The sequence below is a fragment of the Aulonocara sp. 'chitande type north' Nkhata Bay genome, linkage group LG15, assembly GCF_057382095.1.
Source record: "Aulonocara sp. 'chitande type north' Nkhata Bay isolate Kocher_YH1m ecotype deep benthic linkage group LG15, A_spYH_male_GT1.1, whole genome shotgun sequence".
Classification (NCBI taxonomy): Eukaryota; Metazoa; Chordata; class Actinopteri; order Cichliformes; family Cichlidae; genus Aulonocara; species Aulonocara sp. 'chitande type north' Nkhata Bay.
In genome coordinates this window covers 7,907,890-8,151,682 of record NC_141358.1, presented here as the reverse complement: position 1 = coordinate 8,151,682, position 243,793 = coordinate 7,907,890, and the positions used below count along the sequence as shown (strand labels likewise).

The 243,793-nt window shown below is 41.3% G+C and overlaps 15 protein-coding genes across 33 annotated transcripts; 7 read left to right on the top strand and 8 right to left on the bottom strand.

Annotated features, from left to right (window-relative positions):
• The first annotated feature begins 268 nt into the window (after positions 1–268).
• On the top strand, positions 269–46,396 carry itsn2a (intersectin 2a). 4 transcript variants are annotated; one of them, XM_086263778.1, is made up of 40 exons: positions 337–483; positions 8,740–8,811; positions 17,464–17,556; positions 17,657–17,720; positions 18,118–18,293; positions 18,384–18,599; positions 21,893–21,986; positions 24,015–24,157; positions 24,417–24,480; positions 25,845–25,982; positions 26,067–26,173; positions 26,263–26,525; positions 26,604–26,753; positions 26,851–26,991; positions 27,078–27,165; positions 27,251–27,390; positions 28,264–28,344; positions 28,876–29,024; positions 29,102–29,504; positions 30,461–30,630; positions 30,846–30,906; positions 33,096–33,331; positions 33,412–33,452; positions 33,537–33,706; positions 33,795–33,828; positions 33,943–34,064; positions 35,311–35,407; positions 36,771–36,962; positions 37,112–37,156; positions 42,469–42,590; positions 42,687–42,793; positions 43,056–43,239; positions 43,337–43,435; positions 43,547–43,714; positions 43,928–44,140; positions 44,260–44,381; positions 44,469–44,551; positions 45,136–45,219; positions 45,295–45,468; positions 45,709–46,396. In XM_086263778.1, exons 2-40 carry the CDS (start codon positions 8,805–8,807, stop codon positions 45,858–45,860), a joined length of 5,193 nt encoding a protein of 1,730 aa, XP_086119904.1. In that variant the 5' UTR covers positions 337–483; positions 8,740–8,804; the 3' UTR covers positions 45,861–46,396. The 4 variants fall into 4 exon arrangements, with proteins under 4 accessions (XP_086119906.1, XP_086119905.1, XP_086119907.1 ...); XM_086263780.1 differs by lacking the exon at positions 28,264–28,344 and having other exon boundaries at positions 269–381; XM_086263779.1 differs by lacking the exon at positions 37,112–37,156 and having other exon boundaries at positions 269–381.
• On the bottom strand, positions 44,282–54,364 carry fam228a (family with sequence similarity 228 member A). Of its 5 annotated transcripts, none has more exons than XM_086263786.1 (9): positions 53,921–54,364; positions 53,527–53,650; positions 50,090–50,278; positions 49,934–50,011; positions 49,619–49,807; positions 49,375–49,446; positions 49,198–49,264; positions 46,694–46,865; positions 44,282–46,602 (listed from the first exon to the last, which is right to left on the bottom strand). In XM_086263786.1, exons 1-9 carry the CDS (start codon positions 54,103–54,105, stop codon positions 46,491–46,493), a joined length of 1,188 nt encoding a protein of 395 aa, XP_086119912.1. In that variant the 5' UTR covers positions 54,106–54,364; the 3' UTR covers positions 44,282–46,490. The 5 variants fall into 5 exon arrangements, with proteins under 5 accessions (XP_086119912.1, XP_086119910.1, XP_086119915.1 ...); XM_086263784.1 differs by having other exon boundaries at positions 44,341–46,602; positions 49,363–49,446; positions 53,921–54,357; XM_086263789.1 differs by having other exon boundaries at positions 44,347–46,602; positions 49,363–49,446; positions 53,527–53,609; positions 53,789–53,943.
• Positions 54,365–54,466: 102 nt separating this feature from the next.
• LOC147312441 (uncharacterized) lies at positions 54,467–56,159 on the top strand. Its single transcript, XM_086263790.1, has 2 exons — positions 54,467–54,723; positions 55,349–56,159. Exons 1-2 carry the CDS (start codon positions 54,660–54,662, stop codon positions 55,864–55,866), a joined length of 582 nt encoding a protein of 193 aa, XP_086119916.1. The 5' UTR covers positions 54,467–54,659; the 3' UTR covers positions 55,867–56,159.
• gnpat2 (glyceronephosphate O-acyltransferase 2) lies at positions 56,143–64,457 on the bottom strand. Of its 2 annotated transcripts, none has more exons than XM_086263782.1 (16): positions 64,335–64,457; positions 62,410–62,610; positions 62,143–62,319; positions 61,844–61,973; positions 61,568–61,695; positions 61,382–61,457; positions 60,370–60,521; positions 60,137–60,267; positions 59,506–59,747; positions 58,745–59,002; positions 58,542–58,669; positions 58,215–58,355; positions 57,302–57,401; positions 57,109–57,202; positions 56,929–56,990; positions 56,143–56,724 (listed from the first exon to the last, which is right to left on the bottom strand). In XM_086263782.1, the coding sequence occupies exons 1-16, from the start codon at positions 64,344–64,346 to the stop codon at positions 56,672–56,674; spliced, it is 2,085 nt and encodes a 694-aa protein (XP_086119908.1). In that variant the 5' UTR covers positions 64,347–64,457; the 3' UTR covers positions 56,143–56,671. The 2 variants fall into 2 exon arrangements, with proteins under 2 accessions (XP_086119908.1, XP_086119909.1); XM_086263783.1 differs by having other exon boundaries at positions 58,215–58,357; positions 58,592–58,669.
• A 1,156-nt stretch (positions 64,458–65,613) lies between these two features.
• lpin1b (lipin 1b) lies at positions 65,614–90,793 on the bottom strand. Of its 3 annotated transcripts, none has more exons than XM_086263770.1 (20): positions 90,374–90,793; positions 74,735–74,938; positions 74,537–74,632; positions 72,312–72,583; positions 72,058–72,171; positions 71,840–71,963; positions 71,417–71,753; positions 70,970–71,063; positions 70,664–70,848; positions 70,459–70,552; positions 70,225–70,294; positions 69,472–69,564; positions 69,325–69,386; positions 69,092–69,230; positions 68,732–68,880; positions 68,187–68,273; positions 67,854–68,006; positions 67,644–67,758; positions 67,348–67,451; positions 65,614–67,260 (listed from the first exon to the last, which is right to left on the bottom strand). In XM_086263770.1, exons 2-20 carry the CDS (start codon positions 74,924–74,926, stop codon positions 67,086–67,088), a joined length of 2,655 nt encoding a protein of 884 aa, XP_086119896.1. In that variant the 5' UTR covers positions 74,927–74,938; positions 90,374–90,793; the 3' UTR covers positions 65,614–67,085. The 3 variants fall into 3 exon arrangements, with proteins under 3 accessions (XP_086119896.1, XP_086119894.1, XP_086119895.1); XM_086263768.1 differs by lacking the exon at positions 90,374–90,793 and adding an exon at positions 80,189–80,394; XM_086263769.1 differs by lacking the exon at positions 90,374–90,793 and adding an exon at positions 76,974–78,289.
• LOC147312439 (uncharacterized) lies at positions 87,359–89,994 on the bottom strand. Its single transcript, XM_086263771.1, has one exon. The coding sequence runs from the start codon at positions 89,464–89,466 to the stop codon at positions 87,751–87,753; it is 1,716 nt and encodes a 571-aa protein (XP_086119897.1). The 5' UTR covers positions 89,467–89,994; the 3' UTR covers positions 87,359–87,750.
• On the top strand, positions 89,780–102,844 carry gpatch2 (G patch domain containing 2). Of its 4 annotated transcripts, none has more exons than XM_086263775.1 (10): positions 89,780–90,101; positions 91,383–91,626; positions 92,000–92,550; positions 93,371–93,435; positions 94,379–94,576; positions 96,573–96,693; positions 97,006–97,045; positions 97,307–97,371; positions 97,504–97,592; positions 100,255–102,844. In XM_086263775.1, the coding sequence occupies exons 2-10, from the start codon at positions 91,399–91,401 to the stop codon at positions 100,422–100,424; spliced, it is 1,527 nt and encodes a 508-aa protein (XP_086119901.1). In that variant the 5' UTR covers positions 89,780–90,101; positions 91,383–91,398; the 3' UTR covers positions 100,425–102,844. The 4 variants fall into 4 exon arrangements, with proteins under 4 accessions (XP_086119901.1, XP_086119899.1, XP_086119900.1 ...); XM_086263773.1 differs by lacking the exon at positions 89,780–90,101 and adding an exon at positions 90,355–90,565; XM_086263774.1 differs by lacking the exon at positions 89,780–90,101 and adding an exon at positions 90,357–90,565 and having other exon boundaries at positions 92,000–92,547.
• A 764-nt stretch (positions 102,845–103,608) lies between these two features.
• LOC147312436 (estrogen-related receptor gamma-like) lies at positions 103,609–137,997 on the top strand. 4 transcript variants are annotated; one of them, XM_086263879.1, is made up of 8 exons: positions 103,609–103,751; positions 119,594–119,851; positions 119,966–120,123; positions 121,351–121,467; positions 129,882–129,992; positions 130,589–130,771; positions 135,688–135,957; positions 136,072–137,997. In XM_086263879.1, the coding sequence occupies exons 2-8, from the start codon at positions 119,607–119,609 to the stop codon at positions 136,314–136,316; spliced, it is 1,329 nt and encodes a 442-aa protein (XP_086120005.1). In that variant the 5' UTR covers positions 103,609–103,751; positions 119,594–119,606; the 3' UTR covers positions 136,317–137,997. The 4 variants fall into 4 exon arrangements, with proteins under 4 accessions (XP_086120005.1, XP_086120003.1, XP_086120004.1 ...); XM_086263877.1 differs by lacking the exon at positions 103,609–103,751 and adding an exon at positions 115,239–115,615 and having other exon boundaries at positions 119,594–119,845; XM_086263878.1 differs by lacking the exon at positions 103,609–103,751 and adding an exon at positions 115,239–115,615 and having other exon boundaries at positions 130,598–130,771.
• A 4,882-nt stretch (positions 137,998–142,879) lies between these two features.
• Positions 142,880–146,214, top strand: LOC147312435 (usherin). Its single transcript, XM_086264685.1, has 6 exons — positions 142,880–143,174; positions 143,819–143,982; positions 144,163–144,267; positions 145,424–145,495; positions 145,581–145,754; positions 146,014–146,214. Exons 2-6 carry the CDS (start codon positions 143,926–143,928, stop codon positions 146,101–146,103), a joined length of 498 nt encoding a protein of 165 aa, XP_086120811.1. The 5' UTR covers positions 142,880–143,174; positions 143,819–143,925; the 3' UTR covers positions 146,104–146,214.
• Positions 146,215–148,507: 2,293 nt separating this feature from the next.
• On the bottom strand, positions 148,508–161,021 carry fez2b (fasciculation and elongation protein zeta 2b). 3 transcript variants are annotated; one of them, XM_086263837.1, is made up of 11 exons: positions 160,611–161,021; positions 156,974–157,082; positions 156,655–156,771; positions 155,538–155,679; positions 153,600–153,727; positions 153,025–153,174; positions 152,727–152,807; positions 152,174–152,249; positions 151,815–151,880; positions 151,476–151,512; positions 148,508–151,153 (listed from the first exon to the last, which is right to left on the bottom strand). In XM_086263837.1, the coding sequence occupies exons 1-10, from the start codon at positions 160,913–160,915 to the stop codon at positions 151,502–151,504; spliced, it is 1,185 nt and encodes a 394-aa protein (XP_086119963.1). In that variant the 5' UTR covers positions 160,916–161,021; the 3' UTR covers positions 148,508–151,153; positions 151,476–151,501. The 3 variants fall into 3 exon arrangements, with proteins under 3 accessions (XP_086119963.1, XP_086119962.1, XP_086119964.1); XM_086263836.1 differs by lacking the exon at positions 151,476–151,512 and having other exon boundaries at positions 160,611–161,020; XM_086263838.1 differs by lacking the exons at positions 151,476–151,512; positions 152,727–152,807 and having other exon boundaries at positions 160,611–161,018.
• A 3,070-nt stretch (positions 161,022–164,091) lies between these two features.
• On the bottom strand, positions 164,092–178,855 carry LOC147312433 (WD repeat-containing protein 26). The gene is made up of 14 exons (XM_086263758.1): positions 178,120–178,855; positions 175,978–176,077; positions 175,159–175,215; positions 172,386–172,522; positions 171,624–171,721; positions 171,338–171,494; positions 169,731–169,869; positions 169,431–169,571; positions 168,965–169,084; positions 167,989–168,134; positions 167,581–167,659; positions 167,323–167,452; positions 166,714–166,908; positions 164,092–166,591 (listed from the first exon to the last, which is right to left on the bottom strand). The coding sequence occupies exons 1-14, from the start codon at positions 178,422–178,424 to the stop codon at positions 166,566–166,568; spliced, it is 1,830 nt and encodes a 609-aa protein (XP_086119884.1). The 5' UTR covers positions 178,425–178,855; the 3' UTR covers positions 164,092–166,565.
• A 1,186-nt stretch (positions 178,856–180,041) lies between these two features.
• Positions 180,042–194,097, bottom strand: adcy3b (adenylate cyclase 3b). Its single transcript, XM_086263754.1, has 20 exons — positions 193,031–194,097; positions 191,916–192,065; positions 190,769–190,908; positions 190,546–190,657; positions 188,658–188,785; positions 188,248–188,406; positions 187,990–188,149; positions 187,772–187,879; positions 187,492–187,568; positions 187,097–187,258; positions 186,645–186,732; positions 185,217–185,333; positions 184,363–184,634; positions 183,352–183,433; positions 183,072–183,230; positions 182,640–182,786; positions 182,413–182,529; positions 182,181–182,307; positions 181,972–182,096; positions 180,042–181,869 (listed from the first exon to the last, which is right to left on the bottom strand). Exons 1-20 carry the CDS (start codon positions 193,709–193,711, stop codon positions 181,687–181,689), a joined length of 3,294 nt encoding a protein of 1,097 aa, XP_086119880.1. The 5' UTR covers positions 193,712–194,097; the 3' UTR covers positions 180,042–181,686.
• A 293-nt stretch (positions 194,098–194,390) lies between these two features.
• Positions 194,391–199,450, bottom strand: LOC147312431 (uncharacterized). Its single transcript, XM_086263755.1, has 3 exons — positions 199,342–199,450; positions 198,732–198,866; positions 194,391–195,895 (listed from the first exon to the last, which is right to left on the bottom strand). Exons 2-3 carry the CDS (start codon positions 198,748–198,750, stop codon positions 194,511–194,513), a joined length of 1,404 nt encoding a protein of 467 aa, XP_086119881.1. The 5' UTR covers positions 198,751–198,866; positions 199,342–199,450; the 3' UTR covers positions 194,391–194,510.
• A 57-nt stretch (positions 199,451–199,507) lies between these two features.
• LOC147312430 (alpha-N-acetylgalactosaminidase-like) lies at positions 199,508–212,117 on the top strand. The gene is made up of 9 exons (XM_086263757.1): positions 199,508–199,712; positions 200,206–200,362; positions 200,889–201,029; positions 201,318–201,529; positions 201,622–201,716; positions 201,818–201,979; positions 205,211–205,408; positions 205,513–205,653; positions 211,070–212,117. The coding sequence occupies exons 2-9, from the start codon at positions 200,208–200,210 to the stop codon at positions 211,271–211,273; spliced, it is 1,308 nt and encodes a 435-aa protein (XP_086119883.1). The 5' UTR covers positions 199,508–199,712; positions 200,206–200,207; the 3' UTR covers positions 211,274–212,117.
• Positions 212,118–213,886: 1,769 nt separating this feature from the next.
• On the top strand, positions 213,887–220,373 carry LOC147312429 (alpha-N-acetylgalactosaminidase-like). Its single transcript, XM_086263756.1, has 9 exons — positions 213,887–214,083; positions 214,577–214,733; positions 215,009–215,149; positions 215,438–215,649; positions 215,742–215,836; positions 215,938–216,099; positions 216,478–216,675; positions 216,781–216,921; positions 219,633–220,373. Exons 2-9 carry the CDS (start codon positions 214,579–214,581, stop codon positions 219,834–219,836), a joined length of 1,308 nt encoding a protein of 435 aa, XP_086119882.1. The 5' UTR covers positions 213,887–214,083; positions 214,577–214,578; the 3' UTR covers positions 219,837–220,373.
• The last annotated feature ends 23,420 nt before the right edge of the window (positions 220,374–243,793 follow it).

Genomic DNA, 243,793 nt, shown 5'->3' with positions numbered 1-243,793 from the left:
TAATTATTATTAAAGAAATGACAAGAAAGCGTCAATAGAAGGTGGTCATTAAGGTGGTTTTTGCCTCTCTTTTTCTATGTGTCTATGTACGTTTTCATAAATCTCTCTACTTCTTTCACATTCTCCCAGAAAAATATACTTAAAACTTTTTCAGAGCACTGTACATCTGAAGGAGTTGAACAGTAGTTCGTTCCCTTTTGAGTTTTATTTTTGAAAGACAAAGCCGGAAGTCTTCCGCGCACTTCCGCGTAGCTTGACTCTTGGAACTGAAGACGCCCATTTCCAGTCCACACCCGCCCGGCTGCTGGATCGATCCTCCCCTCTTCAGTAGCTGGATCGTCACCCTGGATGCCGATCAGCACCGCTATTCTACCGCAACAGGTAAAAGAATAGAAATCATTCCCACGCTTATACCGAACAAAATGCATGACTTGCTGGATACTGTCGCTGAAGATTTTCTTCCCCTCTACCTGTTCTTTCAAGGTAAGTGGGATGTCCTGCTTTATTAAACCCAGCATTTAAAAAGGCGAGGCAGTGCAGCGTATTAACAACGAGGTTTGTCTACCTGCAGTACAGCCCATTGTTAATGTTTCATCCTGAAAATATGTGGAGCTCTCAAACCTGTCTCTGAGCCACTAGTGCCAGTCTTTTGTCTGCGTTATGGATGAAGAGCACCCCATATGGCTGAAAACTGGTTCTTCAGATCTTTTCACTGTTTACTCATTAATTTTGCTTGTTTGAATAAGGCGGAGAAGAGGAAAAGGAAAACTAACCTGGATTTAAAGAGAAATTCATTTTTTAAAGCAGTCAAAATAGAGTTAGGCTCTAAATTACTAGTCTTTTTTTCAAGATAATATAATTATCTATGTATATTATTAGATATATACTGTCTGATAATATATATACTATGTGCAACAACAACAATCAGGGAATGGCATATTGTTTTTATGATAAAAGGTGTAACTCCAAAGGTTATTCCTGTGTTCCCTCAGGTACTACTTAAAGGAAATGACATGCTTCCCTGTGACTATTAAACATGCTGAAAATCACTGCTGTGTTTAACCTGAGGGAGAAAATCTATGTGATATTTCTCAAAGTCACTTTAACGGTCTGCTGGGTGTCTGTGCTCACCTTCTTAGGACCAGCAATTTCCCTAAAAGGTGACTTACATTTGGCGCTTCCTCCGTTAAAAGATGGAAAATATAACACGAGGAGGGCCTCCGGTTCGAAGCCCGTCAAATGCGTCTGTTATCTTTATTTTTCCTGATATAAAAAAGTGTCATCAGCTGTTTAATAGTTGAGCAAAGGTGTGAATTTCCATTCTTATATATGAGATGACTGGGGCAGCTTTGGATGTTTATGCACGTACGTGTTGAATCACTGCAGCAAAGACTAATTATAGAGATTGCTTTGTGTGTGCGTGTGTTTATGTGTGTGTTCTGCTGCCCTCGGTGAAAACAGAACGAGGAGACTTTCTTTGCTGAAGTGGCAAAGTCCATGTGACTGCAATTTCTGTGACATCTGTGCTTTATCCCAGAAGGGACTGTTGCATATCCACCTGCCGAGACTCAAAGCGTTGCGTAATATCCACACGTTCACATAAGTGTACAATACACCAGCGTGTTCGCTGGTGTGGTGAAAGAGGAACCTGATGTGCTTCAGAGTCCATTCTCATATAGCAGTTACAGTGGCATGGATGCTGTATTGAGGTTAATTTGGCATTATTATTATTGTGTCTTAAGTATGTGGGGAAGAAGGTGAGGTTGGAGGTACTGCTGAGTGTGTGTTTTTCACTTCGGGGGTGGGGGGAGTGTACAGGAAGTTAACAAAAAAAAGGTGAATCATTTCATTGAGCTGACCCATAAACGTACCAAAAGGATTAGAATGATTCTTCTGTCGGAAGCGTCCCCAATTTTCACCTGCAGCCCACTGGGGGGAAGGTGTGTGGCATGTGTGCGCTTGTGTGTGTCTGCTCTCTTGTGAATAGGAGGAAAATCCCAGCACATGCACACAGGACACACGCATGCACACAGGCTTCTTTCTTCCTCAGGCTTCGCAAAGCTTCCTGGGCTGTGTCCGCTAGAACAGGGTCCCCCTCTGTGTGAGGAGGGTGTGTTGGACACACTCCGCGCACACAGGCCGAAACATTGATATTCACGTCAGACCGTTCCAGTGTGGTGCACACAGGTGTCAATCAGCATGCTGGGCTGAGTCAAAGGTTCTTTGATTCATTTTGTTCCTCAGCACTGCTGGCCCTTAAAGGATTTATGTCTTATTCCTCATATTAGAAACTTTCAAAATGCTTAATGCAATGTTATTTTTAAACATCAGTGTAACATCAAGGCTAGCTTTGCAACTGCTGGCTTTGCAACATCAACCTGTGTAAGTATGAAAATAGCATGTGCCATTTGTTCTTCATTTGCTTCTTAAAGACGCCAAAACTAGAACTAAACTTGCGCTGCAAAGTAATTTGTTCTATGCTCAAATTTTTAATGGTTTATTTTCCGTTATGATTATTTTTGTAGTATTTCGTGTCCAAAAGTTCATTCGGGGATCTGGCATGATTTGAAGTAGCATTGTGAGATGACTGTGTTTCTCTCCACTACATCTGCCATACCAGCAGGGGCCGAGCTGCAAGGTAAATCAAATCAAAGACGCATAATGACATTTTAAAGTTATTTTCAGACATCCAAGGGACTTCAATCAGTGTACCATTTTGTTGTGAACCTGTGCAGGTACAGTCACTGTTGATGTAGAGGGTGTCCTCTTTCCTCTTTTGTTGATTCAGTGCCGTTGTCATCCAGGATATAGCATGTCCTGTTTAAACAGTGGAGTCTCTTCTCTAACCTAGCCAACGGGAGATATTGTTATATTTGACACCAGGTACACCTCAGGGTACAGGGTTGTGTATAAGGGTGGATGAAACTCTGCTAAAGGCCTATACATGTTTGCACATGGAAGTGTTAGGTACACGCAAATAGCATAGAGCCATGTGAAAAAGAAAGTTTGCACAGGACTCTGTGCAGTCCTGGGAAAATCTAAGTACATCCTTTAAGAGCATTTAAGCGGGTAAGAAGCAGCTAGGTGGTGCTAATCCAATGCACTTGATTAACTGATGATCATCAAGTGTGAGCACCTCTGAGGCAGACGTTTTGGCAGTTCAGTTGTTTGTTAACACAGTGACACATCATCTCAGACCATACAGGCCGCAGTTAGCATGTTAGGTGTTAACGTTTGTGAGAGTACACTTAGAAAAAGACTGTAGAAGTATGGATTTTTTTGGAGGCGTTGCCTGGAGAAAGTCTCTAAAAGGAATATGGCAGTATTGCTTAGACTAGACAAGACTTCTGGAACAATGTTCCTTGGACAGACAAGACCAAAGTGGAGATGTTTGGCCATAATGCACAGCACCATGTTTGGAGAAAACCAAACGCAGCATATCAGCACAAACCTCTCATACCAATGGTCGAGGATGGTGGTGCAGGGGTGATGATTTGGGCTTATTTTATAGCCACAGGTCCCGGGTACCTTGCAGTCACTGAGTTAACCATGAACTCCTCTGTATACCAAAGTATTCTAGAGTCAAATGGGAGTCCATCTGTCTGACAGCTGAATTTTGACTAATGTAGCAGGACAGTGATCCCAAGCACAGCAGCAAATCCACAGCAGAGCAGCTGAAAAGAAAAGATTCAAGGTGTTGCGATGGCCCAGTCGTGGCCCAGTCCAGAACTCAACCTGGTTCAAATGCTGTAGTGGGACATTGAAGGTGCTGTGAATAAACAAATGAGTTAGGGGAGTCTATGTTAGCTGTCATAGGTAGAGAGAGGCAGGGGACACCCTGGATAGGTCACCATTCTGTCACAGGGCTTAAATATGGAGAAAGACAACCATTCACACCTGTGGCCAATTTAGATTCACTAATTACTCTAACCCTGTGTATGGGACTGGGGAGGATACCAGAGTACCTGGATAGAATAAACTCCACACAGAAAGGCAGCAACCAGACTGCATATGAAAATAACAGTGCTAAGCACCAGATCACTATGGCATCCCTAATCATGAGGGATACTTAGTTTTTCTTAGAAGATTGCATAGAATACTTTGAAGACATTACTTTTTCCACTAGTGCACATGTACTCACACACAGAGACACATACACATAGATGAGCAAACTGCCAACTTTCTGTGTATATATGTGTTAAGAAAATATTTCATTACTTATAGGACCTCATCTCGGGTGAGACACTGATGAGGTTTTAGTACATGGTGATGAGTTAGCCACACAGTTTCAACAGATGGCAACAACAAGGAAAAGTGAGATCACTTCAAGTGAAGTGGGAGACTGAGCACTGTAAATCTTTACTGGGTGTAAAGAGAGGTCCATGTATTTGCTTTCTGTTCTTTTCTTTCTTTCTTTCTTTCCAAAGAACATAATTTGCATCATCATTTTGATGCTTGAATCCACACACCAGCAAAGATGAGTCATAGATAGGGAACAGAGGCTCCAGAAAGTCACTGAACTGAAAAGAGGCATGCAAGTACAGCACAATGTGTTTCTATAAGCTTAATCGCAATGTGTTGCGGTAAAGGCGAGCTGCATTTTCTATGTACAGGCAGTTTGTGCCAGAATATAATATCTAGACTATATCTCGTTTTTTGGGGGGGTTTTGTTAAATAAAACTTCCCACACAATCCGTGGGTTGTCATGTTCAGGCTTGTGGAACAAGCTGCAGTCAGGTCCATATGTTTTTGGACAATGACACATATTCTTTGTTGTAATTTTGCATCTGTATACCACTACACTGGATTTTAAGTCAAATAATCAACATTTGATTAAAGTGCAGACTTTTATCTTTAATGGATTTAGCAAAAGCACGGTCCCCCATTTTTAGAGACTCAAAAGAAATTGGTCCAACTAAAATAATTTTAAATATGGGGATTGCTGGAGAATATTTAGCAGTTAATAACTGTCTGAAGTCTAAAACCCACGGGCATCACCAAATGCTGTGTGTGGTCCTTTAAGATACTTTATCAGGCCTTTACTGGAGCCACCTTCAGTTGCTGCTTGTTTGTCGGCCTCTGTATTCAGCTTCAACTTCAGTAACTAAAGAGTATGCTGTGTTGTGTTGACTGAGTGACCATTGAACAATATCCTTTTTTTTTGGTGTGAGAAACACTTGGTTGTTTATGGAGTTTGTGCCTCCCTGAGAGTGTTCTTGCATTGGTACTGTAAGTTGTTGTGAAGTTGTTGAGAACCATGGAAATAATTCTGTGGTATTTCAGGCATTTCGGTGTTGCTGAGCTAACCAGTGCATTCATTCTATTTAAGAATGTACCAGATTGTTGATTCTTGCTATCTGTCTCTGGTTTTCCAGCCTAATGATAGCCTCCCTCACTTGCACTGATGTCTCTCTGGACCTCATATTCATACTTTTACTGAATGGTTACCAAATACAAGTTCAGCAAGTGGAATCAACTCCAGATCTACCTATCGATTTATCCAATTACTGTTAAGGCTCAGAGAAATGTGTATAAAAATGGCTGTAATTCTTAAATAGCTAATGCGGTACGCTTGCAATGCGCTTTAATTAAAGCTGAAATTACATATTGTTTGTTTGATGTAAAATACACATTCAGTCTCATATTGATATGGTCCCTTATTTTGCACACTGTACATAGATGGCAGTAATGTGCAAAATACATGTATACTCGCATATTTTTATACAAAGAACTACAGTAATGTGTATAGCTTTAATAATATTTCGACACAATCTTGCATGCTTCATATTTATCTGTTTCTCATACTTCCATAGCTCTCTTGTACACTATGGGATTTCGATTCTGTGTTAGTCCTGTACATATTGCAAAACTGACGATGACATTGACTCTGACTTTTAGTTATAGATCTAACTGTAAGACATTTCTTGCATTGCATCCAGATATTTAATTAAATGCCCTTGTAGAAAACTTACAAGCATACAAATAAATGACAAAAAATAACTTCTGCATTGATACATGAATATGAATTCTTTTGTTAATTCGATATTTCTGCTTTTGATAGAACTGACAAATATTGGTGTGTATATGTTATCTGAAATGCACTGATGCGAAGACCATTCTATTGCAGAGTGTGATGCAGAAAAAGATGATCGTACTCTGACTGTACTGTTTAACATGCCGTAAGGAGCTAGTTTGTGAAATCCATTGCTGAAGATTAGCCCCATTATTTTACTCCCTAAAATCTATATCATCACTCATCCCCAGAAGACAGTTTGTGTCAGCCTCCATTCACTATAAAACAATTGTTTTCCTGTAACTGCTTCCTGTGTTTCTATTTTAGTTGGTATTTTTTTCATAAAATTGGGAATTTAGTTCATAAATGTCAGTATTGTTTGCTAGTGCGCGTGAATTATTTGTTGCCTATGTTGTATATGCGCGGGTTTGCACGGAGCCGCTGGCGCAGACACTCGAAATATACCGAAGCATAAGCCTCAGTGGGCTGTTCATTGCTCTTAAGTAATTGGCAGTGCCGGCATGTACAGACAGTGATTTATACTACAAGATAGCCACAGTCTCCCCTCCAGGAATTCACACAAAAACAGGGAAGCAAATGATGGAGCAATAGTGTAATAAGAACGGAAGGGGAGTAGGAGTGGAAAGAAACTATGTGGGAATCATAAGAGATACGTTTCAATGAACGATGAATAAGAAATAGAGGAGTTGAAATAAAAAAAGACAGAGGGAGGGGTGAAGTGAGGAAAAAGTTGTGATGGAAGGACTTAGTGAAAGCAAAAAAGGAGATTGCTTAGACCTGACAAGAATCAAAAGTGATGAGGAGAAACACTGCCTGTTAGCTATAGGCACGCAAAGAGAAATGAGAGGAAATGGATGGAGTGAAGTGGAGCGGCTAACAGAATCTTAACAACAAGATTGAAAGAGTTGCTACCTATAGGTGTGGTTTATATGCAAAATAAGCTTGAATGTCGTGGTAATTTGGGGCTTTTAATTATTGTTTTCTAACACAGACCTGGCTTTGAAGTATAGTATAAAAACCTTCAATATGGTGGGGTCGGTGAAGCTGTTGATTTCAGGTGAAGTTGAAGAATCTGGACGTAGTCCTCCTTCTTCATTATTTCATCAAATTTGTGCATTGTACCAGTAGCAGTGGCAGCAAAATAGCCCAGAGCGTGATGCTAACACCACCATGCTTAGCAGCTGGTTTCATAGGCTTGAAAGTAGGCTGTGCGATATGACCAAAATCTCATATCCCGATATAACACATTTATCGTCCCGACAACGATATATATCACAAAAATTCTACATTGTCTGTAAATTCTGTGAATCTCGGGCAACTTGACTTGTGTCAAGTGTTTTCAGCTGGGCGTCCTGTACCCGGAGTCGAGTGATTGACCGATGCAGGCCAAACTGCATACATTTACTATACATTTTTAGACATACGGTAAGTTGAAACGGCCGCAATTTTTTTTGGCCTGTTCTAAGGTTTATTTGTTAGCACCTGACGGCTCTTTTTAGCTTCTCATCTGTAAACACTGTGCATACTATTTCACGTGATTCAGTTTATTTTGAAAAATCTCAACAGGATCTTCAGCTTTATTGTGAAAGGTTTATGTGGAAAATAAACAAGCGGACGGCGGAGCCATGCGATGGTTTTACCGTCGCATAAAAACAGTCGCTTGTTCGTTCATAGTGTGGTTATATTAAATATAAGAGAAAGAGAGAACTTTAAGAAATAAATTCTGCAGTGACCATCAAAACAATGAAAAAATATTGCCGATAGACGTTTTCATATCAGCATCCGATATATATCGTTATATCGAACAGCCCTACTTGAAAGCCTAACTTTTAGTCCTCCAAACATGCCTTACACAAACAGTGTTTATGAGTGGATCAAACCACTTACACATAAAGCTAGTTTTCCATGTTACCTGCATGGGCTTATCTGCTCCTGGGACTATGCCAAAGATCCCAACAATTAATCTCATCAGATGGGCCAGGCTCCCTGTTGGCATACCACTTTAGATGCTGACTGCACCCAAACAGTGATAAATTCTTATTGTTTTCAAACTGTACTTGCTTTATTAGAGTCATATATCTATATTTATCTCAGTAAAACACAAATATTTGTCTAAGAGCATCCATACGCCTTATTAAGGTCCAGAAATTTGTATTATTACATAGTATACAAACGAGATACATAGAAAGCAAAATGTCACAGACAAAATAAACAAGCTGATACATCAAGATTTCCAAACTACAGTCACCATCTGTAATCTCAGAGCAGGCAGTAATAAAAGCAGCCTTTCTCCCAGACCACTATCATTTCTTCCCCCAGTTCTATTCTTCAGCTGTCTGTCCTCTTCTTGTGTACTGCTCCGTGCTGGCATTGTCTGTAGGCCTTCTCTGTTATTTGGTCCCCATCCTTTTCGTTTTCTCCTCTGCCTCTTCCCCTCCTCTGTCATCCCTCACCATGTTGGCCACTCACTCTGCTTTCCTTGCTTTGTTAACAAGGAGCTGATTTTTTTCCCTTTTTTTTTTTTTTGCTCCTGCATGGATGTGTATCATTTCTGCCGTCTTCCCCATTCACACTTGCATTGCTTGCATTCCTCACTTATACCCCCCTTGCTTCGTGACACACACACACACACACACACACACGCTCAAATGCACACATAACACACTCACATCTCTCTCTCTCTCTCTCTCGCTCTTTCTCTGCAGATGTCTGAGGGCTTGCCAGCTGAGTAGAGGACTTCCCTCTCTGCCCGTGCTTTCCACCTGCAACCATGAATGGTAAGAACACTTTGGTTTTTTTGTCTTTATTGGACATGTGTTTGAGCTCATAACATCTCTGTCTATGCTAGGCAGATCTGTGGTTCTGCTGAGACAATAATGAGGGCTGGAATTTACTTTAAAGGGCAGAAAAAGGTCTGAGACCAATAAGCGGCTGTTTGTGTTATGCCTCATTTCTAAACTTTAATCTCTCCCTCTGGCCGTCCTCCTGCCAAGACCGAACATTCGAGCGCATCTGCTTTGTGCTTTGGTCAGCTTGAACTCCTTTTTTTTGCTACGAGTGACTGCTTGTTTTGACTGTAACGTGTGAGGTGTGAAATCATGTTAATGGGATATTGATCTGCAAACAGAGACAAGGCTCAGGCTTTAAGTAAAACCATCTTTAATCCTACTTTTTTGGGGGGGAAGTTATTGAGCTGTAGCTTGTACAAACCCCTGCTGGAAAGAGGGTCAGTCTAAAGTAATATGGCAGGATTGTCTTCATTAATTTTAAAGGTGTTTATATGCACTGTAGTTGCACGTCAAACCAAAACAGGCATTTCAGCAGCAGCCTGTTTAGCGCTCCAGACTAACTCTGCTGTCTTGCTTTGGTTCTGACTTTGACTTTTGTATCTTTATAAACCCCATCAGTTTCAAAGAAGTGATTTCTGTGGACTTAGATGCATGCACAGTTGGAGTAGCGATCCAGAAACTTGACCAGATACAAAGGGACTGGGACTTCATTCTCTGTGGAGGACACTGGGTTCACTATACAGTACTATGCAAAAGCCTAGAGCTGCCAGTCCTTTCTTTATATTTTGCTAGGAAAGTGGAAAATAGTTGCAGTGATTTATTGAAACGTGCAAACCTACATGGAAATTCAGTGTTTAAGGTAAAAACAAAAGTTAATAAGCTTGAAATGATAGCTTTTAAAAAAAAAAAAAGATAATGTAATTGTAAAATGGTTCTTTCAAAATAAGTGTGACTGAATTAAAAGATAGTAAAATAGTTTCATAATCTCTGTTTGATTTCTCATCCCAAGATATCAGCAGCAGCAGATCCTGTATATCCTGTATATTCATTAACATGGTGAATGGTACTCATGGCCATTCATCAATGATCAGTGGTTGTGACAATTTGCATATTAATGATTAAGAAACTGACATCACAGCAAATGTACTCTTTGTAAGGTTGGGAAAACCTGCAGTCAGCTGAGACTGAAGAAGTCACTTGGATGAGTGACAAACTGTTTCTCCCTTTGAAAACACTACTTCACATGAACAAAATAAACTTTCTGATGATTGAGCATCAGAACTGCCACAAATACTGTGGTGCGCTCCACATGATACGACGTCAAATTCAGCACAGGACACTTGCTGCAGATAAAGCCCCAAACCATGATGGAGCCTCCACCATGTTTTACAGATGGCTGTAAACTAGGACTGCAGCTATCATTTATTTTAGTAATAAATTAATCTAATGATTATTCCATCGATTAGTCGAGTAATCGGATAAGAAATACTTTTGTCTTATTATTGAGCAATAGTAAATATTCAAAACAGAAAAAATACTTTTAAAATATCCTGATTATTGTTTTCATTTTAGAAATTTGAGTGTTTTTTGTTTCATCTGTCAACCCCCCCCCTTGTGCCATATGAAAATTTCTTTTTTAAGAAAACATTTTCTTAAATGCAAAAATGTATAAATACTCTAAAGTAAAGTCAAATAAAATACATGTGCAATCAAAACTAAGTCATAAAAAGTTCATCTTCACTTTGACTTCTTGGAAAGCTTTTGAGTTTTTGTACGTGTGTTTCTGCATGTTTAAGTGTTTGCAAGCCTTTAAAGGAGAATGTGGTGGCTATAGTGAGGAGAAGCGAACATATCAGTGTTCTGAAATTGGCCCTGTGCTTTGATGCAACGTTTTTGTGCTGCTGAAAACACGAAACACGACAGTATGATGGTGTAGACCTTAATTAATATTAACAATAATTCAGTGTCCACCCTAAAATCCCTCAGGCTCAGAGTTTTACTGGCCCATGGACATTTTTATTGGCCTGCGAAAAAACTTTAATTTTTATATCTTTAAATATTAACACAATTTAATTGAGAGAGTATTTTATAGAAATTCACTTTCAGTCTAAAAATGTTATAACCCCTTGAAATAAATATGGTCTAGTGCATACCATGCCCCCCTTTAGACTCACCCCTGTTCGAGTCCATGTAAAAAAGGATGGCTGCCGTCAGCTTTCAGCAAACTTTATAATTTAATTTGGTGTCAGACCAAGTTAAAAGTTCATCTGCATATTTTAATACAGCTTCTGGAGGATTACTGCAGATTTTTCACTGTGGATGACAGCGTGACAGCGGATGGAGCAGCTACTGAGTTGGCTATTTTGGGGGTTTTTTTCTCTAGTCAGAGTTTGTTGATGGGTGCTCACTTTTTCCCAGTAAAGTTTTTAAAGGTCATCTTCCACCGTTCATTAAACAAAATGTTGAAGCAGAGAATTTGTGTCGAAAATTTTTTGTAATCGAATTATTCGAAATACTCAATGAATCATTGCAGCCCTAATGTAAACAATCCATGTTCTGCCTTTCTTGATTCCCTCAGAACCATCACTCCAGAGTCCAGTTCATGTATATTTTGGCACACCTCAGCCTCATACCCATTCCTCTCTGTTAGCCTTCCTTAAGAATGACATCTTGACAGCCACCCTTCTTCAGTGAACTGTAGATGGATCAGCTGAAGGGGTTGATGTATCTGTCAGGTCTTTGCCTGGTGTGTTTCCTATTTCTTAAGGACATGAGTTTTAGATGCTGTTCATCTAGATAGTTTTAGGTTGGCTATTATGTGTAGACACAACACTAGTTCATCTCTTGAGTTAGGGGCCATTTTTTGTGATTCAGTGATTCATACATCAGTGTTAGGTGGCAAACAACAAATAAAAAACAAACAAAAAACAAGTAAAAACAAAACATTCCTGTGAAAGTGGTCCGGTACAAGGACTAGATTGAAGAAGAGAAAAAGCAGTGGAATGAAAGAAAAGTTTAAAAGACCTTCTGCTCTAGAAAAGGCTCAAGAGCACATTAAAAATGACAGGAAAGTCTATCTAGCTGCTTTCTGTGTGTCTGTCTTTGTTATTGTTCCGAGTTGAAGGTGATTCAGCGTTTTTGCCCTTTCTGTGAACCACAGTTCTCAGTAGTGTTTGTGTGTGTTTGTGTGTTTTGTCTTCATCCTTTGATCGCAGAACATAGTTACCGTTCCTCAAAGCCCTCTGTGGAAAACCCCTAAGAGGGAATGTGTGTGTCTGCGTGTGCGTCTTATCTACACACCTAATTTTTCAGTCTAACAGAGCACCAAAACGCACAACTACCCTCTCTCTGCGCTTTAATCCCATCCAGCTGAATGGCACGGAGGGGAGAATCAAGAAACATGTAATCGGTATATGATGAGCTCCTCCGAGGGAACATATTATATGGGAGGCAGAGCTATTTGCGCTATTACACTCTCATTAACACAGTGAGCCTGCAATGAGGCATTTGCACAGTCATTAGTCAGTGAATTTTAAAAACAGGTGAATTTTATGCAACAGTCGTAGAGGAGAAGTGCGTGTTTGTGCGTACACCGAAGCTTTGCAGAGACTGTTGATCCAATGCAGTTATCTGAACCATCAACTTGTCCTCCCCGGGTGAGGTGTTTGATATGTAAATAGTTATAAAAGCAGTGATGTGGTTTCCCTCGGAGTACGAGAGCTGGGTGTTTGGGGTATTGACTCGAGCGTCTCCTTAGGATTTAGCAGCCACCTAGACAACGGCACACAGGCTGACAAAGGGAAGTGAAAGCACACAAGGTAAAGGCGGCTGAGTAGGTGAGCCGTGGTACTGTTGGTTTAATAAAGTCTGTAGATGATGTTGCTGTGGATCCTGTTCCGTAAGAGTTAGGGACGTGATTTTTTTTTTTTTTCTGTTTGGTCTCAATAATGTCTGAAGGTAGATTTTCAAAAACTTCTTGTTGTCATTAAATTAAGAAAATACCTGCTATTACCTGCTACTGGCAGGTATAGAAGACAACACAGTACACTGACTCACACTGATACCGGCTGACTCAGTCATGGCAGTACATAACACTGAGCAACCCCTCTTTTCTATATATTTTGCTTCCAAGGAGCCAGACTTTATTGTAATTTTTTAAAGTGCTCTTGAGGCTTTCTGAAGGTCTTTTTAAATGTTTTATTTTTACATTGACTGCTTTTTGTCTCTTTTTCAGTCCAGTTCTTCTACTTGACTACTTGCTTAAAACTGACCTATGAATCATTCAATCACAAAAAGGCCCCTAATTCAAGTTATGAACAAGTGTTGTGTCTACACATTACAGACTTGAGTTGAATCTGTGAAAAATGTCAGAGATGACACAGTGACAGGCATAAAATAGTTTTTCTGCACCAACAAGGTGATTCCCAAATAGGTGTTAGCTGAAAACCTGGCATATGTCAGCATGGTGTGCATTTGTAGGCCTATAAAACTACAGCAGACGAACGGCATCTAAAAGTTAATTTCTTGATAAATGTCCTTGATAAATTGGGGAAAATTGTCTGACTCTTCTGTTGATCCATGTACTCTTCACTCAAGCCTCACTGGTCTCAGTGGAAGGGTGGCTGTCAAGAAAACTTTGTTAAGGAAGCGAAACGGAGAGAAAAGGCTCAAGTATGCCAAATTACACAAGAACCAGACTGCATTGGAAAATCAGTGTCAGCAGGTCTGATGGAGTGATGAATCCAAATGAGGATTTTTGCTTCGAATTTTTGTCAGTATGTGCAGAGGAGGTCAGATGAGAGCGGTAAAACTGAGTGTCTACAGTCTTCTGTAAAAGCTGGTGAAGGCTCAGTCATAGTTTGAGCCTGGACTTCAACATGATGCAGTGTGGACTAATCGTGACAGAGAAATGAACAAAAGGCAGCCAACACCAACAAAAGTGCTTTTTAAAGTCCCAGACAACTCCTCTTGATAATTACTTAAAAATGTTGCACGAAAGCTTGCCTATGTCATGATCTGTGTGCAGCAGGCAGGAGTGGAGGACCAACGTGCACGACTCAAGACAGCAAAATTAAACTGAGAGTGCAGCTTTTATTGCTGGACAGCAAAAGAACAGAAAACTAAATACGCTAGGAATCACAACAAGGTTTAACAGGCAGACACAACACACAGCCAGGTATGAGGGTGTGAACGTACATTAACGAGGTGACACAGGGCTTAAATACACACTGGAGTAATCAGGAAATGGGAGACAGGAGGGAAACGCAGCTGGGAGAAATCAGACTTAACAAGACAAGGGAAGCAAAACTAGACACACTGACATGAGACACGGACTTTCAAAGTAACACAGGAAACACAGCAGGCGCAGACTAGACACCGAACTACACTAACACAAGGATAATAATAATAATAGTCAGAACAGCACAACTAAGGAATCAGAACCTAAACCATAATACAGAATAATACAAAAACACAAGAAAAAGAAGATGCTGGGTCAGAATGACCCAGAACCTTGACAGCCTAAGCGTGCCATGTTAGAATTGTCTGTTTATGCCTTACGTAATGAAACTACTGCACACATTTCTCATTTCCCCAATAAAATATAAAGAAACGAGGGTGACTCAGTACTGTACGGCCTTATTAAAAGCATAAATCATATTCAATCAAATTAGTGTAAAATCCTTACATACCCAATCCACATTTCATAACAAGTGCCTGAAATTTGCAAATACTGTGAATATGTATCAAGAGTGTGGAACCCTGTGGTGTTCAGTGTCAGGTTATGTATACTAGTAAATCGTAACTGTACCATCTTTTTATCAGGAGTCATACCGAGTGGCCACATGTTTCCAGTATAAGTATCAAGCCACAGAAGACCCCTATGGATTCGGTCATGGCTGTGTAAGAAGCTTTGCAGTGCCCCACTTACTCACATAGCATTCAGCCCTCACTGACACACAGACTGAATCGACTGACAGGCCTGTGGATGTGGCCATGCGAGCTACATGTCCCAGTGGCACTGTGCTAAATCTCGCCTTCCTTTTCTTACCTACAATAGCTTCAAATGGGGGCTTTCACAGCCAATGAGACAATGTGAAGAATACTCACATCTCTGTGAGAGATTAATTACTTTCTCCTTTTCATGGCAGCATTTTGCTGACGGTGGCTAAAAGTGGGTCGGCCGCTGTGTGCTGCTAACATTGGCTTTATCGGGGGGAAAGCGTCCACCTTAACAGGTGTTGCTGGTGGTGGTTTCGGGCGGTTTGTGTAGACACTGAAACCATATCAGAGGTTTGGCTAGAATATTTCCTAACAAACAAACAAACCATTATCAGTGTTTGATTGTATCTGCTCCCACTTTTAGAAAAAGACATTGGATCTTCTTGCTCTTAACTCTAAAGTTGCTCTACTTTCATTTTCTGGCTACGTAGCGTGCTGTTACTGAAGCTCTACACTCCATTGTGTCAGTCTTCTGTATATGAAGTATGTTAAGCAAAGGTCAGTGGATTGTTTGGGTTAGAGCTAGAGTGGAAGCTCCATCATGGGCAGGGTGGTATTTCCTGAAGCACTTGAATAAATTAGAGCCTGGAAGCCATGTCTCTGAAGACAGGATCCCGTAATCGCTCAAAAGACCTTTTTTTTATTTATTTTTTTTATACTAATATTCTGAAAAGACAGTTTTTGTCTGTTTGAATATTTTATAATCGACTAGAGTGATTAGATTTTGAGGTGTCTTTCAATATTTCTCTCCTTTTACTATAATAATATAATATTATTATATTTAATATAACAATAAGAAGTTGATTGTTATCTTTGAGACTCTAGCATTTTCTGGTTTGAGCTATTTTTATTATAAAAGTGAGAAAACGGGTTTGATCGTGATCCTTACTGCAAGTTAATGTTGCCTTCGTTCCCAAACTAGATCCCACTTTATTTATTTATTTATTTATTTATTTGTGAAATCTTGGTGCACATTTTGCTTTATGTCTGTACCACCGTGATCAATATGGTAACAGCTGTCAGCACGAAGAAAGCGCATCTGTCGAGCAGAGAGTGATGAGCTTAAAAAAGAACACGAAAAAGTTTGTTTGTCCCAGTTGAGTCGTGTTTGTGTCGGTTTCCCATTCCAACCTGTTTCTAGATTCGCTGCATTAGCCTAGCGTCACTTCTTTTATACACCCCTCTCCTTCTGTACGCGCTTGCGAGGCTCATTATCTGTCATTGTCTCCTTATCTTCATCTGTTGTTCAGTTGCTGCGATGAGGGGAGAGCCGTCGGTGCATACCGTCAGTTCTTTGCCACAAAATGTCTTCAAAGCTTCCAAGTTCCGTGAAAGAAGTTTGAGAGAAGGCGTAAAATATGTCCCGATTGTGTTATGGTTGGATGGATTCAAGCTCTTCCTTTATGATGAATTGATTATTGTCCTTGAACATAATCGTTCACTCCCCCGCCGTTAAAAGTCGTTCCGTGAAATTGAGGAAGACTTGAGTTTCGAATCGGTCACACAGCACATCAGACTTCATCTTTAATTCATGGCCAACCCTCAACTTACCTTGAGATATGCAAGAGTGCAGCTGGGGTGAAAAAAAGCTGACTGGACATTTTTATACATTAATCATCATCGTGAGCTGCTTAAGAGAGTTTTCATCTCAGCTGAAAATCTCATTTGGATTGGAAATTATGCACACATTTTGTATGGTTTGGTAGAGGAATAAAAGACTAAGCTGAATTTTGTATTAGCGCATCTGCCCGGGGATCCATCGCTGACTTTAAATGTGTTTGAATTTGTTTGTGGAGACGGGTGGATCACTCCCCTCCCATAATAGCTTAAATTTGTAGAGCTTTCTTCTTTTATGTTCATTTTTCTTCCTTACAGATTATTTCCAAGTTCTGGGGGCTATACCAAGCATACCGCATCAATGCATCACTTGATATTGTGCATTTGTAGGACCACAGGTTTATCTAACTACTCGTCCAGATTTAATAGTGTTTAATGAAGCAGTGATGTATAGGCAAAATAAGAATTAATCGATTTTATGTGAGAAGCTGGGTGACTTTCTTTCATACTGAGATATAGTGCCTTTCTGGTATGCTTGTACTTTTATATAGAAAGTGTATTTGTTGTCTATATTAGATGCCATAAATTAGATTACAAGATTTTCAAGCAGCTCCACGCAAACAACATTTGTAACTGATCATTTAGATGGTGCCTAACAAATTTTTCGCCCTATGACAGCTGGGATAGGCTCCAGCGCCCCCTGCGACCCTGAAAAGGATAAGCGGAAGCGAATGGATGGATGGATGGACTAACAAATTTTATTTTTCTATTTTCCTTTCAAATAATTTAACTTCTTCAGATCTTTAAAAAACACTATAATGTACAGCACCCAGGAATTTAGATGACTCTTTAGGTTTGCCATTCAAACCTGGCATGCTGTTATGCATCCTGTGCAGAGGGGTTACAAGCAGACTCAGATTATTACTAAAGAGCCAAGGCCCAAAAATAGGTTGTGAACTCAAACTTGACTTCCTGCTATTACCAGCACTTATATTTTGTGTCAGCTGGACTCACATCAACAACATTAATGTCACTTTTTGTTTAGAATTTAAAATACCAAAACTGTGTCTTGATTTTGTCCAGGTGGAGCCAGTGTGTGGGCCATTACTCCCGAGGAGAGGGCGAAACATGACAAACAGTTTGAGACCCTCTCCCCCGTCCTCGGTTACATCTCAGGTAGGCTGTTCTCATAAGAAACAGACTGTTTAACGGGAGGTTGTGTCATTAGCAGTAAGTGAGCTGCATATGTTTTTTTTTTTTTTTTGTTTACCTGCAGGAGAACAAGCAAGAAAATTCTTCCTGCAGTCCGGCCTGCCTGCTTCTGTCCTGGCTGAGATTTGGTAAGCACTGACTGACAACTTGACAAAGTTCTTGTCACAACTCAATGCTGAGCAGGAGCAAGTGGGTCAGTAGGTCCAAGATTTTGTTACACTGGCTTGCATTCAGCTTCCTGTTGAGCATTTATTTCCTTCACAGCCTGCCACACCTAGTAAACTATGTGAGTGAAGAGAGGGCGGGGGCGTCCTGTAATTAGAACTCGCTTTCTGTGTGTGTGTGTGTGTGTGCGTGTGTGTGTGTGTGTGTGTGAAATGAGACTGGAATTCAATCCCACCACAACCTTGTCCCCAGTGATTTTTTTTCTATTGTTTCAATAAAGAGGGAAAGAAAAATAGGAATGTACACTTTGCTACACACAGATCATTACATACTCCAGATTTTCTTCTTCCCCTCCTTTAGGAACTTAGCCGACATGGACAGTGATGGGAAAATGGACAAAGTGGAGTTTTCCATTGCTATGAAGCTCATCAAACTTAAACTTCAAGGACGCAACTTGCCCTCCGCCTTGCCAGTCGTCATGAAGCAGCCTCCTGCTTCCAATTGCGGTTCAACCGTCGCTTCCTCAGCACGATTTGGTACAAGCATGTTTTTCTCCAAAATTAGATAATTATGCATTTGAAAAAATTACAAAATGATTGATTTTTTTGTGTGTTTCCTCCATATAGGAATGGGTTCTATGCCAAACCTGTCAATTGGTCTGTCATCCATGTCAGCTATGTCAGCCATGCCCATCCTCACACCCATCCCAGTTAACCCCCCCATGCCCTCAATGCAACCCCTGTTGCCAACGCCTGTGACTCTGCCACTTATCGCCCCGCTTGGAAACTGTGGGCTCCACAACGGCACCCTCCTCACCCCACCACTCGTTCCTAACAACGCAGGTTGGTTCTGCAGTGGGAACCATTCTGGGCAAAACAAAATAGATAACGATCAATGGATTAGCTCCAGCAATGAGCCTAAAAGTGAACATAGGCTGAAGATATTGAGTCATGCTCCAGAGCCATTTCATTTCATTTTACTTAATGACGATATTTCAGTGACACACATCAATGTTATCTTGTTCACAAGCAAATAAAGCCACTGCAGTTGTAATCTGCTCATAACTTTGCACATTGCATAACAAGGTCCCATGACCTGATTGCACTTATTGCTTGCATAAACCGATATTATAAATTCCTTTAAAAATGACACTCAGCAAAAAGCTGATTAACAAACCAGTATAGTAGGAAGATTTTACATTTCACAAAAATAAAACAAAGTACCAAAAAAATTAGAGCCTGACTAATTTATTAGAACTTATGAGAAAAAAACAATTTTAAATAGTCTCTTTATGCACTTTGTTACTAGCAGCCTGTCATAAATAGATTATGAATGGAACAAAAGATAGCTGTCGTCCAAAGAAGAGCTTTGAATGTAATTTCAAAAGCCTGAAGGCTACTTAAAGAAATTACCAGAAAGTTGACTTAAGATAATTTAGACTGTGTTGAAGACTAACAGTAATTTTGCCAAAAAGTGACTTAAAAACTTGTTTTAAAAAAAAACAATTATATCGAATTATCGGCTTTTTAAATGACCAGTTATCGTCTTAAAAATCATATATCAGTATGGCTCTAATAAGGAGCATCCATTTAAATGATCAGATTGTTTCAGCTATGTTAGCCTAATCATATTTCCAAATATGTTCCAACTTTGAAACGCATACTTGCAAAACTTTTAAGTATCGCCACCATCTTCACCACCGAAAATGTTTCTGATGATTCACCAAAACCAGCTCTCTGCAAAGTAAAAATAAATAAATAAACCAAAAATCACCTGTCAGCTAATCAACTAACCCCAGTTTACCCAACATAAATGTTTGGTGTAATTCAGTAACATGACTTGGTTGCGTGTGAAATGAAATACGCAGATTTGTATTTTGATAAAGCTGAAATCTGCAACTTCTTTGCTCCTGCTTTTTTAGCAGCTTTGCAGGGAGATTAGATTTTTGTTGAACAGTATGGAGCATGGTGCATACAGGATTTTATTTATTTAATTTGTTAATATTTTATGTGTAAGGGTCAGTTATTCATGTCCTGAGCTTCAGTGGTGCAGTAAAGCAGTGAGGATTACGCTTGGAACATGAAAGAGCTGCACCTTATCTTTCTACTCCCTCAAGTCTTATATTGGTCTTGTGATGCGTGCATGCTTTGCATTTAGTATAGGCATATCTGTCTATATATAAAAAAAAACACCCAGCACTCCCCTGTGGGCGGTTTATCCTTCAAGCTCGGGTCCTCTACCAGAGGCCTGGGAGCTTGAGGGTCCTGCGCAGTATCTTAGCTGTTCCCAGGACTGCGCTCTTCTGGACAGAGATCTCCGATGTTATTCCCGGGATCTGCTGGAGCCACTCGCCTAGCTTGGGAGTCACCGCACCTAGTGCTCCGATTACCACGGGGACCACCGTTACCTTCACCCTCCACATCCTCTCGAGCTCTTCTCTGAGCCCTTGGTATTTCTCCAGCTTCTCGTGTTCCTTCTTCCTGATATTGCTGTCATTCGGAACCGCTACATCGATCACTACGGCCGTCTTCTTCTGTTTGTCTACCACCACTATGTCCGGTTGGTTAGCCACCACCATTTTGTCCGTCTGTATCTGGAAGTCCCACAGGATCTTAGCTCGGTCATTCTCCACCACCCTTGGGGGCATCTCCCATTTTGACCTCGGGACTTCCAGGTTATACTCGGCACAGATGTTCCTGGTAGGATTTCTGGATATCAGCCACCTCCTCTATCTGCCGGTGGTACATACCGTGCAGGGGCCTGTCCTTCCATGATGGTTCCTCGTCTCCCTCCTCTTTCTTGGGTTTCTGCTGCCTGAGGTATTCACTGAGCACTCGGTCAGTTGGGGCCATCTTCCCAATGTATTCTTGGATGTTCGTTGTCTCATCCTGGACTGTGGTGCTGACACTCACCAGTCCCCGGCCCCCTTCCTTCCCTTCCTTCCGCTTAGCGTACAGCCTCCGGGTGCTGGACTTGGGGTGAAACCCTCCATGCATGGTAAGGAGCTTTCTTGTCTTTATGTCAGTGGCTTCTATCTCCTCCTTTGGCCAGCCTATTACCCCAGCAGGGTACCTGATCACGGGCAGGGCGTACGTGTTGATGGCCCGGATCTTGCAGCTGGATAGCGTAGTGGTTAGACTACACGCCTTTGGAACAGAGGATCGCAAGTTCGATTCCTGCCTGGGGCGTCTGTATCCAGTAAGGGTCCTAAGGCTAGACCCCCTATGCTAAGCAAGCCTACCGCAGACATGAGCGAGACAGATAAATATGAAGGCATGCCGGCTCGGACGTCGCCCGGATCAACAAGGTCCGCGTCAGGTGTTGAGGAACCAGGGCACCCTGGCGAAAAGTGGGCTACTGGAACAAGAAGGCATCGGTGGGCAAGAGACGAAAACAGGGCGTTGTTGGAATGCTACTACGCAAGTAACCCCGGCGGAAGGGGCTACATGAATAGGATGACGGACCTATGGATTCTTCGAGATAGATATATATATATATATATATATATATATATATATATATATATGTGTGTGTGAGATGCAGCTTTTCACACACTCAGTGTTTGCTGCAGTTCAGATAGGAAAGTTAATTTATATCAACTGTGGGAACATATATGTTATATATACATTAGCAGTTCTTCTGTTTGGATTTGTCTTACATCTCAGTCTGTTCTCTTCATTTCTCACCTCCTCCATCTGTTCCGTGGCCATTCTCTTTAATCTTACTCAGTCTGTTCCAGTACGATTTCTGGCTGTGAAATGAGCAATCTAATAAGAGTTAGTGTGAGATTAGCCTTTTATTTGGTGTTCCTCCTCCATTTTTCTCTCTCTCCCTCTCTGATGAAAATATATCAGTGCCACAGCTCTTGAGACTCTCTTTAGCAAGTGGTTGCAGCCAACCACAATCTCTTACCCAGATGTTAATAACCTTGCTGGTTGAGGTCTGTGTGCAGCGACTGTAAAGTATGAGCAGATAAGATTAGACGTACGTACCACCAAGGGCAGCAGCAGTCTGCATGTTCGCAGAATGTCATAAATTGATCTGGATATAGTACCATGTGTAAACTGAAACATTCTTTTGAATTTCCCAAATGGAGATTTTACCATTAACAGAGTGTCTCCAACTGCATTTACAGGACTTCCTCTCTCTGGCTTCTCCTCTCCTATGGCCTTCTCCCCGTCCACTGGCATGTCAAAGGCCAACTCTCTACTCGACCTGGGATCGAGCAGGTGAGATTATTACTGAGCAAATTACTAAACTGTTATTAGCATGTAATAAAGATGTGCTTGGGCTCTAGGAAAATGCTTTCAAACTAAGCAAGATCTCAATCCAGTAGAGCTCCTTTGAGATGTGGCGCAACGGGAGATTCGGATCAATGCTGCATGTGTGTACTACATAAGTGAAGTCATGCTGAAAGACGAATTTAGAAATATTTATGTCAGTTAAATTTAGGGTTTACTGGTTTTAAAACATCCCGTTTGTTATCTACACACGCTTGTTTGAGCACTCAGACAGATGCAGTCATGCCGTGATTTCAGCAGGAAAGGGTTGAGAATTAGAGCACAAACAGAGATGAAACTCCCAGATAACACTGAGTACAGGAAAAACATTTTGAAATTAGAGGGTTATGGCAATAGCAGGAAGTTGTCTTGTTTAGAGTCGAAAACGTCAGAGAACAGGAATCCAAAAGCATTCTCAATGGGCGAGGTCATTATAGATCTTAAATGCTTAGAATGCTATGAAGGTTTATTAGTCATGACTATTTTTCTGAGCAACTACAATGTTTTTTTTGTAAATGTTATATAGTCATCTGTCTATAGTCACCTAGACATAAGGTAGGTAGATCATTGGTCCCTGTGGTCTCCATAAGCCACTGTGTCCCCATTTCAGTCATTCCTATTCAGGGTAAGATATTAGGTAACATAAAACAGGCAAACAAAATGTTAAATAAGTTACTTGAATCTTCGTCACCAGAAATAAGCCCAAATTGCTGCTGCAGCTTAAAACATGTGGGGGTTGTTTTTTTTTTTTAGCTGGTGACTTTAGGGGAATTAGGCCATCACATCAATGATCTCATAGTGTGTCATTTCATACTGTTTTGTGCCCACTGAATAGATGTTTTTTCTTTGTTTTTGGCCTGCTCACTTCTAAAATGAAATCAAAATTGAATTTTAGCTCATGTCTAAAATGAAATATAAGACTGCGACTAGAGGGGTTTGTAGTTTTACTTATGTGCCAGTGAAGCTTTCATCTCCGTTTTGGCATGATGTACTTTAATATCAGCCGAGGTTTGGAAGGTCCTCTTGCAGTTTCTCTGACAGCCAAGTCCTCTTGAATATCTAATATCCTTTGTCCACCTCATGGTGTTTTGAGTGGGTTTGGAAAACAACGCAAATAGTATCTGATTTCATTGTTTTGAATAGCTTAGTGCTTCACACAATAAGCCCTGACCTCAGGTGTAGGTGGTAAGGAAAGCATTATTAAGGGCACCAGCATACCAAGAAGTAAAATAGATGCAGTTTAATCCCACAGCTGCTTTTACCTTCCAGTTCTAGCTGTTAGACTTTCTAATATTAGGACAGATGCTTGATAGTTCTTTGAGGTTTTTCCGGTCTGTGCTTCTGCAATCTTATTACTGTGCGTATATACACCCAGAAAAACAATGCTTTGGCATCTCCTGTTGTCTTTCTGAAACCTTAATGAGTGTTGCAAGTTCCCACTCTGCTACAATTTTCAACCATGACTATCATGTGGTCTGGCATACTCATTATGGACTGGTATTTATATAGCACTTTACTTGTCTCACTGACTACTAGCCAAATGTAACCATACATTTATAACATGATTTATTCTATAAACTTTAAGCACTTTATCTGCTTCATATCCAGGAGTCAACAGTTAACTAACATGCATGTATTTGGACTGTAAGAATAAGGACCTAGAGTAAACCCAGTAAGCCACTTGATAGCGCTAACAATTCAACCACCGCACCCCACTGAATGGCTGATTATGATAACCCGAAAGTATGATGTTGTCTTGTTTCATTGTCCAAAAGTCATTGTCTGCTTAGCTGTTTGCGCCAGCTTCCTCTGCAGTTAATTAAGAGCTGAGAAATAACACCGGGGAGTCTCCAAGCAATTAGTGGTCTAAGGAGAAAGAAAAAGGCTGATCATATATAATATAATAATAATATTTTTTCAGTTCCCTTTAGGTGATTTGTTGACATATAGACACACCTTTCTTGTCTCTTACCATAGTTCCAATTCCTCCTCCACCACATCTTTGGCCAGTAACTCCCCAAAGATGGGCGCTAGTGATTGGGCCGTTTCTCAGGCCTCAAGACTCAAGTACCGTCAGCAGTTCAACACACTAGACAAGCTCATGACCGGCTACTTATCAGGTAAGTCCTGTGCACACACAAACATACGCGCATGAATTTAAACAAACATGAAATTCTCAGGACCACTAGGCTCCACATGAGTGCTCCTGTCAGAGTTTAAAAGCGAACAATTTAGGGTCAGTTTCACTTTGCACACATGCACTCCCGTTCTCCTGTAATTGCTCTTAACTGCACTTAACAGAACTTGGAAAGCACACAAACGTATTCACTGTAAGAGTTCACGTTGCTGTTCTGATCTGATCTACGTGTTACTTTGCAGGACCTCAGGTTAGAAATGCACTGATGGCATCAAATCTGACGCAGACTCAGTTAGCTACCATCTGGTGAGTGTAATGTGTGTATGTTTGTGTATGTTCTTGCCTATCTATCGTAGTGAGGACCAGTGACAGTTTATGACCATTGAAGTAAGGACATTTTGGTAAAGTGAGGACCCTTTTGCCGCTTTCCCCTATTTTTTTCAAGACCTCAAAGTCTGTGAAGTCTGTTTTAGGTTAAAGGTTAGAATTTGCTAATTTTACCCGTAAACTAGAGTTAAGAGGAGAGTTTACTTAAGTAAAAGCATGGAACTATATTAAGTGAAATACTGTGTACCACTCTTTAATGGTCAGATAATTGATTATGTGCTTCAATAATAAAATTGAGCTCTGCAGACAACGTAAATATCAACGCTGACTGTGTTAAAAGAGTTTAACCACTTATAAAGTTGGCTTTGAAGCATTTCTAATTTGACTATACAGTACTGTGCAAAAATCTCAAGCCATCCCTCATTTCATTATACTGTTAGGAAATGGGAAATAGGTGCAAACATAAATTCTGTATATGAGGCAAAAGCAGAGTTTGTACAGTTTGAGCAAGTTTAAAAGTCAATATTTGATATGTGTTTATTCTACAACACGTTCCTTAGGCAAGCAATCTTCCAGACTTCTTGAAGGACATTCAAGGAATCAGGATGCTGGCTGCCTGTTCGCTGTCAGTTTGACACAGGTTGCTGGTAACAAAGTGCCTAAACAGACAATTTGCTAAGTTTTATGTTATGCGTACACCCAACACTAGTTTATCCCTTGAGCGAGTACACCTCTTTCATGCTTGAATAATTCATAGGTCAGAGTTAAGTGGCTTAAAAAACAACAGCAACAACAAAAAAATTCGTCTGAAAATGGCTAATACATGGATTAGACTGAAAATGAGGTCAAAAGTAGCCAACTTCTAAAGAAACAGACTTTCAGAAAGCCTGGAGAACTAGTGCTCAAAACCACTTTAAAATATAGAGGAAAGTCTGGCTCCTTGGCAGCAAAATATAAAGAAATGAAGGGTGACTCACGACTTTTGCATCGTACTGTATTTTATTGGAACTGTGAGCCACAAAAGGAGCAAATAACACATTTGAAGTAATAAGACTCAGTAGTATTTTATAAACGTTATAGCTGTAATATCTGACAGTACTAAGAACATTACTTATTATCTGAAACCTTTTGTTTGCAGTGATGATCCCCTCATTCTCCTCCACTTTATCAGCTGATGAATGTCTGTGAGCCCAGTACTCTTGATTTATATCCCAAGTTTCCTTCCACTACTGTCCCAATGCCAGAAACAGCAGAAGGATGCTTGCAGTGAAAAATCTCTAACTTCATTATCTTCTCACCATGATGTTCTTATTGACACACAGCACTGTGTGATTTGTCTGTAGGACCTTGGCAGATGTGGATAAGGATGGCCAGCTGCAGGCTGATGAGTTCATTCTGGCCATGCACCTGGTGGACATGGCTAAGACGGGCCGCCCTCTACCACTCACTCTGCCACAAGACCTAGTACCACCCTCTCTGAGGTAACACAGAGATTCATTTACAATTTTTTTTAAAAATTAACCAAATAGATAAATGAACAAATGTTCTTTTTGCTTTTGTTACAGAGGAGGAATTAAATCCAATGAGCTTGTTAATGGAACAGGGCCCTACATAACTCCCTGTTTAATAGACACAGCAGAGATAGAACCTGCTCAAAAGAACAAGAGCAGCGGTATGGCTTTGTGAATTCTGCATGTTTTGTTCCATTGGACGTCCTCTGTCTTACTTTGTAATACACCTATTTCTTTCCCCTCCTCTTAGTGTCCTTTGAGGACAAGCTGAAGGAGAACTTTGCAAAGGGAAGCGCAGAGCTGGAGAAACGACGTCTAGCTCTTGAGGAGCAGCAGAAGAAGGAGAAGGAGAAGAGAGAGAGGGAGGAGAGAGAGGCTCAAGAATGGAGGGAGAGGGAGGCCAGGGAGCTGGAGAACCGGAGGAGGCTGGAGGAGGAGAGGCGGCTGGAGAGGCAGAGAGAAATGGAGCGACAAAGGGAAGAGGAGAGGCTGAGAGAGCTGGAGAGGAAGGAGGTGAGTGCCGGAGCAGTCGGGTGATGCTGTCTGGGATCGATGGTCTTCTCTGATAACCTTCTGTCTTCATACTTCCAGGCAGCGAAGCAGGAGATGGAGCGCCAGCGGAGGGACGAGTGGGAGCGTGCGAAAAGAGAGGAGCTGGGCAGGAAGAAAGAGGGGGAGCAAGAGGAGATCTCTCGACTAAGGGCGAAAAAGAAGAGTCTGGAGTTGGAGCTAGAGGCTGTGGTGAGGCTACATTAACACTTATAAATATTCACACCTACAATTCACAGTGCTAATCAAAGCATGGGTGCACCATGATATCATTTACCTGGTCTCACAGGGGAACATGCACAAGCAGATCTCAGACCGTCTCCGCGACGCTCAGAGCAAGAGGCGGATTCAGAAGGCTGAGCTGGACCTCGTCAATCAGAAGAGGGACACCCGCGTTGCAGAGATTAACGCGCTTCAGCTCGAGTTTGAGGTTAACAGAAATGTTTCTCTCGGTTTTCTGCCCTGTCAGTTTTCTGCATGTGTGTTTTTACGCGCTCTCCTCTCGGTTGGTCGCAGGAGTGGCAGAGGAAGCTCTCACAGCTGGTTCCAGAACAACAGAGACTGTGTGAGAAGCTGCAAAACATCAGCCTCAACAAACTCCCGTGTGGGTGACAAATGCCTCCTCTCACGTCACACAGATTAGTCACTGGCCGCTGGTCTGACATGTCTCTGACCTTTGATCTTTGTAGCTGTGACTTTGACCTCCCTGACCGGGACTGTGACGGAGAAGACTGTAAACTGCCGGAGGCTGAAGGACCAGCTTGACATCCTGGAAAGGGAAACGACAGACAAACTGACGCAGATGGAGCAGTACAATAAGGAGCTTAAGGTCAGTGTTTGGTTCAGGCCACTACAGACTCATTCAGACCAAAGTTGTAGGGGAAAAAAAAGAACATAGCCTCTGATATCACCCATAAATTGTAGGAGGCACTTTATATTCTGTATTTGTACCGAGACGTGTATGTAGCACACTAAGCTGCCTCCCTTGGCAGTTCTTTAAAATCATTCATCACAATCTGAAACTATTTCTTCATGAAACTAACTTTAAGGCTAAAGTTGGGTTTTTCATACCCCGACTTTATTTAGCGTCAACATATTTTGCAAGAGAAGTTTCATAGTAGTGAATATAATCGTGCAGCAAAATTGCTTTAAGATGGATTGCACTGATGTTAAATGAAGCAAAAGCATACTGTTGTTTTTGTCCCACAGCTCTGGCTTGATATTAAATAGCACAAAAACAGGGCGTTTTCAACTTGCTGTGAAATCTTGTTCAACTGGTCACAATAGCGCTAGAGTTTCACCCCTTGGGCAATGGAAACTTAAACTATTTTTGCACACATACAGTCTCTGAAGTCTACGTTTGTCATCAAACAGCCTGATCATTTGATAGCTGTGAATGACGTCCTCTCAGAGTCTTATCATCAGTCTGATGTTAATAACTGGAGCACTAAAACACCTGCTCTCCCTTTCTCTTGGTCTCTGTCTCTTGGTTTGTTTATTTCTTAAGCAGCTTTTAAAGCTTTTAACCCCTGGCCTCTTCTCTTTCTCTTGTCTTCTTCTTCTCCCTGCTACCTGGATGTGTCTTACTTTTTATTTTTGTTGTCTCTGCCTGTTCCTTTGTGACACACTTTTCTTCTTTGCTCTCCTCACCCATCGTCTAAACATTTTGTCTCCCTCCATCGTCACACTGTTATTTCCATAGCTCGGGGATATGGACGACTGTGTCCTCCGAGGCCTTCTGTCTCTGCTGGCCTGCCTCAGCCAGCTCTTCCTTCTCATCAAGGTTAACCCTCTTTCTCTGTCGCTTTATTTCCCACTCTGTACATTCCCCCCCCCCCCTTCAAGCAACAATCTTAAATCTCCTTTCCTTTGCATCCCGCAATGATTTGATCTGCTCGTTCATCTTTTCCTGCTCTTTTGAATTATTTTTAAATGGAGGTTTTTGTTGGTACCATGCCTTCTTCCTTCGCTGTTGTTTCTCTCTGTGGGATTTGTTCTAGTCTGTGTTTTCTGTGTAAACAGGATGCACCCCGAGGGTAAAACGCACGCACACAGAATGTCTAACCTGCACAACTTCTGTGTTAGAAAGAAAAAAAATATACACATACAGCATGCCTGCGTGTTTCTGTGAATGTTGCTGCTGTTTATGAGAAATCATAAATGGCAAAACAATGTTCATCTTGTCATGCTAAGTGCATCGTGTGGAGAAGCTGTTGTGTTGTGGTTCTTTCAGACTTTTAAGGCTGATAAGAACAAAGGTCTTAGACAGATATTTACATGTCTCCTTGCGTTGCACATTCTGTGACGGCATCAGGAGCTGAGGGAGAAGCAGGTGAGGCAGCAGGCTGTTCTGGACGACCTGCACAGAGTCAAAGAGGAGAAATTGAGGGAGCTCCAGAGACGCCGCGAGGAGGAGGAGAGAGAAAGGAGGAGGAGAGAGGAGGAAGAAGAAGAGGCGGCCAGGTGAATCTCAGGGTTTGTCTGTATTACTCTTGCTTAGACATAATGTGGCTTTATTAAGCTGCATTTACTTCCCACAGACAGGCAAAGCTGGAGCAAGAAAAGAGAGAGCAGGAGCGGAGGGAACAAGAGAAGAGGGAGAGAGAGGAAGAGGAGGCACGGCAGAGGAGGCTTCTGGAGGAGCAGAGGGCCAGACAGAGGGAAGAGGAAGAGAGAGAGGCCCAGGCTCGCCACCGGGCAGCCCAGGAGAAAGCACAAGAAGAGGAGAGAAGAAGGAGAGAGGAGGAGGCAGAGGCGGAGAAGAAGAGGAGGGAGGCCGAGGAGGAGAAGAGACTGAAAGAGGTTGAGGAGGAGAAGAGGAGGAAAGAAGAGCAGGAAATGGGGCAGCAGTTGGCACCCAAGCTAACCACCTACAGAGCCCTGTACTCCTTTGTTGCTCGCAACGCAGATGAGCTGAGTGTAGACGCAGACTGTCTCATAGAGGTACGAAGCACACACCCGCGCTGCAAACACACAGGATATTCGTCTTTTTAAAATGTATTTAATATGTATTACTCAAAATATTGTTGCTTTTGATTATCAATTAGTTTTTGTGGGACCTGATCTGTTGGCTTTTTAGGCTCAGTGTCAGACTCGTTAGATAATTCCATTACAGACCATTTAAAAAAATGCACCAAATGGCAGCAACACCACAAGCACGGTCCAGTTCAGTGGCTCGATTTATCAAAGGTGACACAGCGGTCAAGTACAGCTGCCAGCGTTGGCACATTTGCCACGATTCCAAATTGTCAGCGTGTCAATTCCTGTTCTAGAATACGAGGTTAACTCAGCTTCAAGCTGTGATTTCTTTTGCTATTTTTTGGGCTTTTTGTTGGCCTACTTTTTGGAATAAGAAATACAGAAAGAGTTTCACCCTTGGCTTGGTTAATAATCCATCCATTGGCTTATCCAGCCAGACCCTGTCCCAGCTGTTAGAGGGCAAGAGGCAGGGTACGCCCTAGAAACGTCACCAATCTGTCACAGGACTAACACAGAAACACAGAGAGGCTAACAAGCATTCACACTTACAGTCAGTTGAGATTCACCAGTTAACCTAATCCCACTCATGTCTTTGGACTGTGGGAGGAAGGCAGACTAACCACAGTCACCATGCAGACACCACACAGAAAGGTCCCAGGCTGTATTCAAACACAGGACCTTCTCACAGTGAGGCAGCAGCACTAACCACTGCACCCCTGGTTAAAAATCTATAATTATATTTTGATTTTAAGTAATCACTGATGGAGTTAAAGTTCAATCAATTATCCCCGTTATCCCCGTTTCCTCAAGGAGCATCAATTCTGAAAGTGTTAGAATTAAGGACTGATCACAAAACGTTTATCTTGATCCCCTCGCTGCGAATGACTGACTGCAAGTGAACTGTGTTTTCCGTGATGCAGGTGGATGAGCACACGGTCGGTGAGCCTGGCTGGTTGTGCGGAAGTTACCGCGGAAACAGGGGCTGGTTCCCCCAGAGTTACGCTGAGAAATGTCTGACCCCTGCCTCGACTCAAAGTGGTCCCACTTCACCTGGAAAAATGTCCTGTCTGCCACCACCACTAAACACAAGGTAACATGAAACAGGAGGAGCAGATTGAGATTGTTTCTAGGCTTTTAGCTCCTCTGCACTAAAGATAGACCTGTCTGGGTCTTTTTTTTTTTCTGCTGACTGAAAGTCTGTAACAGCCACCTAGGTCGTTGTAATTTATGCCATAGCACTGTCAGGTTGTTTTTATTCTTTTCTTGGATCCTCCCCTAATGGTTTGTCCCTCTTGTTTTACCCAGACACCCCGATGTGGTGGAAAAAGGTGACAGCCCTCTTCCTGTCCAATCTGATGCTTCACAGGTAGAGCCTGACTGTTGTTTACTTTTATTTCCTGGCTAGATGACTCCTTATTCTTTATAATGAGCAGGTAAACTTTACTGTGACCTACTTCAGCAGCAAAAATGAAGCCCTGTTTCATTTTTGCCTTTGTTTAAAAAGGTCTTTAGTTTTCCAGTTTAGCATGTTAGCAAGATACAGTTAGATCCATAATTTGTGAGACAGTTTTTATAGTTTTTGCTCTGTATGTGAAATGCAGACTTTCAGCTTGAATTCAAAAGCTTCAAAAAGAAAATAATTTGCATGAGCTGTTTGGGGAATTGCAGACTTTTTGTATACCGACCCATTTTCTCAATAAGCGGACAGTTGACTGGCAAGCAGTTTCATGGCCAGGTGAGGTCTTTTCTCTTGCTATTTCAAGACAAATGAAGCAGAGAATAACAGATAAAGTTGATTCAGTTCAGATTTTATCAGTTTGCATTGCAATTACATATACAAGTTAAATATAAGGTCCAAAAAGCAAGTCAGAGCAGGTTGGGGAAGCCATCATTTGGCTGAAAAAGTCAGCTCATGATCCTCTGCATACCACATTGTCTGTCAAACATAGGGGAAGCAATGTTATAGCATGGGTGTGTTTGCCAGTGAAACTGGGTCACTAGTGTTTATTGATGGTGTGACTGCTGATAAATGTAGCAGGATGAATTCTGAAGTGTACAGGGCTGTACTGTCTGCTCAGATTCAGTCATATGTTGTAAAACCAATCAGGTGGCAGTTTACGGGGCAAATGGATAATGACCCAAAGCATACTGCAAAAACAACCCAGAGCATGCTTTTCAGTTACTGAAGACAAAACTGAAGGCAAATAAGCAGTAGCTGATGGTGGCTGCAGCAAAGGCCCAGCAGACTATATAGAGGGAGGAAACATGATGTTTTTACAAGTATTAAAACGATCTTTAAATTTAAAATGGTGTTAGTTTGTAGGGGAGTGGGTATTAAAAATGGCTGTAGTTTGTCAACAGTTTGGGCAAAATATTCGTAAAACCCCTCGAATTAAAGCCGAAAGCCTGCACTTCAGTCATGTATTAATTGTTTCATTTAAAATCCCTGTTCTGGTGTGCAAAGGTAAAACTATAAAAATGTGTCTTTATCCAACAAATTATGGACTTACCTGTAACACCGGCCAATTACCAGTAAGCTCAAAGTGCAATTTAAGCTTATGGGGCACGGTAATATTTCTTAATAAGTATCTGGTACTAAATTACAGTATTGGATAAATCAAAAGGTTGATGCAATGGTTGTTATAGTTTTAAAAAACTGTCACAGTCCTGGGTCTGCAGCCCAGTGTTTTGTGTGTTCGGTTTAAGTTTTATTCTGGGAATTGTGGTTTTCTGTTTTGCATTTCCTGTTTTACTTTGGAGAGTCCCCCGTCTGGTGTTCAGTGTTTTGGGTTATGCTTTCCCGTTGTCTTGTCTAATTAGGTTCAGCTGTGTCTCCCTCCTGTGTGCCATTTCCTTGTTACCTTGTGTGTATATTTAGTGTGTGGTTCTTCGTCGGAGGGTCTGCGTATCATTCTGTAGCTGTCCCCAGTTTAGGTTTTGGTAGTGGTTTTGTAGTAATTCTTACAGCCACAATAAAGGCTCATTTTAAGTTTGAACACTCTCTCCTGCATCGTTGTCTGCGCCTGGATCCACACCTCTCAATCTCCACACAAAAACAGGAGTCACCATGGTGGTTGTAGATTGACCTCACAAGGGCACGTCCGCCCTGTAGTTGCTGGTTGATTCAACCAAAAGAGCACATTCACTTCATGGCTAAAAGTTATCACTCTGTTACTGAAAAAGGTTCATGAGATCATTTAATCTTCATGTTTCCCTTCTTAGTTCATCTGTGTTATTATAGTAGTGTATATCTAGACTGTGGCATGATCAGAAATAGGTCTGCTGACATCAACACACATCTTCAGAAACAGCACAGCTGTATATTTATAGCTTTTCTCCAATGGGAGTTCTTCTCTCTGACTCTCTGTGGGTCACACACATTTACAGATGTCTGATGACATCAGTGTTGGCAGCTCTAGCGTTTGTAGGTCATGTCCCATGGTCCAAAGGTGAAATTAGCTGTGTTGCAAGTCCAGGGGAGGGGAGCGTCTAGTGATTGATTTCTTAGATGTACCCATGGTGACAGATCGCTGTTTCTTTGATCACACTCCTCAGTCCTCCGTTCCTCTGCTCGCTCGGGCCCTCTCGCCATGGTCAGCCACTTCAGAAACCCACCTCAGCCTTTCAGGCGGTTCGGCGACAGACGTCATCACCACACTGCTCAGCTTCTCGCAGGGAGACATCATCAGCGTGCTGCAGCAGAGGGAAGATTGGTGGCTGGGGCAGATCAACGGGATGCAGGGATGGTTCCCCAAAAGTTACGTCGCTTTGGAGACGGCTGGCAATACAGAGTAAGAAGACGCACATCCCTTTTGTGTAAAACCTTTAACAACTGAAAGACTTGCTTCACCATGTGTTTTTCCCATCATAGTGTGGATGCGTTGGACACATCTGATTCAGTTCAACTAGAAGGTAAGAGCAGTTTATCTGTGGAAAATAAGGTCTAGTTAAAGTCAGCGAAGGTTTCCTAACTGGTACTATTGTTGTCCTTACCAGAATACGTGGCCTTGTATACATATGAGAGCCCAGAGGTGGGGGACTTGACGTTTGACGAGGGGGATGTTGTTTTGGTGTTGGAGAAAGAAGGAGAGTGGTGGCGAGGATGCGTTGGGGACCAGACAGGGCTCTTTCCCTCCAACTATGTCCGACCTGTAGAACTGCCAGAGGTGAGTCAAGCTGAGTTAATGTGGAAAAAAAATTGCCAAATTAAATTATTACTTTATTTCTGCTTTACATTTCATTTGTTAACTTTAGGCATCAAGACCTGGAGGTCCAACCAAGAAACCTGGTGAGAATGAACGCACAGGCGGACACTCAGTCGGTGTTTGATGACTCATTCTGTTATTCTCTTGACATTTAAATGATCGAAATTCACTGTTGGCTTTTTCTGGTTGGTCAACAGAGGTTGCGCAGGCAGTCACCACCACTGGGGCCTCAACGATGCATCAGCTTCGCCTGTCTCCGGGGCAACTGATCGTGGTGCTGGCCAAGAACTCCACCGGCTGGTGGCTCGGGGAACTGCAAGTAAGCTATACTAAAAGCTATACTTTTTTCATTTTTCTTTTTTAAAGAGCCATGGATAAATTGAAACTGTTAACATCAGAAAAATTACGATTTCAGCTAGAAATTTTTACTTTGGCTGCAAGTGCAGAAGGTCAATCGCACCGCCGAGCGCCGTGTAAGCACAATTAATGAGTCATTATTCTCCTAAATCCACCTCCCGGTTGCAAATGACACATTTCTGCCTCTCTGTGAAAGGAATTTAGAACATTATAATGTGACACCTACTGGATTATATGGCGACGAGAATGAAAAGCTTTATTAACAAAAGGTCATTGAAAACTTGTTGCCATTAGACGCGAAGCAGAATGATTGTGGAGGAAATTACAGTGCAGATATGTGGATATTTCCTTAAATATTAAGGTGGTCCTGTAAGGAAAAAACGCCTGAAATTTGTTTAGTCTTTTTAGTGAGAGTAAATTGAACTTTTGGTTTTGGATAGACAGACAAAATGAGCAAACAAAATGAAGACATTATCACTATGGATGTTTTAATAAACTAGTTAATCAGTCAAATGGCAAAAAGCAATCAACAAATTAAGGTATAGTAGTAGTATTTATTTATTGTCATTGTCACAATGAAATTGCGTTTGGGGCTTCCATACAACCCAAAAAAAGAAGAAAATAATAAATACCCCTTAAAACCCAAGTGTACATATTTAACCCAGTGTGACTCCAATGCAATAAGACAATCCTTAGCAGTAATGTTCGTAGAAATTCAGACAAAGACCTGAGAAACATGACAAAATACAACAATGCAACCCATTCAATATAACAGTGCTGTCGTCTACAAAGGTCATCAAAGTGAAGGGTCATCTCTCTCTGCATGTTTTCGTGCTGAGGCTGCAGCTGTAGTTTGAGTTGAAGCTCAGAGTGCGACAGCAGAAGTCATATTTGCTGTTAGTACGTTCAGACAATAAGTCAATATGAGTAAGAGTGTCCGAGAACAGAGGGTTTCCACAGCTTTGTCAATCTGTGCATTACCCTCAGCAGCTTGCAGCTTGCATTACTGCGGCTGTTTCAGAGACTTCAGCTGAGCTTTAGTTTAATTTATAGAGTGAATGTACATTCCCATCATGAGAGAGCGTTCTCAAGGTTCAAAACTCTGCCTGTCAAAAAAATCAATTCATCAATTAATGTTTCGATTTAGGATTCAGAAACGATCCAGCAGAAGATTGGTTCACTCTCACTGGCTCTTCTCTCCCCTCCAGGCTCGGGGGAAAAAGCGGCAGCGAGGCTGGTTTCATTCCTCTCACGTTAAGCTCCTGGGTCCCTCCAGTAGCAAGTCTTCCCCCTCTCCTCTGCCAGGTGAATGCTGACACACGGCAAACACAGCATTTGATTTACTATAACTGATCTTGTTTAAGTCAGGTTTGTAATTACATTTTTAAATCTGTATATTTAGCTGAGAGATGCAGGTCGAAATTACTTGAACAACCACGACAGTAACTGCTGGAAAGCTTTTATGTCTATGACTTTGAAACTAATTTGGTAAAAATGCTCATTAATCATAAATTCCTGTCTCAAATTTCAGCTGACAGAACATAATCTTTCAGTGTCATTTCTGTTATTTAGTCATTTACAATGGAGCACCCTCTGCTTATTCTGTCATGCTGATATTTAGCAGACACAGACTTTACCATGGTTCCTCTCTCAGCCTGCAAACATTCAGCATTTAGCACTGATCATAGAAGCAGCAGAAGCAGATGGCGATGTTTTTAGTTTTAGGAGTCCACACAATGAATCCCCAACAGCAACTCAAAAATGAATGCAGTGACGTGGAATTACACACAAGTGCAAATATGTTTACATGAGATGTGCCCAGGTAGTGCAAATAGACTAGGCAGTATTTGCCATTAATTATATCAATAGCATTTAGGAGAAATGAGTCACAGACAATTTTAGTCCTCCAGACAGATGCCTGCCAATGACAGCTTGCAAGCTTTAGCTCAAACAGGCTACGCAGCTAGTGTTCCTGGCAGTGCCATATAGCATTCTAGGGCTCTGCCTTAAAAATGACCAAAATCCAGCACGAACTCCTCTTGAGGTGACTGTTGGGACTGGCCTGTGGCTAAATATGCTAAATAAATAGTAATTGAGAGGAAAGTGTTTGTGCTTGTGTTTGCCATGCAGATGCTGGTGCATGTCCGTGCATGAATGTCTGTGGCTAAATAAATAAATATGCAGAAATAAAATGGTAGAATGAGCCAAAATAAAGGTTGTTGAACCTCTCAGCCGTAAAAGGCTGATGGGGTGTTGTTGTCGCCCGGCCGGGTGGGCAGCGTGAATACTCAAGTTTGTGAATGCAAGAACTCGAGAACAAGGTAACGTAGGATTTTAAAATTCAGATCATAGATGCATCTACTAGAAATCTCAGTGACCTCAAGGTCAAGATAAGAGGTCAAATTTTCTAAAAGACCACAGAGGATTTTCAAATTGATACCACAGAGGTGCATCTACTATGAGGCTGAGGCTTAAGACTGGAGGCTGCCAGTATTTTTAAATGTTTGGTGCCCAAGGGAAACCATTTCACTATTTTCACCTACTTTTAATGTCATCTTGGTCTCTTTAAGGCTTTCTTAGTTCTGTTTTTATACATTGGCCCTCATTGGGTCATTCTACAAATCTACAGCAACAGATTAAGCTTCATATGTCAACTCTGTTCCCTCAGTATGCCAAGTTATTGCAATGTATGACTACACGGCTGCCAATCAGGACGAGCTGAGTTTCTCCAAGGGTCAGCTGATCAACATCCTCGACAAGACCAACCCCGACTGGTGGAAAGGAGAAGCCAACGGGGTAACAGGGTTGCTGCCCACCAATTATGTCAAGATGACAACAGAATCAGACCCCAGCCAGCAATGTAAGTAAAACTTTAATCCTCTTACTGATGGACTGTTTTTTTTTTCTAAATAAAAAATAATAAGACAGTTAGCACACATGGAAACTGATAAGTTGTGTTTATCAGCTGTAGAAACAAACAAAAATGTTGGTTGGCTTGGCTCACTCCAGGTACAGTAGATTCCTTATCCATGTCAGACCATGGAACCACTGATGGTAAGCCTCGAGTAGTTGGTTCAATCAATCATTGAGGAAATTGGTGAACATATAACCATTACACTTAAAAGGCTCATTCCCATAAAAAGCTTCTGAAATTGATTAATAGAAAATGTTAAATTTCTTCTCCACAAGGCAAAATGATTGGGCCTTTTAAGTATCCCGGACAACATCAACAATTTCAAATCATCAAAAGGAAAGTTTGACATTTTGGGCATGAAGCGTGATGGATACCTCTCATCGTATTGTTAGTTAATTTAATCCAGCCACGCTCTGGCTGCAGTTTTTATATTAAGCAGACTAATATGAGAGTGGTATTGATCTTCTAATTTAACTTGCAACCACAAAGTGAACAAAGCGTATATCCCACGAATGTCAAACTGTTCTTTTAAAACAGATGCCGCTTGACAAATCACCCCGGGCAACAAAATAATAAAGAGCGAAAGCTGATCTGATTTCAAACTGACACATTTTTCATCATTTTGGTCACATTTCTGGAAACGGCAGCTTCGCTTTCCCTCTCTGAATGCAACACACGGGAAGGCGGTCATTTTCCTCACGCGTATCCCGCTCGCTGCTCATTCATACGTAGCTGCTGAGAAATTTTAAAAAGGCCGATTTCTTAATGAGAGGTGTGCGCCTGAATTAGTATGCACAGCTTGCGTGTTCTCCTCACAGCAGCAGCTGTTAACAAGCGTGAACACACGAGCTCTTTAATTAGGATGAACTTGTCGAAGCCACAGACACAAAACGCTCTGATATTCTAATTCCAGCGAAGGCGTTGTCACTCGCACGCCCGCCACACGTAAGGCCGGCGAAACAAGCTGCCGAAACAAGAGCGCGAGAAATCGCCGTCTGCAGCTGATACGATGAATAATAACATTTACATTTCCAGAAATGCATTATTAATGCGCCTGCATGTGAGTGTCCAGCATTAATATTAAAGCTATATTAACGTCTGCTGTCTCTCCATCTCTTCATCATCTCACTTCCCTCCCTTCCATTCCTCCACTTCATCTGTTTTTTCCCCTCCTTTTCTTCTGTAGGACAGTAACGCTGGCTTTCCTGTCTCTTCTTCCTCCTTTTCCTCCTCTTCCTCTTTCTCACCCCTTCTGTCTGAGCGATCCCGAATTGCCCTGTCGCAACAGGAAGCCCAGCCGCCAGCAAGAACGGCCCACCTCCGCACTTTCCACCTCACCCGTTTAGGACTCTGGTGTTCTGTGCTTCTCTGTTACAAACCCTGTTTTTTTTCTTTGGTTTTTGTTTTTGGCGTCCTACCTTCTCAGCTTTAAATGTAAATTTATTTCACCGTACACCCCTTCCTCCTCTCCCCCCCTCGCTCTCTTCTCTCCCTTGTTTTCATTTCTGTTTCTTTAACTAATTAACCAAGGGAGCGAGGCAGAGGCAGCTAGACATGAGCTTTCAAAGCTTTTGTCCCCCGTGATACAAAAGTGTGGAAAGCGTAGTTTTGCTACAGATAAAAGGAAAATAAGAGTTTGATTACAAAAGTATGGAAAATAATATGTAAGAAGCATCGGTTTAGTTTTCTAAATTAAAGCTATAAGTTAGTATGATGCAGAGTATTCTAACAGGGTCACTCATTCTTGCACTAACAACATTGAAACCTTGCTAAAAATGGATCAATGTGAAGACTCGCTGTTGCTTAAATCACCGGTAACCTTGATTGCTGCTTGCTAACGCATCGCTTGAACTGCAACTGAGATGAAATTGATTGTGATTTTATTATTCGATGCTTATGCACTCTGCCATTTATTGACGCTTCCAAGTACTTAAAATGACACCCACCCTGTACTGAACTGTGATATCACCAGCAAATACATATTTAAAAAAAGAAAATAAAAAAACATGCAAACATTAGCATATCAAGAATAGTCTGAGAGAAACATCTACCACACTGCTGATATATAGGGTTATCATCAAAAGTTTAAATGCACTCATCATGGGCTAGAATGGTGCCGTAATTTTGAGGTTGCACAGCATACATCTTTAATGTCTTAAAAAGAAATGGTTTGAAATTATTTTAGATTTTCTCTAATCCACGTCGCTTTGCAAGTTGGACTTTGACCACACTGGTTGCCATCACCAAGCTTCTGGTGAAATTCTGGCTGGATATTTGAGCACTCTTCTTGGCAGGATTGGTAGTTCGTTTGAACTGGTTGGTTTCCTGGCACAGACCCGGCTTTCAAGCGTAGTCCACAAATTTTCAATTGGGTTGACATCAGGGCTTTGGGAAGGCCATTATTCATTCCAAAATCAGATTTGATGTGTGTTTGAGATCATTGTCCTGTAGACTAAAGTGTCCAACCATCTAGCTGCTGATTTGAGTTGAAGCTGAAGAATTTGGAGATTAGTCCTTCTTCACCATTGCATTCACTTTGTCCAGTGTACCAGTACAAGCGAAACAGCCCCAGAGCGTGATGCTACCACCGCCATGCTGAACAATTGGTACAGTGTTTTTAGGTTTGAAAGCCTCATCTTTATTCCTCCAAACATACCTTTTGCCATTGTAGTCAAATAGCTCAATCTTTGTCTTGCCTGACTTTTCTCCAGATGAAATTTGGCTTGTCCATGTGGGCAGCTGCAAATTTCAGTCAAGCTTAAAGATGTTGGTTTTGGACAAGGGGCTTCTTTCTGAGTAGGCACCCTGTCTCTGTCCATGGTGATATAAAACACACTATGGACACTGTGTTCCAATATTTTCTAGTTCATGTCAGGTTTGAGCCTTGGTGGTTTTTGGCTTGTTTTTGAAGATTCTAATTAATTTTCCTTTCATCTGAGGCCATGTCCACACTAATACATTTTTGTTTGAAAACGTATCTTTTTCTCTCTGTTTTGGCCTTCCGTCCACACTGAGACGGCATTTTCGGTCAAGGAAAACGCAGAGTTTTAAGAGCGCTCTCCAAAGCGGATACATTTGAAGTAGGGCTGCCACGATTAGTCGAATAGTCACGATTACGTCGACTATCAAAATCGTCGACGACTGATTTAATAGTCGACGCGTCGTTTGAAGCTTTGTAAGATCCAAAAGACGCAGAAATAAGTAGCAGGATTTAAGAGTGTAATAACGGACTGAAACAGAAGATGGCAGCACTGCATGTACAAGGATGCCAGCTGCCGTTAAACCCCGAAGAAGAAGAAGCTGTGTCCCAGAATTCATAGCGCGGCCCAGCTCAGTTTCCAACAATGGCGGCAGCTAGTTAGTTTTAATATTACTCTTATTATTCTTTCTGGGTCACAAAATAAACGTTTAACATATTTTCAGGCGAGAATGTAGCTGTGTAAATCTCAAATATCTGCTCAGTTTATCAAGACACCACATATTTTCAAAAGCGCTCCGACGTTTTCAGAGACGTCTGTTACCCACTAGCTCGATAGCTAGCCGGGGGCTAGGCTAACTAGAGCCGTGAGAGCACCTGACTCCCGGCAAATCGTTTTCAAACCCACCGCCGTCTTTCGCTCCTCAGGTTAAACGTGATATATAAGTCACTTAGATAACTTAAAAATGTTATTGTTTTGCCTTTTTTTTTTCTTTAGTAATTTATTTGTTCCTGAGTAAATCAGTTTGGCTGAGATTAAAGTTATAGTTTTTACACAGCTGAATAAACGTCAAGCAGACAGCTGATTATCAGAAGTGTGAGATGCTGTTATAGTTTAGATAGCAAGGAGTTTATTAAACTTCACCGAAACAATCTGCAAATTTCATTAAAATTTAATAAACTATCATCCTGTCTTTATTTTTAGTTAGCACAGACCTTAAACACTTAAAGCTGTAAGCTAATGATAGTTATATAAGAGCAGATCGTTTGTGGCAGCCCTAATTTGAAGACACAGTTTTCGCATTGCAGTGTGGATAACAAACCCAGAGCCTTTTCGAAAACGATGACACATTTTAGTCATGTGATGCAGTCATGTGAGTGTGTGAGCGGAGGGCATCACACAGCAGTTGTTTTGTGTGCTCTCAATTCTGACAGCCCTATTAAAGATTAATTCAGTTTGTACATGCTTCAGGTAGCTTTTCTTCAAATTCTTTGACTCTCAATCGCTTTTGCAACTTTGTACTTTTGTGTTACTCGCAGCAACAACTCCACCTCATTGTTAGTCCGCTTAAAAAAAACTCGGTGCTTTTCCTCGACATTTTGCCGTGACGTTTCAAAGAGCCGGAAAGTAAATAAACGACAGACAGAAATAAGGCAGGTCGAATCGTCTTGCGTTTCACGCATGCGCAGTACTGGGACGTAAGCGTTTTCGGCCGTTTCGATGTGGCTGAACAACTCTGTGAAAACGCATGAAAACGATAGTGTGGACGTGGAGCATTTTCAGACGTATACGCCGTTCTCAAATTTATCCGAGCTAGTGTAGACGCAGCCTGAGGGTGACATCGTGGGTTTTGCCAAAGTAGTGGCAGTTGTTTAGTAATGACTCCAAGAAATCTTCCCAACTCGTGTAATTCTATAATTCTGCTTCTTATATCTTCTCTGAGTTCCTTGGACTTTCCCATTGTTCTGAGTATCCGTCAATCGAATGAGAGTTGTCAAACCTTTTTATGTTGGCAAAGAGAAACTACCAGTTGTAGTAGAAACTATCATGAGAGGTTAATAGGCCTCAGTCTTGTCGAGTTAAAAGCTATTGTAGAACCTTGTTTGAGTCTGTGCATATATTTTTGACATTGTGTGGATTATAGAAGCTCCAAAATCAAGTCAAGCATTTAGAATCAGTTCTTGTTTTTTAAAGTTATTAAACATGTATGTTGTATAATTCTTCCACTGTGGAATTAATTATTAAAAGCCCCAAATTACCATGACATTCATGCTCGTGATGCGTGTATGTAAACTCCTGACCACAACTGTACATCCACCTTTTGCCAAGATTGAACCTCAAAGACTTGAACTACCAGCTGAGTCTTCCACTGCTCTGTCACTCAAGCATTAGCTACTTTATCCATTTACACCTATGCAATCACTAGGAGTGAGCACTCCACCATGAAAGGTGCTTTATTTTTCTTTACCTTAGTGTTCTTGGTAGCAGTGTTGTTAGCGTTGGCATCGCTTATGTTCATGTACTGCGACTACAATGTGCCTCACTCTGTGCATTAAATGTAAATTAGACGTCATCGAAGTGATAATAAAGGGAGATTTTAACATGTTTTTGAACGCTCGCTGTATTTTCTCACACACCACATCAGTGATTGAGAGGAAAGTGTTTGTGCTTGTGTTTGCCATGCACATGCCGGTGCATGTCCGTGCATGCATGTCTGCACGTGTGTTTGCATGCGCATGGATGTGCTCCTGTAGGGTGTGCTGACCTGATGACGCTCGACACAATGACCCCTCAGGAGAGGAAAAGGCAGGGTTACATTCACGAGCTCATCCAGACCGAGGAGACCTATGTCGAGGATCTTGAGCTAGTGCTAGAGGTACCGACGGAAACATCGGCATATTTGAACATTATTACCACTTTTCTGTCATTTTTTTCCCGTCCTCACCTGTTTGCATTTGTTTCTGCCTCTTAGGTCTTCTACAAGCCCATGTCCGAGTCAGGCCGTCTGACTGAAGCTGAGATGGCAGTTATCTTTGTTAACTGGAGGGAACTGATTATGTGCAACTCCAAATTGCTCAAGTAGGTCCCACGTGTGACATTGTTATGAACCATACTGACATCTAAACTATTAAACCCTACTGCTCTGCTAGAATAAACATTTATGAACTCTTTCTGTGAAAACGATCAAAAGCAAATGCACAGAAAAACTGACACTTATTTCATTTCTGCAAGTCCATAGACTCTGAAGGCTTGCAGAACTCATCAGATACTCCATCTATTTATGTTTTGTGAGGTTATGAAATGGTGTTTCACATCCTGATCATCTGTGACCTCCCTCCAGAGCCCTGCGTGTCCGTAAAAAGACAGGAGGAGAGAACATGCCCGTTCAGCTAATAGGAGACCTGCTGGCGTCGGAGCTCGCGCACATGCAGCCGTACATTCGCTTCTGCTCCTGCCAGCTCAACGCCGCAGCGCTGCTGCAGAGCAAGACCCACAACCAGCCTGACTTTAAAGACTTCCTCAAAGTACGAGCCTTGGATAATGGATATTGTGAAAGGAAAAATAAATAAAACGTTTGCTTTTGTCAGATGCAATAAAATATCTCTGCCTCCTCTTGAGCAGAAGATTGCAACTAACTACCGCTGTAAAGGAATGCCGCTGTCCAGCTTCCTCCTCAAGCCCATGCAGAGGATTACACGTTACCCTCTACTCATCAAAAATGTATGCAGAGAAATGCTGTTTATATGTAACTCCATGAATCCCGCCTACCACTTGTTTAATATTCATCTCCATGTCTCTTAATTTGTTGCCTGTGCTGTGCTTCTTGGTAAGATCTTGGAGCACACCCCAGATGGCCACGCAGACCGAGGCCCTCTCCGAGAAGCTCTGGAGCGAGCCGAGGAGCTGTGCTCTCAGGTCAATGAGGGGGTTCGGGAGAAGGAGAACTCAGACAGGCTCGAATGGATACAGAGCCACATGCAGTGTGAGGGGCCCATAGAGGTAAGGACACTCAGAAACGAGTATCTCGACTCTCGAGTCCCTGCTGCTATATTAAATATGGCCTCTGCAAAGCATTTCATGTCTGACAAGTCTTGAGCTGTTATGCAGGGACAGCAACAATTCCATTCTTAACTACAACGCTTGACAGTTTGCTTATTTTCGAACAACTTTCCTCAGCCATGCCTTGTTTTCTCTGCACTTTTTCCCCCCCAGCACTTGGTCTTCAACTCGCTGACTAATTGCCTCGGGCCTCGCAAGTTGCTCCACAGCGGTCGGCTGTACAAGACCAAAAGCAGCAGAGAGCTGTGGGCTTTCCTCTTCAGTGATTTCCTCCTCCTCACACACAGTGCCAAACCCTTCTCCTCCTCAGGATCTGACAAGTTATTCAGCCCCAAAACAAGCATACAGCTCAAGATGTACAAAACAGTAAGCTAATCTAAGGTATAATATATATAAAAATATATATATAAATGCACAGATGAACTATTCTTTCTCATCGTTTACGTTCTCTCGGCATTTGCCGATATGCATTTCATCTCCGCCAGCCTCTCTTCCTGAACGAGGTATTGGTGAAAATGCCACCCGACCCGTCCAGCGACGAGCCGCTGTTCCACGTCTCGCACATCGATCGCGTCTACACTCTCAAAACCGAGACCCTGAACGAGAGGCACGTGTGCAAAAATCTCGCGTTCTGTGTAACCACACGTCCGTGTTTCTGCGTGAAGCACTCACACATTTTTACTGCTTCCATTAGGGCAGCGTGGGTCCAGAAAATCAAAGCGGCATCTGAACATTTCATAGAGACAGAGAAGAAAAAGAGAGAGAAGGCTTACCAAGGTAAACACAGCTACACGCTCATAAATATGTCAGCTAATATTGAGTGTATTGACTTTATCCCTTTGCAGAGCAAGCTGGTATTCCTATCATCTCCTCCGCTGCTCCCTTGTTAACTTTCCTTGTAGTGCCGGCTTGAGCTGAATGATATAATGACAAGCAGTTTCTTAGTGTCATCTGACCTGGAATCTGCTTGATCTGAAAATGATTGTTTGGTGGTCTCTGTGCGGCACCTTCACAAGTTTTCAGGAAATCAGACTCTACAACTCGTCCCTATGACCACTAGACTGTTTTCACCTACAGTGTCATATTTATACCGTGCATCGTATCGTTTAATTTTGGAGTAGTCATTTGCATGCACTGGAGCTTGAATGGAGTGCTTTATTTTTACTTCCTTTTATTCCAGAGTTGACATTTTTCAGTCTGCATATTAAAAATCTACAATAAGTCAAGCCCCCTGCCAGGGTTAACAAAGTGTTCTTATTTGAACCTTGAAGTATGCATGTGTGTATTGTTCAAACATTATCCTAATTATGAATGGATGCTGCGTTTTTGTCATATATCTTACTGTCTTCTGCTTATTTTAGCACGCTCTCTAAAGTCCAGCGGAATCGGCCGGCTGCTGGTGACAGTCATTGAAGCCCAGGAGCTCAAGGCCTGTAAGCCCAACGGTGAGGCCCCGTGGCAACATGACAGTGCTAATGCATGCTTTGTAATTAAGTCCCGTTAACTCCTTTTCTCTTTAGGTAAGAGTAATCCTTACTGTGAGCTGACAATGGGAGCTCAGTGCTACACATCTCGACCAATCAGCGACACTCTGAGCCCAAAGTGGAATTTTAACTGCCAGTTTTTCATCAAAGACCTCTACCAGGATGTCCTCTGCGTCACCGTGTCCGAGAAAGATCAGTTCTCACCAGATGGTCAGTGGATAAAGGACACGCACATGCACTCATGCATAAAACAGTTGATTATTAGGCTTTTTGTCTAATTTTTCCTGCCTATACAGAATTAAAGGAACACTTAAAGTCTTGGTTTTCCTCTATTAAAGTAAATCAGCGGTCTTAACTTCTTTTTTTTTTTTCTTTTTTGTCCGATGAGATGCGTTTCTTTTTCTCATTTTAATCATCTTACTAAATAAAAGTCTCCTCCTTCCTCTTTAGATTTTCTCGGCCGCGTTGAGGTTCCCGTGGCAACGATAAAGAAAGAGATGGAGAGCAAAGGAGCAGCAACCCGTCGCCTTCTGCTGCACGAAGTCCCTACTGGAGAAGTTCACGTCAAACTAGACCTACAGCTTTACGAGCCAACCAAATGAGGAAAATACATCTGAATACTCCATTAGACACACACACCACTTAATAATAGTAATGAAGGACCATTAAAGTGCCTTTTTTATGCTCTTGCACATTACGCAATAATGGGGATTTTACTGTCCCTGCTTGTTCCACTGACCCTGAGCTTTTCAGCGACCTCAAACGATCCAAAACACGGAGATGATTGCCAATATTTTCATAATCGCCAGCCAGAAATGGAAAGTAACAAACGAGACTCAACGTTTCACCGGATTTTTACATTTCACTTTCGATTTGTAAATTCTTTTTTTTTCTTTCCGGCGCACTGCTAATTAAAGAATATAACAACATATCAGCCAGTTACACACACGTGTGGACAGTCGCACACTGTCTCACGTATCTTTATATTACAACTGCTGCACACTGCTGTATAATGTAATGTCAATGGTTAGCCTTATGGTGTAAGCTTGAGGTTTCATGGCAAGTACGCCATTAAATCCCGAAAACGGCACCGGCATGAATAAAATGTATGTACAGTAAAACATTTTTCTGCGTTTGTCTTTCGAGTACGATGTCCAGGAAAATTGTGAAGTAGGTTTTTTATGTATGTTTGTTTCTTTTTATTTGGATGCACACAGTGGCCAAAGTCACTGTTAACTTGATGTTTCCTGCAGACATCCACATCTGGAGAACCAGCAGCTGGTCTGGTGGCACCTTCCATCTGATGTGGCTGTTGCACTGATGTGCAGTGGTATAGTGTTAGGCCTGGATGAAAAACATTTCAAACTTAAACTGTTAGTGGGATTTGTCAGTGAGCAGTATGGTGCTATAGTGTACAAATACAGTATATAAGTACCTGCTACACTTGCTTCTATCAGTCTCGACGACCACTGGCCTTTTAATGGACCCACAGGCTGGATATTTAGATGAGGCATGTAGACGTTTGTTGGCCTGAGACTTCACAGACTCACTCAGAGGTCGATGACTTTTAGTTCGCCGTTCAGCTTTTGTCCAGTGGAGTTTTTGCCCTAAGATAGGAAAAGGAAAAAAAAAAAATCTCTCATTTGAAGAAGTTTTGACCTGAAAGTATTTTACACTGAAAAAGCAAAAGATTGAGATAAACTCCTAGACCACTGAGCAGTTAATGAAAATGCTCAATGCTAATAAGTACTTTTCAGAAGTACCTATTATAAATTAATCCAGCAAAAAATTAAGGGTACCTGTTGTGCTCATTTTCAGTTCCATATTTCCATTTTATACTCTTGGATTCTAGAGTTGCTTTACACAATTCACAGTTCAAAAAAATATATATTTACTAAGTAAAACAACTCTGTCATTATTGTGCTGATTTATAAACTCACCCTAGGCTTCATTAGGTACACCTCTTCAGCTGCTTACTAAAGCTAATATCTAGCCAATCACATGCTAACAAGCCAATGCATTTAGATATGTAGACATGGTGAAGATGGTGCTGAAGTTTAAACTGAACGTCAGAATGGAAAAGTGAGGTGATTTAAGTGACTGTGATGTAAAGGACCCACAGCGCGTAGCTTTGCAAGCAGTTGAATGTTTATTTGCAAAGTTTCCAGTGACTCCGTTTTTGGAGCTTTACAGCTGCTTGTCTCCAGTGCAAGTACACCCAGCTCCCTGGTCAGGTCCCGGCATCCTACTCAAATAGGGAAGGCATGATTATACAACGGAAATCAGCTGTGCTGGTCAGCCTTCCCCTGACACCATGTCCTGAACCCACTGCTCCACCGCTCCCCTGTAGCTGAGCCACAAACCACACCACGCCACAGTGACTTTGCACAGTTGTTTGCTGCCAGATGGGCATTGTGAATATTTCAGAAACTGCTGATCTACTGGGATTTCTGCACAAATCCATCTCTAGTTTACAGAGAATGGTCCGAAAAAAAGAAAGTATCCAGTGAGCAGCTGTTCTCAGGGTAAAATTGCCTCGTTGATGTCAGAGGTCAGAGGAGAATGGCCAGACTGATTTGAGCTGATAGGATAGGAAGGCAACTGTAACTCAAACACTTGAGAGCATCTCTGAACAGATATCACCTTAAACCTTGAAGCAGATGGGTCTACAGCAGCAAACCACACTGGGTGCCATGTCAGCAAAGAACAGGTAACCGAGGCTACAATTACACCAGCTGATCAGAATTGGACAACAGACGATTGAAGAAACGCTGCCTGATCTGATTAGTCTCGATTTCTGCTGTGACATTTGGATAGGATCAGACTTTTGCGTAAATAACATGAATGCATTGATTCATCTATCCTTATATGAGCCGTGCTTATGGTGTAATGCAGAGGTTCCCAAAGTGGGGGGCCAGGGCCATTGCAGAGGGGACCCCACATGAACGCAAAGCAGAAGATGAAGCCTCGCCAAATATGTTTCCAAACCAACTTCCTACCAAGCCAAATACTAGATATGTGATGAAGCATATCTTGCCTTCTTGACTTCACCTGCACAAGTGCCAAGATAGGTCTCCACGACAGAATTTGTTTAACCTGCGTCGGGAGCACACGCTGGGCTGTCCAAATCACAGACAAACAGTATTCCATATTCTTGATTTTTTTTAGTTCACAAACACTTCTTGTAATGACTAACTATTCCTGACATTTTGGAGATGTTAGCTCTTTATACGCGAAGATTTTCTTGTAAAAGAAAGGGGGGCTTAGCGAAAAAACTTTGGGAACCACTGGTGTAACGCTATGATGTAATGTCATACTTCGGCCTCTGAAACTGAAAACTGTTTCAACACCACAGCCTCTCTGAGTATTGTTGTTAACCATGTCTACTCCTTTATGACCACAGTGCACCTTGTGCATCCTCTGATGGCAGCCTCCAGCAGGATAACGTTCCATATCACAAACCTCAAATCATCTCAAACAGACTTCTTGAACACGACAATGAGTTCACTGTACTCAAACGGCCTCCACAGTTACCAGATCTCAGTCCAATACAGAACCATTGAGATCTAGTGGATGCGTAGCTGAGAAATCTGCAGCAACTGTGTCATGCCATCATGTCAGTATGAAACAAAATCTCAGAGAAATGTTGAATCTGTGCCACGAAGAATTAAGGCAGCTCTGAAGGAAAAAGCAGGTCCAACCTAGAATTAGCACGGTGTACCTAATTAAGTGTCAGGTAAAAACTTTGGCCATGTTTATTGTGAGCATCCATCATGGTAACAGTATAAGACAGACAACAAAAGCATAATAATTACCTTATATATATATATATATATATAAACTAAGCCAATACTGAAGACTAAGCATTTGTATAATAGTTTGTCTTAAATTTCCGATTGGCTAGAAAAAAACACAAAAAAGGGGAAAATATATAGATACCTGGTCCCAAAGATGAGTAGAATCTCTTTCCTGTTGGTCTTTCATTTAAACGAAGGCCCAATGACCCCTTTAAGGAATCAATGCATTAGCAGTAACACACACGTGAGACACTCTAATGTTGTTATGAAACATACTGAAGGGAAATATTCAAGTCACAGAAGTCACCTGGTTGTTCACCTGTTGCATTTTGATATTGAGAAGTAAAGGATCGTACTCCTGTGGATCGTAGGTCTCTAGAAAGACATTCCCCTGTGGATCAGAGATAACGTGGCAGTGAAATAAGTTAAACATTCATCTCATCTGTTTTTGCAGTAATAGGCACAAAACCTAAACATCGCCGTCCACAACAACACAAAAACTCTAGCACCAACATGAGGAGTCATTGACCTAACTTCAAAACTAATTTAAGCTTCAGCACCACCTTGGAGTCACAGACATGGAGGTAGTGATTGTAGAGGTTGTGGCGCCTCTTGGCCTCTGGGCAGCTGGACACGTGCGCTTTCACTCTCTGCTGGATGGGAAACCAGACATGTTCAGTCCAGTGTTTGTGGAGCAGCTCTCTCCTCCTGAGCTCTGTAACATCACGCTGACTGAGGTAAAACTCCAACTCCTGAATGAAAACGCATTTCAATCAATATTGGAGGTATTTTTAATAATGAAGAATAAAATGTGAGGGGAAAAAAAGCTGTGTCATTGTATTAGATGGACTACAGTACAATAAAAACTAGTACCCTACCTTGATAAACCCATTTTCTGTCTCCTGTAATGGCTGGAGTATTTCCTTCACTTGCTGCTTCTCAGCCTTCATCTTTGCCTAAATGACAAGAAAGAGATTCAGGAATTCATCCTTTCCATCTTTTCTGTGAAGATGTGAGTCGACTGAGTGCAGTACCTGCAGTTGTCTGAGGGAGGTGTAAGAGAGCCAGTCCCGTTTGGTGGCCCACTCTGGCACATAAGACACCTCATTCCTTTTCTCTGGCGTTACAGACCTGCAGGTGCTCCTCGTCCTTTCACGCTGCTGTGAGCTGCTCCTTCTGCTCTTCTTGCTCTCCGTGGTGTGCTTCACATCTGTAACGCACTCCTGAAACACCAGATGTATATTGTACGCTGTAGTTACTGTGTGCAGTGCATAAAGTTTGCTTGAAATTACAGTATGAATAATAAATGAATGGTTCCAACTACAGTGATGTGCAAAGCTCTTGAGCCACAACTCATTTTTTTATCCTTGTATCTTACCATTTTCAGAGTGATGGGTTGTTGTTGTTTTTTTTAAGGTACTTACACTGACCTATTACATTTTGACATAAAAAAGCCACCTAATGCAAGGGCTGAAACTATGTTGTATATACACATACTGGACATCATGGCTAAGAACAAATTTTAAACTGTATCTTTAGGCACTTTGTTACTAGCAGCGTGTTACAAAAACACATAATTTCTTTCACATTTCTTTAGTTGAATCTATGGAAAATTCAAAAGACAACACAGTTCGACAGACATAAAATAGATCGAATAGTATAATTGCACCAGGTAATTGATTCTCAAAGAGCTATTTTGTGAAGACATCCTGGCATAGTGCGCCGTGTGTCCTTAATATTTTTGAGGATAGTGGACAAGGGGAAGACAAAAGAAAAAGTGGCAGGCCTAGAAAAACACGAAAGTACATGAAAGTCACGTTCTTAAGGAACAGGACTTTAAAAAAAGCAACGAAGGAAAAGAAAAGGCAAAGACCTGAGAGATGCATCTGGCCTTTCAGTCGACCAGTCTACTGTTAATTGAAGCCTCATCAGAAATGGTCTCACTGGAAGGTATGCTAAATTACACAAGAACTGGTCTGAAAATCAGTCGCAACACGTCAGATGGAGCTTGGAGCTTTGGTTAAAATTGTCATCAATATTTACAGAAGCGGTCAGGAAGCTACAACAGTGAGTCTCTACAGTTGGAGATCTTGTGAAATTTGATGAATTTATAAAACACAGCACCATCAGATATTGATCCACCATTTGATATCATCCAGAATGCGTCTGAATGGTGTCAGCTTCATTTTTTCAGTATGACAATGATCCCAAACACACTGCCATTGCAGTAAAAGCCCAGAGTTCAGACTGCAACATTACTGAAGCATTCTGGGATCATCTTGGCAAAGAACAGAATATAAAACAGCAAACATCCAAAGATTTCCATTTCCTAAGCAAATAATTTAAAAAAGAGGGGTATTTCAAGAATTTTACACAGTAATGTACATCTCTTGTTTTCACAGCATTCAGTACTTTGAATATATTTACAGACTGCAGAGTCCTGTGTAGACCGAACTCTTGAAATCCAGCCAAAGTTCACATAGAGAGAAGATCATGTCCGTGTACACGAATGTAGAGTCCACCACACCCATCACTACACGGAAACACAAATTCAAATTCAAATTCAAATTCAAATTTTATTTGTCACGTACACAGTCATACACAGTACGATATGTAGTGAAATGCTTGGACAACTGCTCGTGACCTAAAGAAAACAAAAAAGGAAAGGCTATGAATAAGATAGGAAATAAATATGAAAAATTAAAAAGGGTAAATTTAACTAGGAAGGAATAAAATATAAATTAAGGTTAAAAATGAAATAACTGTACAACACAAATTAGAATGAAGGGTAAATTTAACTGGGAAGAATAAGATAAAATATATAAATTAAAGTTGAAAATAAAATAACTGTACAACAAAATACACAATACACAATATAGAACTATATAAGAATGTATGAAGAAATCTAAATATAAATAAATATATACACAATAACAGCAGCTGTACAAGTATTAACTGGAAATGAAGAATATAGTGACCAGTGTTGTGCAAAAACAATGTCCAGAAAGTCCAGTGTGTGTGTAAGAACCATATGTGTGGGTCAGTACTGTGTGGTGGTGTGATTGAGAGACCGTATCGCCTGCGGGAAGAAGCTCCTCCTCAGTCTCTCTGTGTTGGTCTTCAGGGAGCGGAATCGCTTTCCTGACCTCAACAGAGAGAACAGTCTGTTGTTGGGATGGCTGAGGTCCTTCACGATCTTCCTGGCCTTGGTCCAGCACCGTCTGCTGTAGATTGAGTGCAGGTCAGGGAGCTCGGAGCGGATGGTGCGCTCAGCTGACCGCACAACCCTCTGTAGAGCTCGTCTGTCCTGCATGGTGCTGTTCCCGAACACGAGCAGCTTCTCGCAGTTACATTAACACGTAACACGTTATATGTGCATTTTTACACTCTGGTGTAAAAGATAATGACACTGGTCATTTTATGACAGCGGTTTTGGCATCAGTGCACAGGTACGTGTGCTTATTGTTAGGTTTTATTGTTGCAGTAGATAGGGTAGACTCTTTGTTTTGCATTTAACCTGATCCGGCGCGCCTCCTTTAGTCCTTATTTAAGTGCGGGTAACAGTGGCTACCGTATCTGTCAGTAAACTAAAACCTTTTCATTCATTTTAAAAATAGACTCTGAGATTGTATGTTCAGATATGATACGCAAAAGGAAAAAGAAGAGGTGCAGTTAGGAAAGCCAGGCATGTCAAACTCATTTTACATTGTGAGCCACATACAGGGCACTTTAATCTTAAGTGGGCCGGGCCAGTGAAACATCAACCACACATTTAACCCCCGAGATATTTTAATATAATAAAAAGAAGAAAAAAAAACTATCATCTTTGAATTAACTGATTTGGTTAATTAAACATGAATTACACATTCATTAAATTTTTCATTAATTAAAATTGGAAATAACTCATTTATTAAATGTTTTAAACAAAATGAATTGACATTTAAGTCATGCATATATTTAACTAATTATTTCCCATTTTAATTAATTAATTACGTGTAATTAAAAATTCAATATTTATATATATTTATTTAATTATTTATTTAATTCACTTTGGCACTTGAGGCCCTCCGTAGCACTGCGTGCACATACCGTATACTGAGAGCAGGAGAACAAATACAGAAGAAGAAGAAAGACTGGAGATAAATTATTAGGTGGTGAAAGGTCACAGTCTCACTCTGCTGTGAAGTGCAAACTGCACAGAGTGTCCATGTTCACAAGAAAAAAGTGTGCTCATCAAAAGCCAAATTTTAAACAGAACATAACACCACTGCAGTGCTGCCGAGCAAAACCACTTACACTGCCGATGCTCTTTAATTAAAAGTTTCATTAACAGCAGTATATTTAACATAATGGGAAGCGGGGTGGTATTGAGCCACCCAGTAGCTCCTTTTGTGTAATATACAATCCACTTCCGAGCTTTCTTTTTACTACACTCCCACTTTTATGAGGATGCTCTCTTATTTATTATTACCTCTGATTTTAACAGGCTGACAGGAAAAGGTGAGTGCACGGTGATCAGACCACTGGGACCCTTCTTCTTCATGTGGCTCATCTCTACATCACGACAAAACAAGCAGCCTGGAGTCAGCGACATGCTGGTAGTGATAAACGATAGACAGTGTCAAAGAACAACACTGACTGAATTTACTCATCACTTACTCCATACCTGCTAATTAAGTTGCTTTAATTTCATTAAAAGCCCACGTCTCCATTACAATGTGGTTGCTTCTTACCTGTGCTGATTTGAGGACTGAAGTTCGCGTGGCCAATTTACCAAAACTCTCCGTGCTTTTAGGTCACGTGCAACACACATCATTTTGGAAAAGTGTGCAGACTGCTAACTTTTACCCTGGGCTCAGACTTACTTTTCTAACGGAGCCAGTAAGGAGATACCTCCTCCAGGTGAACCACCGTCTGAAGAGGGTTTCCGTTGCCATGACGCCGACACGCAAGCGAGCCTGGGGCGAGCACGCGCAGAGACGTCGTACGTAAATGGCGAAGGTTCTGCGTTCTGCATTAACTGTATTTGTGGAAAGTGATTTCCCCACATCTGTGCTCAGATTATGCAAGTCTAGACGAGTCATGCACCCTCTGACTGTTGGATCCTCTTTAATGTGCGCAGAGATCAGCTGAATAACTAATGTTAGGAGGTCATCATATTTAGCAGATGTTTGGGCAAAGGTGGGGAAAACTACAAAAAAATTCAGCATAGATGCACTTCAAGAAGAAAAATATTCTTATAAGATTTTTACTTATAACACTTTATATTTAAAAAAATAAGAGGGTAAACTCGTTTAAAGTCCCAAAGGTTGAAAAGTCTCTTTAGGCGACACCTTTCACGCCCGAGGAGGGTCTTCCAGCCAATAAAAACTTCCGCTACACGGTGCAGTAGGTTCAAGAGTTGTAGCCTTGCTTCTAGGACTTAATGCGCCGGTTGACACCTGAGGTGCGCTTTGACGGTTCTCCTGCGGAGAAAGCGACGACTTAATGTTTGGGTATTAGCTGCGTAAAAGAGGCAGGGCAGGGCTTGGCCAGATCATAACTTCGTCTTTTTCATTTCTTTCTCGCTTTTCGTTGCTGGGGTCAGCACAGGGGGGAGGCTACATGGATTGGTGGACTTTGTTGGCAGCGAGTATTGCCCTACTCTGGATTTTCTGCTTTATAGACGGTAAGGGAAAACGGCTTTTTAATGGTTTTATGGCACCTGTCCACTAACCTATAAACGTACGGCACAAGAGACCAGGAATCACTCTACATAACATGTTAAAGTGGTTGTGGATTCTATTGTAGCTCATATTTCGAGTGTATTCCCTCGAAAGGTGGATGCACTGAGCAGATGAGACTCTACAGATTAGGGAATAGTTTGTGTCCCAAAATGACACAAATAGCTAAAATGGGCGCAGGTGGTGCAGATCGCGTCACTAACCAAAACCTCCCGTTTCTGTACGTTTTAAATGAAAAAATAAGATATATTACATAATTAATAATGTTTTATTAAACTCTTTTGATGAGGCAACCACACTTGATTGCTTCGAGATGACGGGGCGGGGAGAGGGGGCAATACAAACAATTTTGAGTATTTATTTAGAGAGTGAATGGTTTGTGCTTTAGGTCAGGTGGTTGTCAGGGTACTTTTACTTGCCGAAAGCTCGCTTTGCGTGCTCAGTATACCCGCCGCCCAGCCGGCTGGTGAGCAGACTTTAATCCAGTGGCAGACGCTGTTTGTGGTTCTCGACATTAGCCACGGTGTTAATTTAGACTCCAGCTTGACCCTGTTACCTTCTTATCTCCAGGCAACGCCGTGCTTGAGCTGCGGCTGCTCTTCCACGCTCTGACCAAAGCCGCTTGTCACCTGTACCTGGCCCTGCTCCCGCTGCGCCGAGCCGCCACGCACTTCTACGACAGCGCGCGGTACTGGGTCAACCATGCCCAGCAGGGCCCCTCTCCTCCAGGCTACCTCCATCAGAGCGAACCCCTGGCCAGGAAAGGCACGCTACACTTTCTGGAGGGCATGTGCGTGGTGTGCGAGACGGTGCCCAACATGATGGGCGCAGCGCTGAGCGTCGGGGCCGCTTTCTGTCATATGCTGCAGGGAGGTTTCTACATCCTGGCGGCCACGCTGCGCACCATCCAGATCAACCTGTTCTCACAGATGAACGGCGAGAAGGAGAGGTGGGACAAAGAGCGGCTAAGGGCGAAAGAGGGCGAGAAGAGGCTCAATTCCAAAGTGCTGGAATACATCTCGGTGTTTTGTCAAGACCCCGTGAGCGCTTTACGCATCAAGGTTGACGTGCCACCCGTGTACAGATAATCTTTTTCCCGTGGCTAATTGGCACATAAGGGGCCTTCTTCTAACTGCTGAGGGGTTAGAAGTACAGCAGAGTGTTGATTGGTTTGCAGGGAGGGCAGGAGGTTGAACTCTGACTTCTGGTTTTCACTCACTGTTGAGGGGAATTAGTTACCAACGGAATCAAATAAATTATATTTAAGCACCTGTGGGAAAAGACGAATAAAACTATGGTGCATTTTGTTACAACTGTTTCACATTTATGGAAATGTAAAGAAAATAAATGTCTCAATCAAACAAAACCTGACATCTTTGCTTGTTTTGGCCTTTAGAGCTTTATTGCTACATTCTTTTATACCAAATCTTACTGGCAACCAAGTTTATTTTAAAGTGCTCTCTTATTCATTATCTCAGTCATTAATAATACATCTATGGCAATATATTTACCAAAAAAATAAGGATCAGCAATAGAAAGTATGTTATTATTCACCTACTGATTCTGGTTACAGTCAAACTAAATCAGCAATAGGCCACCAACATTTATCCTGCAGGGCTTTTTAGCTTCATCTCAGCCTTCTCAGGTCTCAAACGCATGTCAGCAAGGACACAGAGGTAGCCAACATTCAGTAGATTAAGTCTGGCTGGCATCCGGGATCAAGTATTTTGCCTGTGAGCTCAGATTGCATTTGCATCTTTACACAGTCAAACTGCTAAAGAGACCACAGGGATGAAAATGAGGAAGAAGAAGTAATGAAGAGACAGGCAAGTTTGGGGATGGGGGGAGCAGGACTGTGAGCTGATACTGAAGATGAATTTACTCTACTTGACACTAAAGTCTTGCGTCAGGTATAGCGTGGAGGCTCTCAGGGGGGATTTTCCCAGCTACAGTGAAAGAAGAGGAACAAAAACAAAAATAAGAAAGATCCCTCTGGCGGGTGTAGTAAACAACTGTAAGCTAATCGGTAATTGTATATGTAAAATAATCTGATCATTTTAAAGACAGCAAGGTAAAAAATAGAACAAAATTCTCAAGACGGACACAAAACAGCAGCTTTATCTTTACTGGAATATCACAAATAATCTTACAGAGTATGTCACCAGTTCTTCTGACAGCTGCTTTGTTCACTTTGTATTCGTTCTGCTGGGACCTGAGATGAGAAGAGTGCATGTGTAACTTTGGCATCAGCATTATGGACAGCTTCTCAAACCACCAAAGAAAATGAGCTTAAAACCAAACAGGGCTGTAGGTTTAATCTCATTACTCACGCCCTCAACTTTGTCACTGCCTCCAGTCTCCGCAGTGCAGAAAGAACATTTTTCTGTGTGTCAGAAGAGAGGACTTCAAAGGTGTGAAGATCACCTGCAAAACAAAAAACCCAAAAAACTGTGAGTTATCTGCAAGTTACCAGGTAGCAGACAACTCTAGAGTTCAGAGGTCATTCCACACACTCAGTTTTACCTGAGAGGATGAGTTTTGTAGCCAGGTTTTGCACAGCAGGTAGGAACTGCTTCTCCGTAAACACGTGAGCTCCGTTTTCACACAAGTACCTGAAGATCAGCTGGACATGAGGGGAAAAAACCCCCCAAAACATCATTAAAACGTTGGTATATTAATGTGGAAATAAAGTCAAATTATGGTCAAAAAGTAATAAATGCTTTGCCTAAAATTTAGTCAATAGTAAGTTAACAATGTTACAAATAATTTTCATGTTAGCAGATGTTAATGTTTTCCAAATGGTTAATAGTTTAGTTGTAAACCATCTTGACCACCATTTGATGGTTACTGTGAAGTTGCAAGAGATTCTTTGAAGTCATTAAATATTGTACTGTGCATCTATAAATCTATAAGTCTATAAACATTAGACACAAGATGGAAATAAACTGATGTTTGGAATATCCATTTTAAATCACATAAGCAGGACTCGTGTCTTTAGTTTCAGACTCAGTGATATGAACTGCATCTCCTCTCTAAAGATAATCTTAATATATGTAAACCAGGAAGTACACAAAACTGTATTTGTCTTACTAAAAGACAAAAAGTTTTCGATATACTTTTGCTAATGCAGATAAGCTCCCACAAAATTGAACTCTTTATGGTCATAAAATGTCTTAATGACAATATTTATAATTTTTCAAGTTTCAAAGATGCAACTACAGCATGTCTCTTTATGTCATTAGAAACTATGCCATGATTGTTAGTCATAATCTGTTATCTGATAACAGTGGTTAATGTTTAATGACATTTCTTAGAATACAATAGAAGGTCCATAATAAGAAAAAAAACTTTACAACATCTAACCAAGAATCTTCACAACAGTCACTCTCCACGAAATACACTTAATCACAGAGAGAGATACTCAAGTTAGAAGGACCTGATATGAGTCTAAGAAGGGTTGCAGCAGCTTCTGCAGAAAGGATAACACTTCCAGCCCCGTTTCCAACACGGTCACTTCCTGTTCACTCATGTGGACTGCTCCACATTTCTGCAGGAGTGAACATGCCTCGTCAAAGTCCTAAATGATGGAGGGGCAGACATATGCAATATGAGTAACAATAATCTGTCTCATTGTTAATCACACACAAGTGTGTATGAATATGATAGTAGCAAAACACTGAAGCACTATAAGCACAAAATTTCTTTCATTAGCTCTTCCTGGGAATTGGATAAACGAGAGGCTACAGTGACCTTGGCCTTTTACCCAGTTCATGCACAGAATAATCGTGATCCCGACAAACATGGCTGTTATCTGCGATGCCCTGCCAGGGATGAAGATGAATTCATTGGCGAAGACGTCCCGCAGGAAGCAGAAGAAGCTGAACAGCTCATCTGTGAACAGAAAAAAGTTAAACAAGATGTGTCCATTCATGAGACTCAGAATCTGCAACTGCACCTAACATTTACCCTTCTGTGTGCTTTTTGTGATGTGGATGGCAGTAGCAAGTATTCCTGGACGCACAAAGACATGCAACGCCTGATTCCTGTAGGAAACCAGCATCAGCACCGCCGCCGCCGTCCTCATCACACCCTCCTCTGGGCTGAGTGGATCTTGGCTCGCAGGGTCTCCATCCTGAACCAGGCAGACACGGCCCGCTTTATGATGGACGATGGAGTGATGAAGAGCCACGGTGGATGACATCACGTCTGAGTCTGTGGTGTGTGCTGCAAAACGGGTGTAAAGTTTGAGGGTCACATGACCTTCAGAAAGTCATGCGTGCATGTGTGTGTGTTGAAGTGTGCACACGTGCCTGCATGTGTGAATGTCCACACACAGGACACCTGTGAAGTGAGACAGTTCAGTGGAGTCCTCTTAGGATAAGTTACTTAAAGTGCATTAATCCACTGAACATCTCCTAAGTGATTCTGGACACTTGTGCCAACTTGCATTCACCTAATCTTTGTGATCCACACAGGACCGGGTCAAAAGGAGCCTATGCAACAGCAAGGAAACTACTCAGTTACTCCTCTGCATTAACAGCGTCTGGTTGTCTAGCAATGCAATATGCTAAGGACACCTGCTGGTCACTGAAGGGAAAGCAAGCTTCATTAAATGCCCACTATAAGCAAAGCCTATATTGTTCTTAACCCTAAGCTTGATGCTGCTGCTTTCTACACAGTATAATTAAAATAAATTGATATCTTTGAAATCCATCTGGTCCACTCACCAGGCCAGTTCAGACGGCCCCTGAAGTCCAGCACCAGCTTCCTGAGCCAGAGTGTTTTTTCCGTGAGCCCATGCCACTGCAAACCCTCTTCTGTTAAAGTTGTGATTGGAGCCTGGAGCAACAGGCAAGCCATCAGAGACCAAGGACTGATCAATGAGCCCTCCTCCTGGGTTCGCACAATCAAATGAGCCACCCAGTTCACACAGTCCTGGATCTCCGTACTTGGTCTCTGTGGAAGATCTCTAAACAGAAAACAAGGTAGATTCTAAAGTTACATACAGGCTTTGAAGGTTTACAACGACAAAAATATTCATTTAAGTTGTATCACTGTTACACTTGTTATGCTTTTGTTGATTTGGTTCATTTTACACTCACTATGAGTAAGAAAAAATAAATAAAAACACATTTCAAAAATGTAAAAGGTGTTTTATGCACTTCATTTGAACTGCTTATATATCACTAATGGAGATTACATTAACAGAATACATAAATGGTAAATCATAAAATCATTTAATACTCACTTTGGTTGGTGTATACTCAGTACTCACAATTTTTAGCTACAGCCAATTGTGACTTTGGCACACATGGCTACCATGTCTTGCATAAACAGAAAAAAAAAGCAAATCTGTACCTTGGTATGAGATTGTACTCGCTCCGATTTATCTTTCCCTCACACAGCTGTCGAACAGACAGGGGGCGGCCAAAGTTCACATGCATGCAGCCATAATCTTCCTGCAGAACTCTGCTAGCTTTAAACAGTCCCTGCAGTGAAAGAGCGAGGGCAAGAGGCCTGTAGTTTCATATCTTTCAGGACCAAAGATTACATGGGAAATGTTATCAAGTCAGCAATGAGACGAAACTTACGGTGGTGCTTTCTTTGGGTTTGGGGACACCCAACAACTCAAGTGCAAGCAATGACTCCTCCACTACTCTGTCATAGCTGATACTAATGGGCACCAGCGTAATGTCAAACACCTCACCTTTAAAATATGGCTCCAGCACCATGTCCATCATACCTGCAGACAAATGCAGATGTGGCACCAAGATGCTCAAAACATGTATAAGTAAATATGTAAAAATACATATGGAAATAAAAATAAGTTGAAAAGAATATTCAAATTACACAAAATGATCTAAAAATACTGTAAACTTGTTTGACTTTTCACAATTAAAATATCCTAAACTGTGAGTGCATGATCCCTTGGTGTGCAAAAGTAAAGTACTGTACAATGAAAAGGGTACAATGGCCCTTTAAGGTCAAACCTGTAATAAAACACAACAGAAATAGAAAAAACACAGCTAAATCTCACAAAACAGACCCTAAAAAACAAAAAAGACCTCACATAACACAATGGAAGTGTTTTTGGGGAGACAATAATGTGACGGACCAGCTGTGGAAGTGACAAGCTAACAGTAAACAGCTAATAGCAAACACCTACATTATTAAATGAATCTTTTAAGTGAGTCTAAGTGTAATTGTTTTCATGTTTTGGTCCATCACCTTATTGTCTCTCCAGAAACTCTTCTGTTGCATTTAGTGAAATTTCTTTTTTCTTTCCCTACTTCAATTGTTTTATTCAAATTCTGTTGTGGGTTGTTTTTTCTTTGTTTGTTTTTTCACCATTTCTGCTTTGTTTTATTCAGTTGTATTTTGTCTGCTTGTGCTGGATTTTTCTTTTTTCTGGTGTTTTCTTATCTTGCAGTGCATTTGACCTCCCCGGGCCACCATAGAAAAAGGTCATCATGCTTAACTGCTATAAAATTAAAGCAACAAAACCTAAAAAAAAAACAAAAGTCCAAAATAATGAGATGCACACACTTTGATATCCTGGGGAACAGCAACAAAAACAACAAAGGTGTACATTTAGACACTTACCAAGCTTTGGCACCACAGACTTCAGTGTGCGACTCCTGAAACCCTCTACATAAAACTCCAAAGGAGCACATCCTGTCTACAAAAAACACATTAAGCTGTTGGAAGCCTTCTTCTTTTAATTGTTAAATACAGAAGCTGACTGCCAAAGATGCACTTAGGAATACTTTTAAAAAGTCCTTGTCTTACCCTGACAATTGTTCGGACATATTCTGACAGCACCGCCCAGTACAGCTTGTCAGAGCCGATTGCTCTTCGGATAAAGAAAGCTCCGGAGCGACGCAGAATCTCTCCAACAACCTTCATGCTTGCAAGAGCTTTAAAGAGAAGGAGTCGGAACAAAAAAATAAACAATAATAATAATAATATTTGGATGCTACGATGCAATCAAAATGGATATAATGTTGTGTATAATTAGTATGATTTAAATAACACTTTGTTGTCTTAATTCAAATAGATACTTGCGAATTCCTGCAGCTATGACAGGTATTGGGATGTCGTAGGTGAACAGGATGAAGGAGACAATCAAGAAGTCCACATAACTCCGGTGATTGGGCATCAGGATCACAGGACTCTCCTGGATGGCTTGCTGCAGCTGCAGTGACAGAAAATTTTAACTTCCAAGGTTCTCTGTATAGTAAATAGTAGTAAATACTATAGTAAAGCAAATCTATCAGAATGGTTGTGTGACCTCTAAAGAGCTACTGTTGAAACAAACTGGCCAATAACTGATTAAAGTGTATTGATTTCTGATGAGTCCTGACCATGTTGAGTCCTTCCATGTTGACATAGATGCTTCTGAAGAGTCTCTTGAACACCTTATTGACAGTGTAGGCCATCAGCCTGATAAACCCCAGCTGCAGATTGTGAGACATTTCCTCCAAAATCCCACGAGCCTCTTGTCTCACCTTCTCCACGGATGACCCCGTCTCCAAGGCAATCTGAGAGGGAAAATGTAGGGGAGGAAAAACTGACTATTTTGACAACAAAACAGTAAAAACTATATTTTTTTAATAAATAAAATGACTGACCTCTTTGGCAATATAGCGCAGATACTGGGACTCCAGTACAGCTTTCTTGAGGTCAGAAGTGGAGCTGGATGGGGCTCCTTTGTACGGTTGAGGGTTAAAGGTTCTCAGGGCATAGCCAAGATCAGTTGTGCATCTCCTCTCCTCCAATATATCCGTAAACTCCTCCTCATCCTTCAGGCTTGCAGTGCCTGAATCTTTATACTGAAGGAAGGAGTAAGGTTTATGTTAAAAGTCTCAAAGTTAAGATGTTGGAACATCTGTAACAGGATAGAAAACAACAACAACACTACTAATCTACCAACTCAGTAACGTGGGTACAGAGCAAGATTGTTTTGAATACGGATTTATTAGCACCACATTTTTTATACTGTACACATTCTGCTTTAATTCAAGGGGTCTAACAAATTTACTGCATTACCCATTTAGGAATTATATCCATTTGTATGCACAGCGTCCCATTTTCAGAGGTTATAAATTAATTGGACAGTTGACTGATAAGCAATTTCATGACAAGGTTAGGTTGTTCCCTTGTTATTTCGTAACACATAAAGCTAATAAAATATGTGGCATTGATTCCAACTGGTGAATTTGCATTTTGTAGCTTTTCACTTGAATTTTTATTACAGAAGTTAAATGTAAACTGAAATAAATCTATCAGACACATAGTAAAAAACTCTACAATCTGGTTCATTCTGCAAAAATAATAAACTGCCAATCACAACAACTTCCGAAAGTTCGCGTGTATTTATATTAAACAAAGATTTCCTTGTACCAGAATGACAGTAAGACCAAAGCATGACTAAGAACATGAACCGTGGCGTACCACATCATCTGCCAAACATGGTGGCAGTAACATTATGGCATGGTATGGTATGGTATGGTATGGTTGCTAGTGAAGCTGGATCACTGGTGTTTTTTGATGATGTAAGTACTGATTGAAGAAGCCGGATGATCTGTTAAGTGTACAGGGCTACACTCTCGCCTTGGACTCAGTCAAGTGCTGCAAAATTGATCGGACACTGCAAATGGATGATGACCTAAAGCATACGGTAAAAGCATCTCAAGCAAAAATAAATGGGATGTCCTTTAATAGTCAAACCAGCAGAGCAGCTTTTTAGCTATTAAATTCAAACCTAAAGGCACTTAATGCAAAACTTTCTTAAAACCCTTGAATTAAAGCTGCAAGCTCACACAAAAAACAGACAAAAACTACAGAAATAAATACATTTTTAAAAATGCTATAATTCTTATAGAGCAGACTGTAGTTTTGTAAGACTCTTTATTTCTTTGGTAAATAAAATAAAATAAAAAAGAGGGGGCGGGGGTAAAAGATAATATATGTGGACAACAACTATTCACCACACTGTTATTTTGAACTGTTATTTTACAACGGGCGCATCCCTATAGTTATCCCGTTAATGTGTTAATTGTTTATTAACCTTTTATACAAGCACTAGTTTTGTTTATTTTAACAGTAAGGAAAAACTGACGTATTGTTACTTTGGAAAAGTGGTCTGAGACAAATTAAATTATTAAATCACAAAGTTTATCGAGTTAAAACCATAAAAGTCGTTATCTCCTCGCTGCTCTGTTCTGCAGGCTGCTGTGACCTGCCAACACTGGCTGGTGAAAAACTATTAAGCAACAGCGGCTTACATACAGTCGCTGTTTTTCTTAGTAGGCCAAAGTTTGAGCAGCTTAAGGCGGCCAGGCTCCACAGGACACCCCTGCCTGCATAATTAACAGCAAAAACAAGCCCTGCTTGAAGGCAGACAAAAGCGAACATCGCTACAGGTTTCCTTCAGGCGGTCTCCTTCTGGGTATTATATATTTTATAGTCGCCGCTAACTTTGAAAGGTTTAAAGAAAAGCGTCGACGGGCCCGAGAGAAGATAAAAACAGACGCGTTTAAAACTTGCTTCTTACCGTACTCGTCATTCTTTGCGGACACTAACACTGAAGCTGACTGGTGACTGGCCTCAATGACTGTCTTTCTTGTGCTTGGACGCTATCTTCGCTCCACACTGCGTGAAATATGCAGCACTTCGGGGCCCGGGGCCAATGGTGTGCCTGGGTTTTGGAAACTCCTCCCGCATATTGTAATACTCAACCCCCTGCTCCCAAGTAACCCCCCTCACCCCACGCGCGCTGTTGAGTGCGATAGCTAATGTTTTAAGTGATCTCGAGTTTGTCTGATGTGGAAAAAAATGTCTGAATATTTTTGGAGGAAACATAACCAAGAATTAAACATCAACTGAGCGTGCACTCCACAGGGACTGATTAAATTATCGTTGTTTTTTTTGTCAGTTTTGCTGGTTTGGAGCATTCAGATGTGCTTAAGATTATTCACATGTGACATTCACGGCAGCTGTCAATCTTCCCAGAAGTGCACTTCCCATCAAATTCACCCTAAAAGGCAACACTCAGAGAAACTGCAAACCCCCCAAGAGTTCCAGGTGTACCGGCTTCAGTTACAATGTTAAATGTACTAGGCTTCTGGAACAATGTCCTTTTGGACAGATGAGAGCAAAGTGGAGATGGTAATGCACAGCCCCACATTTGTTGTGCGATATCTGTGCAAACTGGCAAGCACAGTGGTGGACGGGTCATGATTTGGGCAGCTTGCAGTCTTTGAGTCAATCATGAACTCCTCTGTGTACCAAAGTCTTCTGAAGGCAAATGTTAGACCTTCTGTCCAACAGCTAAAGCTTGGTCAAAACTGAGAAATTCATTAGGACCATGATCCCAAGCCTTTCAGCAAATCTATCAGCATCCCCGTCAAAGTCAAGATAGTAAAATTGATATACTTTGGCAGGACCTTAAGAGAGATGTGCATAAGTAAATGCCCACAAACCTCAATGAAATGAAGCAACATTGTACAGTGGTGGCGTACAGAGTGGGGCAAAATTCTTCCACAGGGTTGTAAGAGACTGATAAAGTCATGCAGAAAACAATGACGTAAAGTTATTGCTGCTAAAGGTGACCATACAAGCTAATAAATCACGTAGAACTACTAGTACTACTACTGAAGTCCTTTTGGTTGACCTTCGCCCTGGCCTCCACCCCTCTGTCCACTCAGTCTCGAGCTACAGACTCAAACATGCTTCACCAGTCAAGAGCAATTGGTATCAGTTTCTTCAGTGGTGAGCAGTCTCAAAATGAAGAGCAACCACAAAAATGAAGGTGAACATTTTTGTAAATCTTCATTTTATTTATGTATTTTTTTGTTGCCGAACAATGATCATCTCATGAGTTAGGCAAGCAGAGGAGTCTTTATTGTTTCTATTCACACATAAAGTGTTTACCCCAATGTCATTTATGAGTCCGACTGCACCAGTTTAACAAGCAACTGTTCAAAAGAGAGCAAAATGCAGATCACGTTCACAGCTAAGGCAAAAATAAAAACAATTTCACGCTACTTTAGCTCTTTCATTGAAAGAATAATAGCATTGTTAAAGCATTATGTACACACACACACACACACACACACACACACACACACACACACACACACACACACACACACACACACACACACACACCATCTCTTAGAAACTATACTACAGGCTGATAATACTCTGCCAATTTTATTTGTTAAGTGACTCAGTCCCTGTTTACATATTCATATGACCGCATTATATGATATAAAGACCCTTTTTTTCTTAAAATACTATGACCTCTCTTAGCTGCTAGCAGTAGCAGAAGTGTACGCTACATCTTACACAGTCTGCATCTTATACAGTAACGTAGACTACATGAACTATAACAGAAAGGCGAAAAACTGCACCTCACAAACTGAAATCACATTCTCACCACAGCACATGCAGACTCTGAATAGAAAAACAAATATTTCACCAATCCCTCTCGCAAATAAGGAAGACGATGCTTTAAAGTGTTGTGCTTTTCTGTCCTGACACTCACTGGCTCGGTCGCCTCACATATGTGTTGCTACATAGTACAAATGCATGTGGAGAGCTGCACTTCCATGCTGATTGAAGGCTGTGTGTAAACTAAAGAGGACAAAAAATGGCATCGGTTAAATAAATATATAAATAAACGCAGAAATGAAGCCAAATGTAGAATTCAACTGAAGATGCTGGTTTAACTATACTGTTTTAATTTAAGCCATGTATGTATGTGGAAATGTTTACACCACTTCTGGCCCTGCAGAGCAGATGATCACAGTAAGAAAATAAATTCCACGTTGACTATTTGGCACAAATTTAAGTAACCTGCTCTCTCGTTATGATAAACAGAGGCCATAATTCAGCTATAGTGTGTGTTAAAGAACTGTCTAGGTCATACATTGTAGTCTAGCTACTGATATATTGCCAACACTCCCTATAAAATAGTATCCATACTAAGCTGCCTGAATAAAATACTAATATTTTATTCCTCACTACACATACATACTTTTAGTCAGATGACCCCAAAGTCCATCTTTTAATAAAAGTGTGCTTATATCCATCTTGTGAATTAAGACTATTCACAGCAGATTGCTTTACTCGTTTACTAGTTTTACTCTCCGCTGTCCATTTATAAAGTGCTCCATCTTCTGTTGAAAAAACAAAACGAAAACTCAACAATTATACACTCGCACACATCATTCTCCAACCCTCTGCTACATCTCAAGCACACCATCATTTAGTCCTTGCTCCAAAGGCCAGAGGTAGTCGGTCAGCTGCTGGAGCTGGCGGTCTGTTGAGGTGTAGTTTCCTGACTCTCCACCAGGGGGAACTGCTCCCTCCAGTAGGTGAAGTGGCTGTAGGTGTCCGAGCAGGGGAAGTCAGAGGAGGACGCTCGGGCCTTCAGCGGAAACACGTGGTCAACGACCTCGCACAAACGTACGTAGCTGAAGAGAAGAGAGGAGAGCGAGATGATGCAGTGATGCTGTAAGGGCCATGAGAGCAATCCAGTGGGACCTGGGTGAAGGACTTACGATGAGATGTTGGTCTTGGCGTGCTCCTGCACCAGCTCCCCTTTGGGGTTCACTGTAAAAATCCTGTTTAGTGACACCCCAACTTCTTTGTATGAGTATACATCCTACAAAGACAAGAACAGGGGCATTTTTAATGTTAGATATACTGGATATTAGACTTAAACAGTGCAAAAAATACCTAAAAAGCTTCAATTTACCCTCAGTGAACATCCAAACTCACTTTTATGGTGAGAAATAGACTAAACTATAAGCAAATATAACTGTTTGTAAGCTCTGCAGAGCCGCATGTGAGTTACCGTCGGTCTGTTGCCGAATGCTGCGTAGAACGGCTGCTTGTTGGGGTAGAAGAGGTTCTTGATATCAGTGAGACACTCTACCTTGAACTTCTCCGGCTTCTTCTCTATCACCTCCCTGTGAAACACAATCAGCACTGCACGATGAGTTCCTCCTGCATCCTCTCATGTACTAATATAGAAAAACAGATGCACGTTTGTGATCTGAAATACCTGTGCAGAGCTGAAAAGAGGCTGCTCGGGCTCAAGAGGACGGGGCCCATAGGAAGCATAGTGCCTCTCTCGTTGACCCAGTTGAGGTAACCTCTAGTCATGTCAGCCATGCCGATCGCTCGGGCTGAGCAGTACAGGAACTTGTAGCCATTTCTGATGTGGAGAGGAAGAGATTAATATTAACCAACTTGTGTCAATAGAGAGTTGAAATTACTAAATAATTTCTTTAACTTTGTAAAAGCATTTCTTTAAGAGCTTTATTTTATTTCTATAAAATCTCCTTTATGCTTTACTTTAAAACTGAGAGTAGACTGTTAACAAAGTAGTTCTTACTGGCTGACTTTGTGGTACAGCTGAGCAATCCCCTGGTGTGTCCAGTCTTTCCCGAGTGTGGGCAGGATATGACCTAATGTGTCTGACCTGGAGACAAATACAAGCAAGCGTTATTAAAAATGCATTTTTTTGCACTTGTGTAAAAATCTAATGATGTTTTATGTCATAGTCATCCAGATTTAAAACCCTTTGGAATACTTCTCATTGTTGGAATATATAAAAGCATCCTCTGTTTAGTCTGAGAGAGGATTTAAATGTCACAATAACTGGAAAAGTACCTGCTAGCTCTCTATTAAATGCTACCTTTGCAAGAAGCTGCATATTTAATCTTCTGATCAGAATGACAAATTGCCTCATAATCAGCAGTGAATAAATGTTACAGATGGAATAGCCGTGAAGAGTTTATTCATCACACTGAACCCTGCTGTGCACAGAGTTGTACAGCATGCAGATGAACCTAATACTGGAGCCACTTCCAGTAGATTTGCCGTCCAAACTAAACTCCATTATGCATTAAAAAAAAACAAAAAACAAGACACACGCACCTGGTAATGGTTCCATCTATGTCGGAGATAATTATCTTGTCATCCCAGTTCCAGAGGTAGATGGTGCCTTGACAGCGACAGGTTCCCTGGTACTGAGTGGTGACGCTGAACACGACATCGTTAGGCCCGTCTTGCAACTGAAGAGACAGCTGGGAAATTTGGTGAAGGGGGTGAAAATCCATGAAAAACCACTCAGAAAGGAAGAGAATTGTGTTATAGCTGCACCATTTGGGCTTGTCAGGTGGATCTTTACTGCTGCCATCTTGCTCAAGCTGGTAACTCATTCTTTTATGCTTCTTTTTTAATGTTTGAGCTATCTCTCTATCATATCCAAACTTGTGCTTTAACTTGTGTGCTCACCAGCTGCTCTGATGTGAGTCGGAGAGTTTTCTTATAAGACACGCCTCCCGTTGTGAGTACCGGCTCTGTCTGTATGAGGGAAGAGTTCTGCTTGGCTTCCCGGTGGTCCTCATCACTAGAGGATGACTCTTCTTTCAGTCTGTCATCAGAGAGGTGAACAGGGCATTTATATGCTTCAATATAAACCTCAGTAAGTGAGCAAGGACAATTTTGAGCCAGGAATGCTCTCTTACCTGCTTGTCATATTCCCAACCTGCTCAGCAGTGCAACAGGCCCCACGCTCAGAGGCTGAATCCTATAGGTAATAAAAACAGTGCCAGGTTGGTGTTTATCTGGCGCGTAACTTGTTCACAATTAACATAGCTGCTGCTTTAAATTACCGATTTGGCACTGCTGTTCTTGCTTCTCCAGGAGAACCACCACCTTCCTGCTTTCTTGGGCATCTTCTCCTTCATGATGTTCTCCACTGCAGCCTGAAGCAGACCACACACACACACACACACACACACACACACACACACACACACACACACACACACACACACACACACACACACACACACCAAGCAACCACAACACAAAGCCATAAAGACACACTTAAAAAATAAAGCAAACTATACCGTAAATCAACAAACACTGAGGCAAAACCAAGAATGTGCCTGAGGCCGAAGCGGGGGAAAATACACCAACAGAATAAAAGTGAAAGCTTGTGTAGAGATATTAAAGGGGGGAGGGGTGTTTAAAACAAAAAATAAACATACAGAGCTGTAGCCCAGAACACTGGTCAGACAGCAGAGGAGGAACTGTAAGGTTGAGTGAATGTAATTAGGGCAGGAGGACTAACAGATGGATGGAGGGAGTAATAAAATAAGACGGGGAGAGAACAAAGGAGAAAACAACATTTAGCTTGAGAGCAAAAGTTTGGAAGACATTTGTTACACAATGTAAATTTTGTCTGCAGTAGCAAAAACTGAACACAGTGAGGTTTGAGGTCCACAGACTCCACATTAGGCCTTATGTTATGTAAAGTGGTGCAGTACCGGGATCAGTCAGAAGGGGGAATACTTCTCATGTAATCCAACCCAACTTACTGACTCCTAAATATCTGTGCAGCGTCTGCAATCAACTCTTACCTTTGGCAGAGGCTTCTGAAAGGCTTGCATAGCCAGCACAAGCGGAGCTGCAGTGTTCCAATTATAGTACCTGTGGGAGATAACAAAATGTATTTTTAGCCCTTCCATAAATGCAGCAAAACACATGTTTTTCAGCCAATTTTAGCTCATTAGGCCAAAGAGTTGTGCTAACGCTGCTGTTTTTGCCCGCAGTGTGTGACACATGAATCCATTCAGTACACTCGAATGTCTTACTTTGAGCCAATTTTCACCACTAAGTTGGGGTCGTCGATGATAGAGGGGTTCTCTGTGAACTGCTGATAGGACACGGTCTTCTTATAAAATTGCTCTGTAAAAGGAAGGGAGAAGAAAAAAAACCCACACGTTACTTATTCCCCATGCTTACAACACAGTGTCTAAAGTGCATCTTGGAGTCGTGTCATGTCACGTGATCGTTTACCTTTCGTGATCTCCCTGTTGTCATTGAGCCCCCCACACAAAGAGATGGCAATTGATGGCAGGTCAGACATGGGATCGCAGTAACTGTCTACTCCACTGTCTCCTCCAGAGCTTACAGACTGAGGAGACTGACTGGTGCTGTGGAGGCCCGGATCCGAGATGCTCCTCACTGTTGCACCAGTGTCACTGCAAAAAAGAAAAAGAGGAGATACTTTTGATAAGAATCTCGCTGATCATTCTGCACAGTTCAGAAATACAACTGTATGAAACTTTTCTTAACATGAAAGCGTGCGTGATGTCCAAATACCTCTTAGGAAAATAAAGGGCTGCCACTTCCGGTTCAAGCTCAGTGATGTCGTCCAGATAAATTCCATCAGAACCAAGATGGCGACTCCTTTTATCTGCAAAAGAGCAAATTCATTTTCAGCCTCTTAGATTTTTCCCCCCCGACTGATTTATCCAGAAGCAAATCATTTGCCAGCTTGATCTCTGTGAGAGGGTCTATAGATGGATTATTATGAGGCTGTAAGCTTCCTTGTAGTACCAGATCCGTTCACCTGGCCCCTGTTTATCTTTGCAATCATATGCAGCGATTCAGACACATTTTTGGCTGTAAATCCATCTTATATTGCATCTTATCTTATACTACGGAGAGCAACTGATTGAGTTTGAGCAATTTGCAGTGTGAAGCTGCAGCTTCTCGACGTAACACAGTGCATTAAATGATACGTGGGGAAACCTTTTTAAGGTTTACCTTTTTTCTTTGACGGAGAGTCTGCTTTGCCTTGTGGACGGGGTGAAGTGTCCTCCATGTCGGCCACCATACGAGCTGCCACGCCTCCCACTGTTGTAACTTGCATCGCCGAAGTTATCGTTTGAGACTCCATCCCAATGGATTCTGCATCGACCATTTCCTCTGTGTGCATCGTCTCTGTCGGCATCAGCAGTCGCAGTGCTGGTATTTCCGAGCAGGGTCCGCACTGTTCCGAAGACACCTCAGGCGTAATCACACGGAAGTGCGTGCTTTCAGACACTGGGATAGATACGGGGCAAACTGGTGGAGGGCTGGACTTCAGTGGAAGGACAGATGGCTACAAGAGTGGAGAAGAGGATGATGATATGAGCTGAAGAAATAACAACACTGCAGATTAGGGTATCAGGATTAAGGCTTTCCTACCATGGCGGCCTGAGGCAGCTCTCCCCACGCCCAGTGCATTTCTGGATTCTGATTGTCTGTGTTTGACGGTTTGCCAATTAGCTCAGAATCACTCTTGGGAGATGTGGGGCGAGAGTTTCCAGGACTAAAAGAAAAAGAGATTATAGCATTTCCACATTTATTTCATGGATTTATAGCATTTACTGTAGGTGTGAAAGTATTTTGTGTGAGTCGAGCACCTCTGAATGGGACTCCACTCCCCATCTGAACGAGTGTACATGCCAGCCTGTTTGAAAGAACTGTTGGTCGAACCAACTGTGTTCTCCTCTCTAGAGACATCCCGAGATGAAGACCTGGAGTATAATCACAAAGACGAGTTAGTCAGGGTTTTCTTTACTCTCTCTTACACTGTCAGGTGATCATCCTCATCCTCTGCATGGGTATTTGATTAGTCCTTCACCATTTCCCTTCACTCCTCACGGCCAGCTCTTACCTGTTGCTCTCCATTTCTGCCACTTCATCCGAGCTGATGTCTATGGGGAACATGTCTTCGTCCGCGGAGTAGTCTCCACTTTCCTCTCTCCTCAGGCTGTCCGCCCGAGCCTTCCTCCTCCTCTTCCTCCTTTTCTTCATCATCACGTTACTGTTCTCGCCATTGCTTGCCACGGAGCACAGATTCTGTATGGGTGTCCCGGAGATCTTCCCCATCAAAACAGGTCCATCTGATAGGATAGGAGAGGTGGCCAGGTAGGAGGGAACCACTTCCTGTTAAGACAGGAAACAGGAGTGAAACAATGCCGAGCAGACAAAGAGCCTGAACGTTACACCAAAAACTACCCACATGAGGAAATCTGTTTGGATTTACTGTCAAAGCTTTAGGTCTGCACTGAAATTGGGTGCTGTAGGAGTGTTGCTGACTCCCCTACTGTTCACACTTTGGTTTTTGTAACGCAGAACAACATGTGATAGTGCAACCTGCACAGCTATTATCTCCTGCTTTGACATGAAGCTATGTCAACCACTGAGAAACAAAAGATAACAACACTCTGCATAAAAGTAGATTATAATCATTGCAATAAATCCCCCACTCCATAGTTAGTGTATCGCATGACTTTGGTCTGAGACATAGGTTTGCAATTAACTGCCAAACTGCAAAAACCTCCACAGAGGAAAGGGTTTGCCAAAGCAGAAGCAGACTCTGTTTCTCAGTTCTGGTCACTTTTATGATCCCTCCTTCTAGGAAAAGAAAAGAGTTTTCCAGGAGGTCTCCTGCTGTCCATCCAGGGGAACATAAATATGTGTGTGCAGACTTAGGGGAAAAACAGAAAGCGAAGACAAACTGACGTATAACACCATGATTTGTGGTCTGACAACAATGCCTCACGTTTTGCTTCCCTGAGCCAAGAAAATGGGTTCAGAGAAACAACGCTCCTCCCCTAGTTGCTCGTTCAAGCCTGAGAATTTGACACCACCCAGGGGAAAATAAATCAGACACTTCCCTCGTTACAGCCAGCCCCAAGCTTCAGTACTTTAGAGCTTGTTTTTATCTTTTTCTGCATGCATCCTCACGTGCATACAAAGCCAAAAAGAGAGAGAAAGAGAAAGAAGATGAGAGTACATGCAACCAGGCTCTTTAAAGCAGCAACTGAACCTCGCAAAACCAAAATAAAATTAAACACTGACTTTCCAAAAAACTGAGGAAAAACGGCTTTCCGTGAAGTTTTGTAAACATAAAAAGTAGAAATGTAGGTCAGACTGGAGGAATTCTGACATATCTTTAACTCGCCAAGCTCTGAGCATTTCTCTAATACTTAAGCCAGTTTCACAAATACTGCAATACCGCAAACATTTAAATTTCCAGAAGCATATTTATCCAGTTTCCGATTTATCCTCATGCTCCCAGTGTTTGACATACTTCCAGGTCATAAAGCCTTGGTGAGTAAATTCTGCGTTCTCAGCTCTTGCTCGCTGATAAACAAAGGCAGTCGGTTTTTAAAAAAAGGAAAGGGGAGAAATTCCTGGGTGCTGTGCCAACTCTGCACACAGTGCGACTTTGTTCAAACTACTATCATTCCGAGTAGGAAAAAGAAAGTTTGGATAACACTTTTCAGTTGCAAATGGGGAGTGTGTGAGCGCAGGGTGTAAATAAAGTGTTATCATTTGAATCTTGGTTTTATTTGAATCAAAAAGGCCACATAAAGGCGGAAATGGTAAATGGCCTGTATTTGTATAGCGCTTTTACTAGTTCCTAAGGACCCCAAAGCGCTTTACACATCCAGTCATCCACCCATTCACACACTGGTGATGGCAAGCTACATTGTAGCCACAGCCACCCTGGGGCGCACTGACAGAGGCAAGGCTGCCGGACACTGGCGCCACCGGCCCTCTGACCACCACCAGTAGGCAACAGGTGAAGCGTCTTGCCCAAGGACACAACGACCGAGACTGTCCAAGCCGGGGCTCGAACCGGCAACCTTCCGATTACAAGGCGAACTCCCAACTCTTGAGCCACGATCGAAATGTACTGCCTTTTATATGGCTACAAATATAACAGTCTTTTAGGGTTTTTTATATAAAGTTCTTCACTGCTGTGTCATTTTCTCACCTGTTCATTTAAGCAGTTCCACATGAGATCAGATGATTTGGCCAAATTAGTTAATCAAAATATAATTACATGCAGACAGCATTATGCTTCGCGGAAACGCTCCCAATCGTTACCTGATCATTTTCTGTTTCTTGCACAAAAAACGCCTCGCCGTTCTCCCCAAGCTTCATGTGGAGATCTACTGGTTCTCCGTTGATTTCCATGTCCACCTAAAAGCAAAAGGGTGAGAGCTGAACAAACTAGAACATTAAACTTTTCCTCTAAAGATGCCCTTGTTGTTGTTGTCGTTGTTTTTTTTTTTATCTTCTCACCACTTTCTCTCGGGACCGTAGGACCCCCAGCTTGCCAAAGCGCACGTGGAATGGCGAGCACTGCAGGGAGCCATCGGGCTGTCTCACAACAATGACGTCGATGCAGCCAGAGAGGGTGGCGGGATTGAGGCCTCGGTACAGCTCTTTGACCTGGACAAACACCTGGCCCGCCAACTGGCCCACGAAATTCATGGTTTGACGGGTCTGGGGGAAGTGAACGGATTAAAATTATTTGCGTAAGTCACCTCTTCCTGAACTCGGCCAACTTTCAAAAGTGGACGCGCTTATGAGTGGGCATCTGCCGTAGCAATCTTCAGCCCGTGAATCAAAGCACTGGTGACATAACTCTCACCCCGCTGGAAATAGGGCGAGCTATTCCAACACTCTGAGGTAAAATAAGCTTTCTGTATGGATAAGAGATGAAGAAGGAGTTGAAGCTGTTTCCTGATCTGTAATTACAAACTGTACAAAGAACCTGTTACCACTTTTGACCTTACTGTCTCTCTTACATCTTACATCCCCTCGGGCCTCATACTGTGAGTCTGTAAAGCCTTACAACTGTTTTCCATTCACACATCAAAGGTCAAAGGACAGACTAAGTTAGACCAGACTGTCAAGTCATGTGTATATAATGTAATACAGTAAATATAGCATGAACTCAATGCATAAAACCCCCATCCACCCCCTTATGTATTTTTTTTAAGCCCATTTGAGTCAAACAACCTTTCAACACCAACAGGATTTAGAGTTCCCCTTAAAAAACAAATGTAAATAGAAACATTTTATAAATAGTTCAGCTTCCATTTCTAGCCCCGCGCTGGTGAAAATTGGAACATATTTAGCGTCTTATATTTGGCCGTAAGCAGGCTACAGAGGGTAAAGACTGACTACTATTACGATTTGTATAGCTTCTTGTAACAGACAGGATGAGAGTGCTGGAGGTGGTGATCCAGGGAAAGATGGCCTTAAATATGTTGGAAAAATGCCAACATATCCTACCCCTTGAGGACATGTGAACAAGAGACGAGGCCCTGTCTGAAGAACAGAGACACCGACTGTTAAATCTTATAAAAGATCTCTTCTAAATTACCTTTGCTGTATTAAATTATTAACTGAATTTTCCACCGGGGCGTTGTGTTACGACACTGTTGACTTTCAAGCAGAGGACTTTTAGTGCAAAATACTGTTACACAGTACAGTGCAGCCTAATCTAAAAATAGATGTCTTGTGTTTGTTCCTCTTTTTGTTTCATCTCAGTGTCTCTGAACACTAGCAAAATACTCGGGCTGGGTTTCAGAAAAAGAGCTCCTCCATCTAAAGAAGACCTTTTATGCACTTTTTCAGCGCCACATTTGTATCCTTTAGAATAGCTTAGTATTATTCACAGTTGAAAAGAATCCTTATTTATCTTAAACTGAGCCTTTATAAAGCCTGAGCATCCACCACTGGAACAGTGTATATATGACAGGAAACATGGAAGAAAGTAATAGATCCACTCTTTGTATTAATTAATTAATTAATTAATTTTTAGAATTATAGTGTGGATGCTATTCATTAATGTAATTAGCACTACTCTCTGGTACGATTACTGTTTACTATTCAACTTAATCTCATTTTTATTATATTTGTTTGGGGGTTTTTTTTAATCACCGTTGTGTGCAAATTTTTTCATTGTATAAGGCTCACAGTATATGCCTGTGGCACATCCTGCCCTGTGACCAAATAATTTCCCCAGTGGGATCAATAAAGGATCCATCCATCCATCCACTTGTGTTTAGCTGTGGTATGTTCATTTGGAAGAGTCTGGCTGAACAGCTTAGCAGATAATGTGTTCAGTCCCACATCAATACACAGAAACACACAGTACAAGATGCAATCTATTCCTGATTATGTAAGAAAATAAAACCTTCTACATGTAAGGAAATTCCTTTATTTAAATGTTTAAATAAAAAACATGTGATGTGACAAATCAGCTTCCATAACGCATGTTTAAACACCTAAAAGTGTAATAAGGTCTAATCGATATGGTAAACAGCTGACTCATATACCTCCTGACAGGGCAAACGGGAATTTTTTGTGATGAATGAAAAAAGCTTAATGAGCGTAAAGACAGATAAAAGACACACAAGTGGCCAGCGTGGTTATAACAGACATCTACAGAGTAAATAAAGACAGTTTATCATCGGTTTCATCTCAGAGTCAGGTGCAGTCAAATATACATAAACAATCCAAAACATACCTGTTTGAGCTGAGGGGCTGCCTTTTAACCAACACACGGGAGACGAGCGTTTCATCAACCGGGAATAATAAAACAACGAAACATTTTAAAAGACCTCCTGTTCCTCGATACAGGTGATGTCTGATGCCCGGATGCAGCTCCTGGGAGCATGGAGAAAAAACGCTACCGTTTAAGTTAAAGCGTTGACTCTTCCTCTCTAAGCGAGTCTGTTCCTCTCACTCAGGAGTCCTGTCACTGGGTGACGTCACTTGCAAAAAAAACCCCGACCCGTTAGTTGGCCAATCAGCGTCGAGCTGTTGAGTTGCCAAGAAGAAAGAAAAAATCGATTCAATTGCCACAGTGGCAACAAAATTACCCTCTTTCTTACTTTGTCGGAGCTCTTCTGTGCCTACAGAGTGACTTTATGCTCTTTCGTGACCGTTTACATCCAGTCGCATTAAACTTGTAACCCTGATAACAAAAAAAATAAATCTACAGCAAGACATCTCACTTTACTTAAGTCTTTGACAGCGGGAAGCAGTGGAAGCTTCGTAAGCGTTTAAAGTCACCAGTCTGTCAGTCAGGTCTGATGCTGTGAGGTGATCTTTCTAGCCAATCACAGCTCTGCCTCGTAACACATGCCATGTTTGCTTACAGCGCGAGACCCTCCAGTGAGACTGTGCGAAGAGGATGTGGTCGGCTCGTGGTTAGTGAGATTAGGACACTAAACATAAGCAAAAATAGGTATTTAATGTAGAAAGATGCAAACGCTGAGTTTGCAAAGACTAACATACTCGAGAAGGAAACAAAGTCAGGATGTAAATGCACCAATTTCATTTCTAATTTAAAAAAAGCGGCTCTACTGTCATTAATGGTACAATTACATTACTGCCAAAACCACTCTGTCTGTATCTCTGTGCCTCAGAGCCCAAAATCCTGACAGCAGACTGCTTCTCCCCTCATGCTCCAGGACAAATACTGGACGGGGTTACACGCTACAAAAGCCTCACGTGCAGCTCTTCTGCAACCAAACCAAGCTCAGCCTGTGTGTCTGGGAAAATGTGTCTCTGAGTGAACACGATCTAATTGTTTTTCCAGACTGTGAGGCAGAAAGGGGAAGAGTGTGTGTCTTCATAGTAGTTTTCCATCACAACTTAAAATGAGCGTTTATTGTTTTAGGTTTGCACTTTCGCAACCATCCTTTTTCAAATTCTGACGGTTGGTGTCAGGAAATATGAGGCGCTCTTAGTCATTTTTTTCCTCAATGCAAATTTCAAATGGAAGTAATGCAAATATTTTTGGCCAGGATGCTTTTAATCTAGCTTTTGCAGAAGTTTACTTTATTACACCCTATGGTCATCTTTACTCACTGGCCACTTTATTTATTGTTAGCACCTTGTTTTGCCTTCAGGGGCGCCTTAATTCTTCATGGTACAGATTCCATTCTCCTCAGACCTGAGGCATCAATAGGAGACTTCCACCCAGAGAACTGGCCTCAATTAATGTTTGTTCACTTCCAGACCATTCTCTGTAAACCCTACTAATGGTTATATGGAAAAATCCCACTTGATCATCAGTTTCTGAAATGCTCAGACCAGCGTGTCTGGCACTTAAATCAGATGCTCAGTTTGAACTTTGGTGGGTGATCCTCACCATGTTTACATACCTAAATGGATTGTGTTGCTGCCACGTGATCACATATAAGCAACAAGCCTTTTAAGCAGGTGTACCTAAAAAGGGGTCAAAACAACTCATCAGTGTAAAACATGTTATGCTTACACTGTTACACTGAACGCCAAAACACTTTCGCTTTGTTTTTTTACATAAACTATTTTAAATATCTGCAGTAAACACCCTGTCCTTTAAACACTCGATGTTACACATACCGATGTATATCTGTACCATCGGTAAGCCTATCCCAGAGTGCCTACGTAAACAGGCGGGACACACATTATGTCGGTGACAAACGCTGGCGTCACTGGACCCTCCGAGGATACATGAGCCACATAGCTGCCGACATGTTTCCAAGAACACGTTTTTTTGCCAGGCAAACTCAGCCAGCGTTGTACACTTTTAAAAAAGCACATGATATCAGTTTAATTTTCAACATGAATGGTCAGAGACGTGACCTGTGTCAGGCTACAAGAAACCTGCTGACATGTGACAGTCTCACTTGCCTACTCGGCTGAAGAAAAACATCAGCTTCAAATTTCTACTTGGTGCATTTACACTGTTGTAATAGACCTCAACTGGTGAACATGTAAGCTGTTCTTGTTCTTTTAGGACAGCCCCGCTAAGGGGAAATCATTTTTGCTTTTGTGTTCTCACACCCTGTGAGGCCAAGAGGAAGTGATGACTTGTGAGATGTCAGTTCACTGCCTTCCTAAGCAGTGGTCACATACTGTACTTACAATGTAAGGGTGTAATAGCACACTGTCCATTCTGCAGACAACGTGCTACATTTAACATTTAAATGAATTACTGATTTACAGGTAAAATGTTTGCTTGTCCTGTCATAGATCTGGTCATGCACTTTAATACATACAAAAAATGCAGCGAAAGGTGCTTGACAGTCATTTTTTACAAATGACTCCACCATAAACCGGACTTACTCAACACAGTTTACCTCAGGTATTACTAATTCTTGTTAAACGACATTTTAATTGAGTCAGTTGTTAAAATAATATAGGTTTCTGATTGGCTGAGGCGATTCTGGCCTGAGGATCATGAGACAGAGGCTGAAAAGACTAAACTCTGACTCAGAGACTAAAAGGAAAAATAATGAGCTTTTCCAGGGCTTATGGTTGCAGATTGTTTTTAAAAAGTCATTTAAGTTAACTGTAAGATGTCAAACAAATACGGAAAAACAAAAAGGAAAACATCTGCTGTCTTTCGGTGTTGTGGATGCATTTGTGAATATAGTTGATAACAACTGCTGTAGGGTATCTCGTAACTTTTACTTGACCTAATGAGTCTGAGCCCGTCATCTTCAGTTTCAGTGGTAACGTCTAGTCTTACACTGGTGGATTATGGAAAAATACAACCCCGCTCTCCCTGCTTCTACTCAGAGAACCTACTGCATGACTTTGAAAGGTTGTCGTGACTATTTTATTCATGTTCACATTGCACAAATGCTGAAACACACAAACGGGTATAACTTGCTTTAAGCGTTATTCATGCTTTTGTGTTTTTTTCCACACATGCAGATGATTTTCTTTTTTCTTAAATCGCTTTACCCAGCTCCAGGTGGTGTCAGTGGCATAGTTCTGAGCAGCCTCATCTAACTCGTCTCCATCTTCTGCTGATATCATGATTCCATAGTGTGTTTAATCCCAGCGGCAGATGTTTGGTCTTTGCCACCTCTCGATAGATATGAGTCTGGTCTGCTCAAGAACTTGTATCCTTACTCTCTCCGCGCATGTCAAGTGTCTGACTGTTGAGTGCAAGTGAACAGTGTCTTACTAAATTTACCCAGACCCCCTGGTTGGAAACCTGAGCTGGGTCTGGAGTGGTCATCATGCACCAGACCCTTTGATTTCTTAGGCATTTGATGAGGGGGACACCTGCTAAAATTGCATTTTAGTGGAACTGGGCATCTTCCCTTTAGACATGATCACACAAGAATGACACAATAAGCTGCACTGGCACAGAGATCTACCTAATAAGACATGCCTGACAGTGCCTTTTAATATGTAAATGTCTCATTAGTTCAGACTGTGCCACCTGTTGTGGGTGTTGATCCTTTGTTGACAGTATAGTGTTGTTGCATCACGTTGAGACAAGACCACCTGTTGCATTGGGTGAAATCCAAGACTCCCAAGTACCCAGTGACTCTTCCAGTGATTACTGTAATTAATATTAGACTATTATACACAGTGTGTTTGAACTGATGACCTTTGTTAGTCTAAGGGGTGGGGATGGGGGGGCTCCTTAGTCTAAAACACTGTTTGGTGGGTGTTATGTGTCAAAGTGACATTCACACGAGTGCCAAGGATTCCCAGCAGCACATTTAATTTTAAAGAGATTAAATGTATTCATAAAGTATTTGCTATATTAGAAGAGTAGAGTTTGCTACTCCCTTCACAGAAATGTGCAAACCAGACTCATCATGACAAAAGTTGGAGAACTGAGTGCAGAACTGAGGAAGGGTACAAAGGTCATTCAGTGTCAGCTCATCAAATGTCTCCCACCTGACCATGTGAGATTTTCTTGAAAAGTGACACTACAGCTAGATAAAAAGAGTTGTTCCTTTCATATTAAAGCTTTAATGTCTATTAAACATGTAAGGACGTTCCCCTTCACTCTGGACCTAACAGCCTCCACGCTAATGTTAGCATCTCTGTGCTTGTGCTGCTAGATTTTCAGTCCTTTCCGGGAGCTTCACTACCACCCGGGCATCACTTTCCAGCCTCGCCAGAGATACATCCATCGCGGGTCCCGCAGGATTTTCCATAACTCCAATGGAACTAAATCGTTCTGGTCTGCTACTCGCCGCCCTCGCAGGAACCCTGATCGGGCTGTCAACCATCGATCTCTAGCCCACCTGCCCAGGGCGCCCACTGCGATTAGCAAAAAAGAAGATACTCCACTCAACTTCGGTCTTCTAAACATTCGTTCATTGACAAGTAAGGGACCTCTCATCCAAGACCTCCTATCTGACCGTAAGTTTGACTTTTTCTGCTTAACTGAAACCTGGCAACAACCTGATGACTTTTCTCAGCTAAACGAATCTGCTCCTCTGGGGTTTGTTTAATTTTCTAAACCCCGCTGCTCAGGTCGTGGGGGTGGTCTCGCGATCCTTTTTCGCCAGCACTTGAAAGTCCTGCCGGTTAATGTTGATACCTTTAGTTCTCTAGAGGTCCTTGCATGTGAGCTGACTGGACCCATTCCCACTATCATAGCTACTGTATACCGCCCCCCCAAACCTAACCCTGTCTTTCTCAGTGACTTTGCTAATCTACTAACCCATCTTTCATCTCTCTCCCCAAATGTGATCTTGGTGGGAGATTTCAACATTCACATGGACAATAATGACCTTCTGCTCACCAGAGACTTTTCCTCCTGTCTCGAAGGCTCTGAATTTAAACAATTTATCGATTTCCCCACTCACTCTAAAGGACACACCCTGGACTTGGTCTGCTGTTCTGGTCTTACTCCCTCGAATCTTTCTGCTACTAAAATCCCCATAACTGACCACTTCCTCCTTTCATTTAACCTTACTCTCTGCTGCTCTTCTACCAAGCCAACCCGTCTCATTTCGTTCCGCAACATCAAGAACATTGATATGGACATTCTCACTACCAGTTTGGACAATCTTCAGATTCCGGACTTCTATTCTACTCCTGATGATTTGTTGTTATATTATAATAATTGTCTACGCACTGTCCTTGATTCTCTGGCTCCTGTAAAAACCCACTCTGTTTCCTTCACTTGCTCTGCTCCCTGGTTTACCTCTGACCTCCGAGCTCTGAAGGCCAAAGCTCGGCAGCTAGAGCGTAAATATAAGAAATCTGGTTTAACTGTTGATTCAGAAATCTATAAATACCATGTACTTCAGTATAAAGACTCCATTAACAAGGCCAAACAAAGCTTCTACTCTGGTATTATCAGTTCTTATGAGGGTAATGCTAGGACTCTGTTTTCAGTTTTCAACAAACTAATTCAACCCCCCAACGCTTTACCACCGCACTTCTATTCCTCTGAAACATGCAACTCCTTGATGCTGTTCTGGACTACGAAAATCGATAACATCCACCAGCAACTCAGATCAAATGTTGTGTCTACGCCCTCTCCAGAACCTTTTCTCCTTTTTGAGCCGTTTTCCACTTTTCATCTTCCTGATTTATCTGATATTTCCGAGTTAATATGTAAATCAAAACCTGCCACATGTCATCTTGACCCCATGCCCACGGGGCTTGTGAAATTCTGCCTCTCTTCTTTACTCCCACTCATCTGTGCTATCATTCACTCTTCTCTCACCACCGGTATCGTTCCCTCCTTATTGAAGACTGCTCTAGTCACTCCTATACTGAAAAAACCTTCTTTAGATCCTAACAACTTTAACAACCTCCGTCCGATTTCCAATCTACCCTTCATTTCTAAGATACTCGAAAAAGTGGTTGCAGCTCAACTTCATTTACACCTGGTTAATAATAACATCTATGAGAGATTTCAATCTGGTTTTCGCTCATGTCACAGTACCGAAACTGCTCTACTTAAAGTCACTAACGATCTCTTAATCGGAGCTGACTCTGGTCTTCTCACCATTCTCGTCCTTTTAGATCTGAGCTCAGCCTTTGACACCATTTCTCACTCTGTCCTTCTAAGCAGACTTTCCTCTCTCGGCATCTCTGACACACCCCTCGCCTGGTTTCAATCATATCTCCTCGACCGTTCCCAGTTTATTCAACTAAGATCATTCCGCTCTCGTCTATTCCCCGTCACCTCTGGTGTACCCCAAGGCTCAGTTTTAGGCCCTCTTCTCTTTATAATATACATCCTCCCTCTAGGTACCATCTTCCGCAAATTTGATCTTCAGTTTCACTGTTTTGCTGATGACACCCAGTTATATCTCTCTTGCAAACCTGATTCCTCCCTCCCACCTTCTTCCCTTACAGAATGTCTATCCGAGTTAAAATCCTGGTTTACCTCTAATTTTCTAAAGCTCAATGAGGATAAAACTGAGATCCTCCTTATTGGCACCAAATCCAACCTTTTGAAGGCAAACCATTTCTCACTCACCATCAATAACTCCACAGTTCTCCCTTCTCCTCAGGTTAAGAGCCTTGGTGTCATCCTAGACAGTTCACTTTCTTATAAATCACACATCAATAACCTCACCCGTTCTGCCTACTTCCATCTACGTAACATTAACAGATTGCTTCCTTCTCTTTCCACCCAGTCTACGTCCATTCTTGTACATAGTCTTGTTACCTCCCGTATTGACTACTGCAATTCTCTTCTGCATGGTCTCCTCCAAAAATCCCTCCATAAGCTTCAACTGGTTCAGAACTCTGCTGCTCGCATTATCACCAGAACCCCCTCCTACCAGCACATCACCCCTGTTCTTCAGGAACTTCACTGGCTCCCTGTGAAATTCCGGATAATTTTCAAACTTCTTCTGCTCACCTTCAAGGCCCTTCATAACCTCGCTCCTTCTTACCTTTCTGACCTGTTAACCACCACTTGTTCTGCCCGTTCACTTCGTTCTTCTTCTTCTGTCCAGCTTACTGTACCTTCCTTCCGCCTCACCACCATGGGAAGCAGAGCTTTCAGCTGCTCTGCTCCCAGGTTGTGGAACTCTCTGCCCCCTGAAATAAGAAATATTGGTTCTCTCCCCCAGTTTAAATCCCAACTCAAAACTCGTCTGTTCAAATCTGCATATTCACTGTGAATCCACTGTTTGTTCATTTTATCTTGTGCTTTATTTTATTGTTCTTATTCTGCCATTGTTTTACTAAGTGTTTTATCCTATTGTAAAGTGTCCTTGGGTGACTTGAAAGGCGCTCATAAATAAAATTTATTATTATTATTATTATTATTTTTAAAAAGTAACTAAGTAACTAAGTAATTAATTACCTTTGAAAATAAGTAATCAGTAAAGTAACAGGATTACTTTTTTGGGGAAGTAATCAGTAATTAGTTACTTTTTTATGTAACTTGACCAACACTGATTGCGATGCACAGTTACTCACAATTACGTCACAAAAAAAGTAACTGTGCGATGCAAAAACAGTACAATGAGAATTTAGAATGTTTCCTTTCTTACTTGTTTGAGTTATTTATTTAATCTAAGTTCATATTCTCTCTCTCTCACTCTCTCGTGTTTTCTTTAATGAACTACTGTGATAAATTTTTAAGAAGAATGAATGGCACGTGGTTCATTAGAATTAAGTCAGATGTCCTGCTCTAGAAGTGACATCTCCAGTTTCATTATTCACTGATGACTCCTCTACTTCTGGATCACCTATCAGTGCATTGAAAATATTTTGAAACCACCATTACTAAAATTTAACCTTGACTTCATTAATGTCAATCTAGTTAACACAAAAGTTAAACAGTAACAGTTAACTCACATTGTTTTGCTGGTGTAACCGTATTTATATGATTCCAGTTTTGTTATCTATGCATTTTTCTACACGTTACTGACTCCATGGCGCCCTCTTAGAGGTAATGTCAGACACAATACTGTGTACAATTACTGTGCATTAACATCCATGTATCTACTATACTGGAATATTTAAAAACACTATAAATTATTGACATATTCATTAAATTGCAATTCCATTTTATTTATATAGTGAAAAGTTTTAACCTTTGGGTCTTGGAGGGTTGAGCTTGGCCTGCTATGATTGATGTAGGAAGCTCTTTGCCCAACTAATTAACATTCCCAAGACCACCATGTTAATTAATAAGGGGATGCAGATAAGCAAATCATCAGGGATCTTTATTCTCAGCAGGATTATTGAGGTCAAGGATGGCCTTGTCACCTCGTAAAAATCCAACGGGCAAGGGACAGGCCGAAGGGGAGGATAGCAAACTGATGCACACTTCCCAAAAGGTGAAATGCAGAAACCTTCTGTGTTCAAAATGAACTGGCACATGGAAGTAAGCATCATTGAGGACTAAGGTGAACCACTCTCCTGGAGTGATGGTCTTCAGGACATATAGTATCTGGAATCAAGAAGTAAGTGGAATAAAATCCCTTGCTCATTAATCCCGTGTTCTGATTGCACTATTGTGATAGCCCTTTTGTAGCATATTTCCTATGACAAGCCCAGTGTCTTCACAGAGTGTGACAGAAGTCACTTTCTCTGAAAAGGGTGAGATCGATGACGAAACTGCAGCTTGTACCCCCGGGACATTGTTATCAAAACCCACTTATAAGGCCTCTCATCTCTCACTGAGAATGGCAAAACACTGCAATTAATTAGACAAAGTGTGTCTCAGGTGCCCCACTAACTTGATATCTTGTTGCCAACCAAGCAAGTGTTTGCTTAGGCAATCCAGACAAGAATTCCAGCAAGCTGCAGGAGGTCACCTGAAACTTCCACTAACTTACTTATGTCAGTATACTTAAATGTGTTAAATTCTAATACCTGAGAATACCTTAAACCTAGCTGTTCACAGCGTTCTCAGGGAGAGCAATATTGAAAGATATTGAGAGACCTGTAGCTTGCTACTGTCAACAACCTTCTACTGCTTAGAAGTATTTCTTATTTGGCTTTCTCCCACTAGGTTTATATCTGGGACTCTCCACCATTTGACCTTAGAACTGAAGAAGCTCCTTGGATGAGAGGTGAAACGTTTTCAAGTAACTTAAAGAAGTCCAGACGCCTTTCTTTGCAAGCTCCCTTGACTACGATGACCTGGATGACTGAGAACCCTCACAGACATATTTGGCTTTCTGTTTTTCTTCTTTTTTTTCACATATAGTGTACATACAGTGTAATGACTGTGAATGCTTCTATGCTGGTAATGTCAGGGCTTTGTGTGCGGGCAGGCAGAAATGAGGATCCAAATGCAGGACTCGAACACAGAATTGTAACTCAAAACCTCAACTTTATTGCTGGAGAAATTAAAACATGAACTGAACAAGGGTAGTGAACACGAAAATACTGACCACAGTATAAAACACACAGGCATAATCCGATGGTACAACAATGTGGCACTGAGGAAGGGCAAACACAGGGTTAATATGAACAGGGAAGTGATCAGGGAATGGAAAACAGGAGGGAGACACAGCTGGGAGAGATTGGGGCTAACGAGTCAGGGGATCGAAGCTGGACACACTGACATAAGACACAATCCTTCAAAATAAAACAGGAAACAATACACACTAAACTAAGACACGGACTGGACAGAGAGAGACAGACTAGACACTGAACTAAACCAGCAATAAACATGAGAACACAAAACCTATCCCTAAACAAGAATAACTAAAACATAGATTAATAATCACCATCATCATCATCATCATCATCATCATCATCATCATCATCATCATCATCATCATCATAACCAACAAAAGCACCACAAGAGAATAAGAAAACAATCCATAATGCAAAAAACACACCAAAACACAACAACTCAAAATACTGGGTCAAACTGACCCAGAACCGTGACAGGTAAGGAGATGTCATTTCAGGACTTAAACCAGACTCTAAGAAATTGCTGTGTCTAATTTTGCGATGCTGCGAGTAACAAACTGGGTTCAGTTTGGAGGTTGAAGAAGAACTTTCCCTCGCCAGGCCGACAGCCGTCTGTGCCACAGTTTATCTCATCTCAGTTTATCTCATGCAGCGCAGGGCTAAATTTAAAATGATTAAATACTTAAGACAATGTATATTCTTCTATGACAAAAAATATGTGTTCATTTAAGCAAATAAACAGAGCCGTAAGAGATGTTTTTCAAAAATAGTTTTCTTTATTTTTATTTGCTGCTAACAAATCTTTTTAAAAGATTTGTAGCTTTTGTAGTGCTCCCTACTATGTGAACCCCTCACCAGAATGTTGAAGTTTTTTAGTTCAAGCAAATTAAACCCCAACAATCAAATGATCCCCTGTGAGCAAGCACTAGGCACAGTGGAAAGGAAAAACTCCCTTTAAACAGGAAGAAACCTTTGACAGAACCAGGCTCAGGAAGGGGCAGCCATCTGTCGCGACTGGTTGGGGGGTGAGAGGCAAAAAAAAAGAAAAATGAGAGCACAAGTTAGCTAAATGTTGCTCATGTTGTCTAACATGAACAACGTATGATTTTCTGGACTGTGGATGAAAAGCAGTCCATCATTACTAGTCTTTAAAAAGGGACTAATCGATCATCAAGGTAGGAATATGGCTCAAGGAGGCCACAGACAGAGTTAAATAGGCTATCACTGTTAAGCTTTGAAAAGCCCCAGTAAGCTGCAGGTATAATAAGGCCTACTGTGGCAACGCCTAAACCTATTTTAAGTAGGCGTTTGGCACCATGACGCCATGAACCACTAGTCGGAACCACGTCAGGAGATGCTTCTGAGACAGGAGAATCAAGCTCTTCGGGTTGAGGACCAAGATTGTCCTGTGTCGGGACCACATCAGGAGATGGTTCTGAGGCAGGAGAAACAAGCTCCTCAGGTTCAGGAGCAAGATTGTCCTGTGTCGGGACCACATCAGGAGATGGTTCTGAGGCAGGAGAAACAAGCTCCTCAGGTTCAGGAGCAAGATTGTCCTGTGTCTGGACCATATCAGGAGATGGTTCTGAGGCAGGAGAAACAAGCTCCTCGGGTTCAGGAGCAAGATTCTCCTGTGTCGGGACCACATCAGGAGATGGTTCTGAGACAGGAGAAACAAGCTCCTCGGGTTCAGGGGCAAGATTCTCCTGTGTCGGGACCATATCAGGAGATGGTTCTGAGGCAGGAGAAACAAGCTCCTCGGGTTCAGGAGCAAGATTCTCCTGTGTCGGGACCACATCAGGAGATGGTTCTGAGACAGGAGAAACAAGCTCCTCGGGTTCAGGAGCAAAATTCTCCAGCTGCAGAGGTTCACCAGTGATGTTGTGAACAGCAGCTAATATTTCTTCTTCCTCCTCCCGTCTCAGCTCATCCTTAAGATTATTAATTATTTCTCTTTTCATTTTAAGATGTTCATAAAGTTCATCTATGAGAGCTTTGTTATGAACAATCTTGAAATTTTGCTTTTTGACTTTTTCTTCCAGCCAAAATATTTGCAGTGTCAGACTTTCTGTTGTCTTTTCTTGATACTCAAGATTTTGCAAACGTTTCTTGAGATTTGTGTTTGCTGTTTTTAATTTGTCTATCTCAGCAGTAATGCTGCTGTTCTCCTCAAGGAAATATTCTTTTTTTTCATGAAAGTCACGGTGCATCCTCTGAATTGTGCTAACCTGCTCCTGCATTTTAGCCTCCAGAGATTTGACCTGCAACTGCTTTTCATCAAGTGTCTGTCTCACCTGACGCTGAAGAGTACAAATTTCTCTTTTCAGCTCAACTGTGAGTTCTGTCTTCTGAAATACTTTCCTATATTGTTTTTCTATTATCTCTTCTTTTTTTATTATTTCATGGTGAGCTTCTCCCACTTGCTGCTCAAGTCTCTCTAAAGAGTCCTTGAGATCTGTGTTCTGTCTCTTTAGCTCGTTTTTATCACTTTGAATCTGAGACAACTGAGCAGCAATGCTGCTGTTCTGCTCAATGAGAGATTCCGCCTTTTCCAAAAAGTCATGGTGCATTGTCTGAACGTACTTTTCCTGTTCCTGAAGTTTAGCCTCCAGAGATTCCACCTGTGTCTGATTTTCTTTAGCCTGAGCCTTCACGTGTTTAAGCTCATCTCTTGACTGATGGAAATGATCTTTATAATAATTCTTTTTGAGCTTTAGGGTGCTCAACTCCAACTGGAGTTGTTGAATTTTCATTTGAAGCTCCATAGGGTCAGGTATTTCTCTCTCCATCAACCCATACAGTCTTTGTGATTCCTCTCGAATCTCTCCGTCAGACTGTGAATTATTAAATGTTTCGTGTGACATTTCTTTAAACGTTTTAATGCAAAGTGTCACAATAAAAAATGTTTGCTTAATTGTTTAAGTTTAAAAATAGTCCCTTTCTGAAAAGTTTCTGGTTTGCTAAACACAACTCGCCGTTTCTGAAAATGTTCCAAGAAAACTGTGTTTGCAAAGGTGAAGAGGGGGTATTTATAGACTTTTGTGGCTGCGAATATGACGTCAGCGCTCTTTGAGCCTTTGATCCTTTGTTCGCTCACTGGATCACATGACAACTGTGCGTAATTCTGCGCATGCTCAGAGAATACCATTGAGATGCACGGTTTTGTTTTGTTTTGAATTTTTTTTAAATACCCTGAAAACAGTGTTGCCAACTTAGCGATTTTGTCACTATATTTAGGGAGTTTTCAAACCCCCTTAGCGTCGTTTTTTCCCTAAAAAGCGACTAGCTTCTGGTGTTATTGGAGGCTTAATTTATGACGACTTTTGACGTGAAAGCGCTTGTTGCTCTTACTCTCAACAAGCAGCGGGTGCTGCCGTGGGCACCTCGCTCGTGCCAAAGTGCCCACAGGCGGAGGATAGTCCTCCTCCAGCCGCTATCAGGGCAGAGTTCAACCATGGATCCAGTTTTATACTACACCGTCCTCTAGTGTTCAATACAGGTAAATACACGTGGAAGTCAAGCGCTTGATGTTGCATTCATGTACATTATTGCAACAGCAGCTTTTCAGTTATTGTGTACATACATGACAGTTAATGGTACGCAAATATTTATAGATACGACATCAACCACATACATACATATATTTTATCCAGTTTTGGCGTATTTAAATATAATAATTATAATGCTCCTTAATATTATTATGTTCTGACGATCTCTTTCTCCCATCGCAATGCTGTAGATTTTCTTCAGCACTCAAAGGCAACACAGTACCTTGCTGCTGCTTTCACGGTGTCCTCCTCTTGTCGCATATCCAGTTAGCTGATCGTTAGCTTTTGTGCCAGAATGGTTTCAGTGGCGTGTCAGTGTTTGTCCGTTGTTTCTGGCTAAGGATAGCGGGGACTTGGTGGCTTTCATGTTCCGTGCAGCTAATCTAAAAACCATCGGCAAAGCGGGAACTGGCTGGTAGGTGGTGTTTGAAACCGCGGAGACGTAACATATTGTTCACGTCCACTCCACTCTCGTGAATCAGCCGGCTAGAGGCAGAGAAAAGGCTAGCTGCGCTAACAGGCTAGCAGCTAAGCTCTTCTGAATATTTTAGGGTGTGTTTGTTGTTTACTTTTTGGCGGCGCTTGTTTAAACTAAGTATAAGTTAATGCCGTGAGTGTTATTACATGTTAACGCTGTTACGTACCAGCAGTTGGTCAGCTTTTAAATTCTGTAGTTCAGGGTTTGTTTTGGAAGGGCTTGGCTAAGTAGCAAGAAAACGTTAGCCCTCGAAGCTAACAACTTAAAGTGCAAACTAAAGCAAGCGTCGATTTAGAGAACCTTGCAACCCACAATCGCGGGCTGTTAAATGGTATCGCCTGAGATTTGTTAATACTGTTTTTCAGCAGTGCACCCATCGTGTGTTAGCCCTAGCTTTGCTTGCTGGGAAGACATGGACGTTATGTAATGTGAATAATCACCAGGCTATAGTCTCAGATATTTTACAGCTAGCTTACTCCCATGTCCAAAGTTGTCACCGTCAATTGGGCTTATCGACAGCTAGCTGACGTGATAGCATTTCAATTTGCATCTGTTTAGTCAGGAGTCGTCTCTTAAGTTTCCTTGCGGTTTGCCCATCAATAGGAATCTACACATAATGGCTACATTCTTATACTCTATACCAATACACGTGCACACGCGAAATCGTTAGTGCTTGTAAGTGCTTTAGGTATCTGATTGTCCACTCCTGGTGTGAGATAAAATTGTATTTACCCTCCTTTTTGCTTAATCTCAGGCACTTTCGCCGAACGATGGACGAGCTGGTCCATGACCTGGTGTCAGCGCTGGAGGAGAGCTCAGAGCAAGCTGCCCGTGGTGGTTTTGGTGATGGAGGTGACCATGCACTGGCAGTGGGCTGTCTGCTAAAGAGACAGGCTCGGAAGCGGAGGGGTAGGAAACGACGCTCAGACAACCCACATCCACCGTGGGAGACGGGCCACCTCAGTGAGGGTTCAGAGTCCAGTGTGGAGGAACATAAGGTGAGATAGGGTGAATTGAATAGGGACTGTGGACAAGACACATCTGTTTGAAACCCTGTGTCAACAGTGTTACCTAAGACCAGCTGAGCCAGTTTTACTACATTTGAGGATGTAGTTATCTGGCTTGCTGTAGTTGTTTTGAGAAGAGGAGAAAAATGTAACTGGGGGGGGGGGGATCCAAAATATATTAAAATAGTGTGGCGTTTTGGACAATAGCAAACATTTTTATTTGGGTAAAAATGTGTCTGTGTTTCATAAATCTGGCCCCACTGCTGTTGCTTCTGTCTTAGCTGACATACTCGTGTTGATGCAAGTGTCTTAATTTAGCATCAGCATCACAGCCTGGTATTCACCACAGTGTCATTTGTTGCAGGACTACCGTGCCAGTACAGGAGCTGTCTCTGCTGCCAATAGCCATGCCCGTGACAACAGTGACTCAGATGAACAACTTGGCCCCAAACGGCGAATCCCCTACACAGCCGACATGGGGCGAAGTAAACGGCCGCTCTGGCCGGATGACCTGGGTGTCCTGGGCTCAGCAGAGGGGACTCGAAGCCTTAGGCGACGACGTAAGGTCAAACGCATGGCTGTGGACCCACCCATAGATCCAGAACCTCCCACCTCCACTATGCTTGGGCCACCGCCTGTACCCAAAGCCCGTGTTGGTGGCAAGCCACATAGACTGGGTGCAAGTGAGGGAAGAGGTGCCATGGAGTTCTGCGGAGGTGGACTGGTAGAGCCAAGTGGAAACAAAAGCAGAGTAAAAAAGAGGAAACTGGCGACACACCGGCTGGGAGTGGAAGCTGCTGATGAAGGGGTTGTGGTGGAGAGTGAAGACCCCGTCTGTTCTCCAACAGACGGGTCCAAAGACAAGATGGAGCTGGAGGAGCAAAAGGGCTCGGATGAGGAGATGAGTGACAGGTGGTTAGTGTTTTGCCTTTCTTTTTATGCCTCGTAATTCCCGATGTTGTAGCTCCCTCTGTATGTACTACTGTGTGCGATTTTTATGGAGTCTTAGTGTCAGTTTGTGGTACTGCAGGCAAGGGAGTGTTTGGGGCTGGTTGTCTAAAATTAATATCTTTTTTTAAATGTTTTTGAAATGTCTGAAATGTGTTTGGTGCATAGATCACCAAAAAGAAGCGACTATTTAAAGCTAAAATATTGCCAGTTCCAGACTAGTTAGTTCTCATGCATGTTCTTTGATGGCTGCTTTCATTTAGAATGTATTGGGAACTTATTTTATTGAATGAAAAATAGTTGAAAAAAAGAAGAAAAAAATCTAAATGGAAACTTGCTAACTACCATCTAGCGTTTCCCTACTCGTTGTAGGGCTAGTAAGGTTATTGTTGTGGCTTTGATGGTAATGAACTGTCTGGAGTCTCTCATCCTGGGGCTAGACAGGCTTTTTCCATCATGAACTGCAGCTGGCAGAGGTAGTCCTTATTCTACTCTTGAGATCATTTGTGAGCTGAAGGGGGACTTGAACAAAAATTGCCACCAGGTGGATAGCTGTGCTGAGCTCATCAAGGCTGCAGAGCAGAGGAAAGATTAAGGTTGCCAGCAGTAGTTCAACATGGGGGAGTTTACGTTACTGTTGTGTTTTATATTATCACAAAGTGTCTAAGGTATTATTTATTAGCATTAATGTTATTTGCAAATGCATGGGATATATGTGGATTTGTGATATAGTTATGCAGTGGAGAAACACTTGGTTGAATTTCCTTTTCTACCATTTTTTCCTCAGTGAGACCAGCAGTGTGAGTAACAGCAGTGATGGAGGCCTCTATACAAATGATGAGGGGAGGCAAGGTATGTACTGAGATGTGTACTGAGGTATGTGTCAAAAACTGTCTGGCATGTTGCATAGAAGTGCACACAGAAGTGAGGATTTTGTGAAAGGGTAAGGGTCCGCATCTGCACACAGTGGTTGTGTTGGGTTGTGTTTTGTAGGAAGTGCATGCAATCTAATTTTAGGGTATTTTCACACCTATAGCTCGCATACCCTGGTCCAAGTCAGTTGATGAGTTTGTACTTGTAACTTGTAGCTTTTTCCTGTGGTTTGGTTTCTATTGACGCAGAAAAAAAAGTCAAAGTGAACCAAAATGGGTCAGTACAAACCACATAAGAACATTTAGTCCACTTATTTTGTCTGGAGCTCGAGCAAAAAAACTAAGTACAGGAAGATGAAGGTGCTGTGTTCTGGCTGAGTGTCCAACATGGGGAATTTACATAAATTTTACAGCTAGTTGCTAACACGCACTGACTATTTGTACTGTTTGTGAATAACTATGGTACTCTGCCGCACCCCAGAATGCAAAGCACTCCTGGCTATGTGAAGATGTTTAGTTCAGACTTGCAGCATGCACCTGGTAGTTGACTCAGATTGCATTCACACACCATTTGGAATCGGACTTAGACCACCTCCTCTAAAAGCGTTTGGTGTGGTTGTTTGCTCTGTACCTGAGTGCGATTACCCTGTTAACACCTGCACAAGTGAACTGGACTGAGGGGGGAAATGAACCAGAGTACAGTTTAAACAGCAAAAAACAGCGCAGGTGTAAAAACAACATAAAAGCACTTCTCTCAAACATCTTGCTAGCTTTTAGAAACTGTGTTCTCCTCTTTTGTCGTTATTGATTATTGATCCTTCCCAGTTATTTCTAAATATGGTGAAATTGCTTTTTATTTCATTTTGTATATGAGTTTAAGCAGCTTTTCTGTGAGGTCCCATTTTTCATACTCCTTCTTTTAGGTGACGATGAGCAGAGTGACTGGTTCTACGAGGGTGAGCCGGGCTCCGGTCCGGGGCCCGGGGGTGCTTGTGGGATAGCAGGAGTTGTTCCCTGGTGGGAGAGGGAGACTGGGTCAGAGGAGCTGGATCTAGCCGACCCTGTCTTTAACAGCATTCTCACTGGATCCTTCCCACTCATGAGCCCTGGGGCACAGAGAGGTAGGCTTCTGGTGCTTGCTTTCACAGTCACATTTGAATCACTTAGAAACTTGGACACAATGGCAATTATTTTTCTCCCCCTCCCTTTTTTGGTCAACCATCCAAAGCAATGGTGGCTCTAAAGAGGGGTGAAGAACAGACTGTAGGTTTGTATGTAAAAGAATGTAAGGAGTCATTAGCTCGTTTAAAGATGCCCAGATTTGCACTGGGAGAAAGAAGCATGTACTGAATTTCTCTGAGCTGGATTAGAACTGGGATATGCTGCTCCATTGAGAAAAGGATGTGAAGATGATGCTCCTAGGCAAGAGGATGGGCAAAGAGGAGTTTTATGAATGTGGTTGGTTTGACAGAGAGAGGACGGGGACTAGGTCGAAACCAACGATCTCCTGTGGTGCCCCCTAGCTGGAGCAGATGGAAGGAGTAGCTTTCTAACATATAATGTAATATAATATCTAGTATGAGGGGCAAAGTGAAGATACTGTAGTGAAAAGTTGTTGCAGTCTCACTAAAGACCACTAGGAGGCAAACGGTTCACACTGACATATCAGCATTACAGCAATAAACTGATGTGTGGAATAAGAGAGTATCTCTGAAGAAAGGCTTTGTTTGCAGTGTTCAGCACCAAAAAGAACATTTTTCAGACTTGTGCTGCATGAAGCTTTCTTTCGAGTGTCCTCCAGTTTTGGTAATGACAGTACCTTTAATCTAGCTTCCCCCCCCTTCACACCTTGTTAGTCGTGACATATCATCTCCTACCTATTTTCCAACCAACGTGGTGCTGGCCTCACTCTGGGTGTTCAGCTGAAACCTTCACATCAGTGCCCAAAAGCTGGAGCCCACATCACACAGCATAGTTGCTGGACGTAAAGCTGGAGCAACTTTGCAGATTTGTTAGACCACAGGTTTATGCCACAGCCACCCTACATTAAAGGTACTGTCATTACCAAAACCATTTTTTATGTTTCTGCAATGGATTATCCACCAGTATGTGCAAGCTGTTTAATCAAAATGATTGTTAAAATATAATTGTTGTTCTTAGCCATGATTTTTCAAATGTATTGTTTTACAAAAAACATAGAAAAAATATTAAAGTTGCTTATTTTTGATTAAGATGCCAAATTAATTCACTTGAATTCCTAAACAGAAAAATGAGTGAATTCAGTTTGAAATCCATCGATCCTTTTCAAAATGGTAAATCGTTGAGAACTCAATGAAAAGAAAAGAGTCTGCATTAAAGCACTTCTTGATGCTGGGTATGCTTTGAGACAACATTGGGCAAGACTTAAAGTGTTCTCACAGTGTGGTCATGTATGCTGTGGACTAATCAATTGCTGAGACTGATGCTTGGAAAATGTGCAGAGGAAGAGGCAGAAAACAGCTGTGCAGTGCTTCAAAGTTTTAAGTACTAAAGGCAGAAAGAAAATCACTACTGATATAAAGGTCTTCAGGATGACAATAAGCAGAGGGCTGAAAAAACGAGGCTTAAAGAGAAGGCTAGCTGCTAAGAAGCCATTGTTGAGACATCCAGGAGCACAAACACTGGACTGCAGATGCCTGGAATAAGGTACTGTGGCTGTAAAAGTTAAAGTTTAAACTCTTTGGTCAGCATTGTTGTGTTTATGCCCAAGAAAAGCTCCAGAATGTTTCAATGCTAGATGAAATGCACCTACGGTGGTGATTCCAGTATGCTTCCATTTCTGTGAAAGCTCCGAAGGAGGCCATAAAAATGAAGCGTTTTGGTAATTATGTGTGAATTAGCACTATTTAATTGTCAGGTGGTCTAATAAATTTGTTGAATTCCATACATCATACTAAGATTACCTCAGCTTCCAGTGGATAATGCTCTGTTTACAAACCTGTTGAAATATAAGCTGGGATTTCAAAAGATGTATCAGTGTTTTGTTACCTTGAAATGTTCCTGACCCAACCGATTGAGTGATTTCACTGATCTTATCGTAAGGTTAAATAATGATGAACCTGCGCTGGTGTTTGTCAGGTTTCCAGGCCCGGTTGAGCCGCCTTCATGGCAACCATCAGGTACCTGAGGCAGGGCTGCAGGGAACCTCCAGTCAGGGCTTCAGCGAAAGATTGAGCAGACAAACTCAGGACACCCACGAGTGAGTTCTTTCTGCATGATCACTTTTTCCATTTTATGAAAGATGCTATTTAAATAAGTAACCTTGGTGTTGAAGAATTAATAAAAGTAACTTAAAAACCTGCAGGATATGATAAATTTTATACTGACATCATAAAAGCATTTTATTTGACAACAGAGAAGCATGATGAGACCTCATTCAGCTTTTGCCTGTGTGTTAGCTAATGTGAGAAAGATCTTGATAATCCTGTTTTCTTTGGGAGATCTGCACTAGTTTCTGTGGTTGACGAGAAGCAATAGTTTCTGTGTAATGATACCATAATATCTCCGACAGGCCGTGGTTCAGCTCAGGCTCAAGGAGAGAACACGGACAGGTAAGCTGTCTCTCTCTCTCTTTCTTTTTTTCCCCCTTTTATTCCTTTTATTGTGGAATAAAAGGGTTTGAATCCACTCAGAGGCCATTCACTGTCCTTCCTTCACCTGTGCTCTCTCCCCAGCTTTCCTATCCTCTCTACACCCACCTAAAAAAGGCAAAAAAAAAAAAAAAAAGCCTCCAAAATGACTTTAAAATGCAGAATACAAAGTTCATTCCAGGGGTAACTCGCTCTTTTGTGTCTCCCTCATTGCCCCTTCAGTTGCACTGGGACCCACTCTCAGACAGAGGGCATCGGAGGACCTGCTCAGTAAAAACAGCAAGCAGGTGAGAACAGTTTGACTTCGTTGGGTTTTTTGTTTGTTTGTTTTTGTTTTTGTTAAGGGATGAGAACTTTTCTTGTTATTTAAGATCAAATGGGTGCTATCATATTTTTGCGTGTCTTGACTGGTTTTACAGACAGACCAGCGGACACCTCGGCTCGCTCTGCACAGGGGATATCAAGCGGAGGCGCAAAGCAGCCCCCCTTGGTTCCACTGCACCTTCAGGTATTGAACACCTAGCTTCACCTAGCACACCATCTGGCACTTTATACCAACTGCTCCTTTTATTGTATTTTTGGCTCTCTTCTGTTCTCCTCTCCCCCTCCCCCTCCCCCTCCTCCTCGTTGAGCTCAATGTGTCCAAGCTTTCCTTCACACCTTCTGCTGTACAGACTGGGATGAAGTGTGCGCTTTAGCTGCATATTTTTGAGAAAGCGGATCTTTCTCCCTTCATATCCTCCCTCCTGCACAACCTTCTCTCATTAATAAAGCCCTTTCCTTCCTAAGCTTTGCTGGACAAGAGTCAGCTGGCTAAATCACGCTGCCACAGCAGAGATACTGGATTAGCCGTTAGGCCCTCCACTCATCCCCTCCACCTCCTCCAAAAAAAAACTACTCCTCTTACCTCTGGGCCAGTTTATCCTTTTGGAGGAGGAAGGACGAGTTAATGCTAATGTTGGCCCTGTAATGTATTTAGTTTGGAGCTTTATCTTGTTTTTGATTGTAATTTATACCTAAACGCTGACATTGTATCCACATTAGTGTACTGAAGTGTTTTATGAGATTAAGTTGGCTGTCACTTGTGGGTTAAAGAGTCATGCATGCTTTGGCTCAGGTGCAGGCTTCTTTAATTTATGCCCAGGCCCAACAGAAAGGTAAGCATTTGTGTTTAAAAACAGAAGAAATGGAGCACACATTAAAGAAATTGGGCAGACAAAAAAAGTGTAACCAAAGATTAATTTCAACTTTATGAGGTCCTTATTTAAGGTGGCTGCTTAAAAACTTGGATAAAATCAGTTAAATAGGGCGGCAACACCCAGCAAGCACATGGAAAACATTACCACTGTCTGCTGGGCTGCCAAAGTATCATTGTGGCATATTCAGTGTTGCATTGTGTACATATCTGACACTCACTTGGCGCATATTTGTACTCTGAGGCCAAATGTCCTTCCTGGCGTGCTCGAACCCTCAGACGGTCGCGTCTGGAAATGAGCTTGCAGCTTTACTCTGCCCTGCATACAAATGAAAGGAGGATTAAAAAGGGTAATAGGTTGCACTCTGTGACTGGACTGGGAACTTACAGGAAGAGGGAGGACAAAATGATCAGTGTCTGAGACAGACACGGATGATCTTCCCTTCACTGCTTGCATTTGTTACACCATTGAAAATGTGGCCAAGTCAATTACATGGTTACGTTTATACTAAAGCTGAACCACCAGATAGACAGAACGTCAGATCTGTAAATAAGAAAGAGGATTTTAATGTTTTAGGGTTAATGTATTGTAAATCCAAAAAATACTGCTAGTAACTTTTTTTTTCACTTCTAATTTCTTTAAAAGTGACTAAAAAGCATAAAATGTTTTGCCACATATTAAATGTATAATGTTAAAAAAAAGGTTGGCGAGTGGTTGCTGGTTGTAAGTAGGTTGACAGTAGGTAAAAAGACCTATATGGTGCTGCACTGTAAACCTTCTTGCAATTGCTTTGTTCGCAAGCAGGCCGCCACTAGTTTGCATGCTTGTCTGCAAATTACTTGCCGAGCGCATTCTTTACTTTAACTTTGAAGCGAGACAGTCTTGCACTCTTGCAGACAGTGTGTTGCAACCAAAGCAAATACAAGATGGTTTTTGGTGCAGCACCTTATTTGCAACCGATTTCCCCTGGCTACAGCCGACAGCCACAAACTGGTTGAGATGTACAAATTTTTCACTGAGCGATCTCTAAGCTTGTGTGATTAAAACATAACAGATCTAATATTGGACCTAATTGTTTTGCACATATCAACTTCAAAAAGCTTCAAAACAGCTGTTTTGCCTCAATATTCCAACCACTGGATACATTTCAGATGTTTTGTCCTCGATTTATATGACTAAAAAAAAAAGCTAGCAGTTTGATAGTACTATGACAAACTAGTTATTTAACATTTTTCTGGTGCCAATTTATTCCTGTGTAGTTCAAGGAATTTCATGTATTCAGTGCATGTATTCCTTGACTCTGATGTATCTTGTCATCGTTTTATAAACCAGTTATTTATTTTTAAGATTAAGGTTAGAGGTCAAGTTTCCTATGATAACAAAGATGTCACCTACATTCATACCATATGCACATCTACCAGAAGACTGAGAGGGTATCACTGGCAGCCACCAGTACTTTTTCCCCTTCTAGTACAGTCCCAGCTAAATGGACTGAAATTTATATAAATAGCCGTTCTTTACTCTGACTTAGTACTCGAAGCACTCCTTACACTGTGAACTCCATTCACAGACATAGCAATAGTAATACATAGCAATAAGGCACTAAGGACAAAAGGCAGGTCTACCTTACTTTATTTGGGGGAGGAAAAAATTTGTTGCTTGTTGATGGCTACGGTCTACAGATGAGAGAAAGTAATCAGAAGAGTTTATGTACCACTTACCTGTGATTGAATTTCCTGTTATGTTGTTTACTATAATGCTATATGCTATAACTGTCTCTAGCTTTGTGTTTAAACTGTTTGTGGGGCACGTCAAACTAACTTTATTATTTACTCATTTCACGCGTACATTGTCTGAGCTGCTTTGAAGATCTCCTTTATAGCTGACACTTGTACGTAGTGTTTAACATGGTATGAGTGAGGATGCGTAGACAGAAATTATTAGCTTTCTTTAATCAGTGAACTTTGTTTTCAGGAGTGGTCGGGGAGAACGCACCTCCGATCCCTGAGACCAACATGGGGAACCGCATGCTGCAAACCATGGGTTGGAGTCCAGGGATGGGCCTGGGTCCTGAGGGAAGAGGCATTACCGAGCCCATCCGGGCCACCCAGAGACCTAAAGGCACGGGTTTGGGTTTCAGCTGAACACCCAGAGTGAGGCCAGGATAATATACCCCACCAAGGAGGGACGAGATGAAATTCTCCTCAGGGTTATCTAAAAACACACACACAAAGGTCTGGAATAATCCAGGCGCACGAACAACAAGAGAAGGACGCTGCTCATCATAGCAAACGACCTGAGATGAAACAAAAATTAAACTTTCCCATGTTGGGGAAACTGCAAGAAGACTGAGATCTCTGCACAGACTCCTTAACATGTGAAAGTAAAGGACGGAAAGTGATCCACAGACAAGAATGGCAAATGCGTCTTCTTGAGAAACTCCATGTTGGAGAAAGTGATGTGATGTGATGTCTCATCCGTTACCTCAGATGCCAGTGTTACTGGTCAGAGAACTGGGGTGCTGTTGACTACATACAAATAAGTATTGCTTCAGGTCGCCAGTGACGACAGCAATGGTTCTTCAGTCGGCTGTGTTGGTTAGTGAATCAATGATAGGGTTTTTGTCTGATGTTGCACAATGATTTTAAAATCAATTGTTTGAGAAGGCTATACCTCAAGATTATTCTTATTTTTTTTTAATTGTAATGAATTTAGGGTACGCTTTATTGATGTAAGTTTGGATATCTGGATGTTTTTCCTCGCCCAATTCCTTTTTTTTTTTTTTCTTAATTGTTGATTTAATTGGAGAAATCTTGTCATGAGAATGTTTTTAATCTCTCTCCCAAAAAAAAAGAAAAAGGCTGAAAATCCAAGTTACAAATTTCTCTTCATTTAGCACCAGTATGCACAGATTTGCACACGAAGCCCGAAAGTTTCACCACACCCTGCTTTTCGTTTCATTGAACGTAATTTAAGGTTTTTAAACAGTGTTGCTGCAAACGTAGCCAAGAGTAAGCACGCTCTGTGACTTTACACAGTCACACGGTATGATATGAGCATTTTGGCGTTTCAGTGCACACTCTTGAAGGAAGGAACCTGTGTTTAACCGGTGCTTTCCGCTTAATTTGCTTGATTAGACCTTTTCGCAGGATTGTGGGGAAGTGCGGGCTGGCTAACATCTAATCAGACACCTGCGGCACAACACAGGAAGTCAGACGCATTTATTAAAATAAGTTGGCTGCTTACCTAATTGTATTATTTACTATGCAGCTGTTGGGTAATTTAACCCCATTAGCATATTGGCCAGACACAGCGGATTGTTGTGGATATATAGCTAAAGTAAATTTAAGTGCAGCTGAGAGATCAAGGGGCCAGAAAAAAAATAGAAAGATGTTGATTAGAAATGGTGCAGGATATTTAAAGTGTAGCAGTATTTCCTCTGAACAGCTTTTAACCTTAGGACCTAACTTACCTCATTAAACTCGTGACAGTTTAAAGACATGTGAGTGGAGCTCTGATGTGGAAGAAAAGGGTATACAGTAGAAATTTAGCCTCTGTAAACCAAAACTGTTAAATCTGAAACTAAGCAAAAAAGACTAACGCATTAATTGTTTATTAATTTGATTTTAGATTGTCTTTTTTTTGTAAGAAGGCTCAAAGGTAACCTTCCTGATGATTATAATTTGTTAAAAAATCTCTACATTTTTACTGCAGCCCCAGGTAGAGGATGGATTTTGAAGAAAGGGGGGAAAAAAGCCTGATTACTTAGGTTAAGGTGACTCAGCATTTTTATGAGCACTACATTTCTTTGACCTAAAGTTCTTGGGTTACTTTTGCAGTATGTTTTGGTCATTATACATCCGTACAGTGAAGCGCTGTCCAATCAGCTTTGCAGCATTTGGCTGAATCTGCACAGAGACTATTGCTCTGTACACTTCACAGTTCATCCTGCTGCTTCGGTGAGCAGCCACATCATCATCACTACAGCACGTTACTCCAAGTAACCAGGCTCTTCTGGAACCATACATGCTCATGCTTTAACACTGTGGTTATGTTGTAGATAATGGGCCTTTCCTATCTTCTCCATAAATCAACTGTTTCCACTAGGAACATCTATGTTTTTTGTTTGTTTAAAAAAAAATTTAATAGTTTAAATGTCTAATCTGGGCTTCTTGTTCTGAAGGGGTTGGTTTGCACATTGTCGTAAACCCCATGTATTTCCCTTCATGAAGGCGTCTCTTGATTGTAGACTTTGACAATGATATACCTACCTCCTGGAGAGTGTTCCTGTCTTGGATTATTGTGAAAAGGTTTTTCTTTGTCAAGGAAAAGGAATTCTGCGATTGTCAAATTTTCTCTTCTGTTGTTTTTCAGGCCTTTTTCTCTTGACCAGCGCCTTCCTTACACCAAAATGTACCAAATTGCTGATTTTCTTTGGGTTTTTTTGCCTATAGAACTTTGACTGGTTTTGTGTTTCTTCTTTTTTCGGCCTGATGATGGGCTCTTTTTAATTGCATAGTATTATGTAGATTAGTGGTTTAATAAAGCAGCAGTTTATGCAGCATTTAAGTGTTTAATTTCTTTTACTAATTTACCCATATTAACAACAACGGGATTGCATTTTGAGAGTCGTCCTGTGGAGTTAAACCAATATTTTTGAGGCTTTGAAGTTGGTTGAACAGAGCATCAGGATCCGCAGTCGTTTAGGACACTGAAATCAAGTTGTAAAACGTACATCATCAATGAGGCAACTTACTCTGATCAGGATGTGAGCCCTTTAAGTACAAACCAGGAGAACTTTCTTCTCTGGTTGCTCTTGAGACGGCACGGTCGCAGCTCCCTTTTGATGAAGAGAGCTTTCTGCAAATAAGAACGTGGCCTCGAAATATTTCCAACTCTATAAACGCACACATCCCATGCACATGCTGACTCAACATCACTGAAATATGATGCTCGTGCTCTCTCTGTCTTCTTCCCTCCTCTCTTTTTCTCCCATCTTTTGCAAGGCTGCAATAGAAATCCCTCCTCTGTATCTGTGGGAATACAGGAACCCTGTGTGTCCTCTACCCTCCCTTCTACTCACCTCCTCCCTCTGCATATAAGGGTACGCTGGCTTGTGTTCTCCCTCACCCCTCCAACAGTCTGCCCACCACCCACCCCTGCTCTTAGACACACTTTTTGTCTGACACACTCTCTCAGGACTCCCCCTGCGAGCAAGGTAGGCAGGTAAACTCAGCACTGGATCAGAGTGAGACGCTGAGAACAGAAAGAGAGGGAGGGACGGTGAGGGGAATGTGTGTGTTTATGAAATTTTTGTGTGTTGGGAGTGTGTGTGCGTGCGTGCGCGTGCTGCTGCATCGCTGAGCTACAGAGACCGGAGGCGAGGAGAGCTGGAGCGTTTGTCCTTGAGACTGACTGACTGCAGCTATAGAGCGGAGGACCAGCCAGCCAGCCAGTGCATGAAACTGACAGTGAGTATTGAGCGAGAGCAATAAGGCTGAGCAGACGAAGAAGTAGTAGATGCAAGGTTTCTTTTAATTGCAGCAAATGTGTTGGTGATGTGGTTTTGTGTGTGTGTGTTTTTTCTGTTTTTGTTCCTTCGAAACAGTCCAGTGTGGTGTTGAATTGGAGCAGAAGTGTGTGTCTGTGTGTGTGCGTGTGCCAGAGCAGGTGAAGGTCTGCTCTGATCCCAGGTGAACTCATCTCTCAGGCTTTTTTTAAATTTTATTTTATTGGCTCACATCAACACTTGCTTCTGAGCCTTCATGTAAGACTTTGTAAAGCGGTTGGGCAGTTGTTAAGTGTGTCTGCGGCAGCGTCCTCTGTTTTGTTTTTTCTTTTTTTGTCTGCATGCTACCCCCCCCCCCCCCCCCCAAAAAAAAAAAAAAAATGTCAGTAAACACAACATCTGTCCAGCTCTGCCCCCACCACCACCACCACCCAACCCCCGGGCTTCTCTCTTCTTCCTCGGTGCTTCTGTTGACAGATCGATAGTTATGCATCTATAATTGGAAGTCATTATTTATGGCGGCCCTCCAAAGCGAGTCATTATCATGTGTAATCTTGCAGAAAATTACATTTTGACTGGTCTACCTTGGCACGGCCAGGATTAAGTGCGCTGTGCTGAGCGGGCTAACGGGCTGAGGGGATGACCGGAAGGTGGGGTCACCGCAAGGACCCCACCCCCGATGCCTGGTGAAAGAGTTGGGCAGGAAGGGGAGACGTTTAATTGTGTCACATCTCACCTCAAAAGCTGAAATATACCAGAGGTGTATAAGGGGAAAGAAAGAACAGAAGCACAGTGTGAAGAGGGAAGGAGGTGAAATAACTGAAGGAAGAGACCTGGCATTAGCTCGACGTGGTACGAGACACCGTTGTGAAATGAGACGAGGCTCACCTGTGGAGCTGCTGATAAAATGGGTTTGGCTGGGTTTGAGGCGGATGGGCAGATAGACGGAGAGCCAGAGGGTGAATTCATAAAGCTGTGGTAGAGGGAAAAAAACGGATAATGTGACAGGATAAGCTCTTTCACTCTATGTGCGTTTTGCGTTGATTTGTTTATGCAGACATGCTGACATTGAGCTCGAGGGTAAAATTTGCCACCTGTGGAGATGTAAGTGAGATGATGAGATGGGCTGCATGGTGTTTCTGTGTATGTTTGTGTGTGTGTGTGGGTATGTGAAATGTTTATAATAATTCCTGACATCAGCATTAGGTGTGTGAGATGCTGATTCCCAGGATTTAATGTGCCCCGGTCCCGCATCAGTGGATCCTCACCAGAGACCGGTCGGATAACCGTGTCTGTGCATCTGTGTAAAGGAGGGTTAACAACTTGTGAAAAAGCACCAATGACAAAGATAATACTCTTGAGTAAAAGTACCAATAGAACAGTGAAAATACATGCAAAAATCTTGCACTTTAAAACTCTACTAAAGGAAAGGCTCGGGGATATAAACAGGTAAGATTAGCCTGCTTTTACTCCCTTTCTCCTGCCTTTCTTGATTACATTAATAACAATGTAGGACTACATGTATAATAGTCTTCTAGGCTAACATTACTCCTATTAACAATTTGAATGTCGACAATGTCAGACTGAGAAAGCATTTTGAAGATTTCCTTATTTTCTTCTTGTTATTATTGTTATTATCACACTGAAATTATGCATTTTGAATGAACTTTATGCATTTTGTGGTCGTATTTTATTCTCTTTTTTTGTCATATCTCACAGGCTTGTTTTCTTTTCTATCATTCTAATGTTTTATGGCTTTATCAATGAATTTGATCCTAATGATGCCACATTAGTTCTGCCATCTATGCAAATTCCATCTATGCAGTTCTAATAAATGAAGCTAGTTATTCACAGGTCATATTTGCCATGGGTCCTGAATTAAAGCAAAATACAGCATGCAGTTGGGGGTCATGGTACTCTGTCGGGCATTTTAAACAGGAAAGACTCCATCACCGCATTCATCACCTTCATGGTTTCACACAGAAAGTTGTCAGAACATGTCTTTGCTTTTTGCAGATGATGTGGTTCTGTTGGCTTTATTGGACGATGACCTCCAGCTTGCCCTACAGCAGGTTGTATATGAGTGTGAAGGAGACGTGATGAGAATTAGCACCTGCAAGTCTGAGGCCATGGTCCTCAGCTAGAAAAGGGTGGAGTGTCCACTATGGGTCAGGAATAAATTGCTGTCCTAAGTGGATATTTACATATATATATATGAGTAAGAGAAGAGGGAAGTGGTATATTGGTGCAGAACATGCTGCACGTTTGAGGAACATTTTTCATTTCTAAAGAACTTCACCATTATAACACAGTTCACTACATAGTGAACTTACAGGATAGAAACAAAGTATCAATCCCCTCACAATGGTCAATCTATCAGTCTGCCCTCCTCTACTGTAGTAGACTCTGTTTTCTGCCTGTTACGGTAAAGGAAGAGCTGATAGTGAAGCTGGCTGGCTGATCGACATTTCCACCCTCACCCATGGCTGTCAGCTGCGGGTAGTGACTGAAAAAATAAGATTACAGTTACAAGTGACAGACTCTGAGAAGATCCGCTACACCTCTTAATCAAATAGAGTCAACTGAGATGGTTCTGGCATCCGGCTAGGACGCCTTCTAGGTAAGATGTTTCAGGCATGTCCTGGAAGAGGCCCCGAGGCAGACCCACGACAAGCTGGAGAAATGAAGTCTCGGAGCCGGCTCATTGTGTGAGTCATTCCTACTATTCGGTGCCATTTCAGTGTGATCACTCTTCATCAAAAAATACAAAATTTTGAATTATTTTAACATTTCATCTAAAAGAGGGATTTTCAACCTATAAGAAAAATGTATTGGTCCAGCTAAGGATATTATATTATAATATTTTTTAAAATCAAAGTCTTTACCCATGACGTGCCAAATGTCCACCCTGTTACAGGACATTCAATTTTCTATTAATAACTGTTTTGAATACACAGTTATAGTAATATTTACATTTTCTAAAAGCTACAATGTCCCTTTTTAAAATCTGCAAGGAAATTTCATGTTACAGTGCATAGCAATAACAGGGGTGACGGTAACAGGGGGGAGATTTTATGCTAAACTTAGCCATTACTACTAGTATGATGAACAACAAGCTAGTACATGGTGACCACTAAGAACCATTTTTAACATGTTTATTAGCCATATTATAAAAATTACCAAAAAAAAATTGTTTCCACTATTAATAAGCGTAACAGGTTGGACGTGTTATGCTTTGCCACATTACAAAATCTTGCTAAAACATTGAAAAAAGGGTTGATTAAAGAGTGGTACTTACTCGTCTTCTTCTTGAAAGTTTTCCCTCCAAAATATGTTACATCCGGGAGTGTCATGTGACTAAAAGAATAATCAGGTGATGTGTTCTATGGAATTCTTATCAGAGTAACAGGGGTGACAGTTGATTCAGGGACACAACATTTTTTAAAGATTTTAAGTATTAAACATGCATTAATAATAAAAAAGAACATTTGATGAGGAACATTAGAAATAAGCCAATCCAGAAATGATGAAAAATTTAGATTTTTTTTTTTTTTTAAGTTATATTTGTAACTGAAGTCGAGCAAGCATGACTGGGGACATAGTACTTTAGTGACTTGTGCTAAAATAAAAGTAATTTACTTTTAATGTATTTATCCTGTGTATATATCAATGTGTTCTATGGTAGAGGGGGGTTAAACATACAAGAAAATGGTTTAGAAATAAGCATTAGACAAGTTTTACACTAAATATACCATATTATGTCATTAGGACTCAAATGGCACCGAATAGTAAGAATGACCCGTGTGCGTTATTTTCATTTTTGATTCGGGTCAAAATGACTGGTGTACTTAAATACAACACAAATAATGTTCACTTGAAATTGATACCAGAGTCAAAAGATGGTAAATAAGCTTTAAAGTAATAATATGGATATAAGCTGCAAGTTATATTAAAGAAAGGTTTCGATTTTTGGTAAATGAAATATGAAAGCTAATTGTAATTTTGCAAAAGTAACAATAATCTATTTTTTTCCTTTAGATGAAATTAATCATATAGCTAATAATGCTATAGTAAGAGATAGGTTGGTTGTCCATGTGATTTAAATGTGTCAGTAGGATGAGAGTTAAATAGTTCAAGTTCAAGTTTACAAAAAAAGTTTATTAACTTAAAAAGTAAGAAAGAAAATGCAGAAACTCCAAATACTCAAGTGGGTACGTTTTCTGAATTAAGCTTTCCCTACTTAATCTATTTAATTACTTTAAGCTTTTTGGTTTTGTGATGCTGGTTTAAAAAAACACAGAGAAAAAGAGGAGAATCAATCTCCAAGGACAGAATTTCAATAATGATCATATTAAGTAAATGAAATCCAAGCATACTTTATTTAGAGAAGACGTCAAGTAACTTCTAAATGACGCTATGCACCAAACCTCCTCGACAATATGCACAGGAGGACTCGAGGCTCAAGGGCATTACGTACAGCGAAGGAGAAGAGACGGGAGATGTTCTTGTTTTTTTGTTTTTTTCTGTTTTCTTCCCCTTTCAGCGGAAAGCGCACAGAAACAGAGGCGGCTGACCACAGGCCAGAAGCTGAGCAGTTAATCCAATAGGCTGCTGCTTGTTGAGAATATGAAAGGGTACTTGCTGTAGTAATCCACATTATGTTGTTAGAAGAAGCTCGGTTACATAATCACCCTAAGAACCTCCAGATGGGCTCCTGCCAGAAGACAACATGGCACGGTGACGTATTTGACTTTGAGCTCGCGCCTCGATGGACCTTGACGGTGCTTTCGAATAATCATCCCTTATCAAACTTGTTCAGCTAAAAGCAGTGTCCCGTTTTATAAATGTCACACACAATCCCTCCACTAGGGGGTAATCTAGTCAATTCATTTAACCAATAACACGAGCCCTTACTCAGTGCGTTTGGTCTCAAATATTCATAAAATACTCTTAAATGAGTCCTAATGAAATCCTGCCTTCCTGAAAGCTTTCCTGTGTATGTTTCCCAGAATGGCTCACCCCCTCCACCCTCCCAGAGGGACTTAACATCTCTAGATAAGTGAAAAAAAAAAAAAAAAAACATTTCAAGACCACTGACCCACTAAGGATAGCTGCAGCAGGTTCTAGCAGCTCTAAGTGACATTTCTATAGTTGCTTTAGCTTCTCCCAGAGGCTTTCGCAGGTTTCTGGCATAAGCTTGTGTGCGCGTGTATGTATGTATGCGTTTGTGTGTGTGACCTCTGATCCCTGTGCAGTGTACCACAGATCAATACAGGGAAAGTGATCCGATTCCAAATGCTCATCTGCCACTTAATCTGTCATTTTATGTATCATTTCCCTTCCATTCATCTATTTAAAGGCATCCAACGACAAAGCACATGGCAGAGCTATCATTGCAGTTTCCTTTATTTGTTTTCAGTCTTATTTCTTTTGTCTTTCTCTCCTTTGACTTTCATGCGTCTCTCCCATTTAAGCGCCGGAGAGGTGCTGTGTCGGAGCAGCGGGACATCAGGGTTTGCACACAGTGTCAATAGTCTTTCCCACTGTCTCAATAATTGATGGATGACTGTGAGTCAGATATAAACTAAGTAGATTACACTCACTAGATCTGAGGGCTGATGCTAATGTGCATGACGGAGGGGTTTGGAGCTGAAGAGTGACTGTCCAGTTTTGGAAGTCAATGTGACAGCTGGACCCAGAGGCTGAGAGACGGTGGCTGTGATTTTTGGGAAGAACATGCATACACACATATGCAGTGTGCCTGTTTAACCCATACTTTTTCGTGTTTCTCAGACAAACTGGATGCATCTGGTGTGAGGGGTCAATACCTGACAGCTGGGTGCTTTGTTACATGCAGCATCCCTCCAGAGCAGATATTGAGCTCCTGTCGTCGGCTCAGGCTCAGCAGTGTAAAAATACTTTTGATGTTTAACTGCAGCCCAGCGTGTTTGGTTTCATTTGCTGCAGTTTGCTTCCATTCATGTCGTTGTCCAAGTTTGTCCAGTTGGTTTGTTATTCAGTGTCAGGTTTTGTCATTTGTTGTTTGTTTTTGTTTAAATAGTTAAAAAGGGGCCAAAATTGGCAAATGGGTCAAAAAAAAAATTAGTTACATTTTGTTAGTCACTTCTTGTTTAAATCCTGGCTAATAGTTAGCTTTTTAACTAGCTGATGAATCATAGACTACATTGATGTGGTTTATTAATATTGATGCCTCAATGGAATATAAGTTGACAGCTATAATAGCCCGAGGCCGAGAAACTGATAAATTAGCCTTGATGCTGATGGAATAACCCACCTAAATGTCCCTTTATGAAGCCTCCAGCTGTTTTCACCATCTTGCTGCTTTGAAATAGGACTAATGATCAAAGGGTGGATCTGATGGTGAAACTGCACGGTCATTTCCGGTGAGCATACCTTCTAACTCTTAAATTGCCACAGTTTAGCTGAAAATGAACAACCAAAACAGTTTATGCAGAGAAAGAGCCTGGTGGTTATGAAAAAGATGGTATGTTTAGCTTCTGTGTTAGCTTCTGTGTGCTAACATTTGCTAATAAAAGCTTAAAAGTACAACTGAGAGCAATGGGGATAGCTTTGGAGATATATATGTGTGTGTATGAAAATAATTCATTTTTTCTGGCCAAAAAAGAAACTCCTTTCAAATGAAGCACACTCAAATGCAATCGCTGGCCACTTTGTTAGGTACACCTTGCTAGTAAGAGGCTTTTGACTTTTTGACAAAAGTGCTAGAAACATTGCTCAGAGATTTTGGTCCACAGATAACATCACACAGTTGCTTCACATCCATGACAACCACTTCCAAAATTTGCTCTATTAGATTGGATTCTGGTGACTGCGGATGTTATTTGAGTACAGTGAGCTCATTTTCATATTCAAGAAACCAGTTTAAGATGATATGAGCCGATATGATGCTGCGGTCATAAAAGGATGGACATGGTCATTAACAACACTCAGGTCGGTTATAGTGTCTAAACCACTGTTCTTATATGACAGAAGTGCCAACTAGTGTGGTTTTTACTGCTTCCGCAGCCCATCCGCATCTATATTAAGTTTGTTGTGCTTTCAGAGATGGTCTTCTGTATACCTCGGTTGTAATGAGTAGTTATTTTGAGTTACTGTTGTCTTACTATCAGTTCAAACAGTCTGGCCATTCTCCTCTGACCTCTGAGAAGGGATTTTTTAAACCTAAAGACTTCTGCTCACTGGATATTTTCTTTCTTTCTTTCATTCTTTCTTTCTTTTTTTTAAGACTTTTGAAACTGTATAGATTGTTGTTTTGGGGAAAATCCCAGTAACTAATCAGTTTCTGAAATACCCAGACTATGCCACATTCAAAGTCATGTAAATGACCTTTCTTCTCCATCCTGATACTCAGTTTGAGCTTCAGCAGCTTGTCCTGACCATGTCTACAAAGCTAAATGCATTGAGTTGCTGCCATTGTGACTGACTGGTCAGATATTTGTGTTAGCAAGCAGTTGCACAGGTGTACTCAATAGACTGACCGGTGAATGTTTTAAATGGGTTGTATACTTGTGTAGTTTTAAAAAGAGTTTGGACAAATACTGGATAGAATAAGATTTTCAATTAGTTAAAAAAGTTAACGGTAAGTTTTTACAATTTACAGAGGAAAGGTCGGCTGCTTACATATTCTTTTACCTTAGAAATATGTAATACTTGCTGTCTGAATGAGAACTTACTTTAAACCTGTTTGATTGTAATTTTTCAGTCAACTGACTGAAGTTAATGAGTGCTACATCTTATCTGTCTAACTTAAAAACATCAACTGCAAAGTGAACAAACAGCACCTTTTCATACAGTGGCACAAAGTCATAAGGAAATTATCTGAACATTTCTCTTTCAAGTGGTTCAATTGACGCCGCTATGACTTGGCTCAGGCAAACCCTACTATTGTTGTTGAGTGTCTCGAGAATGCTCGGCTGTTGCCAAGGAAAATATTAACTGCTGATAAAATAATTAATCTGTTGTTTAATTTCAACCTGAACTTTTCATTCTTCTGCATTTATTATATGGGAAAAAAATCTTGACCCTTTCTGAGCCAAACTAAACAGATAAAAATCATTTTAATGTCAACTCTAAGTTTCCTAAATGGTTTATAGAAGATAATTTCTCAGCGTAAAAATATTTTATCTCTTACATCAGCTTTAAGGAGATGTGACTCGTGATACTTGTCTGGGTTTTTGTGTTTTATGGTTGTGATAAAATTGTCTACGCTGGAAATCACACTCTTTATCCTTCACAGGTTTTCTTATGTACTTTCCCCTTTGTGTTTGCATGCGCTTGCATTGATATGTTTGTTTACACATATCTGTGTATGAGGCTGCTTTAATGCAGAGTGTGTTAGTGTTGGCTGGGTGTTTCATGTGGTGCATAATGAGATAAAGTCCCACTCCGTGCAGTCTGCTGTCTGGCCTTTTATCTGAGCTACAGATTAGCGCAGGTGATTTCATTCCTGTGGAAGTTTAGCAGGGGGTTGGCTCAGAGCACTAACACGACATCGTGACGATCAGAGAAGACGAGATGGGCCAAGGGTTTGTGTTGTTTCTTCCTTTCAAACCTAAAGGTCAGATCAGCTGGTCTGAAAAAGTAAAATGCATGTTCAACACCTGTGTTGTGCATCGGTGGAAAACATTAAACTGCTGCATTGTTGCCACAGGAAACTTATTGTGTCCTATGTTAATTCAGATAGAACTGGAACCATGTGGTCACACGGTATAATACACTACAATGTTAAAATTACATGTTTTGATTTTAACACTGATTACACTGACTGTGAGTAAATCTGTCTCTCGCAGCATAACCAAACACACTACATGGCAGATGTGTGCGTGTACACGTGTGCTTGTGTGTCTTCACATATAGGGATTTTTGTTGACCTCTTCATGTGTGTTTTTGTCATTAAAGTGGATTAGGATGTAGTTACCACGCGTTGCCTAAGACCCATCTAACCCTTGAGCTACTTAGAGTAGCTTCACTCTCTCAGGACGAATGGCAGGATTCATTAGAGGACTGACTGTTTTAATACTTTGATTATTGTATTGTGCAGAAACTTACAATATAAAGCAAAGTTGTGATGGATTTCTGATATAGCATCATGCTACATCCTGTACTTGTGGTGGGTAGTTTACACTCATCGTGAGCATGAATGTCATGGTACTTTTTGGAATGATTGATGATGATTTTTAATAAGTATATAAACATATCTGCTTAAATTTCCCTTAACAAGTTACGGCTTGATCAGATGCTTTTTGTAGCCATTACCCAACTTTTGGCATAATTCTGGCTGGATATTTGATCAGTCGTCTTGGCAGGATTGGTAGAGTTCATTTAAATTGATTGGTTTTCTGGCACAAACCCAGCTTTCGAGCATAGTCCACAAATTTCCAACGTAGTTGAGGTCAGGGCTTTGGCAATGCCTTTTCAGAAGCTTAATGTTAGCCTGCTTTATCCATTGCAAAACAAGTTTTGATGTGTGTCCTGTTGGACTAAACTGTGTCCAGGTTTCTAGCTGTTGAATTGAGCTGAACTTGAAGAATTTGCAGATAGTCGTCTTTCATTATTAAATCCATTTTGTGCAGTGTACCAGTACCACTGGCACCGAAACAACTGGCACCAGGGCGTGATACTACCACCAGCATGCTTGACAGCTGGTACAGTGTTCTTATGTTTGAAAGCCTCACCTCGCCTCACCTCACCAAGCATACCTCTTGTCACTGTAGTCAAATAGCTCAATCTTTTTCTTGTCTAACCATAAAACTTTTCTCCAGAAGCCATTTGACTATGTGGGTACCTGCAAAATTTCAGTTGAGCTTTAAGGTGTCAATTTTGGAGCGGTGGCTTCTTTCTCGGTCGGTATCCTCTCAGTCAATGGTAATGGCACTTCACTGTATAGGGTGACACTGGGGTTCAAGGAGTTTCCAGTTCATGGGAGGCTTAAGCTTTGTTGGGTTGTTTCTGAACATCCTATCCAATTTCCTCTCATCTGAGGGTGACAGTTTGGGTCCTCTGACCTTGACAAAGTGTTGCCAAATAATCTGTACTTGCATAAAATAGTTTGCACTGATGATCTTAGAATTTGCAGTTTAGAAATGGCTCTAAGAAATCTTCCCACATTGTGTAAATCTACAAGTACTCAGTCTTAGATTTTCCCGAGTTCCTTGGACTTTCCCATCATTCTGGGTATAGGTCGATCCAATGAGTGCTGTCAAACAAATCCTTTTCGGCTATAGTCAATCATGATCGCTAACAAGATGTTAACAAGGCCTTGTCAAGTTAAAAGAGATGTATACTTTTGACCCTCTGTGTATTATAGAAAATAAGTTAAAACTTGTTCACTAAAGCCACCTGTTCCAACTGGGACAAAGAACAGTAAATTACCACGACATTCATGCCGATGATGAGTATATGTACATTTCTGACCACAACTTTACATGATCAGAGCACTGACATTAACGTCGAGATACTTTGTTTTTTTGTTAAATCTCTTCTTGTATTTACTGTGCTGTGTTGTTTCTTTTAACCATATAATCCTTTAACTTTGCCTTTTGCTGTGCTGGACAACTACTGTGTTTCCTTATCTTGTATGCACATGTGCTTAGCGAGCGAAAGCCATCACGTTAGGCTTCCAGGTATAGCTCATTAGAACAGCAGTAAGTCAGTTAAGGCCAAGGTAGAAATCGTGCAAATGTCTTTGTGTGAGTAGACATTCATATATTTGTTTATTGCGCCGCCTGTTTTGATTGATGGAGGGGAATGAAGACATTTTTCAGCTCAGCATTTAGAAATTATTTTAGATGGCTGGTAACACCTACTGTGTTATAGATTTTTTTTTTAAAAATGGATATGAGTAATGCAGCATCTAAAAATCATTTTCAGTGTTGGTTTACTTCTTATTTCCTGAACCTAGAAATATTCAATATGTATATAAGGTTTTTGCTTAAAATATAAACCAACTACTGATCATAGTTCTTTCATTCTAACTTCAAACCAAATTAGACTAAATATATCTGATAAGCTGCAGAAACTGGACACACACTATTGAATTGCAATTTAAATGTCCTGTATTTGTCTGTAGTTGTTGTTGTTACGATGCTTTGAGAGAACCATATAAAGATTATCCCATAAGATGTACACTAATATGCATATTAAGAGATTTGTGATATATTTAGTGTCTTTTTAATCTAAAGTAGCAATACAACAGTAAATAATACCTGTTACATATTTGGATTTTTCTCATAACTAAAACATGTTAAAGTCATCCTCTCCATTTATCCACCTGCCCCAGTAGCCATGTCTCTCATTGGCTTAGAGGGCAGCCAATCAGTTGCAAGCTCAACCTTCTGGGGGATGGCCATTCAAATTGTGTGGCTGGGTGTTCTTGAGGGCCGGCTTTTACTTGGAGACCCTTGTCACACACAGCTTCCAGTCACAACAGTCAGGACTTCAAAGGCAGCCAGAGGCTGTTGGTGAGAAGAGTGAGTGACAGGAATACAGACGCAGGGAGAATGAGTGGAGCTGATAGTGTGATACAATAGAGGGAAAGGCAGTAGATGGAGACAAACTTTTGAGGCCGAATATATAGAAAGTGAGAAACGGTGCAGTGATAGATAATAGCGCATAAAAGCTGTCGAGCAGAAGGACAGGACAGATCCAGGGAAGGTGGAGGAGGCGGGCAGAAGCAGACGTCCCTGGACAGAACATTTCCTCCTCTTCAGAGCATGGTGACAGAGTTCACATGGATTTAGTCGACCTCTACCTCCCGGAGTGTTTCACCTACCACTCTAACACAGAGTAAGTACTGTCTTATAGCAGAATGACTCCACAGAACCTGAAGGGTGTCCTCTCAAACAGTACAAAGTGCAGATGAAGCCAAGATTGTGTTCACGCCATACTTGACAGCTGCTTCATCACATCGACTGACTCACTGTTTCTCTGTATTTGCGATATACTCAAATCATTATTGCAAAACAGACGTGGCCTGTGACAATCTTTATTGCAGAGGGTGACGGGGGGAGGGGGTTAAAAAAGTGTTTTCTGTGGTGCAGCATCATCACTGTTTACGCCACCTTTAAAGAAAAAGAAGTTGCTCATCTTGTCTTGATCATTTACCTTGTTCTCATTGTTCTGTTCAGAAGAATACACATCAGCACACACACACACCCTTATCTGTGTCATCTTGTCTTCTTTTGACATGATGTTGTGTAAATATTTGAGTTCACGTTCATGTTAATTTAGGCCTGCAGTCCTTTCCAGCTCTTGCTCTTTGAACACTTTCATTAACGTTTTATGTGCCTTGGGTACGTTGAGATCAAACTTTTATGAGTGTGAAGGTTTGTTTGGATTGATCACAGTTGCCATTGTTCATTGTTTGTTTGTTGATAGTGAGGGTAAGCAGGCAAGGCCAGGTTAGAGGTAACTAGTGGTGGCTTGTGTCATCCAAGGCTGGTAAAAATCCTCCACAAGAACAATGCAAATGGGAAAAGAAAAGTCAAGCAGCTGTTTGATTGCGAGTTTGCAGGGTTTTTTTTCTTTTTTTTGATTGCTTGTTTTGTCTGTAATCACAAACAGAAACACAAAAAATTGGTTCATTATCATCACGGCGGCGTAATCAATGTGATCGAATATTTGATTTAGAGTAAGATTCCTCGGGAGAGCGCGGGAACGAAGACAGAAATCTAGCAGACATGTGAGTGCGCTGTTTCCCTGATTGTTTGTGACACAAGCAACCGGATAAGGAACGTTAGAAAAGGTGATGGCGGCCGCAGATGATCCCTGTGAATGGCACGCTATCCATGTTTCCCGCCGACCCAAGCTCCAGCCACGGGTGCCGCATCTCTGTGCTTCATCCAAAGCCTGACTAAGGCTCTTACGGCCGCTCGGGGTGCCTCTGATCCCTGCTCATCTCTGGCTCATTAGTAATAAAAACACTGCTGAGACCCCGCTGACCTCAATCGCTCTCCCTAAGGTTTGGAGCTAAAAGGTTAGTCAACAGGCCCTTGAAGTTTTTGGGGAGGTTTTATAGTATTAAACAAAGACTTCTCTTCCTTCGAGGCTTTTAAATAAATCTATTTTGCTCTATTTTCTTAGCTTATTGTGATCAGTTTTTGAGATTTTCTTCCCTCCCTATTTTCCCCTCAATCTCATTCCCTGCCTCCACGCAGCCGGGTCATTGTTGTCTGCATTATGACTTTGCTCCTTTTCAAAGAAAGTACCCCCCCTCCCTTACCCCCCAGGTTAATGAGCCTCAGGACTGCCCCTTTTCTCTCCGTCCCTCTCTGGTTTTTTCACGCTCCCTCTATCTGTCTGCCTCCCGTGTAATTTTCTTCCCGCCTCTTGTCGGTCTCTCCGTCTTTTTGTCTTCTTGTTGCTGTTGCCAAGATGCAGTTAGAGTTGTTTTGGATACTGGTATAATAACTTTGAATACCCCACCCCAACCAAACACACACACAATGATTTGTCCCTGCTGCACTGAGCTGTACAAGCTGCACCAACCGTTTTTTGATGGGCTTTTATGTGGAGTTGTAGATTAGTAATCTGTCAGAGTGAATATCACATCACATCTGATCACCCCACTCTAATGCAATTTCATTATGAAAGCAAAATGCCTCACTCTGTACCTGTCAGGGACTCGACACAGCATTATGGACACCTGTGATGGATAGCCATTGAGACTACCAGTGAGTCATTTTAAAAGGAAACTGAAATCTATTCACTGTGCTGTTATTATAGTCTTTGAATTGGATTGGAGAGGGTGGAGATGCAGCGGCGGGGAGTGCAGGAGCAAAATGGCATCATAGGGATAAAATTAAACATTTAAGGCACCATAAGCAACAGTATTTTATTGTAAAAATAGCACTTTTTTTTGAAAAGTACTGCGGTGAAAATTCTTCCACTCTGCAGCACCGTGTGGGGTCGTTTCCAGCTGCAGGTGGCTGTGGGAGAGCAAAGCAGCTTGGGCTCAGAGGAGAGTGTATCCTAGACTTTTTATCTGCTGGAAGACAAGAGTAACAGGATTGCAAATGAACGGCGATGCTACTCTGATATGTAAATGGGCAAAAGTTGCCAAACTGCAACAGTATTTCTAAAGGTTGTAATTTGATTTAGAGAAGGCAGCTTGGTTAAAAGCTCAGCCACAGTTTTTGGTGCTCGAACGTCTTTGATTCTGCTACTTTGGATTTATTCTACTGCACCAAAGCAGTTGAGCTTTGATTTCCAAGCTCTTTGAAGGCAGCAGTCGCTGTGATAACACTGGTACAGTTGTTTGGTTTTCCTATCAAGACCTTAGTTGTCTTGCTCAGTGCCTTACTGTGTGTGTCCGTGTATGTTTTTGTGGGCTTGTAGAGGGGTCAGTAGCGCGTGGCCATGGTTTACTCAGTGGGTGGTTAAAAGCAGCCAGTCTTTTTGCCTACCAAATAAGTTGTGATTGGAAGCTGCTGATTTACATGGCAGGAAACCGGCTGAATTGGACCTCAACCTCAACAAGCCAAGAATAGAGTGGGAGAGATGTACGGATAGTGTGTGGGGTGTGTGTACAGCAGTTTTCTTTTTTGGGGTTTTTGTTTTGGAAGTTAGGCCTGGCGTCAAAGAGCTGCATGCAATGTAAGTGTTAGGGTGTTTATGAAGACACATGCTTTGACAATGTGTCCGTAAGAATGTGCGTGCCAGGAGGTGTAGTGTGTTCCCGATCGTAGGAATCTGAAGTGTATGCGGTGAAGACTACGTTTTTTATTTTTACATCCACGCACAAAAGTCTGACGCCACAATGCGAGCGAGCGTGTGCGCAGGTGTGTGTGTGAGCGCAGATCACATGCCTGCAAGCCTACTGTACGCTTCAGCTGGTTTCAAATGCTTTTTCTCCTCGGCATGGTGACAGAGAGTCTGTTGTGGTCACATCCTAATCCAATAATAGAGCCATGATACACACTTTAGCATGCAGGCCTAGGAGAAGATTTATTTCCAGCTTTTATTATATAACTAATAATGGAAAGATTTTATTTAAATATATAAATACATTCTTTCATTTAGTTAAGGATTGACTTCTAACAAAAGCTGTACTTTCCACTTTATATTTCTTACAAAAAACACCTGCTCAGTTGTTGTATCTGGTGTAGGCTTCAGGCAGTTTATCAGGTCAAATTTGGTAAATGAGAGAAACAAAGAGAAAATAGATTGAAGACAATAGGCAATAAAAGTGGAAGGAATGTGAGTATATTTGGATTGAACATGACGGTGTGGATGATTGCTGGTTTAGCTATTTTCCTAGGTTTGCTTAAGCAATTGCTTCTCTGAAAACAAAGCAGTGTAATGAACAGCAGCTTTGCATATGGGGGAAATCACAAACGGCTGGTTTCTCTAACACTCGGACGGATGTGGAAACTGGTATGTGGTGTTGTTGAAGCGTTGTGGATTTGTGAAATTAAAAAACTGATGTATTCGACAGAAACTATGGCCTTTCTCATTCTTTTTTTAAACCTTTTAGCCAACAAATACATACCTGTGTTTGTGAAGAGATGTGAATCCATATATTAATTTCAAGTATATTCATTACACGATTGCTATCTGTGTAGATGATGCCAGAACTAATAAAACTAATATAAAACTAATCAAAGCCCACCGACCTGAAGGTCAGCTGCAAATATTAATAGCAATATCAAAGTGACTCATTAAATAAAGATGACTTCAAATTCTCCAACATAGATATATATTAAAATAAGATGCATACACACATCATATGTATTAAATTCTTTTTTCTTTTTTTTTTGTCTCCAGGCATCTGGACAGGATGTCAGTGAGGGGCTTGGACCCCACCTGTCCCTCTTCTATAAAGCGTGAGCCTTCCAGCCCCAGCCCCAGCTCTCAGGGTGATGTCAGCCCGGCCCAGCCCAGTCCTGGAAGCTCTTCCTCGGACACAAACTCCAGCTACGGTCCTCTCACCAAAGGCCACAATCACAATAATGGGCAGGACTCACCAGGCCTCTTTAGTCACACAGCGGGGTTGGCCAGTAATGGAGGAGCAAATAGGTTGGTGTATGTATCATATTCTCCTCTATTTCATCTGTTTTACTCCATTTTGTATGTGAAATGATATTATTACTATATCTATGTATTACCCTTATTTTTACTCTTCCTTTTTCTCTCCAGGAGGTTTGGTGAGGAAGAAGGCCAAGTCAAGTGCGAATTCATGCTGGGCTCTGTCGCCAAGCGCCTATGTCTAGTGTGTGGTGACGTGGCGTCTGGCTACCACTATGGTGTGGCCTCTTGTGAAGCTTGTAAGGCCTTCTTTAAGAGGACCATCCAGGGTGAGACTGGCACTGTATATAAAACACACCTTCACAAACACGCTCAGCATTTATTGTGATTAGCATGGCTGATAATGCCTTCCTGCATCATATAAACCTGTTTTAGGAGCAACAAGGTGTAGATGTTCCCTGATCATTTGTTTTGGGAAAAACAAGCCCTGATCAGTTAGCTCACAAGCTTCCGCCTTCAAAACTGCAGAAAGGCTTTAAATAAAGATCTGCTCGCAAGCAGCTGATATGCAGTTATACTTAGACCACTGTGTGTATAGTCAACATCGCTGAGTTTAGGTTTAAAGCTTGACATGTGTGCGCAATCGCTTCAGCCCTGAAGGAAGTCAGCAAGGAGAGCCGGCAGCATGCAGTTTGTGTGTTTTAAAGGGATTGTCCCCTCTTGGCCCAGCTCAGGAGCCTGACAGGAAGCGTTTAGTTTAGGCCTCTAGAAGTTGGCTACTCTAGATGAGTTCACAGAGCAAGCTTCACTGGCTGTCGCATCAGACAAAGCAGATCTGGCTCATCAGATACTTCCTATCGCTGATCAAGGGTGGCAGCTAAAAGCACCCCCAACTGGCAGAAAGCCATCAGACTTAACATACACCTTGGGTTGCCAGTTAGTGTGGAGAACATGTATGGTTTTGTATTTTTTTAAAATGTGGACATTTACCACAACCTTATAGTGAAATTTACTTAATAGGGTAATCAGGATCACTTATCAGGGTAATCAGGGTCAGTTACAAGTCGAGACCACAAATACATTAACCCTCTGGTATAATTTACCACAACTTTATAGTGAAATTAACTTGTTAGGGTAATCAGTCAGTTATGGGGTAAGACCACAAATACATAACAGAAAACCTGAGATCCAACATGGTGCAAATAAGGAACAGTCTAAAGAACTACAACCTTAAAGTCAGCGTATCTACCCAATCTACCCAATTTCGCTGTGCAAGAAACTGCACAATGACAATAAAAAGCTCTAAGTCTAAGTATCTCAGCCTTGGTTTAAATTATAACATTTCCTTTTGAAAAAAAATTCTGTTTCTCAAAAGTACCTCAGTTTAGATCCTTTACAGATGCCAGTGAGGTTTGCTGTGTAATCTCAACATTTTCTCAGACATAACATTGAGATAGCAGTGACAATGAGTAATACTGAATTGCTGCTTCATTGTTTGCAAAGCAACTACTAAGTCCCCCCCCCCCCCTCCCCCCTTCTCACTTGTTATCCTCCAGGTAACATCGAATACAGCTGTCCAGCATCCAATGAATGTGAAATCACCAAGAGAAGACGGAAATCTTGCCAGGCTTGTCGATTTGTGAAATGTCTGGCAGTGGGCATGTTGAGAGAAGGTCAGCTATATCCTAAAAAAAAAATCCTTTTCCGATCCTTGTCAAAACCTTACTCGAGCTGCCTTTTTTTCTGAGATCGATCAGTCGGTGGCAGAATTTCAAATCTCCTCTTTCAGACAGTTGAGAAAGAGAGTGAAGCCTAATACAAGTCTGACTGCAATTACTTTGTAGTGCATTCCTCTAAACAATAACCTAGTAAACCCTTGACAGTAGTTGTGTAAACTCAAATGAAACCTAAAACTTCTGACAGTTAAACTTCAAGCCCTCTGTTCCGGCTACGAGGTGCGTGTGTGTAGGTAATTTGTATGTGTGGTAAACACAAGTTTGAACAATGCAGAGCTGTATCTTAGAGAGGGAGGAGAAAGCTAATAACTGCTCATCTGTGTCAGTCTTTGCTTCATGAGTCTTCCTCTGAAATAGCCTATGGACATGTGCCAACTTGTGTAGGTGTGTGAGCAGTGCTGCAGCAGCTATTAAGATAACAGAGCGCGCTGTGAGCTGCATCAAATGTAAAACAGAAGAGAGTTTAAGGGCAGATTAAACTAGAATGGGATAAGTTACCTATTAAAGCCTACTGAGCCTGCTGTTTTGCAGTAATCAATAACATTCTGCCACTTCTTACATCAGAATTATAGGATCTGTGCTAACAGATCCCAGTCACCTTACAGAGTATTTATACTTATTAAATACTACTACAATACAATACATCAAATAAGTTTAGCAATGAGCTTTCATGTTCCTGCCTTTTTTCTATAGCTAAGGTCCACCCTGCAAAATTTCATCATACATGCTCAAAAACATGAGATGACAGTGGTAAATATGTTCCACTGGTACTCTGTGAGTGTGGTCAGGTGCTCCTTTAGTGTCACTATGTGCCTGCGGTGTGACATATTATCCAGATTTAGAAGTGACTCAAAAAGGAAAACATTAGCGACCTCCTACAGTACCGGCCACTCGTTGCCTTCTGCGTATGTCCACGAGAAGATAAGGAAGAGAGAGGGGAGCTGATGAAACGCATGAGTGGGTGGGTGGGGGGTGAAATCCAAGGCATAAGAGAGAGTAAATAGAATTATTAGGCATTGTTGTCAGCATCACACACCATGTAATTCACAAGAGCCATATTGAAATCAAAAACCTTTATTCAGTGTTTTCAAACTATGGATTAATTCAGCTGGGTACACAGTTGTGATAGCTTCATCCATTTTAATCTCCACGTATGAAAGCTAGAAAGATGGCGTTCTAATCTTCAAAGGCATGTGGGTCAAAGTGGAAGACGCGAGGGAAGTGTCAGCTACCTTTCTGAACCTGTGCTTTTTCTCTTTATTTTCTCATTTATTATGTTTTGGTGACAGGCAGAATACAAGAGGGATGTAGTTACCCATTGCATTATCTTCACTGATCCCCAGAAAACGGACCAATCCTGTGCATCAGAGGCATGTCAACCTCTGTGCATCATGCAGGGTCTAACAAAAAACTCACCATGCTGCTTTATTGCTATTGGCGTTTGTTTTTTCCTTAGTAAAGGTTCTGTTTCTTCTGGGTCAGCACTGTTCTGGTTTGATTTCATCTCTATATTGATTTTACCATTTTCTTTTTAAAATTAAAGACCTTTTTCTTCCTTAAGAGTTATGTCTTAAAAACATAGGCTCATAACACAACAATGGCTGCTGCAACAGATATACCGTTACCTCTTTGCATTTGCAATCCTCCTCTGAATGTTAAACGCAGTTTGCAGGTTGATGGGCTTCACAGAAAGTTCTCATTAGATTCCATAAAAGTGGATCTAACTTTCTCTGTCTGCAAAATAAATGATTAGATCCCAAATTCAGTGAATATGAGCAGTCAGAGATGCTGTCGGTGGAATTTGATAGCTCATTGTGTTGTTCACTGAGAAGTGAAATGTTCCAAGTTTGAGGCCTTGACGAAACACAAACGCCTTGGAGGGTTGGATCAGGAAGGGCATCCTGCGTAAAAATCTGTGCCAAATCAAATATGTGGATCTATCTGCTGGGAATAAGGGAGTAGCCCGACAAGTTTCTACTCTCCCGTGACGTACGCTGTCTCACAAATTTCAAGACTTAATGTCCATCATATAAAACCTAGAGAGCATATATTATGGCCTGTCTGCTGACAGATTATCATAATTTCGGGCAGCCTCTCTTTTGGTTTGGTTTGGTTTGTCAACTTCTCAGATGACTCCAGCTACTTTTTTTGGTCTAATGCTAAACCAATAGAAACAATGGGTAACAATTGCTAAAATGCGACCCAGGTTGCAATAAAGTGCAATGATAATTTAATACCACCTCTTCGTTGCTAAGCACACAACAGCATCTGGTCATTGCAGCTGTGTATAAATGTGCTTGTAAGTTATTGATATACAGAATAATAGCATCTTTACACGTGTTTGTGTTTAAACATGTCAGTCAGCAGCAGCCATATTTATGCTCATGCCACTGTGTTCTTGTGAGCAGGACTGTCTCTGCCCTTCTTCTAAATTAGCTGCTTTTAATGGGATGGGTGCGTGGCGGGGGAGGGGTGGGGGCATCAGCAGCATCCCAGTCTACCTCTCAGCCCTCTCTTCTCTTTGCTTTCCCTCCTCCCTCATAAATTCCTCCAGATGCCTTGTGGGACTCCTGGACCTCCATGAAATGGGAACTGCCCCTCGTAACTCTGGCTGTAAGCGCCCTCGTAATGCGCTTCATCGTGTATCGTAATGCCGCTCTTCCCTGGGGAGGCCGTAGTAAAGCCAGAGACAGAGGAGCTGTGAGGTTTAATGGGGAGAGTCAGAGCCATATTAAAAACACAGCTAAAAGACACATAGACCTCAGGCAGGATTTGATTAAGCTTTGTTTAGTCCCCATTTCTACAGTTGCTAGTGCTACTCAGAACAGTAAAAATTAGTATTTTAGGAAATGTGAAAATTATTTTGAAAATAGATGTTATAAAGCAGAAACTATGTGATTCTGTGTTTTTATGGTTTAATGGTTTATGTTTCTAAGAAATATGGCCAATGGTGCAACAATTCCCTGACTAGCCCCCACCTTTCTGTTTTGTCTTACTGTCTAATCTCTACTTCCTCCCGGCTGGAGTTACCTTTTCTTAGGGGTGTTAATCATTCAGCATTAATCAGCATTCTGAGAAAAGCATCCGGACAGAGGAAAGATAACGCCACAGTGCTGTTAGTAGCACCATGTGTATATTTGTCGCAATATCCGAGGAGTGTTGGGATTGTTTATACTAAACACTAAACCACGCTAACAAGGATCAGTCTGGATCAGCGGCTGGATTTCTCTGTTTCTCAACCACCTGTATGTATGCAGGGTGCATTTTAGGAACCTGTAAAAGCGTCTCATGTGGAAGTCCATATCCCTTCAAAGGAAGATGGTCTGATGTAAGAGGCAAAAAATAAATATGACTACTCCCTGTTTATCAAACTGAGATGGGCTGTTCAGAGGAACAGGAAGGAGGTGTGCGTGAATATCTGTTTTGTTATCCACAAAAGCTATTCTTGGCCCTCTGGTTGTCAGCACATTCCACTGTGAAAACTTACACTCAGTTCTGATGTGTGTTGTAACTCTCACATGTGAGTGGAAACAAATATACCTGCATGAAAGCTCATTTTTTTCTACTAATCAAACCACAAAAAAGTGTTTGACTGAATCCCGTTTGCCAACGGTGTTAAATCTAATAACAACACATAGGAGGCACCCACATCCTCATCCAGCTAATCCATACTTGCCCCTTATGACATCACCAGCAGGTCAGGGGGCATTAACTTTCCACAGCCAATCTCTCCTTTAATACCTTGCTCATCTTCTTCAGCTTTAACTTCTCAGTCTTCACAAATCTTAAAACTTAGCGAACACGTGATCTAAATTTATTTGTATGTCATTGATGTTCTGCATCCATATTGATATTAAGTTTTCTTTCTTGCTCTTGTGAAGCACAGTATATTAAAAGTATGACCATAGACTGTATATAAAAGATGAAAATGAAGACGAACACGACCCCTGGTTATAAAGGGAAGTCAGAATATATAGAAGTGTATAGGAATATAACTTTACTTTTCACTTGATTTATGATCTAAACTCATTAGGTTCATGCCCCGATCATAGGTTTCAGGGCTTACCTAATACAACATGATTTCAATTTTGTAAGAATTTGCAAAATTTTGTAAAATACATTCCCATTTGGATTACAATAGATAATAAGGCATACAGTTTAGGACAAGCATTAACAATTTATTTTGTCCAAGGTGCCACATGAGAAATTGGGGCTGTTTTGGAGGGCTGCACAACAATATTGTTGTGCCACAACAGTCCCAGTTTCACCAATATTGGTATGTGGCCCTCCACAGCCGTCCCGGTTTCACCAATATTAGTGTGTGGCTTTCCACAACAGTCCCAGTTTCACCAATACTGGCATATGGCTCTCCACAACAGTCCCAGTTTCACCAATATTAGTGTGTGGCCCTCTACAACAGTCCCAGTTTCACCAATATTAGTGTGTGGCCCTCCACAACAGTCCCAGTTTCACCAATATTAGTGTGTGGCCCTCCACAACAGTCCCAGTTTCACCAATACTGGCATATGGCTCTCCACAACAGTCCCAGTTTCACCAATATTAGTGTGTGGCCCTCCACAACAGTCCCAGTTTCACCAATATTAGTGTGTGGCCCTCCACAACAGTCCCAGTTTCACCAATATTAGTGTGTGGCCCTCCACAACAGTCCCAGTTTCACCAATATTAGTGTGTGGCTTTCCACAACAGTCCCAGTTTCACCAATACTGGCATATGGCTCTCCACAACAGTCCCAGTTTCACCAATATTAGTGTGTGGCCCTCTACAACAGTCCCAGTTTCACTAATATTAGTGTGTGGCCCTCCACAACAGTCCCAGTTTCACCAATATTAGTGTGTGGCCCTCCACAACAGTCCCAGTTTCACCAATACTGGCATATGGCTCTCCACAACAGTCCCAGTTTCACCAATATTAGTGTGTGGTCCTCCACAACAGTCCCAGTTTCACCAATATTAGTGTGTGGCCCTATTTTTGTTGCACATGTAAGTTATATTACAGAGATGCAAATCATTTATGTATTACAGCTTCTTTTGAGTAGTTGATATTGAAAACTGCTTTGTAGCACCTAAAGAACTGTTCATTTAGCTTAAAAATTACTAAGAAATCCCTTTTGAATTATACAGCTGGATATTACCAAATATGTAAACAAATTTAAAAAAAGAGGCCTATTAAACATATCAGGTCCCCATAAGGAGAATCATGTGCTAACGGCTGTCTAAATGACTCAGGTAAAGTTTGTAGCATGCGTGCTTGTTGTTTTTGTCTGCTTCCACTTGTCTTTGCACTAGGATGATGTCGGAGTAAATGTGCAGTCATATTCGTTCTGTTCCCACTAGTGCTGTCAGCGTTAATCTCATTAAAATTACGTTAATGCCATAACGCAGCAAATCTCCGTTAACGAGTTACCGCGGATCGCCCCGTGCGTGGGGCTGGACGGCGTCAACACGTTAACGAGCTAACTGCGCTAACGCACTAGTTCCCACCAATTGAGCATTGCGTGGCACATCCAACATACTGTTTTATTTTTGTCCATCGGGGTCATACTTCACATGAAAACCAAAATAGTTCCAAACGCCAGATCTGAATGAGGGTGGGGTAGGTTCAATTTTGGGTAGCGTTGAGGCAGTTGCCATGTTGCAACAAGCTTAACTTCTGTCTCACTAGCTTGCGCTGCGCTCAGTGGATCTGCGCTCGACAGTGCAGCCTAGGCGGAGTAGTAAAACGCAGATCCACTGAGCTCTCAACACAGACAGCATCGTCAGAAGAAAAGTTGATAAAATAAATTAAAAATTTTGTGTCGATGCATATGCGTACCGAACCGTACCGAACCGAAAAGCACTGTATCGAACGGTTCAATACCGATACATGTATTGTTGCACCCCTAAAATGTGTATAGATAGATAGATAGATAGATAGATAAACATCTGGGAACCCTACTCTGGTTTTTTATTTTAATGCAAATATTGTTGAACTCTGGTGCCAAACCAGTGAGCAGATCACACAGCAAAACTCCGACGCACACTTCTGTGAAGTATTCATTACTGATATATTTGCTGAGAGTATTATGTACAAATAGACACTTGTCAATTTGTACATAATACTCTGACTGTAATGAGGCTGGCTGAATAATAGGCGCTGTGTAATATATAATTTGTGGATGATGCAGAGATAAGTACACATTGATTTGGTGTTTGTTTGTCAGACATGTCCACTTTTTTAAAAGTGTAAACACATGCAGTTTGATAGTTGTTAATATCCTGTTGGCTTACAGTAAAGGTTACCAGGCAGATTGCTATGCACAAACCTCTCCTCTAGCTCACCTTTGTCTCTCTTCATGGTACATTAACTCATAAAGTAGAAATTCTTTAAATAAATTCTATGGAATTATATGTTATAGTAAATCACACCTGTAAAATAGCTTTACAAACCACTGGTATGCAAGTGATAAAACCGCAAAACACATCTTGCATGTCCGACTAAGAGAACCTTATTTGATGTTCTTAATGTTGATGTAAGCGGTACATAAATATCTGCAGAAGTAAGACTAAGTACAGAAGGCTGCAGGCTCAAAGGCGTGGGGTATTACTGTGTGGTGTCAAGTGAGCAAATACCCTTGGCGTGTCTCTTACTGATGCCAATGCCATTAAGTATCTATTCAGGGGCACTACGGCTATTTACACTGTGTAGATTGGGCAATCCAACACCACTACTGAAGAGTTCCTGAGTCACGTTCACCTCAGTGGATGCATGCTTCGTCTTTGTAGAGACACATGGCGATTCCATGAGTATAAATCCCATCAGCTTCCCCTCGTCGAACTGCCTCATTTGGACACACACACACACACACACACACACACACACACACACACACACACACACACACACACACACACACACACACACACTTACTTAAATCCCTATCGTCATGGTGACTAGGTTATTGCCACAGTGCTTGTTAAGATGAGCAGTTGTCACCAGCTGCTCTAAAGTTGTTGAGTGTCATGTTACAGGATGCATGCTGCGGTGCCAGCATTAGACTTGTCCTGCCCATTCTCCTTGAGATGTCAGTATATTTTGCTTGGTAATTGACCAACTTCCTGTGGGTTTATTGGGTTTGACAAAAAAGCATTTTCCTGACACCCAAACTTTGTTTTTTTTTGTCATCATGAGAAACTTTCATTTGCTATTTGAGCATAAACTGTATAAAAAAGATGGACATAGCCACCATGACATCAACCGCTGGTTTCTAAGCTACCATTTTAAAGTCTGAAATTTCAGCACTGATGCTGTAGAGTCTGTCTTGTTTTATTTTGGCGTGAGAGGTTTTAGTGCTAGGCTATCAGCTAATGCTAGTATTTTTGGTACACTAGGTGGGCACACAACTGCATTGCAGGATGATTAGTTCAAACAACTGTATGTATGTACAAGGTCCATGGGAAAACCAGTCATCCTCAGATGAGATGATGTTCAGGAATAACACAGGAACCATCAAGTCTCCAGCCTTAGATTGAAAACTGCTGGAACACCAGTGTTCCCAAGCCACTGGAAAGCAAGATTTACATCTCCATGGACGGAGACGGTGCCAACCAAAAAAAAAGCCAGTCCTCTAAAATTGACATCTTCGAGCTCCACTGAAATTCGCAGCTCCCCACACTGACAAATGCCTTCTAGAGAAAAGTTTTATGGCCAGAAAAGACAAAGATTACTGCCTGTTATTGTCAAATAGCTCAGTGTGTTTACTATTGCCAAGCATGGTAGTGGCAGCACAATGCTCTGGGGGTGTTTTGCTGCCAGTGGGACTGGTACAGTCCACAAGTGTATGGAAGACTACCTCCAAATATATAACCTAAGTGTAAGAGCTAGACAGTTAAAACTTGAACACAACTGGATTCCAACCAATTGTGCCAAGAAGAGTGATCAAATATTCAGTCAGAATTCTGTTGCAAGCTACCAAAAGCATCTGGTCGAGGTGAAACAATGCTAAGAAACTAAATATAACACTTAGCAGCTACCTGTGCCATTTATATACCTTCAAAACATTAGTTTAAACAAGGATTTGTTTCAAACACACTTAATGTCACTCAAAATGAAATGGCAGTAATTTATTTTGTGTAAATGAGTGGACGTTAGCATGAAAAAAAGGACAAACAGGCATCTATATTTATAACATGACTGTCATTCTTTATGATCCACATGTTTGAATTGGCCAAGATTTTATGCCGGATGCCCTTCGTGACAAAATCCTCCTCATTTATCCGGGCTTGGGAAAGTTTCCAAGATTACTGGTTTGTGGCTATGCTAAACATCATTGTCCTCTGTTTGTGTTTATGTAGGTGTGCGTCTGGACCGGGTCCGAGGTGGCAGACAAAAGTACAAGAGAAGAATAGATGCCGAGAACAGCCCATATCTACACCCTCAGAATGCCTTGCCACAGAAAAAAACATGTAAGTGTAAAAATAAAATGTTCTAATAAGTGTTAATGGAGTCATTTCTTACGGTTTAAGTTGTGGTTTGGGAGCCAAAACAGTCCACTAATGTTTTCTGTCATTTTGTCTGTCAAAGCACAAGCAAACAAAATTTTATTGCTTTATAATACAATTAATTTTCAATGTTTTATTCTAAGTGCTTATTTAAAGCTACCTCATTTTCAAACATCAGGTTAGCAGTGCATTCTGAAGTCAGATGTTGGAGCTGGGAGTGACGTCACTCCTGACATGAGCGTGCTCCAGTAGTAAAGCCAGAAAAGCAAGGATAAAGCAAAGTTTTTTAGGTTATTCTAGTCAACTAAAACTCAGCTAAAATCTAAAATTAGATATAAAAACATTTTAGTTAACAGCAACACAGATAAAAAAAATAGGAAAATACAAAACTATAATGACTGTTCAGGCATCACTAGCAATGCAATGCTTGTTTTTTGCACTTTTTTTAACTTTTGCATGAGTGTGTGTGTCTTTTGTGTCTTCTCTTCAAAGGAAATCCTAATATCAATGAGATCAATTGATCAAAAGTTATGATATTAATAAACTCTAACTCATTTTAGTCTCTGTAGGTGGTGTGGTGGAGAACAAGGTGGTATCTCTGCTGCTGGTTGCTGAGCCAGAGGGCATCTTTGCCATGCCGGATCCCACGGTACCCGAGAGCGACATCAAGGCTCTGACCACTTTGTGCGACCTGGCTGACAGAGAATTGGTGGTCAACATCGGCTGGGCCAAGCACATCCCAGGTATGATTCCGGCTGGTCTCCCCTGCCTCACTCACTCTCCTCGCACAAGCACACCGCACACATTAGCTCCATTAAGTCTCTAATCAGATCAGTGGAAGGATTGTTCTGACTTGTAGCAGCCAAGACACTCACGGGAAGCCCAGAGGAGGGAGGTAATGTTGGCTTGGCTGCGTGTTATCTGTCCGTCAAGCTCCTGTGTGTGTGTGTATGTGTGTGTATGCGCCGTGCCCTTGCTGACCAAAGTGTGCTCCTAATATATCAGCCAGATGAGCCGCGGCCACCTGGAAGTTTTAATTCATTTCCTGGGCCGCAGGCGTCTCCCTGTGCAGTCTGAATTATGGAAATCCTCCTGGCACTTGGAGCACACTTAGCTTCTCCTCTGACACAGGAACAGTGGAAGGATGTCCGGAGATTTGTTTTTCCTTCTTTGAATGCACGTGTAGAAAGCAGAGGGGAAGTGCATTCTAAAAGCTTAGTGGGATTAATACAGCTTTGTTGATGGTTGTAATCATGTGCCACAGAGGTATGCAGACTGGATCTGCTTTTGATATTGCAGGTTTAGACCCAGGAATGATAAAAGGAACACAATTCAGAAGCAGTTTACACACTTTGAGAGGTTGTTTCGGACCACCTTTCGATACAAGATGCTCCAAACTGGTGAAATGAGTTCTCATAATCCTGCAGCGCCTTCAAGAGTGGGATACTTTCGTTATCAGAGTGTACGGAGACTGCTTTAGATTGGTGCTGAAGTGAAAATGTAATAACTGTGGAAAACAGGGATGGCATTTTAGGCTTTATTTTCATTACTGATTGTATTTAATTTAGTCATTCAACTCATTTGTCAGAAAATAGTATTTAAAAAAAGACCATTAAAGCTAATGTCTTCAAAATTCAATCATCAGTACAAAAAAAAAAAGATGTTCCATTTGCGATCAAACAGAGAAAGTGGTAGTGACTCAAAGAAAAGTCTGTTCAATTTCATATTGACTGGCTAACAATCATTTAACAAAAAGGATAAGGCCTGCTAGTTGGACATTCATCCAAAAAATCCATGCTTTGCAGTGAAAACATATTTTGTTTTCCTTTATTTTAAGTTTGAGTCGTGGTTCCTGACATGTGCAAATACAGCATAGTGAGTTTGTGAAGGTGGAAAATTAACATTCAGTGGAACTGAATTCAACTGCAGGTTAACTGAATCATTATTCACACCAGCTCATCAGACAGTTTTATCATCGGTCTTGATTCTGCTCTTACATATATGTATATATACACATATACACATATATACACATATATATATATGTCCAGACCCAAAACACGACAGGGGAAACACCTGGGATTTTTTTTGTTGATGCCTCATCTCTAAAATGCTTACAATACAAACAAAAACCCCTCTCTCACCTACATTCGCCTCCATGCTCGCCCCTACGAAGCGAACATGAAGCAATCATTTGAGTGTGTGTTGGTGTTTGGTGTCCGTCATCAGCGTTTCCATTGTTCTCTTATAATACCCACTCCCCTCACCCACTTCTCACCTCCCGGGGCCCCTGCTGTCTGCGTTTCTCCCGTTGTTTGGCTCTTTACTGTCAAGACAGATGGGAGTCCGAGTGATGGGTGTATTTGTGGCCCTTTTGCCAGTGGAAGGTTTACTGGGAGAGCGGAGCAGCGGTGCACATGTACCTTGGGGTGGGGGTGGGGGGCTTTGATTTTTAAAATTCAATCAAAATGTCAAGCACATCTTAATCAAACTTCTGAAATGTCACAAAAAAGCTGTGAAAATATTTTAACTACTTCAGTGTCATATAACCTTTAATATGTAGATATATATATTTTTATCTTAAATCACATAATACATGGGCTCCATTATTATTGTTATATTATATTTTTTAAATGGCATTTCACTGAATTCCGACTCTTGAGGCCCAACCTGCTGCTATGTATTCAGCACACGTTTCACTCGCTATAACGTATCGTTAGATAAATTGATCCATGCTACTTCCACTTAAAGCTGGAGCCAGTTGGCCAAGCTCAGTGATAAAGAGTGGAAACAGGTGAGACCTGTTCAAATAATCTGATATTTTTAAGTGTGAATAAAAGTTACTGCTCAAGTCCCAACCTGGACACCACTCTGTTATCTAAAAACATTGCCCCTTTAGTGCTCAGCCTTCTAGACCGTGTCAGAGGCATCAAAATCACAGCGGTGATAAAGAAAAAAGCAGATTACAGATGAGATTGGCCAAAGAGGATATGACAAGCATCTCAAAATAAAAGACACAAAAAAGGGAAGAACAGACATGACAATAGGATCTTTTATGGAACAGGTTGAGGGTGTAAAAGATATAAAGAAAGCTCAGCTGACAGGAAACAAAGAGAAAATGTAGATTGAAGAGACACATGCACTCAGAATACGAGTATTTAAAAAAAGACTGGCCTTTCCTAGCAGCGTAATGGCCATGTCACATCAGCTCTGGGTGAGTGGCAGGACACACGGCCCCCACTGTTGAGAGAATCGGGGTCCTGGGCAAAGTGGCCCGGGCCATCTGAGTTCTTTGCCCAGGGGGAGGTGAGTGTGATGTGGCTACTGTCCTGGCTGTTCCCCCTCCTCCTTGTCTGCTCTTATCAGGCAGATTGACAGTGATGTGGTCTGAAGTCTGAGGGCCGGACTGGCAGATGAGCTGGCTAAAGACCAACTGCCCTCTTTGTTTTTGGCCTTTTTGAGTCCGTGATGCAAGTTGGCTGTCAAATGAATATGCTTAAAGGGTGACTGTAGTGTGACTGTCCATGCGCCGTTGTTGATATGATCCAAACACGTGCAAGACTTTTCTCCTCCTTGTTGCCCTCGGTAAATGTTTGCCTGGTCCATTTAATGCATGATCTTTTCTTTTTATTGATGGTTTAACTTTACCTCAAAATCTATCAATATATTGCTTGCGATTTCATCATGCAGGCTCAAACACGTACTCGTGCTGGTCTTTCTCTCTGATCGATGATCCTGCGCCGGAATACTGATCCCTATTGGCCAATAAAATTGTGCACAGACAGCTTTTCCAATCAATCAGGGAGTGATAGTGGGGGGAAATGGGTGCCACTGACGTCCCTGTACTGATTGTAAAGAGAAGTGGATCCTGATAACAATCACCAGTGGTGTCAAAAATACAAACACCTCCCACTCCGCTCCCTCGCTCTGTAAAATCATTCATTTAATTACAGTAAACGTGTGCAAGTATGTGTGTAAATGTAGGTTTATGCGGGGGCTGTGGGTGGGTTTAATCATACTCCTGTGGGGTGTAATTGTCAATCAAAGCAGGCACGTCCTACAGAGAGTAATTAGATTCACCACCTATTCACTCCCTGTGTCCTTTGTAATGCCCTTTGCCGTGTGGCCTTCCCTTGTGTAAAATCATTTTGTTTTATGCAAATTCTCTATCATTGCTTATATTAATAAGCATGGATAACCAGGTTTATGCTAAGCTGAGCTTCACAGAAAGTAAGACCAGAATGTATACAAGCAAAGGACTTTATAACTAAGAGACAACGCTAAACGTTAGCTTTGTCTAATAACAATATAACAATGTGTCATCACCGTACAGTTATGTATAATAGGCATGGAGCTCTAAAGACGTGAGAAAGAGCATTTGGTGTTTATCATTGCAGGTGGTTTATTATGTATTAATTGAATTAGTTTAATGAAATAGGAACGCACTTGAAAACACTGCAAGAACTCCCATAAGTAGCCTAATCCCACTGTAGCCTATTAAAGTCCTTTTGTGCGTCAAGGCTCAGCACAGGACACAGGAAAGAATTGTCTTTGACAGTAAGAACCACACAGTGAACTTTATGTTAAATAGATGTAGTGTTTTGAGCTCTACAATACAAGCCACATTTACACCTTCATGCACACATTCATAAAATGATTTAATCTATACAGGCTTAGTTTATCATATGGACACACACTCACACTGTTGATGCATCAGCAATTTGGTGTTTAGTATTATTCCCAAGCACTCTTCAACACAAGGACTGGTGGAGCTGGACTTTCAACCAGTGACCCGCTTTACCCTCTAAGCCAAAGCGATGCAAGTCAGTGTTATCAGATTCAAGTCACGTTTTCATAAAACTGGTTTCATTAAAGTGAGAAATTGTGTTATGGCCGAGATCTTTACATTCAGGATAGACAATGATCTGCAATTTCTGTATTTAGTGCTGGGATTTAACATCTGTTTGAGTTAAGAGATCTGTCGCATGTTGCACAATGTGGAAAGTCAAAATTTAAATAGTGGTTTAAGGTTGAGTCAGCAACAAAAGGAAATTGTGAACTACTCCAGTAACCACCCTTCCAAAAAACTTGAGGACTAGGTCAAAGGAAGGATGGATCAGGCTAAACTTTCAAAATTCTGGATCCTGTACTTCAATTCAATTTTCAGTTTTATTTATATAGCGCCAAATCACAACAACAGTCACTTCGAGTCGCTTTATAGTGTGAGGTAAAGACTAATAAAGAGAAAACCTCAACAATCAAATGACGCCCTATGGTGAAGCACTTACATTAGGAGGGAAAAATCCCTTTTCTAGGAAGAAACTTCCAGCAGAACCAGGCTTGGGGAGGGGCAGCCATCTGCTATGACCAGTTGGGGTTGAGGGTAGAGAGACAGGACTGAACTTCCCATTGCACAGCCTAATAGCATCTTCCATTAGACCCTCTCTGTCTGTTAAATACCCTCCTCATTCAAGCTCAACACTCAGTTTATGAAGGAGGTTCATTTTTGAGTTTTTTCTGTCACAAGTCTCTATTTCCATCCAAAGAAGTTATTTTCACAGACTTAGGAAAGTTTCTTGTCTTGTACAGGCCTTGTAAGACTAACCATGACATGTGAGCTGACATGTGGGAAATCTTTCTTTATTCTCTCTCCTTTCAGGCTTCCCTTCGCTCTCTCTGGCGGACCAGATGAGTCTGCTGCAGAGCGGCTGGATGGAGATTTTGATTCTTCGAGTGGTGTTTCGCTCGCTGGCCTTGGAGGACAAGCTTGTGTATGCTGAGGATTACATCATGGATGAGGAGCAGTCAAAGCTAGCTGGCCTGCTTGACCTCAACAATGCTATCTTGCAGCTGGTGAAGAAATACAAAGCCATGGGGCTAGAGAAGGAGGAGTTTGTGGTACTCAAAGCTATTGCACTTGCTAACTCAGGTATGAAGCTTCTTATTATGAAGATTGGCCTCTGAATTTGTACATTTCTTTTTACAGTAAAACCTTTTAATTTCTTGACATAGCTTAAGATCTTACTTTCATCTCTCCTAATAGACTCGATGCATATTGAGGACTCAGAGGCAGTGCAGAGGCTCCAGGATGTCCTTCACGGAGCCCTGCAGGACTACGAGACCATCCACCACCCGGAGGATCCTCGGCGAGCGGGCAAAATGATCATGACCCTTCCACTTCTCCGTCAGACAGCTGCTCGTGCCATCCAGCACTTCTGCAGCATCAAGCAGGACGGTCGTGTGCCTATGCACAAACTCTTCCTCGAACTTCTAGAGGCTAAAGCCTGACCTGAACGCAGACAGCCATTCGCTTCGTCCTGCAGGGGTTAGCATGTGAGGAAGTGAAGGATAACGGGTAATCGTGGGGTTTCACGCCATGTTTTTTTGTCCACATCAGTTCGCATTTGACAGTAAAGTCTCAAATTTGCAAGTGGCAGGAACGTTTTTTTTAAAGCCACACCCTTCCTTCCACCAATGAAATATTCAATTAAAGCGGAAAAGAAAGCTGTAAAACTGGCAAGCTGTGTCTTAGTGACAAGGCCGTTGTCGTCTTTGCCGTTTGTGACACCGAACTAAGAGTGCTGACCCGCTTCAAAGGATGAAGACAAATGGACAGGTGGCGTTAAAAGCAGAAGAGTCGCCTTCTAGAGATATCTACGGTTACATGCCAAACTTAGAGCTTCTTTTCTCAAATGACCACATGATACTTGAAAATCCTTGTGGATTACTTTATTCATCTCGAAGCCTGTAAAATATGCATTCTAGTGCATTTAGAAAACCTACTATGACTTGGGTTTTGTTTGTCCTTTTTGTATAGAAAAGGTATACATGTCCTAGGAGGTACTAGAGTAAGTCTTGCCAAAGAGTAGAGACTCATATTATTGAATAATACCAGCAAATATCCACAGTAATATGATGTGGCCTGTAAGGCATTCACATAAACCTTCATCCCTGCTCTGTGGTTTATTGCAAAAATATCTTATAATATATATATATATATATATATATATACATACATATCTACTACTTTCATACATCAGTGACTAAAGTGAAGCAATTAAATGATCAGCACCTAATACAACAACAACTGATATCTGGAGTTTAGAGAAAATTTCAGGGAAAGAGTATATCATGATGCAACTGAAGTGATATTTATTTAGAAAGTGGCTCTGCTCTTTTGTTATTTTTCTTTTAATAAATGTGGCATTAATGAGCAATTGCAGTGGATAATGATTTTTGTTTTTAAGATTTTTAAATGATATCATTGTAAGATAATTTTTTACCAGCTTCTCTGCTACAGCACTGATACCAACATCATATCATTAAAAATGAAAGACAGCGTGATTAAACGTGGAGTCTGTACTTGAAGATCATAATGTCGTAGAGCTGTGTAGACCCATAGATATAACTTTAACTATGTAAAAAATACAAAAATAAAAATAAATAATGGCTGCCATACTGTATAATCTGGATTAGGGAGGCGCTCGATGTCTTTTCTATGATAGAAGTCTGTGTAGGATCAAATTTGTGCACTACTTTTCCTTTTAGCCATAAAGTCTGAGGAAATTGGTGATGGCGCTCTGTTAATCTGTTAGCGTGTTTTGTGTGAAGAGTCGTTTTTCTGTCTTTGTTTTCCGCACCTGTTAAATGAAGGGATTAAACTCGGGAAGGAACCTCAGTACACGGAATTAAAATGTCCAAGTCTTGCTCTTTATTTAACTCAAGGTACTGTGACACTATAATGTGCTTTTTTTGTGATGAGAAAAACAGATGTAGCAGCAGAATGGCGGTTTAAATGTATGTCGTATATGACTTGCTGTATATACATCACGTCTTATGCCAACAGATAATGTCTAAAGATGCAATTAAGCTTTGTCTGGATGAGCTGTGCTGTGCTATTTCATTCTCAGGTGGATTTTTTTGGGCAATAAAGATGATCCCCTTAATGCAAAAGCTCATATTATCCGTGTGTCCCCTTCTTCCTCGATAAAGCGAAGAGGGGTTTGAAACAAATTCATTAAGAGCTGGTAAGTGGGTGCGGTCTATTCCGTGCAGTCTGACAATGGACTGTCATTTTCAAGCTGGGCCCATTATGGCACATTTAGGCCATCTGAGCCCAGTTGGAAGGAGATTTATAATTAACAGCCATAATGTAATGAAGTCTAACAGTGGCCCCAAAGAGTGCTGGTCATCAGCTGCCTGTTGAGACTCATAGAAGTAGAGGCATTTGACTCACTTCATCATACTGTGATCCTTACAAAACAAACTCATTATTATTATTTTTTTGTAACACTGTTTCACTTTCCATTATTTAGCATTTAATACAGCAGGAAAAATAAGGTTGGGCTAGATTTACAGTGTAGTCTATTATATTCACCTTGCAAAGTATGTCTATTAGGTGTGTGATGGCCAAATCCACAGCTGCACAATTCATATACACTCACTGGCCAGTTATTTAGACACAGATGTTCTACAGCCTGTTAACACAAATATCTAGTCAAGTCAATGGATTTAGGCATGCAGACTTGGGCAAGGCAATCTGCTGAAGTTCAAACCAGCACCCGGAAGTGGAAGAAAGGTGATTTAAGTGAATTTGGGTTGAGAAAATGTCCAGTGAGTGGCAGTTCTCTGTGAGAAAATGTCTTATTGAGGTGAGAGGAGAATATCCAGACTCCTTTGAGTTGATAGGAGGGTAGCAGTAACTAAAATAACCAGCTGTTACAACCAAAGTAGGCAGAAGAGCATCTCTCAATTCATGAAGTAAATAGGCTACAGTGGCAGAAGCCTACAACAGGTGCTCCAAGTCACACTGGCTCACAGAATAGCAGAAAATGTTTGCCTGATCTGATGAATCTAAGTTTCTGTTGTGACATTTGGATCGTTGAATGAGAATTTGGCGTTAACAACAGGACACCATGGATCTATCCTACTGTTTATCACAATTTCAGGTGGTGTAATGGTGTGGGGAATATTTTCTTGGAACACTTTGGGGCCCTTTGAGAATCATTTAAATGCCACATCTAACCTGAGTATTGTTCTTGATCATGTCCAATTCTTTATGACCACAGCGTGCACATCTTTAGATGAATGTTTTGCATGTCTTTGTCTCTGTCTGTCTCCCCTCACCCCAACCAGTCTCAACAGATGGCTGCCCGCTCGTCCCTGAGCTTGGTTCTGCCTGAGGTTTCTTCCTTTTAAAAGGGAGTTTTTCCTTCTCACTGTCACCAAAGCACTCACCCGTAGAAGGTCATCTGATTGTTTGGGTTTTCTTGGTTTTCTCTGTACTATTGTGGGGGTTTTACTTTACAATATAAAGCACCTTGATGCAACAGTTGTTTAGTGTTGTTGTTTGGTGCTGTTTCGTTGAACTGAATTGCTTCCAGGAGGATAAGTCGTGTCACAAAGATTAGTCACCCAATCTCAATCCAGTTGAGCAACTTTGGGATGTGGTATAGAGGTAAATTCACATCATGGAGCTGCTGACAAATCTGCAGCAGCTGTGCGTTGCTATCATGTCAATAATGACCAAAATCTCTGACAGGTTTCCAGTAACTTGATGAATCTGTGCCTCGAGGAACTGAAAGTGAGAAAGTCCAACCAGATACCAAGAAGTTGTACCTAACAAAGTGTCCAGTGAGTGCAAATATTACATCAGAATTCCAGTAACAAGATAAGAAGGAGAGGCGACGAGGAAACGAGCGAGGAGGAGGCAACGCTAAACCTGAGGAATAAAGATGGATGAATTGTGAGAAAGACAAATCAGAATCCAAGTGAAGCCATTTGTCCTTTACCCCTCCCTGTCTGTCAGCAGAAGCCAAATAATCTCCTCATTTATCTGGGGTTAAAACTCACAGCGCGCACAGAGGGATTTGCAACAAGCTGGAGATTTTTCACACCATCAGCCGTCAGTAAGTGAGTTAGTGATCTTGAGTGATATATCCCTGTATGTCCCTCTTCTTAAATGAGTTAGTATGTGTCTAGTGGCCGTGTCGCCAAGACGTGCTGGTGATGGATGAGGCTCTAAGGAGATGGGCTGTAAAAAAAGGCTGATTCTGGCACTCAAGGGTGAGATCACTTCCTCAATAAAAAAGCATTGTCCCGAATCATCACAGCAAGGTATGAATGCTGATTAGGGTATTAGGCGAAAGAGAGCTCCGCTGTAAAAATAAATCAAATGAGCTGCGAGTTAATGCAGAGGGTCCCTCTGATACAGAGCTACGGTGTCTACGACCGGGGCCCAATGGCTTCGGATACAAAGACAGCAGTAAATAATGAGTAATTATTCCAAGTCCCTCATTGCTGGATTACAGGCAATGTCTTACACTCAACTAACCCTGCAAGGGCTTCTCTTAATAGTTGCTCTGTAATGGCCGCAGGGAGGCATCATTTTTAAGGCGTTATTGTCCTTAAGAAAGAAAAATATTCCTGGAGATTAATTATCACACTTTCTTAACAACGAGCTAAAGACAAAATGAGCTTCCGTGTCCTCGTAACAAAATGACAGAATTATCCAAAGGTCATTGAAAGAGCGGTATTTTTTAATGGATGTTGGAACTTTTTCCTAGATAAATGGTAAAACTGACGTAAAACAAAGATTTCATGATACACCTGATACACACTGGGAAAAGTGGTGGCAAGTTTTTCTTCAAATGCTCTTAGTGTAAGAAAAAGATAATTAACGCACTGATTTTATCTAACTGATTGGTCACTGGACGGTGACGAGTTCCTTCCTGCGCTGTCACATAATCATCATCTATCTAGACATGTTAAAGGTGAGCAGGTGAGAAATTTCCCTTCTTTAGTAGATGAAGTGAAAGCAGATGGTAGTTGTGGCAGACTGTGTACAGATCATTCTGAGGACTTTAACAAGTAGGTAGGAAAACAGATGACACTGATACCTGCATCAATGCATACATCCAGGATACAACAGGGGACCATTTTCCATGTAGAATTTAAGAGGAGGAAGAAGAAAATAGAAAATAAAAGATTTCATGCAATCCTCTGGAAAACTGTTAGTAAAGTTATTGCTGTAGCTCTTTACTGTCAATCACCCCATCACCTCCACCAAAGCAGGCTGAACACCTGAAAAGTTGAAGGTCACTTTAAGACTTTGTGCACCAGTTTCTCCAGCACACAAATCGAAGGGTTTAGTTGATCTTTAATATCATTATTATTATTATTATTTTTATTATTTTTAAATAATGAGCATACATGTATATGATATGCAGCTGTTCCAAATCTCACTGCAGTGCAATAAAAAACTATGACTGGGTGTGAGGTAGGTTCACTCAGGAAAGGGCAAAGCCAGCAGTAGCTGCCTAGTGCCATCGTGTGGTCATACAGGATATTGCACAGGTCAGTAAGTTCACGTTATTCTCAGAAATATTTGGAGCTCATATTACAAAGTTTTTTCTTTACAAAAAAATATTTTAGCTTCCCCCCCAAAATGGTTATAAGTATATCCATTCACCCATACTCTTCCACATATCCGGTCCAGGGATGCAGTTGGGCTGGACAGGTCGCGAATCTGTTGCAGGACTAACACATTCATGCCTACAGCCCATTTAAAATCAGCAGTTAACCTTACGTACATGTCTTTCAACTGCGCCAGCAATAACATGATGATGCATAAAATTCAGTTAAACAGTGTAACTGAAACTCATGCTGGCCAAAGGCCCCTTATGAGCCAGACAGTGTGTTATCCTTTAAATCAGTCACTGACAAAAGCTGCTTCCTTTTGAGTAATCAAAGTAGAATTAGTGGCGTAAAGGGCATACGATAAAAACAGAAGTTACCACATTACAGCTTTATCTTTAGATGGGTTTCTTTTTAGTCACTATTATTTAGCAATAAAGAAAAAGTGAGTTTTCCACCCAAAATTTAAAGAGAAACTCCAAACGTAAGATGACCGATTTCACTTGAAAATAAACTGAGCAAATATTATGTACAGTTTCCTCTTGATGCACACAAATAACCAAGTTAAACTCATACTGGTTCCTTTTTTGAAGCACAGATAAAATAAAAAGGTATTTTTTAAGAGCACAACTCCCCCAAAGGGCAGGGCCTACAGTAAAACTTTGATATTTTTATTGCAATATCAATATGTCAGCCTGTTTTTTATTGTCATTGTGATGTCTTAGTGCATCATATTGAGAAAATTAAAAGTGTTGTACAGCTCTCTCTGTGGCCTTTCATATGATATACAGGACGCTAAGGTCACGCTTAAATGCTTAGCCAACCTAGGCACCCATGTTCCCCATGACCTAGTATGTTGTTTTGAAATTTAAAGAAAATCCATAAAAAATTGTAGGCAATATAAAGTTTTTACTGATTTTCCCACCAATTTGGATGTGATGTTGATCTTTCACCTAAAGTAATTTGGTTGGAGCTGTTGCTGGTATCTACCATCTCACAAAATTTGAACTTGATAGGTTGAAAACTGTGGATGCCAAACTGCTAACAAACATGCAGAAAGACAAACAACTGGAGCAGATTACATATTTGGAATATAGACATTCTTGTGTCTTACACTATATTTATTGTGTTCATCCTCCACATTTGAATACTAGCTCTTCTGTTGGAGCTTGTCTGGTGTTTGTTTCTTATTACAAAGATATATTTTCAAAGTGCAACTATTAGCTTTTAGTGTAGCTTAGCTTAGCTTGTATAACTATTCCATCTGCCATCAGTTGATATGAGTGTCCATACTTACAGACAGGCTGTATAAGAAATGACTCACACTAGCAGTACACTGGAGGATCAGAGAGGTGATATGCTAACATGCCTCTTCAGGTGAGCTGAAACCAGACACCTGGCTGTTACCATGGCACCGCTGGGGGGTTGATCGGAGGTGGAGAAGGACTCAAATGCAGCTTTTTTCAAGGCTTCTTGAGCTATGATACTAGGCGTTTTGTCTTCCTCCTGCTGTCTGGGATTAATTTGTAACAAGACATGGCTGGACTCAATTGAGTGTTGAGTCCTGAAGGGAGCCAGTCAGCAAATAAAAGTATCAGATGTAAAATAGTGATGGGTGGACAGTGGTGATCCTAAACACCTGGCAGGTCTTTGCCCTTCTGATCGATGTGTCACACAGCGAGGGGCTGTCAGCACCCCCCGCCACAGGCCGAACAACGGACATCAGCACCGGTGAGTCCCACTTCTCCCACACAGCAACTTTTTCCACCGACCCCTTCATCATTTTTCACCTGCTGTCAGTTTGCAGTGAGTGTCTGCAACATCTTGGGCAGAAATAGGCTGGTACTGAATGTTGGAACATGCTGGAAAACTGCATGAAATATTGCACATGTTATGCTCGTTATACAGCATCTTTTTGCCTTCAGGGGCCTACCTGCAGTATATGCTCTTTAATCCACCAATATCCACTGCCAGTCATGGTCTCTGTTAAAGTATAAATGGAATGAAAGTGTGGTCTTTGCTGCTTACTCCGAAGGTTAGAAACTAGGCCAAGCAAGCCGGAGTGTCTCCAGTTACAGTGTTATCTCTTCCTCGGCAAGCATCTGATCATCTTTCTTTCTCTAAGTGTTGATTTGTGACATGCAATCTAAACCCTACATGATAGACTTGTATGACCCTACAAGTCATAACTGTGCATACTACGCTTTTACTTTATCTGTGAATCTTTCATTTTATCATCACTCTTGCTTGTATATTCAGATGATATCTGCAAAATAAAAAAAGAGACTATAAAGACTAATGAAGACAGAATAGCTTTGTGCAAAATTACCATAATACATAGTGCCTTTATGGTATTTACTGATTTATCATTCCAGATTCACCAAGCCCCACTCCTCTTGTAGGAGGAGGAGGAGGAGGTGAGAGGGCAGAGGGAGGCCAAGAGGAGAGGCAAGTTGTCCGGGAACTGTGGTTCATTGTAGTGATGGCAGGCATTGCCCTACTGCTGCTCGCCATCGTGCTAGCTGTTGTGCTTCATAAGGTAAGATACAGCATCTGTGTTACTGTGTGTGAATGGTGGCAGACTGATTTTACTAATTGCTCTTTCCATTATTAATAAAAACGTGCATAAACTGCACGATAGACAACTGGGGCAATCATTGCAACCATTAGAAAGCAGCTTAAACCAAACTTTCCATTCCCGCTCTTCATCATGGCCTAGGCCCTGAACAAACCCCCATTCAGCAGAGAGAGACCTCCATTGGTGGCCCTGCCCATGCAGAAGAGGAGTCCCATGGCTATCTACCCACCCAGCAACTCTATGTTGGTGAGGGGAGATCTACTCTAGTTTCTTTTTGTCTTATCGCTTATTCAACATTTCACTTACAATTTGTAAGTGAAACTGTACGTGTCTCAGTAACCACTGGTTACTGACTGCAGCTAGCTAGCTGTGTTTGACTTATTCACCAGGGGTCACCAAGGCACCTAATATTTATATTATGAATGACACTCATGACTTTTCCTGATTAGACTTTTTGCCAGTACAACTGTATAAACTACTATACTACACTATAGTGTGATATACTATATATTTTATGCTATAGTATATGATATGCATTTCGTTGCCCTGTACCTGTGCATGTGCAATGACAATAAAGTTGAATTCTATTCTATTCTATTCTATATTGTTTAGTTTCTATACTATATTACACTATACCATACGTTTTGTACTATAGTATGCTATGTTATACTATAGTATATTACATTGTTTATTCTCTATACCAGCGGTGCCCAGCCTTTTTGGGCCATGAACCAGTTTATGTCCGACAATATTTTCCGGCCTTTAAGGTGTCGCGGATAAATACAACAAAATAAAACCACTACCAGTACCAAAAAAAAAAGGAAGATTTAATGATAACACATGGGAAAAGACCCAGGGAAACTGAGTTAACGATAAAAACGATAAAAAAATTAATGATAAAAATGATAAAAACCCTTAAAACCATACATATGTATGTAAAAACATACATATGTATGTAAAAACATACATACGGTATAAGATCATTTTAAGTGTGATGAAAAGTGAATATTATATTTAAATACAGATGTGGATTTATATACATTTCTTAGATAATAAAATGTGGGCTGTTGCCAGCATAAACTTTGAATAGAACTGATGGGCAATCAATACTACTATATTTTCCAAGGACGTATGCCATGCTGTCTGAGTTATTACCAGCATACACCACTCAAATTTAGTTGATGGGTAACATTTGAGTGTTTCCTTAGTATTTATTCTTAGTAGTTTCTCTGCTTAACTTTATTATTACCAATTTATTAAAGAGGTTACTGTGTTATAAGTTACAATGTATTAAGAAGGAGACTATTTAGCAAATAAGAAAGGATTGCTAGTATTTGTAGCCCATAAAATACATTTATTACATTACTCTCAACTGAAAAATTCTCTCATTCATTTCCCCCAGTTTGATACTGTGCCTGACACAACAGGCTTCTCTAACAGTGTAACGCTCAAGGCCTTCACCATGAAGATGGAGGTAAAAGCAAATGTCTAATCTACATATACGAATACATTTTTATTCTATATGCAAGTGATACTTAGAACTTTTTCTGTCTTACCAGGAAGTGCTGGAAGCTAAATGTGAGCCTGGAGATGAGGATCCTCCACAGGGTGAGTTGGGCATCCTCAGTGTGAACTCCCTGAGGCGCAGCGTCAGCCAGGTGATGGATGGGAAGTCACTCACTGGAGACGATGACGTGTGGGATCCCAACATTTCAGGCCATGACAGTGGGATGGTGAGAGATCCCAAAAACGTATGCTGTGCCTGTTTAAACTGGAAGCACTAAAGGCCTTTTGCTACAGTCACAGCAGAGGAATGTAGTATGCTATATACTGCTAACCTATGACCTTCTCACTCTGCACATTCTTTACATTTGTCCACAGAACTGTAGGTATTTAAACACTCACAGGAGAGACAGACTTGCTTAATAAGAAAAAAACATATCACTGGAAATATGACTATTTCCTTTAATAATCTCCATTCTTCTTCTACAGTTTATGGATGATGAAGAATTTGTTGATACAATCAAAGGTTTCAGCACAGTGAGGAAGGAGCACACCATGTTCACCGACACTAACCTGTGACCTGGCGGCAGGGCCGGCAACATCCTGAACAAGACTCTTAAAATGCTTAAATCCACCCTTTTTCATGTTCAGCTAAAGCGTCATAGCAGCTGGCTAACAGTTCTCTCAAGATGAGCCACCACTGCAGTAAAGAGGGGGGGGGGGGGGGGGGGGGGGGGGGGGAAGTAAGAGGAGCCCAATGGGATTCGTGACAAGAACAGAGGAATAACTCTGTGAAGGAAGGAGAAGGGAACTGTTCTGACATTCAAACATTACAGAGTGGAAGGTGGAAGCAGCTGCTTGTGTGGAAGGAAAACTAGGACACGTCTGACATCACCACTGGACACACAGAATTAAAGAGAGAAAAAATCAAAGATACAGACACGTACGTTTGTTAAGCTTTCCTGCCATTTTCCGCTGTAAACCCTTTGAAGTCATGCTGTATTTGGATGCTCTGTTAAAAAAATCTCTTATTTAAACCTTGGCATGTTCATTCAACTTTTTATGTCAGTTTTTCCCATATTTATATATCATAAACATATCTCAGTTTTTTTTAAATTAACTTTAACACTTCCAAAGATGAAGTAAAGGAAAAAATATCTGGAATCATTAAGAGAAGCATTACACTATAAGAAGGTTTTTCCTTCCTAGGTTCATTAATTCTTAGTTATTATTAATCTCTGGCTCTCTCCCAGGGCGAGTCTTTTGTTGTGCCTCCCTCCCCTGACCTCCAAACTGGTCATGGCTGATGGCTGCCCCTGGCTGGTTCTGTGGGAGATTTCTTTCTGTTAAAAGGGAGTTTTTTTTTAATGTGGCCCTGAGAGGCCAAACGGACTGGAACACCAGCAATAAGAAAAACGCTGCAAAAGCACACAAAGCACAATGGAAATAGGAAAAACGAAAACAGAAATAGGAAAAAACAGATTTCCAAAAGCACAAGGGAAGTGTTTCTGGGGAGGCTATAAAAGGACGGACCAGTTGCAGGAACCCAAAACATTGTAGGTGTGTTTTATCATGATTCATATAATACTGATGACGGATTTTTAGGCTAATAGTTAGGCTAACACTCTGACCTCTCATCTTTTCTTTCTTCACAAAACCGATAGATCCTCTACTTCTTTTAAGTGTCTCCCAGCGCGATTCTTATTGCATATTTTGGTTCCTGCAACTGGTCCGTCGGGTTATTGTCTCCCCAGAAACACTTCCCTTGTGCTTTTGGAAATCTGTTTTTTCCCCCCCTCCTATTTCTGTTTTCTTTTCTTTCTCCCCCCCCCCCCTATTTCCGTTGTGTTTTGTGTGCTTTTTCCTTCCCACTGTCGCCAAGTGCTTGCTCATTGGGTGTCATTTGATTGTAGCATCTTTACATTCCAATAAAAGCACCTTGAGGCGACCGTTGTTATGTTTTAGTGCTAGACTATTTCTTGCAATTCTTTCACTTCATAAACTCCTGTTTTCTATATTTCATCCTCATACTTTGACATCTTATGTAGACCCATGGTATTCTTTTTTAAATCTTCCCATTAAGTTTTTACTTCCTCCAGATTTGGGAACAACCAAGGTCTTTTGCCAAAATCTATGTTGGACTGTATAATTCTAACGGCTCTCTCGTTGAGGACGTCTTTCCTTTGAGTCAGCAAAGTGCAACAGCTTGGTGAAGTCTGCAGGAAGTCCATTTTGCATCTTGCATATTTAGGTCTGTAAAGGTATTTGTTTTGGAAATTTAAATGACAAGTTTGTTTTCTTGGAAAAAAAAAAGTAAACGTACAGAAATGTGTTTGGAGGTGTTTCATGAATCCACAATGTTCAGCTATTAAACTGAAACAGGTCTGTAAAATATAATTGACTTGTTTGTTAAAAAGTTGTTTTAAAAAAAAAAAAAAAAAAAAAGCTGAATGAACAGCCTCTATTCAGTCATTTTTCACCATTTGGGAGAAAGCTCCGGTCGCCCTGGAAAGAGCTGCTTGCACGTTTGCATGCATTAGAGGGTCGTGATGGAGGAAAACGCTAGACTGTCTTAGTTTTATGACTTTCCCATCTATGTTTTCACAGTGATAACATTAAACTGGTAAATATGAGTCATTCATTTCAGGTGAATTTCATATTTTCCATGAAATCCAAAGCATGATTCCCAGATCAGGCTTCCTCAGCCACACTTCCCGAGTTGCTCAACATCAAGCAAACAGTCATGTGAATAATTTCTACATCATATTGGAAAGTTTTTCAAACTTGACAAAAATGGTCTTCCTTGATATTCAAATACACAGTTTTGACACAGCAGTGACTTAATATGCACTAAAATAATTAGGATGGGACTTTTTACTCTGTTAGACATTTGTGCAAAGATTAGGAAATTACACTTCATATCTGAAAGGTCAAGGTTGGACATGCACAGACCTAACCTGCAAATTAACAGGGAAAACAAGCATGAGGAGGTAACTCTAGTTTTTATTTTGAAATGGGTTGCAATGCAATGAGGGCACAAAACACTTGTACTATTACAGTCAATAATATGGTTACAAAACAAACATTTACATAATAAATTAATATATTGCAGTACCACATGAGACAGTAAACATTAAACCCCAAACTTGGGAATTATATTGCATTAAAAAAATGAGTTATTTGTTAACTGTACAAAGATTTTCAGGCATTTACAAAGGCAGCCTCTTATTTCATTGCTTGTTGTACATATATAAATATAAATCTTTCAATTGGTAGTTGAACTGATATGTCTGCTGAGCAGGCCGGATGAGAGGCTCTGGCCTGAGACGAGATCTTTCAGTGACCTCTGTGCTGACTGCCATGTCATTATAAATCAGTTTTATTTACACAGATGGCATTAAAAGCTAGTTTAATTCAAGCACTTTCCTAACCAGATTATGACAAATCAATAGACACCTTTCAAGATATGATTTAAGTATTTCGCTGCCTCTGATTTTAGGACTTCTGATTACTTACCACGAGTTAAAACTATAAAAAAAAAAAAAACTCTGCTTGTCCCTTTAATCTAATATCCATATGCTCCTAAACAGACAAATCATTAACCATAAGAAATGTGTTTGCAACACTAAAGTGCATGCAGCACATGCTTGGTTGCGAATGTTTTCTTAGCTGGCAAAAGTAGAAACAGGTTACATATAAATAGTCTTAACACAGCACTACAAGCTTTTGACTTCCTTTACAAAATTAATGACCCCCTATTCATTTAAGCAACCGTTTGTGCGGTCCCCGACATTCATCATCTTCATCACTCCCCTTTCCGAGAGCGAGGCGTTCGATTATTACCCAGTAAAAGACAGATGTGTTAACCACAGCTATGCTATTATAAGAAGACCCCTACAACAAGCAGATGCTACTGCAGCCTCTACAGATGTTACCTGCGCTACAGCTGCTGCTATGACTGCAGAGCGTACTACATGATTCTGAGCGGGTTCAGCCGAGTGGCTGCTATGCATGAGAACATTTCTAAGATAGAAGTGCAGCAAGCTCCAAGTTTAGCTGCTAAAAGACGACTCAGGAATGTCAGCAACTTTCTGAGGATGATTTAAACTACTAACACTGATGATCGTACCTGAGAGCTAGGCTAGACCTGATCTGACAGTGTGTGGTGCACCTGTAGCGGCTGGTGTTTCGAACGTTAGCGTGCCAACTTGCTGAAGACGCGGTTGGTTTTAGAGGGGCAACTCCTGCCAGTAAGTATTGCACTTCCAGAAAGACTTGGAAGAAAGCCCAGACTTTTAGTCCTAGTGCAGATCCTGAAGGTTTTCTCAAGCCTGGGATGAAATAACCTTGGTGACATCATGTTAAAGGTTCTCCAGAGCCGCCGAAGACATTACACAGCAGTTTTGCTTCACCACACACTAATCTACTGAGACGTACTCTGTGCTACGACAGCACACGATCAGATCACTGACGGAGTAAAGTGCTACCACTAAAATTTAACTGCTAAAGATGTAAGAGACTGGTTTAAAAATGCCACAACTAATAACAGATGCTTAACTATTTACCAAATCTGACTTCATTTGAGCTACAACACCAAGCTAACATACAATCAGACAGACTGGTTGCCACTAATGCTGAACTTTACCACATGAGGTATCTGCAGACTCGTGAAATGACACCTCGTGGGGAAGTGATGACATTGGTGGGAATGGGGAGGTTACTACTTGAGGGCTCAGAGGTCAACAGACTAGATTTACAAAATGTTTACAAAGTCCCTTATCTCACTAAAAACACCCCCTTATCCAAAAATATGCTTTACATATTTGTTCATCCAGCTACGACTTTAAGTCTTTCCACTTTTTTTCCCTATTTAAAAAAAAAAAAAGTTCCCCAAACTGTGCAATTTCTTTCATCATATACAAAATATTTCATCTTAACATTCAGCTAACAGCTACTAACGAGTGCAAACCCTAAAGCAACATGCAACAACATCACTACCTACAGTTTTGCATTTTTAAATTAAAGGGTTTGCTCCTTGATCCTCACCAAGCAGTTTTCAACCTTAAGACGCTGTCATGATGTGCAACCATCAACAAATGCCATTAATGCAATGGATTCCTACCGAGGAAATAACAAAACAACACTTCATAACACGACTTGCCCGGCACTTTGAGATTCACAGATTCTGCCCGGATTCGTTTTTCCTGTCAGGCATGAACTACACAGATGCAAATTTCACCTCACACAAGCTTGATGACGTTGCACGCAGGTTGAACTTTTGTTATTTTCCTGACTGTTCACAACTCAAAAAAAAAAAAAGCCCTGCACAAACCAGGAAGTGAAGTGTTCAGACTAATACTGATTACTGGCATCTATAGACAAGTTATCATGCAGTACTCAAGCATTAAAAAGTTAAAAGTTACATTGGAATATACGAGTCAAGGAGAGTTAAAATCCTAGGATCAACAGAGTTTTAAAAAAAAAGTACCACAAGGAAAGAAAGTCTATGATGTGGAAACTGGGGGCCACTTTGTGGGTTTTTCCTGGATTACCAGAACCCTCTTCTGATGGTCCAGTGGATGGTTCTGGAAACAGGAGTGTCGCCTTTGACTTTACGTGGGACAGAGGACTGTGGAGAGAACAAGAGCAGAAATGCCCTTTACTTTATTTGCACAAAGGAGAGCTGCACATTAGGCAAAAGCAACTACAGCACGGACCCAGTGAGTGAAGAGGAAATGGTAATTACAGGTGAGAAGCACACATGAACAGGTAGGTACCACTACAAGCTCGCAGTAAAGGCAAAATATGGGTGTGCTTTTGTGTTTTAAGAGGAAGTGTAGTGCAGCAAACAAGCACCACAGTAGCGAGGAGGGAGTGAGGGGACGGCTGCTGCTTCTGGGCATAGCTAAGGTCACCAATGCGCACAGAGAGAGAATTGGATCTGTGGTCACCTCTCAAACCTCAGTTTCCACTGCTCTCATACCAGAGCTACCCCCAAAGGACAACGCGGCACAGGTGAAAGACAAAGGAAGTACAGGTCAACACTGAAGGGTGGCAAGGAAACGATTTCTCTTCTCCTTTAATTAACCTTTGTACAGTGGCCTACGTTTCTGCACTCTCAGCTTCCCTAAAAACAAAGAAGGGAACTCTGCGTTTCCCCCCTTTTATTACAAAACAGAGTGTGGGTGTCTGAATAAAGTCACCTGATTGTGAGAGAGATATAAAATTTGGACTGTTTTTTTCTCCGTTTTAGTCAAATTATAGACTTGATATAAAGTCTTAGTGCTTACCTTTGAGAATATAGTCTGTTAGGAGGGCAGGTACTTTCTCACTGTCATCCCTCATGGCATGGAGGACTAGAATGAAGACAGCAGCTTTTTACATTTAGAAAACAACCACACAAACTGACAGGTTAGCCCCAATCAAACAGCAACACCGGGTTAGCCTGGTAACACAATATTATTTTACTGAATGTCATTTTATCTGGGTTGGTGCAGATGAAAAGAAGTTTGTCCAACTGATAAAATTCACACAGGTTTGAATTGTAATCATCGAATGTAAATTGTTGTTTACTTCATATATGAATCCAAACACCCTCCAAATGATGATGCAACACATTTGCGTTTCTCTGATAAGACTTTCGACTCACTCTTTGTGAGGATCTGGAGATCTTCTACAGACGGGGGGCCTGCTTTCTTCTCATAAGGGATCACTGTGGTCAGGTACTGCAAAGAAAGTCAATTATGTCAAATACAATGACACAGCTACAAAAAGCTACCGTCATGCTTCACGCCAAAATAAAAAAAATAAAAATATGATATCTGTGAGCGCCATGCAGATCACATGAACATGTGGTAAATATTTGGCTGCTGGTTGCAACCTTTCAGCAGCCGCTCAGAGAAAATGTTTACTGAAGCGAGGGTAAAAAAAATAAAATAAAAATATCAGATGAATGAGACGTACATGCTGGAAAAAAGAAAAACATTTGACAAAACACAAAGATAAGAATGACTAAAGTGAAGGAAAAAAAGAATAATTAAAAAATAAATAAATAAGAAGAAGACAGATTAAAACGATGGCAAGCATGTGTTTGCAGCTGCACAAAAGGAAGCAAATATGGCGGCAGGACAAAAAACAAACAAACAGAAGAAGCAGAGAATTTTATCTGCAGTGGAAGTGGAAAGAGGAAAGAGCAGGGGCACCTGTTTGTCCCCTCCTGTGTTGCCAAAAGTTTGACGGAGGCCATTTTGAATGATATTGGAGAGTCCCTCCACAGTGAGGAGCTACAAGAAGCGAGAGGAAGATAGAAGAAGCGAGAGATGAGAAGGATTTGGTTTCAGTGCGAAGAGAAGGAGAGCGCCTGGCAGAACCTTTGGTGCTGTGATGAAAGATTCTCACACATGCAGACCGTTTATCAGGTTATGCATCTCTCCTCATAATTTAAACACTTTCATCAAAGTCATGCATGTCTTCTTCCACAAGCGTGACCACGTGACTCACCGTGCCGGGTATGTGCGTGCTGGCCGTCCTCTGGCCGTTGGGCCCCGTCGTAGTCGTGTGCCGGATTTTCTTCTTCTTTCGCAGCAGCTCGCGGTGCTCCTTCTGTCTGTTCTGCACTTCAATGAGCAATGAGATGAAGCTGTTCTTCACCTGGATACATGCAAAAAGACCAAAACAAAATTTAAAAAAAAAAAAACTGTTTAATTGTGACCACACTACCCTTTGCTATTCTCATTAAAATAATTATTAATATGCCAGAAATCTATTTTTGGATGCTTCAAAGAAAAAAACAAACAAACAAACAGAACGGTGTGACAGAATCGTGACAACGACAAGTCAGGCTAAAAATAAAGCTGCCAGCAGTTCATAGGCTTGTAGAAAACCGTGAGAGCTGCTGCTATAAAACAAATAGGTTATCGATTAACTGTCCTTTCACATTAGGCTTATTTACCTCAAAGCACTACAGAGCTTTTCTGACAGGCTATTATTATTTTTTGCCGCCATTTGTCATTGTAGAGCCTGAACGTCATTGCCTTGCTGTGGATTTAAAAAAATAATTAAATGAATCAAAGTACCTCCTTTTCATAGTCCAATTCATCTCGCAGAGCCAGAGCCTGGATCAGCTCCTCACTGTAGCGACGAATGGCCGCCTCCACTTCCTCCAGAGTCTCAGTCAGCTCCGACACGGACATCTGACGCAGCCCTGAGGACCGTGTGAACATACGAGGAAGGAGGAGAGTGAAGATGGTGTATGTGGGTTGACGGGTGTTCACAACGAACAGCAGTTTACAAAATCCTTACATTGTATCAGTTACTTCAGTGCTATTACAAGATTCACATGTGTAATAACCAGGTTACAAGCATCTGCTGTACCAGTTTAAAAGGAGACAAAGAGGCATTATTCATTTAAAGGTGTATTATGCAGCAGTGTTTGAGCAAGCTAGAGCACGAATGCTGAGAGAAAGAGAGACAGCGCGGCTTTAGTGAAAACAAATGTCAATCAGAGAAGATGTTGTTATTTTTCTATTGTTTCGGTAAAGGTTAGGTTTCAACGCACAAAAAAACAAAACAAAAACACGGCCATGCCTCCATACAAATATGGAGGTGTGGCCTCTTTAAACAAGGTTTCTTCCTTGTTTAATGGGAGCTTTCCTTCCCACTGTTACCAATTGATTGCTCATAGGGGGGTCATCTGATTGTTGGAGGTCTCTCTATTATTGTGGGTTGTTAATGTTACAATTTAAAGGCACCTTGAGGCAACCATTGTTGTGATTTGGTGCTAAAACTTAACTGAATTGAATTTGAGGGTAGCGTTGCTAACTTAAGCTTCCTTGTGTCTTTTTTTTCTCTCTTATGACATGGAAATGACTCCCAGTCTTTCACTGAAAAAAAAGACATCTTACAACCCACTAAGATCCAGACTTAAGAAGATGAGAAGCGAGGATGCTTCTGGACGTGCCGATGGTCTGACGTACACATACAGCACTTCTAAAAGTAGCACAGAATGACGGCAGTTATCACAGATGTTGTGGAATTGATTACTTCTCATTAAGAAGCTTTGCATCCTCTGTTTTCGTGTCTCTTTCTTGAATGTCTTTCTAGGTCTCGCTGGGAAAAGTTGAGATCCAAGAAGGAGATCCAATATGGGGGAAGTCAGCACAAATGAAAGCACCGATAGAGGTGCTTTCATTTCCACGACACAGACAGAGAGCAGAGGATGAGACAGTGATGTAACCTGGTCGCAACATTTCTTTTTTTAATAGACTCCTGCCTACGCAGCCCTCATGCTGATACTGGCTGGGGGCTACACGCCCACTGCCCGAAGGTTTCAGCAAAAAAGATCCTGAAGGCCATGAAATAATACACCTCCACATAGTTCCAGAGGGTAACAATAAATTATAGATTATGGATTGCCATGTTTTAAGTCTATACAGTGTTTGTTGGGGGAAAAACCCCCCCCCACAGAATTTACACTTGAATGTTTTTAAGTCAGACAAATATACAACCTACACAAAACCTTTTACGTCTTAAACAAATTTAATGCGAGAAATGAAGAAAGAAGGTATTTTGGCAACATGTTGTGTAGCTTTACTTATTTTTATTCCTTCAAATAAGAGTAAATGTTTAAATACTGCAGACAAACATTGTGACACTCACAGTCCTTGTTTCCAGTGTTTGAAAAAACCCAAACCCACTAGAATCTGCAGTTAACAGATGCAAATACCTGAAACAAAATGGCCTTAAGGCTTTCTGTGTACAAATGCATATTCCACCCCAGTTGAGCATTAGGCAGATATACGCTTGTAATTATATAACATTTTGGGGCAACACACTTGCTGTTTGTCCGCATTTGTTACGCGTTATGTAAGAATGTTATCAGACGAGTGCATGTGCCTGACCATTTCTTCACGCACTGGACAGCGCAGACATGAGGAACGAGCACGCCACCATCAAAGCGTTTTGCCTTTAAAGCTTTATGTTGCTGCAATTTAGTGGTACACGGTGATACTCACGGTCCTCGTAGCTGGTGTTGGACCCGGAGCGTTTTAGAGCATTGAGGTCTTGAGAGAGCATGGACAAGTCGGACTGTGAAGGACTCTCATCGTCCTCTGGGTCTGGAGACTCCTGCATCATCTCCTCTATCTCCTCAATCACCTGTACAAAAAACAACAGAGGTGGGCGGATCAATCCAAATATCAATAGTATCGATACCAACGCTGGTATTGGTATGGGGGTAGAAACAAAATGTCTAAATTAAGCATGTAGTCCACTAAATTGTGTTAAAAAATAATTCATTTTGAAAATGAAAAAACATTTATCCTCACCTCCTATTACAACTAGCACCATGCTAAAGGCTTCATACATTCCCTCACAGAAAACATTATTGCTAGTTCACGTAAACATAGGCTGAAATCAGAGTCCTACGGTCCCCAATCATGGGGATAAGGTGAGTGATTTCAAGAAAAAGCAGCAGAACCCAGTGTGTGTTTACATGACCAAAACGATTGGAACAACTGTTCTGATCTATATTGACATGATGATTTTTTTATTGTAGTGACGAAAACGTTTTTCCTACTCTGTCACGTAAAAATAATGCTGCTTTGACATCCATGTTATGGTGCCAATATCCAAATCTCTGCAGCGAAATAAAAGTGCTCCTCCTTATTCATATGAATTTGGTGCATCTCTAAGAAAAACAAACAAAATCAAAATCATAGGGCAATGCTTTCACTTTGAAATGGTGTTACATTTCTGTGAGTTAAGACATCTTAGTACACAAATAAGCTGTTTATTCATCTTTTTGAGAGCAAAATATAAAGTCTATCACTCCATTGTACCTGCATGATGGATGCGAAAAAAACCCTGAGCTACAGGATAGCATGTCTTTTGAACATTATTGTCCCAAAGCCATGATTGCTAAGTGAATCTATTGGAAACACATCTTTAGCCAAATGTGACTGCGTTGAGGATTTCAGTGCATCTTTGTAAGCTGGATAGATAGACTGTGTTTTCTGCTCTTCATAAGATGCAAAATATGTCAATTCTACTGAGGCACAATTATCCACATCAAAGTTTCTTTAACATCTGCCAAAAGCACAACACTGCTGTGCTCAGCTGTGAATGTTTTACCTGCTCAGCTGTGAAAAGCGGCTCGTCGTTGATGCACGAGACGATGATTGAGTGCATGTCCATCTGCTCCCTCAGCTCCTCATCGTCAGACAGATCTAAAGATTGGTTATCCAACTTCTGTCCCAGGGGAAAGAAGCGAGGGCAGAGATTGAGAGACAGATAGGAAACTTGGATGAGACAACAAACAGGTGGTTAAGTAGATTGAAGGCAGAGGGTTCAATCTGATTACCAATCTGTGCACTTCACTTTTAGAAATGTATATCTACTGTGTGTTATAAACATCGGACATGACATTGGACCGTGTTTGCCTCTGCGGTACCTCGTGTTCGGTGAGGTTGAGGGAAGGCAGGTGTAAGGAGCGAGTGTGCGATGTCTTCCAGTCCACCGGCATCACATTGCCGTAGTTATCCGTCAGAGCGTTCCACACCCTGGAGCAAAGACAAGCATCCGTGACGCAGTTAGGATTGGGTATTATGAGAAATAAAGAGAAGTAGTGAGCAAAACAGAGAAGGACGGGTGAAAAGTAGTTTTATCTGTACACAGGACAGATAGCGTCCTTCTCTTTTTAGTATGACACATGATTACTTGGCACTTTTTGTGTCCTGTTCTCTGACCACCCCCTCACCACTTCAACATGTTCTTGCTGCTGAATCACACCGAAGCCGCTGATAAATGCGACAGCTCTAACAAACACGTCATTTGCCCAGGGTCTGCTGAAATGTGACGAACCAGTGGTTAAACTATTGGTTCTCCAATTATTTTCAGAATTTTTACTATTAGAGCTCTTTCTGAGTGTGTGACTAACACTGGGTGATTGGGGGGGGGGGGGGGGGGGGGGGGGGGGGGGGGGCCTTACAGTGACACCAACAGTCTGTTGAATGTTTACAATATTGTGCAGCATTCGAGTTTGGCAGACAACTTAGCAGAGACGAACAGATGGTGGCACGGAGTCTGTTCAACACGACAAGTTACTGTTAAACACAAATCCAGCATCATGCATAAAAACATATTTGTTAACAGACTCTCAGCAGGCTCGGAGGATTCTTGTGAAATGGATAAAGGTTAGGTTCAATTATATAATTACTGCGGGAAACTACTTTCATCTAGTCCCCCATGGGGTACTTTTGCGTGTTTTTTTTAAACTCTAGGACAGAAAATCAAATCAGCTCAGGGTTTAAACTCAAGTGTGCATGCATGAGGTTCATTTTTTCCCCTCCTCTTTTGGCTCTGCATGTGCGAGCACAGAGAGGATGGATGCTGTGAACCCATGTGTCACAATGGCTCTGCATTGTCATAGCCTCTTGCTCATCCTCGGAAACACAAACACACAGACACACACAGGCAAATGTTTATATAACATGCACATTTCTCCCTGAAGTGCTCATGCACAGCTTGGGAAGCGTGGGGCTGTTGGGTTGTTCTAAATAGGGCAAAGGCTGGCAAGGAACTATTTTTTGTGCCTTGAGCACTGACGCCGTCTCTGCCACGTGAGCGTGTGCCAAAACGCACCATTAGCTTCAGTTTCACCGAGTGCATTTGCATTTTAAAAACAAGCCTGGTTGTTATTTCAATTGAAATTTTCGATCGGTTTGTTTTTACCTCAGTGCTGAGGAAATTTGTCCGGATTACTTTAAGAATACGTATATGCTTGCAGGGGTACAAATATATATAATTTTTTTTACCCACTTTGTTTCAAGCACACACACATTTGTTATCCGCAGTTCGTCTCAGGCATGGTTTTGCCAGAGAACTCGTTAAGCGTCTAGGCACGTCCCGCAAAAGTGCAGTCATCCAGAAAAGACTCTCACCGAGTCTGGCACTGCTCTTTAGGCTTGACTAGGCTGCTGTCCAATTATTACGTTCCCCGCTTCCTGTTTCTTTACCTACAACAACCATAAATGTTTTCTTTCCGCTGTCATGCCAGCTTCCCCACAGGATTCCACTGATCATTAAGTGAGACAGACTGCTACTTCTTTTTGCTGTGACAAGCTCTCTGATGTGCATAACTGTCTGTGTGTTGCACTGAAGTGGAAAAAAAGAAAGAAAAGGATAAAAATCAAAACTGGGTGCTCAAGCAGAGTTTTGTATAAGTCTACGCACAATCCTCTGGACCCTCTGTCTGTGTCAAAAACTGTTAGAAAAGGTTTATGGAGGCTTTTGAATCTTAGGAAAGTTGTTCTGAATGGGTCACACATCCACCACTGTTTCCTGAGAAAAAGCAAACTCTGATGCCTCTAATTATAAGGAGGGGGACCTGTACAACCTGCAAATCCAATTTTAAAACTTCTTAGTGGGTACGTCTCACTCCAAGTAACTTTTGGACAAGTTGATCACAAGGGTACGGCAACCTTTACAGCCTTAACTGTGTGCTACTATTTTGTGTGTCTAAAAAAAGACATGATAAGTACACTTATGTTTGTGTGTTATCAATTTATCCTGTGTTCCGCTATAATTCCTCTATAAAAGCAGAAATCCATGGCTAACCTCTGTTCTGTTCATGTCAGCAGTAGGAAAGCTTCCCCGCATCGTGTGCTTGCATCTTACAGTGCCACAGTGTTGAAATATTAGTTACAAAAGGGAGGAGGAGAGTGACTCATGCAGTCAAGACAGCTTAGTAGTTAAAGTGACAACTACACTGGCTGCAGGGCTGATGTGACTTGCCGCTTTGAATTAATAGAAGGTTTTCATGTAAATGTGTGTGTGCCTGTGAGATACAACATAAACTAAGTACCTCCATGTGGAATTTATAATAAATAAATAAATAGAAAACATTTTACTGATAAAAACCACCGAGTGACCTTGACATCACCCACTTGGGTTCCTGGACACCCATTTTGAATCCTCCTTTAAAGTTTAGAATTTTGGAACCATCAGTGACAATCTAGGGATATTAAGCACACCCAAACAGCAATCGTCAAACACAAGACAGATGCTCCAGAATCATGTGGCTTATGCATAAGCTATTTCAGCCTAAACAGAACCATACAATTATAAAAATGACCACTATACAAGACAATACAAGAAGGTATCTATCCAGCAAATGAGGGAAATATTTACTCAGGTACAAAAAGTACTGCAGTTAGAAGTGGGATGGTTTTTCCTGTCTTTCTGTCTGCTCCCATTAGAAAGAATGCAGGCTTAAGGCAATTTCACACCTGGCTATGTAGTCCACGGTGAGACCAGATGTTGAAGTCAATAGAAGGTTTTGATAAATTCTTATGTCATACCCAGTTATTTCATTTACCATGACATTTTGTGGATTTTCTTCTCTTTGTTGCCCATCCCACTGTTTTTAAACATTAATCTAGTGCAAGGTGCATGTGGCACAGCAGATAATATATAATAAATAAATACTGATAAGCCACCATAAGTGAAGGAGGCTGACATCAGGGTAGCAATAAAATCTATGAATACTTGTCTCTGTATCCAGAAAGAGGAAACATCATGAAAGCCAAAAGCAGAAACTCTTTTGTGTCGTGTGAGAAAGGCAATTTGAAAACAGGAGGAGACAGAGTATTTGCACAGGGGTCAACAACTATTCAGTTATTCCCAAATGTACAATTTAAGGATCACTAGTTTTATGGCCAACATCAAGCAGTCCAGCATGAAAACCAGCACTGTTAACGTGGCATCAACACGTCCTCCACACATAAATAGCTCTTGATTCCTTCTTTAGATAGCAAAATTTTTTTGTATTTGTTGCTTGTAAAATGCTATTCCTTCTTAAAGACCAACTTAACGAGTCAAGCTGTGACAGATAATGGGTTTAACACGTTCAGTTATGTGTTATCGTAAGTGTATTCTGGCTAAATATTGCATAGCACTGATTGAAGCTAGCTAAGATTCCCATAGTGCCAATGTAAGGTTAGCCTGGAGAGGCTAAAGTGGTTAGCTAGCCGGGAGATTAAAAGTTAGCGTTAAGAAAACTGGCGATAAAAAAAAAAAATCACACTCACTCGTCGTCTTTCAAGTAATTATCCTCGGTGATAGGTTTAATGGGAGCTATGTTTTCCGTCGTAGTGTTGTAGTTTCGGAAACACACTGTGAGCTTCTCGTCGAAGTCGTGGACAAGGTCCTCCATCGACTTGAAGCTGCAGATCTCCCCAGAGAAACTGTTGTCCAGATCCGAGAAATCGTCTAGGCCCGACGAATCACCCACGTTTGAGTTCAGCTTGTCTAGTGGGTCGACCACGTCCGAGGACGGCTTGAATTCGTTAAAGTCCTGCCAGTCCTCATCAAAGTGGGCTAACGGCGCCGCCATGACTTCCGTGGATTCTCGGTTCAGTTAGAACCGTCGATGTTCTCTCTGCTTTCGGCTTAGACTCTCGACCAGACTGCGAGAAGGAGACAGAGGAGAAGCGGGGTGGGCGGACCGAGCCGCGTGACGTCGCGGCGACGTCCCTCCCCTTTTCCATGGAGCAAAACAAACACGGCAGGTGTCGTGCCAAAAAGTGATCCATGTGTCGAAAAATTAGGTTCCCGGTGTTTCTATGTTGTTCTCTTGAGTTATATCTTGTTTGTATGTACTGTTACCCTGTTGTTTTAAATACCGTCTGCTTTTAGGCTGAGAATTACCACACAAGTTCGTTCTGTGACTGCATGGCAATAAAGAATCTTTGTATCTACAAAAACTAATTGCAGCTTTTACCTTGTGACAGGAATGATCTCATGAGAATGTTTGACAGATTACTGAACAAGAAGTCATTTATAACAGATCACTTTTTGGCATGTGATCATTGGAGTCTTTACTATGGCCAGTACTCCGACGACATAATCATCAAATCATTTTAGCAACCCCGATAATCTTTCATCCATCTGCACAAAACATATCATATATATCATCATATATATATATATCTTGTTAAAACCCAATGTATTTTTAAAAATCTGAGTAAATGACATGTAAACAAGTAAATGTCATGTCAATGACTACTTTCTCGCCTGTTATTGTGGGACAAATGCCATTTGTAGTTCGAAATTAACCAGCAGGGGGCGAAAAGGGCCAAAGGATCCAGTTTTTTTAAGCTCCTAACTGTAAATATTCAGGTATTATATATGGAAGCCTTTTTCCGCCTCTGAAAAAAAGAAAAGAATAAAACAAATGCAGTTTGAAAGTCAATATTTTGGGTTTGCGTTTGTATCTCGAAATTTGGACATTCTGACATAGGTAACTCAAAATTGAGAGACAATAATGTGGCATTTCAACTTAGCTCTGCATGGCAATTGTATTTATGTATCTATTTTTATTTTTTTACTTTTTGCTAAGGTGAAAACAAGCTTCCGTAATCATGAAAGAATTGCATGTCTCAATATAGACCCGATATTTCAAATTCCAATTCAAAGGTGCTTTATTAGCATGAAAGTCTCTAACACAATATTGCCAAAAAAGTCAAAGTACAATTTAACAAAATGATCACAATTTATTTAATGAAAATGTATTTAACGAGATCTTCCCCTTTTCATAACCGGTGTTTATTGTCAGTCATTGTGACCTGTTTCTTTTTTTCCCCCTTTTTTGAATTTCAGCAGCTATGCCAATAGTTTTCATATTGCTTTTAGTTTAAAATAATAATTTCACTTGGACTTGCACTTAAATGTTGAGCACTGTGGGCTCACATAAAATATTGTAGTTTGAGCCCACTCCACGTGTACTTATTACTACTCAAAATAGCCATCTTTGTATTGAAATGGCCAACAACACCTAACTTAAATTATTCTAATTATTCTATTGTCTCCTCATGTTGATATCAAAGGTAGCCTCCTCCCAGAAGGTCTGACTCCAGACATTCTTTCATGACCTTTCAGAAATCACTGAAGACAAATAAAATACAATCCTGTTTCCAAAAAGTTGGAATGCTTTGTAAACTATAGCCATAGAAAAAGTAATGGTTGAATTGATTGGTACAGAATTGAAATTATTGATCTGATAGTACAAAGAAAATGAAGAAACACAAGTATTGCCTTTTTTAATGCATGCTCACTTTGAATTTGATAACAGTGAAATAAATCTGCTTATGACTCGTCACACTAGAGGTCAGTAATGTCATGGAGTCTCGGTATGAGGGTGTAAAAAGAGGAGAGGCTGCTTCAATGCACATAGGATGGGACCTTGGCAAAGGCACCACAAATACTTAATGATATGCACAGGTAATGGGAGCAGCGCACCTTGATTAATTCAGCAGGACTATGTTAAACCACACATTGACACAGAACTATTTAGCAATTGAAATGAAGCAAGTATGGAGAAGCTCTTTTTTCATTATACACAACAAATTTTAAGAGTGAAGGCGTCCCCGTCTCAGCATGATTCAAATTCAGAATGAGTACATGTATAATTTCGAAGTCACATTTCTATTATTCATTTATTTTGAAATTTTAATTATTTTCATTCCTTGTGTTCCATTTATTCTAGTATTTTATTTACAGTGTGCCAACTCTCTTGGAAACAGAGACCTTCACGAATGCTTTGCCACATTGGTGACTTCGGGGTCGAGTTGTGCCGAGCTGTTTAAGGATGGGAGAGTAGCAGAGTGGATTTCTAAGCATCTCACAGGTTCCTAAGTTTCCTGCCCCACCAAACGGCGATGGACCATTCTTATTGTTTTTTTTTTTCAAAACCCTGAATGCTTTATTGAAAATATGCATACATAACACTTTCCCTACACAACAATACAAAACAGTACAATCACTTTTGTAAATAACACATTGAACGTAAATCCACACATTTCCCCTTCCCGCCCAAACCCAAGGAACTTAGAGATGCTACTGTAAGCCCTTAGTATCCCCCACCCACCACCTCTACCTCTGAGAAATAAGACAGTTAAATCAGAAACAAGTCCCTTGGTAAACCCAAGACAAAAGAACAGAGCAGACACCAGGTTGCATACAGACATAGCATTTGCCACCAGCAGGTGAACGATGGGTTTTACTGGAACTCTTATTCGGGGTCTTGGTGTGTACCATTTGTCTCAAGTCTTCTGAAATGATGCGGGGCGTGGAAGAGGAGTCCATTCTATGGTCTAGGAGTCAAGATAGAGGTTTTCAATGTGTGAATATCAGATCAACACATACACAAGTGCCTCAAGTAAATTTGGCTTTGATGTGGGGTCAGAGAAGTAGCCACTGCCAATCTACAACGGCACGCCGAGAGGGATGATCGGTCGCGTACACAGACATGCGATAAAACAAGATTTTCACATGAAGGAAACTCTTTAAAGGCGAGGGGTGGATAGATCAAACCTGATTTGATTGTAGGTAACACACTTCCTACGACTCTTCTCACTCCTAGGTGCATGAGTGTTACTGTGCATATTATTTTATTTTTTGTGATAGTGGTAGAAAATATGCAACTGAATACAGATGAACAAAATATATTTAAAACATAAAAGAGTTAAAAAGGGTTATAAAGATTACAACAAAAACAAAAAGGACTCCAAATGTCTGGTTATACTTTAATATGATCATACAGAGAAAGAGATCAACCAAAAAATGATATATGAACAACAAAAAAAAAGGAAAAAAAAAAAAAAGTAACAAAAAAGTCCAATAAAAACAGACAGAAAAGCACTGTTTTGAAACATTTCACTGTATATCAGTCTGTAGCAAATAGTCATTACATACCCTCGAAAAGGGAGGAAGAAAGCTTTGAATGGTGCACTGACCACTGAAAAACTTGGCTGGAGAGTGAAGTGGGGTGCAGGGGTTAATGCTGAATTCTCTCTAAGCTCGACAGCGGTACCCTCGAGAAGAGGCTGCTACGCCTTTTGAGAGTGAGGGTGAGCTTTCAAAAAGTCAAAGACAAGCCACTGCTTTTTAGATGCATAGAGGCATAGTAAGGGCTTGCTTCCTGTAAGCAATCTCCTATGTAGGTTACGTCTTCACCAATGTAACATTTTACGTTTTAGGCTGGGAACTTCATGGATTTATGCCATTGCTGTATGTGCAAGAGAGCAGAAAAGACTACTCAAAGTGCAGTTTGGGGGAGGGGGGGGTGCTGCCGTACATAGTGAAGGTTTGTGTGCAACTGTATAAACAGGAAGGCAGTCTGTGTGCGTTCCTAGGATTGCAACAACACTCCCTAACTGTGCGCTCGAAGCGTGGATCTGGGTACTGGTGCCTCTCCTCTCTGGGGCTGTCCTACTACACGTCCATTAATTACAATCATTAACTTCTCATAAGAAATTACTCTTTGCTAATAACAACACTTTACAGCTTTTTGGAAACATGTCTCGCTCGAATTGCTCTTTTGAAATTTCCTTTTCCTCCCCAAACCCACAAAAAGCAGATGTCACTGGTTCAGTGTCGCTTAAATGCCACGTGGTAGGGAGAAAAATAAAAGAGAAAAAAAATCTGAATGTAAAAATTAAAGCCCCAGATTAAAAAAAACAAAACAAACAAAATGACTTTCTTTTACAAAATGGCTCTCAAGTATTCTTTGTTCCACAGATAGAGGTCCCTATGGGGCTTTGGATAACTCAGAACTGGTTTTAAAATCCTCTTTACAATTTTAACATGGGATTAGGAGAATTGGAGAGAGGGTGGGGGATTATCTGCTGGTGCGAATTGAACACGCATGCATGCATGCGCACGCACACACACACACACACACACACACACACACACACACACACACACACACACACACACACACGCCAATTAAATCTGCACTCAGTAACGTCAGCTCTCATACTAATGTGTGCATGCATAATCGCTCATTCACTCTCACTCTCACAGAGGAGGAACAGCAGTCACTGATGTGCATTAAAAGTTGCACTTTTCACATCTGAAAGCATGTCTCTTGAGAAAGGTCAAAGTGTATGTCTTGATAGTGGAAACGCCACCTTATCAACAACGAAAGACCCACCCCTCCCTTCTCCCAGATGATATGTGAACTGTGAGTTCCTCTGTCCTCCTCTTAGGCAGATGTAATGGAGTTGTGCGGTAGCTAGCTCGACAGACTGTGTGTGTGTGTGTGTGTGTGTGTGTGTGTGTGGGGGGGGGGGGGGGGGGGGGGGTACTGTCAGTTGGAAACAGAACAGCAACTGTCCTTTAGCAGTTAAATTAAGGAATAAAAAGATTTTATTTTCCTAATGTTGAGAAACAAAAAGTGGAATCTTCACACTAAAGCTTTCCAAGGGCACTACTTGCTAAGATTCACCTCTTAAATGAGAATAAACCCTATGACTATCATAAAAAAATCCAACATTTAGCATAGCCTTTTTTTTTGTCTGTGTTTCAGCTGGTCAGTCAATGTTTCCACTGTGGACTTTCAGCCTTTGTCCAAAAGATTGAATGTTAATATAGCAAGAAAGAGGGGGAGAGGAAAACATACATACAGAATAGTTGCTATATCCCACCTCTATGCACCATCCTCCCCCAGCAAGACCCCACCCCAAGTCCATGGAGACATTATACAGGTAACGTGAGAGACAGACAGGCACACAGATGTAGTCCAGTGAGCAGACGGCTGATCTGCGGTGTCTGTCTGGAGGCATCACAGGGACTTGATGTGCTCCAAGCTCCAGGTGGAGGTGGGTTTCCTGGGAAACTTGTGAGGACCTGGCATGGCTGGTGACCACGCAAGGACATGGAGGAAGAAGGGTTTGCTTGGAAGAGGAGAACAGCCATTACAGCTCTCCAGGGAGTATCCCGCTGGGCGCCGACTCATTTATCAGGCCTTTAGGTCAGAATTGGATTTCGGATGAAGACGAGTTTTCGGTCAGTCTTCACACTCGCTATTTTTTTCTAGGCCAGTGAGGAGACAATTTTCTTCCGTATGTTTTCTCTTTTTTTGTTGGTTATTCTTCTCTTGCAATATGTGGATGCTGGGTTTTCTTCGCCCATGAATATTGTGTTTTACTGTGGGATGTTGTTTGTTGTTAGAGACACGGTTTCTGCTCTATTAGTGACCATCAACTGTCCATGTGACTGCAGTTTTCTGAGAAGGAAATAAACATTTAGTAGATCAAAATGGTGATTTGAGGAGAATTTTAGCATAAATCAACATGAACAAAAACAAAAATAAAATAAAATCATGTTATAACCAACAGTTATAACTACCGTTGAGCCCATCTGCCTCTTGTGATTCGAGGAAGGGTGCAGGGCCCCAGATGCGTACTGTGCCGTCATCGGAGGCAGAAGCCATGAGGCTTGGGATGGCCGGGTTCCAGCTCACACAGTTAACGGTGCGCGTGTGGCCTGTGAGCTCAGCGATAGGAAGTTCACCACGCCGATGCCAGATGTATACTTTGTGGTCTGTGGCAACAGATAAAGAAAGCAATAAAACAGGTGGAAGAAAACAGGGTTCGAATTGTAGGGGAATTAATGTAAAAGACAACACCGATCGGAATTTAGAAAGTTTAAAGAAACTGAATGAAAGGAAGAAACATTTCATCATATTTCACAAGGAAATATGGGGAAAGGGTGCAGAGGAATGAAATACAGCAAAGGATCTGGGCTGGCTGGGAATTGGCTGCTAAGGGCTTTAACCATCCTAATTAAGGCATTTAAGTTACTTTTCACAAATTAGTCACTACTATAATGGTGATCAGAAGTCATGCAGAGCTACACGCAGAAAGGACACTGGACCAGAAAACATTACACTGAAAGAAGACTCATACAAACATAGTGAAAACGTGGCCATTTATTCCCACAGCACTCTGACTGTACCTTCGCTGCCACTGGCAATGAAGTCTTCGTTGTGTCCTCCAAAGCAGGAGTGGATTGTGTAGAAGCCCTGGGTAACACCTTGGTACTTCCTTACCAGCACCCGGTCCTGAAGGTCCCACAGGTGCACTCCCTACAAAAAGGTGTAGACCAACAGACTGTAACTACTGAAGGATACTTTACACAGTTTAGCAAAACAAAGCAGCCATGCATTTTAGCAGGACTGATGCTGTAAAGAGCCTGAATTGATCAGTAGCTTACCTGAGTTGCTACATTTAACAAAGCTAATCTTCCGTTCTTTGAAACAGTAAAAGACATGATAGGGTGGTCCTCCTGAACTCTGTAAAGGACATGTGAACAAGACAGCCTGTCAGGCACTGTGATGTGTGATGTAACTGATAAGTATAACGTGATATTTTAGAGCAAATACTACAGACAGCTGTAGAGTTCCTAAAATTCGGGAAGAGTTTGTTGTGGTATTCATCCGTTTTAAAGTGAAACCATAGCTATAAAAGGAGCACTGCTCGGCATCAGAAGAGATCAACTCCAGCAACTACCATGATTAGCGATTCATTACACCTGGATTAGCCCCTTGAGAAAAATGGCACATGTCAACAATATTTCATGTAGGTATACAACAGTGCAAGGGTGAGGAGCGCTGACACATACATGTTTCTGTCCGTAAGGTCCTCAAAGTTGTATCCCCGGATACGCTGGTGGGTGTCTGAGGCCAGCACTATCCTGCCATCGTTCAGGCACCACAGGCACTGCACTCTCACACCCTCCCAGGAGTCTAACAAGTTGCCATCCAGGTCCTGAAATACACACATCAGAGAAGAGAAACACTGAAACAGCATAGTATGGCAATCATACTAAACTCTTACTCCCATTGGACGCTTATGAGGGGAAGCACTTGTTTCTCTGTTGTGAAGTGGTTTAAGTGGTTTCTGTCATATTTCAGGCCTGCTTCCAGGACAAAATGACCGATTGTGAAACAGAAGTTAGTGGGGATGATCAGCTTACGAGGGGAAACCTTTGGGAAAAATCCCAAACTTATTCCAATGGTCAAACCACATCTTTATTCATATATATCAAGGTGTCAAAACTCTTCATTAAAAGGTACAGGGAACCACCCTGGGAGGGGAAAGACCTGCTTAGTCACAAAGCACACACAGATAGCTGTAGATCAACTGTGAAAAACATATTTTTATGGGCTCTTTCAGTAAGTTGGATAGAAAATCACAATACTGAAAGAGCCTATGATTGTTTGAAAACCTGATTAAGGTTATCCCAGCATTTCAATAGACGTTTAACAGCTGCTAACACAACCAAATCTCTTTTCCTTTTCTCTCTTCCCCAGCACGCCATTATGAAAACATGCCAGGAATTCAGCACTGATTAACAGAAGCAATGATAACAAGATAAGATATGCTTTATTTAGCACCAAACGTGGAAAAATTGTTACAGCAGTTAAAACTTAAGTTAAATTCAACAAAAATTCAACAAAAATATAACAAAATAGCTGAGATGACTAATTAATTATTTTTAAGAAAAAAAAAAAAGGTGAAAAATTTGACGAAAGCACACAAACTAAAAACAACTGTGCATTAGACATAGAGAGAGAATAAAAAAATAATTAACTTACACACTGATAAAACTGTCCCCTTTGTCCTCCAGTGACAAAGCGCTTGCCATCAGGGTTCCAGGCCACGCTGGTCAGACTATCTTCATGGGACTGGGACATTTTGGTCCGCAGCTCCCCCGTCTGGTGAAGAGGGGGGATTGACAGACCGAGTGCAAATCAAGAGGAGAGAAAATGGGGGAAGGGAGACAGCGAGAAGAAATATAAAGCAAGAGTGGGGGAGGGTTGAGTAACAGGAAAGGAAACAGAAGGGGATCCGTGAAGCGGAGAGGTCACTGAGTACACACAGCACACTACAGAGTATCTAAGGCAGGTTATCCAGCACACGTTTCCTCATTTTGAAAAAGAAAGATTTTGAGATTCACCAATGTATGCTTTTCTACACAACTGTACTATTATGTTCTCTGCTGTTTGAAGAGGTAATATAGCATTAAAGTTAACAAGTGAAGCCACCGTGCATCAACCTTACCTGAACATTCCAGAGCCAGAGCTCGGAGCAGTCATCCGGTCCGCAGGCGATCAGGTAGGTGTCATCGGGACTCCAGGCTAAGTAGGAGACGCCGTATGCATGACCCTCCAGGGTTCGCAGCAGCTTCAGCTGGTGGGTCTCCTACACAGATAGTAAGAGGACAAAGAAAAACCCTGAGACACAATATGGACTGGGCCCTTATTTGTGGAAATTAAAAAAAACAACAAGAAAAAAAACAAATTGTCAAGAGATTTTAAAGTCTGAAATTAAAATACTAATAAAAAAACCCCCAAAACTTACTGGGTCCACTTGCCAAATTATGACAGTAGTGTCTTTGGAGCCAGTGGCTAGCTTGGTGCCATCATTTGAGAATTTGCAGAACCACACCTCATTACAATGCTCAGTCAGAATCTGTTGAGTGTAACATGGGAACTGCTTCCTGTAACACACACACACAAGATGAAAAAGTTAAAATCTTAATTCAGTCATCCATTTAACCCAGGTCCAGGTGGCCGGGGCAGCCGTCTAAGCCTTAATCACCTCGGTTGTCTCCTTTCACTGCACAGAGGCAGCAGCTCTACTTTGAGCCCCTCATGCAAAGCAGAGCTCCCACCAGCTCTACAGCCCACCTAAAAGAAAAACACTTGGCATGTTGCCCATCACTTTGTAGCTAACAGTTGGTATCGCTAATCCTTACACTTGTAAGGACACCTTTTGAAAGAATCTTGGTTCTGTTCCTTGTATTCTTAATCCTTTAGTTGCTACCCACAGCTGGTGCCCACTGGTGAGGGTAAGATCTACCAGAAAGTCATCAACTTTGGGCTAAGCCCTCTCTTCACCACACAAAGCAGTCACAGTGCCCAGATCACTACAGTTTCTGATTGATCTTTCTATCCATTCCACCCTTGCCCCACTCATGAAGAAGCCTGCAAAGTTCTTGAACTCTTCTACTAAATGGAGCGAGTCCCCTAAAGGATTTGGTCATATGCATTTTCCCAGGTCCATAATATGCATGTAGATTTATGGGGAAAACTCCAACACACCCTGTACTATTCCCTGAGATCGACAGTTGGCCCAGTTTCCATATTCCTCTTTCCGAACTGGAGTTTGAACTAATGCTTAGACTCTCCTCGCCAGCACCACTGCACTGAACTGTGATCCTCTGAAGATGTAACACACCCACTGCTCGCCCTTTATAAAGAGGTCAATCCTCAGTCTGCCAATCCAAAGGCACCATTGGTGACTTTTGTGCATTGTTCCAAGGGTGTGTGAACAAAGACAGAGCAACCAGAGCCTTAAAGAACTTGAATTTCATCTTCCCTTCATTGTGTCAGTTAAAGCAATCGATTTTAGATGAGCCACAGCAGTAAAACCACTGACCGGTTGTGAACAACAGTGATTATCTGCTGGAAAATCCTGGATTTATCCTGGATATTGCTTTGACATGTACCATCTACTTAAACATTGGTGCACACTAAACACCCCACTCCCCCAACCTATCAACTTCACCCTATCTCACACTACAAAAGACTTAAAGGATCCTTTGCCAGTGTCAACGTTCCAGACACCAGAGGACACCCCCAGAGGCTGCATGTCCATTCCCTGATGAGCTACAGGTGTTTGGGGCATTACAATACACAGCAAATAAATAGGAGAAAGAAAATGCGACAGGTTAAAATATACGAAGCATCAAGGTACAAAAGAAAAGAAGTAGTGGAGACATAGTAGTGGAGTATGTCATTAAAGAGAAAAATCAGCTGACTTCCACTCCAAAAACAACATTTAGAATCACAAGGAGCTCCAACATTTTGGTTTTATAACAACAAGAGTAAAATATTACAGTTTTATAATTTAGCAAAGTCTGGCGTCTCGGAGACAGTGCAACATGCTAGCTTTGCAGTACCAACCTGCTGCAGACGTGATCAAGGAGGAGAGAGACCGAGTCCAGGTTATTGTCCAGCTTGGTGTTATGATAAAGGCAGCGGTCCCTCTGCAGCTCCACTGCTTGCCGGAGCAGGGTGTGCAGTCGACGAGGGGGCAGCATCACAGAAGGAGGCAGGTATGCTACAAATAGAGAGGAAAAAACGGATCATAGAGATTCACAGCTGTACATGGAATATGCCCACACACACACACAAAAATAAGACAACATCTGTTAGCTGTACAGGGTCAGTTATGGAAATGCCTCCTCACTTTGTAGTTTATCCAGCAGCCTGCAGCGTGAAGCCGTGCCCTTGCCCTCCCACTCTGCCTTGGCCCTAAGATCCTCAGCATGGCTACACATTAGGTACCTGAAACAACATACAAGAACGCAGTTTAAGCAAAAAACACACTGAGAGGACATCATAACATCCATGAAGGATTATTACCACTTTAAAAAGACATCTTATCACCAGGAAGTAAACAGGAGCTTAAACTAGTGATAAGAATGGCCGTAAACTACAACCACTGACAATTAAATACAGATTTTAACTTAGACTAAATTTAGCAAACTTTCTGATGTGGTAAATAAAGCATCCTGAAGGGTCTAAGATGAACTTGTTACATTCAGGTATTTGATTTTTTTTTTTTTAAAAAGAGCTGACTAACATTTGCAGATCAAGCAAAAAGATCCATGATTGTTTTATTACTGGAGATAAAACAGTAAGCGTGACAAGAACTGCACTGTGAAAATTACTACTAAAATCATTTACCATATAGACGTTTTACAGTGAATTCAACAGCTTAAGCTTCATTAATTATCATAATGTAAGACAATTTAATATTCCCTTAATTATTAGCAAACAATATTTATACAGGTGCAGATTTTGGTACAAGTAAATCACCAAACAGGCGTACCATTAGCATCTACAGGACTCTCCAATAGCTATATGGGTGGTTAGTAGGTGTGTATTTGTGCAGACAGGGTGAACATCCTGATGATGGCTATAAGCCAGAGGTAACATTAAACAGTACCCGCTGAGTACGTGGATGCGATCTGTGTTGTACTTGAGCGGCGTCAGCTCTCCCCGGAGGACCTGCAAAGCCTCCAAGACTTTTCCGTCCTCCAGGTACTCAAGGTACTTCTGCTGCAGCAGCAGGAACTTCATACGCTGAGTAGAAAGAAGAGAAGCACAGGTATAAAGAAGGTAATCTATAAACACAAAAACATACAGGAGGAAGAAATAAATAGTAAAGAACAGCAGCAACAGTACTCAATTCCAAACGTTCAATGCACCAAGTCTCCCATAGCTGCAAATATCAAAACAAATAAGGCTGGCGCCAGCTAACAAAGCCTTCATTCTAATTTTGGGAAAAGGTTCAAACATCAAACATTAAAGAGAATATATAATTGCATGATAGGATGCATCAATAAATGCAATACCCAGCAAGCAAAGATTTCTCAGGAAGAAAACATGACTGCCAGAGCCAGAAACCCCATCCAGTTTTTATAACTGAAAATAAGTTAGATTAAAAATATGAAACTATCTATAATAATAAATGAATAAAGACTCGCACAGAGGTGTTCCAAACTACAATAATATGTGTTCTGTGTTGCAAAGTACTTTTTAGGAATCTCATGTAGCTAAAGCCACATTATCACCCAAGAGCAGATGTCCCCATCCCATAGTAACATTCTTATCATAATATACAGATGAAAAAAAACAAACTCATTTAGATATTAACATATACTGAAAATATCAGAAAAATACGCCAACAAAAATAAGATGTTTCCAGACCTTGTCCAACAATGGCATAAATTCTTATTAGCTCTTTATAACATTTTACAATCAAAGTCAAAAATAAGTGGCACCGATATATGCATCTGCACAGTGAAAATATGGAATACTAATAAATAAAATAAAAGAAACGGCTCAACAACAGATCTCTGTTCAAACCTTTTGGACTCAGATTGTAACATTTAACACTTATATGCTTCCCTCCATAACAGAAATGCATCTGCGTGACTACACCTTCAAAGAGGAAGCAATACTCATACACCTTGAAATACTTGGCAACATACATCATACTGGATTTCTAGCTGAGGAATAAAAAAGGCCTTTTGTGTGCTTCACCCTATCAAGCAATTATGCATTCTTTTTACTGAGTGACGTTTAAAGCTCACCTGGTTATCATTTATTGTTGTTTTGAATTACGTGGATAATGCCTTCAAGCTGAAACATGTTTCTTTTTTGTACCACAACAATGAAAACCATTTATCAGAGTGTACTGGCATTCTGTTTGTAAGGAGAAAATAAAAGAATGACAAATAAGCTTAAACTACTGCTTTGACACTGACAGGGAGTGATTTTAACCATATATATCAAGACAGCTAGTTTGCATAACTTTATCATAAAAAAGGATAAAGTACCACATTTTAAGGAAGCAAAAAAAACTAAACATTCCCATTTAGGATATATGACACTGATACAATAAAACTCAAATTAGTGGTAGAATATAATTTAAAAAAAATCAATTTGTCATTATTAGAATATATTTACAAATATGCAGAGCACATATGGTAATATTAACATCACCATTTCTTTTATAGTGTTTACACATTGCTGCAGTTTAGCGATGTCATTTGCAGTGTTAAGCGCCTCCATCCTATCTCAGGTATGCAAGTATAGCAAGCACACTCACATCGACTACACAAAATCCACCCACATAACTCTGTAAATAAAGAGGGCAGAAACACACATCTCAGAGTTCTCCCCCTTAGGCCCGTGACACGAGCAAACTGTGCTCCAGAACTGTTGTGAATGTCATGTTGACTATGACAATGCTAATCTCAACTCAAGAACTAAAATGGCGTTATGAAGGGGAAAAAAAACAAAACAAAACAAAAAACATTAAAAAGCTACATCCATTTTCACAATAACTCAGCAGGGAATGGCTGTTAGAAACCTTATGACACAGAGCAGCAGGCACTTGACTCTGAAGTATTTTTGGAGCTCATCTTGTTGCTAATTAGCATGCTAGCTAGGGATAATTAGTCTGAGCTGAGCCTCATTACCAAACTGATACTGTAAAGTATTTACTCTCATACTAATCTTCACAGGAATAAATGTTTGTGGATCAGTGGTATTCAATATTAAAGGCCCTGATAGATGTACTGTGTACTGCAGAAATACACAACTGCAGTCTTTTCTGTTAAATACTGTAGCTGACATGGATATGTTCTCAATGTGCTGTTAAATGTATACATATTTAATTCTTTTAAACCATGTTCTGTAATGGAAATTCTTGATCTCTCATATCTGCTCCCAGTATTGACTGACCTGGCAAAAACAAAGCTGTAGTAGCAAGAATCAAACCAAAACATAGCTTTTAAATCTATTAATAGTAATAATAATAATAATAATAATAATGGATTGCATTTATATAGCGCTTTTCGGGGCCCTCAAAGCGCTGTACAATTCCACTATTCATTCACTCTCACATTCACACACTGGTGGATTATTAGTTATAATCAATGTAAAGACACTATGTAAAAAAAAACCCCAACAGCATTGCAATGTGGAGTCACACTCTGCTCAAAAACAGTATCCAGTACACTACTCTAAATCTAAATGTGGATTCGCTCCTTCTTGTGGCGCTGTCCACAACAGGAATCTGCTCTAAAAAAAAAAAAAGGAAAAAAAAAGGAATCTGCTCTATAACTGTGTCATTCTGGAAAGTCCAGCTGTGCCTGCTAACTGACTGACTGTCATTCAGTCCAGTTCAGGTTTGGGCAAAGGGAGCTTACCACAATAGCATTGGGAGAATGCATCAATGCTCTCAGTTCGTTGAGATCATTCTCAGCCTGCACCGAAACAAAAGGAGGGTGACAGAGGGGAGAGAAAGAGGGAGAAATCGTTAGCTCAGCACTTTCCATGCATGCACAAGAAAAAAAAAAAACCCAAAAACTAATTATATAAACAGTGATACAGATTTTATGGTCACCTAATCTATAAGGCTTTGACAATGCAACTGTGCAGTGATCAAAATGTAAAGGTCAAATCTCAAACTACCAGCTACTTTTACCGTTTTGTAGATAACTTTATGGGATCAAAACAAATTGCTTGTGTATTAGTCTAATTTTGACCACAGGTGCTCTAAACCAATGTAGGTTCGTTACACCAGGAGATTCATTTCTACCAGCATTAACACTTTTATGGGTCTGCTGTAAAGTGCTGGATCAAGCGCTAATAAAATAAACTGGCAATTTAAAAGCCAATTACATAAAGACGCCTTAATAAGCATTTTACGTCACCTTTAAATTTCTGTTCATTCTACTCAGCCCCAGAGGGTTGTCCTGCGGGCTTCAACATTAAAAATTAAACAAGTTCATGCTGCTGGGTTTGCATAACTGTGCCCCGTACAGACTGCTGTTTGAACTCACCTATGTTACCACCTGCTGCTTTCATAAACTTAGCTTTGGTTGATAATTAATATGAGACGAGACTGATCTGAAAAGATACTGTATGTATTCTAGCTCTGCGTTTTGAAGTGAAATTTCACTGTCACATATTCCATGTTGCCCAGAATATTTCCTATTATGTAGTCACTGTAAACAAATACTAACCTTGTCCCACTCTCCTTCCATGACATGGTTGCGGAACTTGGTAGCTGAGGAGTGTTCCAGTCTGCAGCCTGATTCCTGCATCAGCAGGTCCACCGTCTGACTGCAGAGACACAGGAGGAGAGTGGAGGAGAGGAAGTTATCCAGATATATAATGATGAGACATGTGAAAAGGAGAAAAAAATAAAATCAAGGGCAAATGTGGTTTTCCAGCTATTAACAGTCATACCTGAAAATGTGAGCTCAGTCAGCTGACAAGTTAGCCCATCATTATGTTAAGTGACATTTTTTAGGTAGGTTATAGACCTTTTTCCCCACTAGTCATTTATGTCATTATGCCAATACTTTATGGTGATGGCAAATAGTGTACTGGGTGACAAGACGATATTAATGTTTGTGGCCGACAGTAGGGAGAATATAATTTAATGGCTAACAATAACTGGGAGAAGCCGGTTGTGGGGCAGTTGTGTCACCCCAGCATTATTTGTGGACACCAACATGAATCAAGCTTCCACTGCGGTTGACATCACCCCCTTCGGCTCTGTCAACAGTGAACCATAACCATCTGTGCAAACACCATCCCTCTGCTAAACACACTCCACTCCCATAAAAGCTCCTGCAGAGATGTGTGTGCAAGATAATGCAAGTGAAATGGGTATGGGGGGGTGGCTGACACCTTCAGCATGATGACATCATTCTCAGGTATCAATGGAGTGGCGCAGCAGCTCTGTGTTGAGCCCGATTTCGATTGTATTTCCCTGGCTGAAATGTAGGGGCTCTGTTTCATACCAGGCAATTTCACCCCCCCCCCCCCCCCAAAAAAAAAGAAAAGAAAAAAACCCCTCATAGTAAACACAGCAATGTCTTTTATAATGCCTATAATGCTATACTTTCTCAGCTGAACACTAGAAATCAAGCGACCCAACCACTGGCAGTTTGAAGATCACCATACACACGTTTCTTGGGAAAAAAACAAAACAAAAAAAACAACAAACCCTCATTTCTATAATTAGATTCAAACCAACGTTTCCATGTGAAACAGCTGGCAGAAAGCGCATTCCTCAGCCGCCATGAAGCCATCCGATTCTGCTCAGTTCGGGAACAAATGTCGCCCACAGTATTGACTGCTGACTTTAAATAAATACACGCTCCAATACATGCACGTCACTGTTTGTGACTGGCTGATGACACATTGCTCGGACACAGCAACAAAGACGGAAAAAATGAAGGCAGGAGAGAAGTTCTAACATTCGTGAGATAGCTGTGTAAAATGGTGCCTGATTTGATGAAATAAATAGTTCCAAGGACCCATCAAGAAATGCAAAGAGTGCACTAGGAATACTAAAATAACCAGGTCATATTTCATAACCCATACCCGTTATTACAGTGTCTTTCAGCATTACAAGACTTCTCCATGTACCTCTCTAAAAAGAAACCCCAAATGAAAAAAAAAACGTGCTGCATTTGCAGACGAGCTACAAAAAGAAGAAAGCCACCAGAGTAAAAAGCCGACGTTGAAAACCCCGTGCACTAACCTAACATTTTTCTCCGCAATTGCTTTTTGCGCAATAACCTCTCAAACGTAAAACTCACGTCGTGAACTCGATCATTCTGCTTAAGTACCTAATTAGGAAAACTGAACCGTCTCCATTTTATATAGCTGAAAAACCACAACAAATCTGCGATCCTTGTTTTGTGTGAACAAACGTTACTAATGTTAGATGATGTAATGCCTTTTATTCACTGCGAAATCTATAACATTTATTAATAGATCGTGACGTAACTGGCATTAAAAGGCTCCTACGAGTTATGGTGAACTCGTGAAACAGCTCTATGTTGAACTATGTTTTATCTTTCCGTGAACGTTTAATATCAAGACACAACACCTTAGCGCAGGCTACCGATGCTAGCTGTTATTGTGCAAGATGGACCCCTTCTTTCTACCAACTGCCGAGCTCACAGGCTAACTACCAACCCCATCCCCCCATGTTTGTGTCTGTCAAGCGCACTAATATCGCCTTTACCAGCTGCTATTTCGCAGTTTCACATAAAATCCAAGTTATACAGATTGCACTTCTTATGTTCGATGCTAAGGTTAACTGCCTTCGCGAGTTTTTCCTCGACTGACACACTGAATAAACTTACTTCAGTCCTAGTCCGTGGAGATGTTGCCCTATTAATCGTATGACATCTTCCTCCGCCTGCGTTAGTCGTTTCTTCTTTTTCAACGAGCCGACCTCCGAACTCGAGGCCGTAGAAGCAGCCGAAGTCCCCGTGCAAGGCCCTACTGAAGATCCATTACTGGTACCGACGTTATTACCGTTATCTGTGCTGGAGAGAAGGCCATTTGAGTGAGTTCCTCCGACCGAGGAGGACTCCCCGTTTTGTGCGCTGTTTAAGCAAGAGAGCTCCGAGGATTCTTGTCCTTGTCCAGCCCCGTTTGCCTGCATACTGCTGCTGAGGTTGTTGACAACACTTCGGTTAAAGTGGATGGCAGAGGTGGCTTGAGAGTATGCACCGCGTCCTAGGACAACTCCGGAAAGGCCTGTCAAAACTGCTGAAGCCCCGGGCTCTCCTGCTCCCTCCACCGCCGAGGCTCGGTGCTTCTTCCGCGGGGGCGGCGACGCTCCGCCGGTGTCCGAGTCGGAGGAGGAGGAAGCGGAGGCCAGAGTTTCCTCACCGAGAGCGGCCGTGGTTAGAAGCCGGCGAAGCTCCGGGTGGGAAATGAAGGTTAAGCTTCCAGATCTGAGGCCTCGTTGTCAGGCTTAGAGCGTACTGTCACTGTGGAAGCTCTATCAGTTAGCCCGTTTTGTTGTTGTTTCTCTCAAAACAGCTGCAGCTCTAATGGAGTCCTGACGCCCTGACGTAACCGGAAATTCCTACACTACCAGGCTTCCGGGTAGAATTATAATCCATGGGTGGTGCATGAGAACCTAGTTAGCATAATAATGATCAAAAAACAATAACATTTCATATTAAAGTTAATTTTAGTGCTCCAGAGACTTGAAGTGTAATATATCCGGAATTTTGAATTAGCGTAATGAGTAAATCTAGTGTAGCTAGTCTACTGATCACTAGCTAACACAGTGACAAAATAAGTAAATGAAAATGTGTCCTCGATATCTTCGTATCCAAGGCCTAAAGAATGGTATAAAAGTTAACTTCATCACTAAAATACTATACACGTAATCGCGTTAAGAATAAAAATAAATTAACATAAGTGTTCCCACTAAGGTCCATCTATGAGATTTAACTTAAGCTAAGACTATGGGAGACAAAAAAAATGTGAATTAACCGCCATGTGTTACTGTAATAATACGCTCTTTATTAGTTTGAATAACAACATAAGCCAACTATTTTCATTTAAACCTTACAGGAAAATTAGTTGACTTCGGCTGAACAAGGGTTTATTTTCTGGTATCTTCACAAGTGATTGAATTAATGAATCACTCAGTCAGAAGACTAGTAACCAGGCCCAAATAAACATGAACTTCCAAAGTGGATCAGTGTAAACTTGTTCTTTTGACTGCTCCCTTTAGGGTTGCCACAGCAGATCATCTGCCTTCATCTCACCCTTTCTCCTCTATCAAATCATCCCTCGACATGTCTTCCTTGGTTACATCCATGAATCTTCTCTGTGGGCTTCCTCTTTTGCTCGAGGCCTGGAAGCTCAATATTTAACACCCTTTGTACAGTATATCCACCAGCCCTCCTCTGCACATGTCCAAACCTTCTTGCCTCTTTAACTTTGTCTCCATACTATTCAACCTGAACTGTCTGATGTACCCATTTCAAATCTTGTCCTTTATGGTCAGTCCCAATGAAAATCTTAACATTAGATCAGACCAAATTAAAGAATGAAAATCAATTATATTAACCATGAGAATGTATTAACATGAGTGTATTATCAGACTAAATTAAACATGGCAGTACACTTATTTGGTACTTAAGCACTGTCTTGGACAAATGGTTTTGGCAAGCAGACCAGTTGATGTTGGATCCTGAAGTCAATCCCACAAGGCGGAATAATCAAGAAGTTTAATGCAAAAATGTTTTATTAACGCAGTATAATTGCAATGTGATTACCTTACATCATTTAAAAAAGAAACTCCAGTGCAAGATACATAAAAAAGAAAGGAAAAAGGAAAGTCATGTATTATTTATCTACTGAAAACTTGTAATTTACATACGTTTTGGCTAGGCAAACACCCGACCCTTTTTGAAACAGTGCATACCGATAAAGATGTTGTATGCCTCAGAACTCTTCCATTCGTTTATTCAACATTAATATGAACTAGCTGATACCAGAAGCTTCTTCATGATCTTGTAGATGAGCAGCTTTGACCACTCTTACATGCTCAGTTCCTTCAGTACCTTTCTTGGTACCTTTTCTGTTATGTACTGCTTATTTCAAACCTCCACACAAAAATACAGTGGGATTCGCTTCTAGGTTCTGACTAACCCTACATTTATTCTTTGTGTGCTCTTTTCTTGTTTAGGATCATTATCCTGTAAAAAAAAAAAGTCCACATCTGCTTCAACCTAAGCTTTCAGACACATGGCCTCACATTACCTTCATGCGCCCTTTGATGTGAATTCATATTTGGATTGTTCATTATAAGCTGTGTGCTCCCAGAGGCAGTGAAATAAACCTAAGCCAGAACATTCTCGCCACAAATTGTATGAGGTTACATTGCCCCCCAAAATTGTCTTTGGTCTGGAAAAAAAAACAATCAAACCATGTTTACCGTTAGTGTAAGCAATGAACTCTATTTGTGCAGAAAAATTTATTCTAAAAGCCCTTGCCTTTGCATCTGTGTTCACCGACAAAATGTAGTTTTACTCTAAAATCCTCTTAGCCAAATTCAACCTTCCATGCAGCTTGATTTTATTCACTCTCTCCCTGATTGCAGAAAGATGCATTTTGACCCTTACAGTTACCTGTAGATGCTGATATAAAATTTCTGGCTTTTTAGAGACTCTTTTGAACATGAAACAGCAAACACTTTGGTGTAATTCGATGGAGCGGCCAATCCTGGACAAACTGATAGTTCTTTACATGTATAATACTACTTATTGTGGGATTATTTATTTCAGATAATTTGGAGATCTTGTTTAAATCACCTACCAGACATAAAAGCATACATAATAATTTTTCTAAAGGCTACAGAAATCTCTTTAGGTCTATGTACGATGACCACACAAAATACATAAACACCTCACCTTGTCACAGGTCATAGTCTGTAGGGATGCGTTTAATTTTCATACCGTTTTTCAAGATTTAAACAATGTCCTTTTTATATGTGAGCTTATAAAATTTATTCACAGGGACTGTATCAAAGAGGATGAAGTGTTTGCTTTTTCAAATAATGAAATGAAAAATGTTGAAAAAAATCAGACATAGATTTTTGTTTTTCTCGTGTCTGTAGCACTCTGTGAATCAAGTGCAGCAATCTTTAGCTCAGGAGCTCTCTGAGACATTCTTAAATTTGTTTACAACTTTACAAAACATGTTTCTTGAAACATTTGTCTATAAAAGTCCTGATAATTGTGCATTAGCGTTTTTGTTGTGTCAGTCTACCGTCATATTCTTCACATGGGCTATGAAGCGCACAAAAAACAAGATCCTGTGAAATTCATGGCTGACAAAACTGACATTTTGCTCAGGCCTGTTATTGGGCTTATGCCATTTGAAGAGATTAAAAAAAAAAGTCAGTGAAGGTCTCCAACTTGGTGTGGAAGGGTAGTAGTTACTGCACCATCTTTGGTATTGGGTTTGTCTTTGCCTTTCATGAAAAAGGTCAGCAGCTCGCCTTTCCCTTTGACATATATGGGCCCTCTTCGGATAAAACGAAAGCCGTACTCCTTCAGGATGTCATAGCAGTCCTCTACAACCTGAGGTCCAAGTAGAACATAGCATTTAGAAGAGATGGACACAATAAAAAGGATGCTTAAATTTGCTGCATCTTTGGTTTTGGGAACGTTTGGTTGTGCTACCTGAATGTTTCCCATCACTCCAGTTGACTCCATTCTGCTCGCCACGTTGACCGTGTTGCCCCAGATGTCATAGTGAGGTTTACGAGCTCCGATCACTCCGGCCAGAACTGCTCCTTTATTTAGACCTTAAGGGATCAAAAAGGAGACATGAACACATGTGCACATTTGCAGTTGGACACTCAGACTCACTCTCAGATGCAAACACTGACCGATTCGTAGCATAAAGTTGTTGAAGGACTGCTTGTTGAGGTTGTTGAGGGTGACTTTCATGGCCAAGGCAAAGTCTGCCAGGTCAGCGAGGTGCTGCCAGCGCTCAATCAGCAACTGGTCCTCTGGCTGTAGACAACCAGTAAATAGCTCTTATAATTATTAGAATAATCACTTTAGATAAAAGGCTTCAACAGATTGGTATAGACATATAATGTTGATGGATTATCACACCTTGCGGTTGCCATATCCATTTGTGTTGCTTTCCGGTGTGAGGCCTGATGCGGCCATGTAGGTGCTTCCAATCGTCTTGATCTTAGTAATGCACCTGAACTCGTCCCTGTCTAATAACTGGTGGGGAAAGTGGACACTGATTAGTTTTACTTCCTGGTGTTAAGTTCATGCTTTGAGGTCACGTTTAGTTTAGTGTACGTTTAGTGTGCAACATTGCCAGAACTCACGCTGTCAAAGTCGGAGATTATCTCATTGAGAATCCTCAGACACTCAATGCCCCCGTTATTGATGCTCTCCTCAGTGTAGAAATCAGAAAAATTGGGGATGGATGCAAACATTACCCCTATTTCATCATACCCCTGGCTGTACAGCTCCTATACAAAACAAATGACTTGTTGGGTCATAAAAAACAGTTTTTAAGCTTATTGCTACTAATATGTAATTATAAGATGGGCCACAAGATGGCACAGTACAGCATCACCTGTGGTACCTTCATTACTTTAAGCTGCTTTTGAACAACTGTTTCTGCTGCTCACACAGAAGGTGTAAGCTCAAATGGTTTTAAATCGCAAAATGCTGTTTAATATGGCTTCTCCTCCATTCTCACTCATGTTGTTTTCTCTCCCTGACTCCTATGGTAACAAACTCAACATATATACCTCGTCTCTTTTTTTAGTGCCCAGAAAGTGTTTTGCCACATGCTCTGGCAGCATGTTGGTGACCAACGCTTCATTCCAGCGTCTCATTTCAAAGACTCTCTCTTTCTGATCGCGCACGCCAATCTTCCACAGAAATAGTTTCCTTGACTGTTGCTCCAGCTGCACACAGACAGAATTAATGACATATTTTGAGAGAAACCTATTATGGAAAAATTAGAATTTTGTTGAATAACATTTTCTTGTTCTAACCCTCCGGGTGTTACATAGATGTGACACTCACGTGGCGTGCAAAGAAGTAAAAGCCAATCATCATAACAATAATCATCACTGTCATGAGGTACTTGGATGGCACTATCAATGTTCTGAAAATACAAAAGTGGGATACCATTAGAGACAATACTGTCATTAACAGTGCTGAAAAAAAGTAATTGGCCCCTTAACCCTTAACTGGTTGTGCCACCCTTGGCAACAAGACCTGCAATCAAGCATTTGCAATAACTGGCAAAGAATCTTTCACATCACTGTAGTGAAATTTTGGTCCAGTCTTCTTTGCACACTTGTTTTAATTCAGCTACACTGGAGGGTTTTCAAGCATGAACGGCCTGTGTAAGGTCACGCCAAAGCATCTTAAGACGATTTATGTCTGGACTTTGTCTAGGCCACTCCAAAACCTTCATCTTGCTTTCTTTGAGCCATTCAAAGGTGGATCTGCTGGTGTTTCAGATCATTGTTCTGCTGCATAACCCAAGTGTGCTTGAGCTTCATGGCAGGAATTCATGGTCAGACTTCAGGATTTTCTGGTAAAGAGCAGAATTCATGGTTCCATCAGTTACAGCAAGTTGTCCAGGTCCTGAAGCAGCAAAGCATCCCTGGACCATCATGCTACCACCACCATGTTTGGTGGTATGATGTTCTTTTTACGAAAAGTGTTAGTTTATACCAGATGGAACAGGACTCAAACGTTCCAAAAAATGTAACTTTTGTCTCGTCAGTCCACAGAATATTTTCCCAAACTTCTTGGGGATCATCAAGATGTTTTTTGTAAACTATGAGATGTTCTTTATCTTCTTTTTGGGTTATTATTACTCAAGTTAGCATTGTCTAATAACTATTAAAATTTGTTTGATCATATGAACTATGTAAGTATGACAAATCTGGAACAACCTAAAAAAAACAATAAGGAGTCAACTACTTTTTCACAGCACTGTAAACACAGCAGCAAATCCAACCTAAAGCAAAACACCCAGAATAACCTAAAAGAGACATCTATCGATGATTAGTCATTTCTCACCTGTAGGAGGCAAACTGCATGTAATCATACAGATCATATAGGTCCCGCCAGCTGTAGATATTAACGGCTCCAGTTGCTGTGACAACCAGCACCATGAGGCCTAGTTTAATCAGGTGGCTCACTTGCACCAACATGGTTGTTGCAATGAGTGACATCACAGCCATGAAGCTGTAGTGCTTCGGATTATCTGCACAGCCTCCATCACCGAGCGACTCCAACATCGGACCAGACGTGCTGTTGAAGATCCGAAGGGATGGAGGTGCACAACTTAACTGCAACACAACGAAAAGAAAAAAATCCACTCACTCCAACTGGCAGAAAAATTGACAACTTCACGTTTTGAGCTAAAACTTGTGCCTATGTCGAGAATAACCCGAATACGACAACAGTAGTAGTAGTACTTCATTTTCTTCAAAGGGCGACTGTCACTTCTACATGACAGCCTAGCAGAGAAATGAACGCTCTCTTTAGCATCCGCTATTCTCTTCAGCTCACAAAGGCAGCAGCGTGTGTAGCAAGTTGCTCCTATGGGGCTGTGACAAATGAGCCAGCAGGCAGCAAGACGGACAACTAATAGACCCCACTGGGATCATACTGTCAGACGCATAAAAGGCAGCGATAGTCTGATGAGGACAAAGTAGGAACACACTTATGGAAAGTCGAATGCACACACACTCAGATTGGGAGCTATGATGTTGTACATTAATCCCAACTGGAATTTCCTGGAAACTGATTGTATGTGTTTTCCCGTTATGACATTAAGTTATACAACGAAATGACAAAAAAGTTCATCCATATTGCCACGATTACGGACATGCACACATGCAGTTTTACCAAGTTTCTTGAAGTCGTACCATGTCAGCGATCACAGCCATGGTTAGAACAAATATGCTTGCCATGGCCCACGTGTTTCTCGCCCATCGTGTGCGATCAATCCACATTGAGAAAGACACCAACCTCTTGGAGAACATCTGTGATAAGAAAATGTTAAAAAGGTGGCCATCTTTTATATAGTGTAGTGTAAACTGTAGAACTTTCATTCTGTCCTGTGTGACAATAAAATCAGTACTGCTTTGAGAAAAATTCCTTATCAATTGTAAAAACCAATCAAAATGCTAAATATCACTTAGCTAAAGCCCTGCGAGAATAAATTTTTTACAGGACTGAATTCAGTGCTCTGAAAAGCTAAGTACACCCTTAATGCTTCCATAGGACTTAAGACCTTAAGAAGCAGCAAAGTGCTGCAAATCAAATGCACATGATTAGCAAGTGTGAGCACCTCTATAAAAGCAGAGGTTTCGTCAGCTTGCTGATTTGGAGCATTCAGGTGTGTGTTAACACAATGGCACAATCTTTCCAGTAGTGGACGTCCCAGCAAATTCACCCCAAGGTTAGACTCTGCAATTCTCAGAAAACTGCAAAAAACATCAACAAAAAACCAGGAGCTACAGTACATCTCAGACTCTACACATCTCAGTTAGCATGTTAAAGTTCATGAGAGACCATTTAGAAATAGACTGAACAAGTAGATCTTATTTGGAAGGGTTGCCAGCAAAAAGCCTCTTCTCTAATTGCAACTTAAAAATAACACAAAACTTCTGGAACAACATCCTTTGGACTTTTGGACATCAATATGGAGATGTACAGCTGTATTGCACAAGACTATATTTGGCAAAAACCAAGCACAATATATCAGCATAAACACCCCAACTGTCAACCACAGTGGTGGAGGAGTGATGGGCTTGTTTTGCAACCACGGGACCTGAACACCTTGCAGTCACCGAGTTGACCACAAACTCCACTGTATAGCAAAGTTTCTAGAGTCCAACTGGGTTGTTCAACAGGATGATCCAGGCACAGCAGCAACAGAAAAGCTGAAAAAGAAAAGAATCAAGGTGCTGCAATGACCTTGTCAAAATCCAGACTTCAACCTGACTGAAATGCTGTGGCGGGACTTTAAGAGAGCTGTGCATGAACAGTGCCCAAGAACCTCAATGAACTGAAGTAACATTGTATAGTAGAGTGGGCCAAAGTTCCCACCCAATGATGTGAGAGACTGATAACATCAGACTGTTACTTCAAGGTATTGTTGCTAAGGTTGCTCTAAAACCTATTGAATCATGGGGTGTACTTAGTTTTTCACATCACCATAGTTTTTAGGCTCTACATTATTGTTAGAGAGCTTTGAACATACTAATCAAAGTCATTTAGCAATTAATTGGTTACCATTGTCGACAATTTACAAAAAAATTACATTTCCTTTTTAAAAAAAAAATTCTCACCCTGGGGAAGATGGCTGCCAGGGAGCATACTGTGAGTATTAGCAGCAATACCTGTCCTACTGCGAGAGTCACATAGTTCACAAACAACCTAGAAGGAGAACACACATCATCAGACAACGTCCTACAATTTCTAATAAATTATCATGTGCTATCACTACAACAATACATTGGCCAAGGAGTCAGTCCCAGCTGTTACAGGGTGAGAGTCGGGGTATACCCAGAACAAGTGTATAGCAGGGCTAACACAGGGAGACAGACAACCACACATGCTCATACTCATTTAGTATCACCAATTCACCTAACATGGAAGTGTTTGGACTGCTGGAGGAAACCGGCACAGTTACACGGAGAACATGCAAACTCCACATACAAAGGTCTGCTGGGAGGTGATGGTGCTGCACCGCTGTGCCACCCATGCTATAAAGTGACACATACATGATACATAAACTCACAGTGGGTCTATGAAGACCTCCATTGCTGTGATGAAAAGGAGTACGATCATGCAGCAGGAGAAGGCCGCTCCGCTCCTCCTCTCCTTCTCTGAGGAGTAGTGGTCCTCCAACTTTCCATCCACAAAACGGAGAGAAACGGGGTTGATCTCATGATCCTTCATTCTGTCAAAAATGCAGTGAGATTTAGCAGGTAGAAAAGAACATTTTGAAGGACATGGATACTAAAAAGGGGGGATGGGACACCGATTGAGGAGATGCATGTGGGTTACTTCACTGAGTTTGTTTCTTTTCAATTCCTGGAACACCGAATCCGATTTCTATGATTTAGTCTTTAAAATGAATCCTTTTATTGCACTTTTTCAAATTAAATTTATTTAAAGTTTCTTTTTTCTTACATTTTTTGAGTCTCTCTCTCCAGCAGCTCCTGCTGGAGTCGTCTGTTGATGGTTTCTTCCTCGGCTCTGTTAGTCATCTAAGGTTGCCAGTAATGCAAAGAGAAACGCATCAGATACAGACAACATTACCAAGTGAAGCTTTCTCTTTTATAATTGAAAGAAATAATTCACATAATTTATCTTTTTATAAACATATAGATAGGCCTTACTCATGTATACACAAGTAACAACACACTTTAATCTTTGGTTACTGAAATGATGACCGGCAGCTGTAATTCACCTCCTTTTTAGACTCAGTAGGTGTGGACTGTTGTGAGACTGCATTCCCATTGGATGCTGTGGTGTTGATCAACTGTTTGGAATTTCTATTGGTCAATGTACCAGGTGTCTGAGGAGGAGAAGCAGATACAACATCTGTTAATATTACATCAATAACAAAAAATGTTCATTTAATTGATTTGATTTATTTTGTATGGGATAAAGGAACAAGACACTCACATTTCCATTGAGTCCATTGGCTTTCTGCTTAGGAACTAGAACTAAGTAAGTGTCAATGCCTTTCTCCAGCAGGTACTCACACCTCTCTCCACCATTCCCCGGCTCCAGGTCAAATTCCCCATGCAGACTGTCTTTTGTGGTCTGGGAAATATGCACTCTCCTAGATAGCATACAAAACTGTGAATTTTAGAAAAAAAAAAAAGAACTGCTCTCAGACACACACTACGCAGACACCAAGGAAGCGCACAATTTTCCTACCCAGGAATCCCTCCAGATTCCATTTTATTGGCCACAGTGACATCTGTGGACCAAACATCAAACTGCCAGCGTTTCTGCCCGAGTACTCCTCCCAGCACGGTGCCGGTGTGGACGCCCACGCGCATGTCAACCTCTGTTTGTGTCTTTTCTCGAACGTACCTAGACCATGAGAGAAATCAGGGGGTCACTGGAAAATTAACTGTTGCTCATATTGTTAAGCAGCTTTAAAATTTTAATTGAGCCTTTCCTCTCTAGTTTTTTTCTCTCTATGTGGTGACTTCCTTTCTCCATTATTTTGTCTAAGCTTTTTTTTTTTTTTTTAAATTTACAGTTTTAATTCTAATGTTTTAATAATAATGTTTTCATTGTGTTTTCCTCCCCTATTCCTAATTAGTAAAGTCACTACTTACGAGATGGCTTTTACCATAGCCAGGCCCATCTTTATAGAACACACGGCATGGTCCTCCCTGAAGTCAGGAACACCACAGATGCAATAGTAACAGTCTCCAAGAATCTTAATCCTCAGCTGATGATGTTCCTGTAATGTGAGATCAGACACGGATGTTTACCTCAATAACAGAAAGGTACTGATACTATAACTCAGACAATCCAATAATGTCATTTTATAGTCTCATAAACACTTCTCAGAACATAATTCAGAAAAAAGATGTTTGTAGAAATCAAGAAATTGTGTCATCTCATCGCTTTGTCTGGCAGAGTGGCTTGAGTTCTAATTCACAATATGCAGTGGTCGGTTAGTTTATAACTTTGAGAACCGCTAAGACTTTAAGTAAGGGGTGAGTCTGCTTCAATTGACAGGTGTGCACACACAGAGCTGTAGCTGATGACTGTCTGCTATTAACTGGACCTCTACACACTGTGTATAGCATTTTCGAGGAATTATCTGACAAATAATATTACTTCTTGTGTTGTACAAATCACCCAAAAGGTTTGCGCTTCAGTTTTGGTTAGCATATTTTTCATATTTTATAAGCCTGTTACTTAGTTAGCAGTAATTAGCATATATCTGTATCTGCTGTATAGTTTATGGATGTAGCCTGCTAACCAAACTTGTTAGCCCTCGCTGATGACTCAGCGTATACCCATTTCCAAACCAACATGGTGGCAGTCAAAACATTAATGTTGAGGTTTTAAAATGTCTAAAACCAATGGGTGGTGTCATGGTGGCTACTAGCTTTACAGAGTCTGTCTGTGCACATGTAGCAGAGTAGCATTCCAGCCAAGCAGAAACTGGGTGCTAACTACAATGGAGGCTAGAGAATAAGTTATTAATGAGGTTGTTACACCAAGTCAAGCTAGCATAGAATTTTGTTACATTTCTACCAAAAATAATTCAGAAATATCCAGTAGTAATATTTCTTAACAATAGACTCACTGACAACTTTATTAGGCACAGCCGTTCAACTGCTTGTTAATACATAAGTTCAAATGGAGCATCAGCATGGAGAAAAAGTTTGATTTAAGTGACTCTGAAGGTGGCATGGTTGTTGGTGTCAGACAGGCTGGTCTGAGTATTTCAGAAACCGCTTATCTACTGGGATTTTCCCACCATCTTTAGAGTTTACAGAGGAAAAAAAGAAAAATATCCACTGAGCAGCAGTCCTCTGGACAAAAATGCCTTGTTAGTTTTAGATGTCAGATGACAAACAACACATCTCTGGAGGCACAACAGATCTAACCTCGAAGAAAACTGGACAGCAGCAGAACACCACACCGGGTGCCACTGCTGTCAGCTAAGCAGAGGAAGCTGAGGGTACAATTAGGCTCAACAAAAAGACTGAGAAGTTGTTGCCTAATGTGATGAGTCTTGATTTCTGCTGTAACATAGGGCTGGTAGGGTCAGGATTTGGTTTAAATAACATGAACGTATGCATCCAACGTATGCATCCTTGTATTGTTAGTGTAATGGTATGGAGGACATTTTCTTGCCAATCTTTGTGCCCTCACTACTAATTTAGCATTCTTTAAACTCCACAGCCCACTAGAGTATTGTTACTGACCATGTCCATCCCTCTATAACCACAGTGCACCCATCTTCTAATGGTTGCTTCAAAGAATGTCACAAAGCTCAAACAATCTCAAACTGGCTTTTTGAACATGCCAATGAGTTCACTGTACTCAACTGGTCTCCACAGTCACGAGCACCTTTTGGATGAGGCAGAACTGAAGATTTGCAGCTGACAAATGTGGATCAAATGTGTGATGTTATCATGTCAGTATGACAAAAAGTCTCTGAGGAATGTTCCAGCACCGTGTTGAAACCACTCTGATACTCACTGCTGCCAGTTTATCAAAGCGAGCAAACAGTTCATTGAGCAGCTTTACAAGCTCCTGGGCGCTGCAGGCTGAGGACAACTGGGTGAAGCCCACAATGTCTGCAAACAGGATGCTGCAATAAAAGTGGATGATTAAAAATAATGTAACACTTTCCTGTTGCAAAAAATATTGTGAAACAGATGTTTGATCAAATTAAAAAGTCATTTTTTTTAGTGATCCAGACCTAACGTTTTCATGGCGGTACATGTACATGGTGTTGAACTGCTGCTGCTGCCGGACTTCGTTCTGATTTGCCTGGTTCTTCATGCCCTGCAGCATCTCATCAGCAATGTGTTTGGGCAGGATGGACAGTAATAGTTCCTCCTACATAGAGCAAGATTTGAAAGAAGGTGCGAGATGTGAGAAATAGGAAAAGAAAAGTCATCCCTATTTCTGTATGTGTAAAGAAAGTGTACAAATTTACATTTTATTTTCCTCTTAGCTCTCAAGAATCCCGTCAAGTGGTCAGATATGTCCTAACTGGCTGGTTGTTTTCCATCTTTGACCCAGTCTCCCACTGAAAAGGCACGGTGGGAATACTATCTCTCCTCTGTCCCTTCCTTTGTCTTTTTGCCTCCCCATCCGTATCCACACGTCCCTCGCTTTTCACCATCTTTTCCGCCCCTTTTTCAAAGAACTCTCAAGAGTCTGCTGTCTTTGTTTTGCAAATAGTCACAGGCAGGCGTGACAGTGTCTTAAAGGGAAGAATTAAATGCTTGGTGACAATAACTGCACATTTGTATCATCTTTCAATCTGTGATGATGGTGAGCAATTGCCAGTTTTTTCGCAATTTGCGATTGCTGTTAGATACATTACCGCCGTTTCTTTAATTTAACACCTCTTCTAGCTGAGATAAGCCTTCATAACAGATTAATATTGATGCCACAGAAGGTAAAGCATGGCATAGTGGCTGTAAGGAACACAAAAGAGCAAGCTTAAAGGATTTACAGCAAAATGGTGACCTGAATGCAGCTTGAGGTTTGATTAACATGAAGAAGTAATAAACAGGCTAACATATAATAAAAAGTGTAAAAACATAATTCCTTTTTAAAATGCTTCATTGGGAAACATGTCCTCATGTCTGTTGGCTGGCAAAGTGCTAAAGGGACCTTATTGTGTCAGGTCCCTGACGGTGGCTGCGCTGGTGAAAACAACCGCCTCTCTAACAACCTATTAGTCCTGAGCTGAGCAAAACATCCTGTAATTAATCAGTGTGTTGCATCTCACCCTTCTATTTGTGTACTTGTGCATTTGTGGATTTGTTTGGCCAAAAATAAGAAAATGTGTTCACTCACCAAAGAAAATGTGCACGTGGGTATGGGTAATATACCTGCTGAGTGCTCTGCTCCTCCAGTGTTAGTTTCACCTCCAGTGACTGACGAGCTTCCAAAAATGCTGTCCTGTACTTCCTGTCTGCCATGTAGTACGACATCACACCCACTATGATGGCACACAGGTACAGCACCACGTTGGCTAGCAACTGAAAAAGAGGAGAAAAGTGCCACAAAAGTGTTTGTGTGGACAATAATAATATGCATTATAATAAAGAGTATATTTATAAATATTATTATAATTTCATCATCATCTCAACTGCTGAAATGAATTTACCAAATATGGGTAAACAAAGCATTTATCTTAGCTTATATATAAGAGAAACCTAACGTGTGAATATGATGTGTGTATATATTGTATTTATATATGTTTATATTATTTCTACATTGAAGTGGATGCCAAATTTCATTTTTATTTGAGTAATGTACTTTTCAGTGACAATAAATTGAATCTAATCTAAAGATCAGTTTGTGGAAACTGACTTTTAACTTTTAGATGCAATTTTGTTTCCAAATTGCTCAAAACAACATTATTTGGGATGTAGTGCAATCACACATGGTGTATTCATATGCACTCTCATTATAAATTGAGACTGCGTTTAAAATAATATTATATCTGACTTGTATATATTTACCTTTGGGGCCCTAAAACCAAGTGTGGCAAAAAGACAATAAATGTGAATGGAAGGAAATTAGTTTGCATTAACAAAACACTGCACAAAATCGAAAAAACAAAGGGGTTTTATTTAACGCAGTGAATTATGAATTTATTTACTATGCATAATCCAAACCCACTTTACCTGTCACACCTCTCCACTTGGGTATTAGGCCCTGAAACAGTGTGAGGCCCCTTAAATTTTGCACTGTTTGCATAATGGTCTTACTGTGGTGCCAGTGCTCTAGCCTGGTGAAGGGCTGGTGCAGCCTAGTAAAAAGAAAAACTTACAACATGCATAAATTTGGGTCCTGGATGGGAACCACTGCCCTAGAATCAAATGTACACACATCTAATATCGCACTTTCTGCTTTTCTTTTTTGTTGTTGTTTGTTTTGCATTCACAAACGTTTTAAAGTCCTAGCTGCTTTATTCCTTGTGAGTTTACCAGACATTTACCTGTCTGACCAGCATCGCCCCCTGCGCGCCATCCTTAAACTTCTGAGCCACCGTGATCCCCAAAACCAGAGTGTGAATCCCGCACGAGAGGACAACGAGGAGAAGCAGGGCCACCAGGTTCAGTGGCAAAGTTAGAAAGCAGGAGAAAATGAAGAAAGTCTGCCAGCCCACCGAGTCACTAGCATGTGGGAAGCGCTCGTAGTTTAGTCCCATGTAACACAAAACATGCACGGTGACCATCAGCCACAGTATGTAGGCCACTGCTCCGCGCCACACAGGTGATGCGGGGAGTTTCTGCAACCAGCACAACACGTAGAGCGCAACGTCCGCAGTCAGCCCCACAGCTGCCACCACCACCATCGCCAGTTTGTCCTCAGTGTACACAACCGCACACATGATGATGACGAAGCTGTTGAAGAGAGCGGCGAACATCACCAGCACTAGCAGGTTCTCCTGTCTCTGCCGACGGAAGTAGTTCTGATAGAGCCTTTCCAGCGACTCGGGGGTAAAGGTGAGGCGCACTGCGCGGGGCAGGCAGCGGCAGCAGCTGGACTGCACTACGGTCACTTCACGCCTCCGACCCACGTCACGGCCCGGATCACTGGAAACCTGGGCCGAGTACTCCACCGAGTACTCTGCAGACTGCTCCGTGTCCATTGTGCGGACCCGGTTCAGAGACATGCTTCTTTGTTAAAGGTTAATCCTCTTGGTTAGTGGAATACTGTTACAACACTAATGTGAAAATCCACGGAAAAGTTGTGACGTGCCCCATTACTTTTTGATTTTTTTTGCAGCTGACCGCATGATCAAAGTTTTCATGATTTTTAAAGGCTCTTCCAAACGAGACAAAAACATTTAAATCAGAAAATAACTCCATTCCATTCTTCAGTTCAGTCCCACCATGAAAAGTGGCTTACCTTTTAATTTAGAGTTAGTGCCTTCAAATACAAAAACACATTTAAGATAGAGGAGATTCTCAGAGCCTCTAGTTCCCAAGCAGGTGAAGTCTCGTTTGTCATTGTTGTAGATCTACTAAATCAATATCAATGCAAAATATAATATTTTCAGAGAGACTTCTGTAAGCTTTACTCTGGTTACTTTTATCTGCCTAAACACATCAGTTCTAAGATGCTCTTCCGTCTTCTGATCATTTTCTGTCTCTCTCCTGCCTCCCCCCTTCTCTGAGTGCTTCTGTTACTGTTGCTAAGACGAAACCAAAGAAACTGCCAGCGTGCAGTCATGTCTTGGGAAATGTGGCAGCGATGCTGTGAAGAGCTTAGAAAAAAAGAAGAAGAAAGAGGACGATTAAGGTCACTGAAATAAAAAAAAAGGAAAGCTTTCTAATGTTTTTATTTAACACTGGTATCCACAACAGATACCATGCCTTATGACACTGGATTTAATGTTTTTGCCTCAAGTTTTTTACTTGCAAAAATGCAACACAAGAACATTTACAGACAGATGTAAACTTAGGCGTCAATCAGTCTCTGTGAGCATTTGTGGTTGGTGGTGATTTTCCTATCATGCCGCTTAGAGCGCTCCCCAAAGCCAACACTATGGCCGTTAGGACTCCCACAGTCCCCAGTTTCCCCAGAGCTGCAGTGCCCAGCGCTGCAGCCCCAAGTGCCCCGGCTCCAATAGGTGCTGCTGCTGCGGTGACCGTTTCCATGCCGATTTCTTTTATTAGCACAGGCCCCGTGAGGAGGCCCCTTTGCAGATTCACCTCAGTGTGGAACGGGCTCTTTGGTGCACCCAGAACAAATGCCCCTACCGCAACAAGGGTGATTGTTACAAGTTCTGATGCGGTGAACGGACTTGCTTTAAGTAACTGGCATTCTGCTGCCACAACTGCACCGATGATGACAGAACCTAAAACTGCTAAAGTTGAATTCCTTGACTGAAATGCCCATCTTGCTGCAACACTTGCGGCTCCAAGTGAGACCCCTGCAGCTGTGGCCGCCCCTAGCGTCCCTGCTGTGCTGCCTCTGGCCCCTAGAGAGGAGCTCCACTGCAGAATGGCTCTCAAAGCCACTGATGTCATTATAGCAACTCCCAAAGCGACCTTTCCAGCCACCTCTGGACCCAGTCCGACCATGGCCACAGTTCCCAGGCCAGCTCCAAGCAGCGCCGCAGACAGATAGGCCACCCAGAGGACTGACTGCAGCATCACAACAACCTCTTCTTTTGACCCGTCTACTGCTTCACCTGCCCCTAAACCCACAAAAAATCCCAGAATCCCCACAAAAACAGAGTAGAAGAATATTCTCTCCAGCAGTTTGCACCCAGTTTTAGATTTGGGTCTTTGAGGGACTGTTAGTAGCCTTCGAAGGACAAAGAGGACAACGATAGTCAGAATCATGCTAATGAGTCCAAAAAAGGCTCCCAACTGTCCATACACTACACTGAGGTATAGAGTGGTGAAGATGATCAACAGAGCTGTGGTCATGTCGTTAATGTTGGAATACGAGTAGACGAAAAGGACCAGAGCACCTTGCACCACAATGTAGATCCACGGTGGAAGGACGCCCGCTAACAATCCAGTAGTGACAGCACCTACCACAACAGAGGCTCCTGTTGTGGCCTCTGCTAACCAGGGCAGTCTCACTCCAACTTTACTCAACAGTGTCATCACCATGGCAGCGAGGAGGAAACCACTTCCAAGACATAAGAGTACCGAGGTGAACACGAGGCATGCCATCACTACTGCAACACCAGTGGAACCGGCCCGTCCAGCAGCCAGAGTTGCAACGTTAAGCAGGAGGTCATCTTCAGTCAGAGTGGGTTCAACTGCAAATAATGCAGCTTCTCCGAACACAAAACCTGCTGCTCCACTTCCAACGAGGGCTGACACCACACCAAAAACACCTGAAATAAAAAAGGAGTTAAGTCAAGTACTGTCTACTGTTTTACACTTGAAAGCAAATGTAAGCACTTCTAAGTATATGCATTCAGTTTGTATTACTCTAGTAGTCATCTGGAATAAGGTTTCCTTTCTAGAAAAGTGTTTTCATCCCACAAAATTTTACCTGACTTCATAAAACATAAACAACCACTAGAAACTAAAAAGGGATTTGTTCCTCATTACATTGCTTCTCTGTTATATTTAAGAGGGGAAAATAGAGTTGTAGTCAGAAGTTGAGATCCACTTATCATGGGCAAGCATGTCATAATCATTTTGGGTTTGTAATGATTTCTTAGACTTTCTTTTTCCAGGGTGTAATTATTGAGCAGCATACATTATTAATGACTGCAAATACAAGAATTGGGTGCACAAGTTTGAATTGAAGTTTGAATCTCGAGTCCACACAAGGCAAATATATACATACACAATCATCTTTTAATAAGTGGTGCTCAACGTCTTTACTTGAGAAAGTAAAGGCTTATCAACTTCTCGTTGGTGATCATGATTGACTATAACAAGCAATTTCTGTTTTCTAGCTTAAAAAGGATTTCAGAATTCACTGGATTGACAAAGTTGAGGTCTGTTAAAGCCATTTCTAAACAACCTCAGATTTCAAGTTCATCAGCTCAAACAATGCTATTTAAGTATAGAGTAAAAAGTGTCACCACTTTGCCAAGGTGTGAAAGAAGACCCAAACTGTCACCCTCAGATGAGAGGAAATAGGTTAGGATGTTCAGAAATAACCCAGGAACCACAAAGGCTCAAGCCTGCCATGAACAGGAAACTGCATCACCAGTGTCACTATCCACAGTGAAGCCAGTTTTCCATCACCATGGGTGAGAAAACCCTGCTTCAAAAACTAAAATTGGCATCTGCCAACATGGACAAGCCAAATGCCTTCTGGAGGCAGGTTTTATGGCAAAACGAGATAAAGACTGAGATATCTGGCCATAGGGCTGTTCGATATAACGATATATATCGGTGATGATATAAAGACATCTATCGTTTGATTTTACGCTATCGTTTGTTTCGTGGTGTTGCAAAATAAACTGTTTACGACAATATTTTTTCATCGTTCTGATGGTCACTGTAGTGGCTATATTAATTTCTTAAAGTTCTCTCTTTCTCTTATATTTAATATAACCACACTACTGACGGATAAGCGCCTGTTTTTATGCGCAACACCTTCGCCTGTCCGCTTGTATATGTTCCACATAAACCTTTCACAATAAAGCTCAAGATCCTGTTGAGACTTTTCAAAATAAACTGAATCACGTGAAAGAGCAGATTATTTACGGATGAGAAGTAAAAAAGAGCCGCCAGGTGCTAAAAAAAATAAACCAAACGTTAGAACAGGCAACCCGCAGCACGCCGTGTAATAAATACAAAGAAAACGGCGGCCGTTACAACTTATATCTAAAAATGTATAGTTTCATGCATCTGTTAAAACACTCGACTCCGGGTAAAGGACGCGCAGCTGGAAACACTTCACGCAAGTCGAGCTGCCCGAGATTCACAGAATTTACAGAAAATGTTAAATTTTTGTGATTTATATCGTTATCAGGACGATAGAATTCTTATATCGGGATATGAGATTTTGGTCATATCGCACAGCCCTATCTGGCCACAGTTACAAGACACATAATTGGAGGAGTAAAGGTGAGGCTTTCAAGAATGCTGTACCAACTGTCAAGCATGGTGGTGGTAGCATCATGATCTACTGCCAGTGGTACTGCCACGTTGCACAAATCGGGTGTTCCAACTGGACAACAATCCTCAAAACACACCAAAACTGGTTTCGGAATGGATAAAGCAGGCTAACATTAATAATCTGGAATGGTCTTCTAAAAGTGCCGACCTCAACCATGTCAAAAATGTGTGGACTATGCTTGAATTCCAGTTCTGTGTCAGTAAACCAACCACCTGAAATGAACTCTAATTTCTTCATAAAGATTCAAATATCCAGCCAGAATTGTGTCAGAAGCTTGCTACCAAAAGCATGTGGTGGAAGTGTAATATTAGTCGAGATGTATGTATATATATTTGAGTTTGTATGTACTTTTGACTGTGTGTGGATCTGAGAAAATTCAAAAGAACATTTTGTACTCAATTCTTGTTTTTAAAAGTTGTTAAAGATGTATGCTATACAATCATTCCACAGTAGAAAAAATAGTTCAAATGGAATCTTCATAAGCCCCAAATTACCATGTAACTCATACCCATGATGACAGTGATCACAAATGCAGGTTTGACTTCACTTGTTTATCTGACAGCTACAATTTCAGGAAGTTGAAACTAGGAAGTCTGTTTATTTCAGTTGGCCCATTATTTGCAAGAGGTCACCACGGGTGGATTAAATGCTATTATTTATGTGTAATGTTCCACATTTACACTGCGATACTGCAAGTTTGCTAACTTGTATGCGGAGATTGTTCTGCACATGCGCAAACCAGCTCCTGTCACTTTAAAGGGAAAATGAAAACGAGTGGACGACAGCAAGTTGAAACCAGGAAGTCTGTTTAAACGCAAAAAAGGACAAAAAAAGTTTCAACAGACCAGCTACCCACCCTGAAGTCTATATCAATAGAGACCGTTTTTTTTACCAAATGAGAGATATTAAACCCTCGTCTGCAATTGTTTTCATTTAGTTAGCTCTGGAGCATGCCTGCAGTTTTTACATCCGTGTGATATAACCATTGGGTCCAGTACATAAAGGTAGCTGCTGTATAGATTTTTAATATACTGTTTAAACCCCTGGTTTATTTAATTTTAAGTAGTTTTTGCAGCTTAGTATCTTACCCAGGCTTGCGTCTGCCATGTTTCCCTGTGTAGCAGCTCACAGGTTTCACCGTTTCCTGTTCGATGTCACGTTTGACACACCGTGGTCTGAGCCAATCAGAAAAACACAAAAGCTGCGCGTGTCAGTGCGTCACCCTAATAGTCCAGTGTAAAAAAACAAACAGTAAACAACTGTAACATATACAGTAATATACAAATCTTTTGGGCCATCTTTTATATTTTGCTTCAAAGCAGCCTGAATTTAGTCCTTTTTTAAAGCTTTCTAAACGTTTTTCAGAATTTTTCTTTGTACATGAGCTACAGCAGAACGCTGCTGCAGGATTTATCATCTATGAATTTTTAGCAACTTTCGAAGCAACTAAATCCAGGTTTTGTGGTTCCAAATTTTGTATTCCAAGTGCTCTTCCTGCCGGATGTGGATATGTTTACATATTTGCTGTAATAATTCTAATAATAGAACTTCCTCTCTGAGGAAGAAGCAGTAGTTATTTTGTTCATCACATATGGACATCACCAGGATTGTAACTCCAAATGAGAGGTGAAGGCTACTACAATCTATGGCTTTTATGAAACAACATTGTAAGAATGATTTGATAACATTTAACATCACCTCATTAAACATAAACAGTTCGAAACTGGAATAGGTGGGGTTTTTTTTGTTAGATCAAATTAGCTACAAAACTGAGGTAAATAAACCGCAATTACAGGTCTCCCCGGCGGTTTTTCTCTCTATTGCTTCCTGGTTTGTGGTCAGCTGATAGGGTTCCTTTGTCACGTGGCCCCCACTTCCTTGTCATGTGTACTTTTTTGTATATTCCCCCACAGTAGGACCGAGCGGATTTTCTTTTATCACAGTATTTATTTAAAGAAGTGAGGGAGAGACCAGAGACAAGAGCACAGAATCGGACTGCAGGAGGCTGAGCTCTTGGTCTTATTTGCTCTTTCTAGCTTTCAGTTTCCAAGAGCCGTGATCGGACTTCAGTGAGTTCAGCTTTTCATTTCATACATTTATTCAGCAAATCCCTTCGTTTAAATCATTTAAACGTGTATTAGATTCCCTGCGTTTTAAATTGCTAGAATAATTGTTGTCTATGCCAGATTAGTTATACGTAATAAGCTACCGTCAAGTTAGTGTTTATAATACAAAAAACTCGCTTGAGATCGAGTGTTGCGTATTTACAAGAACCAAATGACGATCATGTTGCGAACAGCTTTTATATTCTAACTTTTATTTAGCAGAACATCGTTTATATAAGCATGTGATTTTTATTTGGTCATCTGACACAATCAGTTTATTTCACTGGTAAGTCACCGAGCAGGTTGTTTTGCGTTCACACCCATGTCAGGTGATTTTTCGTCAGGTGCTGCAATCATTAACCTGTATTTGCCCTTTAGTCTTCTGGACGTACTCTTCTGGCTCATCTTTGACACACTGCACTAACATCTGATTCAGCTTGTAATTTTGTATTTGCAGAAATGCATGTTGCAGTGCTCTTGTTTGCCTTTGCGCTCACTGGGACCACTTTGGCCCTTGACAATGGACTGATGAGGACCCCTCCCATGGGGTGGTTGGCATGGGAACGATACCGATGTGATATTGACTGTGAAAACGACCCAAAGAACTGCATCAGGTAAGCCAAAATTTTGAATGTGTACCACCAGGCTTGATTGTATTGAAAACTTAAAAGGTATTTAGGTATTATAACTATAATGGTCTAGTCTCAGTTTTATAGCGATATAATAACAGGATATAACAAAAGCCAGTAGAAGCAGTTGGTTTGAACAGAATATCTAATAGATATGGTAGTGCTCTTTACACTCTTTACACTCTTATCTTCAAATAGTCAGATGTCTATTCTTATTAATGTACAGAATTCACCTGCTTGCTGCCACTACTGCACATTCACCCAATGTATATACTATATATGTATATATAATGTTCTTCCTCTACCCCCCCCACCCCCCCACCCCCCCACCCACCACCACCACCACCACCACCACCATTCTTGCACATGTCGAGGAGGATGTCAGGTTACATTCCATTGTGTGTTATACAAGTATAACTATGCATGTGACAAATAAAGAACCTTGAACCAGTATCAGTGTAAATAGGAATGCGGTTGAGACAATTATGAAACATCTTTGTCTTTCTTCCAGTGAAAATCTGTTCATGGACATGGCAGACAGACTTGCAGAGGATGGCTGGAAGGAACTCGGCTATGTCTACGTGAACATAGATGACTGCTGGTCTTCCAAACAAAGAGACGATCAGGGACGGCTGCAGCCTGATCCTAAGAGGTGCAGTATTTGCTGCGTGAGCACAAAGACCATTGTAAACATATATCTGTTATTGGCCAACAGTCAGTGAAGTAGTGTGACAGTCATACAATCATGTGAAAAGCAAAACACAGTACTCAGGAGATTGATAGCAGGTATGTTTTAGTGTCAGCACAAATATGAATTTTCACTTCCCTGGAAAGTGCAAAAGGAAATTGGGTTACAGGATTAAAAAAAAATCATGCTGTGGTTACAAAATGAAAGCTGAAGGCTTTTTTAAAATGTGTGTGTTTGATATTACTCTTTCAGGTTTCCAGGAGGAATCAAAAAGCTGGCACACTACTTGCATAACAGAGGCCTAAAGCTGGGCATCTATGGGGACATGGGCAAACTCACATGTATGGCCTACCCTGGCACACCGCTGGATAAGATCGAATTAGATGCTCAAACATTTGCAGACTGGGAGGTGGATATGTTAAAATATGACGGCTGTTACTCTAATGCCACGGAGCAAGAGCTGGGTAAAAACACAAGACTGAACCTTTTCTGTGTGGATAATAAGATATTGCTGATTGGACCTCATTTGAGATCTCCTGTTCACTGTTTTGAACAGGTTACCCTCTCATGTCAAAGGCTTTAAATGCTACAGGGCGTCCCATTGGCTATTCCTGCAGCTGGCCTGCCTACCAGGGTGGGCTGCCACCTAAGGTACGATTAAAATCCAAAATACTTTTTGATGTTTTGTTCGAATCCTGTTCTAATACTTAGTATTTGCTTCTTCACTATATGAAACTGATGCGTGTTTTTAGGTAAATTACACTCAGCTGGGTGAGATCTGCAACCTGTGGCGTAACTATGGTGACATCCAGGACTCTTGGGACAGTGTACTGAACATTGTTGACTGGTTCTTTGAAAATCAGGACGCCCTGACACCTGCAGCAGGTCCTGGAAGGTGGAACGACCCTGATATGGTTTGTTCAATTGAAATTTGTTACTGTCTCCCCAAATATAAACATATTTATTATAATAATAATAATAATAACAATAATAACAATAATAATGGGGATTTTAACCACGCGGACCTGAAATCTGTACTTCACAATTTCCACCGTAATGTGAAGTGTGCTACCAGAGGAGATAGAACGTTGGACCAGGTGTACACCAACATGGCGAATGCGTACAGAGCCCAGGCTTATCCCCACCTGGGTCTGTCAGACCATCTCTCCCTTCTGCTACACCCAATATACACACAAAAGATCAAGAGCACTGGGATTACAACCAAAACCGTGAGAACATGGCCGCAGGATGCTATTCCGATGCTTCAGGACTGTTTCCACTGCACAGACTGGGATGTATTCAAGGTGCAGGACACTGACAATCGTGTCGCATTGGACAGTTACACCTCCACTGTCTTGGACTACATCTGTTTCTGTGTGGACAATGTAACAACTTGGAAACGATTCCGTGTGTTCCCTAATAATCCACCCTGGATGACACACGGAGTTCAACAACTTATTCGAACAAGGAACAACGCTTTCAAATCCGGGGACCAGGAGGCATACAGTGCTGCCAGGGCCAACCTGAGAAGAGGCATCAAGACTGCCAAGCAGCAGCACAGGAGGCGTATCGAGGCCAGGTTTGAGAACAACACAAACCCAAGGCAGGTCTGGGAGGGCATCAGGGCTATCACGGACTACAAAAGAAGAACACCATCACCCTCAGCCGACAGTTCTACTCTGGCTGAGGATCTAAATCTCTTTTATGCCCGTTTTGACAGGGAGAACACCGACCCTGTCCTGTCCCCTCTCCCCTCAACCGACCCTGCTCCGGTCCTGAGCACTCATGAGCTGAGGCGTGTGTTCCGGAGCATTAACACCAGGAAGGCGGCTGGGCCGGATGGAGTGCTGGGCCGGGTGCTAAAAGACTGTGCTGCGGACCTGGCGGACATCTTCACCTCTATATATAACACCTCGTTGTCCTGTTCACTGGTACCATCCTGTTTCAAAGCAGCAACCATCGTTCCCATCCCAAAACAGTCAAATGTCACATGTCTGAACGATTTCAGACCTGTGGCACTCACCCCCATTCCCGCCAAATGCCTGGAGAGACTGGTCATTAAACACATCAGAGCTGCTTTTCCACCATCCCTGGACTCGCACCAGTTTGCATACAGGGAGAACCGGTCAACCGAGGATGCGATCGCCACAGTGCTGCACACATTACTGAAGCACTTGGAACACAGGAACACCTATGCACGGCTCCTCTTTGTAGACTACAGCTCGGCTTTTAATACCATCCGGCCATACAAACTCCGTCCCAAACTCCACCAACTGGGACTTAACTCCTCTCTGTGCAACTGGATTGTGGACTTCCTCACTAACCGTAGACAGAGTGTCAGAGTGGGTAAGAACACCTCTTCCACCCTTGTGGTCTACACCGGTGCCCCTCAGGGGTGTGTCCTGAGCCCTCTGCTATACACTCTCTTCACCCATGACTGTATTTCCTCCTGCGCGTCCAATCTCATTGTTAAGTTTGCAGATGACACTACAGTGCTCGGACTTATATCCAACAATGATGAGACAAACTATAGGACAGAGGTGCAACAACTAGAGTCATGGTGCCACGACAATAACTTGGTCTTAAACACCAAAAAGACCAAGGAGATCATTGTAGATTTCCGGAAGAGGGGTCATAACAACCATCTGCCTCTCTTCATTGGCAGTGAGGCGGTGGAGAGGGTGAGCAGTTTTAAATTCTTGGGGGTAACTGTGACCGAGGACCTGTCCTGGGGCAACCATATCACCTCAGTTGTACGGAAGGCCCAACAGCGCCTCTACTACCTGAGGAGACTGCGGAGCGCACACATTCCCAGATCTCTGATGTTGAACTTCTACAACTGTGCCATCAGCAGCGTTCTGACGTATGGATTTCTAGTGTGGTTCCCCAGCTGCACCAAGGCCGATCAGCAAGCACTCCAGCGGGTGGTGAAAGAAGCTGGCAGAATTATTGGAACAAGTCTGCCAGAGATCAGTAATATCTTCCCCACTCGCTGTCTGAGGAGGGTGCACAGTATCCTGCGGGACCAACATCACCCTGCGCGCCACCTTTTCCATCTGCTGCCCTCAGGGAGAAGGTACAGGTCTATACAGGCCAGAACATCCAGACTGGCCAACAGCCTGTATCCACAGGCTGTGAGGCTCCTGAACTCTCTGCCCCCCTCTCACGGACAATAACCATATCCAACTTCTTAATAGCAATGAACTGGTCTGCATTGGTGCATCATATCTTTATTCTCTTCCCCCTCCTGCACCCCCCCTCTTTCTTAAATAGATAACTATCATATCTGATATCATATCTCACAGTACAATAATATTGAATGGGTTGCATTGTTGTATTTTGTCATGTTTCTCAGGTCTTTGTCTGAATTTCTACGAACATTATTGCTAAGGATTGTCTTATTGCATTGGAGTCACACTGGGTTAAATATGTACACTTGGGTTTTAAGGGGTATTTATTATTTTCTTCTTTTTTTTGGGTTGTATGGAAGCCCCAAACGCAATTTCATTGTTCTTGACAATGACAATAAATAAATAAATACTAAATACTAAATACTAATAATAATAATAGTTACAAAGTGCTTTATAGAATAGCATAAACAATAGAAAAGCCACATATACATGTTTCACTTACAGATACATGAACAAATACAAAATCTACCATATGATCAGAGATTCATTCCAAACCAAAAGCTCAACTACAAAAACGGATTTTAAGAAGTTGTTTAAAACAAACCACAGAATCAGCTGGCCTGTTAGGCTGAGGAAGGCCATTTCACAGTTTGGACACAATTACCTCACAAGCACGATCACCTCTGGTTTAAAAATCAGAGCGAGGGGCAGGTGGAGATGGTGTTTAGAAGACCAGAGAGGCTGGCTACAGTGATACATTCACAGAAACTCTGCTATATAAGCAGGAGCCTGTCTATGTAGAGCTTTATATAAATAATAAAATGATTTTATATATGTCTATATTTACTGTCTCTGCTTACTCTACGATTTGTTTAAGCCTCTTCAGTGCTCTACATATACATTTGTTGTGCACAAATCATTGGCTACACCTCCATACTGAAAGAGATATTACATGTACTACAGACTACAGCCTCTAATTTAATTCTTTGGTGTGAAAATTTTTAATCTTCACAGCTGATTATTGGCGACTTTGGCCTCAGCATGGAACAGTCTCGTTCTCAGATGGCTCTCTGGGCGATCATGGCGGCTCCTCTTTTCATATCTAATGACCTCCGTACCATCTCCAGCGGTGCCCAGAGCATCCTGCGGAACGAAATGGCCATCAGCATCAACCAGGATGCCCTGGGTATCCAGGGAAGACGCATTGTGAAGGTGAAGCACAATTTAGTAGATACATTTCTTTTTTAAATGACTCTTTTTGTGGACTTTTGTGCAATGTTTTTTGTTTCATTGTTCACATTTTTTCTTTCTCTCAGGAGAAAAGTGGCATTGAAGTGTTCTGGCGCCCCCTGTCAAAAAATGCCAGCGCTTTATTGTTCTTCAGCCGTCGTACAGACATGCCCTATCGCTACACGACTTCCCTCAGCAAACTCAGCTACACTGCAGGCAGCTACAAGGTATGTGTTTATAGACTTAGGAGGGATGTGTATCGTGTTTCGACCTGGTTCACTCGAGGTGAGAGGGTTAATTTTGGCAAGCAAGGTTGACTCAGACTTCCCTGTTTTTGAAGTTTCAAAGTTAACAACGTAAAACAGCACTACAGAAAACAAACAAAAAAATCCAAGAAACAAACAAACAAAAGATTGAAATCTTTTCAAATATTATAGCATTATAGCACGGTACATGACTCAGTCTTTTATTAAATGGTAAATGGCCTGTATTTGTACAAGAATTAGCGTGAAGTAGCTTGACAATATAAGTGGGGGCCTCTCCTCGTAAGGCCATGACAGTACGAGTCAAGATTTTAAACTGATATCTGAAACTAACTGGAAGTCAGTGCAGACTCTTTAGCAATGGGGTTATATGAGAAAATTTGCGAGTTAAAGATAAGATAAGATAAGATAACCTTTATTAGTCCCACACGTGGGAAATTTGTTTTGTCACAGCAGGAAGTGGACAGTGCAAAAGTTATGAGGCAAAAATTAGAATACAATAAGAATAAATACAGTACACAACTGTACAGAATAGAATAAAATAAAATACTATATACAGTAGAATAAAATAAAATAAATATACAATAAGATAAAAATAGAATACAAATACAAATACTATATACAACTGAGTAAAAATACAACGATGACAGAAAGGATTATTGCACTTAGTATTATTGCATATGTATGGATGTGTGTGCTTGATCAGTTAAAGTCTTTATTATGGAGTCTGACAGCAGTGGGGAGGAAAGACCTGCGAAATCTCTCCGTCCCACACCGTGGGTGCCGCAGTCTCCCACTGAAGGAGCTGCTCAGTGCTGTCACAGTCTGCTGCATGGGGTGGGAGATGTTGTCCATCAGGGATGACAGCTTAGCCGCCGTTCTCCTGTCACTCACCACCTCCACTGGGTCGAGAGGGCATCCTAGAACAGAGCTGGCCCTTCGGATAAAAGCTTTGCCGCAGCTTTTTGGACAGCTTGACGGCGATTTATAGAAGCCTTTGACAGACAAGGGGAAAGGGCATTACAACAGGCTAATTGGGACGAGACCTGAGAGACAACAGTCCTGAGTTTAGTGATATTTCTTAAGTGAAGAAAGCACAGAGGGGGTCAAAAACTTGATGTGGGCATCAAAAGATTGGTAAAAAGTTAACCCAAGATTCAGAGGTTTTACAGTGGATGAGAAAGATTCCAAACATTGTCTAATTTGGGGCTTAATACTCTCTGGAGCCAGAATTAAACAATCTATCTTGTCTGTATTAAGCTGCAGAAAATTGTTTGCCATCCAACCATTAATTTCCTTAAGACCAATGTTCCCTCTAAGCTGTGCGCGTGAGAAATTGCGCACTGCTGGCACGGTCTCTGCGCACAGAAAATCTGCGTTGCGCACAAAAAATAAATAAATAATCTAACCTGAATTGAAATTAAAACTTTATCAATTCTGTTTTGCAGTGTTACTCAGTAAGTGACTAGCTGCTCCCGTATGGGATTACAACGATGCCATCTTATCCCATAGTCCAGCCTATCTATATATCTATATATCTATATATCTATATATCTATATATCTATATATATATATATATGATCAAGTCCTGAGGAGTCAGCTGAATGGTAAGAACAAGATCCGGGCCATCAACACGTACGCCCTGCCCGTGATCAGGTACCCTGCTGGGGTAATAGGCTGGCCAAAGGAGGAGATAGAAGCCACTGACATAAAGACAAGAAAGCTCCTTACCATGCATGGAGGGTTTCACCCCAAGTCCAGCACCCTGAGGCTGTACGCTAAGCGGAAGGAAGGGGGCCGGGGACTGGTGAGTGTCAGCACCACAGTCCAGGATGAGACAACGAACATCCAAGAATACATTGGGAAGATGGCCCCAACTGACCGAGTGCTCAGTGAATACCTCAGGCAGCAGAAACCCAAGAAAGAGGAGGGAGACGAGGAACCACCATGGAAGGACAGGCCCCTGCACGGTATGTACCACCGGCAGATAGAGGAGGTGGCTGATATCCAGAAATCCTACCAGTGGCTGGACAAAGCTGGACTGAAAGACAGCACAGAGGCACTAATCATGGCAGCACAAGAACAAGCTCTGAGCACAAGATCCATAGAGGCTGGGGTCTATCACACCAGGCAAGACCCCAGGTGCAGGCTGTGTAAAGATGCCCCAGAGACAATCCAGCACATAACAGCAGGGTGCAAGATGCTAGCAGGCAAGGCATACATGGAACGCCATAACCAAGTGGCCGGCATAGTGTACAGGAACATCTGTGCCGAGTATAACTTGGAAGTCCCGAGGTCAAAATGGGAGATGCCCCCAAGGGTGGTGGAGAATGACCGAGCTAAGATCCTGTGGGACTTCCAGATACAGACGGACAAAATGGTGGTGGCTAACCAACCGGACATAGTGGTGGTAGACAAACAGAAGAAGACGGCCGTAGTGATCGATGTAGCGGTTCCGAATGACAGCAATATCAGGAAGAAGGAACACGAGAAGCTGGAGAAATACCAAGGGCTCAGAGAAGAGCTCGAGAGGATGTGGAGGGTGAAGGTAATGGTGGTCCCCGTGGTAATCGGAGCACTAGGTGCGGTGACTCCCAAGCTAGGCGAGTACAGGGCTCCCCCCAGGGATGTGTACTGAGCCCCCTTCTCTACTCCCTCTACACCGCGGACTGCACGGCCAGACACCCCACTAATTCCATTGTGAAGTTTGCTGACGACACAGTGGTGGTGGGACTCATCTCTGGGAACGACGAGACGGCCTACCAGAGTGAGGTGGATGGACTAGCAAAGTGGTGTGAGGCAAATCACCTCTCCATGAACATCAGTAAAACAAAGGAGATGGTGATTGACTTCAGAAAACAGAGAGGTGAGAAAACTCACACCCCAATTCAGATCTATGGAACCCCTGTGGAGAGAGTCTCCAACTTCAAATACCTCGGTGTCCACATCAACGAGGACCTCACTTGGAGTACACACACGGACTTCCTCATTAGTAAAGGCAGACAGCGCCTCTATCACCTGAGGCGTCTAAAGAGGTTTAAGATCTCCAAGAATATACAGAGGAGATTCTACACTGGTGTCATTGAGAGCATCCTGTGCAACAACATCATGGTGTGGTACGGGAACTGCACAGTACAGCAACAGAAAGCCCTGCAGAGGGTTGTGCGCACAGCTGAACGCACTATGGGAACATCTCTACCAGCACTGCAGGACATCTATGCTGAAAGGTGCAGATCCAGGGCCATCAGGATCATTAGGGATTCTAGCCATCCCGCCCACAAACTGTTCAGGCCACTGAGGTCAGGGAAGCGCCTCTGTAGCCTGAAAACAAGAACAGAAAGGTTCAGGAGGAGTTTTTACCCACAAACTGTGAGACTCCTCAACCAAAACACAAACCGGACAACATGATGGACAATCTCACACACAGTACATAATTTGCACTTTATCTTTCTTCTCTGAACCTTATCCGTACCTTATTATATACATCTGTACTATGTAAATATGTATATTTTTATAGTCTTCTCATTCAAATCATTACAGTGCAATATCTTGCACGTCATGGATATATATTTATAAGCACAAACATATGGACTTTTACATTGTTTTTTTATATATATATTTTTTTTTTTTACTTTTAACTTTTGTTTCTTTTCCTTTTTTTCTTAGCTTATGTAAAATCCTTTTTAGCATGTTTGCACAGTCGGGGGGAGTACTTTTTTAGCCAGAAAAAACATTTCACTGTATGTTGTACCAGCTATAACTACATGTGACAAATAAATAAAGAATTGAATTGAATTGAATTGGCTCCAGCAGATCCCGGGAATAACATCGGAGATCTCTGTCCAGAAGAGCGCAGTCCTGGGAACAGCTAAGATACTGCGCAGGACCCTCAAGCTCCCAGGCCTCTGGTAGAGGACCCGAGCTTGAAGGATAAACCGCCCGCAGGGGCGTGCTGGGTGTTGTTATATTTATATATATATTTATATATATATGCAGCTAATCAACGTCATTGACAGGCTATGGCAGCGTCCTTATGTGCCGACAGCGGTGTTTTAGCTAGTAAAGCGGCGTGGCTGATGTGGAGTGAAGTCACGCTAATGATAACGTGTACAACCATTGGAGATGTGAGCAGGACAGACGGAACAATTGACGGAAAAAGTGTGGACTTTATACCAGTTTTTAAATTGTGTTGATAGGCCACGTAAAACCAGAGTTATGATAAAAATATCTGCAATCTTTCTTTGTTTTTTACTGAATACTGTCGTTGTTTATATTTACTGCGGGAAGAAACAGTAAAACCTGCGTTTTATAAGGAAAACGCCCAAAAGCACTCTCCACCTGTGAGCAAAAAACAAAACCAAAAAACCCCACCCTTTCCTATTGGTGGAAAAATGTACCATGTTGACCAATCAAAAAATGATGTGGCAACATGGCATTTAGTCATTTAGGAGAGGGGGAAGTTTTAGGAGTGACGGCCATGTTTTGAGATGTGAGAGATTTGCAATGTTTAGTGCAAATCTTGTGTAGTTAGTGTGTAGTGTAGTCAATAGTTTTGTTGTGTGTGTCAGAACAATGAGGCGACTACTGAATGTTACAGGTGTTACAGGAGTGATACATCTCCTGTTGTCAGGCCTGCAGGTATCAGGCTGTTGTTCTCCTTTATCTCATAGTGGACAGAAATTATGTTTTGGAGTGGCACGAATAATTTGTGTGCCATCAAATTTGATGCAGAGCTTTATAAAAAAAATAAATTAAAAAATTAAAAAAAGAAAGTTTTGTTTTCAAAATTGGAGTTCAGGTTATTCTTTACTTCCAAAAGTGTTAACATACTACACAGGTCATGAACAAGATTTTTTTTTTAAATTTTCATTGTAAGTGGGCTAAAGCAGTTAATTAAAAGTAGTCTAAGACAAATGCTGTAATTTGATTATTTTAATAAACCATGTAACTTGGATGGATTCGATGCTGGCGTGACCACAGTGCACACGTCTGCTGTTGCTCACAGTGGTCCAAGGGACCGCTCAGGGAGTTTGTGTGTTCGCTCAGACACATGAAAAATTAGAGGGAACATTGCTTAAGACAGTCCATTAGAATGGATAGTTTATTCAATTCATAAGGTTTAAAAGAAAGGTACAGCTGAATATCATCTGCATACAGATGATAGGATATGGATTTAAAATGACTACTAATATGGCCTAGTGGTAGGATATACAATGAGAACAACAATGGACTTAGAACAGATCTTTAAGTAACACATGATGAGAATCTAGCTACATCTGACCAAAGGTTTCCCACTGAGACCAAAAGTGTTCTATCAGCAAGATGTCTGTCTTTATACTTGCTAGAGAAATTCACTTCTGTTTCCCGTCTTCTTTGTAGGTTTTCAACGTCTTCACAGATGAGACCGCATCGCTCAAAGACTCCACTGAATTTGTAGTGTCAGTGAACCCCACAGGGGTGGTAATGTGGTACGTCTCTGCACCTGCCAAATTCAACCTCCGCCAGTTCTATCAAGGGGGCACGCTCCATGGTCGTGTCTATGATGATCGTGAGGAAAATGCCATTCCACGGGTTTTCCTCTGACCACTCACAGACCCCACTTTCTAATCCTTAAGTTTTTGTCTTTTACCTCAGTAGTAATGTCTTGATGATCGAATGATTTGTTTCTATCTAAGCACAGGTGCAGGCGCATAGCTCTGAACTGTGTCTTACAATTGCCTCTTCCAAGTAAGAACATGCTTGAAACTCAGGGTCATCCACTTTACATCTGTATATGGCACAAATGTGCTCTTGTTGATGCGATCTCCAGCTGGATCTTCACTTGAAAGTAACTGGGCCACAAGAGTTTCTGTGCTCAACAGTAAAGAGAGATGATGATTTTAAAATTTTATCTGAGATGTGCCAAAGCAAAGTCACTGATCCCAGATCGGGAGGTCTTCACTTGTCTTAGGCTACGTCCACACGTACACGGGTATTTTTGAAAACAGAGATTTTCCGTTTTCCTTTTAAAAAAATAATCCCGTCCACACGTAAACACAGAAATGAAGGAAAACGCTGCTAGGAACATGCCAAAGCAACAGTTGGCGATATATTCTTAACCGTGTAGAAATGTTGGCCAATCAGAAGTCTAGAAGCCTGGGTGGGAAATAGTAAACAAAGCTGGGGCATAGAAGCAGAACCAAGTTGTATGTGTGGAGGGACAGTAACTGTGTGTGTATATGTAAGCATTTAAACACTGCACCCGTGTACGTGTGGACGTAGCCTTAAGATTTTTTTTTTAAATAGAGATCAGTCTTTGTCAGCTCAGAAAGACAAATGTGGAAAAAAAGTTTTAGAAAAAACTCATTAATGATTTATATGTTTTTATGTGACCTAAGTAAACAATTTATCATCAAATTCTCTAAATAAATGAAAACGCTGTATTTCAGTTCTTCAGGTTTCCTTTCAGTGATTAAGATGTTTTTCACTTTTAGCTTTCACTTGCCAGTTCTTTGTCCCAGAGTGACTTATCTTAAGGTCAGTTTAGTTCCAGTTCTGTTTTCTATAAAATTTATTTATTTATTTATATAATACTTGTAGTTCTTGGTCTTTTTTTTTTTTTAGTTCTTGGTATTGAATGCATTTTCACCAAAGTGAGAGTCACAAGACTTTATCTTATAGCATTTATCATCTATGAATTTTTAGCAACTTTTGAAGCAACTAAATCCAGGTTTTGTGGTTCCAAATTTTGTATTCCAAGTGCTCCTCCTGCTGGATGTGGATATGTTTACACTTTTGCTGTAAGGAAGAAGCAGTAGTTATTTTGTTCATCACCCAAAGACATCACCAGGATTGTAACGCCAAATGAGAGGTGAAGGCTACTACAATCTATAGCTTTTTATGAAACATAATGTATGAATGATTTGATCACATTTAACATCACCTCATTAAACATAAACAGTTCGAAACTGGAATAGGTTTTTTTTTTTTTTTTTTTTGTGTTAGATCAGCTACAGAACTGAGGTAAATAAACGTAATCCAGAGCTTCCCAAAGTGTGGGGTCCGGTATGAAAAGTGGAAAAAAACCCCCCCCAAATGCTTGGACACTGCTAACACAGGGCGCCCACACAAACGCAGAGCAGGAGATGAAGCATAGCTGAATATGTTTCCAAACCAACTTCATTCTAAGCCAAAGACTAGAAAATATGGTGAAGCATATCTTCCCTTTGGTTTCACCTGCACAAGTGCCAAGGTAGGTCTCTCCTGCATAATTGGTTTTCCCTGTGTTGGGAGCGGGCTGGGCTCTTCAAATCATGGACAAACAGTATCCCACATAATTGATTTTTAGTTCACAAACACTTGTTGTAATGACTAACTACACCTGACATTTTGGGGATGTTAGCTCTGTACAAAGTAAAGTTACAGTGGGATACAAATAATATCAGGCTGATCCTGCTACGATTTGTTCCCTCGGTTCAAATCAAGACAAACAGTATCCCACAGCTGTTTATGTTTTTAAACCCATTTTGCACAGAGAGGCATTTTTTTGAAAAATGTATTGACAGCAATGTTGAATATTTTTACACAGAAAAAAACAACTACACGTAAAAAAATCACACCGTGATGCCTCTGCCTTTATAAATGGAGGGACAGTAACTGCGTGTGTATGTAAGCGTGTAAAAACTGAAGATAGTCAGATTAACAGTATTTTGTCTCTATCTGCCATTCTGCAATTCATCTCATGTAAACAATAAGGTGGCGCACAGTCTGACGTGAAAAAAGGCACATACCTTTGACATTGCGTGACGAACTCTGTATTCCTCTTCCACATGTAAACGCAAAAAGGACTTTTATAAAATCTCCGTTTTCGGTGATTCGAAACACGTAGGTGTGGACGTAGCATAAAAGAGTTAGTAGTTTACTTTCTTACTACCTGTAATTTATTGCAGATTACTTGTATTTGCCTAATTGTTTACTAAATGTTTGAGGTGTGAAATAAACCGCAATGGAGCAAAATACAGGTGTGTGTGGTTGGAGGATGTGTTTGTGCGTGCGTGCGTGCGCGCGCGGGGGGGGGGCAACATTTTCCTTGTAAAACAAAGGGGAGCCTAGCCAAAAAAGTTTGGGAACCACTGTAATCAACGGTCTCCCCGGCGCTTTTTGTCTCGCTTCCTGGTTTGTGGTCAGCTGATAGGGTTCCTTTGTCACGTGGCCCCCACTTCCTTGTCATGTGTACTTTTTTGTATATTCCCCCACAGTAGGACCGAGCGGATTTTCTTTTATCACAGTATTTATTTAAAGAAGTGAGGGAGAGACCAGAGACAAGAGCACAGAATCGGACTGCAGGAGGCTGAGCTCTTGGTCTTATTTGCTCTTTCTAGCTTTCAGTTTCCAAGAGCCGTGATCGGACTTCAGTGAGTTCAGCTTTTCATTTCATACATTTATTCAGCAAATCCCTTCGTTTAAATCATTTAAACGTGTATTAGATTCCCTGCGTTTTAAATTGCTAGAATAATTGTTGTCTATGCCAGATTAGTTATACGTAATAAGCTACCGTCAAGTTAGTGTTTATAATACAAAAAACTCGCTTGAGATCGAGTGTTGCGTATTTACAAGAACCAAATGACGATCATGTTGCGAACAGCTTTTATATTCTAACTTTTATTTAGCAGAACATCGTTTATATAAGCATGTGATTTTTATTTGGTCATCTGACACAATCAGTCTATTTCACTGGTAAGTCATTGAGCAGGTTGTTTTGCGTTCACACCCATGTCAGGTGATTTTTCGTCAGGTGCTGCAATCATTAACCTGTATTTGCCCTTTAGTCTTCTGGACGTACTCTTCTGGCTCATCTTTGACACACTGCACTAACATCTGATTCAGCTTGTAATTTTGTATTTGCAGAAATGCATGTTGCAGTTCTCTTTTTTGCCTTTGCGCTCACTGGGACCACTTTGGCCCTTGACAATGGACTGATGAAGACCCCTCCCATGGGGTGGTTGGCATGGGAACGATACCGATGTGATATTGACTGTGAAAACGACCCAAAGAACTGCATCAGGTAAGCCAAAATTTTGAATGTGTACCACCAGGCTTGATTGTATTGAAAACTTAAAAGGTATTTAGGTATTATAACTATAATGGTCTAGTCTCAGTTTTATAGCGATATAATAACAGGATATAACAAAAGCCAGTAGAAGCAGTCGGTTTGAACAGAATATCTAATAGATATGGTAGTGCTCTTTACACTCTTTACACTCTTATCTTCAAATGCAGTATCAGTGTAAATAGGAATGCGATTGAGACAATTATGAAACATCTTTGTCCTTCTTCCAGTGAAAATCTGTTCATGGACATGGCAGACAGACTTGCAGAGGATGGCTGGAAGGAACTCGGCTACGTCTACGTGAACATAGATGACTGCTGGTCTTCCAAACAAAGAGACGATCAGGGACGGCTGCAGCCTGATCCTAAGAGGTGCAGTATTTGCTGCGTGAGCACAAAGACCATTGTAAACATATATCTGTTATTGGCCTACAGCCAGTGAAGTAGTGTGACAGTCATACAATCATGTGAAAAGCAAAACACAGTACTCAGGAGATTGATAGTAGGTATGTTTTAGTGTCAGCACAAATATGAATTTTCACTTCCCTGGAAAGTGCAAAAGGAAATTGGGTTACAGGATTAAAAAAAAATCATGCTGTGGTTACAAAATGAAAGCTGAAGGCTTTTTTAAAATGTGTGTGTTTGATATTACTCTTTCAGGTTTCCAGGAGGAATCAAAAAGCTGGCACACTACTTGCATAACAGAGGCCTAAAGCTGGGCATCTATGGGGACATGGGCAAACTCACATGTGGGGGCTACCCTGGCACCCCGCTGGACAAGATCGAATTAGATGCTCAAACATTTGCAGACTGGGAGGTGGATATGTTTAAATATGACGGCTGTTACTCTAATGCCACGGAGCAAGAGCTGGGTAAAAACACAAGACTGAACCTTTTCTGTGTGGATAATAAGATATTGCTGATTGGACCTCATTTGAGATCTCCTGTTCACTGTTTTGAACAGGTTACCCTCTCATGTCAAAGGCTTTAAATGCTACAGGGCGTCCCATTGGCTATTCCTGCAGCTGGCCTGCCTACCAGGGTGGGCTGCCACCTAAGGTACGATTAAAATCCAAAATACTTTTTGATGTTTTGTTCGAATCCTGTTCTAATACTTAGTATTTGCTTCTTCACTATATGAAACTGATGCGTGTTTTTAGGTAAATTACACTCAGCTGGGTGAGATCTGCAACCTGTGGCGTAACTATGGTGACATCCAGGACTCTTGGGACAGTGTACTGAACATTGTTGACTGGTTCTTTGAAAATCAGGACGCCCTGACATCTGCAGCAGGTCCTGGAAGGTGGAACGACCCTGATATGGTTTGTTCAATTGAAATTTGTAATATCTTCCCCAAATGTGAAGTGCTTTAGGGAATAGCATAAGCAATAGAAAAGCCACAAATACATGTTTAAACTTACAGACACATGAACAAACACAAAATTTAACATATGATCAGAGATTCATTCCAAACCAAAAGCTCATCTACAAAAACGGGTTTTCAGAAGTTGTTTAAAACAAACCACAGAATCTGTCTCTGCTTACTCTACGATTTGTTTAAGCCTCTTCAGTGCTCTACATATATATTTGTTGTGCACAAATCATTCAGCTACACCTCCATACTGAAAGATAGATTACATGTACTACAGACTACAGCCTCCAATTTAATTCTTTGGTGTGAAAATTTTTAATCTTCACAGCTGATTATTGGCGACTTTGGCCTCAGCATGGAACAGTCTCGTTCTCAGATGGCTCTCTGGGCGATCATGGCGGCTCCTCTTTTCATGTCTAATGACCTCCGTACCATCTCCAGCGGTGCCCAGAGCATCCTGCGGAACAAAATGGCCATCAGCATCAACCAGGATGCCCTGGGTATCCAGGGAAGACGCATTGTGAAGGTGAAGCACAATTTAGTAGATACATTTCTTTTTTAAATGACTCTTTTTGTGGACTTTTGTGCAATGTTTTTTTGTTTCATTGTTCACATTTTTTCTTTCTCCCAGGAGAAAAGTGGCATTGAAGTATTCTGGCGCCCCCTGTCAAAAAATGCCAGCGCTTTATTGTTCTTCAGCCGTCGTACAGACATGCCCTATCGCTACACAACTTCCCTCAGCAAACTCAACTACACTGCAGGCAGCTACAAGGTATGTGTTTATAGACTTAGGAGGGATGTGTATCGTGTTTCGACCTGGTTCACTCGGGGTGAGAGGGGTAATTTTGGCAAGCAAGGTTAACTCAGACTTCCCTGTTTTTGAAGTTTGAGGTTACCAACGTAAAACAGCACTACAGAAAACAAACGGGGGAAAAATTTTCAAGAAACAAACAAACAAAAGATTGAAATCTATTCAAATATTATAGCATTATAGCACGGTACATGACTCAGTCTTTTATTAGGATTACGTGAATAAAATTAAATCATGTGCTGCACTAACCTACCAAAATCATCCAAGTAGATCAACTCCTAATCTGTGATCAGTTGGGGTGGTGTGAAATGTGGAAGCTAACACCTGACCCAGTCTCCAGGGTGTGGCGAGTGTCTCAAACGACAACCAAAAAAACAAGTTACACAACAACAAAGTATCAACTGCAAGTCCAGCTCGTCATACACAAGGCCAGATCACGGGGGCAGGCTGGTGACATTAAATCAGAGCTGCCCTGGGTGACAGTCATGCTTCTTGTTTAAAGCAGGTGTCGTTATTATGGTTGGAGCACTGGAACTCAGGCACTGGTTCAATGAGTCATACTGGAAGAGAACACCAAAAGGGAGCTGTCAGGATGGCAAGCTGGATGTGATACAACTGCTGGCTCCAGTTCTTATTTCGCACTAAGCAAGCACAGAAAATTTGCACAGTCACTCATGCTAGTGCTGAAACTGCTGCAGCAGGTCAGGGCAGTTGTGCGAGCTTAACTGGTGTTGGTATTCAATTCAATTCAATTTTATTTATATAGCGCCAAATCACAACAAAAGTCGCCTCAAGGCGCATTATATTGTACAGTAGATCGCACAATAATAGATACAGAGAAAAACCCAACAATCATATGACCCCCTATGAGCAGCAGTTTGGCGACAGTGGGAAGGAAAACTCCCTTTTAACAGGAAGAAAACTCCAGCAGAACCAGGCTCAGGGACGGGCGGGGCCATCTGCTGCGACCGGTTGGGGTGAGAGAAGGAAAACAGGATAAAGACATGCTGTGGAAGAGAGACAGATTTACGGAAACATATGTGTTGTAGGTCTTTTAGGATATCAATTGAATGACTAAAACAACAAAACATTGTGGGTGTGTTTTATATAAAATCCCTTTAAGCTGAACACGATAAAAAAAATCCTGCAAATGCAGTCACACTAAAAGGTAAAGGAGATGTAGTAATGCTGGGCCTTTACATACACCACATTGACAAAAGTTTGACAGTATGGTGTATATGCATTAACATTAACAAGATTTAACAACAGCCCAACAATTGTGTCCCCCAGGCTTCATCACATGGGTTTCTAGTCTGTAGAAGATATTAGGTGTGTAATATGGAGATGGCTTTCATCTGTGTATATTGTGTATAGTCCCTGGGCTGTTCCTTTCCCTCTGACCTAGAGATTTGGAATTCAGCCATAATACACCAGTTGGACATCTGTTCCCTGCCACTCTACAAATTCAGTAGAATCTTTCTGAACATTATTAATGTACAATATGAAGAAGAGTCGAAACCATTTATTAGCGGGCAATATTGTTGGCCGGTATTAGTTATTGGTGTCAGCATTATAATAGCTACTGAATGAAAATTAGGAAACGAGAGGGGTGAAACACCCTTCAACCCTGTTAGGATTGCTGTCTTTGAATTTTTTTTTTTCCACCAGGGGGCACTCTGCAACTTCTTTGTTTTGAAATCTCAAAGAAAACAAATATTGACAGTATTGGACTTTTAAATATAGCTATCATATTTGACCAAATATTAGTATCTGTATCAGAGAGAGAAAGAGAGAGAGATCCATAGCTTTGGCGCTAAGGTTTGGAAGGCATAATCCTCTATGGTTTTCAGACAGGTGTAGAATCCCCAGTAGACCACTATCAGTGTACCTAAGGATCCAGTTTGGAGAATTAGCGTGAAGTAGCTTGACAATATAAGTGGGGGCCTCTCCTCGTAAGGCCATGACAGTACGAGTCAAGATTTTAAATTGATATCTGAAATTAACTGGAAGCCAGTGCAGACTCTTTAGCAATGAGAAAATATCACACCATTTTGGACAGCTTAACGGCGATTTATAGAAGCCTTTGACAGACAAGGAAAAAGGGCATTACAACAGGCTAATTGGGAGGAGACGAAGACATCAAGCTTCTCCAATTCACCTTGAGAGACAACAGTCCTGAGTTTAGTGATATTTCTTAAGTGAAGAAAGCACAGAGGGGGTCAAAGATTCAGAGGTTTTACAGTGAATGAGAAACATCCCAATAATTGTCTAATTTGAGGCTTAATGCTCTCTGGAGCCAGAATTAAACAATCTATCTTGTCTGTATTAAGCTGCAGAAAATTGTTTGCCATCCAACCATTAATTTCCTTAAGACAGTCCATTAGAATGGATAGTTTATCCAATTCACAAGGTTTAAAAGAAAGGTACAGCTGAATATCATCTGCATACAGATGATAGGAAATGGATTTAAAATGACTACTAATATGGCCTAGTGGTAGGATATACAATGAGAACAACAATGGACTTAGAACAGATCTTTAAGTAACACATGATGAGAATCTAGCTACATCTGACCAAAGGTTTCCCACTGAGACCAAAAGTGTTCTATCAGCAAGATGTCTGTCTTTATACTTGCTAGAGAAATTCACTTCTGTTTCCCGTCTTCTTTGTAGGTTTTCAACGTCTTCACAGATGAGACCGCATCGCTCAAAGACTCCACTGAATTTGTAGTGTCCGTGAACCCCACAGGGGTGGTAATGTGGTACGTCTCTGCACCTGCCAAATTCAACCTCCGCCAGTTCTATCAAGGGGGCACGCTCCATGGTCGTGTCTATGATGATCGTGAGGAAAATGCCATTCCACGGGTTTTCCTCTGACCACTCACAGACCCCACTTTCTAATCCTTAAGTTTTTGTCTTTTACCTCAGTAGTAATGTCTTGATGATCGAATGATTTGTTTCTATCTAAGCACAGGTGCAGGCGCATAGCTCTGAACTGTGTTTTACAATTGCCTCTTCCAAGTAAGAACATGCTTGAAACTCAGGGTCATCCACTTTACATCTGTATATGGCACAAATGTGCTCTTGTTGATGCGATCTCCAGCTGGATCTTCACTTGAAAGTAACTGGGCCACAAGAGTTTCTGTGCTCAACAGTAAAGAGAGATGATGATTTTAAAATTTTATCTGAGATGTGCCAAAGCAAAGTCACTGATCCCAGATCGGCACTGTGACTGAGAGGTCTTCACTTGTCTTAGATTTTGTTTTTTAATAGAGATTAGTCTTTGTCAGCTCAGAAAGACAAAAGTGGAAACAAGTTTTAGAAAAAACTCATTAATGATTTATATGTTTTTATGTGACCTAAGTAAACAATTTGTCATCAAATTCTCTAAATAAATGAAAACGCTGTATTTCAGTTCTTCGGGTTTCCTTACAGTGATTACACGCTACATACTACAACTACATAGTACATACAAACATATGCAGCAGAGTGCTTTGATTTTTGCACTATACATCCATATGAGTAATATGGGTTCCAGCCAGCTCCTACAAGCTTTTTCAAAGGTACCAAGATGTTTTTCACTTTTAGCTTTCACTTCCCAGTTCTTTGTCAGAAAGTGACATCTCTTAAGGTCAGTTTAGTTCCAGTTCTGTTTTCTATAAAATTTATTAATTTTTATAATACAAAAAAAACCCTTTCATCAAGTAGTTCTTGGTATTGAATGCACTTTCACTCTACTGTTATCTAAAGCAGGGCTGTTAAAATCATTTTTTATCCCCTTAAAACCTGAGCTATGAAGTGATTGCCAGAAAATTCATTTTTTTTGAAAATGGAGAGTTTATTGAACCAACTGACATATTTGTTTAAAAAAAAAATAATTAAATTTTACTTTCCATGTATGACTTTTTATTTTTCCCTATTGCTAACTCTTGCGTTTAAAAAAAAAAAAAAGAAGCTTAACTTTATTGTGCAATTCATTAACATTTTGCAGTGGGGAAAAATATCCCACAGATGTTAAAATCTCAAAACCTCATAAAAAACTGTAAGTATTAAATATGATACACTGGGCATTAATGAGTTAAAATTGACCCATTTTCCCATTAACTTAGAAACAAGCAAAACAAAAAAATATTTTAATTGTTCCTCTTTCTTTCAGTATAAAGAAATCTAAACCCTGAAATGTCTCAAGTAAAAGAAATACAAGTTCATTGTTACGTCTTAGTATTTTTTACACTTTATAAATTAAACACAGTTGTAGTAAGTCGAATTAAGCTCCCAGCACGATGCTTTGGGCTTAAATTTTAGAAATACAAAAAGACTATGCCAAGTATTTGTGAAGTAATTACATCACTACATCTTTACTGTTAAATGACAAAGAGAAAATGTCCTTTTTACTGTGAACCAACTTTGAAAAGATACATTTCTATATTAACTAGTAACAAAACTGTCAAAACTAGTTAAATGTGTAAATTTGTGCCTTCCTCCTTTGCATTTCTCATGGTCTAATATAGCCTATCGTTAGCAACGTGAAGTCTTTTTAACTTTGAATGAATAAATGATCACTCAAAGACCCCCTTGTAGTTTGGTACCTATATACAGAAATGTAACATACAGATTTGGTTGGCAGACAAAGGCACCGAACATACAAAGAAAAACCCATAATTTAGCTAACATACACTCAGAGTCAACCCTATATGCAGCCAGCAGAGGTCAGCACTGCTCTTCAGTCTGTCTCGGCCTTCTCGCCACTGCCAAAAAGTGCACCTGCTTAACAGTGCAAGGACAATCAGTCCATTCTGCTTTGTCCTTTTTCTCTCGATTATGCTTTCCTCTCTGACGTCACCTTCTCTAATTTGGACACTTGTACTACAATGTATTAACTTATTTCATACTTTATTTTGTCCTTGGATTCTTCCAGTGAACATCATCCGTTAATTCCTTCATTGTATTCATTCTGTCTCCTCATCTTTGCTCCTCCCTTCTCTCCTCCTCCCACTTGGCTCTTTCAGCTCAATCTTGCACGTATCACCTCTGACCTTGGCCTTAAAGCCAGTGTTTGCCCACCGATTCAAGATACTGAAGTCACGTGACTGTGGGCATTGGCATGCACGCTGCTGCGTGTGGATTGAAATGAATGACGGTGACACACACACACACACCTCCCCTTTAGGTCAATTCAAGCTTTGTGTACGTCTGTGCTGTTGCATCCGTGTGGGAAAGCGGATCATTGTCTTCTGTTCTTCCCCATTCAGTCATCTCAGATATCCTTTGCCTGGCAGAGCACGGCATCTCTCACTGTCCAGGTCCCTGCAGTTTTTCTGTGAAAGAAGGGGAGTTAGATGATAGAAAGAATGAGAGAACAGAGCAAGAAGGATTTGGGCATAGGCAGAAGGGGGGGCCTCTCAAAAGTCTATTTGAAAGTGCAAATGAGCAGAGGAGGGGGTGAATGGGAGAGATGAGAGAAAGAGAGAGAGAGAGAAAGAGAACGAGGGAATGAGTGAGGGAGGGGGCTGAGATGAGGAGAGCGTTCCTGCCGATGCTCACGTAGGCCACAGCTGCAGAGACGCAGTTACCACTCTCATCTTTGTGCCCCCGCAACACCAACAGCCCTGATTCAATTCTCTTGGTCCCCCCCTCTCCCTCACCATCACGCTCATTTCCGTCCCGCTGCTAGTCACACTCTCTGCCTCGCGCCTCCAAAATCCAATACAGATGAAGGGGTATTTGACGACCGCGCCGGTACGAATGGCATGCAGATGGGAGTTTGGATATAGGTCAGAATACATATATGGTCTCAAAGGGGGCCACATGCTCAAAACGCAATAGGTGCTGCTACAGAAAAAGAAAGTGATCACGCTGTGGCTCTTTTATGTCTGCCCTGTTACCTAACACATTCCTGCCTGCGCGCTGACACAAAAACCTGCAGTTTTCTAGAGAAGCAGAGACAGCGAGTACGATTTGTGTGCACAGACAGAAACACTGCTGTCATGCATCTCAGATTAGCCTGATGACATCATCACCCCATCTCATGCTGCCAGTCTGCTTGGCTGGTGGCTGATTCCTGACGTCCGATCCAATTCAGAAAAGGTGCTACACATTGTTATGTGTTCCCTCTTTATTCCTCATGGTGTTATGCCTTTTTTTGGGCTCCTGTGGCCATTTTAAACAATATTAAACATGCCCCTGTTTTTTTTTTCTTTTTAATCGTCAGACATGTAAAGAATAATGTCACAATGGAACAGCATTAATGTGATAGAGTTATGAAAAGAAGGTGAATAATTAGAAAAATATGATGGACCTGAAACCTTAATTTCATCCATAAAGTCTGATTTTCATTGTGTGCATATAAAACAGCTAACAACTATTCATCCTTTACTCACATTAGGGAAAAAGGGGGCAGAGGGAAAACATATTTTCTTGTCTTTAGCTTTCTTTCTGATTTGCTGTTGAGGTAGTCTCTTAAAGCTGACTGACTATAACAGCTGAATGTATTAAAAGATTATTAAGCTGTTGTTGTTGTTGCAGAAACCAAAAAAGTCTGCAAATTTGCTGCCTTACCATCTTTTTCAAACCCAGAGAGAGCTCTAGTCCACATCAAGTTTTAATGTTTAGAGTTTTTGGTTACAGTGACCATTCATTCGTCATTTCCTGTCGGTGGAAATTTCCTGGACTGGACACCCAGGTTTTATTTTAAGCAATCATGGAAAGCTTGAAAGGTATTACTTAACAGACATGTGTTGCAATCCCACTCCTGCCTCTGGTGCCGCTTTGACGTCCTTGTTCCTCCTGCTTTTACTTGCTCATGCATTACTCAAAGACCAGATACCTCCAATGGCTTACATTACATGGTTGTGTTGGTCTCTGTGTCCCTCATAAAGCATAGCACAGTGTTCAGGCCCCAGAAAAAAACACTTTGTTCTGCCTCCACCTTTAGACTGAAAGTAGTCAACCATTAAAATAGCATGAGTTTGGATTCCCGGTGGAGATTGTTCTGCCCTGTTCTGCCTTTATGGCATTTATAGCAAAGGATGCCCTGCTGACTGTATGGAGACTCCATATATGTGCCGTTGTATTCCAAGACATTTATAGCCAATATCTTCAGGAAGTGCATATGTGCATAATTGCTTCATGTGTTATGTCTGAAATGGATATAAAGCAGACAACTGATTCATCTATGCCTCATCACAGTGTAGATTTCCATATTTCTAGATGTAATCACGAGACTATGTAGTCATAATTTTTTATGAATGAATGTCTGGATTCGTCCACCAGTGGCTGCTGTTGACTCAGTAACAGGCGCACCCGGTAACAGTTTCTGTGTACGAGGCAGGCTGCACGTTGCCGAAGCACTGCGCGCATGCCAACTGGGCAGACTGTCAGCTGCTTTCTCACTGGCAGTCTGTGTAGGTCAAAGTCAGACTGTGGCCAATACTGCTCACTCTGCTTCTCTCTTACACACACACAGAGTCATGATCTCATTCTTTCCCTTTAACTTTATATCTCTCCTTCTTGACTTTGAACTCACATTCATACACTTAACCTCTAATTTTCTCCCACTTGATCCTTTTGCTGAACACACAAATCATCTACTGTATATCCTGGATCACATTTACATTTATAAAGGTGTGTGTGGTCATTGCAGTCCCTCGGTTTATACACTGTGTGAGGTTTCAGATCCCGATGCCTTTCTGAGCAGCAGAATAAAACTCAGTCAGTCTGGCTGGCTGGTGTGCTGGAGCTGAGCACAGTCTTCCAGCTGCTGGGTTTAGTCCAAACCGGCTTCAAGTAGAATGGCTGGAAGAGACTGGAAAGATCAAGTGGAATTCTTGTGAGTTTGCATGTGTGTATTTAGATAGGGTCACATTAAAAGAGGTCTGACAGATTTCCAGGTGACATCTGATAAGCATTCACACAGCAACAATTTGTTAGGTAACATGATGCTATTTGAGCTGCTGCTGATAATGGGGTTTCGAGTAAAGCCCTGTAATAAAACGCAGCATGATGCTGTAGAAACTTTGAACAGATTAGTTGGCAAAAAGAAGTCATGTGTGGGTGTGCATTTCTCGGGGGCGGTGGAATAAAAATAGAGACGTGATAGGTCAACAATGCCTTCTAACCTTCAGTCTGAACTGTGAATATCCATGTGCATGATTTTCTGTGCTATTTTTGTTTGTGTCTGTCAGCATTTAAACTTTCTCTTTTTTATACCGGTGGATTCTTCAGCTGATTGGCCTTCGTGATTGTCATCCCCTCTCCTTTAGCTTGTTGGGCTGCTTGTTACCAGGACCAATTGTTGCCTGCTGACCTGACAATCTGTCATTTGTTTACACAGTAGCACTGCTATAAACTGTCCCTTTTCCAAGTAAGGGTGTCCTGAAGAGGTCATAAGAAGGTTGTTGCTCATCACTCATAATTTGAGATATCCAATAAGCTTGATTGCTTCTGTAAGCAATATAAGATGCAACAACACAATGGCTATTCTTATCAATAACGGATTGGATTCTTTTTTAAATTACTAAAAAATATTCAGTTTCCGGAGAAAAAAAAAAGTAGAATGATAATATATTACACACTGATCATTACTTTCTTTTAGAAAGTAATCCCTAGACCCGGTTCGTAGAGTACGCTTGGGGAGTGTGATTGTGTGTACAGCGTCTCTCTATGTCTGTCTCCATGTTGGTTGAGTGTGGAGTGAGTGCATATGAGAGCATGAGGGTGGGAATGGATGTTTGTATCTGTGTGTGCCTGTATGTCTGTGTCTATATGTCAGGTTGGGTGTCAGATGCCACCTCTCTGGGGACATCTCAGGCCCTCCAAGGTTTGGAGGCCTATCTCCCCCTACCACCACTTCCCCTGCCAGTGGCGGACTCCCTCAGACATCGGTGCGTTGGTGGTTCTTTGTGTCCGGGGATGGGCGTCCAGGTACACACCGGCTCACTCCTTGGCGGCCGCTTATCGGGGCCTGGGGCTCGCTCGGGCCACTTCGGAGGTGGGGTGCCCCCGGCCTCTCGGCCTGGGGCTCGGTCACTCAGGCACGGCTGGCTGCCGGCGGAGCTCACGGGCGCGTCACTGCAACCCCCCCTGGCTTCTGCTCCACGGCTGCTGAGTGAGCCCTCATCTGGGACTCTCCTCAGCTCTTTCTGGGACAGTGGCGCGGCTGCCCCTCTGTTAGTCTTCCTTGGTCTCTTGTGTTCTGGGGGCCTCTGGATGTCTGGAGTTTTGATCTCCTCCATACCTGCTTCATGCCCTGGAGGACGGGGCAGTGGCCCCCCCACACCCTCTAGCAGATCATTACATGAAGGAACCTTTTAAAAAAACAAGCGCGTCCATGCTCACAGGTGTATACACGGGCGCTCACACACACAAACTACACCCTTTTTGGCTCCTACCTCAAAGCACACTGTGTTCTGTTGATCTTACGTGCTGCACAATAATGTTTAATATTTAGTATTTACTGTCATATTCCCATATATCATTGTGATGTTGTTTATTCTATTACTCTTGTTCTCTTCTGCTTGTTTTCTTTTTTCTTTCTCAACAGGTGATCCAGGTGATCGATATATGCATTTTTTTTCTCTGCTTATTCTGTTGGTTTTGTTTTTTGCCCTTCTCCCCCGTCCCTCTTCTCAGCTGTCTTTCTTTCCCTCTTTCTTTTTCCCCTTCTTTCCTCCAGTCAAGTCTGTCCCATATTCAGCAAGTGAAAATAAAATAAACAATAAAAGGGGAATCAAATGGACCATTACGGCAAGGCTGGGATGGTCAATTTGGTAAAGTAAATCCGTTGGGCATCTTTCTTCGCCTTTAGACAATAATTCTGATGGCAAAAGAGCCAAACGGGACAGGCAAAAAAAAAGTAATCCCTTTAATAATTTATTTACTCTCTGTAGAAAGTCATTCATTGCTCTAACCATGACATTACTTTGCATTTCTCATTGTCTGAGATTCATTGCAGTACATGCTCGTATTGTTTGGTCTTTTCATACTGTTGGCTATGAAATGAAAATGATACGATGCTTTTATAAGGTGTTGTAGGTGCATAAATGCAAAAAATGGGTCATTTTAGCCCATTGCTAGGTGGTTGCTAGGCAACATGATGACATTATATTATACAGGGTGGGCCATTTATATGGATACACCGTAATAACACGGGAATGGTTGGTGATATTAAAGTCCTGTTTGTGACACATTAGTATATGTGAGGGGGCAAACTCCTCAAGATGGGTGGTGACCATGGTGGCCATTTAGAAGTCGGCAATCTTGGATACAACTTTTGTTTTTTCAATAGGAAGAGGACCATGTGACACATCAAACTTATTGGTAATGTCACAAGAAAAACAATGGTGTGCTTGGTTTCAATGTAACTTTATTCTTTCATGTGTGAGGTGTAGAGGAGAGACTGTTTGCATTAGGTGACAAGTGGTTCACCAGGCTGACAAGCTGGAGTCAGAAACTGATTTTTCCTCTTGTGGCTGGATATACCAACCTTAAATTTAATTCTGGATTTGACAGGCTGAGCCACTATTAAAGGAGGACCCCTTTAATAGTGGCTCAATGAACTTGAATGCAAACTTCAGAAACTGCCTGTGTTTCGGGTGTAGAGCCACATGAAAATAAGCATCTGTTAGATCGATTGTTGCAAACCAATCTCCCAGACTGACTGCATAAAGCAGGGGTGTCAAACTCAAATACGTAGTGGGCCAAAATTCAAAACTGGAACAAAGTCGCGGGCTAACATTAATATTTATTGAAAAAAAAAATCTTCCTCCAGATATAAGAATGAATCTTTTCTTATGGACTCAAATAAGCTTTGCTGGAAAACTGAATATGGAACAAGCAAAGCTTAATACTAAACAATATATATATTAGCTGTATAATACCAGTAGGCCAGCTCTAATAGTAATTTGGTATGGCTTCGTGGGCCAAATGTAATTAGGCCAAATTTGGCCCGCAGGCCAGAGTTTGACACCTATGGCATAAAGTGTCCTACTTTAGCTTTTGATAATTTTTGTGAAGTTTGCCAGTAACACCATTTTATATGTATTGGGGTGTTTTTGATTGTGTGTTATTGTTAGTGTTCCTAAAGGAATAGTTTTGTCGGGTAATGAAATCCCCCCCTCCACACACAAGGTATGAAAAGCTGCTGTATGGTCCACTTTCTCTTAGACTTAGTCAATAACAACTTGTTTGCCAGTGACAATCGTTCTTAGATCCATCCCTCCAAAACAACAGCAACAGAGAAGTAGTGAAAATGTTTAAATGTAATTAACCTATAGAACTTAAACACTAAAAAAATGCCTAAAATACTTTATATTAGACTATAAAGTCATCATTAAAAACACTCAATTTCTTTAGTGGATTTAGTTGTCCACTTTAAGATGAAAAAAAAAACATTCTTAAAACTGGATCAAATATAATTGTGAATCAGACTGAGCTGATACCTTGACTTTCCTACAGTTTCTTGAGCGTAGCTATTAATAAAAATATCTTTAATATATGCTAACCTACATTGACTATCATCATCTGTCTTCATAACATTTGGATTGCTGTTGCCCTAAAAAGATCACACAGCAGAGACTCTTCAAAGAGTCACCCGACCACCACCCACCCCACCCCCAGTCTTTAAATCCATGTCATTTGGCTCACTGTTGACTTAAAAAGATCACACATGTGAAGCTGACCTTCAGCCTAGCTCCCCCACTGCCTGCTGTGTATGTCTCTGCAGGCATAGTGCGTCTAAACATTAACTTTCAGGACTGGGCACAGTTTAGTCTAATGGAGCTGCTGCGAATGTTTGTGCAGTGTGTACTTATGTGTCTATATAAGTGGTTATGCTTTTTCCCCCAAGATCTTGTGAGAGGTCCAAAGTAGAAATGCCAATAAATATTTATATTCTCCAGGCAAGGAGAGTAAAAGTATCATCTGCATCTGTTATTAATTAACACTGTAAATGGCAGAGAAAGAAGGAAGATGCTTCACTTGAAATTTATAATCCGTCAGAGTCAAGGATCAGAGTGCAGAAAGCACCTGGTGTACTGGCACAGATCATTAGATTCCTTCTGGCACTGCAGGGGCTGATGTGCACCTAGCCCACAGGGGGGCCTCACTACCACCTGCACTACAGGGTCTTTTTCACCAGGCAGCATGGTTCCCAGTCTTCGAGCTGACATGTGAGCAGCTGTTCTTTCACTCCATTATGAGTACAATTGAGGCTTTGTGTGTGTTGAAGAAAAGAACTACTTGTCAAAACTGTGACAAAAAAGTCCCCTACTCTGTGTCACACTGAGATTTTGGGGCAAGTCATAGTTATGTGTGAACATTGTCACGTACAACACTATAAATGACTCACATATAGTAGCAATAAGTCAAACAGTCAATCCAGTTTGCTTTATCTCAAGCTTCTTGTGTTCTTTGACTGCTGCTGACCTGAGGAAGCACACTAATAATTTGCAAGATTATAACACGTTATCATCTCTGTTGCACATTAGTTTACTGTGTTCTGGTATAATTATTTCCTCATCTTGTTTGCAACCTTGTTTCAAAGCAATGAGGAAAGGCAATCTTAAGAATACAAAGTTCAATTCACGTGTCAACTTGACGAGTCACACAATTCATTTACACTGAAACTTTTTTGGAAGTACTTTATCCTATTTTATCCTTCCATTTAACTGGGCCACTGCACTAATGTCCCCCCCAAGGTCATTTGTAATTGCCCCATGACCACTGGGGGGCGGTAGGGTATTAAGTGACCAGTGACGGGGGAAATAATTCAAAATAACTCAGGTGGTTCCTCCAGAACTCACAGAAGCACATGAATGATCGGTATTTGGAGTCACGTCAGTTTTAGCTGTGACCTTGTCTCCAATGCTCTGTAGCTGGGCTGAGGAATGACACTGCAAAAGCAAGCCTTTTGTGAGCGCTTTAAAACTGCAGTGCAATTTTTTAAGGTCATTTGTCCACTTTTTCCCTCTGCCAATAGTAAGAAAGATCAAAACTGCACGGCGGCATGTGAAATTATTGTTTCGGGGGAAAGTTAGCACTCTCCTGTAATTTGGCATTTTGTTAGACACTCAAACGCAAAAGGGAAAACTTGGAAAGAAGAGAAATAAAAAGCATAGATTGACCACAGGATACCATATCCTGATCATAGTCTTCATTCCAAGGCCCCATAAATCACCTGTGGCTGACCTTCTGACTATGTTGCAACCAACTAAGATCTTTCATTGCACCCTAATTGTCACCTTGGTACTTTATGTTGTTTTCACCCCCCCTTTCTGAGGACTTTGAAGTCCTGAAAAGCAGCCACTGTTTATTGAGAGCAGAACCGAAAAAAAGAGTAGGAGGAGAAGATAGAAATCTGCAGATCTGCCACTCATGTGAATGATCTGGGAAAATCTGGGACATGGGAATTTGAGTTTGAGAATGCCATAACAAGGAATAATAGCTATGAAATGTGTGATTTTGATGATGTGGATTTTGCAAGGGCATGAATGGAAATAGTGTTGTGGGAGGATTTATTGTGCTTGTGTGTGGGAATTGGAAAACAAGTAGAGAAAGAGATTTGAGAAAAGAATATATGGTTTCATTTTTATCTGTTTACTGCTGTTTCAGACCAGTATAGCACAGCATAGACGTTCATGTCTGTAGTTTAAGACCATTTAGTTGGAGAGAACAAAAGCCTTGTTTTCAACACCTATGGAAAATATGACTGCACAAAGTCACAAGACTGCCTTTGTAATTAGGCAGTGTCAAATATTTGACTTTGTCATTACAACCACCTGTCTCTCACTCCCTACCCCCGTCACACACATACAGATACACACACAGAAGCACGTGCACACACACACACATGCAGAACTTGTTTTTGTCACATAGGAGGACATCATGTAAATTGCATTAATTCCCAGGGCACATAGTTTACTTGTTTGTTTGTTTTTTGGGTGAGGGGGGTGGGGGGGTTCATTGACAACAGCTGTATTATGCTGAAATACAGCATATCAGAATTTGTCAAGGACAGAGCAATGAGGTGGCTTATTGGCTCATTTCTCTAACTGTTAATAATTTCCCAAACACCAGCTTTCAAGTAAGGTATTGCATTGTTGACATATGAAATATTGGAAAGCAACAGCAAAAACCAGAGCAATAAGAATAATTTACAAATCAGTTTCTAAATCAGCCTTTTATGCTCTGAAAAGTAAATTATGCTTTTATAAGTTGATAATTTGCATTATTGCTATAAAGGAGTCCTTTTAGCTTATTGGCTGGTGTTTGCCAGGCAACGTGATGAGATCATAATATTGGATATAGATGAAAACCTCCAGGGGCCTAAGATGTACCCATGTGCCAATTTTGGTTGCTCAATTTATAATTGTGTAGGGGTTTGCAGACAAATAGAAGAGATCTGGTATTATAGTCTTATTTTCAATTATCTTATTGATCTGTATTTAACCTATCATCAGTTTAACATATGGGTTATAGATATTAATGGCGTGTTGGGATTAAAAAAAAAAAATCAAATCCTATTTTTATGATTTTTTTTCAAGGTTTTGATTCACAAATCCCATTCCATGTAGCTGTCAACTCCTGTTTTCTCAATGTTTTTAACACATATTCATGTTTTAAACATTTTAAAATTGTATTTAAGTATAATGCTAACACTTACAACTTCCTCACTGCTTTGTCGTACATTCTTGAAGGTGCTTGAGGTCTGCTTGCTTACAAGGTAACACTTTTTTTTTTTATCACAGAAGAAAAAAACCTATGGCTGAATAAGATCTAAATGCTAATAAAGTAAAGAACAGAAAAGGATATAAAGATATCCACATTATATAAAGAAAAGCAATATAGCAACTTCCGTAGCATTTGTCCCTACAGGCACTCCTCTTTCAGTAACTGAGTAGGCTAGCTAGTATAACTAAGGATTTAAGATTGCTAAACTGACTCTGGCAGTGTGGCTGGGAACTTCACCTATCATTAAGAATGAATAGAAAAGTAGCTAATAGATAATAAGGTATATGTGAAAAAATAGAAAGGCAAAAAAAGAAAACTAAAGTAACATTATGCACTTGCATGCTATAAGTCATGAGTAAAGCACAGTTTAAAAAACAGTAGTTGTAATTGTTGTAATGCAATTAAATCTTGACACTTGACAATTAACATCCATCCATCTTTATGAGATTTTTCAAGGTGAGCTAAATTTGGAAGCCAACTGAACTAAACAACAATTTCACACCTGATGAAACCCCCCCAAACAAAACAAAAACAATACCCGATTTTCAAACAAAAGTTCATTCAGTGATATAGCAGATCTGTGTGCTTTGTGCTTCAAGTTTCTCGCCACTGGTCAGTACCATGAAGGGAGGAGGCACCTTTTTTTTCTTTTAAGTTTCAAGCTAGTCCTTGGATTAACTTTGCCAATTACTTATCTTAAACTTAAGCTTAATCACTACATGCCAACCCCCCCAGCTCTTATCCTTTATATTAACGTAACACCGGGTTTCCAATCTCCAAATCTAATATGTTTTCCCTGTGGGAAACAGCCATTCGTCTGAATGAGGGAGGTGAGCCCAACATAATGCTTTCTTGACTTGTAACTTCACAAGTGTTTTGTGGATTGTTCTTATAAGAATTAGCACTTACCACACCAAACCTGTCATTACTGTAGACAAAGGCTTGAGGTAAATGTATAAAACACAAACAAATGTTATACAATCAAAAGCGTGATGGGCAGGACGTAGTGTAATATTTACATCTAATATTCTCCTACTGATGCAGTAATGACTCAGAGAAGGTGCCAGTTAAAGGGGTCAGGATGGCCAGTGAAACTTTACAGCCAGCTCCATTACCAAGAACCTGGTGGATATTTTTGACAGCAGCTCTCACCACTGCACAATGTAGATAAACACATACCATTTAAGTTCCCTGTCATAATCCTGCAGTCAACAAACCTTCCCTGGCAACATTGCTCTGCCAGTTTACAATGCTAAGTCACAATTACAGTACCTCTAATTACTGGGTTAACTCTTTGTATGTATGAATGTCAGTGTATGTGTGTGAGTTTGAATATCTGTGTTTCTGCCCAGCCACACCAGTGTCTGCAGGGAAAAGAGGTTTTAGGGATGTGGTCGAAGGCAGATGGAATCCCTTAAACACACTGCTGCATGGTTCTCCTGAATCTTTAAAATGTATTTTAACCAGTTTACCCCCAAAATAGTATATATACAAAAAAAAGATGGAGTGCCATTTAAAAATAAAAAATCAACACAAGGCGCAGATATGCCAAAAAAAAACTAGGAAGGTTTAAAGTTGCCACTGTAAAAGTCTTTCTAAGAAATACCTTTCTTGTGCTCACTGCATTTTCCCTGCCACAACTCCAGGCTATATTTGGCCTCTGCTGCTCTGCTCAGCCTTTCTTTGTAGCTGGCCTTTTGCTTCTCCCTCACCAAGGGATGGTGAGAGAAATAAGAGTATGAAAGCTATGCTTATCAGTCTGTGGGGCTGCATTTAAACACACTCGTGATTTAAGATGAACCAGTAATTGGAAAGGCTATAAGAGCATCCCCAACTTAGTTCAATGGCTCTGAGGTTTATTTAACAGTAAAAGCAGACAAAGTAATGATTTTGACCTGATTATGGCACCAGATGTTAATGATTTAGCAAAGTTTTCGCTCCTCTGCACACCTTGAGTGAGTGTACAACATTTAATGCTAATCGGTAAAATAGCTGATGAGTCATTTCACTCAAAACCACATGTGGAAACCTCATGACGCTTAAAGTCAGAGGATCACCACTGTCACTGGAATCCACAGTCTCTGAGCAATCTTCAAAAACGTTACCAAATGTTGTGCTGATTCACTTCAGTGGTGCTAGATGAAAAGTCAAGGGATGACACAAAAGCCCATTATACATCATGACAGTCTGTATACAAACATTCAAAGTGCTGGACCACCCAACACTGTGCACAGACTGAGGTCATGATCTAAGGAGAAAGTCACTTGAGAGTAGCCTCAAGAGTATGACTTACACTGACGTCACATGATTTCATCATCGAAATGAGGTAAACAAAAACTGGGAAGGAGACAGAGAAGAGGTGAGTTAACACAAAGGGCAAGGGAAGGTGTCGAAATTGAGCTATTGCTCAATGGGTAAAGTGGGTTGGAGGTAGTATGTGATAAATAACATGATTTATTTATTTTTTTAAAACAACCCAAAACAAAAGGAGATGGTCAATAAAACCCAAGTAGAGGAAGATTCACAAGCAGGGAGTGTGTTAAAGGATTAAAAAAACCAGTCAGTGAAACAAATAAAAAACAAGGGTACTGGACTTATAATTTTAACCACTGTACTACACATGGGATATGGAAAATGAAAATACAGCTGGAATTGCTTGAATCAAGTCAAATTTTAAAATCAGACAATTGCAGCAACCAACTATGTTTTTAGCCTTTACATGAATTCTCACAGACCATAGGTTTTTCCAACCTGCACTAAGATAAGCACAGAGAATCTCCAACTGCTTCTCTGTTGCAGCCAATAGTGATGTGTCGGTCGCGAACGAAACGGCTCTTAGAGCCGACTCTTTGAAGTGAACGACATTGGGAGTCGTGTTTTTTTTTCTGTCTTTCACCCTCTCTTTTTTCCGCTTCACTATGCATGAGAACCTTGTGCTTGCGCTGGACAGAGGGGGGAGGGGCGGTAGTTACACTCGCAGTAGCACAGGAACAGAGCAGGAGGGAGAGAGAGAGAAAGACAGCCAGGGACAACAACATCACATTAGAAAGGTATAGTAATCATCCACAACTATTTTCAGTTGCGGATGATAAAGGATTCAGAAATTTTATTCATGCAGACCCATATGACAGAGAATGTGTATCTTCTGTTTGTTTTCATATTTTAATTTATATTTAATTGTGTTGTGGTTTGCAGTGTTTTGTGTCACTTCAATTTTATTAAAAAGGAAAAAGCTGAAAATTTAAATACCTTAAAGGCCGGTCCGTGAAAATAATGTCGGGCATAAACCGGTCCGTGGCGCAAAAAAGGTCCTAAAACATATACGAAAATGGCCATGACAAAGCATCAACTCCTGGATCAAACCAAGAATTTCTCCCTTCTGTTGCATTCTCTTGAGAATTGGCTAAACCCAAATCTCAGTTTTACCTTTGTTGTTTCGAACCATCAGGACCAGCTCATCATTGCTTGGTGCCAACTTCATTATTTTCACAGCGCGTTTCTTTGCGGACTTATATTCTGAAAAAACGCAACTCTTTCAGTTAATCTCATATTTAAAAAATTCTGAATTTCGTGTTACTTATTCACAAGTTAGAGACACATCTGCTAACAGGCGTGCCGTAGCATCTGTCTAGGCCTCGCCTCCGCTAATTTGAGCAGCTAAACTGGAGCTCTTGACAGTGTTTGTGCCTTTTGGAGCATTTTTAATGGCACATAATATGACCTACTCTTTGAGATAGGCGGAGAAATTTGTTCTTCATTTTTGGTGAGTGAAATTTGTATACTTTATTAGTCTGTTATTTAGTACTAGTGTTGGCTAATAAGAGCAGTAGCACTCACCCCTCTCGTGTAAACATGATGAATTCTGGCTCTGTCAGGCAAAATACTAATGTTGACGCTTCAAAATTGGAATTCCACAAAGTAGCTGGTGACGTCACCGTGGTTACGTCCATATTTTACATAAGTCACCAGTACTGAATCTTTGCTCAGTGTATTGACTTGGCACGCTTTTGTGTGCTTCTCTGAAAAAAACCAAACAAATAAAAACCCAAACAGTCATTTAGCACAGGGATCTTGCAGGAACAAAAGCAAAAACGATTTTTCTTATCAGTGCAGCCACACTTGTAACACGAGGTGATGTAGTTTACATGGGGACTGTGCCCTGCTGAACTGCATGGCCTCTCATATTTTTAAACGATCCTGCGCTTGTCTCTGTGTTCACCTTGAACTTTAATATCTCTTCTTGTTGCCACTCCCAGACATTCTGCTCTGCACACCAATAAAAAGCAAAGCTCCACCACCACCTTTTCTAATTGTATAAAATATAAGTAGGCATCTTCAAATGCTTCCAGACAGTCTTTTGTGCCTCCAATGCACCGTAACTGTCTGTGCACATGCTCGTAAACCCATGTAAACCCTGTATGTAGCATTAGCAGAGGCCTGTGGCGGCTGGAGCAGAGTCAAAGCAATCGTCGCTGCCAAGAAACTTCTGGCTCTCTCTGTGGCATATTCTCCTGAAACCCGAGGTGCAACATTGACATTATCTCAGTACACAAGCGCTAGAAAGAAGTACTAGCGGTTTGTGGAAAAAGTAAAGCAGTTATGTAAAACTTTAAATGAACCACCATGCACCTGTTTGATAGGGCACCCTTGATACTGATTCCTTCTCATGTTTTCATAAACTGCCTATTTGCGCACTTTGGATGGGACTGATAAACTGCAAGCCGTGACCTATCTTTACCCCCCAGAAAGTTCCCGGTTTGTTAGTTGTGTGGTCGATGCACTAAGCCGCCAAATAGGAACACATACCATTCCCGAGAACTCCGCAGGACTAGAGGATCTGGTGACAGTGGCTCTTGGCTTAAAGATAGTCAATGCTAAAATGAGATACACTATGTGGGGGGGGTGGTAGGAGCATGAGGTATGAGAGCAAGAGGGAAAAGTGGAGATAGTGGGCAGAGGAAAGCGAGAAGTGTAATGTGGGGCTCGAACGATCATGTGTCAATGAGTTCATATTTATCCCTCCTTGCTTCACTCTGGGGAGGAGTAAGGAGGGGTGCTGCTTTTATGAATCCACTGCATGTTTTCATTTCTCTTTTATCCCCTTCGTACGGAAAGAGTTACATTTTGGCAGCTGGCTTTCATGTGCACGTCACTTCCATTATTTATACAGTCTTTGTGCACACTTCACAAAGCGAAATCCCACCACGGCTCATGAGATTGGTGATAGGTTGTTTACTTTCACACTATACTTGACATGTATTCTTAATGGCACCATGAAACTTAAAATTCCTTGTGAAGTTCCTATAGGTACTCCTCACTGTACAAGGGTATATCCAGCTTACTGTATATGATATACCTTCACAAAGGCTCAAATGAAAGGGGGATTTCAGGTTTGCTATTGAACATTCACTTTGAGGAATTCTCCAGAAATCACACACCACTTCCACTGTTCAGTTCTTTCTAATGTTGAGTGTGTGTGTATATATGCTCGTTTTGACTCTCTCTCTGTGTGTGTGTGTGAATATCTGTTCTCTTATCTGCTTGTCCTTGAGCTTAAGACTGCCAGACAAACCTCAGTAAGCTTGTCAGACAAAAACAGACAGCGTAAACATGCTCACCCTTCAATGTTCTGTATTTCTTGGATATTTCTGCCACTACTGTCCAGATCAAATTGCAGAGCTGCGAGATGTTCCATTGTGCTATGCAGCCCAGTCCAACAAGTTTTCAACATTACGGTCACATTCATTGAAATGTAAGATTTTTTTTGTAGTAGAATTCTTTGAAAACCAGTAAAGAAAAGAAAATTAAAATATTTTATTTGAAGACCCATACAAGTATAGTCTTTAAATATGATCTAAATAAGCAAGTAGTTTTTTCTTTATCTTCTGTCTAAGTCTGTGTGGGGTCTCTCCTGGTACTCTTACATCCTTGCGCAGATTGATTTGTGATCCTAATCAACTTAAAATGTACGTAGGTGGATGTCTGTCACTCTGTGTTAGCCCCAGAGCAGACAGCCGACCCCGGCCCTTGCCCTGTGACAGCTGGGGTAAGCTCCAACCCCCACGACCCTGAACTGGACAAGTGGTTAAGAAAATCAATGGATAAATACGGAGCGGTGAAAAAGCATCTGTCTCCTTCTTGAGTTCTTACTATTTTACATAGTTCTCACACTGAAGTATTTCAGATCATTGAACAAACCAAACCAAACAAACCTGGCCTGGTGTGAAAAAGTAATTGTCCCTTAAATGTACTAACTGGTTTTGCCTGCCTTAGCAGCAAGAACTGCAATTAAGCGCTTGTGATAACTGGAAATGCATCTTTCATTTCACTGTGGATGAATTTTGGCCCACTCTTCTTTACAGAAATGTTTTGATTCGGCGACACTGGAGAATTCTCTAGTATGAATAGCTTGTTCAGGGCATCTCAATGAGATTTCATTCTGGACTTTGACTAAGTCACGCCAAAATCTTCATGTGGTTTTTTTTGAGCCATTCATAGGTGGACAGAGGTGGTGTGCTGTGGATCATTGTCCTGTAGCATAAGCCAAGTGTGCTTGAGCTTCAGGGCTCAAACCGATGGTCAGACTTCAGGATTTTCTGGTGGAGGGCAGAATTCATGGGCCCATCAGTTATACTACAAGTCATCCAGGGCTTGAAACAGCAGAGCTGCATCAGACCATCATACTACCACCACCATGTTCGACTGTTGGTATGATTTTCTTTTGTTGAGATGCTGTGTTAGCTTTATGCCAGATGTAATGGGACACAAAGCTTCTAAGAAATGCAAATGTTGTGTGGTCAAACCACAGAATCTTTCCCCAGAAGTCTTCAAGATCATCAAGATTATTTTTGGTAAATGTGAGATGAGTCTTTGTACTCTTTTTGGTCAGCAGTAATTTTCTCCCATGGATGCTATTTTTGCCCATTTTTGTCTCCTTTTTATTGCTGAATCATAAGCACTAAATTTAACTGAGGCAAGTGAGGCCTGAAGTTCTTTAGACATTCTTCTGGGTTCTTTTATAACCTCCTAGATGAGTCATCAGTGCATTCCTGGAGATATTTTGGTAGACTCCTCCTTTTGGAAAGGTTCACCCACTATTCCAAGTTTCACTGTGATTCGCTGGAGTCCTGAAGCCTGAGAAATAGCTTTATAACCTTTTCCACACTGATAGATGTCAATCACTTTGTTTCTCAGCTGTTTGTGGCATGATATGTTGGGTTTTTTTTTTTTTTTTTTTTAAATCTTTCAATTCCTTAGTTTCTGTGTTTTTTGAATTTTAGTAAGAAGTCTTGTTTTTTTTCTTGTATATCCTTACTATTGACAATAATCTCCCTAGTGTTCCTGTTCGTGCCTCGCTCTGCGTTCCCTGTCACTGACTTCTTGAGTCGTATTATTTAGGTCTGTGTTCCGGATAGTTTTCCTGTTTTACTTGTTACTTGTTAATTTTCTGTTGCTTCATGTGTTAGCTCTGTCATTCCCTGATTGCTTTCACCTGTTGTTCATTACTTCCACCTGTGTCTTCTTCCTCAGCTGTTTGCTATCCCCAATCAGTTCTCAGTTCTTTTGTCAGTTTGTCCTTGATATGTTTTCTGCTCGTTCCCTGGAGTTTCTGGATTTTTAGTTTATTGCTACTTTTAGGACATTTACAAACAACCTAATACAGGAATTGTTTTTTTTTAGTGATTGGAAAAGCTTCGGGTTTTGTGAAAAGCTGAAACATTTGATGCAACTGTGCCAGAAAAACAATCTGACATCCATCTCCACAGTGACACCTACTGGCTACTTTTGCAATGGTCATATCTTGATAATGCTATTCTTTGAAACAAAGACATAGACACAGTTTCCAAATGAAGCTACATATTATCCCTAACTGTCGATAATTATGATCAAATCATCAAAAAATGAGATTGTTAAGGACAGCAAGATGTGACGGTAATGGACGGTGTGTTTCGGCAAATACTATTTTTCCACATTTCTGCAAGAGAAACCTTTACATTCTATACTACACATTTCCTGTAAACGCCCAAATACACACACTAATGGTACACCAGGGTCAATTTAGTGTTCTTCTCTTACAAACAACCCATACTGTTAGATGGGTATGACAGTGCCATCGTACCACATCTCTTAATTTCTTACTGTTGTTCTGTTGCAAAGAAACTTAGTGTGAATTTTGACTGTGCTTTAAAATTTGATCAACAGAATAGCTCTGTTGTAAAGACAAACAGAGTAGTTCAGGCTTTTATTACTGCTTGTCTAGGCTATTGTAACTCATATGTTTGCTCTGATCAGTCACTACTTCGTCGCCTACAAGCTGTTCAAAATGCAGTAGCACGCCTTTTGATGGGAAAGAAACGCTGTGATCACATTACACCTATAGTGACCTCCTTACACCGGCTTCAAGACCATTTGAGGATCCAGTTTAAAATTTAATTGATGTTTTTAAGTGCCTCAATGGTTTGAGTCTCCGTCCTACCAGAGCACTGAGGTCTACGAATCAGGTGTTTTGGGACATTCCTAGATCCAGGATTAAAAGCAGAGCTGGTAAAGTCTTTTCAGTGGTGGCTCCTAATCTTTGGAACAACTTACCTTTTCACATAAGAGCTGCATAGTCTCTTAATCATTTTAAAACACTGTAAAAAACTTACTAGTTCTTGCTTGCTCTCAGGTCTAATTGAGCAGAGTGTCCTGGCTTTTATTATGCAGTCTAACTTGTGTTGTTGTGTTTGATTTTTAGTATTTAGTGACTGTTACATATAATGTGTATTTTGTATAGCTCATGCAGGACTTTGGTTAGCTGGGGTTGTTTAAAGTGTGCTATAGAAATAAACTTTGATTTGACTTGCATGCAGACCAGGCAGGCTTTGTTTCGAACTGGCTGAATGACAACCTGCGCTACCTCCTAAACCACAGCTGCTACACAGAACACAGACTGCTTGACAGGACTGTCTATTTACTGTTTCATAATGAAAAAATGTGTATCCATCATTCAGCCTCCTGAAAATGATGTGTGTAATGAATAAAGGGACATCTAAACAACTTTTATAGCTTATACGTGGAAAAAATCCCAGTTATGAAATTTCAGTGGCTGGATGTAATGACGCAAATGACTCTTTCAGTTCAGCTGGCTTTAATGAAAAAGGAAGCAAGTGGTTTTTGAGATGCTTCATGTTTCCTGTTATTTTTATATTCAAACGGATATACGCATAAGCTAAACTGTAATCTGTGCTGTAATGCAATGGTTTTACGTTATTCTACTTTCTTGGAAGACTCTGTTTCCTTTTTTTTTTTTTTTTTTTTTTTTGTTCTTTTTTTTTTTCTAAATGACATCAGAAACAGCAGTATGCGACATTACGTGATGGCAGAGCTTCAGTTCATCCTTTGTCATTTTTTTTTTTTTTTTTTTTTAATAAATAGGACAGGGGGAATGAATGACAGAAAGAGGGGGAGAGAAAGAAAGAAAACCAAAGGGGAGAAGAGACGGTGAGAAGGGGGGGGAAGAGAGAGAGAAAAAAAAAAAGAACTCCTGGGTCACCTGTATGGAGAAAAAAAAACAAACAAACAAAAAAAACAAACAGAGGAGACAGCAAACAACAAAGAGCAACATAATAATAGAGAAAACAAAGCACCATCACAATAAACTAGCTAGTCATAGATATCAATATTTACTAAATAATAAACGATATTGTGCAGCACGCAAGATAGACAGCGCACAGTGTGCTTTGAGGCAGCAGCCAAGAAAGCTTTAGTCCGCGTCTGTGAATACCCATGTGTGCATACCTGTGTGGATCAGCATGCTTGCATTCCAAAGGTTTCTCCATGTAATGATCTGCTAGGGAGTGTGGGGGGGCCACAGCCCCGTCCTCCAGGGTGTGAAGCGGGTATGGAGGAGATCAAAACTCCAGACATCCAGAGGCCCCCAGAACACAAGAGACCATGGAAGACCAACAGAGGGGCAGCCGCGCCACTGTTCCAGTAAGAGCTGAGGAGAGTCCCAGATGAGGGCTCGCCCAGCAGCCGCGGAGCAGAAGTCAGGGGGAGTTGCAGAGACGCGCCCGTGAGCTCCGCCGGCCCCCAGCTGTGCCTGAGTGACCGAGCCCCAGGCCGAGAGGCCGGGGGCACCCCACCTCCAAAGGGGCCCGAGCGAGCCCCAGGCCCCAGGCCCCGACAAGACTCTGTTTCCTGCGTGCATGCTCTCTGTCATGTAATAACCTGGTGGTGTTTTTCTTTTGGGGGTGCAGCACATTACAGGGAGTGCAGAATTATTAGGCAAATGAGTATTTTGTCAACATCATCCTCTTCATGCATGTTGTCTTACTCCAAGCTGTATAGGCTCGAAAGCATACTACCAATGAAGCATATTACGTGATGTGCATCTCTGTAATGAGAAGGGGTGTGGTCTAATGACATCAACACCCTATATCAGGTGTGCATAATTATTAGGCAGCGTCCTTTCCTTTGGCAAAATGGGTCAAAAGAAGGATTTGACAGGCTCAGAAAAGTCAAAAATAGTGAGATATCTTGCAGAGGGATGCAGCAGTCTCAAAATTGCAAAGCTTCTGAAGCGTGATCATCGAACAATCAAGCGTTTCATTCAAAATAGTCAACAGGGTCGCAAGAAGCGTGTGGAAAAACCAAGGCGCAAAATAACTGCCCATGAACTGAGAAAAGTCAAGCGTGCAGCTGCCAAGATGCCACTTGCCACCAGTTTGGCCATATTTCAGAGCTGCAACATCACTGGAGTGCCCAAAAGCACAAGGTGTGCAATACTCAGAGACATGGCCAAGGTAAGAAAGGCTGAAAGACGACCACCACTGAACAAGACACGCAAGCTGAAACGTCAAGACTGGGCCAAGAAATATCTCAAGACTGGTTTTTCTAAGGTTTTATGGACTGATGAAATGAGAGTGAGTCTTGATGGGCCAGATGGATGGGCCCGTGGCTGGATTGGTAAAGGGCAGAGAGCTCCAGTCCGACTCAGACGCCAGCAAGGTGGAGGTGGAGTACTGGTTTGGGCTGGTATCATCAAAGATGAGCTTGTGGGGCCTTTTCGGGTTGAGGATGGAGTCAAGCTCAACTCCCAGTCCTACTGCCAGTTTCTGGAAGACACCTTCTTCAAGCAGTGGTACAGGAAGAAGTCTGCATCCTTCAAGAAAAACGTGATTTTCATGCAGGACAATGCTCCATCACACGCGTCCAAGTACTCCACAGCGTGGCTGGCAAGAAAGGGTATAAAAGAAGAAAAACTAATGACATGGCCACCTTGTTCACCTGATCTGGACCCCATTGAGAACCTGTGGTCCATCATCAAATGTGAGATTTACAAGGAGGGAAAACAGTACACCTCTCTGAACAGTGTCTGGGAGGCTGTGGTTGCTGCTGCACGCAATGTTGATGGTGAACAGATCAAAACACTGACAGAATCCATGGATGGCAGGCTTTTGAGTGTTCTTGCAAAGAAAGGTGGCTATATTGGTCGCTGATTTGTTTTTGTTTTGTTTTTGAATGTCAGAAATGTATATTTGTGAATGTGGAGATGTTATATTGGTTTCACTGGTAAAAATAAATAATTGAAATGGGTATATATTTGTTTTTTGTTAAGTTGCCTAATAATTATGCACAGTAATAGTCACCTGCACACACAGATATCCCCCTAAAATAGCTAAAACTAAAAACTACTTCCAAAAACATTCAGCTTTGATATTAATGATTAATGATTAATTTTTTGGGTTCATTGAGAACATGGTTGTTGTTCAATGATAACATTATTCCTCAAAAATACAACTTGCCTAATAATTCTGCACTCCCTGTATTCTATTCTGTGATGAAGCAGAGGACCTTCTGAGGCTGAAGTAATCTTAAAAACCTAGCACAATGTTGAGTGATTGGATGATAGATTTCTTGGACAGAATTGTTAGTTGCTATCAATCCACGTATGCGAAAATCCTCAAATATGGCACAGTAAGCAGATTATACCTAATCCACTTAGGGTGTTAGATTATTTTATATGCTATACACTCTGTGATCACAACGTGAGACATAATGCGACAAGATTGCACACTATATGAGCTAAATATAAGACATGGGATTTGCTTGTGAACATCACA

Excerpts from the sequence above, each read along its gene's own strand:
- LOC147312435 (XM_086264685.1), top strand. The coding sequence starts at position 143,926 with ATGGCAGGCATTGCCCTACTGCTGCTCGCCATCGTGCTAGCTGTTGTG. Across the intron at positions 143,983-144,162 it reads TAGCTGTTGTGCTTCATAAG|GCCCTGAACAAACCCCCATT; the intron begins GTAAGATACAGC and ends ATCATGGCCTAG. Across the intron at positions 145,755-146,013 it reads CAGGCCATGACAGTGGGATG|TTTATGGATGATGAAGAATT; the intron begins GTGAGAGATCCC and ends CTTCTTCTACAG.
- LOC147312433 (XM_086263758.1), bottom strand. The coding sequence starts at position 178,424 with ATGCAGGCAAACGGGGCTGGACAAGGACAAGAATCCTCGGAGCTCTCT. Across the intron at positions 169,085-169,430 it reads TCTGGCTCTGGAATGTTCAG|ACGGGGGAGCTGCGGACCAA; the intron begins GTAAGGTTGATG and ends CCTCTTCACCAG. Across the intron at positions 168,135-168,964 it reads GGGGACAGTTTTATCAGTGT|GACCTGGATGGCAACTTGTT; the intron begins GTAAGTTAATTA and ends TGTGTATTTCAG.
- fam228a (XM_086263784.1), bottom strand. The coding sequence starts at position 54,105 with ATGTGGGGAAATCACTTTCCACAAATACAGTTAATGCAGAACGCAGAA. Across the intron at positions 50,279-53,526 it reads TCAGCCTGTTAAAATCAGAG|GAGTGCGTTACAGATGTGAA; the intron begins GTAATAATAAAT and ends CTGGTGTTTCAG. Across the intron at positions 46,603-46,693 it reads GATAGAAGCAAGTGTAGCAG|GCCTAACACTATACCACTGC; the intron begins GTACTTATATAC and ends TTTTTCATCCAG.
- LOC147312436 (XM_086263876.1), top strand. The coding sequence starts at position 115,560 with ATGGATTTAGTCGACCTCTACCTCCCGGAGTGTTTCACCTACCACTCT. Across the intron at positions 120,124-121,350 it reads CTTTAAGAGGACCATCCAGG|GTAACATCGAATACAGCTGT; the intron begins GTGAGACTGGCA and ends GTTATCCTCCAG. Across the intron at positions 135,958-136,071 it reads TATTGCACTTGCTAACTCAG|ACTCGATGCATATTGAGGAC; the intron begins GTATGAAGCTTC and ends CTCTCCTAATAG.
- lpin1b (XM_086263768.1), bottom strand. The coding sequence starts at position 80,263 with ATGATATCAGCAGAAGATGGAGACGAGTTAGATGAGGCTGCTCAGAAC. Across the intron at positions 74,633-74,734 it reads TACGGTCCCGAGAGAAAGTG|GTGGACATGGAAATCAACGG; the intron begins GTGAGAAGATAA and ends TTTTGCTTTTAG. Across the intron at positions 67,452-67,643 it reads CATTCGGCAACAGACCGACG|GATGTATACTCATACAAAGA; the intron begins GTAACTCACATG and ends TTGTCTTTGTAG.
- gnpat2 (XM_086263782.1), bottom strand. Across the intron at positions 62,320-62,409 it reads TGCGCTATATTGCCAAAGAG|ATTGCCTTGGAGACGGGGTC; the intron begins GTCAGTCATTTT and ends TTTCCCTCTCAG. Across the intron at positions 56,725-56,928 it reads AAGAACTGGTGACATACTCT|CTGGGAAAATCCCCCCTGAG; the intron begins GTAAGATTATTT and ends CTTTCACTGTAG.
- gpatch2 (XM_086263773.1), top strand. The coding sequence starts at position 90,516 with ATGTTCCGTGCAGCTAATCTAAAAACCATCGGCAAAGCGGGAACTGGC. Across the intron at positions 90,566-91,382 it reads GGCAAAGCGGGAACTGGCTG|GCACTTTCGCCGAACGATGG; the intron begins GTAGGTGGTGTT and ends GCTTAATCTCAG. Across the intron at positions 97,593-100,254 it reads TGGTTCCACTGCACCTTCAG|GAGTGGTCGGGGAGAACGCA; the intron begins GTATTGAACACC and ends CTTTGTTTTCAG.
- LOC147312439 (XM_086263771.1), bottom strand. The coding sequence starts at position 89,466 with ATGTCACACGAAACATTTAATAATTCACAGTCTGACGGAGAGATTCGA.
- itsn2a (XM_086263778.1), top strand. Across the intron at positions 30,907-33,095 it reads TCCAATCTGATGCTTCACAG|TCCTCCGTTCCTCTGCTCGC; the intron begins GTAGAGCCTGAC and ends CACACTCCTCAG. Across the intron at positions 33,707-33,794 it reads GACCTGTAGAACTGCCAGAG|GCATCAAGACCTGGAGGTCC; the intron begins GTGAGTCAAGCT and ends TGTTAACTTTAG.
- adcy3b (XM_086263754.1), bottom strand. The coding sequence starts at position 193,711 with ATGTCTCTGAACCGGGTCCGCACAATGGACACGGAGCAGTCTGCAGAG. Across the intron at positions 187,569-187,771 it reads CTACTGAGTCTAAAAAGGAG|ATGACTAACAGAGCCGAGGA; the intron begins GTGAATTACAGC and ends TGGCAACCTTAG. Across the intron at positions 181,870-181,971 it reads GAGTGATGGGAAACATTCAG|GTTGTAGAGGACTGCTATGA; the intron begins GTAGCACAACCA and ends CTTGGACCTCAG.
- LOC147312429 (XM_086263756.1), top strand. The coding sequence starts at position 214,579 with ATGCATGTTGCAGTTCTCTTTTTTGCCTTTGCGCTCACTGGGACCACT. Across the intron at positions 214,734-215,008 it reads GACCCAAAGAACTGCATCAG|TGAAAATCTGTTCATGGACA; the intron begins GTAAGCCAAAAT and ends TCCTTCTTCCAG. Across the intron at positions 216,100-216,477 it reads GGTGGAACGACCCTGATATG|CTGATTATTGGCGACTTTGG; the intron begins GTTTGTTCAATT and ends TAATCTTCACAG.
- fez2b (XM_086263836.1), bottom strand. The coding sequence starts at position 160,915 with ATGGCGGCGCCGTTAGCCCACTTTGATGAGGACTGGCAGGACTTTAAC. Across the intron at positions 156,772-156,973 it reads TCAACCTCACCGAACACGAG|AAGTTGGATAACCAATCTTT; the intron begins GTACCGCAGAGG and ends CCCCTGGGACAG. Across the intron at positions 152,808-153,024 it reads GCACGCACATACCCGGCACG|CTCCTCACTGTGGAGGGACT; the intron begins GTGAGTCACGTG and ends CGCTTCTTGTAG.
- LOC147312441 (XM_086263790.1), top strand. The coding sequence starts at position 54,660 with ATGGATTGGTGGACTTTGTTGGCAGCGAGTATTGCCCTACTCTGGATT. Across the intron at positions 54,724-55,348 it reads GATTTTCTGCTTTATAGACG|GCAACGCCGTGCTTGAGCTG; the intron begins GTAAGGGAAAAC and ends TCTTATCTCCAG.
- LOC147312430 (XM_086263757.1), top strand. The coding sequence starts at position 200,208 with ATGCATGTTGCAGTGCTCTTGTTTGCCTTTGCGCTCACTGGGACCACT. Across the intron at positions 200,363-200,888 it reads GACCCAAAGAACTGCATCAG|TGAAAATCTGTTCATGGACA; the intron begins GTAAGCCAAAAT and ends TCTTTCTTCCAG. Across the intron at positions 205,409-205,512 it reads AGGGAAGACGCATTGTGAAG|GAGAAAAGTGGCATTGAAGT; the intron begins GTGAAGCACAAT and ends TCTTTCTCTCAG.